Source organism: Gopherus flavomarginatus, chromosome 2 (genome assembly GCF_025201925.1).
Source record: "Gopherus flavomarginatus isolate rGopFla2 chromosome 2, rGopFla2.mat.asm, whole genome shotgun sequence".
Classification (NCBI taxonomy): Eukaryota; Metazoa; Chordata; order Testudines; family Testudinidae; genus Gopherus; species Gopherus flavomarginatus.
The window spans coordinates 13,261,038-13,491,753 of NC_066618.1; the positions used below are offsets into that span (position 1 = coordinate 13,261,038).

General features: G+C 45.0%; 3 protein-coding genes and 1 pseudogene across 6 annotated transcripts; all 4 read left to right on the plus strand.

Annotated features, from left to right (window-relative positions):
* Window positions 1-218: 218 nt before the first annotated feature.
* Window positions 219-27,483, plus strand: LOC127045980 (cryptochrome DASH-like; annotated as a pseudogene).
* LOC127045982 (circumsporozoite protein-like) lies at window positions 16,215-17,003 on the plus strand. Its single transcript, XM_050942877.1, has 2 exons — window positions 16,215-16,783; window positions 16,838-17,003. The coding sequence occupies exons 1-2, from the start codon at window positions 16,231-16,233 to the stop codon at window positions 16,987-16,989; spliced, it is 705 nt and encodes a 234-aa protein (XP_050798834.1). The 5' UTR covers window positions 16,215-16,230; the 3' UTR covers window positions 16,990-17,003.
* A 12,093-nt stretch (window positions 27,484-39,576) lies between the features above and the next one.
* Window positions 39,577-57,226, plus strand: MYD88 (MYD88 innate immune signal transduction adaptor). Its single transcript, XM_050942911.1, has 5 exons — window positions 39,577-39,934; window positions 47,296-47,415; window positions 48,625-48,805; window positions 50,329-50,420; window positions 53,102-57,226. The coding sequence occupies exons 1-5, from the start codon at window positions 39,577-39,579 to the stop codon at window positions 53,254-53,256; spliced, it is 906 nt and encodes a 301-aa protein (XP_050798868.1). The 3' UTR covers window positions 53,257-57,226.
* A 30,172-nt stretch (window positions 57,227-87,398) lies between these two features.
* Window positions 87,399-228,310, plus strand: OXSR1 (oxidative stress responsive kinase 1). Of its 4 annotated transcripts, XM_050941531.1 has the most exons (20): window positions 87,400-87,571; window positions 94,680-94,751; window positions 98,752-98,954; window positions 128,352-128,464; window positions 139,863-139,971; window positions 156,812-156,953; window positions 186,536-186,591; window positions 194,381-194,490; window positions 197,533-197,634; window positions 200,841-200,974; window positions 202,294-202,342; window positions 204,302-204,367; window positions 204,642-204,764; window positions 213,206-213,241; window positions 215,252-215,410; window positions 221,056-221,141; window positions 222,643-222,695; window positions 223,846-223,914; window positions 224,919-224,983; window positions 225,675-228,310. In XM_050941531.1, the coding sequence occupies exons 4-20, from the start codon at window positions 128,450-128,452 to the stop codon at window positions 225,747-225,749; spliced, it is 1,449 nt and encodes a 482-aa protein (XP_050797488.1). In that variant the 5' UTR covers window positions 87,400-87,571; window positions 94,680-94,751; window positions 98,752-98,954; window positions 128,352-128,449; the 3' UTR covers window positions 225,750-228,310. The 4 variants fall into 4 exon arrangements, with proteins under 4 accessions (XP_050797486.1, XP_050797488.1, XP_050797487.1 ...); XM_050941530.1 differs by lacking the exon at window positions 94,680-94,751; XM_050941529.1 differs by lacking the exons at window positions 94,680-94,751; window positions 98,752-98,954 and having other exon boundaries at window positions 87,399-87,571.
* Window positions 228,311-230,716: the final 2,406 nt, after the last annotated feature.

Consider the following 230,716-nt stretch of genomic DNA (forward strand, 5'->3'; position numbering starts at 1 on the left):
TGGGAGCCCTGGGCGGAACGAGCCAGGGCTGCTGAGCCCGGGCCCCGTGGCCCCTCGTGTGTCGCCCTGCCCCGTCCCTGCAGCGGGCCGGGGCACGCCCGGCAGGGGCTGGCCTTGGCACGGCGGCGGCAGGGGCCTGGCCAGGGCTCCGGGAGGTGGAGTGGCTCTTCCTCCCAGCCGGGCAGCCATGGGCCGGGCAGGGGGGCGCTGCCCGCAGCATGTCGGGGGCCGCGCCAAGGATGGTGATCTGCCTGCTGCACAACGAACTGCGCTACCACTACAGTGAGGTGGGGGCAGGCGGCGCCGGCCGGGCTAGGGGTGATGGGCCCTGCTGCAGCCCCTCGGACACTGGACTGGGCCACCCCCTCCCTGGGCGCTGAGCCCTCCCTGCCCCGCCGGCAGCCCGGTTCCAGGGTGTGCTGCAGCTGTTTTCCGTGCTGCCCGCATGTGGCTTTCTGTAAAGCTGCTGAGAGCCGGGGGTTGGGGGCGCCGATTTCGGGGCATGAGCGGGCTGGGGGACCCTCGCCTGCTGCTGAGGCCACAATGGCAGAGCCGGCAGTAGGGTTTGGGGTGGGGTGGGGGCAGCAAGGGGGCTGGCAGGGGGTAGCAGGGCCTGTTGGGTGGGAAAAGAGGCTCTCTGGTGTCCCTGAAGACAGTAGGAATGAGCCGTGCATAATAATAATCTGCATTGCCCCAGGAAATCCAGGGGTTAGGATAGCTGGGATGGTTCTTTGGCAATCTCATGTCTTGCGCCCGGTATTTGTTATAGCACCGGCCATCCAAGCACATTGCAAACGTCACCCCTGGGAGGCAGGGGTGGGAGCTGTAGGGATATTTGGAGGTGAAAGGCAGAGCTCTGAGCGGCACAATGCTACCAGCTTTAGGAACCCAAGTGTCAATGCAGTGTCCTGCGTGATAAGCGGGGAATTTAGGGAGGCCAGTGGCAATTGCCCAGGTTGGAATTTGACCAGGGCTCTGGAGATAGCACCACTCCTATTACAAATATTGCCAAGGGGACTTTCATTCCCTGTACCCTGTCCCTGACCCTTATTCTGGATGCTGCCCACACATTTTAGCCTGTTAAATTAGGGCCACGTTTTAACCTCTCCTCCTGCCAGCAGAGGGTCTGAGACTCCAGCAGATCCCAGCCCAGGGCAAGAGTGGGGATGGCATGGGAGAGTGCCCCTGTCACTGCCTGATTGCCTCCAGGGCCCGTGGTAACTGTGATGAAGGGTTCCAGCTCTGTGCATGGGAACGGGGAGACTGGAGAATAGCAGCATTCCCCAGTTAGCCTTGAGGCACTTCTGTGGGGATGTGATTACTGACTCAGTAGCCATGGACATACCTACCTTTCACTGCCGTGCTGTGTAAGCCCCTTTGAGGAAGTCTAATTTTTATAGCTGGCACCTAGATAGCAAGGTGATCGACATGTTGAGGCTCTGATCTTGATCTCTTTTAAGTCAATGGGAGTTTTGCCTACAAAGTCTGTGCAGGATCAGGCCCTGGAACAGAGAGAGAGAGACCCTATAATATAATAAACCTATAGTACAATATCCAGTTGCATGTCTTCCTTTTTCATTGCGAGTCTGAATAAAGGAAAATTGAAATGGTGCTGTGAATTGCTGTACAGAAAGAGAACATGTGGTGCACTGACATCTTTAACTGCTCCTCTCTGTATTTCCAGGTACTACGCTGGGCTCAGAATAACGCAGACTATGTCATTCCTCTCTACTGCTTTGATCCAAGACAGTACCTAAGAACCTATTACTATGGTTTCCCAAAGACTGGGCCTCATCAGCTCAGATTTTTACTGGAAAGCTTGAAGGATCTAAGGCAAACACTCAAGGAAAAAGGAGGGTACAGAGGGGGTTTGTCATAAACATGAGTCTGTTTTATTTTTTAACCCACTTTATTCTTCCACCTCCTCTTCCTTAAAACCTGTCTGTCCTATGGAGCAAGCAATGCTAGTGACAACCATGTTGCTAGTACTGTAAAAACACAGGAATTCCCATGCTAGCCCAATAGCCTGTCTCTGGCAACAGCCAGCACCAGATGTTTCAGATTATGCAAGAAACTCATGGTCAGCAGTTATGGGATATCTATCTAAGCTTCTTGTATTATTACCATAATATCTGAGCACCTTACATTATATAAAGTAATTATTTTCACAACACCCCTGTGTGGTAGGGAAGTACGTTTATCCCCATTTTATAGATGGAAACTGAGGCATAGATTGTCTAAGTAACAAGAAATCTGTGGTAGAGGAGTGAGTTGCACACTGGTCTCCCTAGTGTCCAGCCAGTGCTCTAACCACTGGACCATCCTTTCTATCCCTAGGGAGTTTCATCTCGTGGTTGGCTTGAGCCCTTGATGTACGAAAAATGTTTTCCCAGAGCAACATGGGCCATGGCTTTCTGTATAGCCCATAGCTTGGTGGTATACCACTGATAACACAGTCCTCAAGAAAATCTTGTCCATGTGGGTCGGGGAAAGTTATTAGAATCTAAACTCTTACAAGCACCTTTTCCTTCATTTTGTTATTATCACAGCAAGATAATGTTAGTCCTTGGGTAGCAGAATATGCAGCAGCTGGCTTGCAGTGGTGACAGGTTGTGGAACACAACACCAGAAGAATTCCTTTAGGTCTGCAATACACTATGGTCTGTGAAAGGGATTATGCTAGTTTAAGGAGGAGTAATTAGAATCCATAACAAATGTAATTAACTGGCCAGTATGTATATGTGCCACTGGCCTGTACTGGAGAGAATCAGAATTGCTCAAACAGGTGCGATGGTGTCTGACTGACTCACAAAGGTTACATATAAGACCTAACATCTCTGCAGATAAGAGATTCTTCTTTAACTCAAATGGCAAAGGTCTCTGGTTTTTAAGAACATTCAGAACTATGCTCCATCTGTTAGTATTTGGAATGTCCTTTCAATGCCATAGTATTAACAGACCAGATCGTAACTCTCCCTCACCTTATATCAGTGCATAGTGGTGCCTCCCCAGACCTAAATCTCTCAAGTCCATGTTGAAGGGAACAACCATTTCCACAACATGTCTCTCTGTGCCCCCCACTGAAACCCAGCCAAGCCCTTTCTTATAGCAGTGTTTTTGCATAACCTAAGCATTGAGTTTAAATTCGATCACTCGATGATTGCTTGTTCTGTTCATTCCCTCTGAAGCACCTGGCATTGGCCACTGTCAGAAGACAGGATACTGGGCTAGATGGACCCTTGTCTGACCTAGTATGGAAATTCCTACGTCCTGACAGTATCACTTTAACTATGATGGGGCTACCCGGGGTCATTGCACTGCTTTCATAGAACATCAGGGTTGGAAGGGACCTCAGCAGGTCATCTAGTCCAACCCCCTGCTCAAAGCAGGGCCAATCCCCAGACAGATTTTTGCCCCAAATCACCCCCTCAAGGATTGAACTCATAACCCTGGGTTTAGCAGGCTAGTGCTCAAACCACTGAGCCCCCAAATTGTGAGAACTGCAGGATCAGTTTTATAAGCTCAACAGATACTTAAAAAAAACAATTAAGTATTTGCTTGATGTTAATAAATTAATCTTTCCCCCCACGCACCCAAAGGCATGTTAGGTGCCTCACAAATACAAGTGCAGACACTGACCCTGTCCCACACAGTCTGCATTCAACAGGTCATAAACAGTGAGGTCCATGTGCAGATGAAAATGGGGGAAAGGAGAAGAAAGGACAAGAAAGGCAATAATAAATATTATCTCTTTTTTTATGCTCCTGCCTCTCTCTGGCTGTATCCAACTGGTGTGTCTTGTCTCATACTTACACTGCAAGATCTTTGGGGCAGGACCATCTTTTTGTTCTGTGTTTGTACAGAGCCTAGCACAGTGGGCTCCTGGTCCATGACTGGGGCTCCTAGGCGCCATGGTCATACAAATAATAATAATGAATAAGAGTATCAAGCCTAATTCATTCCAATTTTGTGTGTCCGCAGTAATTTGGTGGTAAGGAAAGGGCATCCAGAAGATGTGGTTCATGATCTTATGCAGCTGGGCACCGTGGCTGCTGTGGCTTTCCATGAAGAGGTAAAGGAAAGGTTTGACCCATGTTGGCTCAGCATAAAATTGGCAAGACCTTTTAGTGCAAGGCAGTATTGGACTTGCCTGGCTTGGGAATTCAGCGTCATAGATGTTTTCTGCTACTGTAATGTCATTAACCCTTTGGAAGCTGGCTGAGTCCCAGGGAGGTCTTAGGTCCAAGTGGCTGATGGGAGTCAGTTGTGGGTGACCCATAGGGGACACAGGATACAGGGTGCTGGTTGTGAGTGGCCACTCTGAGGCGCTGTGTTGATTTAGTTGGGGATTGGTCCTGCTTTGAGCAGGGGGTTGGACTAGATGACCTCCTTAGGGCCCTTCCAAAACTGATATTCTATGATTCTAAAGCAGGTTCTGGATGCTGGTGGACAGAGCTGGGCTGAGACTCAAGGGTGGATCAATATTCTCCCTCCGACTGGAAACTGCCTTGTGCCCCTCGAACTGCAGAAATGATGGGCGCACGCTGCCATGCCCTGGCTCCTTGCTCACACTGGGAGCCAGCAGGCAGGCAGGCAGGGGGCAGCGGGAGCAAGGAGGCCCCAGCAAAGAGCCCAGCGTAGCTGTGTATAGGGAAGTGGAGGCAGTGAGGGCACCCCTGCATTCAGACAGAGAACGGTGAGGAAGCAAAAGAGGAGAGACTTTTCTTGATGGTGGGATGTCGTTCCGTTGGTAGAAGTAAAGCTCACCAGTTTCTATGCAGCAGATCTGGAGGAGGAGCTCAATGGGAGAATAAGGAATTGACTGCTCTGATGTAGTAGCTGCATGGGCAAGGAGGGAGCAGCAGAGTAGTTTCCTGCAGTCGGAGAAGTAGAAGTGTCAGGATGATGAACTGGCTGGCACGGAGGGGCCACCACTGCCCTCTGCTGGTTGGAATCAGAACTGCCCAACTATGTGTCAGAGGCCAGAACAGGGCTGAGGAGGGAGCCAGATGTATGGTTTGGGGCACTGATGGGGGCCGTGTCAGCTTATCCTCAGTGAGCTAATTGTTAGTGGCTATTGGAAACTTGCAAAGTCCCTAGCCACCAATCTGAATCACAGCAACAGGTAGGGTTGCCAACCCTCCAGGATTGGCCTAGAGTCTCCCAGAATCGGCATTGATCACCTGCTGACTGTTGAAAGCAATCCAGAAGATTTTAATAGGATATTTTAAGGAAATGACACTACGTCATGCTGGAGAAAAAAAATCTCCCGGAATAGCTTCAGTCAGAGTTAGCAACCCTAGCCACAGCCCTTGGGAAAGCCAGAATTTCATGCCTTTGCCTTGACCTGGATTTAAAAATCCATGAATCCACCCAGCACAAGCAGCTTAACCCGAGTTTAAGGTCTGTCACAGCTGTGCCCTCCCTACTTACCCCATCTTGTCACATCGACTCCTGACTCCACCAACGGTGCCTGACTCGACCATCCATCCTGCAACTTTCTCTGGGCATGGGGCACAGCCCACTGCAGCGAGTGGAAAGAGCCGCCTGGATATCAGTGGGCCACTGACCCAGTCCTTTATGCCTCTTGCCACATTGCCCTCTGCACATGAATTGCCCTCCTTGAGCTGTTCCTCTTCTTCAAATTCCTTCCCAACAGCCAACTCTGCTATGATGCTTACAAGAAATTGGCCAACTAAGAGCTTGTTCCAAGGCCTGTGGACTCCCATTGGCTACCCTGGGTGCGGGATCAGGCTGTAATAGTGGACAGGTCGAGGGGCAGCTGGGTACAGCTGATGTGTGTTGGTCTAATAAATGAAACTCAGGATATAACGTCTGTAGGAATTGTCGGCATTTTGGTTGTGCTCATCTCTTAATGGGAGGGATGCAAGAGATTGAGGCCAAAGCCAAATCTGGCAAAGAGGACGACATAGGAGCGGGGCTCAGTGTGCATGAGGCACCCCAGACGCACTCAGCTGTGTGTCCAGCTGCATGTTGGGTGCGCAGACAGAAGAGAGTCCCACTGCTTTTGTCCCCGTTGGTGCTAGGCGACGAAAGAAGAGCTGGACTTGGAGAAGGCGCTGCAGCAGGTGTGCGCTCAGCACGGGGTGAAGATCCAAACCTTCTGGGCATCCACTCTCTATCACCGGGATGACCTGCCATTCAGACACATTTCCAGGTAGGCTGGTCTCTGCCTTCACTCTGTGCCTGGAGGTGCTGCCCATTCTCCACTCTGCCACTGCGTTCACTGCAAGTTCGGGGGCAGATCCGCAGATAGTGTCAATTGTTATCGCTCTGTTGTCTTTAATGGAGTTATGACAACAGCTGAGGCTTTGCCCAAGGGGCCTCTTGGCTCATCTGTACCAGTGTGGGGTGAGGGGCTGTTTAGCTCACCTGCACCACATAGGAGGGAAGGAGCATGGCCTGTTGGCTCACCTGCTTCAATGAGGAGAGAAGGGAAAGCGCCTGTTGGCCCACCTGCACCACAGGAGAAGGTCAGGGAGGGGCCTGTTGCCCCTTTGTACCAGGAGGGGAGGGGCCTGTTGACCTATGTGCACCAGTGATGAGGGGGGCATTTACTTATTTATTGTTTTCTCCTCCCCCTAGTTTGGTCCTTTTGCTTCTTTGTTTGTCCCATGTTGCCCTGGTGCTCACATGGCTGGGGTTATTGCACTGCCCACAGGGCAGGGCTGAGCTGTTGCTCACAGCTTGGTCATGAGGCAGTGGGGTGAGTGCCGTTTGTGCTTAGAGTAGCCCCCTGCATTGAATGCAGTGGCTAGATAGGAGCAGCCTGAGTTTGCATTGGCAGAGCTGCCCTGGCTTCTTTCAAACCTGCTCTCTGAGCCCCGCACTGATGGTTTCTTCCCTCCCACACTCCTGTGCTGAGGAAATGGGGAAATCCAGATAATTTCATCCGCCCCCCCCCATTTTACCATATCTGCCAGAGATATCCCCCAGAGCTGCTTTTCTGGTAACAGAGATTGGCCCTCAGCCCAAATGGGGCTTCCTTAATGTACATTAGGGACTGCGAGATAACTACTTTTCCTCCTGTTTGGAAGAAACCAGTTTCTCCCTTGGTTTGGTTGCAGACTTGATAGTGTAATATATATGTGTATGTAGTATTCCTCATACAGTTTTTGTACATACAGTTCACAATTATATTAATGGCCAGCGTATCAGCAACTTTCATTTGATACCTCACACAGCATTCTATATAGATAAATACTCTGACAACGTGTTTGGTGTAGTGAGTTTGTCAGGCCTGATTGGAGTTGCTGACAGAACATTGGACTCTTTACAAGTAAGCATTAAAGGGTTCCTAAGGTCACACGCTCACAGTTAAAATATTCACACTGCCCCTTCAAAGACTTACTGCATTGTGGTAGTGTATTGCTGTGTGGAGAAAGCCATGAAGGCCTGTTCCCTGTTCAGTCCTAACTGCTATAATCCACGCAAGTTGCCTGATGTCTATACCCAGTTCTGAAAAGCAGTGGAGGCTCACGCCAAAGTCCGTCCCGCTGTACAGATGCCAGATCAGATAAGCCTCTGGCCCCAGGGGTAGAAGACGGATGCATCCCCATGCCTGAGGAGTTTGGACAGAACGGTGGGAAAACATTGCCCCAAAACAATTCAGCTGCTGCTGCTCCCATTGAATTCAGGTGGAGTTGAGGGTGCTCGACAACTCTGCAAATCAGATCTCAAGGAGTTGCATGGGAAACACCCAAAAATGGAAGCATCCCAAACTAGTAACCACTCTTGAACATGTGGGCTACACGTTGTTCTGCCTCTGTCTACTTATTTTTAAAAGGGAATAATTATAAAGAGTTTTGAAGCTAAATTTATTAACTTGATTAGTAATAGTATTAGTATTATTATGGACTTAAGAACCCGAGGCAAGAACCAGGACCCCATTGTGCTAGGCACTTTACAAACATAGATCAAAGAGATGGTCCCTGCTCGAAGGAATTTACAATCTAAGTAACTGGAAAAATCTGTAAATGGTTTGGCTACTTATGCATTAATGTACAGATTTGCACAACAATTTAAAACAGTCAACCAAAAATGAAATACTTTCGAAATTAACTTCAATTTTGAAAGGAAAGATCTTAATGTTGATTAGCTTTCACTTATACACACATGGAGCAACATATAGGAAAGGGGAGCAGAATGCGTGTTGGTTGAGAGCAGAGACTAGCCTCACCTCACATCATTACTGAGAATGGCTGTGCCATAAGCCAGAGAACGTTCACATTAATCCCTGGAAAGCTGTGTATGATGAGCTGCCGAAATGGAACTCAGATTCCCAGTGGTAAGTGCTTGGAGACCCCTGGATGGCAGGATAGAAGGATAAAGCACTGTCACCTCTGCCAGCGTCTCGGAATGTGTGTAGTGACATCCTCCTGCTGGATGGGCCATCAATGAGCACTGAACATGGTACATGCATGTTCTAAAAGCATAAGTCTCTTTCGCCTGGAGTAGAGCACCTTCCAAAGCTAGGAGACTCGGAGCTCTCATTTGCGGCCCTGCTACTTAAAGGGGTTACATAAAGGAGAGTTCCTAGTCACTTGTTACAGAGACCATTGTTTCCATATTGACTCAGCTAGACTCAAACCCATAGCCCTAAAGGCAACTCTGCCTTGGTTTTTGAGCTCCCTACGTTTGAGCTGCCTCCAGTGGCTCGTTTTCATGCTAACAAGCTGGTGTTTTCCACCGCAGATCCCCTGACTGATCCACGAACAGCCTTCCCCTGCAGCAGAGGAGAGACCGAGGCCTTAATGACGCTGCAGCATTATTTCTGGGATACGGTAGGTGAGTGCATTTTCTTGCCAGTGTCCTCCCCCACCTCCTCCTGTCACAATGATACTCCAGCGGGGCAGGCAGCAGTTTCAGCTCCCAGTAGGATTTCCTTACTGCCTGTGTAGCACTCTTCCTCCATAGATCTCAAAATGCTTTACAAAGGAGGTCAGCATCATCATCTCCACGGTGATGAGGAAACTGAGGCACAGGGATGAAAAGTGACTTGTTTGAAGTCATCCAGCAGGTCAGAGCCAAGAAGAGACTAGTGCCCTATCCACTAGGCGTCACTGCCTAGATTTAGACTAAGGCCCTGTGTACTCCATGACATCAGTGCAACATGATTTTCTTGTGTAGTCTATTGTGCACCAGGCCCCAGCACAGACTAGTTGATAAAGAAAGCAGAATATCTTTATCTAATCTGCTGCTGATTGTGGGGTAGATATCCAATCCACCGAGATATGAGTCTGTTACAGCTCTCGTCTTGAGAAGCTAGATCTTTAGCCCAAGCCATAGGGGTTTTTGCTTTCACCTCAGCAGGGCCCAGGGGTTGGTCAGGATGGCGGCTGTCGTGTTTCTGAGACAAATAATGGGCAAATCTGTTCATTTTTCCTGTGCAAGTCGGAGAAGATTAGCTCAATCTCAGTCTTTTTCACACTCATATAATGATGGTGGTGCTACTTATTATGGATCAACCCTTAGGTGTCCGCCTTACTCAGGCTGGGTTTCCAGCTGGTGTAGAGCTATCACAGCTGACCCTTGTACCCCCTCAGCCTCCAGCACAGAGACCATGTCAGGTTGGGAGAAGTGGCTGGAGCGTGATGCACTGTGGCTTTGTGTAGCTGATGGTACTGGTACTCACTTGGTCACTGTTAGCCCAGTACAAATTAGAGCAGCCCATAGGCTGCTGTAACATGCACCAGAACTGGCGACCAGACAAAAAATCAGGATCCCTAGCATACTCTTTTATTCCCACTTCGATGATGTGGAACCAGAGAATCTGGCCCTAGAAGTGCAAATCTGGGTGGCATGGGTGTAGTGGAGATCAGGATGTGACCCTTTACCTGCAGCCATGGCGCAATCAAAAAATCAAAAGAAATTGCTTCCAATCTGATCCTCAAATCCAAATGATCAAGGGGCCAGGCCATCAGCTATCGCAGCAACTGGCTTTTGGAAATTAGTCCTTGATTCAGATTCGTTGATTGATCACTCCCAGTAGGGATCAATGAGACTATATTACCATTGCGCTTGTAAAAGTCTACTACAAAGTAAAGCAGGAAGCAGAATTTATTACACATAATCTAGGAGCTGTAATAAAAATTACTGGGGCCATTAAATATTGTGCATCAGAGGAAATAATTTGACAGCAGAATAATGCTGCTAGACAGTCACTAGAGGGAGCACTGCCCTGCACAAATATCTGTCTCACACATCCAGGAAAGCATAACTTGCAGGCTGCTTATATAAGGTTTTAATTTTTTTTCTTTTTTATTGCTTGGATAGAACCTGGTTGCATCTTACAAGGAGACTCAAAATGGACTGATAGGAATAGATTATTCCACCAAGTTTGCACCGTGGTAAATATTCTTCCTTGATTTCATTTGTCTGTTGAAACATCAAGTTTGGTTAGCATAGATCTGTGGCTGTGGCTGAGATGCCCTTGGTTCAGCTTATTGAGGGTGGGATGCAAAGGCAGCTGTAAAATGCCTTTATCCCCTGTCCCCGATCCTATGTTCAGTGGCTGGTTCAGTGCCCCAGGGCAAAGCAGAATAGCCTCAGGGCTGCTCCACAGCATGCCAGTTGCTGACAGCCCACAAGGGACTGTTGTTACCGCAGGGGCTTGCTGAGGAATGGAAATGCTGGGGCAGTGCCCGCTGTACTGAAATCTGAGATCAAGCGGTGGCATGGAAGCCAGGCAGAGGCCGTCTTCAACTGGCCAGAGCTGCTGGGTTTATGGCCACCCTGCACTGCAGGAGTGGTGCAAAGCAACCAGAGGACATTAGAATATCTGATCTGTGGTTTTTTTTTAAAGACATGTTACTTTTTTATGTAGGGATCAATAAGCCTGATCCTGGGAGGTACTGAGTTAGCTCCAGATTTACGCTGCATAACAGAGCCAAATTTGTCCTTATGTTTACTGGGCTTTGAGGGGGGCGTGTTAAGTATTTGATCAGTTAGCAAACAGTCAGGTACAGGATTACCAGTATTAAAGGCTCCCATTTCCCTGACCAAACTGCAATCGAAGCATTTTTTTTTCTAGCAACATTCTTGTGTTTTATTAAAATCTAGAGAGGCAAGGTGGGTGAGATAACGGTTTTCATTGGACCAGCTTCTGTTGGTGAAAGAAACGAGATTTCAAGCTTACCCTCTCTAATGTCTTCGGACCAAACCAGCTATTACCGCACTGCACATAACAATGGAAGTTATTAAAATCTGGTATTTCTCCTTTTCAAATTGGGATCTATATTCCATCTGTTTGAAGACTGGTGCCACCTAGTGGCACTTTAATGAGCCACTACTTTGTAACATTAAATTAGGCTTGAATAAAGACTGGGAGTGCATGGGTCATTACACAAAGTAAAACCTATTTCCCCATGCTAATTTTTCCCCTACTGTTACTCACCCCTTCTTGTCAGCTGTTGGAAATGGGCCATCCCGATTATCACTACAAAAGTTGTTTTTCTTCTGCTGATAATTGCCCACCTTAATTGATTAGTCTCGTTAGAGTTAGTATGGCAACACTCATTTTTTCATGACCACTGTGTGTATATATCTTCCTACTGTATTTTCCACTGCATGCATCTGATGAAGCGGGTTTTAGCCTACGAAAGCTTATGCCCAAATAAATTTATTAGTCTCTAAGGTGCCAGAAGGGCTCCTCGTTCTTTTCCCTTTGTAACAGGATGTTGTTTGCATGAATTCTTATTTATTTTTGGTAGCGTGCACAATGAGCTAAGTGCTTTCCAAATGGAATAAGGATGGTCCATGTGCTGAGCTGCTCATGCTGTACTATATGCTCCAGAGCAACATCAGTCACCTCTCTGTGTATGTAAGAGCCGTGGGATGGCGTTTGGAGGATAAAACGCCAAATGGCCAAATAGAATTCCCGCCAGTCACATTTTCCTGCAGCTACGAACTGACTTCGCAGATAGAAATATTGAGCTGGTCAAAAACTTGGGAAAACTTTTTGGAAAATTTCTCCATGCTTTTTCAAAATTCATCAACTTGTTAAACATTTCCACTAGCTCCACTGACTGCCTGGTCAAGATGCATTCAAATAAAATTCATATACATTCAAGGTAAAAGCACTTCTCAAATCCCTGCGGTTTTCACTGTTGTGTCCAGAATCAGCATGGCCATATAAGTACCATAGATAGACTTGTATTCAAAGAAGTGTTTTCCAATGGCTGGAACAGAGGACTGGGAATTTGATGTTCTGAGTTCCATTTCTGGTTTTGTCACTGATTCATTAGTTAAATTCCTAAACCACTGATTAATTTGGGCAAGTCACCTAGGGCAGAATTTTCAAACTTACCTGTCTAAAGTTACCCATTTAGGTACTCGATGACTCCCATCACTGTGGAATCATAGAGGTGAATGAGTTTCTCCCTGTGAAGGAAGGATTATCACGACCACTGTGAAGCTGAGTCAAAGAGAGATTGCATGACTTGACCAAGGTCATTCAGGGAGTCAGTGGCAGACATGGGAACTGAACAAAGGTTTTCTGAGTTCTAGTCCAGCATCTTAACCACAAGGCAGTCCTTCCTTTCTCTTTGTATGTGCCTAAAGATCTCATTCCTTTATAATGTTCTGGCTTTTTAAACATTTTCCTTGTGTTTGCAGGTTGGAGTTAGGCTGTATTTCACCCTGATATATTTATGAGCAAATCCAGAAGTATGAAAAAGAGAGAACTGCAAATCAGAGCACATACTGGTAGGACACAACCAGATCACCATGGCTTTCTTTCTTTGAAATGTACACTTGCATCTAGTTTGGAGATGGGGCTATAAGAGGAAATGATTCAGGAGTCAGGACTACTGTTTTTGATTAACATTAGTGTCACCTCACCTGCCCTCTGACTGCTGCTGGGCCTCATTTGAGCTTCTGTTTCTAATAGTGGTTAGTTGGCTTTGTTAGATTGCATTGGGGACCAAGAGGCGTTAGGTGTCTTGTAAGTAGAAATGATCAGCTATTATTATTATTATGAGGAAATAATGGTTACTAATAAAAAGTAATAATTATAAAGTGATTCTTTCATCCTTCCTAAAGATGCTGTACAAATAATAAGATAAGTAAGACCAAATAATAATTAACAAACAAGATCATTCTGGAGCAAATGAAATTTCTCATGCCAGTAACCTGGGCAGGATTTGACCCCATATTGGAAATACAATCAGATAAAATCTGTCTGTCCTGCCTTCTTTATCAGACCTATCACCCTAGTTTCTGAGACCCTTAACATGCAGTTTGTGGCTTCAGTCCTGCAAACACTTATGCATCTGCTTAGCTATTATACCAGGAGTAGTCCCATGGATTTCAGTGGCATTACTAACAGTTGTAAAGTTAAGTATATGCATGTGTGTCTGCAGGATCAGGGCCTAACTCTAGATGTGGTTGAGAAGATAGGAAAAAAAGTATTGCGGATGTTTTAAAAAAATCATTTTTCTATTTTTGTGATTTTAAAAAAAAATGTTAGCAAGCTCTCTGGCTGGTCAAAAAAACAAAAGGCATCTACAAAATTTATTGTCAGAAATTTTCAGTGTTGTTTTTCTTTGTTGAAATTCAAAATTTGGATTCAAAATAGTTTGGTGGGTGATTTCGCGCTGGCCAAAACTTGAAAAAAAAACCAAGTTACAAATTTCCAAAACTCATGTGCTAGTTTTTTCCTGTTTTTTTCGAATCCTGTCTCTTGGATATCCAGCAAATGTACAGCACAGATACTGTAAGGATGAACATTTCCAAGTGTGTGTGAAAGGAAATGATGTAAAAGCTAAACAGATCCCAATCACTGGAATAGGTAACACTGCTGAACACAAACCATCTGATAAGTGAGTGAGGTTTATTTTATCTTGTTTACGTGACTGTAGTTTTCTTGTTCAGCATTTGGCACAGTGTCCTGGCCTATAACCTAAGCCAGACATCCAGAGAGATCTTGTGAGCAGAAACATCAGATGAGCAGAACATTCATGACCAGCCAGGGGTTGATGCTGGTCTCAGTGTCCAGGAGCCATGGCTTATAAAATCGGCTATTTGCGCATGGCTAACAGCTGACATTACATGCCAGGCAACTGTACGCACCAAGGACTTGATCCTGCTAGTTAGTGAGTGCTCCTGAAAGGTGCTGAGTGCCTTCAGCTCCTATTGAGGTCCGTGCTTAAACCCTTCCTCCTTCAGCAGAGCACTTAGGAATGTGCTTAAGAATATGCATGTGCTTTGCCAAGTCAGGACCTCAGCACCTCCCAGAAGTGCAGCTTTGAACCCCAGCGAAGAGCAGATTGGAAGTGGTGCTGTTCAAGCCTTGGAGTGGGGTTTGGAAAGGGATCTGCAAACTGCATTCAGTGAGGTCATTTTCTATTTTAATCCACATGATAAAAGTCAAGCCGATATATTTTGTGCCTAGGCTGGTAACATGATCATGTTTGCAAAGCTGCCTGATTTAACTCAAACACGGGATGTTGTTAGTGACTGCCATTAGGTAAGCAGTGGGTGAAATCCTGGCTCGTTTGAAGTCAGTGACAAAGCCCCTATTGATTTCAGTGGGCTCAGGATTTCACCCAGCATTCACATTGATCAAAGGCAAAAATGGAGACATGGCTGATGTGTTTTAGGGTCATATTTGAACTCCTTTGGAGGGATTACTTCCCATTTGTGGCCCTGAAGTACGGGATAAGGATTTTCTTATTGAAAGGTGAGTTTAAGGAGCACGCTTTAAAGGTGCGTTGATTTCAATTTCCATTCACATTGCCTTTTAATAGCCTTGGTGATACCAAAGGGGTTTTATGATCCGATTGTTTGGACCGTGGGCCTTACATAGGCAACCGACCTTGTCTTCCACTTAGGGAAGTTCTTATTATTGTTCTAGCACCTAGAGGCCAAAACTGAAATGGAGGTGCCATTGTGTTCAGTGCTGTACAAACACAGGGAGAGTTTCCTGCCCTGAATATCTTGCAACTCTGCCAATTAGTTTAAACCCAACATTTAGGTTTTATTAAGTTTAAAGAATTGGTTTTACGAAGGCTGCAGAAGGGCATCATGAGATTTAAAAAAATCAATATGAGGGGAAAAGAATTAGCCTAGGCATACAGTTCCGTTGCCGTATCTGCATTCCCAGCCCTGCAGCCTTATGCTAGTAAGGCAAGAGAAGCAGAGTATGGCACTGACTGGTGGGTTTTCTCTGTCCGTGCTGAGAGAAAAGCAAATAGCAAACGAAGCACAGAGTACAAAGGGAATCTGGTTTGTTTTTCTTTAATTTTCAGTTGAAATAATCTAGATCTTCACCATGCTCCCCTAGCCAACGATCCCATTGGCTTCAGGGGAGCAGGAGCAGGCCCAAGAAAGTATTTGTAACTGGAATTTTGCTTTCGACTCTAATTTGTAATCACTGTGGGTCCTTGAGGATCACCAGGAGAGCCGCTGGGCTGGCCTGATCCCAAACTGTAGTGGCTACTACGGCTTCTCATGTTGTCATTGTGGCTTTGTTTATTCCTTATGCATATCAGTGCCGGTGTTCCTGACACCCCAACAGGACTGCAGGGTAAAGAGGTGCCTTGGAAGAAAGATCCCAAGCTATGTGATGCTTGGAAAAGTCAGTCAAAACTGGGGGCCAGGCTCTGATCACAGTTACGTGGGGGTCAGACCTGAGGGAAGTCAGCCAGATTTACACTGGTGTAATGCAGAGCAGAATCCGGCTCTGTAACTTAGACTCTGTTTAGCAATAAAGAGCCTTATCTTGACTTCAGTGTGGGTGGAGGAAAGCTAGCAGCACTCTGCAGCCACTGAGCACCTCCCAGGCCCAAGGTCCTAGATGCTAAAGGCCAAGTTCTGCCCTTGGAGGTACATGCACAGGTAAATGCAATGCATTATAGCTAAACAGATCGAACCAGAGAGGACATGTTTAGGCGCTGATGGTCATCTCTGCTTCCTTGCCCAGAAGGCAGCCTGCACCTGCTGACTGTGACTGGGGGAGTGTAAGGGAGAGAAAAGCTCCTAGAAGCCCCTCATGGTATGCTGGGGTATCCATGCTGATCCCTGGGTTCCTCACTCTGCCTGCATGCTCCCCTGAGGGCATTCAGCGGTGTGGAGCAGGACATTGCAGGAGTTATCCAAACTAGAGTCAGCCAGGGGATGCTGCTGCACAGAGCTGCTTCCCTCCCTGATCGCCCATGCTCAGCGGTGTGGTGTCTGTGGGGAGGGCATTCAGTGGGCCTGAGAGGGAAGATGCTAGCTGCGGGCGTGAGAGGGAAGATGCTAGCTGCGGGCCTGAGAGGGAAGATGCTAGCTGCGGGCCTGAGAGGGAAGATGCTAGCTGCAGGCGTGAGAGAGAAGATGCTAGCTGTGGGCCTGAGAGGGAAGATGCTAGCTGCAGGCGTGAGAGGGAAGATGCTAGCTGTGGGCCTGAGAGGGAAGATGCTAGCTGCAGGCGTGAGAGGGAAGATGCTAGCTGCGGGCCTGAGAGGGAAGATGCTAGCTGCAGGCCTAAGAGGGAAGATGCTAGCTGCAGGCGTGAGAGGGAAGATGCTAGCTGCGGGCGTGAGAGAGAAGATGCTAGCTGCGGGCCTGAGAGGGAAGATGCTAGCTGCGGGCCTGAGAGGGAAGATGCTAGCTGCGGGCCTGAGAGGGAAGATGCTAGCTGCGGGCCTGAGAGGGAAGATGCTAGCTGCGGGCGTGAGAGAGAAGATGCTAGCTGCGGGCCTGAGAGGGAAGATGCTAGCTGCGGGCCTGAGAGGGAAGATGCTAGCTGCGGGCGTGAGAGAGAAGATGCTAGCTGCGGGTGTGAGAGGGAAGATGCTAGCTGCAGGCATGAGAGAGAAGATGCTAGCTGCAGGCGTGAGAGAGAAGATGCTAGCTGCGGGCGTGAGAGGGAAGATGCTAGCTGCGGGAGTGAGAGGGAAGATGCTAGCTGCGGGCGTGAGAGGGAAGATGGTAGCTGCGGGTCGTTGTATCGGGATTTCCTTTACTTTCATCACCTCTGAGTAGGGGGATGATGCGACTCATTGATTCTCCTTCAGCTCAAGTGGCAGAAGCCTGTCTTATCAGAGCTGCAGTTCTGCCCTGATGGAAAAGTCCTATAGAATTTCGTAGACCACGATAACCTCTGCATGTTTTTAATCCTTCCTGTAGAGTTTAATGTTACGTACTAATATGCCAGCTATAGTTTTCTATAGGAAAGTGATCAAACCTATAAAATAGATCTAATCCGCCATTGAAGTCTGTAGGCCGTTAGGATCCTTTCTTTTCTTTTCGTTAAAACTTTTTTTTGTCATTACCGTACATGAATAGAAAATATAATCATTCAAACTGATCAGTCATCCGTTCAGGACTTAAAATCTATGAACTCATGAACTTATACCAATGTTTGTCCTTCTTAACATTCACCTTATAAATTCACATTTCCACACAAGCAGAATAAATCGTATCCATTACTATAAAAGAGTTTCCTTATATCTCCCCTACTAACACCACCTGATTTAACTTGCAAAGATATAACCAGCTGCCTTATATTTCCCTTCATACTGTTACCTTTAAAAGACCCATCTGTGTTTGCTCAGTCTCATTGTTTTCTCTTTATTTTGCTCAAACTGAAAACACGGTGACTATACGCTGTAAGATCTGATTGACCCTGGTATAAGACTATCCATCATTTTCTCCATCATAACGATTTCCCATTGCAATGCCCTTTTCTACATAGCCCTATTTAATTTTCATAGAACCCTAGTGTTATCATCTCTATTAAATTGTATGGGGCTGTTCCATTTAAGAGGGTTCTATCCCTTATGTTACACATGGGTTTGGATTCTACTCACTTGATCCAAGTAGATATCCATATATACACAGTTGCTGATTGATTACAATTGATAGAGTAAAGATCCTGCATCCCTACTCTGTGTCTCTTGTCCCGGGAAGAACGGGGGTTCCTTTTGTAGATGCCAACCTGAGAGAGCTAGCAGCTGTGGGCTTCATGTCCAACAGAGGGCGCCAGAACGTTGGCAGCTTTCTCACCAAGGACCTGGGGTTGGACTGGAGGATGGGGGCAGAGTGGTTTGAGTACCTGCTGGTAAGACCAAACTCAACTGCGATTGGGGTGGTTTGTTGTTCTCTTTGCAGGTGACTGACAATAGGCCACCTTGCATGGACTTTAAAGGAACAGAACTCCCTTTGAGTTCAATACCAGCTTTGCTCGAAGAAGGATCTTATAATTTAGTCCACTCTTTTTAGGGCACTCTTGGTATTCGATTCAAGGACTTCGGTAAGGAAAGGGTATGTTGCCCATAGCGATGGTAAGACTGCCATCAACTGAGATGTAGCTCTGATTCCTGCAGTGGGAATTTAGATCTTCTAATATAATGAGAGAGGGAAGGTGGCCTTGTGGATGAGGCACTGGATTGGGACTCAGGAGAGCTGAGTTCAGTTTGTGACTGTACCACAGACTCCCTGTGTGACCACGGGCAAGTCACCTGGGGCCTGATTATCAGGAGGGCTGAGTACCCACAGCTCCAGATGAAGTCAATGGGAGCTGTGAATGCTCAGTGCTTCTGACAAATCAGGCTCCAATCTCAATTCCTCTCTGTAACAGAGGGATGATACTTCCTTTCTCCTATCTTGTGTGTGTCTTGTCTAATGAGATTGCAGGCTCTTCAGGGCATGGATTGTAATTCACTATGTGTTTGTTCAGCATCTGGCACAACAGGGATCTGATCTTGGTTGGGGCCTCACAAGATAAATAATAGTGTAGAAAATGTTGTCTTATGTTACCTTATGAAAGCCCCTGAGAGGGAAAGATTAGACAAGGTAGCTAATCTTAGGGGCTGATCCTGTAAACAATCACTGCCAGCCAGGCATAGTCTGGTAGAATCAGTGGGAAACTCAAAGTAGTAGGCATTATGCCAGGTCATGTTTGTAGTCAAGGGCTTTCCCTGAACGGGTGGCGGACCGGCTTTGAGAACCACTGGCCTAGATAGAGGAGGTTGAGGTGGCAGGAAGAGCTGTGTTTGCTGTTTCACCTGAGAAACACCAGTAACTGTGTGAGACTTTATCTGGCTGGAAATGCTAGTAGTATCTTGTGGGGGAAGGAAGCTCAGTGGTTTGAGCATTGGCGTTCTAAACCCAGGGTTGTGAGCTCAGTCCTTGAGGGGGCCAATAGGGGATTGGTCCTGCTTTGAGCAGGGGGTTGGACTAGATGATCTCTTGAGGTCTCTTCCAACCCTAATATTCTATGTTTGACATAAACAAAATGACATTCAGCAGCAGGAAGATGAGTATCTTTTAATTCACTCGCTGTTTAATAGGAGCTTCTGCTTCTCTCAGTCAGCTCCCCCAGAACCAAATCCTTCACTAGCTGTATTGAACTGAGGCTTTTCTACTTTATCTGGTCCTCCTCTGCTCTTCCCTGACCCGGAGCTTGGCAGCTGCTGTAAACCATTCAGTTGGGAAGGTGGTTTTTCACCTCTGCTTTGGTGGTTTCTGGATAAAAAGTGCCTAAGCCCCACCACACTGAGTCATATCTGTCTGTGCTGGGCTCATCACCATGAGATGGAATCTGAGACTGTGAAGCAAACCTCACCCTTGGGGGCTCCTAGGTGCTACAATAATACAGAGAAATAATTATGTTTTATTAGGGCCTGATCTAAAGCCCACTGAAGTCAAAGGACAAACTGTCTCTGAATGCAGTGGACTTTGGGTTAGGCCCTTAGAGAGTACTGCTGCATTAATGCCTATGATTAAAAACACTAACGTGGGGTGATAGTAGTTTCCTCTAACCAAACCCCCAGGGGAGTGATCGAAGGTTTGTATCTTCTCTGAGATTGTCCCTGATTTTGTCAGGACATTCCATGGGGAGCCAGTGAGCCACACAGTCACACTGCAACACATTGCCATTTTAACACATCACTGCTCCGTAGACATTACAGTGTGCAAGGAAAGTGTTTGCAGTTGTGATTTACTCTCTGTTGGAATTTACTTGGTGACTTTTTTGTGAGTTATTCCCCCCCTTGACTGAAGTCAATGGGAGTTCCACCCACATAATCAAGAGCAGAACCTGTCCTTCGTATATTTGTCTCGCTTCCCCATTGCTGACATGCAGCCACCTCTGGGGTGGAAAACAGCTGCTGTTCTATGCCAGCAATGATGCATGCCAGTTGGGAAAGTGAATACCCTCTGCAGCTGAATCCACTAAAGGGATGTTAAGTAAGCAGGCATCACTGCAATTACCCATGTGGGAATTTAGCCAGAACCCTGCCACACTTGAGAAAACTTTAAAAAAATAAAAATGTTAACAATGGTCTGATTTGTTTAGGCCAGATTCTAGGGACAGGAGCCAGACCCTCAAAGGTAGTTAGGTGCCTAAATATGTTTGAGGGTCTGGGTCAAAGGCACCAGAGAAATAGAATAAGCATGTATTTTTGGCAAGTTAACTTGATGTTAGTGTAGGGGTCCATATTGAAAACTCTGTCTACTGAAGTCTTCTAGACAGAGACAAGGCAATGGCTGTGTAATGGCCCTTTAAGAGCACAGCAGGGCCAGAAAAGCCCATTCCAGGTAGCTGGAATGAGCAAACATCCAGGAAATGGCCTAGTAGTGGAAGAGAGGAAGTGGTCCTTGAGAATTATAGTTGGAGGGGGGCAAAAACCCAGGGCAGTATCCCTTTAAGGGCCCTGGACCAGGAGCCCTGTTGAGTAAAATGGGGAAGGGCTCCCTTCTCTCCAGCCAATCGAGAGGTGCTGTCTGTAGGAGGGCAGTACATAGACACCCTTCTCCCTCAGCACAGGGGAGATGGTGATAGGAGAGGGAAGCTAGATCCAGTACCCTGAGCTCTTGGCATAAGCACCAACTTTCCCCAGCGCCGGTGGGTGCTCACGTCCCCCAGCCCCGACCCGACTCCACTCTTTCCCTGCCCTTGTCCCGCCCCCATTCCAACCCCTTCCCAAAAGTCCCCTCCCCAACTCCGCCCCCTCCCTGCCCCATTGGACCCCTTCCCCAAATCCCCGCCCTGGCCCTGCCTCTTCCCCAAGCATGCCGCATTCCCCCTCCTCTCCCCTCCCTCCAAGCGCTTGCCGCATGAAACAGCTGTTTTGCTGCACAAGGGCTGGGAGCTAGGGGGAAAAAGTGGGCATGCGGCGCGCTTAGGGGAGGATCTGAGGCGAGGAGCTGCCGGTGGGTGCAGAGTACCCACCAATTTTTCCCCATGGGTGCTCCAGGGCTGGAACACCCGCCGAGTCAGTGCCTATGGCTCCTGGTAGAAATGACTAGGGGGGTGACTGTGAAGGACAGATGCTAGCAGGGGCTGAGCTCTGTGTGGGTGGCACAAGGTCACTGTGAACTCTCTGGTTGTAATGCTGAGTTTAGTCAACTCCCAGATACCACCAAACAGTCATGAAAGCTGTTTAACTGCACGTGCCTCCCCTGTCCCCTATCATTTCCTGGTACGCTCCTCTTCGACTCTCACCCATCCTCCAGGAGCATTGCTAAGAGCACAGTTTCACTTTGGTAGCAGTGTCTCTTATCTATGTTTGTTCTCCCCAAGCTGAATTCTGAAATCTGGGGCTGGGGAGTTTCTGATCTAATTTGCGCTGGTTTTGGCCCCAGAACTTAATGGCACGGACGTGTGGGGAAAAAAAAAGACGTGAGTTCTGTGATCCTTCCTTCCCCACCCCACCAGCATTGTGTATTTGGCACATTGATGGCAGCGTGGTTGCTGCTAGCCAGGATAGAGCATGGCTGTGGGTATCTTACAAAGCTAAGCCATGGCTTCTCAGGCTGTAGTCTACAGATGAAGGCGGCATTTCCTTCAATGCAGTAACTTTGGGCTTGCTTGGGGCTGGCCCCGACAATGCATTGGCTTCACAGGGACTTACAGGAAGCTTGAAGCTACAGTAGACACAAGCTTGGCTGCAAGCTAAATTTCCATGGGTCACTTCAGACGTGTAACACACACAACACCTTGAGCTGTGAGGCTGGGCTGGGCCAGTACTTGGATGGGAACTCTGTACAAAGCGGGGTTGGTGATTCAGTTTGGTGACATTTTTGTCCTGTAAGTCAGTGCTGATCTGGTGTGCCGGATGCACCCTCTTTGAGATTAGCCTAAAAACCCATGTCCTGATGCCAAGCAAATGGCACTAAAAGCGCTGGTGCTTTTTGAAAAAGGAGCGGTGTTAGCCGTAGTGTCCTGGACAAATTGCAGTTTGAATAACTACAGTCTGCATAAATTCCTGCTGCAGTTTCAGGATATATATGGCATTCTTCACTGCAGTGGAGAATGGGAACTCTATTTTCATTATCCCCCGGGGTGGCTGCATTTCAGCGACAGATGAAGTGATTCTTGTATGCAATGTGCGAATTACGAGATGCATTTTGAGGTCCTTTACTATGAAAGGTGTAGAATAGCTAATTTCCCACACCCACACACAGCTTGTGGTCACAACTGTACTGTGCGTAAATCAAGGAATGGATAACCATAATCATAGTTGATGATATCTGACACTCAGTGGAGGCTCTCAAATCACTTTATGAGGGTGGGTAAGTCCTTGCACCCCCATTTTGCAGAGGGAGAAGCTCAGATGCAGAGGATGAGTTACTCACCCAAAGCCTCACGGTGAGTGAGTGGGAGAAAAGTGAATAGAACTCAGGAGTCCTGACTCCTATGCCCTGTTAGAACCACTAGACAGCATTGGCCCCCTTCAATGTAAACTAGATTTGTTTAGCATTCAAATCTTGTGAAGAACAGAGGATTCTAGCACCTCACCCTCAAAGGGCTGAATATCTGCAATGAACCTTCCTAGGAAGGAGATTTATGGGTTACTTGTCTTTATTTATATAGATAATGTGCCCCAAGGAACAAATTTTGCAACCCTTCCCATCTTGGTATCATCCACAAGCTTTATAAGTGTAGTCTTGATGCCATTCTCAAAATCACTTATGAAGATACTAAATAGAGCTGGACCCTGGCCAGATCCCTGCCGGACCCAACTCAATATGCTCTTCCAGCTTGACTGCGAACCATGGATAATTACTACCTGAGTATGGCTTTCCAACCAGCTGTACACACATCTTGTATAGTACGTTTGTCTAATCTGTATTTTCCTAGTTTGTTTATGAGGTCATGTGAGACAATATCAAAAGTCTTACTAAAGTTGAGATACATGATATTTACTGCTTCCCCCTATCCACAAGGCTTTTTACCTTGTCAAAGAGGGATACTAGGTTGGTTTGACATGATTTGTTCTTGACAAATCTGTGTTGATTGTTACTTATCACTAAGAGTCCTGTGTGGATACAGAATTTGTATCCACATGTGGTCCGCAGAAATGGTCCGTGGATATCCGCACCGTGGATATAAAGCAGATATCTGCGGATTTGCAGGGCTCTGCTTATCTCCTTATTTTCTAAGTGCTTACAAACTGATTGTTTATTTGCTCCATTATCTTAAGGTGATTGGTCTATAATTCCCTAGATTGGCCTTAGTTCCCTTTTTATAGATAAGGATGATATTTTCCCTTTTCCAGTCCTCTAGGATCTTTCCTGTCCTCCACAAGTTCTCAAAGATAATTGCTAATGGCTCAGAGATCTCTTCAGCCAGTTCCTTAAGTATTCTTAAGTATGCCTTACCCTAGTATAACGTGTTCCCCTTCCTATACAGGAATAGCTATACTGGTTCTAGCACTTTTGTACTGCTATAACTGTGTCCACATTAGGGGAGGTTGTACCACTTCAATGATACCCACATAGTGTTGTGTGTAGACAAGTCCTGGATGCCAGCGCAATGGCTGTCTCCACAAGATTTTCTGCCCTCTGCCCTTTTCTCTCTGAGCAGCAGATCCAGCCCTTCTTACTGGTTTTCCATGTATGTTTAAGGTGGACTATGATGTCTGCAGCAATTATGGAAACTGGTTATACAGCGCTGGAATTGGAAACGATCCAAGGGAAAACAAGAAGTTTAACATGGTTAAACAAGGCCTGGATTATGACAGCAACGTAAGTCTCCTGGTGAAATGTCCCAGTGCTACGTAGCTCTCTTCCTCAGCTTCCCTCCCTCACCCCCTCCACTTCGCCCCAGCAGTTATGGAAATGGCACATAAGGTTTTGATTTGACTTCACAGTCACCGGGGTAAGATTTTCGAAAGTGAGGACCTGCAGTTACCCCTCTTGGGGCTTGACTTCAGTGGAAGCTGCCTGGGGGCTCAGCACTCTTGAAAATCAGGTCACTCATTTAGGCACCTAAATATGGATTTAGGTGCTTACCTTTAGGCTCCCAAGTGTGAAAATTGGAGCCTACTCATGTGTGGATCCTATTTATTTATTTTAAAAGCAGCCAGATTAGGCTCCCTGAAGCCAATGGTGATTTAGTTTGATCTTCATTCCTTAATGAGCAAAGGTTGAGTTTGGCAGAGGCAAAAGCAGGTGCAGCTGCACTGAAGTCATAGGGGTATGCTGCAGTGTGAGACCATGCCTGCGTCCCCCAGGGTGCCCCCGCCGGCATGATTATTGGCTGGAATTCTTTTTTCAGTGCGCGCTTCTCATCAGCAGGGAATCCAGCAGTCTGTAATGTGGATATTTTAGCCCCGGTGCCGCTTAGCCTGTCTCCTCTGAACAGCTGCTTCTCCGCTGAGTGGAGCTGCAGCCTCAGAAGAGTGAAATTTGTTTAGGAGACAAATGTGCGTGATGAGCTTATAACAGAAGAACAGCTCAGATGCTGTGGAGACAGGCAGCGGTATAAAATCCCATGAAAGCTAATGCATTTATTGAAACCGTGTTACAATCTCAGCTGTTTATATTCAAGCGGATGCTGAAGAAAACTAAATATAATAAACAGCCCCAGTGGGCAGAGTAGAAGCAGCTACTCAGTAGATGCTGCTGCTGGAAAAATGCCTTGGACTGCAGGCCTTTGCTGGTTAGTGGTGAGGAGGGCAAGAAGAGATCTGGCATCCCGAGTCTGTTACCTGGCTCGGGAAGTCTGGGTCTGTGGCTGTCCCCGTTACTAGCATTGCGTTTAATGACCGTTTCCCCGGGTAACTGGCATATCGTCAAGACATGATGCAATGTGTTACTCAAAACACAGGCCAGCTGCATGGGAAATGCAGAAATGAATGATGAGAAGGACGGAGTTGATCACCTAACACAGTAATGCACCCAATAGCGGGTTGAAACCCACAGCCATGAGATTACAGGACAGTTACAGTCAGTTTTCTCCTGACCTTCACCTTGTGGGGAGAAGTGGGGGGTGGGGCGATCAGTCTTCCCTTTCATACTCCTCCCACTACTAATGAACCACAGTTTTGGAGGAGATTAACTCAGCCCCCACTCCATTCCCCAGCTTCATGGTGTCCTGGAGAGGCTCCTCTTCCTGCACAGTAGCAATCCCTGCTGCCTCCTGTGTCATAGCACAGAGTGGGGCTTATTTCTGGTTTAGGGACAGAAGCTCCCAGGGACTCTTAAGCATCCCCAGTTGAAGCTAATGGGAGGTGCACGTATTTGACATCTCTGTAAATCAGGCCACCTACTCAGATGCCTGCATATGGATTTGGGGGCTAACAAAAGGCTCCCGGGTTTGAAAATGTTGGCCCTGATATAACAGGGCCTCCATTTTCCCACCTGAAAAATGGGACTAATGTGTCCCCGTTTCCCAGGGCTTCATTCTTTACGGTTAATAAAGTACTTTCCCATCCTTGTTTGGAAGGCACCGTCGGAAGTCAGATTATTATATCCTGCTCTGTTGGTGTGAGTGAATCCCCCTGAACACCACTGTTTCCATTTGCAGGGAGATTATGTCCGACTGTGGGTTCCGGAAATACAGTGTGTAAAGGGAGGGGAGATACACACACTCTGGGCACTGAGCAATGCAGCTGTCTCACAAGCTGGGATAGCTCTAGGGGAGACCTATCCACTGCCAGTCGTCCTGGCCCGGGAATGGAGCAGACAACCAGAAGCCTGTAAGTACTGTGATGTTTCAACCGAGGTAGGGAGTTTGTTGTTTCTTGCTCTAAATGTGAGTATAAATTCTGCAGCTGTCTCCCATTTACACTTGAAAAATAACTAGAGAACTGGTTTAATCCGCAAAGGGTCCCTGACTGGGCACAACATTAATTTTGAATGAACACTTGATATCCATGTAACCGGAGTGTGAGCTGGATTATATTTTATTCTGACTTGCGCATCTATCACAGCACTGCTTACTAAATTCTGGTCAGTCTGTGCCTGTGCAACTTATTGAAAAGCCATGAGGTTTCACAGATGTCTCTGAACATCTAATTTAGCCTGCAGACATCTTATGATAGGTGATTGTGTACGAAGAGAAAAGAACCCAGCTTGATTCTCAGATCCCAGGAGGAGTCTGTGGGGCTGGGACTAGCAAAAATACCTTTTGGACTTGTAAATGGAGCACACCTGATCTGGAATTAGAGACCCATTAAACAGGGGACCACAGGAGGCCATTGGTACTAACACACTTTTCAGAATGGATCTGCCTTTTAGAAAATGCAGCAAAACTAACAAAGGGCTCAGTCTTAGGACTGAGCACTGCCAACTTCCATCTGATGACCATGCTGCTGCTGTTGTGACCCAATAGCTGTATATTTCATCTCACAAGTTTTCATTACTTTGTTCCGCTCCCTGTTTCTCTTGTCTCAGGACAGTTTGATTCTGTAGTGTAATAAACCAAGTGCAAGGATGAAACTAGCCTTCATGTAGGGTTTGGGTACCGAGGGCCCGACTCTAAATTTCTCACTCAGGCAGAACTCATGACATTAGTGAGATCCTTTGTCTGAGTAAGGACCTCTGGCTTTGGCTCTGAGAATTAGAATAATCAGTTCTCTTTTATTTCAATGTGCAGTTGAGATCAGACAAGTGACTGACTGTCAATGGCTAATGGCCCTTGCTTGTGGGGGGAGGGGGAAGGGTGACCATTTCTCAACATGAACATTTTAATCCAATTTTTTTTTACTTTTTGTAAAGTGAGATGGGAGTCACATTTTAGCTCTCTCCCCCTCCTCAGCATGCTTCTAACTATCTCAGGAACTTCTGTGCCCTTATCACCATAGTATCTGGGTGCTGCACAATGACTAATGTATTTTATGTCTCACAACACCCCTGTGAGGTAGGGAAGTACTATTCTACTGAGGCATGGAGTGACTTACCCAAAGTCACACAGGAAGTCTGACAGAGCGGAGAATTGAACCTGTCTCTAAGCCAGCATCCTAACCATTGGATCATCCTTCCTCTCTGGTTCTCATCTGGCTAGAGCTGCAACGTGTTACCCTTTTTTCTGATGACTGTGAGATGTCTCGATTGCTTTATAACATAAAAACCAGACTTTCTTTTAGCTTCAATCAATAACTTTCGCTGCTCTTCTCTCAATTAACAGAACAAGAGAGACCACCCTCTGAGGGGAAAGAAAGATCCCTTCGACATGCAGAGGCGACACAAGGACAGAGGGGTGGACGTTTACTTCTCTCGCAACAAAGATTTATCGTGAAGGCAGTCCCTGCACTTCTGGAGAAGTGACTCATGTGCCTGCCTGCTGAGAAGTCCAACTGACAGTGGTTACTATTTATAGCCAATTTCTCTCTCATTAGTATCTAAGCAAACCAAAGGTGACATCCTAGACACATTGAAGTCAATGGAGTTTTGCCATTGACTTCAACTGGATCAAGATTTTTGACTTTCAATCTTTAGGAAATGCTTCTCTATGAGCCAGCTGATTGGGATTCAGAAGGGAGCTTAAGTTCTTGGGCCTTTGTACTTTTAAGAATCCCATGACACCTTTAACAAGAACAGAGGTGTTAACCTTATATTCTGGCCAAATTCGAGTGGGTGAAAATTACACCACCAAGATGCCCCTCAAAAATCAACTGGATGTACTAAGGCCAGATTCTCAGCTGGTGTAAATCAGCATAATTCTATTGAAATCAGTTAAGCTATACTGATTTACACCAGCTGATGATCTGACTTGGTACTCTTCACTTCCTGCTTTAAACTGTTGCAGTGAGCTGTTAAGCAGCTAATGTGTTCCATCCCAGAGATGGGCGATGAGTGACTTGATACGCTAATTATATATCAGGATCACTTAACTTTGTAAAGTGCTTTTAGTTGAAAGGGGCGTCATAAGTAGTAATTACTAACCATAACGGTAGGGTCATCTTGTTATTGTCCAGTGGTCACGCTGCTTTTCCAGTGCCTTTGCTTTGTAGTGGGGCTTATAGTTATTGTAGCCAGATTTCTACCTTGTATTACAGACTGGAGAAGGTGTTCACTTTTTTATATATTGGAAATATGTATACTGAACGTGCTTATGCTAACGTGCCTTAGGCTGTAGAACATAAAAACATTGATCCATAATACAACTTACACCTTTGCATTGGAATGTTTTTATTTTCCTGATTTCCACTCTTCTGATAGAGCTCAGAAGGCAGAATTACTGATCTGAGGTGCCAGAATCCTGTTCTCTTTGACTGTATGCTCCACAGTGCTTTAGAAAAAATAGGTTCACCATGGAATCTGATGTGGGGTCACTGTGGTAGTTTTGTTTGCCTGTGGCACCAGCCTGAAAGTTTGATGGCATGTACAGCATGCAGATCAGTTTCAAAACATTGCTCTGTGCTCAGTAATGGCAACCAGTCCTATTCTGGGTCCATTTTAAACTTCCAGTTCTTGTCCAAAATGTCTTAAATGGTTTGACTTGGTTGCTTTAGAGCAGTGGCTGTCAATCTTTCCAGACTACTGTACCCCTTTCAGGAGCCTGATTTGTCTTGCCTACCTCCACATTTTACCTCACTTAAAAACTACTTGCTTACAAAAGCAGACAAAAAAATACAAAATTGTTACAGCCCACTCTTACTGAACAATTGCTGACTTTCTCACTTATAACCATATAATTATAGAATAAATCAATTGGAATATCAATATTGTACTTACATTTCAGTATAGAGAGCACTATAAAGAAGTCATTGTATGAAGTTTTAGTTTGCACTGACTTTGCTAGTGCTCTTTATGTTGGCTGTTGTAAACCTAGGCAAATATCTAGATGAGTTGATCTACCCCTGGCAGACCTCTGAGCACATCCAGGATTATGTGTATCCCTGGTTGAGAACCAGTGCTTTAGAGAGCTCCTTCCTCTCGTGGCATCTTCACTCCCTGAGGAGCCCAGATTCAAACATGACGAGTCTGGGAGCAGGGCACTTTCAGTGAAGGGCCCGTGGTTGACTCTGGAGGTCATTACCACCAGGGATCAGATTGAGCCACAGCTCTACCTATTAAAAAACGGCTCTGGTTTAAACACCTTTGTTTAAAATCAATCTAATTAAACTGGTTCAAACCCCTAATGTAAAAGCCCTTAAACCAGATAAGCCCTTGCATAAACTGGTTTACCTTGTATTGGTAAATTACTGACTTAATCTAAACCCATACGTATGTTTCACACATATCCTAGGTTGAATCCCTGCTTTAAGTGCTAAATGGAACTAAACCCTAACTGTGAAGCCGTAACTGGCACCTCCATAATTAGCAGTTAAACCAGTTCGTGGGCATCTACACTAGAGGCTTGCACCAGTTTAACTAGAACAATTTTTAAATTGACAATTAAACCAGGGCACTTTCCTAGTATGGACAAGAACTAGGACCTAGTCTACACAAAAAAGGTTTGACGTAGCCATAATGGCAAACCCTCCTAGTAGACATGCAGCGCATACTGGCAAAAATTGCTTTTGTGGTACAGCTTATACTGGTTCCCGTAATCAAATAAGCTATAGCACTAAAAGCACTTTTTTGCCAGTATGAGCTGCATCTGCATTAAGGCATTTGCTGGTATAAAAATGACATGATAGTTTAATTGACTTGACTCTACTGGCAAAATTTTAAGAGTAGACTTGGCATAGGTCTGATAACCTTTAGGGCATGTTGCAACATTCATCTCTTTTCCCCAAACTTCCTCCTAACAAATGAATTGTGTAGCGACTCCTGCAACATTGCTCCTGGAAGTAACCAGCCATGTTTAACCTTGTATAATTGGCCTTATTTGAGGGGAGGAGAGTTTAGTTCCTTTCCCAGGAAGACCCGAGGCACTCTACCCTCTGGCAGTGGAGTCCAACCTTTCCAGTCTGAGGACTGATTTCATTGGGAGTTCTGTCTGAGGCCAGGCCTACACTAGAAACTTTTGCTAGTCTGGGAATGTTAAGGAGGGGGGGTGATTTATTTTTTTTAATTTTTGTGAGTGACCTTTTTATCCTGCCAAAGCCCTAGGGCCAGATTCTTAAAGGTATTTAGAAGCCTAACACCCATCGATTATCACATTGGGAGTCAGGCATTTAGATACCTTTAAAAATTTGGCTTCTACCATAGACAGAGTTATACCAACATAAAAGTGCTTTTGCTGGTATAACTTATTTTGTGTGCAAAATCAATATGTTATACTGGCACAGGCACTTTTTTTTTTTGGTAATGGGTATAAGCTTCATCTACCTAGGATCTTTTGATAGCATAGCTGTTCAGGAATAGCTCTACTAGCAAGCCTTTTTCCAGTGTAGACATGGCCTCACGTAAATAGAGTTGAACAGGGAATTAATGCTGTAGATGTGAGAATGCCCCCTCATTGGCTGGAACCCAATCCTATTAAAATCAATGGGAGCAGAAACAGGCCCAAAATGACAATAAAATTATTTGACAAATGAGCAGGAGCATGTATGATATCTTCAGCTGCAACCTTGTGCTTGGAATGCTATCACCACAAGCTGTTGGATATGTATATTAATGTTAATTTGATGGTCTGTTCCAAACATAACCTCCATTTTCAATCTAGTAGAAACGTTAGGTGTAGTGAGGGGATGAGGAAGAGAAGTGGATGAAGAATCAAAGTTAAGACAAAGTGTAAATGATGTTAGTGGAGACGCTTGTTGCAGAATCAAACCCCCATATGCTCTGAATGTCACACAGTTGTTCTGGGAAAAAAAACACACTTTGAAATTTATCTTAAACTCTGCTTAAATTAAAGTACAGTATCTTCATTATGGAGGACTCAACTCTGGTACTGGTCCTAAGGAGCTTGCTTTTCTGCCAACAATGTAATTCAGACAGAGACAGCATCAAGAAGATGGATTTCATAGAATCATAGAATATCAGGGTTGGAAGGGACCTCAGGAGGAGGTCATCTAGTCCAACCCCCTTGGACTTGGGGAAGGTGGTAGACCCAAGCTCTGCCTGAAGTAAGAGGAGACAGAGTAGTTGTACGGAAAAACTTTTCCTCTCCTCCAGTCAAGTTCCTCGCCTCCCTCCCCTGCAGCCAAATGATCTGGAGTGGAGTCCCCTCTGCTACAGCCATTTAGCATCCACAAAAAAAGGAAGCAGAGCAGCCTAAATCTGATTTAACAGGTGAGTGCTGAGGATTTCTGAGGTCATGTGATGTCAGTGACCTCACCACTTACAGCCTGGCGGAGACCATGTGGGGCAGACCACCTGCAGCGCGGTCCCCATAGATGCAGCTCAGGTAAGGGAGAGTGAAAGAATGAAAGATGGTTATTGCTAGGCTCTTGGCTATGGCTATGACCATCCTTTAGGGATGGGAGTGAGTGGCTGGGTGAGCTTGGCCATCATCCTGCTTCAGGTAGCTAAGGAAAGAGTGGTGAGCCAGTGTTGCTGAGCCTCTGGTTAGAAGCAGGCCCAGCCACAGCTGTTCCTTGGGGGGCTATCCTCTCCCCATGGAGCAGGGGTGTCTAACCGTGGGCTATGCTACTGCAAGGGGCAGCTGGTGGTCTGAGCTTTCTGGACTGAGCCCTCTTCTAGGTGGGGTGTGCCCTGTACAAGAGTCCTTTCTATGCCGGTAGCTACTGGGCTGCAGCCTGGGTTGGGCCTCCCTCTTTCTCAGCTAGGATGACCAGAGGTCCCGATTTTATTGGGACTGTCCCGATATTTGCTTGTTTGTCCCGCATCCTGACCAATGTTATGTCAGGACACTGGACAAACATGTAAAGGCTCTGGAGCCCGGAAGGGCTCGTGCCCTACCCTGCCCCGACTCCGCCCCGTCCTTCCCCCATTGGATTTCTCCCCAAATCCCCGCCCCCATCCCTGCCCCCTCACTGCTCCATTGGCTCCCTCCCCAAATCCCCGCCTCTTGCCAAGCCCGCCATGCCCAGGAGACGCCAGGGAGCCGGAGTGAGTGTGAGTCCGGCCTGGCCCCATGCAGGCAGGACTCGGGCAGGGCGGTACCCGGAGGGATAGTAGGGGGCGGCCCACGGGGGGACTCGGGAGCAGCCACTGCTGCAGCTCCCACTGCCGCGGGGGAGGAAGCGGCCAAGCACGTGGCACTTGGCAGCTGCGGCTTTGGTGCCCGGGTCCAAACCCCCCGAGCCTGGGCCTGCTGCGGAGACCCAGCAGTGCGCACGCTGCGCCTAGCCCCTGGCCAGTCACGTCTGGGCTGGCTGCCCAGCTGGTGCAATCCCGCAGTGGAGGCATCAGCAGCCCAGCCCCGTTTGTTCCCCTGCGGGACCCGAGTGGGCTGGGGGGGGCTGGGGCCTGCTGCCCCCACTCCGGGGCCGCCCGCGGGATTGCACCAGCTGGGCAGCCAGCCCAGATGCAACTGGCCAGGGGCTGGGCGCAGCATGTGCGCTGGGTCCCCGCAGCAGGCCTGGGCTCGGGGAGTTCGTGGGCACCAGAGCTGCAGCCACCGAGCTTGGCCAGTGGCTGCTTCCTCTCCCCACGGCAGTGGGAGCTACCGGAGTGGCTGTTCCCGAGTCCCACTGCCCAGGTGAGGAGAACAGTCCCCACCTGGCCCCGCGGGCCGCCCCCTACTGTCCCTCCAGGTACCACGCTCGAGTCCAGCCTGCTCGGGGCTAGGCCAGACTCACACTCACCCCGGCCCCGCGCTCGGTCTACACTGCGCGTTTAAACCAAATTTAGCAGAGTTAAACTGATTTAACCCTGCATCTGTCCACATGAGGCCCTTTATATTGATATAAAGGGCTCTTTAAACCAATTTCTGTACTCCTTCCCGATGAGAGGAGTAGCGCTGAAATCGGTATTGCCATGTTGGATTAGGGTTAGCGTGGCCGCAAATCGATGGTATTGGCCTCCGGGCGGTATTCCACAGTGCACCATTGTGACCGCTCTGGAAAGCAATCTGAACTCGGATGCACTGGCCAGGTAGACAGGAAAAGCCCCGCGAACTTTTGAATTTCATTTCCTGTTTACCCAGCGTGGAGCTCTGATCAGCACGGGTGGCCATGCAGTCCCAAATCCAAAAAGAGCTCCAGCATGGACCGTACGGGAGATACTGGATCTGATCACTGTATGGGGTGACAAATCTGTTCTATCAGAGCTCCGTTATAGAAGACGAAATGACAAAGCATTTGAAAAAATCTCCAGGCTATGACAGGCAGAGGCCACAGCACAATGCTGTGTGACAAGCATAACAGAAAGCCAAAGAATCAACTGGACACTCATGGAGGGAGGAAGGGAGTACTGAGGACTCCAGCTATCCCACAGTCCCCATAGTCTCCGAAAAGTATTTGCATTCTTGGCTGAGCTCCAATGCCTAAAGGGTCAAAAACATTTTCCCGGGTGTTTCAGGATATATGTTGTCAATTTACACCCTACCCCCCACCCCAAAAGAAAAGGGAAAAAAATGTTTCTCGCCTTTTTTTCAATGTCACCCTATGTCTACTGCATGCTGCTGGTAGATGGGGTGCTGCAGCGCTGACCACCAGCATCCCCTTCCTGATGGCAGATGGTACAATATGATTGCTATCCATTGTCATCATCAGCCCATGAGTGCTCCTGGCTGGCCTTGGTGAGGTCAGCTGGGGGCACCTGGGTAAAAATGGGAATGACTCCCAGTCATTTCTGGCAGATGGTACAGAATGGCTGGTAACCATCTTCATCATAGCAACTGGAGGCTGAGCTCTATCAGCTCCCCCCTTTCATGTCTAAAGAAAAGATTCTGTACTACCTGGACTATCATAACAGTGGGAGGCTGGTCTCCTCTCCCTTGCCACCCTTTAATGTCCTGCCTGGACTATCATAGCAGCTGGAGGCTTCCTCCCCATCATTTTATCTCGCTAAAAAGTCAGTGTTTCTTATTCCTGCATTCTTTATTACTTCATCACACAAATGGGGGGACACTGCCATGGTTGCCCAGGAGGGTTGGGGGAGGAGGGAAGCAACGGGTGGGGTTGTTGCAAGGGCACCCCCTAGAATGGCATGGAGCTCATCATTTCTGCGGGATCTCTGGGGCTCTAACACGGAGCAGCTGTGCTCTCTGGTTCTCTAGTACACTTGCCCCATATTCTAGGCAGGACTGACTCTATTTTTAGACAAAACATAAAGAAAGGAATGACCTGGGGAGTCATTCCCATTTTTGTTCATATGTCTCTGGCCGACCTCAGCAAGGCCAGCCAGGAGCACCCATGACAGTAGCAGACAGTACAGAACGACTGATAACCATCATCACATTGCTAATTTACAGTGGCATGGCAGACAGTGCAATAGGGATGGTAACCGTTTCTGCTACCTTGCAAAGGCAAATTAATGCTGCTCTGTAGCACTGCAGTACCGCATCTGTCAGCAGCATGCACCACACATACGGTGATGGTGACAAAAGGCAAAACGGGCTCCATGGTTGCCATGCTATGGCGTCTGCCAGGGCAATCCAGGGAAGAAGGGCGTGAAATGATTGTCTGCCGTTGCTTTCACAGAGGAAGGATTGAGTGACAACATTTACCCAGAATCACCCACGACACTGTTTTTGCATTGAGATCTCAACCCAGAATTCCAACGGGCGGGGAAGACTGCGGGAACTATGGGATAGCTACAGGATAGCTACCCACAGTGCAATGCTCCGGAAATCGACGCTAGCCTCGGTACATGGACGCACACTGCCAAACTAATGTGCTTAGTGTGGCCGCGCGCACTCAACTTTATACAAACTGTTTTACAAAACCGGTTTATGTAAAATCGGAATAATCCCGTAGTGTAGACGTACCCTGAGTCTCCCGGGGCTCCCTCCAGCGCTTGCGGAGGGAGGAGGAATCGGGGGTGGGGGATTTTTTATTTTTTTTTTTGCTCTGCTGCCATTTTTTCCTCTCTGCCCCCGCCCCGGCCCCCTGCGTCCCGATATTTGACCTGGGTGACCTGGTCACCCTATTCTCAGCCCTTAGCTGGCTGGTTTCGGGGCAAGGAAGGAAATCTCTGCTCTCCACAGCTTCGGGGGTGGGGGGTGCGCGCGCGCACATGGGTGGTAGGTTTGTAGAAATTTTGGTGGTGCCCAGAACCCACCCCCCAACTCCGCCCCCCACCTGCCTAAGGCTCTGGGAGGGGGTTTGGGTGGGGGGAGGAGGTTTGGGGTGCAGGTCCTGGGCTGGGGATTAGGGTGCAGGAGGGGTGCAGGATGCAGGCTCTGGGAGGGAGTTTGGCGGTAGGAGGGGGTGCAGAGAGAGAGGAGGGCTCTGGCTGAGGATGAGGGATTCATGATGCAGGAGGGAGCTCAGGGCTGGGGCAGAGGATTAGGGTGCAGGGGGATAAGGGCTCTGGCAGGGGCTGAGGATGGGGGGTTCATGGTGCAGGAGGGGGCTCAGGGCTGGGGCAGAGGATTAGGGTGCGAGGGGCTGAGGGCTGGGGCTGAGGATGAGGGGTTCATGGTGCAAGAGGGGGCTCAGGGCTGGGGCAGAGGATTAGGGTGCGAGGGGATGAGGGCTGGGGCTGAGGATGAGGGATTCATGATGCAGGAGGGAGCTCAGGGCTAGGGCAGAGGATTAGGGTGCAGGGGGATAAGGGCTCTGGCAGGGGCTGAGGGGCTCATGATGCAGGAGGGGGCTCAAGGCTGGGGCAGAGGATTAGGGTGCAGGGGGATGAGGGCTCTGGCTGGGGCTGAGGATGAGGGGTTCATGGTGCAGGAGGGGGCTCAGGGCTGGGGCAGAGGATTAGGGTGCGAGGGGCTGAGGGCTGGGGCTGAGGATGAGGGGTTCATGGTGCAGGAGGGGGCTCAGGGCTGGGGCAGAGGATTAGGGTGCGAGGGGATGAGGGCTGGGGCTGAGGATGAGGGGTTCATGATGCAGGAGGGGTCTCAGGGCTGGGGCAGAGGATTAGGGTGCGGGGGGATGAGGGCTCTGGCTGGGGCTGAGGATGAGGGGTTCATGATGCAGGGGGTCTCAGGGCTGGGGCAGAGGATTATGGTGCGAGGGGATGAGGGCTGGGGCTGAGGATGAGGGGTTCATGATGCAGGAGGGGGCTCAGGGCTGGGGCAGAGGATTAGGGTGCGAGGGGATGAGGGCTGGGGCTGAGGATGAGGGGTTCATGATGCAGGAGGGGGCTCAGGGCTGGAGCAGAGGATTATGGTGCGAGGGGATGAGGGCTGGGGCTGAGGATGCGGGGTTCATGATGCAGGAGGCGGCTCAGAGCTGGGGCAGAGGATTAGGGTGCAGGGGGATAAGGGCTCTGGCTGGGACTGAGGATGAGGGATTCATGATGCAGGGGGTCTCAGGGCTGGGGCAGAGGATTATGGTGCGAGGGGCTGAGGGCTGGGGCTGAGGATGAGGGGTTCATGGTGCAGGAGGCGGCTCAGAGCTGGGGCAGAGGATTAGGGTGTGGGGGAATGAGAGGTTTGAGGCACTGGAGAGGCTCACGGCTAGGGCAGAAGGGTAAGGGCAGCCTGCCCGGCTATGAGCAGAGGTGGGCACTAAAACCCTGAGGCAGCAGACAGCAGTTGACGCTAGGAGCAGAGTGTAGTGTAGGACACAACTCCGCTACACCAGGGCAGCACAAGCAGGCACGGGAGAGGTGTACACAGCTTTCTTTCAGGCAGGGACGTGGCAGGGCAGGGGGAAGACGTGCAGGGGTGGCAGGCGAGGGCCAGGGGAGAGACCTAGCTCCAAATATTGCTGGAGCAGGGCCCCTAGCCCTGAATATCCCTGGAGCCCGGGCAGCACAAAAGAAGATAACTCGTGCGTGCGTGTGTGCTTCCTGCCACCTGAACCAAGGGCTCTGCTGTGATGGGCACAACCACCCATTCAGGGCATTGTTGCTGGGACCCTCCACCCAGACATCTCTGTGGGGATGGCAAGGGAGCCCATTACTGAGGTGATGGCAGCAGGGGAAGGAAAATGGTGGGGGGTGAGTGAGAGTAGGAGCAGAAACAAGCTACCCTGAAGTAGTAGACAGGGGAGAGTGGCTGGCAGTCGGGGGCTCCGTCTGTCTGTCCCCGGGAGTGGGGGGGTGGCAGGCTGTCGGGGGCTCCGTCCGTCTGTCCCCGGGAGTGGGGGGTGGCTGGCTGTCGGGGGGATCCCGTTTGTCTGTCCCCGGGAGTGGGGGGGTGGCAGGCTGTCGGGGGCTCCGTCCGTCTGTCCCCGGGAGTGGGGGGGTGGCAGGCTGTTGGGGGGATCCCGTCTGTCTGTCCCCAGGAGTGGGGGGGGGGGTTGGCTGTCAGGGGGATCCCGTCTGTTTGTCCCCAGGACTGTGGGGGTGGTTGGCTGTCGGGGGATCCCGTCTGTCTGTCCCCGGGAGTGGGGGGGTGGCAGGCTGTCGGGGGGATCCAGTTTGTCTGTCCCCGGGAGTGGGGGGATGGCTGGCTGTCGGGGGCTCCCGTCTGTCTGTCCCCGAGAGTGGGGGGTGGCTGTCGGGGGCTCCCGTCTGTCTGTCCCCGGGAGTGGGGGGTGGCTGGCTGTTGGGGGGATCCCGTCTGTCTGTCCCTGGGAGTGGGGGGGTAGCTGGCTGTCGGGGGCTCCCGTCTGTCTGTCCCCGGGAGTGGGGGGCTGGCAGGTTGTCGAGGGGATCCCATCTGTCTGTCCCCAGGACTGTGGGGGTGGCTGGCTGTCGGGGGTTCCCATCTGTCTGTCCCCGGGAGTGGGGGGGTGGCAGGCTGTCAGGGGGATCCTGTCTGTCTGTCCCTAGCAGACGGGGGGTGGCTGGCTGTCAGGGGGATCCCGCCTGTCTGTCCCCGGGACTGGGGGAGTGGCTGGCTGTCGGGGGGATCCCGTCTGTCTGTCTCCAGGAGTGGGGGGTGGCAGGCTGACGGGGGGCTCCCGTCTGTCTGTCCCCAGGAGTGGGGGGGTAGCTGGCTGTCGAGGGCTCCTGTCTGTCTGTTCCTGGGAGTGGGGGGTGGCTGGCTGCCGGGGCTCCCGTCTGTCTGTCCCCGGGAGTGGGGGGGTGGCTGGCTGTCGGGGGGGATCCCGTCTGTCTGTCCCCGGGAGTGGGGGGGGGTGGCTGGCTGTCGGGGGGGATCCCGTCTGTCTGTCCCCGGGAGTGGGAGGGTGGCTGGCTGTCGGGGTGTCCCGTCTGCCTGTCCCCGGGAGTGTGGGGGTGGCTGGCTGTCGGGGGCTCCCGTTTGTCTGTCCCCGGGAGTGGGGGGGCTGGCAGGTTGTCGGGGGGATCCCGTCTGTCTGTCCCCAGGACTGTGGAGGTGGCTGGCTGTCGGGGGTTCCTGTCTGTCCCCGGAGTGGGGGGGTGGCAGGCTGTCAGGGGGATCCTGTCTGTCCGTCCCTAGGAGAAGGGGGGTGGCTGGCTGTCGGGGGGATCCCATCTGTCTGTCCCCGGGAGTGGGGGAGTGGCTGGCTGTCGGGGGGATCCCGTCTGTCTGTCACCAGGAGTGGGGGGTGGCAGGCTGACGGGGGGCTCCCGTCTGTCTGTCCCTGGGAGTGGAGGGGTAGCTGGTTGTTGAGGGCTCCTGTCTGTCTGTCCCCGGGAGTGGGGGGGTGGCAGGCTGTCGGGGGGATCCCGTTTGTCTGTCCCCGGGAGTGGGGGGGTGGCTGGCTGTCGGGGGGATCCCATCTGTCTGTCCCCAGGAGTGAGCGGGTTGCTGTCTGTCGGGGGCTCCCGTCTACCTGTCCCCAGGAGTGGAGGGGGTGGCTGGCTTTCGGGAGCTCCAGTCTGTCTATCCCTGGGAGTGGGGGGTGGTTGGCTGTCGGGGGCTCCCGTCTGTCTGTCCCCGGGAGTGGGGGGGTGGCTGTCAGGGGTCCCATCTGTCTGCCCCCGGGAGTGGGGGGGTGGCTGTCGGAGGCTCCCGTCTGTCTGCCCCCGGGAGCGGGGGGGTGGCTGTCAGGGGGCTCCCGTCTGTCTGCCCCCGGGAGTGGGGGGGTGGTGGCTGTCGGGGGCTCCTGTCTGTCTGTCCCTGGGAGTGGAGGGGGGATGGCTGTTGGGGGCTCCCGTCTGTCTGCCCCCGGGGGTCGGGGGTGGCTGTCGGGGGGATCCCGTTTGTCTGCCCCCGGGAGCGGGGGGGGGAGGTGGCTGTCGGGGGCTCCCGTCTGTCTGTCCCCGGGAGTGGGGAGGTGGCTGTCGGGGGTCCCGTCTGTCTGTCCCCGGGAGTGGGGAGGTGACTGTCGGGGGGCTCCCGTCTGTCTGTCCCCGGGAGTGGGGAGGTGACTGTCGGGGGGCTCCCGTCTGTCTGTCCCCGGGAGTGGGGAGGTGGCTGTCGGGGGTCCCGTCTGTCCCGGGCCGTGTCTGTCGCTCCGGGCGCGGGGCTCCTGTCCGGCCCTTCTCGCCCGCCGGGGAGGCCTGGCCGGGCAGCGCGGCGCAGCCGGGGGCGGGCTGGGAAGCGAACCACGCTGGGATCCGGGGCGGGAGCGGGAAGTTGCGAAAGCGGCAGGCGGCGGATCGCGAACCATGGCCACGGCCACGGCCACGACCGGCTCCGGCTCCGGCTCCCCCGGGCCCGGCTCCCCGGCGCCCCCCGACCGGGAGGCGGTGCCGCTGGTGGCGCTGAACTTCTCGGTGCGGCGGCGGCTCGGGCTCTACCTCAACCCGCGCGCCCCGGTGGCCGCCGACTGGACGGCGCTGGCCGAGGAGCTGGGCTACGAGTACCTGGAGATCAAGCACCTGGAGGCGCAGCCCGACCCCACCGCCCGCCTGCTGGAGGACTGGCAGGGCCGCTGCCCCGGCGGCGCCACCGTGGGCCGCCTGCTGGCGCTGCTGCGGGCCCTGGGCCGCCACGACATCCTGGCCGACCTGGGCGGCCGCATCGGTGAGAGCTGGGGCCGGGCCCCGCTGGCTGGGCCCCGGCGCTTCCTCCTGTGTCCGGCTCCGCCCGGCCCCTCCCCTGCGCCCCTTAGTGCCGCCACCCCCCGGCCGAGCCGAGCCCGGCGCCAGCCCCCCCGCGCCCAGGCCCCTGTGTGTCCGGCTCTGCCCCGGGCATGGCCCCCCCGTTTGACAGCTGCTCTGGGTCCCTGGCGCTGGACCCCTCCCCGGGCCTGGCGGGTCGCTGCAGGAGCTTGTAAGTTGGGTGACCTGACAGCAAATGTGAAAAATCCGGACGGAGTGGAGGGTAATAGCCTAGAACCTATGTAAGAAAAAGACCCCAATATCGGGACTGTCCCAATAAAATCGGGACATCTGGTCACCTTACTTGTAAAAGAGGAGATTGGCCTTTGGCACCGCCCTTGGAGGGCAGGTGCTGAGCACTTTGATGGGGCACAGTTCAGACTGATTGCTGGATGACAGTTTAAATAGGTTCTGGTTACATTATAGGATACTTGCTTCATGGGCCGTACAGAAACAAAAGCACCCTGGAAGCAATTATAATGCACCCCTCTCCTCCCTAGAGAATGAATGAATAGTTTAGTTTCTCTTGGGGCTGGGGCAGGATCTGTTCAATCGGCAGAGACAACTGGAAAAAGAAAGTTCTGCGAGTTTTGGTTTGGTTTTCCCCCTGAAATTCAGCATTAGTCAGTGTTAAAACTCTGATGTAAGCATGGCTAGGTTTTGAGTGTGAACTGCTAATCTGAGGTGGGTTTAGTTCCACAGTTCTTGGTGGTTGACTTTCTTTATAGCCTTGTCATCATTTTGAGATTTGCTAGCTAATTTCAAAGCCTGATAGGTTTAAGAGTCACTGTCAGCTTGTTTAGGTCCTGAAATTTAACAGGGTTTGGGAAGGCTAAAGCCTATGTGGCATCTGTAGAGAATTATAAAGAATACAGGGATACTGCAAAAGATACAGTTTTCTCTAGGAAAATAGTTTTTGGGGCCTAACCATCGTTTGAGTGGTATGCTTTTTGTTTTGCTTGTTGCCGTTCTACTCTGAAAACCGATATTGCAGCATTACATATTCATTGTGCTTCTCTGATCTTTTTCATAGCAAACTTGCTGAATTTTCAATGGGAAAGAGAGAGCCTCATATTTTTGCTAGTTACCAGCACTGCAAATTCATCCTCCATCCTTTTTGTCTTACGTGTGATCTCCAGTGATATAAATCCTGCAGGTCAAACGATGCTTTTGGCAACATTAGCCATGAGATGGTTTGCCCAGGTATCATGGAGGGCATGACCTGAAGGTAATGGGGTTGGACTGAGGGTCTGATTTGGCTAGCAGAACTTTTGTTTCTGGTGATGATCCATGGGATGGAGCCCAGCTTGACTGTTAGGCCTGGTCTACACACGGCGGGGAGGATCGATCTAAGAAACGCAACTTCTGCTACGAGAATAGCAAAGCTGAAGTCGATAGATCGACTTAGAATCACTTTCTTCGCGTCCTCACGGTGCGGGATCAACGGCCGCCGCTCCCCCGTCGACTTTGCTTCCGCCTCTTGCTGAGCTGGAGTTCAGCAGTCAACAAGAGAGCGACCAGGGATCGATTTATTGCGTCTACACTACATGCGATAAATCGATCCCTGATAGTTCGATCGCTACCCACCAATCCGGCGGGTAGTGTAGATGTACCCTCAGAGCCCAGCCTGAGTTTGTGGACCTGGCAGTTGTGTGAGGTGGGAATTATTTTCAAACTGAGCAAACTTCAGAAGTCAGTGAGAAATAATAAATATGGAAACCCACAGAGCCATTTTTACAAAACATTCTTTAAGCTAGAACCACGCTTTATGGGAACCCAAATTGCACTACCTGGAAATGAAGTTTTATCACCTAAATATTTCTGAGATCACTTGACTCACAAGTAAGGCTTGACACTGAGTGTCTACAAGCTGTACATTTGCTGGGTTACTAGTGGGGAAGTGAGAGATCTCACTTCCTGTTACTTGCTGATGAGAAATCAAGATGGAGAATTTCACCACTGCATCTTTCAAAACACCAAATAGATAAACCAGTGATCTAGTGTAGAGATTCTCACGGGTAGAGATTCCCACTGGGTCCCTCCTACTTACACATATATTTTGGGGAACTTCTGCTGCTTTTTTTTTTAAGGGACCTGTTATCAGTGTTATGCCTCAGTCTATTTTTTCCCCTTTCATTTGAGGTCCATAACAAGCAGCAGAGACTTCTGGCTGGGTGAGAAGGTTTAAACTTACAACCCAAATGAAGCTTGCTGCACTTCAGATGCTCTTCATTCTGGCACTGATGCTCTTAATTCAGGAGCTGACTTTTCAGTTCTTATTGCCACAGTAACACCTACAATTTTGTCCAGGAAGAGGCACCAAGTCTGAATCCCTTTCAGAAGGGAATAGAGAACCAAATGGTTTTAACTGGGAGGGACCTAAAAGTTGAGGAGGCTGCCAGCTGAGAGTCACATTGGGAAGTTTGCCTGGAGACTATAGCCTGGGTCTGATCCTGTGCTACTTACTGAGCACCCTAAACTCTCATGAGGGGAGATGATTACCCTCAGGATCAGGTCCCTAACATGCATTTAAAAAATGAAGGATTGCAGCCACCCATGTAGTTGGTACTGAAATATGGCTTTAAGCAGTGCTGTTTCTTGAGCCGAGTGGCCTGGCTGTGTTATATGTTGGGACTTAAGACTCTGTGTGAGGCCCCTTTCCTATTACAGCACATAATTGATCCATAGCTATGTCCCTTTGTTTTCAGTTTAAACCAATTTTTACTGAAAAATCACAGCTTTTACAAAAAGTATTAGTCATTTTTTTCTGATTTTCATCCTACTTTTGTATCATTCAAAAGTTGTTTTATTAGGAAAATATGATACATTCCATGAGATCTATGTATTGCAATCACACAGTCTGTGTATATGCAAAGCTGCCTGTTGAAATAAGGCTTATATACTAGTCTTTAAAAGATAAATAATAAACCAGCAGGCACGCACACACGCTCTGAAGTGTGCGCACATCTGAATGTACTGATGAATCTCACGCCCACCACATGCATGTTTCATGCTGTTAGCGGATAATGGTTTAAAGATTTGACACACGAAAATGGGAAGAAAAGGAAAATCTGTATCAGAATACGTTTCAGAGCACAAGGAAGTATTCAAAAGTAAAAAAAAAATCAACCAGGAGAAAAGGATGAAGTTGAGTGTATGCGCTGCAAATGGTGTGGCCCAATTATTAAATGTAAATATTTATAGACTAAGAGTTCTAAGTCTACACTAGTAAACTGTTTGTTCAAATAAAAAGTTTTATTTGGGACTTAGAGATGTATTGTTTTCTTAAACTCAGAAGTGGCATTGTGTTTTGAGTTCTATTTTAGCTCTGCAGCAAACCATTCTTCAGAGCATTAATCTGCTAAATACTTTTTTCCTCTGTCCTTCTCTCCACCAAAATAAACCCTGATATTTACCCATAAAAATTATGAATAGTTTTTTGCACCAATTTTCACCTGTTTTGTTGTAGTAATAAACACCTATACATTCCTGAGGGGGAAATAAATCAAAACTGAAGGGCCATATCCCGAGCATAGAATTCCAAAGACTGCATTTGGTTTGTGGCATGCACTTCAGAACCAATCCTTTGCCATGCAGTTGGGGGTCCACTGTTCCATCCCAATCCATTATAGCAACAATATGTATCATCATTCCTAAAGGGGTGGTGTCTAGTCTTAATCACAGAATATCAGGGGTGGAAGGGACCTTAGGAGGTCATCTAGTCCAACCCTCTACTCAAAGCAAGACCAATCCCCAGACAGATTTTTGCTACTGATCCCTAAACAGCCCCCTCAAGGATTGAACTTACAACCCTAGGGTTAATAGGCTAATGCACAAACCACTGAGCTATCCCTTCCTTTCCAGGGCTTGTACGTCTGCCTCCCTTAGCAGCTTTTTCCATTGTCTGATTGTCCTTAGGGTTGTCAAGCTATTTATCTTGGTGTGTTTGTCCCAGATCTTCCCTGCAAAAGCCCATAACTTTTTGTTGCTTTCTTGCTGACTAGTGGCAAAAACTGATACTTGTCTGCTTAATAATTCATCTCCTTCAGTTGTCTTTTTTTCCCCTACCCGAACATGCCCAGTTCATCTATCCTTTCCTCGTAGGGCTTATTTGTTTATACTTTTTGCTGCACTCCCTCAGCTTCCCTTATGCAGGCCATCAAGATCAGAGCAATGTCATATGCCTTATATTGAGGTTATCTGCATGGACTGTAGGGGGAATGGAATGCAGCCATTTCAGTTTGCGGGCTTCGGGCAGCCTCATCTAGTTGGTTTTGTTCTTATTGTTTCAGACCTCTTGATGGTCACTCTGACTTTGTGCCCTAATTCGCACATGACTCAGAGCAGAACTCTCTCAACATTTCCTAGTATGGAGACTGACCCATGCAGAACTACCAGAAACCATTCATCAGCCCAGGTTGACTGGAAAACCTCATCTCAATTTCAGTGAAATTGGCCTCGATTTTGTATTTGTAACAAAGCGATGCGGGTTTTACCATGGCTGGGGTGTCATTTTGAAAGTTTTGCCTCAGTCAGAAGCTTTCACTCCTGGAGATGGATGGGCAAAAGGATTAGCACATGTTTGCGTCATTAATGGAATCATCTGAAGGGCTCAATAAGCATGTATGGCTCTGAACAGACTAATGAGGAGAGAGCACTTGTTTTCATGAACGTGGTGTCAGAGCCTTGAATTAAATTCTGATAAGGAACTGGAAACCAGTCTAGAGAAATTCAGATCAGGCCTCTCACTCTATATTCCATTTATATAATGTGAGGGGAAATAACATATTTTTTAAAATGTTTGTTTGCCATCTCATGCACCCAAAGGACTTGTTTTCATCCAGTCCCTGGTACTTCCCCTCTAAGCTCTCTGAATAGCTCTGATTTTTATTCTTGGTCTCTTTTGTTGTTTTTCTTTACCCAGCTATTATTTTAAGATATGTCATTACTTCCAGTAGATTCCCTTTCCTGCTATTTCCAGTCCCTCGGCGATTGTTCTCATCACAAAGACCAGCCTGTGCAACACACCAGCACAGCTAAGGTCCCGAGGTTTTGTTGTAACCCTCCAGTGAAAGGGTTGCATGATGTCTGATTAAAAATTATATAAAAAATAACACACAACAATATTTCAGATCAATTTGCTTTTTTCCATTTGTGCTTTTTTGTTTGCATTTTGCACTTCCACTTGGGAAGTGGGAAAAACACTAGTCAGTTTTAGGGGTGTGGGTTTTTTTCTGATCGTTTCAGGTCTGTTTTTACTCACTGGGTCTCATGCACTGATACGATGCTGCAATGGGTTGGTTGTATATACTACAGGGGAATTTTAAAAAACAGTTACTATTTTCATTTAGATTGTTTCAAAAATAAAGTGAATGAACATATTTCTATTTGTAACAAACCTATATCCACACAGGATTTCATGGGAACTTCATAGCAGCAGTGGATCAGGGTCCAGATCTTCCTGCTCTAGAAGAACATACTACCACAACTTGAGCTAAGGGAGATTCTCCACTGACAGTTAGTGTAATCAGCCCTATTCTGCTGTGGGTTTATCTAGATTCTTGTATGGCCTTCCTCACTGTAGTATCTGAATGTCTGGTTCTGCAACTGATCCTCAATTCTGATTCCATTTTATAGAAGGATGGTTTAGACCCGTGGTTCTCAAACTTTTTTTTTTGCGGACCACTTGAAAATTGCTGAGGGTCTCGGTGGACCACTTAATGAGCTTTCCAAATGTTGTGTGTACCATTAGCAAACTATTGTAAAGTGCTTTGGATAAAAGTGCTATATATATATATAAAAATTATAATTAACAATTTTATTTGTTCTACAAATAAAAGCACACAACTCATATATTTTAATATCAGTTGTCATACCTTTCTATGGGGACGGATGTGCCCTCTCTCCCTCACCATGGCAGCCCCCGAGCTGGGGCTGGGAAGGGGGTGGGGCACTTCCCTGGCCACACCAGCCACAGAGCTGGGGCTGAGAAGGAAGGAGGGGGGCTCTTCCCCTGCCACACCAGCCACAGATCTGGGGCTGGGAAGGAAGGCGGGGGGGCTCTTCCCGCACCACACCAGCCACAGAGCTGGGGCTGAGAAAGAAGGAGGGGGGTTCTTCCCCCTCCACACCAGCCACAGAGCTGGGGCTGGGAAGGAGAGGGGTCTCTCCCCCGCCACACCAGCCATAGAGCTGAGGCTGGGAAGGAGGTCCGGCAGCCGCAGCCCTGGAGCTGCAGAAAGACACCTCTTTCTCTGGCCGCCGCAATACTGCAAGTCCCAAATTCCCCTCAACCCCTCTTCTTACCCCACTGCCCCCTCCCACCTACCCCCTATTCCCCCAAAGCTACCACCTCACCTTACATGTGCGTCTTCTCCAGGGTCCAGGCACCTAATTAGAGCGCAGCTCCACTAATTAGGTGGGTGACCCTTCATTGTCTTGTGTGCGGCCGTCCAGGCGTGCACTTTAGAGGGAACTAGCCAAGGACCACTTGAATGAAGCTTGTGGACCACTGTTTGAGAACCTCTGGTTTAGACAAATCCTGCCTCTGGACAGAAGGTTAGACTAGATAACCCTTGCGGTCTCTTCTAACCCTATGATCCTTAGCTAGTGGTATACACATGTGCTAGTCCAGTGGTTCTCAAGGCAAGCCTCTGAGTGTGACCCCCCCTTATAAATTAAAAACACTTTTTTAATATATTTAACATCATTATAAATGCTGGATGTAAAACAGGGTTTGGGGTGGAGGCTGGCAGCTCGTGACTCTCCATGTAATAACCTCGCGACCCCCTGAGGGGTCCCAACTCCCAGTTTGAGTACCCTTGTGCTAGTCAGTTCATTACATTTATTATTATTAGATTTTTATGAAGACTGAAAAAACCAAAACAAAACCCTCAAGCCTCTCAGCCCCTAGATTTTGGCCCCAAACTGCCTGAGGGTGTTTTGTTAGGGACTCAACATGAGCAACAATGAAAGGAGAACCCGGAGATGTTAAAACCGATGGAGTCACTGCCCTGGTGATATTTGCATACATTGTATGTGCTGTTCAGTAAGAATAACACCACCTAAATAACACCTTTTGTCCAGTCTCTCAGGGCATCCTATACACGACTAACACTCCAATTCACCTTAACGTTGTAAATCCCTTTAACTTTCACGTCAGAACGTTGCTGAAGGACTAGGGTGCTTTTTATATTTTGGTTAGTTACCCCTAAGCGAGTTCCTCTGTTTACTGAACCTCAGCAGCATGATCAGCATCAAATGAGCCTTTTGTGTCTCTTGCAGAGGAGGACTGTAAGAAGTACCTACAGAGGAAAGAGCAGCCTGTTCAGGTGCCAGCAGTAGACAGCAGTGTCCGGAAGACATTAGAGATGTCCGGCATCACTACCAGAGATGATCCTTATGGTAAATAGCCATAGATCTACTGATTTAATACTGGATATACTGTGCTAGGGCTTGCCTTCTATGTAGTAGATCCCTGTGAGAAGTACTGAGATCCAGTCACCTCCCTTCCTATCTGTGTCCTTCCCTCAACCTATGCATATACATGACATCCTGACCAAGCAGGGAGATAGGATTGAAATACTCACGGAGGGAAGAGGGGCAGTATGGCAAATGTAAATGAGGGTAGAGAATGGAAGTGCAGTAAAGTATGTGGAACTCTATGCTGCATGATATTGTGCCAGCACCACTTTCTATAAAAAACTTTCATCTTGTCAGAGTTCATTGCATGGATCTACGTTTTCATTCATTTGGAAGGAGATCTTTTTAGGTGAGTGGGATCACGGAGCACAGTTTACCAGTTTAGGCCGAGAGCCTGGAGACAGAGCCGCACAGTTTGAATCCTGTGGGGCTCTCTGCAGGTAAAAAGCTTCTGCCTTTGTGGATCTGATTTTAGTATTTGGGCCACAGAATGCTAATATTTTCCCTACCCCACTTGTAGGGCTGGATCTTCACTACATTAACGCAGTTTTATTCTGGCGCAACTCTGCTGAAATCAGTGTTGCCATGCTGTTGTAAAACTGGAGCAACACAGTGGGAATCGAGCCAGTAGAGGTTGGACACCCAGTTGTGAAAAATTCTAGCCTTAAAATAAGGCACCTGAATCTCTGGTTGGGCACCAAATAAATAAATAAAGGCCTCAGTGAGAGCTGTAGATGGCTAACTCAGTTAGGTCACTTATTCAAGTGTCTAACTTCTGATGCCCAAGTTTGAAAATATTGGCCAGTCGTCTACCCACTGGATTTATTTCTCATATAACTCTCTTTGTGGCACGTTTGTGTTTCCCAAATCTGAGGACCTGCCTGATACTCTTGTAAATAATGAGTGTAGTGATGCCCCTAGGTGAACTGTCTGCAGGGACTGAAACTTAGATTTAGAAGCAGGAGACTCTACTGCCTGAACCAAACAACCAGATTCATTAGCCCAAAGCTGTAGCCGACTCAGTCACAAATCTCTATATGAGGAGTAGCCACTAGAGGGGGACAGAGAGCCACACTGTGTTAATGTGAGTTACGTGAAGTTATGAATCAAAGGCTCCAGTACCTGAAAAGCGTGCATTTGTTGAATTCAGTTAATTTAATATCATCTGCATACAATTCTGAATGGTTCCAGGGAACACACCAGAGCTGTTCGATGCCTTCATCTGTTACTGTCAAAAAGACATTCACTTTGTCCAAGAGATGATCAGAGAGCTGGAACAAACGGATTTCAAGCTGAAACTGTGTGTGTTTGATCGGGATGTCCTGCCAGGATCGTGTGTGTGGTCCATAACTAGCGAGCTTATAGAGAGACGGTGAGTGAACGATGTCTGCGGGGGGCGGGGGCGGGGTGCTGGCCGTAAGGAAAGTATTTGTTAGATTTTTCCAATGTAAGACTTTGGGGAAGCCAAAGGAGAATTGTCTCCTTGGGACCAGATTTTCCCTTTCCTGTTGGAGAGCACGCAAGATGGGATAGAGAGGCAAGGATGCTCCACAATGAAGTATTTGTGGAGTTTCCCATTTGCCATCTCCTCAAGAAGGAAAGGGTGAGGCGTCCCAAACCTGTGGCTCAAAGGACCCACAAGGAAGACCTCTCCTTATGGCACCACTGGTCTCTGCGCTTGCTTCTGCTGTTTGGATACCCTGTGGTTGCTCAAAGGTAGCTGTGAAGGGGGCCCAGAAGGAGATAAAACAGCTCCCAGCTGCATCAGCTCCTACCCAGCCAGATTTCCACACAGAAATCCAGTAGGTTTTCAAGAGACAGTGCTGTGGAGAGTCACTCTGGCCCTCACCCCAGGACTCCTTAGAGCCCTTTTCATAGAGATCAAGTGGGAGGAGAGAGTTAACTCCCCCACCTCCCTCCTTATGCCCAGATGGGAGGAGATCTGTCTGGAGAGAGTGTCAGTACCTCTGTGTGGGGAAGAATGCACCAGCACTAGTAGTTTTTTCTTTATCCAGTTGATTTTTCCACCCAATGGAACATTATGATGTCAATTATCTCTCTGAGCAGCTAACTTGTGCAGAGTGCAAGCACCTTGAGGCAGCCAGGGAATTCATAAGAGAGATCTGTCTTCTGCCCAAGACACTGGTGGCGCAGAGGGGAACTTATACATGCTCAGTGAAAAAATAAACCACTTCTTAGCTGTCCCAATAGCTACTTGTCTGGATTTCTGAAGGATCCTTTCAGACAGAGGGGGTTGTTATGGTAGCATCCCTAGGCTCCAGCTAGGATCAGGGCCCTATTGTGCAAGGCACTGTACAAATACACAGGCAGATGTTGTCTGCTCTGAAGAACTTACCATGTAATGTAAGACAAGACATATCAGATGAGTGTGAGTAATGAGTAGAAGGAGGATGAAGCTAACAGTAATGAGGTCTTGTGGTTCTGTAGCTTACTGTTAGCTAATGCACAGCTCGATGGTTCTAAATCATTGTAACACTTCTTTTAAAATATACATTAATATCAGTGATACCCACCTGATAGCATAGTATGAGATCATATTGTTAAAGACTGCATCATAATGCATTCGTACAAGGGGGCTGAATTAAGGATGCACAGGTGACCTTAACTGTAGCATTCCTGACTTCTGAGTACTTGACTTTGCAACCTCAATAATGTTCCTTTTACATAAGTTTTTGTGTGTTTTATATATATACAGTTGTAAGTAAAGTATCAAACACTTCAGCTTTTATTGACATTAGAGCTGGAACACTGTTGCGGTTGCATGTTTTCAGCAGAACAGTCCTATAAAATATATATTTTTCCAGCAAGCATGAAAAGCATCTCTCTTTCATTTAGTTAATAACCATTTTTTCCCCACTCTCGGTTTAATTCCAGGTGTAGGAAGATGGTGGTGGTTATTTCAGATGATTACCTAGACAGCAATGAATGTGATTTCCAGACCAAATTTGCTCTTAGCCTTTCCCCAGGTAAGAGAATGTAGATGGCCCGTGAAGGGTACATTTTCCCACGACAATGTATAGTCTATGTTCTTAATTATTTGTATTACAGTAGCATCTAAAGGCCCCAGCTGAGATTGATGCCCATTGTGCAAGGCACTGAACAAATGCATAGTAACGGCTTGGCCACACAGCTGTTGAATCTACACTAGCTTGCTGTGCACTAATTTGCCAGGTGAAACCAGCTACCACACACTAAAAGATCCGTAGGGAGCTTTGCTGTTCTCCCATTTCAAACAGCGCTACATCAAAGTGCACTGTGGATCTTTTACACAGTGGCAGGGTCCATCTGCCGAGTCACTGCGTAGCAAACTTTTACACAGCCAAATCAGTGCGTAGCAAACTAGTGTGCTGTAGATTCACATCCTGGCTTGCAGCACACTAACTCACAGTGTGGACAGGCCCTAAAAAGGAGACAATCCCTGCCAAGAATAGCTGGAACAGACCTGGGGGTGGGAAGGGATGCAGAAGAGTAAAATGATTTGCCAATGGCAGAGCCAGGAATAGAACCTAGATCTCCTGAATCCTAGCCCAGTGCCATAGCCACTTAGCACATCATCTCATGTGTGGAAAATCTTCCCCATGGCTAGTGCTGGCCCAGTGTTCAGTGCCCTCCACTAAAGGAAAAGAAAGGGATTTCATTCAGACCAAAGGATTTCATTCTTGAGAGTGATTACGGCTTCCTTGAGGAGCAATCAGAAAGGTGGGAGTCTGATCCTCTGCAGACACTGGTAGAGTGATTGCTTGCTGCCCTTTATTTACCAGTGGGTGCTGCAACCTACAGGTCTGCGGGAAGTATGCGCATAGCAAAGGAAATGGTAGTAACCTAGGAAGGCCTGTAGATCTGGAAGAAGTGTTTTAGGATCAATCTACCCATTGTTTTTTGGTTACTCGAGTATCTTTTTAGATCCACAGCTGCATCTGGATATCCCTACAGCACAGGTTGCCAAGAGTGAATCCTTCCAGTGGCATATGGCCAGGAGGTTGTGGCATGTTGAATAATGAAGTGGAGCACGCTTATCAAATTTGTGATAACGCCAAGTTGGGAGGGGTTGCAAGTACTTAGGGGGAACAGGACTAGAATTCAAAATGATCTTGACTAATTGGAGAGTTGGTCTGAAATGCACAAGATGAAATTCAGTAAAGACAAGTGCAAAGTACTTCACTTAAGGAGTTAAAATCAGATGTGAAGCTACCAGGGCCGGCTCCAGGCTCCAGCTCAGCAAGCAGGTGCTTGGGATGGCCAAGGGGAAGGGGCGGCACATCGGGATCTTTGGCGGCAATTCAGTGGCAGGTCCTTCGGTCCCTCTCAGAGGGAAGGACCTGCCACTGAAGAAGAAAGCGGCACGGTGGAGCTGCGGCTGAAGTACTGCCAATCGTGACTTTTTTTTTTCTTCCTCCGCCGCTTGGGGCGGCAAAAAGGCTGGAGCCGGCCCTGGAAGCTACCAAATGGGGAATAACTGGCTAGGGGGGTCATACTACAGAAAAGTGTCTGGGGATTATAGTGGATCGTGCTGAATGTAAGTCATTGTGATGCAGTTGTGAAAAAGGCTAACACCATTCTCGAGTTTATTAAGAGAAGTGTCGTGTGTAAGACACGGGAGGTAATTGTCTCGCTCTGTTTGGCACTGGTGAGGCCTCAGCTGGAGCACTGTGTCCAGTTCTGGGCTCCACACTTTAAGAAAGGTGTGGACAAAGTGGAAGGGGAGCAACAAAAATGACAAAAAGTTTAGAAAACCTGACCTATGAGGAAAGGTTAAAACACTGGACATGTTCAGTTTTGAGAAAAGATGAATGAGGGGGGCCTGATGACAGTCTTCAAATATGTTAAGGGGTCTTATAAAGAGGACAGGGATCAATTGTTCTCCACGTCCACTGAGGGAAGGACACGAAGTAATGGGCTTAATCTACAGCAAGGGAGATTTAGATTAGCTATTAGGAAAAACTGTCTAACTATAAAGGCAGTCAAGCTTTCAAACAGGCTTCCAAAGGAGGTTGTGGAATACCCATCATGGGAGGTTTTTAAGAACAGATTAGACAAATACCTGTCCGGGATGGTCTAGGTTTACTTGGCCCTGCCTAAGTGAAGGGGGTTGGACTTGATAGCCTCTCAATTCTCCTTACTTCCACCCCTACATTCTACGTTCTTTCAGAGGTGGACTTCACCACAGTTCTCCATGCCTTCATCACTGGCAGATTGGATGAATCCAGTCTGCTCAGTTGGGGCTATCCCTGTACTTCTCAAACTTCAGCTGGTGCAGAATGCTGTGCGTCTCGCATGGAACGCAGCACACCCGTGCCCCTGACACTGCACTAGTTGCCAGTTGGGCTTTTTGGTGCAGTTCATGGTACTGACTTATAAAGCCCTTCAAGGTTTGACGTGTGTATGTTGTAAGTGTACCTGTTCGGGGAGATTTGAGCTGCATGTTCCTGTATGCGTTTGGCTGGGGAAAAGGGTCTTTGCCTCTGGAACGTGCTGTCCTGGAGCAGGGCCTATTGAGTTACCCTGGTGTAGCTGAGATCAGGATCAGGCCTAGGTATATGGACCTGTGTGTGTGCTGCTGCCTTCACTCTGTGGGGGGTGGAGAGAATGGATTTATGGGTACGATGCAACTTTCTTTACCCACATGCCTATGTGGACTGTTTTTCAGGTGCTCGCCAGAAACGGCTGATTCCAGTCAAGTGCAAATCCATGAAGAACGAGTTTCCAAGCATCTTGAGGTTCATTACAGTCTGTGACTACACTAATCCCTGCACCAAAAAATGGTTCTGGATAAGACTGGCAAAATCCCTCTTGCTTCCATGAGGCAAAGCTACATGAGCCAGGTGCCTTTTGATCCAGCATAGCTGTGCCTTCAGGAAGAAAAGAAACTCTTAACTTCCAGGTGTCGTTTATACAGTCTTTCAACACGCCAGAACTTTGATCCTTGCAATATTGTGCCTGGGGCCTCCAACAGACACACAAGGGTTATCTGAAGAGGGGCTTAATTGCATTAAATGGGGAGTTAATTAGAGTACAGTGGCCACAATGCACTTCTCCAGGTGGGTAACTTTAAATGACCAAAGCCACAAACCGTAGATGTTGTACACAAATTATATATGGTTTTAAACACCGTTACATGGCTCCCATAATGGTATCTGGGCATTGTCAGGAGAATCGTTTCTCTCTTTAATCCTTGGTGAAATCTGATGGCTGGTTGCTGACCTGTGTGAAATGAGTTCGGGGGTCTCAGTGTGGTTCCTAGTGGACAAATACTATGAAAATCATTGATACTGGCACCCTGCTTGGTAGAGAGGCCAAGGATTGAACTACCCTTTTGTTCCCTAGAGGCTACCCCTCCAGATCCGGGTTGTAGCACACTGGAAGGGCAGTTTCCATTGTACCTGCTCTCTAGCTATACGGAGGACTTCAATCTCCAGGACTCTCTTGTATTTAATGAGCATCAAATTTACTTAAAACAATGTTTAAGTACCTAAAAGATATTAACCGATCTCCCATTATTCTTAGCAATATCTGACTCTTGAGAAATGACTGAAGTGAGTTTATTTTCTGTTTAATATTTTTTTCTCAATTTTGGTCTTTTAAAACATTTTAGGTCCTAGTGCAACCTGTTCAGAGAGTTAGTTACTTATGTAACTCCCCTATGGCTGACATCCTCTGGAACAGCCTTCTGACCTTGACCAATGAATGATTGGTTCTTCGTTAAAAGCAAAAGCCATAGAGAAACTTATACTAAATAATGAAGGTGCTGCTTATAGCACAAATGTCTGTCCGTCTGTGCACATGTCCCATTTAACTAAGTGATCGCTCTTACATCAGCACTGGGAAATCATAGATCCTATAATGTTTACAACAGATCATTCTCACGTCGATGGCTCAGTCTTGGATTTGTATTGGAGGATTGAACCCTTAACACACAAGGTGCTGAATACCTTCAGCTTCCATTGACTTGAGTGGGAGAATTGAGCTGAGAACTTTCTGGAAGCAGCTGAGAACTTTCTAGGAGCAGCCCCTAAATCATTTGGCTTCTAAGAATCTCGCAGAACACACTGGCTTTAGAATGTCCCAATACCAAAAGGTGAAGTGTTTGACAAAGCATGCCTTACATTATAGACCAGACCTACCTAAAAACAAATAGTAATGTTGTTTTAATATGAACATGGCATATTTTAATTAATATATTATGATACTGTGATTAATTAATCAGTATACTTTAAATCTAAAAGAATCCCCGGTTGCTTGCATGAGTGAGGTTAGGAGTAGCACTTTGTTGCTGTAGTTGTATGCATCGTGTGGATCAGAGGCTCTGTATTATCCAGCCCTTATGGAAACTTGTGTGTGTGGGGTTTTTTTGTTTTTTCCCCCAAAGGTGACACTTTTAAAACAACCTGTCAAGGTCTCAAACAGGGTTTTGGTAAATGTTTACTTTCCAAAGCGATGTGGTTTTCCTGTGCCTACATATCTGTATTTGCTGCATGTTGGTTCATTCCTTCAGCCACTGATTTGCTATTGATTTTACTGCTTAACATGAGTTACTCATATACGTTTTCAAACAGTAGCCGATCATCCGTTTCTTGACTATTCGTTGCGATACTAACTGTGTTGAATTCTTCTGTTTGAAATGTCTGTGTCTGTGTGTCTGTAAAGTACATTAATGTCTACTCATAAGATGTTGCTATATTTTTTACCAACTTCGTTTTGCCCGCTAGGTCTCTTGTAATAGACAAGCAATACCTATTGCTGTGAACCTCAGTTAACTGAAGCTTGTTAATGCTCCTAGCATCGGTGCTGGGGAACACTTTTGGATGGGCCTGTAAAACACACTTTTTTCCATCTCTCCCATTAACATAACGGTCTCCACCACTTTAATGAGATCACCTGCACAGGTCTGTCCTGAGGATGTTGTGGGAATTAGTGAGAGAACTCTGGGGAAAACCCCAAACATAACGGATCTAAACGGATATAAATGTATCTCCTGGTCCTCTTGTCCTCGGTGCAGAAGTGAAGCACAGCTGCTTATCTTGGGATTCCTGCATAGTTTCTAAATGTCAGTTATATAAATATCCTGGGGTTCTGAGGACTGCTAGGCCCTCAGCCATTGTAGGGAATTGGATTGGTTTTGTTTGCTGAATATTAGCACTTCCATAGTGTTTTACAAACATGAATACACCAGCAGTGGGATTGAATCTGTTATGTTTGGATCTAAAACCATAAGCTTCTTTTGAATGACTAGGTCTATTAATTCCAAAGGCTGTAGCAGAAACATGAAACTCTTCATGGTCCAGCCACTTGGGGGGTACAGTGAGCCACACTTATACCTCCTAATCCCACTGGCTGGCAGGGGAGAATTGTCCCCAGTTCACAGAGGGGAAACAGGCACAGAAAGTTTAACTGACTTATCCAACCTTGCACCTTGAGTCACTGGCAAAGCAAGGACTGGAACCCCATTCCCTAACTCATAGTGTCCTGTTTTCAGTAGGAAATGTTTAGCACAGAGAGTGAACTCTTTGGCAGAGACTATAATTTTACAACATGTTTGTACGGCACCGTCTGTGATGGGCCCTGATCTCTGGTTTGGGCCTATAGCTGCTACAGCAATGCAGATAGTAAAATCTGCATATTTACTAGGTGATTAAATGACAGCTGAATATCTCTGCTCTCTGAATAGAGACGATGCTGCTTTTGCAAGGAAAGAAACAGCAGCATCTTCATCATTACTAGTTCATCCAAACATACCTGGATGAATTTACCATTCCAAATAACCATCAAAGACCTCATAGCTTGGATAAGATCATATTGTCACCTAATCTCTCTGTGCTTCGGTTTCTTCACATCTCTGTCTCAGTAGAAAGCTGCTGTGCTTTATAAGTGCAAAATATTGTTAGTGAATGGCACGTGCATGTACTCAACTTTTTAAAATCAAGTTAAAAGTTCTTAAGTAGACTAAAATAACTCTACTGGGGTTAGAAGTTATCATCCCAGCAACATAAGGTCTGGAGGTTTAAAGAGTTATTTCTGTAATATACTGTAAGCCAGTGGCCCCAAACTTTTTATGTCATGCTGTCCCTTATGTAATCTATCCGGGCCGCTCCTGAGGACTGGGAGCCAAGGCTGGGGCTGGAGCTGGAGCTGCAGATGGGGACATGACTGGGAGGGGAGCCAGGCCATTGTCGGGGGTTGAAGCTGGGGCCTCAGTTGGGGGCTGGGCTGGGGCCAGAGCTGGAGTGGAGCTGGAGGCAGAGCATGGCTGGGTGGTCTTCCCTCCCAACCCCTTGTGGGGGCTGGCCCGGGCCCCACTGCACCACCTGAACGTTTCTCCATGCCCCCCTAAAGGGGCACAACTCACAGTTGGGGACTGCTGCTGTATGCTAAAGCAATCTCAAGATCCTATGCACTTCTGAATGTCATAAATCTCTTCTGAGTGTGACATCTCCTTAAGTCATAAAATCTTATTTATTCCATATGCAATTCAATTGCAACGGAGTGTTTCTCCCCCCTTCCGCCTATTCCTGTGCATAGGAATGTGTTTTTAAAAAACTACCCACAAATGATGTTGGTTGCATTGTATTTTTTTATCTCACTTTAAAACAATTATAGGTGTGCTTGTTAATATCAAAACACTTATCTGTATATTTGCATTATTTTCTGTCCATTCTGATGTCCAGCTTTTGAAGGACATACGTGTTTTATATTCAACTGTTCCACTGGTTGGTTCTTTTTAAAAAGTTTTGCTACTTTTGAAATTGTGCGAAAAATAAAGACTGAAGAAAAGCAACACGATTTGTGATTATGCTGTTTCTGTATCAGAGAACACCTGCCTTTATAAGGAAATATGGTATTGGGAGATATTTACAGACAGGTTCTAGTCACATTATTTTTTTCAGAAATCAGCTATTTCTGGGTTAAGCCTTTATAGATTCAGTCCTGTGTATTCGGCAGTGTGTGGCTCACCACTGTGTCCCAGCAGGAATGCTACCAAGAAATTATGCTTCAGAGAGGTACAGTTCCTCTCCAGGTCTCATTCTTCACTTGACAAGATGTAGCCCAGGGGAAGGCAACCTATGGCATGCGTGCTGAAGGCGGCACTCGAGCTGATTTTCAGTGGAACTCACACTGCCCGGGTCCTGGCCACCAGTCCGGGGTGCTCTGCATTTTAATTTAATTTTAAATGAAGCTTCTTAAACATTTTAAAAACCTTATTTACTTTACATACAACAATAGTTTCATTATATATTATAGACTTATAGAAAGAGACCTTCTAAAAATGGTAAAATGTATTACCGGCACGTGAAACCTTAAATTAGAGTTAATAAATGAAGACTCGGCACACCACTTCTGAAAGGTTGCCGACCCCTGATGTAGCCTCTTCCCTCTCCCATTGCCTGCATCCAACCAGCTCTATTAGCTGGCCTGTGGGGTGGTACCAGGGCTCTGACTACTCCCTACACACGGATGTGACAGGTTCGGTCACAGAGACCCCCTTGGGACTGTCACCTGATGTGCTGAAATTACCTCTGATCCCGTTTTCCCGGCCAGCTTGGGACTCCAGATTCCTGCCTTGTTGAGCCAAACACTCTAGCCTGCTGCAACACAGACTCGGGGTCTGGGCCACGCCCCCAAAGCTGCAGACTTTAACCAAAAACAGCTCAGCAGGTTACCTTTCCAGCACCCAGACACCCAGTTCCCAATGGGATCCAACCCCCAAATAAATCCGTTTTACTCTGTATAAAGCTTATACAGGGTAAATTCATAAATTGTCCAACCTCTATAACACCGATAGAGAGATATGCACAGCTGTTTGCTCTCCCAGGTATTAATCACTTACTCTGGGTATATTAATAAACAAAAGTGATTTTATTAAGTATGAAAAGTAGAATACAAATGATTTCAAGTAATAACAGACAGAATAAAGTCAGTCATAAAGCAAAATAAAGCAAAAACATGCAAGTCTATGCCTAATATATTAAGAAACTGATTACAGGTAATATCTCACCCTCAGAGATGTTCCAATAAGCTTCTTTCACAGACTAGACTCCTTGCTAGTCGGGCCCAATCCTTTCCCCGGTACAGTTCTTGCTAGTTCCAGCAGACATCTCAGATGGTCAGGGTTTTCTCATCATTGGCTGCCCCCTTTGTCGTGCTCCACCACCTGTTATAGCTTTGGCACAAGGCGGGAATCTTTTGTTTCTCTGGGTCCCCACCCCTCCTTCTAAATGGAAAAGTACCAGATTTAAGATGCGTGTGTGCACGCGCGCACACACACACACACACAGACTTCTGTGGGGAGCATATCTGAAAAGACATAGGAGCTAACACTGAACTGAAGACCTTTACAAAACCCAACAGCAGGTAACTTTTTCAAAAGTTCCCAAGTCCTATTGACTTTCAGTGAAACTTGGGCTCCTAAATCCCTTTTGAAAATTGGACTTAGGTGCCTAAGTCACACAGGTGACTGAAAATTTTACAACTTCTGCCCTTGGTTGAAGGTTGCATGAGTATAACTTGGGGTAGAATTATGTCTTTGGGTCTTTTTTTTTTTTTTTGTAGGTCTGTTCAGTCTCTTGACTGATAAAAGATCATCTTGTGCTTGAGGTACAAAACTGGGATTCAGGAGAACTATTCCCGGTCCTGTCTTTGATTTGCTTTGTGACTTTGAGTAAGTCACTTAACTTCTGTGCACCTTCAGGTTCCTCATCTATTAAATGGGAACAATATTTACCTGACAAATATTTGTGCAGCATAATTCAGTAGTTTGTATACAATGCTCTGAACTCCTCAGCTGGAAGGTGATATGGAAAGTAGTGTTCTCTCTGGACCAAATTCTGCTTTCAGTTATACCCATATGGCCCATTGAGATGAATGGAGTTACCTCAGCGTAAGAGCAATTTGGTCCAGAGCCTACATTCACAGGAAGAAAGATGGCAAAGGCGGCATTATTATGCACAAAAAGGGGCAGAGAAAAGGCTGCTGGATTATCTTTAGGAAAATAAAAGGAAGCAAAAAAGTACAAGGGCTACATCTCTCGAAAACATGCTATTATACTTTGGTAAAGAGAACGAGTTAGTCGAACTCCAGAGATTTTAGTTAATATCTGTCAGCCAGTCCTGGATGTTGTCCAAACAATTTACCGTTCTCGGTGCTAAATTATAAATGTTTGTGTTTTAGCCGAATCCATCAGCATGTTTGTGTAACAGCAAAGCCTGATGGAACTGCTTGATGAGGACTCTGGAAGCACGCCCACCAAATTGTTCTTTTTGTAGCAAAACCACAGGCACCAGAACACAGATTGTTGTGTGTCTGCTCTGATGCTGCCTATAGCTTTCCTCCTCTCTACCAGCTAAAAAACCTCATTGATTTACAATGAATTAATTTTTAACACATTCCAAGATCTGATGAGAAATGATGCATGCTGAATTGTGATCAGCTAAGGACCCAATCTGGCAATAGACCTGCACCTCAAACATCTGCTGAAGTCAACAGATCTGGCCATGTAAGTATTGTGGGAGCTGAACTCCCTGGTGTTGGTTCTCAGCTTGCCTACACTGGTTCAAAGGTGGAGAAACGTTGCCTACATCCAGTTTGTGCAATGATTTAACTCACTTGGTGTAAAAACTGATTGTATTAATGAACATCGCTATGTAATGTGTGCGTGTGCACCACTGCCCTCTGCTGCATGGAATAAAAACTAATGGGCACCAGCTCTAGCAATCAGGCCTGAGCTCCTCTTTAGAGGCCAGTTCTTCCCACCTCTCTACTTCCAGGGTGCCCTGCAGCCGGGGCAAAGGGCCCCACCCCATTACTTATTGTCTACAATATCTAACCCTTTAAAGTGGGTTTTTCGCAGTGGGGTCAGGCCCTCGTAGTTTATTTACTATCCTAGAAAGTAAGATAGCACAAATGGTTGGTTGGGGGGTTTTATTCTACATTTCACATGTGCATTCATGCCAAGAAGGTTGCAGGGGCTGAGTAGGATTCACACACAGGGCTGGTCTACACTAGGAGGGGAAATCAATCTAAGATACGCAACTTCAGCTACGTGAATAGTGTAGCTGAAGTCGAAGTATCTTAGATCGAGTTACCTACTGTCCTCACGGCGCGGGATCGACGTCTGTGGCTCCCCCTGTCAACTCCGCTACCACCGTTCGCAGTGGTGGAGTTCCGTAGTCGACAGGAGCTCGTTCGGGGATCGATATATCGCCTCTAGATGAGATGCGATATATCGATCCCCGAGAAATCGATTGCTACCCGCCGATACGGCCGGTAGTGAAGACGTACCTCAGTCACTCCTTCTGGCAGTGTCTGGGAGCTGACTCTGAGGCCAGAGCAACTGTCTTTCCTGCACTGTCACAATGCTCCCCTGCTGCTGGTTCTCCCCCACCGCCGGTAGAGCCCTGGTGTGTGTGCAAACAGGAGGCAGATGGCTGCTACAAGACTCTGCCACTAGGAGGGGATAAGGACCTAGGCTCTAAGAGGAGCAAGCACTTCGCGAGTACCTGCCCCTAATCTGTCTTCCTAGTCTGTTACCCGTTGGAGCTTTGGTCCCATTTCAGGGCCCTGTCCCTCTAAAGACCCTATCCCCTCAGCCCACTCCCTCTGGGGGCCCCCTTTTCCCCCTGGCAGGACTCAGCTCATTTTCCAGTTCACTTTAGGTCAACTTTTCCCTAGCTGGGTGAACTGCACAAGAAGGAGCTGATCCCTCCCTGAGCTGTGTCAAGGTGAGGCTGGAATGTAGTTCTGTAAGCTTTAGTGCTCTGGTATGTGTGACATTTTCCAGAGTGACCTGAGGTACCCAGGATGAATCACCTGCTTACAGTGGGGGACAGCTCTGGCTGTCCCCACCTGGGGAACCTCTCCCCAGCAATGAGTTCCAGCACCACTGATGCTCTGCGCTATGCAAACCTTGCTCTCTCTCTCTATGCAGGCTAGCAATTTACACACCCCACTTTGATACACTGGACTGCCCAGTCCTTTATATTCTGGACACCTGTAATGTACCTATCCGCGACTTCTGTGGAACCACTGCACCCCCATTCACTGGTTTCACCTCAGTTCTTCTACCTTCTTGACACAAGTCACTTAAGATGGATTTATAGTAAACTCAAACTGAAGTTTATTTAACAGAGGTAGTCAAACACAAGCAAGTATCAGGATCTGGAAACATAAGGTTACAGGTAAAACACAAATATAAGATGCAAACTATAGCCTATAATTATTTCCTGGCTAACAAGGTGAGCTTAGGGTCAGTTCTTGCAGCGCTTGTCCAGATTGGGATCCCGTCTTCAGAGAACCCTCCAGGAGTTCATTTGTCTTTGTCAATGCTCAAGTCTCTACCTGGACCATCCAGTAAACACAGCACTGCCTCTATGGATGGCCATTGTTCTCAACGTTAATTGAGTTAGTCCTGAGGCCCTACCTTGCCTCTGGTGACAAGTCTTGCTACCACAGTTCTGCAACCTAATATTCTACATTTTACATTCTCATTAACTATTTCCCATACAACCATCTCACAATAACCATGACACTAAGCTAGTTCTTAGCTCTGAGCAGAGGCCGCACATCAGCCCCTCTGGGGTAATATGGAGAAAATGGTTGGATACCGATGTAAAATACCTGCCAGACTATGCCTGGGCATGACTGTCACTGTATCACTAGTAACTGATATACATCAGTACTCTCTGGATTTGTAACCTGTCCAGGTTTCCCCAAGATTGTCCCTTTTTGGAGGTAACTGTCCTGAGAAATCTGTAAGGGTGCACAGTACACTCTGCCTGTCTTACAGGCTCAGCATCATTCCAGTGAGGGGTGGGGTGAGGTGGTGTGTGTGTGTGTGTGTGTGTGTGAGAGAGAGAGAGAGAGAGAGAGAGAGAGAGAGAGATTCTTTTGTTTTTTTATCGTTAAGCCCCCAAATCTGCACTCCTTATGCAGCCAGGAAATGAAGTGAATTAAATGGCACTGCAGGGGGGCTATTGCTAACCAAGGCGTGCAGGACTGGGACCTGCATTTTTATCATAACAAATATTTGATGTGAAGCTATTACAGACTATTGGTTGTCAATGAAATAGTTGCTGCAACTGTAGCATTGAACGTTGGTGGTGTGCGATTGGTCAACAGAGCATTGTTTCTGCTGCCTGACAGGATGACTGAAACATCTGTAAACCAGAGATTGGATATTAAAGTGATTTAAATATGGCCACTAAATGCTTATGCCATGAACCTTCATGCAATACATACTTGCACAAGCATTTGAAATACTTTTATTCATGAGCATTTCTCAAAACAGCTCTCTTCTCCTCTCTTTTGCCAGAAACGCCCCACATTGTTAGCAAGTGTTGATCCTCCTGGGGAAGATTAACTGGGGTCTGCTGACTCACTGAGACAGGTGAAGGTTATTCAACCTGCATATAAGGGAGTTGTGATGGGCTCTATAGGGAGCTAGCATTTAGAACGTGTGAATCCTAGGAGCAGCTACTAAGCCTGGTGAGATGGTTTTTGCATTTGTTTGTTAATAAAGTCAAACCCAAGATGGGGTGAGCTTGCACTTTACACAATGCATGGATTATAATTGCAGAACAGGTGGGGAAAGGTTGCTGCTTGCATCTGGCAAATACTCTCAGAGCAAATCTGTGACATTGCTTTGAGTGAGTATTCACAAACCCTTTTCGTAGTTATTTGTGCAGCTTTAGTCTTTAGACAGGTTCTTCCTCTGTCTTAGCTGGCTGAACTAAATTGCGAGCTGCAGCCTTGCCTCATAACTTAGATCCTTAAAAACTGTCTTGTGTCACTTGATGTATGTGTCAATGCCTCAGGAGCAAGTGTACCATACCAAACTTCCTCACTGGTGTAGTGATCGAAGAGTAGGCCAGGGAGGCGGAAGACCTGGTTTCCATTCTTAGTTTTCCAGTAGTATTTGTGTACTTCATTCAGCAAGTCACTTAGGCCAAAATTTTCATAAGTGTCCACTTGAGATGTAAAAGCAGCAAAGAATCCTGTGGCACCTTATAGACTAACAGAGGTTTTGGAGCATGAGCTTTCGTAGGTGAATACCTACTTGCATCTGACGAAGTGGGTATTCATCCACAAAAGCTCATGCTCCAAAACTTCTGTTAGTCTATAAGGTGCCACAGAATTCTTTGTTGCTTTTACAGATCCAGACTAACATGGCTACCCCTCTGATACTTGACACTTGAGATGTAGGATTTGACCCCACGTCAGTGTAAGACTTAGTGCTTGATTGTCAGAGATGCTAAGCAACTGATGTCACCAGGAGATGTGGGGGCTCAGAATGACCGGAAATGAGACCTTAAGAGTCTTGAGTTGGCTGCCAAAATTAATGGATGCTTTTGAAAATGTTGGTATTAGCATGTCTGTGCCTTGGTTCCCCTGTCTCTATACTGAGGAATAACCAAACTCACATGGGTATTTTAAGGCCTAATTTATCAGGATTTGTAAAATGTTTTGATTTCCTTAAATGACAGGAACTACAGAAGTGCGGTTATAATTTTTTGGGTACCGCAATAAAGCTATTTATCCTAACAGTGAATTTCCTAATACAATCATTCTTCAGCCTCTTATCTGTGATGTAACCTCCCTTGGCAATGCATCTGTCATCCTTACTCTTTTTTTTTACTGCACATTGGGAATGAAAGCTTTTGAGATCTGGGCTCTCAGCCATCCCAGCTGACCAGCATGCTGCTGTTGGTGGGCTGTGGTTTTCCTTTTGCTCTAAGACATGCATATTGATCGATCATTCTCATTTACTACCTTCATCCTGTGTCATTGATTTTAATTGTTCTGTACTGGAGAGGAAGCATTCAGTCCATGTAGAATCTAATGACTCTGAAATCTTGCTGTTAGTACCTTTTAGCCAAGCGTTGAATGTAACTAAGCAATGAAGAGCTGTGACTATCTCTTTCGGCTAGAAAGCCTTACAACTTACGCAGGATTGGTTTTGTCTATTACATTTCTGATTCATTGTGGCAACTTTGACTTCAAACTTTAGCCATTAGCCTCTGATGTGCAAAGCTGTCCAGATGGTGGTGTTTTAGTTTTTTTGTTTAGTTGGGTTTTTCGGACCCATAGCTATGACGCTCACGTCTTCCTAGCTCCCTTTTCCTGCTATAGTCTCCAAGAATCCAAGCAACTTCAGGACACTGCCAAGGGGAGGAACTGAGGCTTCCTGTGGAAGTTTCTTATGAATCTTTCTGTTTAAATTGCAAGAATTGGGGGGTTCAGGCCTAAGGCCCCAACATCCCTTGAGATTCTCATGGATCTTGAGAATCTGCTGGAGGAACAATGGACATCTGAATAGAAGCCTTCTATTTCTGTGCTGCCTACATGCTCTCTCTGGCTCTCCTCTGGCCTTTTGTCAGCTGGCAGGGCTTCTCCTGTGGACAGTAGTCCCTACAACCAATTTCAAGGTCCAGGATGGGAAGTGAGGGAGCTTACAACATGAGAGAGTCAGCATTTGTGCCTGTAAGATTTGGTAAAATACAAAGAGCTGATCCTCTCCCCCAAAGGCAAAACAGCACAAAGGCAGCCCCAACATGTAAAAACTTGGTTCTGATATAATTTATTCCTTTATCTGTATAATCCCACTGAAACTCTTTTTATAGTTAGATTACCCCTATCTGTTCAAAACATTCCTAAACTCCCTTAGAGGACTGCAATTACAAGTAGTTCCTGATACTTCTCTATACAAAGTACTTGGTTTCCTTCTCCGACTATCTCTCTGATTCTAGTCCTTCCTAGATTTTATATACACAGAAACTGACCTATTTTTTATAACCAGCAATCAAAGAAATAGGAGCTCAAGAGTGGGGAGGAAAGGGTGTTAACTATCCAAATTGCATTTTTTAAAATGAGCTCTCTTTGCATGGCTATGTCTAAAGTAATACGGAATGAGACACAGTTGCACAGCATCGTTATGGTATTCCTCTAAAATAACAGATTCTGATTATGTGATCTTAAAGCACTAGCCTGTTAGCATGCTTGGACGTGGAAGACTCTCTTACCTTTACTGGCCTCAATTTAGTAACATTCTATGATTGAATATTTATATGGATAACAAGAATATCTCCTCCCACTACTTATTTCCAGATGGTGAGATTAAATTTTCCTTTGTTCTCCTTCATCCTGCTATTCCAAGCAATTTTTATTGCCCCCCTTCTAAATAATTTTATCTTCCTTGTGAGTTTGCTAATGGAAAATTCTTTCCTTTCCTTTCCTTCCCTTTCTCTTTTTTATTTCAAAGGGGTTGTAAAAGGAGGCACATTGCACTTTCCAAGGCCATCAGACCTAAATTAACTTATGTCACATATAGTTTGAGCAGCAGCAGTGCATGCTTCCCACGCCTTATACCACTAATGCAGGGGTTCTCAAACTTCATTGCACTGTGACCCGCTTCTGACAACACAAATTACTACAGGACCCCAGGAGGGGGAACCAAAGCCTGAGCCCACCCAAGCCCTGCCACACTGGGGTGGGGGACAAAGCCACACTCCCCAGGCTAGGGAGCCAGAGCCAACGCCCCACTGACTCACAGTTTGAGAACTGCTGCATTAATGTTTTCCACTGGGGAAATCCCAGGGGACCAAGATGATAGTTCAGTCCCCAGGGTCCAGGACATTTAATCTTGGGCTCTGTATAGAGACTACGAAAGAAGTGACAATTGTGGTATACGCATGTGCCCATTACAAACTGGAATGAGGCCATCCAACTCCTTGCACATAGGCCATCAAAGAGCAACATCTGTGCCAGTGGTGGATTCAGGGCTGGTCCACACTACGGAGGGGGAAATTGATCTTAGATACGCAACTTCAGCTACATGAATAACGTAGCTGAAGTCGAATATCTAAGACGGATTACTCACTCGTCCTCACCGCGCGGGATCGATGTTCGCGGCTCTCCCTGTCGATTCCGCAACTCCGTTGGGGTTGATGGAGTTCCGGAATTGATATAAGCGTGCTCGGGGATCGATATATCGCGTCTAGATGAGACGCGATATATCGATCCCTGAGCAATCGATTTTAACCCGCCGATACGGCGGGTAGTCTGGACGTAGCCTCAGACAAGTGATCAAGAGGTGAAAGGCTTCGTAGCCCATATCAACCCCTCTGAACCATTCACCTGCCCAGAAAACCTTTCTTAATGAAGAATACCCCTTTGTTGAAAATAGCTCGGGAGAAGCCTGTCTCTCACACAATGAGAAGTTGTTCCAAAGAGACAATTATACCCCAGTGGCTAAAACCATGCTAGAATAAATGTGGAGTGTCTTTTACAGACTTATTAGAAGACAAAGTAATATAAATATGCGACTGTGGTTCCAGTGGAGAAGCTAGCCGAAGTCACTCAATTAGGGTGAACTGCAAAGAATGGGGCAGACAAACCCCAAAGCTGGTAGATGATTCAATACTTAAATTTACCAAGCCAGCATTAAACAACTTCTGTTTTACCTTACTGGTTACTCAGAAGTCCAAACAACACAATTCCCTTGAAGTAACCCAGCCTCAGGCCTCCATCCAGGTAACCAAGTCAAATATGATGAAGATTTCTGAAAATGTTATTACATCATATAAAAGAAAAGGATCTATCAATATCAAAGGATCGGCCACATTACCTCCCAGCAGGGCTGTTCCTAGCCCTGTGGGTGCCCTATGCAGCCTCCCCATGGGGGGGGTGGGCTGTGTGGGGCCCCAGACACCCCCCCCAAGGTCTGGGAGGCAGGAGCTGTGGGGGCCACTTTTGGGGGCCCCAGAGACCCAGAGTGGACCAGGGGATTAGCAGGGGGCCAAGAGCAGCCTGCTCCACTTCCCTCACCCTGGCCCCAACTGTGTCACTTGGGGGAGGGGACTTGGGGGAAGAGATTCCCCCTCCACATTCACTGCAGCAGCAGGAAGTGGAACAGCCCAGCCTCAGCCCACTCTACTTCTCCAGCTCCCAGCCACGGCGCTCTGCTTCCCACCGCCAGTGAGAGCTGGGGTCGGTCCTTTCCCAACCCAAGTGACATTGCTGGGGCTGGGGCAAGAGAAGCAGAGCGAGCTGAGGCCACTTCTCCCTGCTTCACGCTGCCGGTGAGTGCAGGGAGTGATCCTTTCCCCGCACTCACCAGTGGTGAAGTGGAGTGCTGCAGATGAGAGCTGGCAGAGTAGAGTGGGCTGGAGCCGGGTTGCTCCACTTCCCACCGCTGCCAGTGAGTGCAGGGTTGCTGGGGAAATAGGTGGAATGGGGGTGGTCTGGGGGTGAAGCAGGGGAGAAGGGTAAGAGACAGGGCGGAGGGAGTTGTCCGGGGCCCCACAACCCCCTAGGGATGGCCCTGCCCTTTGCAGGGGGGCCAGCCCAGGGATAGGGCTGGTCACCAGGGCTGGTGCTGCAGCATATGCAGCCTGCAACTGCCTAGGGCACCATGAAATCATGATGCCCTACACAGATGTATATGCCTAAGTGTAGCCCTGCCTCCCAGGCTAATAAATATTCCAGATCTTACCCAAATACAAGTTACAGCCAATTCTTATGAACTAAACTAAAATAGAACTTTATTAAAAAAGAAAAGGGAGAGAGTATGGTTAAAAGATCAATGTATATACAAACATGAGTTCAATTCTTGAGGTTCAGATACATTGCAGAGGTGGTGAGCTTTGCAGTTGCAAAGAGTTCCTTTAGAATTTAGTCCATAGGTTATAGTCCAATATCCAATATCATATCCAAGATGTACCAGCTTAACTGGGATCTCATCATGTGACTCAAACTTCCTCTGATGAAGCTTAAGCATATCTGAGATAAAAAGGATCAGGTCCAAGGATCTTTTATACAATTTCAGGACTTGTTTGACAAGTTGGAGTCCTTCAGGGAACAACAGGCCCTTACTTCTTAAGCATCATCATTAATTATTCACACAGATAAGGCAGTCTATCCATCACACAGTCTATCACTGATACTTAGTTATATAAACAAGACAATCGCCTGTTCCTCCACCATTCACTGGTGATTTGCTATACATTTCAAAGAGAGATGAACACAGAGATATCCTGTGTTTACACTTCATGTAAATGCTAGGATGTTCTGTTGATCTCTGAATTAACAGAATACAGCACAGAGAGGGCCTATTGATTACATTGTTGACCCTACTTATATATATGTAAATACACAAAACCACAAACTTTATCTCCCCACATGTCTTTAAGGGTTGAACTTAACTAATCTATTTTACAGGATGTTTAACCCTTTCTGGCCATGCGTCACAAAGATTTACTTTCTTATTCTAATGCAAAATCAAAACTCTATATTTAAGAGCAATTTGGATGAATGATACTCAAAAAGATTTTGACGTTATTTATTTGACATCTAATATCAGATTTGAAGGGAATAATAAGGCTCCCTTTTTTCATAGCGGATTAATCTACTTCCACCTCGTACACTTGGCAAGGAAAAATGAACGCCAGCTGCAAAATAGAACATACAAGAAGAAGTGACCCATAGGGGGCCCAAAGGGTCACATGACTCTCCCCAAAATGCCAAAGGGGGAGGGCAAGGCTGGCAGCCAGGGAGATCAAGGGACAGGGCCAGAGCCAGAAGGGAAGAGGTGGGGCCAGAGCATCTCCTCTTCTAGCATCCTCTTCCAGCCATGCTGCCTGGTGCAGCACGCAGTGGCTGCACTCTCCCAGACAGCCTCTGGCCACACTGCTTGGGGTTCTGACCTACAGTTTAAGAACTGGTGCACTAATATTTCACACTGGGGGAATCCCAGGGGAGTGAGCATCCCCAGCAGGCAGCATGGCCGGAGGCTGCCTGGGAGAGCAGCCGCTGTGTGCTGCACCACAGACAGCATCCCCAGCAGGCAGCGTGGACGGAGGCTGCCTGGGAGAGAGCAGCCGCTGTGTGCCACACAGGGCCAGCCCACAACATTTTGGCATCTGAGGCAGGGAGCTCAAATGACACCCCCATGCTCCCTCGCTTGGGCCAAAACTTTGAAAGGTCTCAGTTCTGCCTTCTTCCTGTTCTTCTCCTCTCATGGTACTGCTCTGCTACCTACCCCAATACAAGAGAACTAACAACTTAAAATGCCTTGTTCAAAAATTTTAAGTAACACTTAACTTTCAAATGCCTGAACAGCAAATGTAACTTTTCTTGTCCGCATAGTAAACACTGGCATTTTTATCTGTTTGAATAACCCAAGTGGTGCTTTCCGTGCCTTCTTGGTTGCAAAGATTTGAACTGCTTCCTGAAGGTCCACAGTCTGGACCAGCTCAAACTCTGTTGAGATGGTTGCAAGGCCTGCGTCATTGTGGAGTGTAGATGAGTTTTTATTAACTTCAGCTTGGAGAAGCTGCGTTCTCCACTGGCAACTGTTACAGGAAGTGTTAGAAGTATGCGCAGAGCAACAAAAGCATTTGGAAAGAGGGTGGTCATCTTATTTGTGCACATATATTCCAGAACAGCCTTTGGAGTTGATCCTGCTGAAATGTATCTTGAAAGGGCTTTCAGTTCATCACCTCAATCACTCGCATCAATACTGTGCACGTCATCATGTGTCAACACTGTCTCTAGCACCCTGCATTGCCGGTGCAGGTCTTCTTCAGGTATAGTGAGGAGTTTTGGACTATCATACAACATCCCAAATATACTGATGTGTTCCTTGAGCTGCATGAAACGTTCTTCAACTGACTGTATTGCACGATCTAGCACCTGGTTAAATAATTCAACTTTGACTTGTTGTTTGGGGTCTCTTATGGGATTAGCCCGTGCCTCATAATCAAAATGTCTTCTTCTTTGGTGACTCTTGTATTCTTGAATGGGTGGGAAAATAGCTTCAGTGTGATGTTCCTCTGCCAACTTCTGTGCATTCTTCAGAACATTCTGAAATCCCTCATCTGACTGGTAACACTGTAGGTATGACTTTGCTTTGTCCAGTTTTTCCATTGCTCCAGATATAGCAAGGTCAACACTTTGGAGTCTCTAGCTTACAACATTTATTTCAAACAGTATGTCATGCCACTGCACTAAGCCACACAGAAATTTGAAGTTATGTATGTTTCTGGTGATTCCATTTCCCTCTGCCACCGTTCTCCCACAAAAAGTTCCTGTCATAGCAATATCCTCCATAATGGCAACTATGGCATCATCTATCTTCCCAATTTGGTGTTTGATAGGCTTTGTCGTCTCGACTCGACTTTCCCGCACTTAGTAGTTTCAGTGTCAGAGAGGATGTTCCCAGATGTTGCTTCAAAATTTGCCATCCATGAGTTGATGCAGAGAAAAATACATAGATGGTTTGAATTACATTAAAAAATTCAGCAGCCTCACTAGAAGCTGATAGTGCATTACTGACCACCAAGTTCAATGAATGAGAACTGCATGGGACAAAAAAAGCTGGAGGGTTTAACTCTCAGATCTGTGTCTGCATTCCTCTGTTCTCTCCTCTCATGTTGGCACCATTATCATAGCCCTGACCCCTCATGTCAGGTATCGCAATTCCAGTATTTTCCAGCTTTTTAAGAAGCACATTTGTCGTACCAGCTCCTGTAGTATCATCAATGTCAATAAAGTCTAGAAAATGCTCTCGGACAGTCACCATTGCAGGGACATTTTCACTAGGTTTTGTTGTTGTTACAAAACTCACCATGAAAGTCATATGTTCTGTATGGCTGATGTCGGGTGTGCAGTCCAGAATTACAGAGTAATATCTTGCTGACTTCAGATCTGCCACAATCTTCTGTTTGACTTCTGTTGCCAGGAACTGTATGATCTCATTTTGAATTGTTTTTCCAAGGTAGTGGTGTGTGTACATTTCTTGAGTGGTGACTCTTCTTAGATGCTTCTGGAGTACAGCATCAAATTCAGCCATCAGCGCCATCGTTTTAAGGAAGTTTCCATTGTTTGGCACATACAGCGGATCTGAAGTGCCACGCAGTGCTAGGTTTTGGGTAGCAAGCATTCTCACAATGGCAATGAGTCTTTTCAGAACATTTTGCCAGTAAAGAGACTCTGATGCAATCTTCTCTTGATGCTGATCATCTATGGTGGCCTTTAACCTTAGTCTTATCTCCAGCTCTTTCCACCTATGGAAAGCTCACCAGTGATTTGCTGCCTTCTCATGGCATGCCAGATTTCTAGCCAGATTTTTCCAGTCCTTTGTTCCTGGAAAGCCTAATGTGGCTGGAAGACTTTGCAACAAAAACAGTATGCAGCATTCTGGATTTTTGAGTACCTAAGCCATGGCCTCTCCACTTTGTCACCCCTGGGGATTTCACACCAGTAATGTGTTGGATGGAAACTTCTATTTTCATTGTCTTTGGGGAACATGAAGTTTTTCACTTGTTGTGGCCCACGCAGTACAAGGAAATCCCTTAGGCTACTGCTCAAATGGGTCCACAGTCCTGGATCATCTAGACTTAAGGAACTAAACTCAGCAGCGCTGTTTCTTGAGCCTCCACCACACTCCTCTAATTTACACTTTTTTTCTGGAATGTGCATGGTTACATCCATTTGAGATGGAGATATGGATGCTGCAGTAGCTGCCAGGTCACCTGCACTCTGACTAACTGGCAGATCAGGCATCTCCTCACCACTCACATCCTCACTGGGGCCGGAAGGCTCACCGTGAACATTTGTGTCTGTGTATCTCAGGAGAGCTCTTTCACTCATGACTGCTGTTCTGTGTTAGCTATAGTGGCTCTTAGCACTCAGTTGAAGGGGACAAATAAGCAGGCTGGTAGCAGGGCCTGAGTAAGGGAAGATATCAGTGTCTTAGGAGCCTAACTGGCTCCTACTACTTCAGTTGACTGCCTGTTCTCCTCAAGTGGGTTCAGGGAAGCAGCAGGAAACAGGAAGCTCCTTGAGAAGCTGGTGTTAATCAGTCCAGGCTCCTGGGGGTGTTAGCGAGGTACATAGGAGACTCCTCCTCCTCTCTCCCTGCAGCTCCTGCTGCTTTCTGTTATTCCTTCTAACCTTTTCTCCTGCCTGCCTGTTATGTCTCTTGTGCCCTCCTTCCTCCAGCACAGCACTCCACCATCTCTGTGCATCTAGAGCAGAAAGAATACATATGCACCAGCCGCAGACACAATTTTCTACACCCTGGGTCCTAGTGGCCCCCACCCACAGTCTGGCACCTGAGGTGGCTGCCTCAGATCGCCTCATGGTAAGGCCAGCCCTGGTGCCACACCATGGGCAGTGTCCCTGGCAGGCAGCGTGGCTAGAGGCTGTCTGGGAGAGAGCAGCCGCTGCGTGCCACACCATGGGCAGTATCCCTGGCAGGCAGCGTGGCTGGAGGCTGTCTGGGAGAGAGCAGCCGCTGTGTGCCACACCATGGGCAGCGTCCCTGGCAGGCAGCGTTGCTGGAGGCTGTCTGGGAGAGGGCATTAGTGGCTCCACATGTGCCAAAGGGACTTGAGCAGAGCCCCCACCGCCGGGTAACGTGGGATGGGGAGGAGATGGGGAGAGCATGGGGCTCCCGCGCTGGGAGTGCGGTGGGGATGAGTCATGTGTGGAGGTCATGTGGAGAGCAGTCACAAGAGGGGGTTGGGAGGGCAGGGATGAGTCACGTGGGGGGGGGTGTCATAAACAGATAGTTAAGGGTTAATGTCTCTTTTACCTGTAAAGAGTTAACAAGCTCAGTGAACCTGGCTGACACTTGACCAAAGGACCAATCGGGAGACAAGATACTTTCAAATCTTGGTGGAGGGAAGTCTTTGTTTGCGCTGTTTGTTTTGTTCTTTGTTCTCTCTTGGGACTAAGAGGGGCCAGTCGTGCAACCAGGTTTCTCCAATCTTTCTGAAACAGTCTCTCATGTTCAAAATAGTAAGTACTAGCTAGAAGCCGGATCAGTCTTTTGTTTGTTTTCTTTATTTGCAAATGTGTATTTTGCTGGAAGGATATTTTACCTCTGTTTGCTGTAACTTGTAACTTAGGCTAGTAGGGAGGGAGTCCCTCTAGTCTATGTACAGCTGAAGACCCTGTAAACATTTTCCATCTTGATTTTACAGAGATAATTTTTACTTTTTCTTTCTTTAATTAAAAGCTTTTTTTTTTTAAAGAACCTGATTGATTTTTTTTCTTGTTTAAGACCCAAGGGGATTGGGTCTGAACTCGCCAGGGAGTGGTGGGGGGAAAGAAGAGAGAGGAAAGGTTGATTCCTCTCTGTTTTAAGATTCAAGGAGTTTGGATCACAGTGAACTCTCAGGGAAAGTCTGGGCGGGGGAAAGGAGGGGGAATGGTTTATTTCTCTTTGTTTTAAGACCCAAGGGGTTTGGGTCTTGGATCCCCCAGGAAAGGGTTTGGGGGACAGGAAGTGTACCAAAACACTATATTTTTTGGTTGGTGGCAGTGCTATCAGATCTAAGCTAGGAATTAAGCTTAGAAGGGTACATGCAGGTCCCCACTTTCTGAATGCTAAAGTTCAAAGTGGGAATAATACCTTAACAGGGGGTCACATGGGGAGGTCACATGCCCCTCTTTAGCTGGTGCCCCCTTTGTTTCTCTCCCACTAGTTGCCTGTCACTTAAAACTATGGAAGTATTTTCAGTGAAGCAATATATGGAGAGAATGTAATGTTTCTGTTAACTGGGAAGAGGTGTGGATGGGATAAGGGGAAACTGTTTATGGAGCAAAATGAGAGCAAAATCTGGATTCCATAAACGTACTCTGAGAACCAGAAAGCACCTGTTCAAACCTGGCATTTGGCTACTTCAAAGTGACCTCAAAGTGAATTTAAAATTACTTAATACACTAGCATGGAGTGCAATGAATGACTGGAGGTACTCAATATTACACAGAATAGTTGGTGCAAACCTATTTAGCAGTTAGGCTTGCATTTGGCTTATGTTTTGAAAACATTCTGCTGAGCTGATTGTAAGAACAGTGCATTGGTCGGAGGGTTTGAAAGCAAGGCTCCTTGCTGTACTGTCCAATCCTAGTCTTATTCTTTTCTCAAGAACAATCAAAACACACATGATTCGAGAGAGCCCAGGAGATAAAGTGCATTCCTGCCTTTGTTGGCTACAGAGCAAACTGCCATGTAATTCGTTTAAATAATCATCCACAATTTGAGAGAGTAAATTCCCTTCAATAAGCCTGAAAGGATTTCCATCAATGAAGAACAGCATGCAAATTTCGTACTGAAACAAGGTCAGGCATTCTGCTTGCTAATGCACACTTGCACTATTATGAATGCAATAAGACAGGCATTGTTAGGTTCCCTCTTGCTTTAGTAAACCATGACTGTACCGAGCAGTTCCGTAAGCACATTAACTACTATTGTTTGTGAGAATCATGGTAGCTAATGCACAGTCACTTATAAACACTGGCTTATGGTGCCTTAAAAAGCTTTTCACTAGAAATGTGGTAGCAAGTTCCATGGCCCTTAACCACAACTGAACTGTAAACACTAGATACTTCTGTATGGCTGTTTTGAAAGAGCAACTCTTTAACTCTAGCTAAAGGATAAAGTGTACATGAATAGTAGGATGATATATGAAATACCTGAATTAGCAAGATGGAGCTGCATCAAATTAGCTTCGCACATGCTAGAAGTTGCATCCCTATAGTTTCACTGGTGTTAATAAAACTTTGTACTCGTTCTCTCTACCCAAAATTCTTACATATATTAATTCTTACAACATCCTTGTGTTGAATACTAAAATCATTATAATATCACAGCTAGATTATCTCTGCGTTGGATGCTAATATCATTATAACAGATGGGGAAACTGAGGCACAAGGAGGGGGAAGGGCTGAATTGTGCCATTAAAGCACAGGCTTGCATTGAGGCCAGTGTGGAGCTGTCGCTCCTCTTGGGGAATGGCAGGAGGCATTCAGGAGAGCACAGGAGATAGGGGAGCTCCTTGTTCTCTATTCTTCCCTTGTACACCCATGTAAGGGTCACTCACCATGTGACACTAAGCGTCTTTCCCAAGGTCATACCCTAAGTCAGTGTCAAAACCTGGAAAAGGACTCACAAGTCCTGACTCCTGGGCCTCTCCTCTAATCACTGAACAATAGACCCCCATATGGTAAACATGGTAACCCCAGATATGAGATCAGCCTTGGAAGAAGGATGAACTGTACCACTCTTGAGTATCCCTGAAAGCCTGGCTCAGAATGGAGGTTCAGGCACAGAAGTCTGCGACTTCATTTCAGATTTCTATTAAGATTTAGGGCTATTATTATGACAAAACACTTACACAGCAACATAACTTCACCAGTTGCTTTACAAACAGAGATAAAAGACACTTCCCCTGCCCTGAAGAGCTGACAATCTAAACGAAAGGAGACAAGACAAAACACAGCAAAGAATAATAGCTCAGAAGAAGTTGAGCAAGGGGAATATTAATGATAAGAGGTAGGGACATTGCTTGAAGTTTTGAAATTGCACAAGGGTTATGATTTTCCCCCTCCTTTTTTTAGACTGTATCCAATTCTGGTTAAAACAGACATTGAACTAATGACATTGCAATTTCTGACTTTTGAGGAGTTAAAGAAAGAAAGCTTGGAGTCATCATGGTTTGTGCTCTGAAAACATACACTCAGTTTTTTAAAAAGGCTCCAGAGGTGATCCCAACAATTACAGGCCAGTAAGCCTAACTTCAGTACCAGTCAAATTGGTTGAAACTATAGTAAAGAACAGAATTATCAGACACATAGTTGAACATGATTTGTTGGGGAAGAGTCAACATGGTTTTGTAAAGGGAAATCATGCCTTGCCAATCTACTAGAATTATTTGAGAGGGTTAACAAGCATGTGGACAAGGGTGATCCAGTGGATATAGTGTACTTAGATTTTCAGAAAGCCTTTGAGAAGGTCCCTCACCAAAGGCTCTTAAGCAAAGTAACTTGTCATGGGAGAAGAGGGAACGTCCTCTCCTGGATCAGTAACTGGTTAAAAGATAGGAAACGAAGAGTAGGAATAAATTATCAGTTTTCAGAATGGAGAGCAGTAAATAGTGGTTTCCACAAGGGTTTGTACTGGGACCAGTGCTATTTGACATATTAATAAATGATTTGGAAAAGAAGGTAAACGGTGGGATGGCAAAATTTGCAGATGATAGAAAACTACTCAAGATAGTTAAGTCCAAAGCAGAATGCGAAGAGTTCAAAGGGATCTCACAAAACAGAGTGACCGGGCAACAAAATGATAGATGAAATTCAATGTTGATAAATGCAAAGTAATGCACACTGGAAAACATAATCCCAACTATATATATCTAAAATGATGAGGTCTAAATTAGCTGTTACCACTCACGAAAGAGACTTGGAGTCATTGTGGATAGCTCTCTGAAAACATCCACTCAATGTGCAGCGGCAGTCAAAAAAGCTAACAGAATGTTGGGACTCTTTAGGAAAGGGATGGATAATAAGACAGAAAATATGATATTGCCTCTTTATAAATCCATGGTATGCCCACATCTTAAATACTGCATGCAGATCTAGTTGCCTCATCTCAAAAAAGATATATTGGAATAGGAAAAGTTACAGAAAAGGGCAACAAAAATGATTAGGGGTATGGAACAGCTTCCATATGGGAGAGATTAAAAAGACTAGGTATGTTCATCTTGGAAAAGAGATGACGAAGGGGGGATATGATAAAGATCTATAAAATCATGATTGGTGTGAAGAAAAAAAATAAAGGAAGTGTTATTTACTCCTTCTCATAACACAAGAACTAAGGATCACCCAATGAAATTAATAGGCAACAGTTTTAAAACAAACAAGGTGAAGTGTTTTTTCACACAACACGCAGTCAACCTGCGGAACTCCTTGCCAGAAGATGTTGTGAAGGCCAAGACTATACAAGAGTTCAAAAAGAGCTAGATAAGTTCATGGAAGATAGGTCCATCAGTGGCTATTAGCCAGGATGGCCAGGGATGCAAAACCATGCGCTGAAGTGTCCCTAGCCTCTGTTTACCAGAAGCTGGGAATGGACGAATAATTGTTCTGTTCATTCCCTCTGAAGCACCTGACACTGGCTGCTGTCGGATGACAGGATAGTGGTCTAGATCAGTGGTTCTCAACCAAGGGTCTGGGGCTCCCTAGGAGGTCTTGAGCAAGTTTCAGGGGGGCCTCCAAGCAGGGCCAGCATTAGACTCGCTGGGGCCCAGGCCAGAAAGCCAAAGCCCCACGGCATGGGGTTGAAGCCCAGGTCCCTGAGCTCCGCCACGCGGGGCTGAAGCCTGAGCAATATAGCTTTGTGGGAGCCCCTGTAGCATGAGGCCCCAGGCAACTGCCCCGCTTGCTACCCCCTAATGCCAGCCCTGGCTTTTATATGCAGAAAACCAGTTATTGTGGCACAGGTGGGCTGTGGAGTTTTTATAGCATGTTGGGGGGGGCCTCAGAAAGAAAAAGGTTGAGAACCTCTGGTCTAGATGGACCATTGGTCTGATCTGGTGTTCTTATGTTCTTATGTAATGTGCCATGGAAGTCAAACAGGCTAACAGAATGTTGGGCACCATTAGGAAAGGGTTAGATAAGAAAACAGAAAATATCACAGTGCCACTGTATAAATTCATGTTATTCCCACACCTTAAATACAGTAACTCCTCATTTAACGTTGTCCCACTTAATGTTGTTTCAACGTTACAGCCCTGCTCAATTAGGGAACATGCTCATTTAAAGTGTGCAACGCTCCCTTATAACATTGTTTGGCTGCCTGCTTGTAAGGTTCTGTGGAAGAACAGCAACTTTACAAGGGAGCATTGCACAAGTTCCGCTTCTCCGTCTCCTCCCCCTTCACTTCTCCGTCTCCTTCCCCCCCTGCCAAACAGCTGTTTGACAGTGCTTAGGACTTTCTGGGAGAGGGGGGCAGGAGCTAGGAAGTGCCGTGTCTCCACTCCTCCCCCTCCCTGCCAGAAAATCCTAAGCGCTGCTAAACAGCTGTTTGGCAGCGCTTAAGACTTTCTGGGAGGGAGGGTCAGGAGCAGGGAAGCGCTGCATCTCCACTCCTCCCTCTCCCTCCCAGAAAGTCCTAAGCGCCGCCAAACAGCTGTTTGGCGGCGCTTAGGACTTTGCGGGGGGAGGGATGTGGCATGCTCTGGAGAGGAGGTGAAGTCGGGGTGGGAAGAGATGGTCCTGGAATGGAGTGGGGACAGAAAGAGGCAAGCCTGGAGCATCCCCTGCAAAATCCGAGCCTGTTATCTGGAGAAGCTGCCGCTGCTGCAGCAAAGGTGCTTCCTAGCATCCTTGCCTGCAGCGGGCTGTGCCTGTGTGAGGTAAGCCAGGGACAATTCCCAACTACAGTACAATACTGTACAGTACACAGTATAATGCCTTTTGTCTGCCCCCAAAAAATTTCCTTGGAACCTAACCCCCCGTATTTACATTAAATCTCATGGGACAATTGGATTCGTTTAACACTGTTTCACTTAAAGTTGCATTTTTCAGGAACATAACTACAATGTTAAGTGAGGAGATACTGTACTACATGCAGTTCTGGTCACCCCATCTCAAAAACAATATATTACAATTGGAGGAAGTACAGAGAAGGGCAACAAAAATAGTTAGGAATATGGAACAGCTTCCACATGAGGAGAGATTAAAAAGACTGGGACTGTTCAGTTTAGAAAAGAGACGACTAAGGGGAGATATGAAAGAGGTCCACAAAACCATGAATGGTGTGAAGAAACGGAATAGAGAAGCGTTATCTTCACTTAACACAAGAACTAGAGGTCACTTGATGAGTTTAACAGGCAGCAGGTTTAAAACAAACCAAAGGAAGTACTACTTCACACAATGTATAATTAATCTGTTAATCTTGTCACTATGGGATGTTGTGAAACCCAGAAGTATTAGATAAATTCACGGAGAATAAGTTCATCAGTGGCTATTAGCCAAGATAGTCAGGGACACAACCCCATGCTCTGGGCGTCCCTAAACCTCTGACTGCCAGAAGCTAGAGCAGAATGACAGGGATGAATCACTCAAAATTACCCTGTTCTGTTGATTCCCTCTGAAGCATCTGGCACTGGGTTCTGTTGGAAGACAGGATACTGGGCTAGATGGACCATAGGTCTGACTCAGTCATCCTTATGTTCTTAAAATATTTATTTTATTTGCAGAATTAAAATGTTAAAGGATTATCCAGGTTTTATGCATGAAGTGATTTTTGTGTGGAAATGAATAATTCTCCAAGGAGCTAAAAATTAAAATACATCTTTGACTTGTGTATGTTGATATGACCACCAATTGCATCATCAGTGCCTGCTTTATAATGTTGCTTTTGTCAGAGTCTATACCAATTCTTAGAGAACAATACTTACTATGGGCTTGATACTGCTCTAAGTCAATGGGAGTTTTGCTATTGACTTTAATGAAAGTAGGATCAGGCCCTAAAGTCACAGGAATTCAGAATAGGGCCCTGACCCTACAAACACTCGCTCAAGTTAGGCGGATGTGTAGTCATGGAAAGTTTAAGCGTGTGTGGAAGTGTTTGCAGGACTGGAGCCTTACTCTTTTCTTGCTGCAGTGGTGGTGGCAGCAGGGGCGACTCCAGGCCCCAGCACGCCAAGCGCGTGCTTGGGGCGGCAAGCTGCGGGGGGCGCTCTGCTGGCACTGCGAGGGTGGCAGGCAGGCTGCCTCCGCGGTTTGCCTGTGGAGGGTCCGCTGGTCCTGCACCAAAGCCATGGGACCAGTGGACCGTCTGCAGGCAAGCCACGGAAGGCAGCCTGCCTGCAGTGCTTGGGGTGGCAAAATTCCTAGAGCCGCCCCTGGGTGGTAGAGCCTCAATGGCCATCTGAAGGCATTTTATTAGCAAGGTAGCTGATAGTCAGCACAAAAATTTGGAGTCACTAGCTTGGTGGGGCCATGGTAAAAATTCATAGCTAGCAACCCATGTAAAAAGACTATCAATTCTAACTTTTCTCCTTTGAAACCAACATTTGCCAGCAGATATCACAGTGTTTCTCTATGGCAGGAATTAGAATAAAAAATAATAACTGCATAGTGCCTATTTGACAAATGATGGCTTTTTAATGGTGCTCACTAAACTGCAGGTTGGAACTTTTGGGGCCTGGAAATAGGCATTTGAGAGTAACACCAAAGGCTTTCTAATGAATACGATTCTTAAATACTAAAATTAAGAAATAAGCCATAAGAGGGGATGCATTAGTAAGCTGTTGATACGTGCCTCAGATGCATGTTGGCAACACATCTTCAGACATCCAAAAGGTACCAATAGCCCTGTGGCCAGGGACCCCCTTCATGCCAACTGGCTGAGGGAAAAAGGGTGCATATTTATTATAGGAGTCCCCTGATTCTGGTATTTATATAATAGTTTACCAAAGGGTGAACTCTGCTGAAAATCTGTGTCACAAGGGTAATTATAATAATTGCAAAATGTATGTATGGATAATATCTAAGGAGTTATGTATGTATACTGGAAATTAAATGTTCTTAAGGAGGACTGATCACCAAAGGTAATAAACAAATGTCTTCTGGGCAGGAGATGCTTATCTATCTGTCTGACTATGTGTAAATCCTGTATTGTCTGCCTCACTGAGTCTGAGCAAAATGCTAATAAAATGTGGAAATATGCTAATCAAGAGATTGCAGAACCCTATAGGAAAGGACCTCTGCAGTGAAGCAGTAGCGAGGTGTCCTGTTTACAAGCAAAGGCAATGGATTGTTTGGGTTAACTAGGGGTACAGAGCTACACCCAGCATCCTTTGCCAAGGTGGCAAGCTGCCAGCGACTTGTCTCATGAACAGAAGATCACAGCTAAGTCTGGCTGTTAAGTGTGTAAGAAAGATTTTGGGTGAGCTAAACTTCAATAGACAAAGGGGTAACTTGTTAACAAAGTTTAGGCTCTAGAAGATGTATTAAGGTTTTATTTTGTATGATACCTGTTGCTTCCAATTATCCTACTCACCATCACTAGACTCTCTAAGCTTCATTAAATAAACCTCTTCTTGCTTTCATTAAAAACATATCTAAGGGCTGTGTGTTAAGAGGAGCAGTGATCTGAGGTGTGACTGGTAAGCTGGGTGTACTGTTCTTCTGGAAGAGTGAGTCTGTGGATTCTGCATGTATCATGTGGATCAGGGCTGGACACTCTAGGGAGACACTCAGGGTAAGAAATACCTGCGCTGCTGGCCCATGCCAGCCAACTTGGGCTTGCAGCGCTAGTGCTGTGGAGCTGTTTCATTGTCGTGTAAACTTCCTGGCTTGGGCTGGAGCTTGAGCTCTGGGACCCTCCCACCTTGCAGGGTCCTAAAGCCTGGGCTCCAGGCTGAGTCCAGAAATCTACACAGCAATGAAACAGTCCCGCAGCTTAAATCCCATGATCCCAAGTTGGCTGGCCACAGGCCAGCCATGGGTTTTTCTTTGCTGTGTAGACACACTCTCAGAGGAATCAAGGCTTGGAGTCTGCCTATTGCTAACCTGTAAAGAAGAAACGGAACCTGTGCAGGCCTGGAGGGCAGTGCTTGTGTTTCCAGAGGAACTGGGGCACTGACCCATGGCAGATGTACACAAGGCTTCCTCCTGGGTGCCTCGTAACCCTTGGTACTTCCAGGAAACATCACAAGCTCCACCAATGTATACCCTGGTACTGACAATTCCTTCCATAATAGGGATGATCTAGATAATACTTAGTCCTGCCTTGAGTGCAGGGATCTGGACTAGATGACCTCTCGAGGTCCCTTCCGATTCTATGAGTCTGTGTTTAGCCAATCACAAGAGATAGTGTGGACTATAACTGTATTATACTTAACAAAAATAATTGTGCTGTGTATCACTCTACCAACCAAAGGAAAGAAGTAAAATTAACACTGGTTTTTAGAGGGTAAGTTCTGTGGAACAGGGATAATCTTTTGGTTCTGTGGTTGTATAGCACCTAGGCATAATGAATTCCTGGTCCATACATATAACAGAGGAGGGGGTTGCTGTCGAATACATTAGGCAGTATTATGATGTCAGATAAAAATGGTGGACTCACATCATGCATTTTGCAGGATTTTGTGGATCTTCTGTGAAACTTGGTTTATCAGCTGCACCTCAGGGAACTTGTCCTAATAAGGTAAAAAATATGTATGACTGATGTTCCTTGTGGGAGAAGCTCAGTGAGGTAATATCTTTTATTGGACCAATTTCTGTTGGTGAGAGAGACAAGCTTCTGAGCTTACACAGAGCTCTTCTTCAGGTCTGGGTAACATACTCAGAATGTCACAGCTAACTACAAGGTAAAACAGATTGTTTAACATAAATAAATATATTTCAAGGGACTATTCAAAGTGAAGTGGCCTATTGACACCTCTCAAGTCATGAGAAAGGAGGCGGGTTAGGGGATTATAGATAGTTGTAATAAACCATAAATCTACTGTCTCTACTCAGTCCATGATTTTCAGTGTCTAGCAAAGTTATTAATTTACCTTCAAAAGATGAGCCTGGGAGTTTATTGTGTAAGTTTCCATTGAGGATAAGAACTGAGAGGTCAAGTATGGAGTGAACATTTTGTGAAGTGGTCACTCACAGGTGATGTGGTGTTTTTGTCTTCTATCATTTTTCTGTGTGAGTTCATTTGAGAGTGTAGTGATTGTCTGGTTTCACCCACATAGTTGTTATTGGGATATTTAGTGCATTGGATGAAGTACGCCACATGCATCTGGAAAGGTATATTATGGGGGTGTTGATCATCGGAGCAGTGAAGGTATGTCTACAGGTTTTTCAGCTGTTATTCTGACAGGGTCTGGTGCTGCTTTGGGTTGGTATGTCCTGGTATATGGGGAGCTTGCTTCTGATGATGAGCTTAGAGAGGCTGGTGGGGTGGTTTGGAAGGCCAGAACAGGGATTCAGGAAAGATTTCTTACAAGATGTGGTCTCCATAAAGTATGGGTTGTTATTGTTTATGATACTCCTACAGGTTCCAGTGGGAAGTGACAAGTAGAGGTGCATGGCTGGATGGGGTTTCATTTCTATATTGAAGCAAGTTCTCTTGGGGTATTTGGATGGCCCACTCCATGATGCAATCTGTTTCTCTGGGGAAGCATCCTTGTTTGATTAAGGTAGCTTTAAGTGTGTAAAGATGTATATCCTAGACTTTCTATTCAGAGCATATGCTGTGGTATCTCAGTGCCTGGCTGTAGATAACAGATTTCTTGGTGTGTCATTACTGGATCTGTGAAGGCAGATATGGTGATCAGTGGGTTTCTTGTATATAGTTGTCTGTAGGGTTCCATTGTTGAAGGTGATCATGGTGTTCAGGAAGTTGATGCTAGAATAGGAGTGTTCTAGAGTGAATTTAATGGATAGGTGGCAGTTGCTGAAGTTGTGGTGGAAATCTATGAGGGAGTTTAGGTCATCTGTCCAGAGGATGAACATATCATTGATGCATCTTAGGTATATTATTGGTTTTGTGGTGCAGTTATCCAGAAATTCTTCTTCAAGGTGGCCCATGAAGAGGCTGGCATATTGGGGAACTATCCTAGTATCCATGTCTGTCCCATGGTTTGGACAAAGTAAAGAACTTTTTGCTAGACATTAAAAATCATGGACTGAATAGAGATACTGGATTTAAGGCTAATTACAACAACCTATAACCCACTAACACCTCCCTCCCCTTCCCAAGCATTCTCTCCACTCCCCATGACTGGAGCATGGTTGACAAGCCACTTCACCTTGAAATATGTGTTAACTACATATGCTAAACTATCTGGTCTACCTTATATTTAGCGGTGACACTCCGAGTACGTTTCCCAGAGCTGAAGAAGAGCTCTGTGTAAGCTTGAAACCTTGTCTCTTTCAATCAGTAGAATTTGGTATCATCTAAGATATTACCTCATCCACCTTGTCTCTCTAAGATCATGGGACCCACAGAGCTACAACAGCACTGCAAACAACAATGGAAGATGTTCCTTGTTACTTACAGTAATATCTGATATGAAGCTGGATAATAGCCACTCCAGGTAGACTAGAAAAAGGTTCTGGGGGGGGCAGTCACGGGGTGGGAAGCAGGAGGGAGTGGATGGGGGTAGGGCGTGGGCAGGGCTAGGGCATGGCAAGGGCGGGGCTAGGGCAGGGCTCTCTGGGTGCACACCCTAATGAAATGTGCTGCGCACGTCTATGGACAGAAGCTTTTTCCTGCTGGCTCACCTGCCTCTTCCTGTAGTGTGCTGGGCTCCTGCCCCTCCTCTGCCTCTCCGTCCCTCCCTCCCTGCCAGTGGATCAGCTGATGGCCCTTGTGAGGGAGGGGGTTAGGAAGGAGCAGAGTCAGCATGCTCACTGCTCCCCACGGCGGAGGCAGAGAAGAAGTGGAGGCAGGGCCTTGGGGAAGGGGGGTGGAATAGGGGCATATCCCCTCCAGCCCCCTGCTCTGCCCTGCTCCCTCCCAAATGCCCCCAGCCCTCTGCCCCTTCACACCTCCCCAGCCCTCTGCCCTGAGCCCTGACTCCCCCTCAGACACACTCAGCCCTCTGCCCTGAGCCCCGCACACCCCTCAGGCCCCTGCCCTGAGCCCTGGACCTCCCTTATACACACCTAGCCCTCTCGTTGACTCCTTCACATCCCACCACAACCCCAGCCCTGACTCTGGCACCCCCACACATACCCAGCCCCCCCGCCCTGACACCTGCACCCCCTCACATGCCCCCAGCTCTCTGCTCTGACTATTGCACCCCCCCACATACCCAGACCTCCCACTCCCACCCTGAGCACCAGATGAGAGCTCCTGCACCCCCCCACATTCCCACCTGCACCCCTCGCACCAAATGGGAGCTGCCCAAGCCGCCTGCCCTAACCCTGAGCCCCCTCCCTCATTCTAGCTCCTGGCCAGACCCTTCACCCCCAGCCCTGTGCTCAGTGCACTCCCATCCTCAGCTCAGTGCAGAGAGAGGAAGAGAATGGGCCAGAACCAGGGAGAAGGTAGGTACCCACTGTATGTGGGCAGCGCCGGGACCCCAGACCAGCAGTGGGCTGAGCGGGTCTGGCAGCCGGGATCCTGGCTGGCAGGAGCCAGCGGATGGAACCCGAGTGGCAGTGGGCTGAGCCGCTCAGTCCACTGATGGTTTGGGGTCCCGGCTGCAGGCCCCGCTCAGCCAGCTGCCGGCCTAGGTGAACAGAACCCCAGACCAGCAGTGGGCTGAGCGGGCCAGCAGCGTAAGCTCAACATTTTAATTTAATTTTAAATGAAGCTTCTTAAACATTTTGAAAACCTTGTTTATTTTACAATACAACACGAGTTTAGTTATATAATATATAGACATATATATATAGAGAGAGACCTTCTAAAACACGTTAAATTGTATTACCGGCACACGAAACCTTAAATTAAAGTGAATAAATGAAGACGCGGTACACCACTTCTGAAAGGTTGCCGACCTCTGTTATAGCGGCTACATCTTGCTGAGATACCCAGAAGATACTGCCAGGATTTTATGATGGTTAGTAATCAGTCGGAATACTTAAGATTGCCAGGTATTTGAATCAGAAAGTCTGGCTGTATTACTCAATATTGAAATTAGGGAGGGGAGTATGCAGAAGAGTTGGGCAACTAGGAGATCTAGAAGAGAGGAGAAAGAGTGACCTTCCTTCTACACCAGATGACACCACCATAACCTCTCCTTGTATTTAAATACAGAATATGGAGCCCAGAAGCAGCTGTGGTGGAGTACTGCACCTGCCCTTGAATTAATACAAGCCTTGGGAATATATATACATTGAAGAAGAGGGAACCCCAGTGCCTGGGGATGCTGGTTTAGTTAATTTAACACAATACTCTAAACCTCAGGGCTGAAATGTCTATGTTCTCTGGATCAAATATTTCATAGCTCTTCATCTTTCAAGATAGGTAAGTTTGTGTTCACACAACTTAATATTGAGGGGCAGGGGGGTGTCATATATGTGGGCATTAGAAATATTAGGGCACTTTTCCTAACAGGGGTTTAGGTTGTGCCTTATCCAAAATTTTCCTCCATTTATCAGAGGCTCTGTGCCAACTGCTTACCCTCCCCTAAGGATGCTTCTTTGAGATTGTCCAGTTTGGCAGAAACTTCTAGTTTGTGATGTTTCGATACACTGCATCAAAACATCATGGCATTGCAGCGTGAAAGGGACCCAGGGATCTGTTAATATCCCAAAGGATTGCCTGAAGCAGCTGGGATCATCACAGCAAAATCAAATGCTCCTGGACATACCAGGATGGGTGGCAAGCCTGATCTGGGATGGGTGATGTGACCATGTGACAGTGCCTAGGTGGTGATGTATCAGTGGACATTGTACATGAAGCCATGCTCCTCAAGCATTCCCTACCGCTGTTACCCCCAACATGGGCTCTCCACTAGGTCAGGCTCCAGGAGGAAACCTGGCTCACTTTGTACAGAGCCCCACAGAGGTGCATGCCCCTCCCTTACCCTTTCTGCTTCCCTCCCTTTTCTCCCCTCCCTATGAAAGACCATGGCACACACACAGACTGGGCCGGGGCTTCAAGCTATTGACAGGCTTGCAAGCCAATAGCTGCTGGACAGCTTATAGCCGAGGACCAATCAACACCGGTCATACAGACTAGGGGCGAATCCTTTTCCGCTCCTCCCTGAGACGCAAACGGCCGCCATCTTGTGTGTGGCATGTTCTCATTCCGCCTCCCTCCGGATTATAGTACCGCCAAGTCTTTATCCTTCGCGGGATGTCTGGCTAAAAACAGCCCTTCATACGATGGTGGGGAAGGGAAGGCAGTGAAATTCCGGCGAGGCCTGGCAAGCGCCTCACTCAAGATGGCGTCGGCAGGCGTGCGTAGGTGACGTCATCCGCGTCGGTGCGGGCCGGTGGAAGGAGGGCCCCTGTTAGTGGTGGGGGGAGGTTGTCATGGTAGCGTTTACCTTGTGAGAGGTTGGTGGGTTTTTCTATCGAACTCTATAGGCTGCCTTTTCTATGGGCTTTTTGGGGGGGAGGGGGGCGCGAGGCCCCGCCCCGCATGGCTGTGACGCCCCGCCCCCACTGCTGAGCCCCCAGCCAATGGGGAGGCGGGAGAGGCGCGGCGCGGCGCGGGGAGGGCCCAGGCAGGGTGGCTGTCGGGCCGCTGGGCTGCGCGCCTCTCTTCGTCCTTCCCCGCTGCCCTGCCTTGCCCGGGGACGCGCCGCCATGGCCGAGGACCCCAGCTCCCTGCCCTGGTCCATCAACAGGGATGACTACGAGCTGCAGGAGGTGATCGGTGAGTGGGGCGCGCGGGGAGCCCGCCGGCCTGTCAGCCGGGCGGGGGCCTGGGCTGCGCGCCCTCTGGGCCGGGGGGTGGCTCCCGGGGAGCGCGGGGTGTGAGTCTGCACTCGCCGTGGGGACCGGCCTGGCTCCTGCGGGTAGGGTCCGGGGTGTGTGTCTGTGCCAGCCGGGGGGGGCACAGGGGCGGCGCGTGTGCGGGGGGTGTCTGCGCCAGCCAGCTCCGGAGACCGGCCCTGGCTCCCAGGGGATGGGGCTCGGGGTGTGCTGGTGTCTGCGCCAGCCCGGGCCCGGCGTGGGGGGTGTGTCCGCGCTGGCTCAGGAGCCCGACTCCTGGGGGCTCGGAGCCGTGGCGGGTGGATCTGCCCTAGCCCTGGAGACGGGCCGGGCAGGGGAGTGTGTGTCTGGCCCTAGCCGGAGACAGGGGCTGGCTCTGTTCCTACTCCGGGGGTGTAGCGGCCGCGGGGGGGGTGTCTCTGCTTGTCTCGCTTCGCTCCGGAGTCCTTATCTGTGGGGGTGGATTCCTGCTCGGGCTGGGGGGATCTTGGGGCCTAGGGCGGTGATCGCATCGGAGGGTCTTTGTTACAGCTCAGGAAGTGGGAGCGTGGAGGGGCCTGTGGGGTGTGCGCGCCTCAGGTCTGCCTTTGCCTTGAGAGCTGTATTTCTGCTCCTGGGGCTTGGGCGATTTTCAGCTTGGGAGCGGGTCTGGCAGCTTTTCTTTCTGTCTGTGTTTCTACTTCTGGGGTGTAGGGCTTCCAGCAGTGGGGAGGTGTCTCGGCTAGAACTAAAAGGGAAGGGTTATACTTACTCCAGTTCTGTTCATGGATCTCAAAGTAATTGGTGTGTGCGTTTCTGGGAGCATCTTCTAGGGGACTCTGTATTGTTTCTCCTGAGGGGGGTATTTTATATCTTACGGTCTAATAATGCCCACTCTCCGCTTCTGTTGGGGTCCGTGTGTGGGGAAGGAGTTATCTGTATTTTTCTGATGTTTTGGGGTTGGAAGTAACTGCTGTGGGCAGTTGCCTGCCCCCTTTGGGTTTTGGAGGAGGGGTGCTCATATCATGCCATCCAGTAGGTGGTCTGTCTTGGCTGCTGGGAAGGATGAGGATGTAAGGTATTTGTTATGGCAGTTGGGATATTGGTAAATAATGAAGGGCAGTGCCTCCTCCTCGGATTCTGGAATATACGGTTTCTTTTATTGAGCAGCTGCTCCAAGCTGTATTCAGTCAGAAGGGAGAGTCCATCCATATGGTGGTTATTAATTTCAAGGCACTGTATATTGATCTGTTCAAGGGATGAGGAATTTTGCTGTGTCTTTATAATTGAAATCTTTCTCATTCCTTCTCACTTCAGCTTGAGGCAGCAGCCTTTGCTCTTCATGAATGACTGAGCCTCTTTTGGCTTAAATGCCTTCACCAATTCACTTGATCTTTCTTTTTTTAGTCACTTTATCAGTATGGCGGTGTGAAGGCTATATCGCTGCACACTATGGCCTGGTCTACACTATGCATTTAAACTGAACTTAGCAGCGTTAAACCAATTTAACCCTGCACCGGTCCACACAACGAGGCCCTTTATATTCATATAAAGGGCTCTTTAAACCGGTTTCTGTACTCCTTCCCGATGAGAGGAGTAGCACTGAAATCGGTATTGCCATATCGGATTAGGGTTAGTGTGGCCGCAAATCGACAGTATTGGTCTCCGTGCGGTATCCCACAGTGCATCATTGTGACCGCTCTGGAAAGCAATCTGAACTCAGATGCACTGGCCAGGTAGACAGGAAAAGCCCTGCGAACTTTTGAATTTCATTTCCTGTTTGGCCAGCGTGGAGCTCTGATCAGCACAGGTGGTGATGCAGTCCCAAATCCAAAAAGAGCTCCAGCATGGACCATATGGGAGATACTGGATCTAATTGCTGTATGGGGAGACAAATCTGTTCTGTAATGGAGCTCTGATAGAAGATGAAATGACAAAGCATTTGAAAAAATCTCCAGGCTATGATAGACAGAGGCCATAGCCCAGTGCTGTGTAACAAGCGTAACGGAAAGCCAAAGAATCAAATGGACGCTCATGGAGGGAGGGAGGGAGTAATGAGGACTCTAGCTATCCCACAGTCCCCGCAGTCTCCAAAAAGCACTTGCATTCTTGGCTAAGCTCCCAATGCCTGAAGGGTCAAAAACATTTTCCTGGGTGTTTCAGGGTATATGTCGTCAATTTACACTCTTCCCTCCCCCCAAAAGAAAAGGGAAAAAAAAGTTTCTCGCCTTTTTTCAGTGTCACCCTATGTCTACTGCATGCTGCTGGTAGACGGGGTGCTGCAGCGCTGAACACCAGCATCCCCTTCCCAGTGGCAGACGGTACAGTATGACTGCTATCCATCGTCGTCATCAGCCTGTGAGTGCTCCTAGCTGGCCTCGATGAGGTGGCTGGGGGCGCCTGGGTAAAAATGGGAATGACTCCCGGTCATTCCCAACAGATGGTACAGAACGGCTGGTAACTGTCTTCATCATAGCAACTGGAGGCTGAGCTCTATCAGCTCCCCCCTTTCATGTCTAAAGAAAAGATTATGTACTGCCTGGACTATCGTAGCAGCTGGAGGCTGCCTTCCCCTCATTTTATCTCACTAAAAAGTCAATGTTTTTTATTCCTGCATTCTTTATTACTTCATCAGACAAATGGGGGGACACTGCCATGGTAGCCCAGGAGGGTTGAGAGAGGAGGGAAGCAACGGGTGGGGTTGTTGCAAGGGTACCCCCTAGAATGGCATGGAGCTCATCATTTCTGCAGGATCTCTGGGGCTCTGACACGGGGCGGCTGTGCTCTCTGGTTCTCTAGTACACTTGCCCCATATTCTAGGCAGGACTGACTCTATTTTTAGACAAAACATAAAGAAGGGAATGACCTGGGGAGTCATTCCCATTTTTGTCCATGCGCCCCCGGCCGACCTCAGCGAGGCCAGCCAGGAGCATCCATGACAGCAGCAGACCGTACAGAACGACTGATAACCGTCATCTCATCGTCAATTTACAATGGCATGGCAGGCGGTGCAATAGGGATGGTAACTGTCTCTGCTACCTTGCAAAAGCAAATGAATGCTGCTGTGTAGCACTGCAGTACCATCTCTGTCAGCAGCATCCAGTACACATACAGTAACAGTGACAAAAGGCAAAACGGGCTCCATGGTTTCCATGCTATAACGTCTGCCAGGGCAATGCAGGGAAAAAGGGCCTGAAATGATTGTCTGCCGTTGCTTTCATGGAGGAAGCAATGGGTGATGACATTTACCCAGAATCACCCGCGACACTGTTTTTTGCATTGGGATCTCAACCCAGAATTCCAATGGGCGGGGGAGACTGCAGGAATTATGGGATAGCTACGGGATAGCTACCCACAGTGCAACGCTCTGGAAATCGATGCTAGCCTCGGTACATGGATGCACACCGCCTAATTAATGTGCTTAGTGTGGCCGCGTGCACTCAACTTTATACAATCTGTTTTACAAAACCGGTTTATGTAAAATCGGAATAATCCTGTAGTTCAGACATACCCAGAGTATCTAACACATTACTTATTGAGTGCTACAGGTGACTGTAAGGTCAGTGCCGCGTGTTCCATTTCACCAGAGAGGCAGAGAATGGAGTGGAGGGGTAGGAGGAGTTGTTGGTCAACATCTTCGAAAAGTTAATATTTAGTTTAATGTTTATGAGGAACTTTTATCTTTTGATGATTATAAATGAAGATGCTTCTATCGTGCCTTGGCTTTGCGTCTCTGTAACACAGAGACCTGCTTTATTTTCCTAGGCTGGGAGAATTTGGGGAAATCACGGTTACAGAGATAAAATTCTTGGCATTGTTTTAAAAGTAGGCTGGTATGGAATCCTAGAAGTACTGAAAATCCCCATTGCTCTATCAGATCAGGTTCCATTCCCTCCCTTAGCCTATTAGGAGCAGCAGTACTGTAGAAGGGGGAGAGTCTAGTGCAGCAGGGGCTGGGGAAACTAAATAGTGAGAATGAGCACTTCTTAAACCCTTTCCAGGAAAACATGTCCTGGGGAGGCTGGTATCCAAAAATTGGGATTGTCCTGTGAAGAAGCAGAAGCTGGAAAAAGCTGCCACTAGGCTCCAGTCTCTCTAAAGCTGGGGAGCAATTGCAGCTGTCTCTAGGAAGTGCTTTGCTTGTGAGAGTCTACTAAGAGGTGGTGCTTCCCCCCTCCCCCACCCCAAGACCAAATCCTGGTGTGGATTTTTTCCCCTGTAAAGTTCTGCTCTTATTTACTTTATTAGATGTTAGTCTGTGCTGGGGGAAAAGGGAATTCACACAGGACTGAGGGAGACATTTAAACTCCCAGGAGCTGCTGACAGATACTCCTCACATAGTCTAACAATCACTAGAGGACATAGATACGTTGTTGTCTGTTTGTAACACATTGAGCTTGGGGAATAAACTTTTTCATTCTTTTTTCGTATCTCCCCCCCAACAATCTGTGTGCCGAATTTCTGGTTGCCACCTGCTACCTGAAAGACTGCATCAGGATTCTGAACTATATTGCCTACTTTTTGGAACATATGCTGAAATGTATTTATAAATTTTTATTGCCCCCCTTATCTTACTCCTTATAAATGTTGGAATGTCTGCCAACGTCTAGGATATAGGTGTGATTTAAGTCTCATAGCACATATTTAATTTGAGGGACAAAATGTTCCAGGGTTGGCTAAGCAACTGGACTTTCCCCCTCCTGATTCCACATATCCTCTAACTCTCATCAGGGACTTGCTGGGTTCTCATTACTCTAGATTTATAGGCTTACAATTTATGGTCATGGTCAAAATGGGAATCCAGTATGGAAAGTGCCAAGCCTTGCAGCAATGATTTCAAGGTACTTAACTAGATCTGTGATGGATGACTAAGGTTAAGATTTTATCGTGATTATTTTTAGTAAAAGTCACGGACAGGTTGCAGGCAAGAAACAAAAATTCACGGAAGGCTGTGATCTGCCTGTGACTTTTACTAAAAATAATGGGAGGAGGGGCTGATGGGTAGGGTGTGGGGAATGACTGAAGCCCAAGCAGGGGGAAAGACAGCCCGAGCCCCGCTGTGGGAAAGAGGGGAGAATCCAGCACCTGCTGCTGCGGTGGCAGACAGCTCTGGGTCCACCCCAGCAGCTCAGAGCTCCAAAGTCTCCTGCTGGCTGACAGCTCTGACCCCACCACCCTAGGGATGGAGCGAAAATGTCACAGAGATCTCAGAAAGTCATGGAATCTGTGACATAATCTTATCTTCGGTGAGGACAAATGTTGTTCTCTAGGTTTTCAGCCTAGCACTCTGTATGTTACATAATCAGCTATTTTTGATACCCAAGTAAAGGAAATCAGTTTTTCACTCTTCTGATACCTTATTTCCTCACGCTAATTCTCTGCCTGTAAATATCCATGCAGACATCCAGTGGGCAATGTGGCCTCTTCGTGTAATGGTTAAGAGAGAAAACATTCTTCCAGAGTCAGGAAAGAAGTTCCCTTATAAATCACCTTACAGTTTCTATCTAGAATTAAAAACCTGTTAGTCAGCAGTGGATCTGATTAGTTCAATTTTAAAGATATAGATTATTGCCTAGATTCATTACACTGTGTTAGCTTTAGTGACTAACAGCTGAGTATTCTCAAATATAGATTCCTTTTCTCATTGTAATGTTGCAAATTGTTTTGTTCAGGATCAAAACGTGACTTAATTTAAACAAACAAAAAAACTTATTGCAAACTGAAATTACAGTACAGTTATAGGGTGTGCCTGTTGTGAGTAGGCACCTTTCCTGGGTGACCTTCAACTACTGTGGAATCCGGCTTCGTTTTAAAAAGTAGTCTCTTTCCCTTATGGTTGTAATGATAACCCTCCAGATGTGGACTGCATGGAAATCAATGCAGTGCTGTTTTCTAAGGTCTGAGGGAAGATAGCCCTATTGCTGCAGCTGCTCAGAGCTTCCCCAAACTGCCATAGAGTGGAGACCAAATAAAATTCTATGGGTTCTCAGAGTTGCTATTGGGGGAAACCTGTGAGCAACAATGAAACTGAGTAGACTCATTTCACTCATATTCATTCTGCTGCATCTTCAGAAAGCTGTGAGCAGTATGTGAAGTAAACACTCTACTCCTGGGGGAATTCTGTGCCACCGTGTGCATGCATAATTAATGAGCTACGCATTGAATTTTTTTGCCAGAAAGCTGCTGCAGTTCCACCTTTTGCCCACTAAAAGGAGCTGTGGCGATAGAACAGAGCAGCAGCTCCTGGCCACCTAGGAAAGAGAGACAGCCTGCTTTCTTTGCAGTGCCTGTCTGGCCACATCAGAGACAGACAGCATGGGGCTGCTGGAGGTCAGATATGGGCTCATAAGGGCTAGTGTGGGAGGACAGAGGGAGGCAGGGGCTGAATGAGAGTAAAGGGCAGTGGGGGGTAGGGGGGTGCAGGGCCACATAGGGACAGAAGTGGCTGGGGATGTGCAGGGCCACATGGGGATGGGGAAGGGATTGCAGGGCCACATGGCGATGGGAGCATTGCTGAGTGGAGGTGGAGGGACACATGGTCAGGGGGTGCAGGGTCACATGGGGACAGGCAGATGTGACTGACTGAATGGAACAGACTAGGATTTAGCCAGGGTCTGCATGGGGGAAGCTCCCTGACAATGCCTCGCTGCTCCCACCCAAAAACCTCTTTCATACTTTTCCCACCCATACCCAACAACCCTCCAAGTTCACACCTCAGGCTCCTTCCCAGCAATTACATCCCTCTCCCTCAGCTCCTCTGTTACTCTGACTCCCCCAAGCCTTGGCGCTGCTTCTGAAGCATGTAGTAAGTACAGTTCTGTATTGTAGTTTAAATGAATATTACTCAAAATTCTGTATTAATATGCCTAGTAAGGAATCTATTTGTCAAAAAAACATTTCTTGAATCTTTTTTGTCGTCTATATTGTTACAGACATACTTTCTGACAGGTATTTTGAAATAAATGACCAAAAATAATTGAAACTGATGTGATTATATTGTGGTGTTTTGACAAAAAAATATGCAGAATTTTAAAATATTACGCACAGAATTTTTAATTTTTTTGGTGCAGAATTTCCCCAGGAGTAACATTGGCACAAGCTATTAACTGAGGAGGAGGAGAATGTATAAAACCAGAGGCAGGGTAGGGGTAAATTAACAGAGAACTCCCTCTTCTTCCTCAACCCCCCCCCCCGACTCCTGCCTTCACAGCTGTCAGGAGGCGCTGGGTTGTGGGGAAGAGGAGGAACAAAGTGAATGTTAATGTTCCTTCTCCCTTTCAGAAATGAAATCTAAAATAAAGTTAATACTTATTAAGGTTTTTCCCTTTTCTAGCAGCTGGGTATGTGGGTAGCTGTTTTACACAGGCATTGCCCCTGAACACAGTAGAGCCTGCAGCTTAATTCTGTGGCATTTAGATGTGTTGTAAATTTTCAACTCCTGTGGATCGAGGGGGAATGTGGTTAGGTAGGAGAGGTTGATTAATATTCTGTTGCACCCCCAAGAGCATCTCAATGAACATAGTCTAAGCTCTCTGAATTTTATCAAAATATCTATAGGGACCTATCTCACAAATTAAAAATGCATGGTACAGAAAGAGTACTCATAAGTATCTACACACTGTAATAGCAGTTAGAACACTTTTATGTTGAGGGAGAAGGAGATGGAGTGGGAAAAATTTATCCGACAATAAGCTGTATAGAGTCTGTTTGGGGATGAGAATTGATGGTTCACCTATGAGTCTTGTATGGTAACTGTAGGCAAGTTTCTGAGTGGTAGCTGTGTTAGTCTGTATCAGCAAAGAGAACGAGGAGTCCTTGTGGCACCTTAGAGACTAACAAATTTATTTGGGCATAAGCTTTTGTGGGCTAAAATGCACTTCATCAGATGCATGGAGTGGAAAATGCAGTAGCAGGTGTATATACACAGTACATGAAAAGATAGGAGTTGCCTTACTAATGGGATGAGGGAGGTCAGTGCTGATGAGACAATTCAATTAGGCAAGTTGTAACTAAGCCTAAACAATTTAAACAAACCATTTTTTTTTGTTACTAATGCTATACATTGAAAATGAAAGTCATAAAATCCAGTTCAGTTTTCACTCTTTCTTGCTCTGTTTGTTTCTGGCATTTCTCCATTTATTTTAATTGGCTAAGCTAAGTCAATTTCCATTGCAAGTTCTCAGTGTTCAGATTTAGAATGCTGCAGGGAAATTTCTCTCTCAAAAAAACTCAGTAGAAGGTTTGATCTGTTCTTTTAAAGTGGAAACCTTTCTCTTGGTCTTAGGTTGTGGTAAAGCTTTTACAAAACCAACTTAAGAGGAACATAAAGCGTATTCAAAGTGCTCAGCCTGGCTAGGCATCTATGCGCATAGCCCTCATCGCTATAACTTATGTCCCACGCTGTGAAATCCAAACGCAAGGGCTTGGATTGTAAACCCACTTAAACAGCCGGGTGTCCCTGCCATATCCAAAGTATCCACTCATCTGAACAGTGGGGATTTCTAGCTACTTAGAACCTTGTTACCATCGCTTAGTAAAATCCAACCATTTGTCTTTGAAAGTTTCCTCCTATCTGATCATCTGGGAATGAAGGAAAGAACTGTACTACAAATGCAGTCCAGCTTCTGTTGCCAGCCCCTGCTCCCTCTAGTTGGCGTAAAAGGAGAATAGAAGGGAGGAAGTGGAAGTAGGATGGGGGCATTTAAAAATAATCAAGCAGCAGTAGCATATCTCTTCTAAAGAGGAGGGCTGGAAAGAGTACCTCACAGAATCAGCTTGGCTGCCTTTCCAGCTGACTTGAGGGGAGGGCAAAGGACTCAGCTTCCTTCAGCTATTTTGGGGTGAGTGAGATACAGGGAAGCCTTAAATAGAAGCAGACCGCTGTGGTTTGTTCCTGGATTGCAGTTTCTTGGAAAGATTAATATTTTGTACTTTAATTTGTCAATAAGCCATTTTGTAAGTATGGTGTAACAGTCTAGGGTAGGCATTTCTCAGCCAGTAGTCAAATATCTTGGCTGCCCTTGGCTCCTCTGCATACCCGAGGGGTGCATGTATTGGCTGACAAATGCACACTTTGGAATGTTATTACTTATGTAACCGACTGAATCTCAGAGAGAGAATCGATTCTCCCCAGAACATTCAGCTTTTAAAGTTCACAGTAACTATTTTATTCCAGAGGCTGGAGCTGTTGATGGGAACAGGAGCTGGTCCATTAAGACTCTAGATGTTGACTTGAGTTCTTCTGAAATTTAAATATCTGAGCCTTTAAAACTGCAAACAACTCGAGCTAGATATTTTAATTACAAATGAGTATTGAAACTGTAATCTGGTAAAATTTGATCTTTTGTGAAGTGTTTTCTCTGGTCAAACTGTTTCACTTGCTGTTTGGCTACTAGGGTGACCAGTGCTAAATGTAGTTTATTAGACTTTTTACGTGCAAGTTTAGAGGATACAAAGCTGTGAGCAATGTGAGGATAGAAAATAACTGTGGAATAATTGCCAGTAAAAAAAGACTGCTGTATTAGGAAAATGGAAATTGCTGTACTAGGTCAGCCTAGCAATCTGCCCAGCCCGTTTTCCTGACTCCTGTCATAGCTGAGGAACTGAGGTGCCGAGATGAAGGGCCCAACTTTCAAAGTTGCTGTAGTTCCCTTTCACTTTAGTTGGAGCCGTTCATACGCAGCACTTCAGAAAATCAAGCCTTGTGTGACTTGCCTGGAGTCAGGCCTAGAACCCAGATTCCTGACTAATGATCCAGAGTCCTTAATCACAGGACCACCATTCTATTGAATTGTACTTGAAGAAGACTGGTGGTGCCTGAAAGGACTACGTCGTAGGTGACTGCTGTCAACATATTTAGTCATAACTATGTTAGTGAAGAGAACATGTATTTAAAAATGAAATCTGAGTGAATGAAGTTAGATATTATGTTAGTAAGTGGTATGAGTATACTTGAATGGAAAATGTAGGCTTGGAAGGATGAAATTTTTAACCATATATGTCAGTAAATGTTGATTTCACCATACATATACAAACTGATGGAAAAATATTTCCACTGATAAAAAAAATGCTGGTTGGGAACTTACTGGAGTCAAAATCCAATGTTTGACTTTTGAATTAGGCTTGTTACAAAAGGATGAGTAAGTGAATAGTAAAAACCAGTATGACTTGTTGATTTAAGCATATTTACTTCATATGTTTTGACACGTAAGGGGGACAGTTTGCGTTTTGACAGTTTACAAAACTTTAAATTTTTGGATCTCAGTGTGTCCTGTCATTAAATAATTGTGACTCCCAATAACTTCCTTCTGCTGTAAACATTTAAACAGACAATAATCTAAAATAAAGCTTTAAAATATACATCAATATTATGAGTTGAAATTACAAAAAAAATAATAAAAATTGAATTCTGCCAATTCTATAGCTAGGTATATCTAAAGTGGCAGATAAAATCTTTATTGTATTGAGAAATGCTGTGTGTTCCATAGTATTTAAACACTAGGGGGCAGAGCCGAGGCTTCATGTGCAACCATAAAGGGATACTAGACAATTGAAACAGTTTTTGTCCTACACCTGCCCTGAAATGCTCTGCCAACTTCCGTGGTTTTAAAATGACAGTTTTTGCTATCTTTTACATATCTTTATCTCCCCTGTTGCTGTATGCCAAACCCACATGATCTGGATATATCTACCTGTGGCTGGCCTATGACAGCTGGCTTGGGTTAACAGGCTATTTAACTGTAGTGTAGATGTCCAGGCTCTGGCTCGAGCTCTGGGACCCTCCCACCTCACAGAGTCCTAGAGTCCAGGCTCCAGCCCCAGCCTGAACATGTACACTGCATTTAAACAGCCCCTTAGCCTGAGTCAGCTAGCATGGGCCAGCTGTGGGGGTCTAATGGCAGTGTAGATGTACCCTCTGAGTAAGCTGACTAGGCTGAAAGGGTTCTCAAGTGCACAAAGTGAACAAATTAGAAATGGAAATCTTTCATTTCTCAATCACAGTAGTCTTACTGGGTGTTACAGCTAACAATGGAATGTTTTTTAAAGTAACTTTAAGACAGTTATGACTTTTTTTGAAGTCCTTTAACTTTGTCACTTCCTGACTTTTGAGTGTTTAACGTGGCTTTTATTGTAATCTCCTAGGGAGATTAAAAGAAATTCTGTGGTATGGAACTGTTTGGCTACACAACATGACAACATCAAATGCTGCATCCCACACACCTTACAAGGTTTTCTTAGAGGGAGCTCTTCTACTCTGCACTCTGCGAAGTCTGCAGGAGACTGCTCTCTCCAGCAAGCCTTAAAAGCTGCACAGATCATTTCTTGCGAGATGCACAGGGAATGAGGTAAGAGCTCTGGATTCACTCTGTGCATTTACTTTTTCGCTACACTGTTAAGTTAGCCCCAGTCTCCTGCTCAGTGTAGCTGACGTTCACTGCAAACATTGCTTAAAAAAAGGCATACCAATTGTATTGTGTATGCATGAAGTGCAACTTTCAAAGGCTCATAACTCGGTCAAATTAAAATGAGTTTTCACTGGAACACACAAAGGCTCTTCTCATCAAGGGCCTAACTTCTGGCCAAACTTCAACTTTCTGCCCCAGCCATCTTCACTCCCCTCATACTCAAAAGACTAAACTGGTTTTACTGAAACTTCCCAAAAGAAACGCCTGTTTGCTCAGAGAGCAAGCCTGTGTCAACTCAATAAGTGAAAACTTCAGAAGGTTATGGGCAAATGAAAGAGGTGAAATTTGATGACAAACTGAAACACAAACTGTAGAAGTATCTCTTGCTATAATAAACCCAAGCTGCTTATTGCTTATAGTTCTGCTGTTTAACTGTAGTCAAACATAAGCTTTCTTTTTTTCCCCCTACTCCTTCTAGTGCCTCATCATTTATCTATGTAGGAGAGAAATCACTTCGCTTTTTCATCCATCCACAGAATTGTTAACTAGATTCAGATTACAGTATCAAATTCTGTTCTGTTATCCCCCACTGAGCATTTGGGGTTGCCCAACATAACTGATTCCAGAACTTGGCCTATAGTATCTCCTCCTAGAGGTGATGTGTGAGAGGAAAGAATTTTAATTGCCTCTCAGAGCAAAGGATGAGTTCCTAAGTTTGGCTGATGGGGGTGGAGGATGTCGTCTTAACGGAGTAGATGTCACTGGGAAATGGCTGAACCACATATATGGAAAGACATTTCTGGTGAGCTTGTCACAGGGTCACTAGATCGTGGGAGTATTCTGCAACAGTTTCAGATCATTGAAAACTTTGCATTTTTTTTTAGTTTAAACACACGAATCATAAATCAGTATAGTAATGTTCTTCATATTCAATCCCTTTGTGCCCTTGTCATGTTGTCAGGTTTCAATATGCTGTACATTCTTGTCCTGAAGATGCTGGACAATTTAGTAGAAGCTTTTATGAGGAAATTTGGAAGTTTTGACAGAGTAGGGAATTCTGGTCTCTGGGAACTGAGAACCAATTTAGGATTGTGGGGGTAAGCACCTCAGATTGGTGTTTCTGCTAAAACCATCAGCAGTGAAATAGCTATGTTGATATTGTCATCTCTGGGTTTCATAGTTAATCTCATTGAGATGAGTGGTGCAATTCAGACGTCAGAGTTCTTATTTCAGGATGTTTGCAGACTCGTGCAGACAGTACAGTATTGGTTGAGTCCAAGATTAAGGTTTTCTTCACATCCATGAGGGCTAGAAACAATTCTGTAACAGCCAGCTGAACCACTACGGAATCATGGACTCCATGGGGCCCTGAGCTTTCTGATGTTGTTTTTCAGAACTGAAGTAAAGGGAAACATCCGGTACAATAGGACCTCCGAGTTATGAACACCTGGCGAATGGAGGTTGTTCATAACTCTGAACAAAACATCATGGTTGTTCTTTCAAAAGTTTACAACTCAACATGGACGTTATACAGCTTTGAAACTTTACTATGCAGAAAAAAAATGCTGTTTTCCCTTTATTTTTTGTCCGAGTTTTAAGGCTTAACACAATACTGTACTGTATTTGAGGGTTTTTTTTTGGTCTCTGCTACTGCCTGATTGTATACTTCCGGTTCCAAATGAGGGGTGTGGTTGACTGATCAGTTCATAACTCCGGTATTTGTAATTCTGAGATTCTACTGTATTTCGAAATGCCTAAGTTAAATTAAGAGGACTGATTAGTGAATACATGGTGTCATAAACAGATGGTTAAGGGTTAATGTCTCTCTTACCTGTGAAGGGTTAAGAAGCTCAGTAAACTTGGCTGACCCCTGACCAGAGGACCAATAGGAGGACAAGATACTTTCAAATCTTGGTGGAGGGAAGTCTTTGTTTGTGCTTTTTGTTTTGTTCGTTGTTCGCTCTCGGGACTGAGAGGGGCAAGACATCATTCCAGGCTCTCCAAGTCTTTCTGAATCAATCTCTCGTGTTTCAAAATTGTAAGTAATAGTCAGGCAAGGCAGATTAGTCTTATGTTTGTTTTCTCAACTTGTAAATGGTTCTTTTGCTGGAAGGATTTTTACCTCTGTTTGTTGTAACTTTGACTCTAAGGCTGGAGGGAGGGGTGGTCCCTCTGGTCTATATGAATCTGAGTATCCTGTAAAGCATTTTCCATCCTGATTTTACAGAGAGAATTTGTACCTTTTCTTTCTTTAATTAAAAGCTTTCTTTTTAAGAACCTGATTGATTTTTCCTTGTTTTAAGATCCAATGGATTGGGTCTGAACTCACCAGGGATTGTTGGGGGGAAAAGGAGGGGGATGGTTAATTCCTCTTTGTTTTAAGGTCCAAGGAGTTTGGATCTGGGTTCCCCAGGGAAGGTTTTGGGGGAACAGAAAGTGTGCCAGACACTAAATTCTGGCTGGTGACAGCGTACCAGACCTAAGCTAGTACTTAAGCTTAGAAGTGTTCATGCAGGTCCCCACTTTTTCGTACTCTAAAATTCAAAGTGGGGAAAAAACGTTGACACATGGTACATCATTTCTAAAGTGCACTTGAGAATTACATGCATAAGTTGCATTAGTCCAGTGGTCACCAACCTGTCGTTCATGATCGACTGGTTGATCCTGGGAACTCTCTGTCAATCACAATCTCTGGGGCACTGTGGGGCTGGCTACCTGCTGCGGCCCCATGCCACTCTCGGAAGCTTCCAGAACGCCCCCGCGGTCTGGGGGAGAGGGGTTCCGTGCGCTGCTCCTGCCTGCAAGCACTGTCCCCGCAACTGCCATTGACCGGGAATGGGGAACTGTGGCCAATGAGAGCTTTAGGGGCAGTGCCTGCAAGAGAGGGGCAGCGCGCAGAGTCATGTGCCCCCTGTGTTCCCCCTAGTCGTGTTGGCCCCTTCTCAGGAGTGGCGTGGGGCCACGGCAGGCAAGGAGCCTGCCTTAGGCATGCTGTGCCTCCGATCGAGATAAGTGCCGCCTGGCGGGAGGCTGCACCTTGAAGCCCCCCTCCTGTGCCCCAAACTCCTGCCCACTCCCTGAGCCCCCTCCTTCACTCCTATCCCCTGCCTTAGCCTTGACCTCCTTCTGAGCCAGCACCCCGCACTCTCTCCTGTATCCCAACACTCCTGCCGCAGCCCGGAGCCCCCTCCTGCCCCCAAACACCCTCCCAGAGCTTGAACCCCTCACCCCACCTACACACCTAACCTCTGGCTCAACCGAGATCCCCCTCCCACACCGCAAACCCATCAGTCTCAGCCCAGAGCCCGCACCTCCTCTCGAACCCTAACCCCCTGCTACAGCCCAGTGAAAGTGATTGTGTGTGGGGGGATGGAGTGGGAAGGGGTGGGGCCTTGGGGAAGGGGGCGGGAAAGATCCTGGGTTGCCCTTAAATTCAAAAAGTGACCTTGGATCTAAAAAGGTTAGAGACCACTGCGTTAGTCAGATTTCTGTGTGTTTGTTGTATGTCCCCTGATGGATGAATTCCTATTTATCCTCTTATTGCTTGTTCAGATATTTCTAATAGATGTGTAAAGGTAAACTGCTATACCAGGGAGTAAATATGCCCTCTACTGCCTCTTTATGATGTATAGAGACACTGTTAATGTTTCCTCAACTTTTTTTCTGCTGCTTGTTCTACATTAGTGATGCTGGTCCTGGCAGCCTTTTTTCTGGAGGGGTTGGGTGATATTTGGAGCATCTGGATGGTGATATTGCAGCTCTTTTTCTTTAAACCCAACTGAATATCCCCTCCTCTCATTTGGGGATGGGAGAGCTGCAGACTGATATTTCAGCACTGAGCTGTTTTATCTTTCAGATTCTCCAAACATTTCCAAATACCTCTATTAAAAAGATGGCAATTGGAACTTGATTTAAAATAGAGTAGTAGAGGATGCAAACTCTTGTCTAGTAACTACCTTGACATTAACATCCAACAAACAGCATTTCAACAGAAGAATTCTCATTAGATTGACATTTCTGCATATCACCGACCCAGACCTTGATTTGAACAGCTGTGAGGGCATGAGGGACAAGTATCCTTAACATAAAATTATTCATTCTGCATATAGGATCCAGAGTAACTCTTCTTACTCATGCTTAGGAAATACTCTTTCTAGCAATTCAACTAATCTTGTGCACTGAACCCACTAATAGAGACAGAAAAGATCCTATTACATCCAGCCTATGCCTTGCAATGACAGGATAACTGCCTCCAATAAGGCAGGGGTTCTCAGCCTTTTCCTGTCTGAGGCCCCCCTCGACATGCTATAAAAACTCCAGGGTCCGGGGTGGGGGGGTAAGGGCCTTGCGGCAGGGGCTTTGCGCATAGGTGTAATTTGACTTCTATTTTGGGGGAGCAGGGGCCAGTGGGGCTCGAGCCAGCTCTGCATGGCGGGGTCTGTGGAGGGAGCTCCACTTCTACCCCCTGACTCACCTCAGCAGGCCACGCAGCCTGTCTGGGTTGGTGGGGGTGCAATCAAAAATTATAACTCAAAGGTGGCAGGCTTAGCTCAAAAATTTGAAAACAGCTCAGGGTGCAGGGAGGGGATAGCCCATGGTGTAGGGAGAGGGGTATTAGGGGCTGTATGCTGGGAGAAGTCGCATGCAGTCCCTGTTCCCGGAAGGGTCTGCCAGCCACGGAGCAGGTTCTCCCCATCCGGGCAGCTCTGACTTGCTGCCTCTGCGGGAGCAAAGAGGCCTGGGAGCTGAGGAGCAGCTTCAACCCCAGGCACCAGCAGGAGAGGAGGGAAGGCTGCGGCTGCTGGCTCCATGGCACCAGCTGGAGCAGCAGCTGCCCTGCATGGCCCGGTAACAGTAAAAACAGCTACCAGCACATTTTCCCACCTTTGGGTGAGCATGCTCAGTACAACCTAGATAGGAAATTCTTCTGCCAGGGAGCTGTTTGTGCCACTACACCGGCTCTGGCTTCCTGCCTCTGACCTGGCTAGTGGGCGGGGAAAGGAAATGGGGGAGATGGCGGGGAGAGAGATATGGAGCTGTGCTGCCCCTGGGACTGCCATGTTCTTGCGCTGCAGTTTGGAGGTGACAGTGCTCTCCATGTCCCCAGCTCTGCCCCGGGCTCAAGGCTTCTGCCCCATAGGGAGCACCAGGGCTGGGGGATTTAGCCTGGCACCTCCCAGCTTCAGCTCCGCAAGGGGTGCTGGCAGGGATCAGGGCTTCAGCCTCGTTGGGGGTGCCGCAGCCTCCTTGAAAGGGCTCAGAGACCCCCAGGGGACTGTGGATCCCCAGTTGATATCCTCTGCAATAGTGGACATATCAGATGGTTAAGCAGCTATATATGAAAACTTATTTACCTAAAATAACCACTGCTTTTACTATAAACATCTACTCTGTATACGGACAGCTTGTTTTTTCGGTGGAACTCCAGCCAAATAAAATATCCCTTACAGTTGACACATACTGTTCCAGATAAAATTCAGAGAGAGAGGTTGGGAGGGGAGGAGTGAGAATACTGGCTTGGCTACTGTATCAGGGCTGTGTTTTTGAGCCTTGGTAATAGGAATGCAGTAAGTATGGAATTTATGTTCATAGAAGATTAGGGTTGGAAGAGACATCAGGGGTTATCCAGTCCAACCCCTTGCAAAATATGTTGCAGCATATACCATCAAGACAGCTGAAGTGAATGCATTGCTGGGTTTGGAAATAAGATGTTTTGGCTTGCCTTCCATCCTGAAAACTTTAAATTAACCAAGGAGGCTGGAAAGTAATGAAATAAATAGTTGGTTCAAACCGCAAATCTAATGTGGACACGTTAACTAGCATCTAGGTAAATGTGGCAGATCGCAAAGGACTTGTGTACCTGACCCTCGGTGCTTATCATGGTTGCCAGTGTGCGGAATGCCTTTCCTAGAGACAATTCTCCAGATAACCCAGGCATCATAGAGGTACTGGAGAGTCTTGTGTACCCTCTGATGAACCTTGAGTTATTCTAAGCACCTCTGAAGGCTTGCTTATCCAAACCCATGGAGGCCCTGAGTGACACAATCCGCTACAGAATCCTGCACCTGCTCAATATAGGGTATTTCAACCAGTCTTTCTTGGAATGCAGAAGGATCTGAGGCTTCTTTCTTACTTTATTATTTGTATTACCACAGTTCCTAGGAGCCCCACTGTGCTAGTCACTGGACAAACAGCGACTGTCTCTGCCTTAAGGAACGTGTAATTTAAGGGTATGTCTGCCTGCCAAAAAAGGTGTTCTTAGCTTGGGTTAGCTAGCTCAGGTTAAAATAGCAACCCTATGATGCTGTAAATTTAGTTGCAGTGTCTTCACTGCTTTTAACCTGAGTTAAGAACACATTTTTTGGCAGCGTAGACATTCCCTTCCTATAAGACGAGAGAAAACAGATGGATGTGGACAGATGAGGGATTATAAGGAAACAACTCCAACATTGGTCAGCGTCATATTCCTTCCACAAACATCTTTAGATGGGGCACCTCTCCACTTTTCTCCTCACTGTAGTATTGAGGGAGATACAGTGGTTGGCTGAAGCTTCCATGGCTGGCCAGCAGAATGGAGATGGATGAGGAGGTGTCTGCTCTGCTCTGCACAGCCCCCTTCTAGCGGCAGAAAACCAGCTTAAAAAATCAGGCTGCTCAGCTTCCTGTGATATTAGCCAGGACTTAATATTTTTCTTTAAATAATATGGGTGCAGTGGTCAGGTATGGTTAACTGTTGAGAGAGGGGTTTCTACATAGTTTTCCAGGAAGCCAAAGTGCCTCAATGGCAGTGTATCTAACTCATCTACATTGATTTATATAGAGTGGCTATCACCTATTCTACTTTAATTATCTTCTAGGATAAGGCAGCTCCTTAGTGTTTGTGGCAGATTACCCACAGCCCCCTTTGCCCCCAAACCATCTGATTCCACTAGGGAAAGATTGAGAACAGCTGCTGTAGACCCAGCCCACTCGGATGTTGAGGGCAGATGGAAGAGGAGGAATGGGGGAACAGATCATTTTCCTGGCGCAATGCTCAAGCGATATTAAGATGTGTGGGCAAAGGAGTAAAGTGCATATATAAGGGTGGTCAGCGACGGGGATAAGATTCCTCTTCCTCACTGTAAAACCCTGATATGTCTGGTGAAGTGAATTGACCACTCGAGCTTCCCAATAATTCATCAATAAACAGTCCTATCTAATTATAGCACACAATACAACAGGATGGGGGAAATGTACCAAAACTGAGCTATAGCAGCCTATTGGTGGCTGATGCCTTTGAGGACAAGATGACTTCTTGCCAAGTGACTGTTAAAATGTTTTCTGCTCATTTTTACATAAATTGCGGAGCTGGGCAGTAATTCTAATTGTCAGTAAAATACTGCTTGAGCCCGTATTGATGTGGGGGTATTGGAGAGAGTATAGTTAAATGAGTGTTAACATCAAACTATTTTTAGCTGTCCTCTTGGTACTTTCCTCTGTGTATGCTGAACATCAGGAATCTTGAATTAAAACTTTTTCTGTCTTGGATAGAAACACCCATGCTCTGAACTCAATGCTTGTTTTTGAATGGCACTGTAAACAGCAAGAGCTCTCATCAAGATTGTGGATTATTCACTGCCAGCAACTTTATATGCAGTTCAAATATTTCACATATAGCCATTTATTATAGTTGTTTGTGAATTCTGCATATCTTGGTTCTGTGTATATCTTTTCTGAACACACTCGATCGATATTGAGATGCTGATCGAGTCTGCTGATGTGACCAAATGCACACCTTTATTCACACCGTACACACTGTTATATTTTGTACACAGATTATTACACCTTGTGAGGTATCAGTTGAAAACTAATAACTCACTGGTCAATAATATGGTGAAATATGTGTAGCAACATTATATGTAAAGTTATGAACATACACCTCTACCCTGATATAACGCTGTCCTCAGGAGCCAAAAAAACTTACCGCGTTATAGATGAAATCGCATTATATCAAATTTGCTTTGATCCACCAGAGTGCACAGCCCCCCCCCCTCCCGAGCACTGCTTTATTGCGTTATATCTGAATTCGTGTTATATTGGGGTAGAAATGTATTAAATGGTGGCTGAAATGTGTTTAGCAGACAAGTCTGAGAAGGGGGTAAACCTGTTCCTCAAAGATAAGGGACAGGCTGATGCCTCTAGCTGGGTGTCATCAAAGTTGATCAGTAATCACCAGTCAGGTGGCCATTCGGGGGCAGGAACAGATCGATCTGCATTGTAACAAACAGTAACCTGGAAGCTCTTTCACCACGAGACTCTGTGTCTCCATCTTCACAGTGGGAAGAAAGTTTATCTGGGGGTAACCCTCAGGAAAATGCATTTCGAAGGGTGACTGGACTATTAATAGTGAGAGGCAAAAATACACTAGGTACACACACACACACACACACACTCTCTCTCTCTCTCTCTCTCTCTCTCTCTCTCTTTTGCACGCGTTTTCAAGATGACAAATCAGTATTAAGACTTTGGGCTGGGTTCTGAACTGAGAATTTGGTCAGTCCTCTTTCTGGGAGCATGTATTAAGGATTTTAAATTGAGCCATGTCTAGCTTGTTAAGTTTTAGCTACTATGATTTTCTTTTTCTGTTGTAATCATTTGTGACTTTAATACCTTATACTTGTACTTACTTAAAATCTGTCTTAGTAGTTAAACTAGTTTTTATTTTTTAATCAAAACTAATCCATTGTTGTGTTTAAATGTAGCTGTTTGGTAACTCCATTTAAAGTGGCAAACTTGCATATTGACTCCTTACGGGGCAACACACCTCTAATAACTGTCCAGGAGAGGGCTGGACAGTGCAGAATACATGTTTTTGGGGAAAATTTTGGACTGGGGGTGTCTTGGGGTTACCCTGCAGATAATAATCAACACTGTTGGAAGCCAGATTATGGCTGGTGTGTCTCTGACAGGCTGCTGAGGTCAGAGTTGCTGGGCCGGAGCTGTAGCTGTACAGACACTCAAGGTGTGACCTGCAGGCTGTTTATGAGCAGATCATTGTAAGACACCCACAGTTGCAGGGCAGGTGGTGACACAGCCCCTCACTGATCTGGATTGCACCCTGGAATGTGATAGTTGGTCACTATAATGGGTGAGGGATAAAAGAGAAATGATTCAAGCTTTGAAAATATGAGATTAGAAATTTATATTAAATTCTAACTTAAATTTAAGTATCTTATCATAGGAACAGTGACTGAAACAAATAAAATGGCTCTATGACATGCAGAGAATTATGAACAGTCCTGGTATATTCAGGGATTGAATTTACCAGACACTATACTACAAAGTTACATTGACATAAGGCAACTTATGTTGAGCTATATGTGCATGTGTCTACAGTCTGTTGTCTCTGGCGGATGAAAGTGCCTTGTTGCAGCAATGCACTAAAACCACATCCCTAAATGTTGTAGAGCTGTGGTTGACCTACTAAGGTGACAGTGAGAATGTAGACCTTGTATGACCTGTGTTGACCCTAACAGTCCTCCAGCAGCTGTCCCACAATACCCCATTTCCTGCAACATTGACTGCGCTGATCACAATTTAAAACTCCACTGCCCGGGGGTGAGGGAGACCAGAAGCTGTCAGCTCAATTAAAGTTCCCCATGTGTTTTTTGAAATGCCTTTTCCTGATTGTACACCTTGGCAAGCACATCTAGCAGCTCACCTTTGCCTTGTGCAACTGCCCAGCCGACCATGCCGACTCCACGTATGCAGACAGGTACTAGACAAGCTCCAGCCCGGAGCATAAAGGAAGTATTGGATCTCCTGCACCAGTGAGGAGAAGAGATTGCAAGCACAGCTACAGACCAGCTGCAGATCTCCACTTTCTGTGAGCAGATTGCACAGGGGATGCAGGGGTCAGCAGCAGTGCTGCATGAAAGTGACGGAACTTCGTCAGGGATACCACAGGGCCAGGGAACACAACAGATTTGGTGCTGTGCTGTCACATTGTCGGTTCTACAAGAGCTGCATACCCATACTTGGCAGAGACCCTATCAGCACTTCACAGACCACCATGGATACCTCAGAGGAGGCAAACTCTTGCTGTGAACAGCGTGAGAGCGGAGGAATGGCGGGATGTGCATAGTGGGAACTTGAGTCATGCTGCGAGCCAGGGCTTGTTTGAAACGCTGCCAGAGTGAGCCTGATGAAGGGGAAGAGAATGTGGGTAAGTGTGTGCCTATTTTCCCCTTATGATCTTTCGTGCTCTTGAGATCTCCGCAGTTCTCTCCTGAAGGTTTCTAGAGTGGACGCTTAATTTCTTTCTCTGTTGTAGGATGCTTTCTCACACCATTCTGATGGCTTTGGCAGGCTCATTGCAGTCACCAGTATATGGGCCTGGGTGGCTTTGGGACACCAGTAGCAGCTGTTCTGTGCCTTCGTGATCCTCAGTTGTGAGATGTCAGCTAAAATCACCACTACCTGTGGAAAATAGTGCCGTTGCCATGTGCTCAGACCCATGGGAAAAATGGCTGAAAATTTTATAGCTTTGTGGAACAGAAAATCCACCCTCCCCTACTCGTGGTGGGTTGTATTCACCAGAGCTGGGCCTGGAGAGCGGTGTTGTGCCAAGGTGCTGCAAAGTCGACGTATCCACAAGTATCTCTTATTAAGTGTTTGTGGGAATGAGGGAAGAGTTTTGAAACGTATCTTTCCTTTGCCATTGCGGCTGTCAATCCAGTGGTTTTTATCAGCAGCTCCTCCTGTGGTGACGTGAAGGGATGCCCCCTCCACACCTGCAGAAAGCATGACTTTGAGGAAGAGATGTTCTGTGAGATCCTGAAGGCATATGCTCCTGGATTGTCAACAAAGGGTTTGCAATGTGAATAGGCTAACAGCATGGAAAAAGACAGAGGACAGGAAAAAGGCCCAGGAGTCCAAGCAGGACAAGGACTGGGAAATGCACCAGGACATAATGGGTCTTCTCAAGTAGCAAACTCAAATGCTGCAGGACCTACAAGTCTAGAAATCCCAGCCTTTCCATCTTTTGTTTTCCTTAGTCATTGCTCTCTACACCCCTCTCCGCAACATAGTACGTGTCATCACAGGGTGCATCACCAGAAATAGAGGACAAGCTGGAGGGAATGCAGGCAGGAGGGACTTAGCCTTCTATGTGGACTTGGACCAAACCTAGACACTTACAAAAGGGACGAGATCAGGCTGGAGGGGATTGCATTCAGGAGTGTGTTTTCCATAGATCTAGAACTCTTGTGCTCTTTAAGAGTAAAGTGTATATGTTCAAGAAATTCCTTGCTACCATTGGTTTTCCTTGTTCTACTTCCATGCTGTAACTAGAAACCAGAGCTCCCACAACGAGGTTGTTGGGGTGTGTGTGTGTGTGAGAGAGTGCAGTGGCACTGGTTCGAGGGCCTGGATGGCTGGATTGTGGGTCTCGCTGCTAAAAATGGGTGTCAGACATGGGTTTTGCTTCTGGGGAGTGTGCCTGAGTGACCCCGAGCTAGGAATAGTGATCAGGCACTACCTAGACCCAGGCCACTTAGCAGCACATGGAATTCAGTGGTAGGATCTCATCATAATAAGATTGATGCTCATTGAGAGATCTGGAGTGGACCAGTTGTGAGACCCTACGGAAAGGGATTGGAGTAATCGCTAGTGTAGGATTTGTAATGGGCAGCCACGGAAATTCCCTTGCCCCAAATAATTTTGTTTCCTGGTTCTAAATGTTCAATAACTTCCCAGCCAGGCAGTGTCACCTCTCCTGAGCCCCCCTTCCTCTATATCTGTAGGTTGCAGTTTCATTTGCTGAATATATTGTGATGCATAAATCTTTATCCACTGCTTTAAGATTGTTGTCTTTCCCCTCTCCTGTCCTTCCTCACTCCCAAGGAATTTCACAAATAAATCAAATAGCTGCAACTCCTTAAGCACCTACCACTCTATGCAAGAAAACCACAGCTTCATATACGTTCATCTGTGAAAATCATGGTTGGTGTATGTATAGCATTAATGGACTACATTTGTTTACTCAAAACGGACATAAATTTTTTTTGTAATTTTATATTTCCACTCCCATTTAGTTATGTTAAAAATGTATATAACTCTCTCTATGGGATTTTTCACACATTGAGTGAGAAAAAGAGCACCGAAAAATCAAAGTTCTATTTTTGGCGAATCACGTTCTTTATTAGTTCAGAGCAGAATGCATAGTGGTTGCCAAAGCAAATGGTATTGTAAATTCACACCAAGCACAACATAAGTCATAGCTTCAGGAAAACACATATTCATTAATGTGTACAGCAAGCAGTACACAGATCTTAACAACCAAAGCTCCAGGCCCAGAGAAACTCTGACTGACCATTAAAGTGCTCTTTCAAAGCCTCCTTCCACCACATAGTTCCATGGTGGGCTCTTAACAATAGCACTTGTCTGGCTGTTCAAAGTCATGGTGGCAGCTTTTCCCAATTTGCCTCACAGATATTACGCAAGACACAACAGGCAGCTATCACCGTTGGGATATTTTTCTCACTGAAATCCAGTTTAGTGAGTGAACACCACTAGCGTCTCTTCAGTCTATCAAAGGCACATTTGACAGTCAGTCTGCACCTGCTGAGTGTGTAGTTGAATCTTTCCATGGTGCTGTTGTCTAGTATATGGCTTGAGAAGCCAGAGGCTGCCCCTCCCCGAATTACTATTGGCATTTCAGTGTTACCAATGGTAATATGCTGGTCCAGTAGAGAACAGCTTTCTTAATAATCCCATATTCTTAAAGATGTCAGTGTCATGCACCTTTCCTTACCAGTCTATGCTGATGTTGGTGAAGTATCCTCTGTGATTCACCAGTGTTGCATAACCATAAAAAAATAACCCTTTCTGTAGGTGTACTCTGTGGCAAGGTGGGATGGTGCCAGAATAGAGATGTGTGTGCTGTCTTATCGCTCTACCGCGGTTTGGGAACCCCAATGCTGCAAAACCATCTACTGTGACCTACACATTGCTGAGAGACAGTCATACATAGCAGGAGACAATTAATGACCCTACACACTTGTATGACCACTGGGATTTTGCAACTTGAAAATGATTTCCCACTGATGAGTAGCAATCTGCCATTGCATGCTCCCAGAAATGCCAAAATTCGCTAGCTTCTTCACTGTCAATGCAGCTCTCAGTTTGGTGTCCATGTTGCTGGAGGCCTTGGGCTAACATGGCGCACAGAACCAGGAATGTGGCCTTTTGCAGTCACTGCTTGTTGTCCCAGACACACTTTATGATGCAATCCCGCCAGTCAGTGCGTACTTCTCAGACCTAAATGCAGTGCTCGACCAGTTGCAGCTGCGGCATGAATGGCACCAACAACTTTGAAGTGTTTTTGCTCTCTCTCTCAGCAAACTGTCTTTGAAGACATCTTGCCTTCCATTGTTCGAACCTCCTGTGGATTTGCAAATCAGGAGGTAGTGTGTTCTGTATTTGCAGTGTTCATGAAAATAGTGGAGGTCTGTGGGCTCTGCTTCTGTCAGAGATGGCAGACCCCAAAAAATGCCGCTTGGGTTTATGGGCTTTTTTAAAAAAAGCAAAAATTATAGGGTATGAGTGGCTTAATAAGCTGGAGAACATTGCATGTTGGGAGTTGACCCTCTGCTGCCAGAGATCTCTGATCCAGTCATCTCTATCCAATAATGCATTGCCAACATTTCCCAAAAGGCTTCGCACAGGATGGCGGCATGTGGCATCGATGCAGGCAGGCAAGTATGCAGTCATATAAGCAACAGACAAACTTTGGTGGCTGCATCCCAATGTAATATGCCAACTTTGTTTGATGCAATGTAGACATAGCCTTAGGGCATGGCTACACTTGCAGATGTAGAGAGCTTTGAGTTAAACCAGCCTTTGTAGAACGTGGTAGGGAAAGCACTGCAATCTGTTCACAGCTGCAAGTGCACTGGCGTGGCCACATTAGCAGCTCTTGCAGCAGCCACAGAGAGCAGTGCATTGTGGTAGCTATCCCAGCATGCAAGTGGCTGCAGCGAGCTCTTCAAATTGAGGGTGCGGTGGAGTGTGACAGGGAGTGTGTGTGTATTTGGGGGGAGAGTGAGTAGGTTTTTGGGGGGCTGAGAGCATGTCAGCATGCTGTCTTCCAAGTTCAGACAGCTGTGGACCCCTTCCTTCCCCCCGACACACTCCCTCTCTCACAGCATTCCACACTAATGGTTGCTTTGTCTCGGAGCAGATAAGCAGCTGACTGTCAGAAACAGAGCTTTCAAAGGGCATATCTGCATTCCTGCAGTGATTCCAAAACAATGACCAGAGCGGCCTCTTGACTTGAGGGAATTATGGGACGTTTCCGGAGGCTGCTCAGAGTGCAGTAATGCAACACCTTGTTCACAGTGACGCCCAGGCATTTCAGCCAAGGCGCACCAAGTGTTGATCTTCTCGCTGAGGTGGAGTATCAGGAGCGCTCTAGCCCTGGAATCAGAGCGCTCTACAGCCCTTGCCAGTATGGATGAGGGTAGTGAGCTAGGGTACCTGGGGCTGCTTTAATGCGCTCTAACTCGCAAGTGTAGCCAAACCCTTTAGTCAGGACTCAGCCTAGTACCAAGGGTAAAAAATACTTATCTTGGGCCATAACAAAGTTACATTCTGGCAATTGAAAGGAATAGAACGTGCGGTATTTAATTAGAACATTGTCAATCAACTTCCTGAACTTGTAACTTACCCACATCTCTTTTGTTAAAGTTGCTTTCCCTTTCTGGCTTCACTCACTACTACTTTGCTATAATGGATCATTTATCTCATTCCTGAAATACATTAGTGTATTTTTTTCTCCCTTCTCTCCACCCCATATCCTTGTTCTTTTCCTATGCCATATTCTGTTTCCTTCCCTGATTGTTTTCTCTCCAGTCCTGGACCCTAACATTCTCTTTGCCCTACTTCTTTATTCTCCCAATCTCTTTCCCTATTCACTACCTCACACAAAGGGCTTGAAAAAACTTATCACACTCTCAGCCCTGGTGAAGCTCCCGCTGCTGGACGCTCACCGGGTTCCTGTGTTTGCATGAGCGGTGCCCTGAGCCCCCCACCAACCTGCCCGGAGAAGCACCAGGCTAGCTGGAGCCGCCACAGCTGCGCCTCCCCTCCATAGACTCCAAGCCGCACTGTGGGAAAATTAAAAAGTTCTTCTCTCTTCCAGAAGAAGAACCTGAGCTTTTGCTATGCCCTATGCAGGTTCCGTGGCAGCTGAGGAGGCGGCATGTGTTACTCAGCTTCCCGGGGCTCCTTCACCTGCTGGGGGGAGGAGGGGGTACCAGGGGTTCTGGGGGGGTCTGGCCACGAGGCGGGGTGGAAGGGTCAGAGCTGGGGGCAGCCTCCCCAAAGTGGGGCTCCATCTGCCACCCTTGTGAGTTTGGGACTCACCAGGCTGGACCCAGGTGTTCATCAGATTCTCTTGGTCTGATAGACCCAGTGCTGGAGCCTTTGGCCCCTCTGGTATGCTTCCTGGTCACAGACCTTGTCTGTTACCCCTTAAAGGAACTACCACTGTGCCCCTCCTGTGTCATCCTCAAAGACTTAAGTACACCTTTTCCCAGAGCTTCAGCCTTGTGGTCACTCTGGTTTACGGTTTACTTCTTCAGGGACACATGATAGTTGAAGCACATAACAAACAGGCTTTTGTAAAGATTTCCAACACTATTCTTTATTTTAGAAAGCACAAGGAAAACAGATCTATGCAAGACAAAACACCTTTCTCTGCCTCAGTTTTCTCATTACTCTTCAGTGTTCTTTGGGATTTGGTGAAAGTCCTCTAGGAGCGTTCAGGATCCCCTCTTCTGTACATTACTTCTCTGAATTGTGTAGTTTCTCTCTCCTGCAGCCATCTTCCTTCTTCCTTAGTTGGCCTACAGTCAGACAAAAATTCCCTTTGTTACGAAAGCATGCCTTTCTCCTGCACAAGGTTCCTTTTGTCTTTTTAGAACTGCTGCTCTGTCCTCCTCTTAGTTCTCCTGTTTTAGGGATTTTATCTTTCTTCTCTTTTTCTTCCACTCCATCCCTCCATGCTCCACCCCAGCTAAACTTGAACAGACTGGTTTTCTAGCGCCTGCATGCTCCTTAGCAAACCTATTATTCAAACAGAGAACAATCATTAAGGCTAGTGATGACTCCTATTTGTTCTGTAGTACCGTGACTGTCAATCTTTCTGGACTACTATACCCCTTTCAAATGTCTGATTTGTCTTGTGTACCCCCAAGTTTCACCACACTTAAAAACCACTTGCTTTCAAAATCAGACAAAAGAGTCACAGCACACTATTATTGAAAAAATTGCTGACTTTCTCATTTTTACCATATAATTCTAAAATAAATCCTTTGGAATATAAATATTGTATTTACATTTCAGTTTTTAGTATATGGAGCAGTAAAAACAAGTCATTGTATTAAATTTGTTTGTATGACTTTGCTAGTGCTTTTTATGTAGCTGGTTGTAACACGAGGCAAATCTCTAGATGAGCTGATGTACTCCCTGGAGGAGCTCTGTGTACCCCCTGGGGTATGTGTATGTTCCAGAGAAGGTGACCAGATGTCCCGATTTTTGGGTCTTTTTCTTACAGAGACTTCTATTACCCCCCACTCCCTGTCCCGATTTTTCACATTTGCTGTCTGGTCACCGTAGTTCCAGACAGTGTGGGTGACACCTGTCAGAGACCTTGCCAGCTTGTGGCTAATTCACTACAGCAAGTTCTTAAAATCAAGCACAATTCATAAATTGTACACAGCTTCCCCAGATTGTCACAGACAGCAGAGGGCTAAGATTAAGGGCAGTGCCCAGTTTGAAGCCAGATGTCTCCCATCCTCTCATGACTGCTAGAAAAGAGAAGAACATTGGGATTGTGAATGGTGGCTGTTGCTTGGGAGCTCTTTTTATTTTTTTAGCAGGTAGGTGTTGGATAAATGTGAAGTCTGCATGCCTCTGACTGCTTTATGGGAAACATTGCTCACATTAATCCCCCACTCCCAACACTCATAACTGCAATGAGGGTGGTGATGGGTTCTTCTATCCTCTTGCTCTTCCAGCCTCTTGTTTTTTGTCAGCCTCTTCCCAGGAATGGCTGCACTGTCTGTCTCTCAACTAGTCCTCATAGCTTTGCCAAGCAGCTGCGGAATGAAATTGACCTGCTTCTTGCTGGTTTCACTGCTGCTCCCATGGATCCCTGTAACAGCAACAAGGACAGACAGTACAGGGCTGTGCTGCAAGCTTGGGTGAGATCCAAGCAGCAGCAAAGGCAGGCTAAGGAGCAATCTTTCTGCTGACTCAGGATCATAGCACTGCATCAGTTACTCTGTTCCTGAATTGAAGCTATCCTTGCAATCATAGGTGCTAGAGACTTCATGCTCTATAAATGAGAGCTTACATTCTGTAGAAGTTGATGGCCCTGGACAACTTCCTCCTCCCCATCGCTGAGTGAATTTCTCAAGCCCTCTGTGACCATTTGGAGACTGTGTCCAATTATGAATTCATTTGATATTATGAACACCACTTGTTGAGGTTAAGCAGCCATTTTGTAGCATGAATTTGACACGCAGATAGTGGAGAGACTGGAAAGCTGTGACTGACCAGTCAAGGGCCATCAACATTGAATGTTGCTCCACTGTGTGAACAATGGGGTCACTTGCAAGTACTGTAGGGCCTTTGACTTTGGTCTCTTCAAAGAGGAGCTGGAACACCCAATCCCTCTCTGCTTCCTGATCTAAGCACATGTCTGGGAGAGCTGCAATTTCTTCGCTTGACTAAAAAGGTGACAATGGTTTTTAAAAAGAGTCTGTGCATGTGAGCAAGGGGTCCATTTCATCACCGGAAACGGAGGACAAGCTGGAGAGAATGGAGGTAGGAGGAATTTCACGTCCCCTATGGACTTGAACCAAACCTAGAAACTTACAAAAGGGTGAGAACAGACTGGAGGAGACTGCGTTCAGGCGTTCCGGAGTTCCATAGATCTATAACCCTCTTGTGCTCTTTAAAAATAAAGTGTATATGTTTAAGAAATTCCTTGCTAAGCCTGTTTTTTCCTTGTTCTACTGCCACATTGCCCCTGATTGTGTTAACTAGAAACTAGAGCTCCCACAACAAAGTTGTTGGGGTGGGGAGGGGGAAAATGTGTTTGAGCACCTGTGGATGTGGGGGTGCTGTGGCACTGGTTCCAGGGCCTAGATGGTGGACTCTGGGTTTCGCTGCTAAAAATGGGTGTCAGACATAGTCTGCTCCTGGGGAACGTGCTTGAGTGACTCAGAGCTAGCAACAGTGATTAGGGACTATGTAAAACTGGACACCTTGGCAGCACATGGGATTCAGCAGTAAGATCTCCTCATGATATACTGATGCCCATTGAAAGGGCTGGAGTGGGACCAGTTGTGAGGCCGTACATAAAGGGATTGGAGTATTAGCCAGTCTGGGATTTGTAACGGACAGCCACGGAAATTCCCCGCCCCCTTCCAAACAGACAGACAAACAAAAAATAACCAGCATCCCCTCCTCCCAAAAAAACCCACTTCCCCCCAAAAAAACCTCTTTCCTGGTTCTAAATGTTCAGTAACTTCCCAGCCAGGCAGTGTCACCTCTCTTGAGCCTCCCTTCCTGCATATCTGTAGCTAGCAGTATCATTTGCTAAATATATTGGATTGCATTAACCTTGATCCACAGCTTTAAGACTCTTGTCTTCCCCCCTCTCCTCCTTCCCCCACCCCCAAGGAATTTCACAAGTAAATCACATAGCTGCAATTTCTGAAGAGGCTTTGTTGCTATGTTTTCACTACTCTCTGGAGGAGCCTGGAAACCTGTCTTTGTTCAGTCTCTAAAGTATGGCATGCTGCTGCAGTTACCAAAGAACGACTCCACTTGTGGCACATCCTATTGCAGCTTGGCTTAAACCTTGCTTGATATGCTTTTGCTGTTTCATTGTTTCTCTATAATTAACTGCTATAGTGGGAGCTGAAAAGAGGAGAAGCAAGGAATATTGAGGGTGGGAGTAGCAGAAGAGCAGATGGTGACTTAACAATGAGAGCAGCAGGGAATTATACTTTGAGTCTTCAATTTAGAGGATTCCCTTTGTGCTTGGCCTCAGAAAGCTATTTGGATTTTCACTGTTTGATTCCAATAAGACCTCTAGAGAGATCAGGTCTCTATTGGACTAGGTACTGAACAAACACACACAGAGATGGTGCCTACCCTGGAGAGCTTACTGTCAGGTCAGACACTGGCTGGGAGAATAGTTAAATACGTGGTTTAGCCTTTGGCTAGTCTGCATCCAGGGTTTTTGGTAAAATGGCTTAAAGAGGAAATGCAAATCACAATAGCTTTTTCCTGCTTCTTTATTCCATTGGGCTGTGACCCGTGGTGCCAGGGGCAGACCTCACTGGAAATGCCACGGTCAGGGCAGGCTGCAAAAGGGAGAGCAGATACTCCCAAGACTGGTGGATAACACTGAAGTTAAACTCTGAACCAGTCACAAACCATGCTTCTGATCCCCCACACTGGTTACCAAGAAGCAAAAAAGAAATCGTACAGCCTTCTTTATTGCATTCCAATCTCTGGCTCCCAATCAGCACCTAGATCCAGTACAGTGAGTAGTTGTTTTAAAAACTCTGCTCACATATACAAACTGTTTTTCTGACCCCAAAGGGTCAGCCACATTACCAGGTCAGTATAGGTTTGGATCTTACCCAAAATACCATGCTGCCAGACAATCCTTTACTGGTTTACTATAAAGAAAAAGAACAAGAAGAGAGATGTTAAATGGTAAAACAGTCACATACGTACAAAGACTTCAACGTCCGTATATCAGGTTCCTAGCTGTATTGGTGAGTTTGCTGGCTTGAAAGTCGCATTGGGACACATCACAGCTTGGATGGGTCATTTAGTCCTTTGGTCAGAGCTTCGGTTTGTAGGAAAGTTCCTCCAGAGTTAAGAAGCAGGATTGAAGGCAAAATGGAGAAGCAGCAGCTGACTTTTACAGTCTTTTGCTGTGCGGCCTGTGCTTCCTTTGTTTCAAACATAAGCTGCCCAGCACATGGCTTGAAAGCCTGAGATTTCTGTCCATAGGTATGTCCCTGCATGCCTTGCTGAGTCATAAGGTGTATCTGCTTTCTCTCAATGGGTCAGTTGTATAGGTGATGGTCCTTAATGGGCCATCAAGCAGGCTAGGCAGTGCTGATGCCAAACTGTCTAGGGATGTCACCCAGAAGCATTGCACAAGTTTGAAATACAGACATGCATACATATCTATAACTCGTAATACAAAGGTGATATAAACACACACATTAGATTATCATATCTAGCAAATTATAACATTTTTGCAGATACCTTACATGGCCTATCTGAAATAACTCATTGCAATTTTCAATATTAATGTTCATAATATCCTCAAGTGTCCCCGAGATTCCAAACAGCATCACATGGGCTTTGACTCTTTTCGCTGGAGAACTTGGCTTACAGTTGTGACGTGTTCTGAAACATCTGCAATTCTGCCAGCCCCAGTGAAGAATGTAGGGGAGCTGTGCAGTAGCCATGGTGGGATGTACAGCGCAATGTTGGGGTTGACTCAGTAGAGTCGGAGTCCTTGTCTACACCGGTGAGTATCTTCACAGTAAAGCAGCTTTCTGCGTTGTAACTCCTAAGATGTACACACTGCCAAGCCACTTAGTGCGCAGAAACTGCACAGTTGCTTTCTGGGCTAGGGCTACTGCAATGCCAGTGTAGGCACCCTGGTGAATTACAGCACTGCAGTTGGCCTCCAGGAGGTGTTCCACAATGCCTGTTCGTGCCTCTCTGGTCATCGGTTTGAACTCTACTGCCCTGCCCTAAGGTGACCAACCGTGAGCCCCTTAAATTCTTTGGGTATTTTGGAAGTTCCTTTCCTGCTTGCTCAGTGACGTGTGCAGTGGTCTCGGCGCATGTTTCCAGGTGACCATGCCTGCTCCATGCACCAGGCGATCCCCTGCTTGGAGCAACGCCAAGCTGCTGGACCTCATCAGCATTTGGGGAAAGGAGGCTGTCCAGTCCCACTGCGCGCCAGCCGTAGGAATTATGATACCTACAGGCAGATTTCACGATGCATGACAGAAAGGGGCCATGACTGAGAGACAATGCGTTGTCAAAATGAAGGAGCTGCGGAATGCCTACCACAAGGCGCAGGAGGCAAACCGCCACTCCGGTGCTGCGTCCACGAGCTGCCGGTTCCACAAAGAGCTGGATGTGATACTTGGTGGCCACCCCTCCTCCACTGCAAAGGCCACTGTGGATACTTCGGTGGCTTGCATGCCAATCGAGAGTGGACCGAGCCAGGAGAAAGAATTCTTGGATGAGGATTTGGAGGGGGACCCAGAGGCAGAGGATGACTCGGAGATCAGAGATACATGCAGCCAGGAACTCTTCTGTACCCCGGAGGAGGCTAGGCAGTCACAGCTGTTGGAGTTTGGCAAAGCGCAAACAGAAGAGGAGGCCCCTGGTAAGTGGCTTTGATTTTTGGGAATCACTGAAGTGAGTTGTTGGGGGCAGGAGGGTTGCAGAAAGCAGGCTTGTTTCTATATGATGGCCATACCACCACATATCTAGTCTGAGTGGCGGAATAGGGTATTGATTGATTCCCTCACTTCATGGGAATCTGCCTCAGATCTCCACAAAACTCTCATGGAGATTATACTGAGCAATCCGCTGCTGCCGGTTCTTTGGCAGAGCTGCTTTGTTTCTTACCCCATTAAGGGTAACTTTCCTGTGCTGCTGTCGTGGCGGGGAACACCATTGCTGCACACAGGCGAGCCACATAAGGGCTAGGGTGGAAGCCAGAATCTTGGAGAAGACCCTTCCTTGATTCTCTGCTCACCCTCAGCAGTGAGATATCTTCCATAATGATCACCTCCTGTGGAATGTATGAGGACAGTAATGATTATAAGGCCTCCCCGCCCCACAGTGCTGGCTCTCCCCAGGAGCCATGTGCCCAGTGTACAGTACGGTCTTGGAACACTGATTTTCCCTGCCCTGTGGTTACTCACCATTTTGGGGGTTTTGTGGCTCATGTGTGCTTGCCTGTGGTGAGCCAGTTAGTGACAGGTTTGTGAATAGTGGCTGTGTGTTAAATCATTGAATCAGTGGTCTGTGTGTTGCAAACAATACTTTCTGTAAAATGTTGCATTTTGGTGTTACAGATACACCTCTACCTCGATATAATGTGACCTGATACAACACGAATTTGGATATAACGCGATAAAGCAGCGCTCCAGAGGGATGGGGCAGCGCTCTCCAGCGGATCAAAGCAAATTCGGTATAACGCGATTTTACTTACAACATGTTAAGATTTTTTGGCTCCCGAGGACAGCGTTATGTTGGGGTAGAGATGTATGACGTTGGGAGCCCAGCCTCCCTCTTCATTATCGCTGGCTGAACGGCTACACAGAATTAGAAAGCAGCCATGAAGAACACAAGAGGACTTTCTGCGTCATGTCAAGATGCACTCCGCGGCTGAAAAACAAGACTTGAAGGAGTGGCGGGACAGCGAGAAGAGGGACTGAAAGGAGAATGCGGCGTGCCAGAACGAAGCCATGGAGCAGCTCTTAAACGTTATGGAGTGCCAAGTGGACATGCTCCAGGTGCTACTAGCACTGCAAACTGAGCAGCTTCGCTCCCGCCCTCCCCTGCAGCTGCTGTCACAAAACTCTTTCCCATGAGCCCCTCCAGACACCACCAACACACTCTTATTAACCTCCTGGCTCCAGTCTGTACCCGCTGCATTCCACTCCTCCCTCCCACAGTCCAGCACTGCAGACTCCCAGTGCCCACTGCACGCAACACCCACCCCTTTGCAGTTTAGCCCTGCTGAAGTACAGTACCCGCTGCACTGTACACCAAAGGAGAAGGTTTGATATGATCCCTGGACATAAGCAAATTTTTAGCCATCCTGGGACCCCACCTCCTCCTGGGACCCTCTCTTCCCTGATCCCCCTCACTGCCAATGTGTTTTTTTGTTTGTGTCTCCCCTCCAGTTGTTCTTTTTAAATAAAAGAATTGTTTTGGTTTGAAAGCAATCTTTATTCCATTGATTGAATGCAAATGGAGCCCTGCAAAGCAACTGGCAGTTTTCTTATATCTTCATAGTGCATCGTCTGCACCAATCGCAATCACCTGCTAGCATTACAAGCGCTGCACTCCTGAGCATAGCAACAAATATTAGCGTCTTTCAGCTTAAAATTGCTGCCTCAAGGTATCCCTGATCCTTACAGCACAGCGCTGTGCCCCTCTAATAACCTTGGTCTCTGACTCTTCAAATTCAGCCTCCAGGCACTGAGCCTCAGGGATCCAGCCCTGAGTGAAGCGTTTACCGTTTCCTTCACAAATATTATGGAGTGTACAGCATGCAGCTAGGAGGCCTTTAAATGGCCAAAAGCACACTAAACAGGCATTCTGCACTTGCTCAGCTTGTTGTTGAATCGCTCCTTGCTGCTGTCAGGGTGCCCCATGTATGGGTTCATAAGCCGTGGCATTAAAGGGTAGGCAGGGTCTCCCAGGATCGCAGTGGGCATTTTGACTTCCCATATGGTGATCTTCTGGTCTAGGAAGAAAGTCCCTGCTTGCAGTTTCCTCAACAGGCCAGTGTTCTGAAAGATGCGTCCGTCATGCACCTTTCCAGACCAGCCTGTGTTAATGTCGGTGAAATGCCCACGGTGATTCACAAGCGCCTGGAGAACCATTGAGAAATTTCCCTTGCGATTACTGTACTTGGTGGCTAGGTGGTCTGGTGCCAGAAATGAAATATGCGTGCCATCTATCGCCCTTCCACAGTTAGGGAAGCCCATTTGTGCAAAGCCATCGACAATGTCACGCATGTTGCCCAGAGTCATGGTCTTTCAGAGCAGGATGCGATTAATGGTCCTGCACACTTCCATCAACATGAGTCCAACGGTCGACTTTCCCACTCTGCACTGGTTAGTGACTGATCAGTAACAGTTTGGAGTAGCCAGCTTCCACAGTGTAATCTCCAATGGCAGGGCAGCTCCCATTCTCATGTTCTTGCGCCACAGGGCTGGGACAAGCTCATCAGAGCCCCATGGGAAAGTTCTTCAGCCACTGCTCATCGTACCAGACGTGCATGACTACGTGATCCCACCACTCAGTACTTTGTTTCCCGAGCCCAAAAGTGGTGTTCGACTGTGGTCAGCACTTCAGTGAATGCGACAAGCAATCTCGTGTCGTAGCTACTACGTGTGGCGAGCATCATAGATTATTAGTGTTGGAAGGGACCTCAGGAGATCATCTAGTCCAACCTCCTGCTCAAAGCAGGGCCAATCCCCAAATGGCCCCCTCAGAGATTGAACTCACAACCCTGGGTTTAGCAGGCCAATGCTCAAACCACTGAGTTATCCCTCCCCCCCTTTCCTCTTGAGTGAGTTTGTTGTGTTTTCAGTTTGCTTCTCAAGAAGAGCAGAGTCTTTACAATCTACAGAAGCAGACTTAAAAAAAAATAAAATAAAACTAGTAAACCTGACCAACTCCTCAAGTGTTAGGAGTCACAATGAGCCCCCAGTGAAGATAAGAATTCAGCGTGAATATAACTGGAGCACAGTACCATGCAGGCACAGTAATCATGTTCGGTTTTAACACAATGGTTACATCTTGCAAGCCTGTCACACAGCTAATTTTCTCATCCTCATTACTGCATCTGACTCCTGATAGCTCCCTACCCTTACATCCCTTTTCCCTCTAGTCCAGCCAAAGCCACAGCTGTCATGGTCTTCCTCTCCTGCATCTCTAAGCATGTCTTCTCTTTTCTGACTGTCTGCACAGATTCTCCATGCCCCCTCTGCCAAGTTCATCCCCGGATTCTGTTCCTCAGCTTCATGTTTGAAGCACTGGATGATAAGGATTAATGCTAATACGACAGTTCTTCTTGGCCTTCCTCTTCTCCCTGTGCTCCACCCAAGCCTCTCCTGGCAGCTTTCATGTTGTCCTCTGTGCTAGGAACAGTCTGTGAATTAATGAATGTCTGCAAATAAATGGCCTTCTTCCTCAAAACTTCTCACAAGCCAGCTGCTGCATGATACAGTCCAGCTGTAACGACCATGGACTCTTGTGTTCTGCATTCCACAGCCTTTGGACTGTATGCCTTTAGACTGTAACCAGTGGTAGTCAGTAGGCAGACTGTGGGTCAAATCCAGACCGCCCAGATGCTTTCAAACAGACCCCGAAATGTTTTTATTTACTCATCATTATTAGTGGTTTTTATTATTATTTTTCTCTGGAGTCTGGACCTTTACTATACCTTGGCCAAGAAATGTGGACCTTGGGGGGTGGGGGAAAAAAATAGACTGCCCTGCTGTAAACGCTTAAGTTAAGGGACTCAGCTAGCAAAGTGTACCTATTGTAGAGAGTATATGTCCCACACCACATAAAGAGAAAGGAGCTCTCGCATTTCCAATCTGCTAGATACTGGAAGAGAATCTGAAGAGTGAAGTCATTGGGTTGGGTCTTCAAGGTGTTATTTGTCAAACTTTGATCACAGCTGTCCTCCTAAATCTTTGTTCTCCACCAATGCTTTTATTTAAAGATTTGCCTCTGGCTTATAAGACTTGCTGTAAGGAAAATATTGACGTTAGCAATTTGTGTACAGCTTCAACAGCCTTTGTTTTAAAAATTGGACTGTCAAGCTCTCCCCTTGTTCTCTTTCTATACAGCTCATTGATTCAAATAAATAAAAATGGAGGGAGACAAAGCTAACTGTGCTTCAACGGTATCACAGAATAATGGAGTGGATTTTGTGGTATTAAAAGTGGAAGCTTCTAACTCTTCTGTCTGCAGTGAAGCAGCCAAGCAAACAGGAAAAATTAACACCAGTGCCTCTTCCTACCTACCTGCCAGCCTAATTCAATTTCTTAAAGGTTTGAGAGCTATGTGCATTATTTTTGTCAATGATGGTGTTGCTAGGTAGTATTTAGAACAGATATTAGCTTGAGTTTGTGTCTTCTCCTCAAATGCTGCATTGTTGCCTTTTCTAAGACATGGCAGGAATAGCCATGACCCAGGGATGGGCAACAAAAAATGATCAGACGAGAGTGTGCATCTGGGAGGCCTCAGAATGTGACTTTGTGGGAAGGGAGCTTGAGAAAACTAGGATGACTTAGCTTGGGAAAGGAGGTGTGTATAAATAATGGCATAGCTGAGGCCTTTTGGAAGCTTCTTTTAAATTAGAGATGCCAGGTGTCCTTTGTGCCAATGGATTTGTCCCAAGGGCAGAGCTAAGATGACTGCAGGCCATTTGTAACTTCTTAGCCTTCCTGTGCTGTACTGGGAGACAGCTCTCTCCCACCGTTGGGCAGTCTGCAGCTGCCAGCTCTCACTGCTTCCCTCCTGACTTCCTGCTGTTTCGCTGCACAGAGCAACAGTAATGGGAGAAGGATACTGAGAGCTATCCCTGCCTTCACAGCCCAGGATCCCCATCTCTTTTAGGACCTTGGTGGAGAGGGAAGATGGCCGAAAGCTGGAAAAGGGGAAAGACGATGCTGGTTTTAAGGATAGAGGGAAACGAGTTGGACACTCAGATATTGTGCTAGTATGAGGCCTGGTCTACACTACGTGTTTAAACCGATTTTAGCAGCGTTAAACTGATTTAGCGCTGTACCTGTCCACACTACGAGGTTCTTTATATCGATATAAAGGGCTCTTTAAATCGGTTTCTGTACTCCTCCCCAACGAGAGGAGTAGCGCTAAAATCGGTATTACCATATCGGATTAGGATTAGTGTGGCCGCAAATCGACGGTATTGGCCTCCGGGCAGTGTCCCACAGTGCACCACTGTGACCGCTTTGGAGAGCAATCTGAACTCGGATGCAATGGCCAGGTAAACAGGAAAAGCCCCGCGAACTTTTGATTTTCATTTCCTGTTTGCCCAGCGTGGAGCTCTGATCAGCATGGGTGGCAATGCAGTCCCAAATCCAAAAAAAGCTCCAGCTTGGACCGTACGGGAGATACTGGATCTGATCGCTATATGGGGAAACAAATCTGTTCTATCAAAGCTTCATTACAGAAGACGAAATGCCAAAGTGTTTGGAAAAAAAAAATCTCCAGATTACACAGTGCTGCGTGACAAGTGTAATGGGAAGCCAGAGACTCAAATGGATGCTCATGGAGGGAGGGAGGGGGTACTGAGGACTCCAGCTATCCCACAGTTTCCAGCAGTCTTCGAAAAGTATTTGCGTTCTTGGCTGAGCTCCCAATGCCTGTAGGTTCAAACACGTTGTCCGGCATGGTTCAGGGAATAGATCATCAATTTATTCCCCTCCCTCCCCCCAACGTGAAAGAAAAGGGAAAGAAATCATTTCTTGACTTCTTTCAATGTCACCCTGTGTCTACTGAATGCTGCTGGTAGACGCGATGCTGCAGCAGTGAAGAGCAGTATCCACTCCTCTCCCCTGCCCGGTGGCAGATGGTGCAGTAGGACTGGTAACTGCCCTTATTATCAACCCATGAGTGCTCCTGGCTGGCTTCAGGTGAGGCTGGCCGGGGGCGCCTGGGTGAAAATAGGAATGATTCTCGGTCATTCCCAGTAGATGGTACAGAACGGCTGGTAACCGTCCTCATTATAGCAACTGGAGGCTGAGCTCCATCAGCCCCCTCCCTTTCCTGTGTAAAGAAAAGATTCTGTACTGCCTGGACTATCATAGCAGCGGCATGCTGGGCTCCTCTCCCCCGCACCGCTTAATGTCCTGCCTGGACTGTCATAGCACCGGGAGGTTGCCTCCCCCTCATTTTATCTCACTAACAAGTCATTGTTTCTTATTCCTGCATTCTTTATAACTTCATGACACAAATCGGGGGGACACTGCCACGGTAGCCCATGAAGGTTGGGGGAGGAGGGAAGCAACGGGTGGGGTTGTTGCAGGGGCACCCCCTGTGAATGGCACGTAGCTCATCATTTCTGCGGGATCTGACACAGAGCAGCTGTGCTCTCTGATACACTGGTTCTCTAGTACACTTGCCCCATATTCTAGGCAGGACTGACTCTATTTTTGGAAACCATAAAGGAGGGATTGACTTGGGGAGTCATTCCCAGTTTTGCCTTTGCGCCCCCGGCCGATCTCAGTCAGGGGCACCCATGATAGCAGCAGACAGCACAGAAGAACAGATAACCGTCATCTCATTGCCAATTTACACCGGCAGCAGACGGTACAGAACAACTGATAACCGTCTCTGCTATCATGAAAAAGCAAATGAATGCTGCTGTGTAGTGCTTGAATATCGCCTCTGTCCGCGGCATCTAGTACACATACGGTGACTGTAAAAAAAAAAAAAAAAAAAAAAAAAAAAAAAAAAAAGCTGAACGGGCTCCATGGTTGCCGTGCTATGGCATCTGCCAGGGCAATCCAGGGAAAAAGGGTGTGAAATGATTGTCTGCCGTTGCTTTCCCGGAGGAAGGAATGACTGATGACATTTACCCAGAACCACCCGTGGCAATGATTTTTGCCCCATTAGCCACCGGGCTTTCAACCCAGAATTCTAAGGGGCGGGGGAGACTGCGGGAACTATGGGATAGCTACAGGATAGCTACCCACAGTGCAACGCTCCAGAAATCGACGCTAGCCTCGGACCATGGACACACACCGCCGAATTAATGTGCTTAGTGTGGCTGCGTGCACTCGACTTTATACAATCTGTTTTATAAAACCAGTTTGTGTAAAATCGGAATAATCCCATAGTGTAGACGTACCCAGAGAGATCTAGAGTTTAACACATGAAGAATGGATCCGAATGAATACAATTAATGCATCTTCATTGCCCAAACTGAGGAGAACGTGAAAAGCTATTTAGACTTTTTCCAATGTTTTTTAGTTATAACCTGTTGTAGCAGAACAGGTAATTGTTCTGAAATTGAAAAATTAGAATAGATGCATCAGGTTAAAGACTTATTTTAGTCCCATTACTTGCCGCCCAATATCAATCGGGTCAAATCCTTTGCTTCCCATTCACCCAAATAGTGCTGTTGACTTCAGTGGGGCTGTCTGAGAAAGTAAGAGCAAGATTTAGCTCATATTTTGTTTGCCCAGTTCTGATGATCTCTCATGACGATCTGCATTGTTTCTGTTCTGCTAACCTAGTGCTTCAGTAGGTGCATTCTATTTGGCTTGCTGAGCTGTGCAGAACTTAGTATGGTAGAACTTTCCCTTTTTAAAGGGATTGGATTCCTCAGGCCTTCACCTTGCTTTGCGGTTAGCAGCCACCAGTATTTGTAATATTGCTTTCTCCAAATTCTCTACCTTCCTGCAATAGTGCTACAAGAGCAGGTATTAACTATTTGTTTCTCTTTCCCTCCAGGGAGTGGAGCAACAGCTGTGGTGCAAGCAGCCTATTGTATCCCGAAAAAAGAGAAGGTGGCAATTAAACGGATCAATCTCGAGAAATGTCAGACCAGCATGGATGAGCTCTTGGTACACAATTATATACATTTTGTTTGGGAAAACTCTACTCCAGATAGCATAGTCTCCTGCTCAGCTCTGAGTTGCCTTTAAACAACCTTTCTGGGAAAGTTATGATCATGAGGAGGATGAGCCCTCCCTTCCTCTTTGTGGTTGCTTGGTTCAAAGATGCACCCATAAGATCCTAAGTGTCGGACACAATGTGTGACCAAAGACCCAGCGGGTCAGATTATGGAGGCTTTATTAACACTGAGCATTTACTCAGGTAGTCCCACTGATCTGAATGGGACTAAATGCATATGAGTAAGGACTCGGCCAGTGTTTTTTGAGGGCTCTACAATCTGAACCAAAATGAGGGGGACATAATTACTCTTGTAGGAGATACTGTGGGATTCATTACTTATACGTGAATATTCCTCCACTTCCCCCCAGTCCTTCACAGTCTCTCATTCTCAACTAGTAGCAACTTTTGTGGCAGCTAGTAGCCCTGTAAATAATAACACCAGCTCTGTTCAGGACAGATGTAGCAGTAGCATCACATTACTCCCATTGCATGCTGGCTTACCAAAAACCCTTTAATATTTGAACTGCTGATTCCATCAGGCTGCTGTTCTAATTCATGGTTATTCCCTCTTTGCTGTGGTGTGCATGGTGGTGGGCTCACTTTCTAGCCATGCGCATTCCCTTCAGTAACATCTATTCCCCCTCCCCCACCTCGTATTACATAATCTAATACTAACCCAAGCCAGCCAAGGTCAGCTTTTTTTTATTATAATCTCTCCTTTTGAGGGAGGGGAAATTATAACTTAAATCCTGGCCAGGATTTCCGTCACTTTGGGTCCTTACAGCCAGTAATAGTAGACTTAACCATCAGCCAGAAGTTCTCTTCATGATGATACTTCTCTCTAACAGGCAATGTGGTTTGGTGGCCGGTGATTAGAACACAGGATTGGGAGCCAAGACTCCTGGGTTCTGTTTCTAGCTCTCGCTGTACAAATTTGGGCAAAGCACTTGAAGTTCTGAGCTCCAGTTGTCATCTATTAAGTGGATACAATACTTGCCAGACTCTCAAGTGTTGTAAATCTGTACTTGTGGGGGGGAGGGCGGGAAGGTACTGTACAAGTGCCGGTATTTTTAACATATCTGTAGGAGTTTTAAGCTCTGTCTCTGACCAAGTGTATCTAAACACCATTGTGGCTCTAGCTTGTCGAGGGAGATCTGGATCTCTCTTCCCTTCCATAATCATGATCTTTCCTCTTGACAGCCTATCCTGCCACAATTTTAATGCCTTTGGTGTAGTTTGTGGTCCCCTGTCCTCACTATATTCCTAACTGCTTTGCCACAAACTAAAACTGAGCTCAGTATTTGAGTAATTGCCAATTTCAGCTAAAAGGCTTATATTGAGAAAGCTCTGCAGTGGAGAGTTGGCATGTAATTTTAGATTAAAATGTCCCCTAATTACATATCTTAATCTCCAGCTGACCCATTCTTCAAAATACTTCCATTTTATCTTGTAATGAATAGGACTTAGAATGAATAGCTGCTTTCTTCTTTCATGACGTCCCATTTATGTGGCATGATTCAGTGCTGGCCCCTTCTGCAGGCTTGATTACAGGCTGCTGTGAAGAAGAAATGTCAAGTCATGTTTTAGGATGACTCTAAACTATGATCATTTTAAAAATAAAACATACAGGAATAATCTCTTGGGCAGATACTTGGGTTAAATACATGAATCAAAGGGTGTCTTTCTGCACCGGTAAACTGAAAAGTAGACTTTTACAGGTTATATCAGAACATAAGAATTGCTATACTGGATCAGACCTATGGTCCATCTTGCCCAGTATCCTGTCTTCCAACAGTGGCCTGTGCTACATGCTTCAGAGGGAATGAACAGAACAGGGAAATTTTGAGTGATACATCCCCTGTCATCCAGTCCTAGCTTCTGGCAATTGAAGTCTCATGGACACCCAGATCATGAGGTTGCATCCCTGACCATCTTGACTAATAGCCATTGGTGGACCTGTTCTCCATGAACTTAGGTAATTCTCTGTTGGACCCTGTTATACTTTCACAATATCCCCTGGCAATGAGTTCCATGGGTTGACTGTGCGTTGTGTGAAGATGTACTTTCTTTAGTTCTAAAGCCTAGTGAATTGATATAATAATCACTACAATATGTATTAAAGGAGGTCTGATGGACTGTAATTTGGATACTGCCAATGAAAACAGTCATGTGCTTGAAGTTGTTTGCTGCTCAAGTGTTGTGGTTGTCAGTAATTTGGCTGAGAACAAAAGAAGCATGAGATAGCAAACGAAATATTGATTTCCCAACTGAGAACAATAAGTCTCAATGTTAATTTCAGAATAAAATATGGCTAGAGTCCTCTGTCCCTCAGTCATGGCAATGAAATAGCATGTGTGAGGATGGTCCGTTTCTGTTTAACACAGTGAGTCTTGAATGGTCAGAACTAATTAGTGGTTTTTTTGCCACCCAACTGGAGACACATGATTTGTTCAGAAGATGGTGCCCAATATTCTCTGAAAACAGGGATCCTTTAAAGTGTCTCCAGTTGGGTGAAAATAGCCCTTTTCTGAAACCTGTCTAGTTCTGCAATATTCATCCTTACATTTATAGGGTTTTTTTAAAACCTTGTTTTGACAAGGCCAAAATGGAATCCAAGAGTAAATATTTTGAAAGAGAAATGCCAGAAGTGGTCGCTGGTGTATCGTATACCCTTATGTCACGCCATTATAAACATAAACTAGTGTGCTTTGCTAGATCTATTATCCCTCCGTTATGCTGATCAGGGACTCCAAGCATAATAGCCAGCTTACAACGAACATTCCATTCTGTCCCCTGGCTGCAAAATCCTTGCTTTTGTGTAGTAAAACACTGCCCACTCATCACGAGCTGGGACAAAAAATGACATATGGGGCTCAGTCAACTCTAATTCCCTACAGCGCCAATGGACATTTTGGGGAGATTATTGTTTTGGGGTGAGTGGGAAGTATTTATCCCCAGTCTGTTTGGTAAAGGGGGTAAAATTTGCATAGATCTAAGGGGCTGTACCCTCATTTTGGGTAGTGAAATGTTTCCCCAATTAATAATGAGATTTGTTTCAAACCCTTGGCCAGTAGGGGGCTGGGACTTCTGCAGAACTAACATGCTGAGTCCTGGAATTGTGGGGGAGAGGAGTGGGGAGAAATCTTACGTTGCTTTCTAGCACTGTCAGCTGAATCAAGTGAAGGTCGTGAACTCTGGGAGGAGCTTCATTTAGGCCAGGGATTCTCAAACTGGAGGTCATGAGCCTTCATGGGGTTGCAAGGTTATTACGTGGGAGGTCGCAAGCTGTCAGCCTCCACCCCAAACTATACTTCACCTCCAGCATTTATTATAATGCTAAATATTTTAAAAAGTGTTTTTCATTTATAAGGTGGGAGGGGGGTGTCGCACTCAGAGGTTTGTTGTGTGAAAGGGTCACCAATACAAAAGTTTGAGAACCACTGATTTAGACTGTAGCAGCTGGTGGGTGTGACACAGGGTTTTGAAAATGGGTTAAGTGAAAGGGAGACTGGGAGAGAGCCTTGTTCTTGGTGGATTCTTTCAGGAGAGAGATGGCTAAGCAAAACTAGTGGTATGACGTGGCTGGTTGAAGGTACTTGACCTTGATCCTCGTGTCTCAAAATACATTTGAGCCATGTGGGTGTCCTGGTGTAACCCTCACCATGTGGTGTTTTGGAAGCTGTTTGTAACAGTCATGTGTCTTATAATTAATGGATGTGTGTTTCTAGATGAAGGCAATAGAATATATTTCCATACATTGTAGCTGTGTTAATTTTAGAAGACCAGGCGTACCATGCTAGGGATTAGTATGGAAATATGCACCAAGTAACACAAGGACATCTTGGCTATTTAGCAGAAAAAGTGATAACTGCCACAAAGAAAATATACAGGAGCAGAGCCACTATTAGATGTCTGTGGCGAAAGCAGGGAATGAAACCAGGGCACCTGGGGCCTGTTTCCTGTTCTTCTGCTGTGCTGCAGGTTGTGGAGATATCACTGCCAGCTCTTTCTCTCACTTTCCGCAGCAGGGTTGGGGGCTTTCCACCTATAGAGTATATTTTGCCAGAGGATTTCAAAGTAATTCTTCATGGTCTTTCAGATCACCTTTTGCCACAGTACTTGTGAAAGGAAAAGTCAGGCAGTGTGGGGTCCACCATTGTACTTGAAAGTAAAAATTGAGTACAGTTTTCAAAAGCACCTAAGCCTGAGCCATGTCTTATTTTTACAAGTGACTTAGGAGTCTAGGTATCACTGAAGATGAATGGTACTTAGGCTGCGAAGTGACTTAAGTGCTTTTGACAGTTTTGTTAAAGGTTACTGTTTCCTGCTGCGGAGAACTTCAAGCTGGACATTGTTCACTGTGAATGGCTTTACTCCACCTCCTGTGCTGCACCTTGCCTCCTTCAGCTTCATTGTCCCTGTTGATCATAGCACTCATGGTGTGGTGCAGAGAGTTTCACAGTAACAAGGTGTCATGGCATAATCCCCACTCTGAACCTTAGCGTCCAAAAGATGGGGTACCAGCATGAATTCCTCTAAGCTTAATTACCAGCTTAGAACCTGTAGCGCTGCCACCAACCAGGAATTCCAGTGCCTGGTACACTCGGGTCCCCCCAAAACCTGGCCCGGGGACCCCCAAGACCCAGACCCTCTGGATCTTAACACAAGGAAAGTAAACCCTTTCCCTCCCCTTTGCCTCTCCCAGACTTCCCCTCCCTGGGTTACCCTGGAAGATCACTGTGATTCAAACCCCTGGAATCCTGAAACAGAGAGGAAAATGCACCTTCCCCCCTCCTCCTCTCTCCCCCTCCCAGATTCTCCCTGAGAGAGACAGTAATCCTAACACAGAGAGAATTTAGCCTCTCTCTCCCTCTTCCCTCCTTTCTCCCCAGCAATTCCCTGGTGAATCCAGACCCAGTCCCCTGGGGTCTCACCAGAATAAAAAAACAATCAGGTTCTTAAACAAGAAAAACTTTTAATTAAAGAAAGAAAAAACAGTAAAAATTATCTTTGTAAATTTAAGATGGAATAGGTACAGGGTCTTTCAGCTATAGACACTGGGAACACCCTCCCAGCCTAAGTATACAAGTACAAATTAAAATCTTTTCAGCAAAAATACAATTTGAACTCCTTTCAGCCAAATACACATTTGCAAATAAAGAAAACAACCATAAGCCTAACTCGCTTTATCTACCTAGTACTCACTAGTCTGAACTTATAAGAGCCTGTATTAGAGAGACTGGAGAGAAACCTGGTTGCACGTCTGATCCCTCTGAGCCCCCAGAGTGAACAACAACCAAAACCTAACAGCACAGCACAGAAATTTCCCTCCCTCAAGATTTGAAAGTATCCTGTCCTCTGGTCGGGTGACAACCAGGCTCACTGTTCTTGTTAACCCTTTCCAGGCAAAGAGATATAAAGTACTTCTGTGCTATTAACTTTTCTTATCTGTTTATGACACAAGGCCTTTGCCCTCCAAGAATGGGTGCAGTTTTGCCATTTTTGAGGTGGGGAGGCATTTCTGGCCAATGATGCAACCTTGTGTCCAAGTGCAGAGCTGAGTTGAGTGGCTCCTGGAACAGGCATCTCCTTGTCGATCACATTGATGGCCATCCTGAGGGAATCGTCATGGATTCTAATGGTTTCTACTAGTGTCATGTCTCGAACCTTATACAAACAGTAAAAAGGCACATTCTTGTTCAGAAGAGCTAACAATTTAGAAGGCCTTAATTAGTCCCCTATACTCATCAGCATCATCTCCATCTTCCTTAAGTTAAATGTAAGCCAGTTAACTTTCATCCAGTTGTTTGTGTTGGGGTAGCTGCGTGAAATGGATTGTCTGCTTAATGTCCTCTAATAGTTAGCCTAAAAGTTGAATAACAGAGGGGAAATCATTAAGCTTATGGAACTTCAAATAGGGTTCCTACTGAGTGGAAGCAGATGCCTGTCATGACTTTCAGAGAGTGATTCCATGGATTTCTAGATTGCAGATCACAGAAGTGGAATAGGTTTAGAAACAGATGACAAATGATCAGAGACGTGGAATGGTTTCCATGTGAAGAGAATGAAATGGCTGGGTCTGTTTAGTTCAGCAAGGTGATGGAGTAGACTGGGCATGACAGATGTATAAATAATCAGTAGCTAAGAAAAATGTAAACTAGGTTGCCTGTTTGCCTCTTCTTATAATACTAAGCAGTCAGACAATCAATTGAAGTGATTTTCAAGAGGTTTAAACCTGATAAAATATCTCTGCACTCCACAAAATACTGAGATCAATAGCTGTGAATTTTTTTTTTAAAAGTCCGACGCATGGATGAGAATATCCAAGGTTAAAGCATGAGAATTTATAATCCCTTAAGGTATAACCAGTTGCTAACTTCCCAGGCTTAGTCAGAAAATTTCCCCTATGGGCACGCTGTTCATATGCCATCATGTGCCAGTAGTGCCCCTCTGCCATGTACATTGGCCAAACTAGACAGTCTCTGTGCAAAAGAATAAATGGACACACATCTGACATCAGGAATCATGACATTCAAAAACCAGTAGGAGAACACTTCAATCTCTCTGGTCTCTCAATAACAGACCTAAAAGTAGCAATTCTTCAACAAAAAAACTTCAAAAACAGACTCCAACGTGAAGCTCCTGAACTGGAATTAATTTGCAAACTGGATACCATCAGATTAGGCCTGAATAAAGACTGGGAGTGGTTGGGTCATTTCAAAACCTAAACTTAATTTCCGTAATACTAATTTCTCCCTACTGTTCCTCACACCTTCTTGTCAACTGTCTGTAATGGGCCACTGTCTTACCACTTCAGAAGTTATTTTTCCTCCCTTGGTATCATGCTGTTAATTGAGGTCAAACAAGATAAATTGCACTTGGTAAAGCAACCCCCATCCTTTCATGTATTTATACCTGCTCTTGTATTTTTTCACTTCATGCATCTGATGAAGTGGGTTCTAGCCCACAAAAGCTTATGCCCAAATCAATTTGTTATTCTCTTAAGGTGCCACAAGGACTCCTCATTGTTCTACAATTGCCCATGATAGGCTTCTTATGCCATCTTTTGAAGGACATTAGTTACTGTTAGGCAGGATACTGGACTAGATAAATATCTGGTCTGGTAGGCCAATTCCTATGTCCCGCAGGTGGGTTTAACAATATCAGATGGTGGCTAGGCTCAAAGCAGCAGACTGATCCAGTAGGATCAGCACAGATGTCTTATCACTATCCATTTCTTACTGGGACTCTTATTTTCTGATAGTTTATAGAAACTGGAAATATTCTTTAAATTGGTTGATTGGGTGGAAGTTACAAAACCCTCAAAGTATTTCAGATTCTGAAATGTAAATGTGTAACTTGACATACCAAATAACCACAGTTGGTATGTGATTGATGTAAATATCTCATGTGATAGGACCTCAGCTAACAGAAAATGGAAACCTTAAGGCTACTGCAGTGCTCTGCCATATCATTCCTCAGTACATGAATATCAGAGCTGAAGCTGAGCAGTCTTAATTACTTTACTGATGGATGTCAGATCATGTTATTGTTCAGTTTGGACATCGATTCCTGAGGGAAAGTGGAAGCCTGGCCTCTAAAAGAAAACTGTAGTCCACTTGCCCCTGTTCTGATGATCCAGACAAAATGGTATATTAATAAAGAAAATACCCATAATAATTATTTACAAGGCAATAACTTGTCTAATTTAAGAGGATTCAGAGTGTGCATGTAAATCTACATCAATTTTTGTCACTATGGTGAACAATATTGGGAGTCAAAAGAGAGGATGCGACAATCTAGTTGACATAGGAGGTGGCAGTGGGCATAGAGGTTGAGATTGGCCAGCTGGAAAACTCTTAGTATTCTTGCATTTACTGCTTTATATCTTCAGTGGACTTTACGAACATCAGTCCTGATAACATAAGTGTGGTCCTGAGTTTGCAGCTGAGGAGAATGGAAGCAGATGTTGAGTGATTTTTCTTAAGACTGTGTAGTGAGTTAATAGCAGAGTAACATATAGGAACATGTGAATTGCCACAGCGGATCAGCCCAGTGGTCCACCTAGTCTAGTATCCAATCTTTGAGAGCGGCCAGTACTAGCATCTTCAGAGGAAGGTGCAAAACATGCCAAAGTGGACATATGTGCAATGACTTGCTCATAGGAGCAGTTTCTTCCCATCCCTTCAGATTGACTTAACCCCTGAAGTATGAAGGCTTACAGGTCTGTCGCATCTTACGTGCATTTAACATGCATGATCAGCTTTACGCGGTTGGCAAAAAAAAAAAAAAAATTAATACTGTTCTTGTAGTGCGGGCAATTCCACCCGCCATTCAAGTCAATGTAATTTTGACTATACACAGTTTTCGCTTTACGCGCTAACCGCGGAATGGAACCCCCGCGTAAGATGAGACTCGCCTGTATATCCTTTCCAAGCTGTTTGTTTAATCCTTACTAATGTAGCTCTGGATGTTCTTGTTTTCCATATAAATGTTTAATCCTTTTTAAATCCTTCCAAGCTCTTTGCTTTAAAGATACCTTGTGGTAATGAGTTCCACTGGCTAATTTTGATAACTCTGATTAAAACAGTTCCTGGCTTCCATATCTGCCCTCCCTTTTTTCATATCCTGCTTTTATCCAGTTTGATTAGGATACAGGGAAAATTGATTTAAGATTTCTTTTAAAAAAAAAAAGTGCATTCATGTTATCAATTCATAGCGTCAACTTAAATGTTAAAATTAATAAATAGAAAAGTTGAAGGACTGTGGCTTCTTGTGACTTCTGAGGCAGTTACTTCGTATAAATGCTTTATGGAGCAAAACCACAGTGCTTTCCCCCATACTGTGTCTATTGAGTTAATGTGTAGAAAGGAAAACTAAATTTACCAGGATCCTGCGCTCAGTGTTTTAAGGAGCAAAATTCTTCCAGAGGAAAGTGCGTTTAACATACGTACATATGCCTGCAATCACGTTCAGCTGGTGGGTCAGAAGTTTGGCCTGCCAGCTTCCCACATCTCCACTCCAGTTAACTCAAATCTGAGTCAGACATCAGTGGGTGAGTAGACCCACTTTCAAAATAAACAAAATGCTATTCCCAGTCTTCCATTGACGCATTTGACTATTTTTTTACATAAGGTGTCTAGTCAATATCTATGATGATTCTAAATTATAGTTTGTAGTAGTTTTATTGGCATTTCAAAAGCTTCCAAGTGCTCCATTTACTGTCAAGAGATGTGGTTATGGTATTCATCATGGCGCTTAATGGGAAGACATCAGAGCAGTTAGAGCTGATCTCTGGATACAAGCTTTTGGAGTCTGACAATGTGGATATTTTAATACCCAATTCAAGGAAAATGTGCCTTTTTCAAGACTTCTGCATGTCTTCAAACCTGTTTTTGTCAGTATTTCTTCCTCCATATCTAAGCAGGCAACACTCTAAATACTGTTTCCCAAATTATTAATCAGAAATAAGTCTTTGCTGAAGACAGCTTCAACTAGTTCAGTGTGTTCAGGGAAAGATAGGACGAAGTACATTTATCTGAAGTTTGAGAAACTCTTGGGAAGATACAGCTTGAGGTTCTACCTGAAGTTAAAATAGCCACAAAGACTGAATATAGAGAAATGGGAGCCTGCTTCCAGGAAAAGAACTGTGTGAAACTCGTTTCTGATACTTGATATCAGGTGGCTGCATAGGATTCCGCAAAGTGAAGGGAGGAGTGAAAAGGAACGTGACAAAGAGCAAGTGTAATTCTCTCATGACTAAGGCCTTACTTGAATTGCGGGATGATTGTCAAAAAGTTGCATCTGAGTTGTGGACAAGCCATGGAAAATTGTGGAAAAGTCATAATGGACTTTATTATTTGCGGTAATAAAGTCCATTGTTACTCTTCCCTGATTTTCCACTGTTGGCCGCCTGGGGCTGAGAGCAGGGGCTCCCACTGTCAAAATTGCGGTGGAAGCCTAATATTGTGGAGTCTGCAATATCGCAAGTTAAATAGGACCTTACTCATAACTGCTCTGCTCTGTGACGAGGGTCACAGGGCATGGGCATTGGTGGTAGCAGCTTTCACTTCTGCTGCCTTTGTCTGACAGTGTACTCCCAAGTCACTTCACTTAAAACCACTCTTTAAACCTTATTTATTTCTAGAGGACATCGGAAAATTACTGTAAACTGAGGATGCAATAAATACACATGGATTTTGGTTAGTCTTTCACATTTCTCCCTATGCCCCATCCAATATGCTTATAAAATAAGATTCCTGGCTGTTCAGTACAGCTCTTCAGCAATTGTGCTGCATTTCTATTGCTCTAACAGAGCCATTGTACATATATCTGGTTTCAGTTATGAGAGGAAGCATTTTTAACCACAATGCCCATTGTGATTTACAAGGATCAGTTAAAACAACTGTGTGCGCCAAGCCTCCAAGAATATTGATATTCTCTGTGGGCACAAGAGAAGCCCTTATGTAGCCAATGAGAGAGTAGAATAGAAGATGAGAGTTGTTGAGGTTGGGGGAAGAAGCTCTGCTTCTGTTAATAGTTTTTTCTCAGCTCTAATATTGCATAGGTCAGTTGCATTCCTAGAGTCATAGAATGTCAGGGTTGGAAGGGACCTTAATTATTCGTGGCCTTACCACCTCATGTGAGGAACGGAACATTTGTTAGTCCCCCGTATTACAAATCAAATAGCTGACAGTTTTTTGACTGCATATGTTGTGCATGTGACTTTTTTTTCTTCCTCGACATTCACACAAGCATGTGACCAACTTTCTTTTTTTTTTTTTTTTTTTTTTTTTTTTTAACTGCCCACCCCAGCTGTGACTTCTGGAAATAATATCCTCTGAAGACTTCCTCCTTCTCATACATTTTTTTTAAGTGCTTTACCATATTCTCTACTGATCATTCACAGTGCAACAGTAGCCCCATTGAACGTTATAGTGGGCATAAGGAAGAAGCGCCTATTAACCAGAGGTTGATAGAGAGATTGAGCCACTATGCAAGTTCTAGGGGGAGCAACCTGGTGGTAGTCCCAGAAGCCATCTCCCCTTTCATTTCAGCTGAGCTTGGTAGTAGGGGCTTGGGATCTTGCCAGGGTGTTGCCCTTGACCCTTGTAACTGGAGGTCCTCCACCTTGGTCTTTACTAGCCAGGACTTGATATCTTAGTCCTGTATTCAGGAATTTCAAATTTCAAAGTTTGATCTGAGCAGATCAAACAGGACTATTGCATTTCTGGATCTTCACTGTTATTTTCGCCTCGCGAACATCGTGTCTTGATAGAAATAGTAGTAGTAGATGGTAATTGTTTACCAGGCATTTAAAAAATAACTGTGTTTTTCTCTCTGCAGAAAGAAATTCAAGCCATGAGTCAATGCCATCACCCTAACATTGTATCTTACTACACATCATTTGTGGTGAAAGATGAGCTCTGGCTAGTGATGAAGTTACTTAGTGGAGGTGAGTGGTACTATGTTCATATACCCTAGACCATATGGAAAAAGTATGGGAAGTGGTTGGCTTTAAATGCACCCTTTCCTCTTTGTACCATCTCTTCTCTTCCCCCCCCCCCTCAAAATCTGTAGCTAAAGATGCTGAAATAACTGCAAATATTCCCTTTTTACTTGCTCAAAGTTAAAGGAATCCAATCAAATTTAAGAGTGTTTCTGTTTGAACATTTGTTTGCTACTAGTGTTACAAATAGCAACTAACACTACTGTAACTGAAAGATTGGAGGAGAAAATTATTTTTCAGTTTCATTTTGTTCATTTGACAGCACTTCATATAGTCACTGTACCCCTAGTACAGTCGTTTTTCTGTCCTCCCCATCCTTCTTTGCTATGTGAAAAATTCATGTAAACACAAAAATAGGAAAACATGACTATTAAGCTATACAGATCATAGTAACTGAAGCTATTTTATGCTTGTTTTTGAAAATTGATTAATGTAAAGCTTCCTGGGCGGGAGGTCTGAAATATTGTTTCTGTACTCATATTAACAAGGAAGGCTCCGTTTCCAGAGTTGCTTTCCCAGGGGAGTTTTCTTCCCTTTTTTCCACGGCACCTAGCATGGGCTTTTTAGCTGGAACAGTAGATGACTGACTCTACATAGCACATACTCTTGTTGCTTCCTTCATCAACAGTATCACTCTCTACTGACCTGTTTTTTCAGGTTGAAATTGACTTAACTTTAGCCTAATTCAGGCTCCTCATTACTTTGGCCCACAAAAAAGACAAAGTATGAATGCAAGGACTGGGACTTCTTTTCAGATTTATGTCAGTGCAGATAAATCTCTTTGTCTTGGGGCACCAGTACTGCTGAAATCTGAAAGGAGCAGTAATGTAACTGCTGTAGAAATAATCCTAAAGCGGAACAGTCTAAAACCTATTTAAGTGTTAGCCTTCTCTTCTGATAATACACAGGCAACTGACTACACTGCTACGGTTTAATCTCTTCTGGGCAATTAGGCCAACACTTCAGGCACCTAGTATTGAAATGTGCTCACTTAAACAAGTGGCCTTACTCTCAGAGTTGCTGAGTATCTGCTGTTGCCATTTAGTTCAGTGGAAGCTGCAGGTGCTCTGTACCTGTAATAAGCCACTTTTTCTTAGGTACCTGCTTTAATCATTCAGACTTGAAATTCTGGCCTTTATGCACCAGCATTGCTCCAAAGCAGTGTCTGATATTTCTAAAAAGGGGCAGATTTGCATTTGGCCCTTCTAACAGATCCATGTCATGACTTTTAATTGTACCTTTTCTAAGTTAACTGCTGGCAGTTCTGCTCTGTGAATTGTGTAGCTTGCTCATTTGTTAAGATGAGGAGCCATTATCCTTGTTCTCAGATCTCTGATTTGCCAATCTGCTTGCTCCTTTAATATGCTTTCAGTTAAGAACTGTCATTTGAACCGAGACACACAACACTTGTTCATCAAACAGCTGTCTGTGACCGCTTTACTGCAGAGAGCCGTTCTGACCATTCCACCCTCTAGCATGAGAAGCCTCCAACAAATTTTTAAATTGTGCAAGTCTTTGAGGTGTTGAAACTCTGTGAGCTGGTCATGCACTCTGAGCTTCTGTCACATTTCAGGAATTTAATCTATTTGGAAGAATCACTGATCTAACAACTTCCAAGGCTTCCTAATGACCAGCGATTTAATTAAGATCAATGGACAAACAAACATTCTTAAGAAATCTTTGTTTAATTTGAATTACCCTGTAATCATGAATAGTGTCCTGGAGAATACTTCACAGAAAACAGTATGTCACCAAGGATTTATAATCAAATATGGTGTGATGCAACAAGTGAGTCCAGTTAAGTAATGAATGAGTTACAGCAGTTGACATTTGGGCATGGGGTAGGAAAAGAATGAGGGTATCTGATAAGATCCATATGTTTGCTCAGTGTGAGGCTTGTTTGCATTTTGGTAGGTCCAGTTTCAATATGTTAAATATAAAAGATCAGGTTAAAAAGAGAGGAGGGAAATTACAGAAAGCCCTAATATAATGCACTGTACCATCTGTTGTCATTTTCATCACTTACACCCTTTTCCCTTCTGCTGGTCCTAATCTTGTTTTCTGTGTACTTACACCTCTCTGCAGATGGGCCACTGTCTGGAGAGAAAGGGCAAATGAAAGAAATCTCTTCCTTGAAATTAGCCATGACATACCTTGTCTGTGGTGACATGGCTTACCCAATGACATGAATAAATTGTCAGATCCATGAACTTGAACTTATTCAAATGTTTTCTTCTGTTCTCCATGTCACTTGTTCCTTTTCTCTTATCTCAACATTGTTTGGTGTGTGTCAAGTGTGTTGATCTCCCTGTTTTATTAATTCTGTCTCTGCTCTGTAAGGCCAAGCAGTTATCTATATTTCTGAGGTTTATTTTTCTCAGGTAGTCAGAGGCTGATCAGTCCAAGTAGATGTAATTCTTAGAGCTGATAATGGTGCTCTTTAAATTGTTCACTACTGCTAAGTGTGACTAGATAAGAATTCTCTCGGTGGAAGCCTGTTGGGCCCAATCCTGCAAAGTGCTCTGTGCTGCCAGACTCCTGCACCAAACCCCACAGAAAGATTGGGCCCTGAAGTTGAAAGGGGACAGTATTTGGTAACTTGTATTCAAGACTTTCTGATCCTATGAAAATCATGTACGTAACATCCATAATTTAAAAGCAGCGTGTCTAGATCGTGTATGCCAAACCTCATACTAGCCAACAGAAAGCAGTTATTGGCTGTGCACCGTTGACCTCAGTGTGATGTCTTGGCTGAAGTTTTTTTACACAGACTTTGGGAAATTCAGAGTGAGTTTTCTTTTCAAGAGCCTAACTTGTGTTTTGTGCATTTTTAATATTCTGTGAGGTTCAGTTACTGTAGTTTAGGTTGTGGAGTGCAACATGTGGCTGATTTTATTGCTGTGGGAACTATACATTTCTTGTCTTTTGGGAGCATGTAAAGTTTCAGCCATAGTGCTTCATATGTATCTTTAATCTATTTTTAAACGTGCTTTGTTTTGTTCAGGTTTTTATACCATTATCACAGTATCTGAGTCTCTTCCACTGATACATTAAGCAGTGTGATTAATAACTATCACATGTAGTTCTCTTTTTTCCTTCCTCTTCTGAAGAGGAAAACTGCATGTGGATTTCTTAAGTGTGTGCTTCATGGATATGTTGGTCTTGGTGAGATCAGAGAAATATGCCTTGCACTTGGGATGGAAGGTGGTGAACTGAGATTTGTAGAGCAAGGCAGACTTTTTCACCGTCGGTGGATGAGCATCCACGAGAGCACTGCGCCCTATAGAATGCTGACAGACCTGCTGGGGGCCTCGTGCACTGTTTTAGACTTCACATAGTTGTGTACTTGAAGGCTATGTGCTACACCAAGTTTAACTATTTGGTACATGGTGTTTGGAGGGAACAATGGGGAGGCTAGATTAGCCAGGAGTTGGGGACGATTCATCTCAGCTGTTGTGCACTGTCTCAATGTGTAATAAGTATGGAACCGGCCTATGCAAGAATTAATAGAAAGCAATGCCTTATGGAAGGATGTTTATGTGCAAATTCATACATGCTAGGTACTGGTTCTTACTGAAGACCTAAGGCAAACTGTTTTCAAGTTTGGTGCTTAAAGTTAGATATCTAAATTAATGGTGTGACTTTCAAAGGTTGCTGATCTCATTGACTTCCGCAGGAGCTGTAGTGCTTGCTTTCTCTGAAAATCAGTTCTGTTTTTATTAGGTGACTAAATATGGATTTTGGGGCCTAACATTAGGCATCCACTTTTTAAGATTTTTGGCTGGAGAATGTGGCAAGACGGAAGATTTAAGTCTTAAGTGGAATACAGAAAGCTCTAGAATAATTGCTTTGATGGTAAAGCTGCTTTTTGATACATTAAATAAAGTATCTAGGGGATTCTATGTGGTCCAATGCATAGAGCACTAGACTGAAATAGAGGAAAACTGGTATCTATTCCCAGATGTGCCAGAAATCCTCTGTGACCTTGGACAAATGCCTTTCCTTCCTCTCCCTAAGTTTCCCCCACCTCTAAAATAGATAGTTGTAAAGGGTTTTGTGTTGCACAGATGAAAACTGCTATATAAATTCAAAGTATTCCAAAGACCCAAATTTTTTCCCCCCAAGTTTTTTCTAAAACAATCAGTTTTGGGCTGAGGAGACGCTTGAGATTGGAGCCCAAAAAGTAAGTGCTAGAAAATTGGGACCTGGAATAAAACATGTTGCCTCAGCCACAACTATAGCTCACTACTGTTTCAATAAAGTTTCAGAGTTGTCTGACCCATAAAGGCTTCCATGGTGCCTGCTTTCATGTTTTGCCAGGCTCTCTGATTCCCCATGTTCTCAGGACTTGTCAGTACGATGTTCTGCCTTTTGATCTAAAAAGGTATCCTATGGGTGTTTATCCATCATGTAATTGCTGCAGCATCAGCAGGCTGCTTAGGGAAAAGCGGTTCATGACATATATGCAGTACCTCGGCAGATTGAGACAAGTTGCTTTATACGTAACTCTTGTATGTAATCTTTACTAGAGCTCTGGTCTTCCATGAGTGTTTGTCCAAAGAATAAGAAACCAAAGATGCATGTGTAATTGGTTCAGTGTGTTACATGCTTGCCTCTTGTGTTTGGCCACAAGATAAGAGCACAGTATTGCTAGTAGCTAGTGGTGTTACTCCTTTACCTGATTCAGTAGAGGCCCATGCTCCAGTGTTTATGGCCCCAAGTTCAATCCCAGCTGAGATGAGTCATGGTGGGAGAGTCATTACACATGCACTTCCTGTGTTTCAGATATTGACCTGCTAATAAACCTGTTGTGCCTTCAGTCTCTTAAGATACTGTAGTGATGGGTAAGGTATAAATACTTGGTGATGATTATGGAAAGTCTGACAGCTATTCGGTGTTCTATTCAGACAGGCCTGGCCTAATTTGTAGGTTCTCCTCCTCTGCAGTCGCATTATGAAAAAGGGAGAAATGGAACCATGATCCACCTCCCTCTTCTGTTCTGATAGCACAGTGGGAAGGGGAGCTGCAGATTCTTGTCTCTGGTCTCACATCTGGAGAGAGATCAGGCCAGTTTGTGAGTTGCAGAGAACATAAGAGTGGCCATACTGGGTCAGACCAGTGGTCCATCTAGCCAGTACCCTGTCTTCTGATAGTGGCCAGTGCCAGATGCTTCAGAGGGAATGACCAGAACAGGGAAATTATCCACTGTTGTCCAGTCACAGCTTCTGGCAGTGAGAGGTCTACGGACACCCAGAACACGAGTTTGTGTCCCGGACGATCTTGGCTAAGAGCCATTGATGGACCTATTCTCTATGAACTTATCTAATTCTTTTCTGAATCCAGTTGTACTTTTGGCCTTCACAACATCTCTTGACAATGAAATCCAGAGGCTGACTCTGCATTCTGTGAAGAACTGCCTCCTTTTGTTTGTTCTAAACCTGCTGCCTTTTAATTCCTATTAACTTCTCCAGGTGAACCTTGGTTCTTGTTATGAGAAGGGGTAAATAACACTTCCATATTCACTTTCACCACACCATTCATGAATTTATAGACTTCTATCATGTCCCCCTCTCCCCCCCGCCCCCCCTTAATTGTCTCTTGTATAAGTTGAACAGTTCCAGAGCTAACCTTGGATGTTGGGACACCAATAAATCATTTGCTTTTCTTGTGCTGGACTTGACCTGTAATGGCTGTAGGCTGTATTATCTGCTGTGGGAAAAATATATGTACCACAAAGGTTCTCTTGGAGATGTCTGCTGTCATTAGAAAGTATTGCAAACTCTGGTGCCTTTGTATCTTTCAAAGCTAATTATGGAACATGCAAGTTGAAACAGAAAACCACTTAACTTTTAATGACAGTATAATTTGCACCATGGGATTGTACTTTACTAAATAGAGATAATATAGTTGTTGATGGGTTGTGATTGGTGCTAAATGATAGTGGAGGTTTTGAATTCAAGGGGAATAAACAGTAATTCTGAACATCTTACTACAGTGCATAGTATCTTGCACCAGCTTTTTGTATACTGCTTTGCAGGCATCTGATGCACTGAAACACTCTTCATTTGTTGCATTTTTTCATATTACAGTTCCAAGTAAAACTCTGTTTTAACAGCATGTCTCATCTCTTTGTATTGGAATCCTGTAGTCTTTGTCTCTGATCCATTGGTGGTTCTTCATCAGAGCTTCCTCTCTACTCATGCTTAACATTTCAGTGAATTGCATTTAGACGCCAATTGCTGGGTGTCCCCTTTACATGTTGCCCTGATCACTTGAAATAGCCTTTCATTCAACGTTTGCCAAGCTTCTTCTGTCTCCTTGAAAGAGCTTCTTACAACTCACCAGTTTTCTGAACCTTTAGAGCAGGCCTGCACAACATGCGCCCTCTGGGCCGCATGTGGCCCTCATGAGCTCACTGTGCAGCCCGCGGGCAAGTGGTGGGGTGGGGCTGCTGGGTTCATCCCCTGCCCGTGGGGTGGGCACTGCCTCACAGCCCCACGCGTGCGCAAGGTTCCAACTGCCCTAACGGCCAGAACGGCACGTCTCCATCTTCCACCCCCCTGCCTAGCATACAGTAGGTGCGTCACTTCTGGGGCCTGCTGAGGCGGGAAGAGCTGGGCACGAGGCAGAGCCGGTAAGTGTTGAGCGAGGGGAGAGGCACCCAGCTTGGGCTCGAGCCACAACTCGGGGGAGGGGGGGGGAACTTTGATGAAATAATTGAATGTGCCCATTTTATTTCACAGACTTTAGAAATATGTAGCCCAGATAGGAAGATAGTACTCCATTGGTGACAGAGGACCTTTAAGGTAAAGGTAGAAAGGCCTCTGAATGTGCAAGACTCTGATAAGTATTCATCAGTGGCAGTGAGAAGTCTGTCTAAATCCTAAAGCAATAGTGGTCTTGGACTAATAAATATACTATAGTTGGCTCTAGTTGCTCAGGAATGGCTTTGGTCTGGATTTATCAGTTTGTTTTGTATGCTCCTTTTATTTCTTAGTCGCTCCATATCAAACTGACTTAGCTAATATGTTAGAAGTAAGATTTCTAACTTGGAGCTGAATCTTGTATGGGAATGGAGCTCAGTTTAGTTCTTTGTATCACCCAGTGTTGTCATATGTAGTTGCAATCAGGAGTCTGGAATCAGAGCTTAACTAGCAATTTTGTTGGTGCGTGAGGCGGAATAAATATAGCTCTTACACTGCTGTGGTGACAGTAGTAAAAGCATGTTTTTCTTTTAGTAAACTAAGTGAGAATGAGAGATACAAGGTGGGGATGACTCAGACAACACTTGGTTAAATAGGAAGGTGACATTTTCAGAGTTTAAATTCTTACATTTCCCAGGGTCCCAACCCCCCCCAATCTCAAACACGCTATAAAAATTTCCAAGGGGTTGAAATCGGCTGAAATTAAGCCCTAGGCATTTTAGTCACTTATCTGCTGTCTGCGACATTAAATATTGGTTGAGAGAGGTTTTTGTCTTTCTCCTTTGTTTGTTGTTTCTGTGGAACACTTCCAAATTCCTCCATTGTTCTAAAATCCTCACCTGAAAGTGGAGTCTAAAAATACATTAGCAGACTTAAAATGTCAAGCTGGCCTTGTACCAATTATACACTATGAGTCTTTGTTGGCTGTAGCTATTCTATAAACAAAATTGCTGTTTTTCTGTGTTAAACATAAACTCTAACTTACCTAAACCTTTTTAATGATCCAAGTCTGAGTGGTGTGACAGACCCAGACCAGTGGGGTGCAGGAGTCTGGTAGAGGGCAAATATACTGGTCACTGGATGAGTAGTTTTCTGTTCCCTGAGTGACCAGAGCAGGGGCTGCACTAGAGTAATCAGGAACCTGCTAGAACCAATTAAGGCAGACAGGCTGATTAGATCACCTGCAGCTAATCAAGACAGGCTAATCAGGGCACCTGGGTTTAAAAAGGAGCTCACTCCAGTCAGGTGGGGAGGAGCCAGAGGAGAGGAAGTGCATGTGAGGAGCTGGGAGCAAGAGGTGCAAGGAGCTGAGAGTGAGAGGGTGTGCTGCTGGAGGACTACAGAGTACAAGCGTTATCAGACACCAGGAGGAAGGTCCTGTGGTGAGGATAAAGAAGGTGTTTGAAGGAGGCCATGGGAAGTAGCCCAGGGAGTTGTAGCTGTCATGCAGCTGTTACAAGAGGCACTATAGACTGCTGCAATCCACAGGGCCCTGGGCTGGAACCCGGAGTAGAGGGTGGGCTCGGGTTCCCCTCAAACCTCCCAACTCCTAATCAGACACAGGAGGAGTTGACCCAGACTGCGGGGAAGATCACTGAGGTGAGCAAATCTGCCAATAAGCGCAGGACTCCCCAAGGTAGAGGAGGAACTTTGTCACAGTGCATATACTCTGTATGCTCTCCTGCCCCTGTGCTTTCCAGAGCTTCTTGCAGAAGAAGGAAATCTTTTTTTGCAAAGTCTTCTGGTAGAGTGGGGTGGTGCAAGGAGGATGAAGTGAGAACACAAACCACAGTATTCTTATTGGGCTTCTTATTGCATTCGACCCTCCAGATAGAAGTGTATTTGAGGGGGAGGACCAAGCAGTCCATGTGGAAGTTTTGTACCTGATATGCTCACAAAACTATCTTCTGAAATAGAGATCAAGGCATATGCCCACATCAGGTGTTTCCTAAATACAAACACTTTGTCCAGTCAAACTTTAGAATCCACTACGTAAATTACAGTAGCACTGAAAGAACATACACAAGGCCACTTTATGTTAAGTGCCATACAAAAACGTTTACAAGAGACATCTCTTGTCCTAAAGACCTCAGAATCTAAAAGCCAAAACTTCAGAGTCTAGCCCTTCTGGGGTAAAATGAAGAGACACATACTCTGATTTTTTGGTATGTGTTTTGTGACTCTTCTTTAGTAGAAACAAGTCACATTCAGTGGGGGGATCTTGGGGCCTAGGCGGCCGCGGGGGGTGTGTCTCTGCTTGTCTCGCTTCGCTCCGGAGTCCTTATCTGTGGGGGTGGATTCCTGCTCGGGCTGGGGGGATCTTGGGGCCTAGGGCGGTGATCGCATCGGAGGGTCTTTGTTACAGCTCAGGAAGTGGGAGCGTGGAGGGGCCTGTGGGGTGTGCGCGCCTCAGGTCTGCCGATGCTGTATTTCTGCTCCTGGGGCTTGGGCGATTTTCAGCTTGGGACACATACTCTGATTTTTTGGTATGTGTTTTGTGACTCTTCTTTAGTAGAAACAAGTCACATTCAGTCATTCACTGTCACACAGTAAATGTTGCTCTCCCTGTAGAAAATGCAGGCATGTGTTTATAACTCAGGTTGTTACGGTAAAAGGGGACCTTTGGCTAAGAATAAACGTACCTTTAGACACTTTTGATACTGATTATAAAATGCATTTTACAGTCCTAGGAAGGTGGGGGAAAACTGAACATAGTTAAGAGACCCAATCTCTAGAACATTTAGGTAATCAGTGCAGAGGCAGATTCTGAAAACTCTTGTTTTCAGTCTTCTGTTATGTTTGTTCCTTTCGTATTCAAAAATTCCAACACCACAAGGGACCGTTGTAATCATCTAGTCTGACCTCCTGTGTAACATGCCATAGAATTTCCCCAAAATAATTCTGTAAGACATGTATTCTAATCCTTTAATCATTCTTGTGGCTCTTCTCTGAACCCTCTCCTATTTTTCGACATGCTTCTTGAATTGTGGGCGCCAGAACTGGACACAGTAGTCCAGTAATGGTCACAGAGGTAAAATAATCTCTCTGCTCCTACCCAAGATTCTCTTGTTCATGCATCCAAGGATTGATCTAACCCTTTGGCCTTAGTGTCACACTGGACGCTCACATTCAGCTGATTATACACTCAAATTTTGCTTGTATGCACCTCCATCATGATGGAGGGGTGGCGGTGCCAAACCTGGAGAGCACGGTGACCCTGTGTGCGCCAGGCTGCAAAGTCTGGAGTGGAGAGCTAAGCCCAGCTCCATGTGACAGCAACCACCGCTGCAGGGTGAATGCAGGGAGTATTTGCTCTACAACTCTTCCCTCTGCCCCCAAGGCCTCCAACCCCCCCCCTCCCCTTGTGGATAAAATGGATAAAACAAAATAATGCAAAATTTCCAAAAAAAAACAAAAAACCCAAGCCCTCCCTCCAAATTATATATATTTTTAAAAAACAATAATTTCTTAAGGGTCTATAACAGCACAAGTGTGTGTGGGTGTGTGTATGTGTGTAGTTTTTTTTGTTTTTGTTTTTTTAAATCTTTACCTATGTGTTTTCCATAAGGTTCTGCTTTCTGTCTGCTTAGAAATGTTAACTGGCACATTCTTGAAATTCATTATTAATCTAAATTCACATGACTAAGTCTTAATATTTTTAATACATGCCAATTTTAAACGCTTCTGGGCTTTTCACTGTTCTTTAACAAGTTGAAACATGTTCTGTTTTCTTTTGTAATTTTAATCACAAGTTAGTCAGAATGAACTCTCTTATAACTAGCTAAACCGGTACCGAAATGTTCCTTGTCTAAGTATACTACTCGAAGATTTAAAATAGAAAACTTGTGGTCCTAAGCTAATTCTTTCCAAAACCCCTCACCATTGCTGACATTGTCTTGTTTTATACCTGTATCACTAAAGCTCCCTACAATTGCATAGACTCATAGACTCATAGACTCTAGGACTGGAAGGGACCTCGAGAGGTCATCGAGTCCAGTCCCCTGCCCTCATGGCAGGACCAAATACTGTCTAGACCATCCCTGATAGACATTTATCTAACCTACTCTTAAATATCTCCAGAGATGGAGATTCCACAACTTCCCTAGGCAATCTATTCCAGTGTTTAACTACCCTGACAGTTAGGAACTTTTTCCTAATGTCCAACCTAAATCTCCCTTGCTGCAGTTTAAGCCCATTGCTTCTTGTTCTATCATTGGAGGCTAAGGTGAACAAGTTTTCTCCCTCCTCCTGATGACACCCTTTTAGATACCTGAAAACTGCTATCATGTCCCCTCTCAGTCTTCTCTTTTCCAAACTAAACAAACCCAATTCCTTCAGCCTTCCTTCATAGGTCATGTTCTCAAGACCTTTAATCATTCTTGTTGCTCTTCTCTGGACCCTCTCCAATTTCTCCACATCTTTCTTGAAATGCGGTGCCCAGAACTGGACACAATACTCCAGTTGGGGCCTAACCAGCGCAGAGTAAAGCGGAAGAATGACTTCTCGTGTCTTGTTTACAACACACCTGTTAATGCATCCCAGAATCACGTTTGCTTTTTTTTGCAACAGCATCACACTGTTGACTCATATTAAGCTTGTGGTCCACTATGACCCCTAGATCTCTTTCTGCCATACTCCTTCCTAGACAGTCTCCTCCCATTCTGTATGTGTGAAACTGATTGTTCCTTCCTAAGTGGAGCACTTTGCATTTATCTTTATTGAACTTCATCCTGTTTACCTCAGACCATTTCTCCAACTTGTCCAGATCATTTTGAATTTTGACCCTGTCCTCCAAAGCAGTTGCAATCCCTCCCAGTTTGGTATCATCTGCAAACTTAATAAGCGTACTTTCTATGCCAACATCTAAATCGTTGATGAAGATATTGAACAGAACCGGTCCCAAAACAGAACCCTGCGGAACCCCACTTGTTATACCTTTCCAGCAGGATTGGGAGCCATTAACAACTACTCTCTGAGTACGGTTATCCAGCCAGTTATGCACCCACCTTATAGTAGCCCCATCTAAATTGTACTTTCCTAGCTTATCTATAAGAATATCATGCGAGACTGTATCAAATGCCTTACTGAAGTCTAGATATATCACATCCACCGCTTCTCCCTTATCCACAAGGCTCGTTATCCTATCAAAGAATGTTATCAGATTAGTTTGACATGATTTGTTCTTTACAAATCCATGCTGGCTATTCCCGATCACCTTACCACCTTCCAAGTGTTTGCAGATGATTTCTTTGATTACCTGCTCCATTATCTTCCCTGGCACAGAAGTTAAACTAACTGGTCTGTAGTTTCCTGGGTTGTTTTTATTTCCCTTTTTATAGATGGGCACTATATTTGCCCCCTTCCAGTCTTCTGGAATCTCCCCCGTCTCCCATGATTTCCCAAAGATAATAGCTAGAGGCTCAGATACCTCTTCTATTAACTCCTTCAGTATTCTAGGATGCATTTCATCAGGCCCTGGTGACTTGCAGGCATCTAACTTTTCTAAGTGATTTTTTACTTGCTCTTTGCTTATTTTCTCTTCTAAATCAACCCTCTTCCCGTAAGCATTCACTATACTAGACATTCCTTCAGACTTCTCAGTGAAGACCGAAACAAAGAAGTCATTAAGCATCTCTGCCATTTCCAAGTCTCCCGTTACTGTTACCCCCTCCTCATTGAGCAGTGGGCCTACCCTGTCCTTAGTCTTCCTCTTGCTTCGAATGTATTGATAAAAAGTCTTCTTGTTTCCCTTTATTCCCATAGCTAGTTTGAGTTCATTTTGTGCTTTTGCTTTTCTAATCTTGCCTCTGCATTCCTGTGTTATTTGCCTATATTCATCCTTCGTGATCTGCCCTAGTTTCCATTTTTTATATGACGCCTTTTTATTTTGTAGGTCACGCAAGATCTCAAGGGTAAGCCAAGGTGGTCTTTTGCCACATTTTCTATCTTTCCTAACCATTGGAATAACTTGCTTTTGGGCCCTTAATAGCGTCCCTTTGAAAAACTGCCAACTTTCCTCAGTTGTTTTTCCCCTCAGTCTTAATTCCCATGGGACCTTGCCTATCAGCTCTCTGAGCTTACCAAAATCCGCCTTCCTGAAATCCATTGTCTCTATTCTGCTGTACTCCCTTCTACCCTTCCTTAGAATTGCAAATTCTATGATTTCATGATCACTTTCACCCAAGCTTCCTTCTACTTTCAAATTCTCAACAAGTTCCTCCCTATTTGTTAAAATCAAGTCTAGAACAGCTTCCCCCCTAGTAGCTTTTTCAACTTTCTGAAATAAAAAGTTGTCTGCAATGCAGTCCAGGAACTTATTGGATAGTCTGTGCCCCGCGGTGTTATTGTCCCAACATATATCTGGATAGTTGAAGTCCCCCATCACCACCAAATCTTGGGCTTTGGATGATTTTGTTAGTTGTTTGAAAAAAGCCTCATCCACCTCTTCCACCTGATTAGGTGGCCTGTAGTAGACTCCCAGCACGACATCACCTGTGTTTTTTACCCCTTTTAGCCTAACCCAGAGACTCTCCACCCTTCCGTCTCCTATGTCCATCTCCACCTCAGTCCAAGTGTGTACATTTTTAATATATAAGGCAACACCTCCTCCCTTTTTCCCCTGTCTATCCTTCCTGAGCAAACTATACCCATCCACACCAACATTCCAGTCGTGTGTATTATCCCACCAAGTTTCAGTAATGCCAATTATGTCATAGTTGTATTTGTTTATTAGCACTTCCAGTTCTTCCTGCTTATTACCCATACTTCTTGCATTTGTATAAAGGCATCTAAGATACTTGTTTGATTTTGCCTCCCAGCTTTGCCCTGACCCTCCTTCCTCTCTGCCATTATAGCCCGTGCTCCCTCCTGCTTCCAACCCATCTCCCAGGTCTTGTTCCCCACTTTCCTGTGGGCTTTGCTCACCTGTCCCCGTCGAACCTAGTTTAAAGCCCTCCTTACCAGGTTAGCCAGTCTGTGCGCGAATAAGGCCTTTCCTCTCTTCGAAAGGTGAACGCCATCTGTTCCTAGCAGTCCTTCCTCAAGTAGCATCCCGTGGTCGAGGAAGCCAAAGCCCTCCTGGCGACACCATCTTCGCAGCCAGGCATTCACCTCCACAATGCATCTGTCTCTGCCCGGACCCCTACCTTCAACAGGAAGAATGGAAGAGAATACCACCTGCGCTCCAAACTCCTTAACCCGTACTCCCAGAGCCCTGTAGTCACTCTTGATCTGCTCAGCATCACACCTCGCAGTATCATTTGTGCCCACATGGATGAGTAGCATGGGATAGTAGTCAGAAGGCCGGATAATCCTCGACAAAGCCTCTGTAACATCTCGGATACGGGCCCCTGGCAGGCAGCATACCTCCCGGGATGAACGGTCAGGGCGACAGATGGGTGTCTCCGTCCCCCTCAGCAGAGAGTCTCCAACCACCACTACCCTACGTTTCTTATCAGTGGTGGCAGCAGACCTCCCAGCCTTAGGGGTACGAGACTTCACCCCCTTAACTGTTGGGGGTGATTTCTTCTCTGCTGTATCTTTTACCACAACAGGAGGGTTCGCAGCAGCGGTGGAGCACTGCCCGCTGCTAGAAGTAACCAGCTGGCCGTGTCCACCCTGAGCCTCCTCCTCCACTGGTGTGTCAGGTACACCCTGAGGCATCTCCTCTTCCACTGCAGTGTCAGTAGTCCCGTCAACTGGGACAGCACCATCAGCTGTCTCCACATGGATACTGTCCAGGAATTGCTCATGGACATAGATGTTCCTCAGCCAGGCCACCTCCTCCTGTAGCTCTCCCACCTGCTGCCTGAGAGATTCCACCAGTAGGCACCTTTCACATTGGATGCCACCCCCAGCCTGGATATCAGTAAGTGGAAATTGCAAATTACAGTCTTTGCAAGCCCACACCAGAATCTGGGTAAAAGCATCCATGCTTTGGTGCTCTGTCTGGCTACAGGCGCAGGTGGAGGAGACAGAAGCAGTGCTGGCACAGGTGTTACGGGTCCTCCTCACCATTTTAAGCCTCCCTCTGTCAAAGTCTCAAATTCCTGTCTACAGCTCTCTGTCCGCTCCTCTTTGCGTGGAACAGAAGGGTTTTCGATGTGGCTCAGGTTATGGGTTCAAGGGACCAATGGGTCACAGATGAGACCAACAAGGGAGCCCCCTCCCTTCCTACTCCCCTTCCAAACTCCCTTGCAAAACTCCCTGTTAGCAGCTCCTGGTCGCTAAGCTCCCTGGTCGCTTGTGCGCAGCTTTATAAAGCCCTGGCCTGAGTGAATGCCCCACCCACTGGTTAAGGCTCAGCCAATTACCAGAGGCTTCTAGCTTTCAAACCTTCCTAGTAGCTCCACCTCCAACTGCCAGCTACAGCACACGGTCCTTCAAACAAACAGACCAAACAGACTGACAAACACAAGCTCAGCACACAGCAAGTAACCCCCAAACACACACACAAACCCAAACACTGCAGACAGTCACTTACCCCACAGATGCTGTCTGTGCTCCTCCTTCACCTGGAGAACTCCCTTGCAAAACTCCCTGTTAGCAGCTCCTGTTCGCTAAGCTCCCTGGTCGCTTGTGCGCAGCTTTATAAAGCCCTGGCCTGAGTGAATGCCCCGCCCACTGGTTAAGGCTCAGCCAATTACCAGAGGCTTCTAGCTTTCAAACCTTCCTAGTAGCTCCACCTCCAACTGCCAGCTACAGCACACGGTCCTTCAAACAAACAGACCAAACAGACTGACAAACACAAGCTCAGCACACAGCAAGTAACCCCCAAACACACACACAAACCCAAACACTGCAGACAGTCACTTACCCCACAGATGCTGTCTGTGCTCCTCCTTCACCTGGAGAACTCCCTTGCAAAACTCCCTGTTAGCAGCTCCTGTTCGCATAAACAAGGGTTAAACAATACAAAACCAGACTGGAGTTGCTCAACCCCCAAACTGAGCTGCTAAACACAGTTAACTCATGAGAATAGAGACAGGCTGTACACCGTGCTTTGAAGGTCAGGCTTTCTGGCCAATGGGAGTAGTAAATACCAAATATATGGCCTTCCATTCCCCAGATGAAAATACAGAGATATTGGCACAAACACATGAGCAGGTCACAATGTTGTATGAGAAGAGGCAGTCTCTGAACTAATTCCCGATTTATTCCCAGGTGCAATTCAAAGAGCTGATTTGGTCTGTAAAGCGTGGTTTATCATCCAGGATGATGTAATTCACATCCCTTCTAGAAGAGGAGCTGTGTTGATGCATCTCAGGAGGGATTTAAGCTCTACTCCAGTTCTGTACATAGTGAGGAAGTAATTTGTTACCAAAATTTTAAATTCATATGTTCTCTCCATCTGTTAGAGATGCTCACCATTAAGTATTAGGAATAGGAATGCTATTAGGAATTAGGAATGCTAGGAACTGTGTACCAAATGTGTCTTTAGAAACTGGAAAATAAAATTCTACCAAATTTTAGTTTGTGCATAGTGGCAACTCCCTCCCCAATTCTTCATTTCCTCTCCCTGCTCTTAAGTTGACTCAGTGCCAAAACAGCTGCCTCCTCAACATCTGTGCTCCAGTATCTGTATCAACTGGCAAACTATTCTTTTGTGATTTTAATCTCAAGTTAGTCAGAATGAACTGTAACTCTTACTACTAGCTGACAAACTAGGTGCCCTTTAGGCTATAAGGCATTTACCTGGTATTGGACTTCTTGGCAAACTTTTCAGTCAAGCTAGAGGTGTATGTTTTTGGTGTTTGTACTATTGAGGGTCTGTAAGACCTTCCCCACCACTGACCAGATTAAAATGGGGGGTGGGGTTTAAACACTTTCAGTAAAACCATGAAGAAAGTGCAAGTAAAAGTCCTTTCAGTGCATCCCGTTTGGAATGGAGAAGGTACCCTTTTATCTGGATTTTTATTTGGAAATAAAACGGATGCTACTGACTTTAACCCTAACCCGTCCACCTATTTCCCAGGCTTCCTTGATTTACCCACAAGATGACTGTGTAGATGGCATTTAATCACATGGAATAATTCCTTCCAGTTTAAGCTAAAGAACAAGTTTGACTTTTGTCTTCTCTCTAGGCTCTGTTTTGGATGTTATTAAACACATAGTGGCAAAAGGGGAACACAAGAATGGAGTCCTGGATGAACCTAGTATAGCCACAATCCTAAAGGAGGTGCTGGAGGGGCTGGACTACCTGCATAAAAATGGACAAATCCACAGGTACTTTTTTTGCTTTCCTGTAGTGCAAAGCTTTCCCAATACTGTAGAAGTGCTTCTTGGCTTGCTCACACACAGTATTGTCAAAGTTAGAATCAGGACTCACAATTTGTCAGACCACTCTGTTTTATTAGCACAGCGCTCTGCCAATAACATTCAGAATATGTGAGCGGCCATGCAAGGCCAAAACAGTTTTATTTATACAGATAAAAGAGCGGGACTCAGACAAAGGAACAAAGAAAGCAAAACTGTAAAATTCACCTGGGGCACAGCATGCATATCCTACTTCCTTACTAACTCTTTATGGATCTGAGGCTAATACTTCACCAATTGCCCTTAAATGGTGCAATTGTTCTATGTGAATGTCTGTATTCCTGACACCTGGATTGCAGCATTCCAACAGTTTTTCTTAAAGGTACAGACAGCATTTCTTTAATCCTTTCTATTTTCACAATATAATTCATTGTACTTTCACAATCCCTCCTTTTGGTCAAGCGCACGCCATGACCAACAATTACTGGGTTCCACAAATTAACCGTTTCTTATCTTTTTGTTCATCAGTGATATTCAAAATCATTATATTAGCACTCTGTTTTGGGGCAGCCATCTGGGTGACACAATTCTGGATACAACAGATTAACTGAAAGCATACAAAAATCACTAAGATTTCAAACAGGATAGTTAGGGCTCCCTGAAACAACCAGTTTCCTATGCCAGAGAAATTGAACAGGTTACTTAGCCACTTCCATAAAGAACTCAGCTCTTCATGAGGAAGATATGCGATTTGTTCTAAGTGGCTGTAGCGATCTATTACCTTATTGGTATTGTATAAACATACAACATTGTTTTCCAGTGAGAGCACAGGTCCCTCCTTTGGCCGTGAGCACTATGTCCAATGCCTGACGGTTCTGGAGGGCCACCTGTCCGATCGCCTCTGTTTCCTTGGCCAGGGCTCTTAAACTTTCTCTGGTTTTATTTGCCATTATTTAACTACTTAGGAGCCTTTTTGCCTGGTGTATTGCTCCCCCAAGTGGGGTAAAGGAACTGCCAATAGCCTCTTCCCAGGTGTCATTACTGTTCCATATTGTGTTAAACAGACAAGGTCCTCCAGTGAAGTCTGGGGAATTGAGTGGGATAGCCAGGACAGGAACACCAGTTTGAGAGTGGGCTGGGATGTGGCTGCAGACCCAGCATTTAGAAATAATAAGGATCTGAGCTATCCACACTTGCTGCTGGATAAAAGAATTGTCATTGTGTGCACCCCAGACCTTAAGATACCAGCAGCCGAGGAACAGGCGCTACCAGAGCTGCATGTTGGAGGCAGGGCCCTTCTGGTTCTGACAACCTCAACTGAGGGAACTGCACTCACAGTTTTATGTCCACCAGGCAGCAGGCGCTTGGCTCACTACTGCTTCTTCTTGGGCCTTGCTTTATGTAGTCATCTGCTTCTGGCAACCCTTACGAGAGCGTAGATTGTAAGGTATTGCAGGCTGTTCCTCTACGTCTTCTTCTGGAGTCAAAAAAATTGACTCTGCGTGGTCCTGAGGTGGTGATTGGTTCACTGGGGTCTGTGCATTCTTACACTGCGAAGCATGTATCCACTCTGAGATGCCAGACAGTTTAACAGCCGTCCCTTGACTCTGGCTGTAACAATGGCCTTCACACCTTATCTTTTCCTGATGCATACATTCCTCATTCACACAAATAGATTTGAGAATACAAACAGTAGTATTTTATATAGAACAAAAAAAGCATTGCAAATTAAACCTTGCTAAGTTTTACAATTGATAACTAAGACAATTTACATTGAGACCCAGGCCTTCAATGTTTCTCTAATTTACTTAACACAGACACAATAGAGAATCCTGTCTCTTACTACCTAAATCTTAAAACAAAGAGTTAGAGAGGGCCCAATTTGTAATGCATACGGGAAAACAGAATCCTATAGTCCCAGGGGGTCATTTCTTTCTGCTATTTAAAAATAGTGACTAGCAGGATGAAATCAAATTATACTTTAATTCTTATGGGATATTATAAAATCCTGCTCCTACATATCCCCCTTTTGACACTAAGATTATTAATCGCCAGTGTCACTTCTTATTTAGTCCACGTAATAGAAAATACTGGGAGGTGATTTGGGCCTGTGGCTTTAGCTTTACATACATTTGTTTTATTCACCAGCACATTTTAAACATTTCAATTAAACACATACAATGTAAAACCAAAAACAATTAGGGTAGTAATATTAGTATGCCAGTAGTTGTGGGAGACCATCCAGAAAATGTTATACCAATGGTAAGCTGTTATGCTTTTATGCAGTGGCAATTTTTAACATGTCCCCATTTGCGTGTATAATATGAACAGTTCAGTTTTCCACATTTTTGTTTTTATTTTTTTAGGAGCCATGTTACCTTTTTACCTTTTAACAGATGATTGGTAACTGTTTGCCATTTAATGCCAAGGTTGATAGAGAATTCAGCTAAATCAGTGCTTACAGTAAGCGGAGACTCTTTTGTTGTTGTTGTTGTGGCAAATAGTAAATGTGATTATTGGTAAACACAGTACTTACATTACATTTACATTTGTCTTCTGGTGGGTTGCTAGCACTTTTTAAACACTTTTCCCCAAGAATTAACACATACACATAGTCCATTATACAGTACTTTGGATTATCTGAAAGACAAAAAGAACAGTTTTCTACCCCTTTTGGGGTGGCATTGATTATTGCTTAAAGATTTCATTCTTTTACAAATACCCTTCCTGACTGCAGGCAAAACAGAGGAATTACCCCCATATTTTCCTGTGGTGTTTTTTTTTTAAGGCAGGCCAGGTTTTAATGGCTTCTACATTTTAAGGGTTATGCAAAAAGTATTTCACTGTTTAGTTATTAAATTCATGAGGTGGTGTACCTCAAGTTTTGCCTCTTATATAGCAGACCAAGTTTGTAATGTTTTCCCTGCTGTGTTAAGCTTTAAGTTTATTCACAGGTAATAGCTGAGAAGCATCATTACCATATTACTTTAAAGGATTTTTCCAAAAAATCATACACACTACAAGTTGTTACAGGGGTACTCACTAACATTAAAGTTATTTTAATGTTTAATATTAACAGTAACATTAGCATCAAATTAATTAAAGGTATCTTGTTATACCATGCCTTTTATGTAGGCAGTTTGTTTGCTGACCAGGTATGTTCTTTATTTGCAGCTTCATTTGTGCTGGCAGTTTTCACCTTTCTTTATCAGTTAGGTAATTTGCATCAACACAGGCTAGGCTTTTGGATTCAAAGCCATCAGCAGAGCTCAGAGACTCTGTTTTAACACACAGGGATCTGACAAAGGAAACACAGCCTATTGTGGCTCTTTTTGGAGCCCTAATAGGATTTTAATTCAGCAGCATGTTTCATTTGCATTTTTTTTTACATCCCTTTCTACAATATACGCTGCACATGTCCTACGGAAAATGCACATTCTTTCTATACTATAACTTTTCAAAAACATTAGCCATATTAATTTTTACATAAAGTATAACTTTGTTTTGTTTTTACAGAGTTTTCATGTACTTTTATTAAAGTGACAGTCTGATTACACATAGTCATTTTAAGGCTCAGTGTTTTTAACATTGCTTCTTTTTGTTTTGTGCACCTCACCTCTGCTGTTGCTTCAGAGGGTCACTGTTAACTTCTTATTCTGTCATTACAGCTCTTATCTGCTATTGTTACAAAAAAAAAAAAAAAAAAAAACCAAACAAACAAAAAGACTCCAGAATCTCTACCTATTCTCCTGATTCTGACTGCCCTATTGCAGCCATGACTTGGTCTTTATTTAAAAACATTTTAATTTTTGTAAAGAATCAAGTTACCCCTTAAGGGTTAAATGCTAAATCCCAAAGCCAAACAACACTAATTACCTGTGTCTTGCAAAAAGGTCTGTCAGTTTTGCAACTTTGAATCAAAGAGTCAAATGAATTTTTAGTGGCATTAAAAACAAAAACAAAATCAATTTATCTTACACCTACAAAACAGTAGTTTTACAAACCAGATGTGTTGGTTTAGATTCTTAGAACTTTACATACACAGACAAATAGATACATACACATTTTCTTTTCCTTAACATTTTTTTTACACTGCTTTGTTTTTGCATAGCTGTATATATATAAGGATTATTTACAGGCACTCTTCTGGAAAAGGGCCCATTTTCCCTTCAGAATGTCTGCAAAGAAACCAAGAATTCTCTCTCTTTAACATGGTCCTTTTTAACATTTTCCACAAAGTTTAACTGCTTAATTCTCTCCAGCCTCTATAGTTAACTTTTCACTCTCTTTTCTTAAATCACTTGTTTATGTTCCAAAATGACACCTTTATCACCTTAGATTTCACCCTTTTAAGTATTGTTCCAGGGGTTCATGCCTGCACTTACTACTTTTTTTTACTCCTGACACTATTCCCTTAGGGCTTTCAACCTGTTTCTTTTCTGTTGCTTGCCTGCTTGTCTGGGCCCGATCCTGCTTTTTTTTCAATGAACCGTTTGTGAATGATATTGTGGTCATTTCACAATTTAGAAAGAAATGTTCAAGGAAAGGGACCAGGAAGGGTGGGGGCTAGTTGAGGAGCTCCCCCCGCCCCGAGCCTTGCTGAATTGGTAGTGGGACACTATAAAGAATCAGTTTCTGAGGCAGACAACAAAGGGGAACAGAACAAGGGACTTTTTGTCCTTTTTACAATGAGATGGGAGTATGAAGGGGTTTGGATCGATCCGGGGTTTGGAGAATGGGGTAAAGGGGAGCGCTCGGTCTAGTGGTGGGAGAGGAGGCTTTTAATAAAGCTTTTAACTTATTATTTGAATAAGTGAGAGGCCAGTTTTGATTTTGTCCACCTATGATTTGCCTCTTCCCACCACTGCATGAAACAATTAACCTCTCCTTTAGCCAATTTAGTTTTAGGTTGGCCGAGTTTGTCCTTTAAGACGTCCACTCAGTCTTTGTTCCAAGATTTTAACAGTGGCCACTGAGTTTTGGGATCCCCCTGAGTTAGCCTAGACCATTTTCCCAGAAATTTACAGGAGTCTTGACCCTTTTTACAGGAGTCTGGACCCATCCTAAATACATAAAATGAGCCGGCGTTCATTTAGGGAACTGTCCCGACTTAGACGTCTGGTTACCAGTACAGGAGGACTTTCACACACCAATCACACAAGAAGGAAATTCAGGTTCGTCAGAGCGATGCCTGCTGCAACACATAAAAGGAGCCCACAGGCTACTGCCTCAATTGCCCTTGCTTTCACACTAAGGGTTTTACCCAAGGTGTGGTGCGGCTGCAATTGTGCAGATTTCACTCACTCAGACCGCGGGGACAGGAACCCCTTGGTCGGCCGATCCCCAGACAGAGACGGCACCCAGACTCAAACACTCCACAAGAGGACAGATAGACACAGAGACAGGACAGTCCTCAGTCCGGACAAAACGCAGAAATAATTACCTGACCAGATTCCTGATGTCAGATCCCAGGATCCCTACCAGAACAGAGTGGGAACCAACAGGTTCGATGGCGTAGACCTCACTGTGGCTGTGCGCCTTTCCGCTCTAGTGGGGGACCGCTTGGGCCAAATGCCCAGGTGCCGGCTGCCACGGTCATCCCACAAAAACAGTCAGGAATCACACAGCCCCAGTGAAGACGTTTGCCATCTCGGTGGAACCTCCAAATTGTCAAAGTTAGAATCAGGACTCACAATTTGTCAGACCACTCTGTTTTATTAGCACAGCGCTCTGCCAATAACATTCAGAATATGTGAGCGGCCATGCAAGGCCAAAACAGTCTTATTTATACAGATAAAAGAGCGGGACTCAGACAAAGGAACAAAGAAAGCAAAACTGTAAAATTCACCTGGGGCACAGCATGCATATCCTACTTCCTTACTAACTCTTTATGGATCTGAGGCTAATACTTCACCAATTGCCCTTAAATGGTGCAATTGTTCTATGTGAATGTCTGTATTCCTGACACCTGGATTGCAGCATTCCAACAGTTTTTCTTAAAGGTACAGACAGCATTTCTTTAATCCTTTCTATTTTCACAATATAATTCATTGTACTTTCACAGTATATGTGGAAAATGTTTTTTCTGAGCAAGGCTTAAACCAGTTGTAATGCTGTATGTAGGGCTTGGCAGAAATGGGGGAATTGAAACAGTACAGTATGCCAAGGTAAAAGAACAATATTGAAAGGGGCTGCCATATACTTTGGCCTGAGGACCAAGGCAAAAGAGTATAGTATATTTGAATTACATGCACAGCAGTATGTTAAAAGAACATTATTAAGGTTACAAAGTCAAGCACTCAAAAGTTAGGAAATCGCTTTATGCATATGCATTATGGTATGATATCGTTTTTAATTAAAGGATCACATATTGACTTTTCCACAGGACTTTGCCTCATTCACTGCACAGGATAGACCTGCTGTGGGGATGAATCAGGGTTGTGTAGTAAAGGAGACTTGTCTGTTGAACCCCTTCCTCACTTGTTAAAGAAGTTCGAAGGTGTATAGTGAACAAGGCAGGGGATTGCAGGAGTAAGAAGGATGGTTAACTCAGTCAAATGCTGCCCTGGAGGATTGGGTTCTGTCCTTGCCTCTATCAGAGTTCCTGTTTGATGCTGGGCAAATCCAATTAAATCAAACGTTTTGCAGGTGGTCACAAAGTATGTGTTCCTCATTTGCTGAGTATCCAACTTGAGACCCGGGGGTCTGGTTTACAGAAGTGCTGAGCACTCACAGCTGAAGTGGGTGGGAGTTGGGCTTGAATATATAAAGTGTAATATAATGCTAAGTACTCTGAAAAATCATGTGGCAGACGTTTCAAATTGGGCACTTAAAATTAATGAATACCTTTGTCTCTAATCTCGCTGTGCCTGAGCTCCCCGTTAGTCAACTGGGAATAATACCTACTCATCTCACATGGGTTTTGTGGATCTGATTAATGAATGTTTGTGAATGGCTTGGATACTATAGTGTTGAGCACTATAGAGAAGACCACGAGGAAATTAATACTTCAGTCTTCAGAGCAGGGTTTGAATAATGTGCAGTGAACAAAACGTGGAGCCACACACTGAACAATGAGATGAAAGCAAAATATTGAGTAGCTGTTCATTGAATGAGCACTGCCCATCCTCTGCACTGTTTAAGACTGGTCCTGTGGGAAAAATAGTATGTGATCATGTAAATAGGTAGTTTTGGCATTTCCTCATTTTTGAGTGCTTAATTTTGCATCCTTAATGTGGCTCTTAGTTCCTAGATTATTAAAAAAACAAACTGAGAAAACAAATTGTCATATAGCATCATATTGACACCCATATGGGTTGTCAGCTGCATATGAACTTTTAGATCCATTTCATGGACCTTTCCCATATGAACTAATTGAATTCATGATAGCAGTGATAGGTTGTCTTCCTCTGTGTGGACCAGCACAAGAGAAGGAGGAGATGCAGTGGTTGTCAGCAAATATCTGTGAAAGTGAAGCATGGTGAGAATCTTGAGTTTCATTTTAAGCTCTGGAAGAGAGTGTTCTCTAGTGGTCACAGACTCTTCTGTTCACTTCCTCCAACTTTAACCCCTCTGCCCCATTCCCTGCAATCTGTCTCTGTCCTGTCATTTCTCCACCTCTGGCTTCTTGTCCCACTCCTTATGTATCTAATCCGTTCCCGTCTCCTTGCCCAGCCAGTCCTAGTTCCCCCTCCAGGCTCACTGTCCAACTCTCAATCTTCTCCCCCGACACCCAGTCCCTGTCTCCTTGTCCATCCCATCCCAGTTCTACCCTCCTGGCTCCTTGTCCAATCTCTCCGCACCTCCCCCAAGCTGGCTGTCATACACTGTCTTCCTCCCTGGACTCCTTGCCCCAATCTTTTTTGTCCAGGCAGTCCCAGTTCCCCCCCCCCCCCCCCAATACCCTTGTTGTAGGTCTCCCTCCCCCCCCATTTCCCACACTGCCTCCTAGTCATATTTCACCCCTCCCCCTGTGTTCTCCCTCAGCTTCCAGTCCCAGCTTCACTCCAGTCCCAGCTTCACTCCCAGTCAGTTTTTCTCTGCTCTCCAGTCTGTCTCACCAGACTCCTTGTCCCAGTGTAATCCTTTCCCACTCTCCTGGCCCGGCCTTTGTCCCCTCTGCATTCAAGTCAGACTGCTTCCTCTTCTATGCTTCTTGGGGGCTAGCATAGTGTCACTGAGAGTACAAAGAGAGACAGGCTCCCTGCTCTTAATTCTGGTGCCTGGCCCGAACCTGGCCTGGAGCAGCAATTACAGGGAAAGTCATCCTGACCCCCTCGCCTTGGGCTGGAGCATGCTCAGTTATGCTGTGGAAATGGCACATGCACAGCTGGTAACATGTAGGAGCTTCAAGAAGATGGAACTTGCTCAATGCAGATGGAATCTTCATAGTCGTTAGCTGGTAGCAAGCTTTAGCACAATGGTTTTCAACGTGTGGTCCCTTGTAGGTCCACAGACTAAGATTTCCAGAGGAGTCCACACCTCCACTTGAAATTTTTTAGGGTTCTGCAAATGCAGAAAGGTTGAGAACCACTGCTCTAGTAAGTCTCTACTGTGCATGTACAAACTGACTTTCAGAGGTTTATAGCTTGGCCGAATTAGGGCAGATATTCACAGGAGTAGCAAAAGGCACATACCTAACACTAAGGCCATGCCCTGCTGAATTTCACATCCCTATTCCAGAGCACAGAGGTGCTAGAGAATTTCAGAGAAAAAGTCTCTAGAATTTATTATGGACAAAATGGCATTTTTTCCCCTTAGACTCATTCTCAGAAGCGGCTGAACCATTTTGGCTAAAATTTTCCAAAACCTTCAGCCTGACATAGCATGGAAAAATTCAACCCAAATGGTTAGTGTGACAGAGTTTTATGAGCAACTGGAAACAGAGTCTGATAATAGGAAGCGAGGGGTATCCTTAATAGGTACTGCTGCTCCAGAGCCACCTATAATAAAAGGCTAGTTGCAACCTTTACAGGACAACTTCATATCAGATAGTGTCTTGTACAAAAGATTCCAGAAAGTTTTAAAACTGGATAATTGTCTCCCTTCATCTAAGTGAAGGAGAAAAGAAAACCCTCTTACCTTTGTAATGAGAATCCCATATTAACTCTCTTCTTCTTGATTATGCTGGGCTTGGCTTACTTTGGGAACAGAACAAGGAGGATGCTGAGTCAGTGTAGTCTGTAAGTAAAAAGAATGAAATTACTTTTAAGTTTTATTTTCAGTATGTATTTAAGTTAACAACCTCATTCTAGCCATGAGGTGTCTGCTGGAGAACAATCTATATTGGGGAATGCATGGATTTGAAGAAGATACTGGTCTCCTGCTGCTTTGATACACGCATACATATTACTCTTGTAATGCTGGGATAATGTCATTTCTACTGCAGTTGGGTGACTAGTAGAACTGGTCAGAAAGTTAATTTTTCTCAGGAAAATATTTAAAATGTTCAGGTTTTCCAAAATCTCCATGAAAACTTTGTGGCTTGATGAAAACCCAAAACTGAAAATGAGAGTTGAGATTTTGAAAGCTGTTTTTGATTGAAAGTTTTTTGTCAAAAACTGAAAACATTTACCGACATTTTAGGTAAATAGCAAAAACGCTGTGCTGGGCATTTCAATAGATCTGTTTAGCTGATGTTTTGAAGCTGGTAATTTTTCAGTATAATCTTATTGACATGCACAACTAATGTCACTGCCTTTATTTAAAATTAGGTTTTTTTGTAGGAATTACTTTTAATAGATTCATGAATTCTAAGGCCAAAAGGTACTATTACGATCTAGTTCTAGTCTGACCTACAGTTTAACACAGGTCATGGAACTTCCCCAAAACCATTCCTAGAACACATCTTTTAGAAAAGCATCCAGTCTGGATTTAAAAATGATCAGTGATAGAGAATCCACCCTCGCCTTTGGTAAAATGTTCCAGCAGTTAATTACCCTCACCATTAAAAATATATGCCTTGTTTCTGAATTTGCCTAGCTTCAGCTTCCAGCCTCTGGATCATCTTTATACCTTTCTCTGCTAGATTGAAGAGCAGATTATTAAATATTTGTTCCCTGTGTAGGTATTTATAGACTGCAGTCAAGTCGCCCCTTAACCTTCTCTTTAGCTTAACAAATAGATTGAGCTCATTGAGTCTGTCACTATAAGGCAGGTTTTCTACTCCTTTAATTCTTCTTTTGTCTATTCTCTGAACCTTCTCCAATTTATTAACGTCCTTGAATTATGGGTGCCAGAAATGGACACAGTATTCCAGCAGCAATTGTACCAGTCCCAAACAAAAATACTCTTCATTAAAAAAGAGATGATGGTCTCTTTGTTTGACTTGTAATGAAATAGTATGAAAGTAATTATGGTAAAGATTCTTTGGGGCATTGTGTGGATATTTTTAGTGCAATTGACAGAAAACTGATTTCCACATAACATTTGGTACTTGGAGCCAAATGTGCTGTATCCATTTTGGATCCAGTTACACCACAAATACCATTGTACTTTTCTAATCAGTTAGGTCAGTGTCCCGAATTAAATACAGCAAACTTGGTTGTGCTTTGTCATTGCTGTATATTTATGTTCCCAACCATGAGTCACAAGTACCACACTCAGAATCTTGTTTGTGTCCGTGCATTCTGGGAAAATCTAGACAGTTATCTCATAATGCCGCTGCAAGAGAATACACACACTGAAAGTAAAGTGATACCAGCAGCATGTGGGGCAAAGCAGTCTGGAAAGTTGTACTGTGTAAAGCTGGGTGGAAGGATGACTGACCAATCCAACTACAAAGGCAAGGTTTTGGAAAGTGTCCCCTCTGCATTGTAAAGAGAGGATTTCGTACTGGTTGCAGGAAAAAAACAATGTGCCTGTGAGAAACAAAAGCACTAGCCCCCCCCCCCAATGAAATTGATAGCAGGTTTAAAACAAACATAAGGAAGTATTTCTTCACGTAACACAGAGTCAACCTGTGGAACTCCTTGCCAGAGGATCTTGGTAAGGTCAAGATTATAACAGGGTTCAGGAGGATAGGTCCTTCAGTGGCTATTAGCCAGAGTGGGCAGGGATGGTATCCCTAGCCTGTTGACTAGAAGGTAGGAATGGGCAATATGGGATAGATCACTTGATTACCACCCGTTTTCTTCATTTCCTGTGAAGTCCCTGGCATTGGCCACTGTTGGAAGACAGGATACTGGGCTTGATGGACCCTTTATGGCCATTCATATGGTCTGACCCTTTATGGCCATTCATATGTTCTTATGAGCGGAAAAATGGTTTGCGGCTGCAGTTCTGACAGGAAGTGTTTAATGTAACTAATTTTGACTCACTTTCTGAGCAGACCAAAGACCTACTGGTTCTGGAGGAAATCCATCTGGTGATCACTGACCACCTGAATGATGCTTGTAACGTGGGGCTTTTGAGTGCAGGTATAAAGCAGGGTGAAATGGGGTCAGGGCTGTGGAGTACAAGCCTTATGTTAGCTACTTGTGCTCTTATTTTTTTAAATATCTAGCACAATGAAATGTTGGTTCAGTCAATTACACAAATGTAGCTGGAACACTTGAGTCATATCACACCTAGCAGAAAATTATCTGAATATAATTAGTCAGTACTGTGGAATAAATGTAAGTAGCATATCTGGCCAACCTTGACACCGGGCCATTGGCAGAGCCGCCCTAAAGGATGACTGTGAGAACTCTTGATCTAATCAGAGGACAAACAGCTATTGCTGTAAAATCAGTGGAGACTGAATATATATATTCAACTGATGTACTTTTTAAATAATATGCCGCCTTAAATGGGGACATTAAGTTACCACATGGCAAACTGGCTTAATGAAATCCTGCTGCTGCTTTTCACTCCACACAAGCTTGTCATAGTTGCAGTGTTGCTTCCAATTAAGCTTTGAGCAACTGTCTTTTCATTATCGCTAGAGTGAGTCTGTTGCTGTTTTGGGTAGGTAGATGTAGTTGGATAATACTCTTTGGGGGAAGTCGGAAAGTCAGTCATCTAGGGAGGGCTTAAATGTTTCCTGAAATTCTTGTTTAACCTCCTTAGCGGGCAAAGTGAAGCACAAGCGTCTCTGGTGAGAAGTTTCATATTTATCTTAGATTCCTGATTGTGAGAAGAATGCCCCAAGGTTAGGGTGCCAGCATGGAGCTTGGGAGACACAGTTTAAGTTGCCTGCTGTGCCATAGGCTCCATGTCGCTTTGTCTTGTTCTGTCTCAGTTCCCCATGTATACCATGGGGATAATAGCATTGCCCTACCTCACTAGGCTGTTGAGAGGGTAAATACATTAAAAATTGTGAGCTCAGATATACAGTAATGAGGGCCATATAAGTACCTAAAATGGAGCCAGGAACTACTGCTTTGAAATCCTCCACCTCTTCCTTAGTGGAAGAGTGTGTGTGTGTGCAGGTGTCCAGTAGTACTCACAATGTGCTAGGCAGAGTCCCTTGCCCACAGAGCTTACCATCTGAAAAGCAAAGGGAAAAATGGTACGTCAGTAAAGGTTGTCTGCACTTTAATGAGATGCATTTTAAAAATACGGCTTATCTCCAGTTGCTTCTCAACCTTAATATTGCTAGTTTGTCAATTTCTTGTAGGTTTCAAATAGCAGAAGCCGCACTTCCTGTTTGCCTCTTAAAGCAGGAGGCACAACCTCCAGTACCCCAGAACCAGAAGCAGTCAGTCTTATGTTATACACTCATCTGCACTTGGCCATGTCTTACTGCATACATCCATTGTTTGTCCTTATTTGACCTCCAGAGCCAGAAGTCAATCCTCCCTTCCTAGCACAGTGACCCCACTGACTGTCTGAAACCCTAGGAATCTAGCCAGTGTCTAAAGTATTAAACACCTGAGAACTAGCCAGTGTGCCAAAGATTAAGGGCCAAATTTTACAGCCATTGTGTGAGCAATCTGATGTCCGTGGGATTGCTTTCATGAGCAGGGCTTCAGGACTGCGCCCAATGAAGTTTCCACAGAAGTGAAACAAGCGAGACAAGCCTATTTTATGACTAAGGTGACAGGTCACTTCCAGATAATGCTGTAGATATTTTGCACCTCTCCTGATTTGGACTCTGATTCTTCTGTGTATATGATCAGGGATTATCAGAGGTCCGGGAGTTTGATGGATGACTCCGTGCAATATATAACTAAAGCAAAAGTAACCAAAGAGCTTTTGAAATTACTGAACTTGCAATGAATTCATCAAAGTTAAGTTTAGTGCTTTTTCACGTGACACTTTTTGTGTCAACCTGACAAATGAATCATGCTGATTAACTCCTTCAAGGTCTCTGTCTTTCTCCCTGTATTAATTGAGCTTATTTTTCTGTTCATGATTAGCTGTTGTGTAACTGAAATTTCAACCCAGATGAAATGATAAATCACAAATACTCATATGTAAATTAAGACTTTTCAGGATCTGAGAATCACAGAATTCTTTAGTCAAATAATGTTTTCCAATATGAAAAGGTTCAGTAAGTGACTAAAAATTTTATATATTGAAAATATTGGCCTGGCATTGAAAACAGGCAGCAGTACAGTTAGACATCCACTTGCTGGCTCATCTGTACCTGTAGAGGCAGCACTTGTGGCGTTCTTTATTGAGGCTGCCTGTACACTGATGCAGGGCAATCATTTATCTTGAAAATATTCTACCTCTTAAAAATTGTCAGTCTTGTAGGGGAGAGTGCCATGGTGTCCAACTGAATGCTGTGAAGAAGAAACACAGTTCTTGATATTCATGCCAAATGAGGTGGCTTGGTCTCCTGACTTGGGAGGGCACAAGAGGCAAAATGCGGTGAAGGAAATCAAAGAAGAGGCTTAATAGGTGCTTGCCAGATGAATGGGAAAATGCAGAGTGGAGGTTGTGGGGGTGCACACGTGTGAGGGAGCTAAAGAGACAGTGTGAGGTTAACAATCCATTTTTTTAACTTCCCTGCCCATATTACAACTAACTACAACAAAGTCACAGCTGAGAAATTTGGTTTGTGGCTGAGAATAGTAGTCAAAGATTGCACCTTTCTATGTGAATACAGCTGCAATAAATTGGAAAATACCTACTCTATTGCTGATTGCAGTAAACTGGCTCTGGTAGGGGTTTATGAAGGTGGCTCTGGAAGTGTATTGGCAGAACTGTGTATACCAGCTTCATTTCCTTGTAGCTGAGTAATGCATTGACAGGTCTGCTGGTAGGTGATGCAGTAAAACAGGATTCCAGTATTCTTATAATTGCCATGGAGACTGTTAAGTACTGTAGTTCATTATTTTAGTAACAATAATGTAACTTTTTTTTTCCAGCACTACAAATTTGTTTTAGTGAGTGCATTTGAAAAAAGGCAAACCCAATGGGAACTGAATAGCTCAAGGGATTGGTAACACGATATGGAGCCTTTCATCTCTAATTGCCAGTTTGAAACCAGGCCAAGCTGGTAGTTGCTGAAAGCTGTTACTATTTTATGGCCATTCTGTAGCCTATGGGAAATGAGCTGGTATCCTGCCAAAACCCAGTACGCAGTAGGAAAGTACCTATACAGAAATCTACTGTGACTGGTGCACAGTCGGGCTCAAGAGACAAGTGTCTGAAGGGGAATGGAAACTGAACTACCTTGCCACCCGTGAAGGCTGTTTTAGGTCTGGGGTGAGGCAAACCGATAAGCAACATTTGTTCTGTGGACAAACAGAGGTCGTTGGTAGTCAGTGTTATCAATATGGTGCCTTTCAAGGACTCTAAATTCACAGAAACCTGGATTAAGTCACTCTTCTCATGGGATTTAGTATTCGTCTTTCTCAGAAGAATGAGGGACAGCAGTAACTGCTAGTTAGCTCATTATAAGTTGCTCATTTCTGTTTTATTTGCAAACTTTATCCAAAGCTATGAGAATTTTTGTCTACAGCCTTAAGCAATCATTGTAGGGAAGAACATATCCCAAGCATTTTTGATCAGTGGAAGCAATAAACTTGCTTCACAGAATGTCTAGCACAGTATCTGGCATAAGAGGGCACATGGCACTGTCGCATCTCTGTGTCTAAGAGCAGGAACCAAATTAGATCAAATTGTGGTGACCTAGCAAACTAGTGCTCGGTCCTGGTGGCTGAAACTTCTACTTTATCATCTTGGAATTCATTTAAAAAAAGTGCCTAACCTGCATCGTCTCTCAGACAACCGTCAAATATGAACCATAGGTAAACCTGAGACCATGACATTTGCCTGAGGCTGCAGACAGCCAGAAACAATAGTTCCTTTGAAGAGTGCCCTTATCCACGTTAAGGGAACTGATGATGGCTCTGAAGTCTACTGATGATATTAATTGTCACTGCTGATAAAAGCATGTAAGCAAGAGGGCTGATCAGATACCACTGTGTGTATGCAGTTTGTAAAACCTAGAAGATATATTCAGTATAAATCTCACTTTGGTACTTCAGGCTCTGACCACTTCCAGCACTGCTTACCTTTCCGTTGTGATCCTTGACCTAAGTGTCACGTGCTTCACCATTACTGTGAGTGCTGGCTTTATCAAAGCATTTTATTTGTATTTAGGAAATGAACTCCACACTATTTTTCGTTCTTCACTTCAGACCTTTGTCATGAGCCAGAGAGCGATGCTTGCAGGGAGATATGAAAGATTTTAATAATACTGATTCTCCTTTCCTTTGTTCTTTTTAGTCATACCTGGAAATTACTAGGATATTTAAAAGCAAGAAAGCTTGTTTGAATTTCCTCCTCAGTACTTGGTAAATCAAGCTGCTTAGTAATGAATGGAGAAAAATCTATCGTGAAATGCATGAAATAGTAACCAGGACAACTTTCAGACTTGCTGTGTGGGTTCAGCTCTGATTGTGTCTTGGAATTCAGTGGTCTGTAGAGAGATTACTCAGTAACATATGAAGCTAGTGACATTTTTTAGCAATTCCTGAGTTGTTAGACTTATTTGGGGTTGGGAGAGACATTGAGTGGATCATCTCCATCCTCTCCTTGCATCACAGCAACTGTTAATTATTGCAGGTGAAACACGAAACCACTTTTTTCAGTTTTAGAAATGGAAGGATCGTTCACATCAAGAATGTCATCACTGCCTTATTTAAGGCACCTTCCGATTTGTTAACAGTTACCCAATATAGATACGTCTTCCCACATCATTCTAGTCAATAAAGCAATGGATTCAATAAGCAATCTTCATCTTTTTCCATTTACCGTGCAGCATGTCTACAGTGATTAAACCACTTCAAAGACCATTTTAAGATGGATATTACCCAGATTTTCTCTCCTTAGTGTAACTTAGTTACTTAATTGGGGATCCCTTAAGCCCAAAGTCAATGAAGGTTCCTGAATTATTCCAGGTTGGTATTCTTTCCGGGCTCTCTACTTACTGGACTATAGTGTTTCCAAGATGGCGAAAATGGTGTTTGTATTTTTATTCCATCCATCACAGAATTCCATTAATGCATGAGAAATAGACCACTTACTATATCAGTTTAGTAATATACACTTGAAATTTCACAAATCTGTAACAGAAATGGTTTTGGATAGAAGGTGTAAATATGTAATAGGCCACATCGTATCCTCTCTTCTATTAAAAACAGAAATCCTGTAAAGCTTTATACGTAGGAGAGAGAGAACATTCAGCAGTCAGTGAGTCTCTGATTGTTGTACCAGAGGGAGAAATGTAACGTGCAATGGAAACCTGGAAAGCAACACTGATTTAAGATCAGTGGCTGAAAGGATGACTGTTTCCATTTTAAAGGTCCCTTTACATGTGTAAACATCCAATTTAATTAAAAATTAAGGGAACTTACTTCCCCTCTCACTACTTTGGCCTAGCCTGAGAGCTACTTCCAGCTTTTGGGGAAGGAGGTTGAGAACTGGGAAGTGCCACCCCTGCTTCTTTCCCTCAGTTTTCACAGATAAACAGACATATGAGTTAGGAATGTTTGCCACATGAGCAAGTATATCTAGCTATTTACATAACCTAAATCTGACATTAGGTTTTGAAATGCAAACCAAGCTCAAACCTGGGATCTCTCATCCGTTACTAGTGCCTGAGACTGGGCACTGCAAAATTTGGCTCCCTAGAGGTAAGAAGCAGACGTTGTGACTCCACAGTATGCCTTCTCATTGATTTATGTAACAGCTTGTAATAGCTGTTAAAGGAGCTTTGTGCTCGCCCTCTATTGCTATAGAGGAAATGAGGTCAGGAAATCCAAGAATTCAGTGGATGAATACGCAGGACAGTTTCCCAGTCTATTTCTAGCCTCTGGACTCTGACATGGAAACTCAGCTTTCAGGAACACCTGGGCAGAAGCCCCCTGCTGGGTGGCAGGGAGAGTATGGGTCAAATTTTCATTTAAAATAGCCTGATTATTCCAGTAGGGTGGGATAGTGGAAGCATGTTTCCCTCTCCCTTTCTCCTCCGTTTCTCACCAAATGTCAATTATAGATAAGGCTATGTTTTAGTCACGGGTATTTTTAGTAAAAGTCATGGACAGGTCATGGCCTATAAACAAAAGTTCACGGCCCGTGACTTGTACTATATACCCCTGAGTAAAATGTGGGGCGGGGGTGGGGGCAAGGGGATTAGCAGGATTAGCCCTACCTGGCTCCTGGAAGCAACCGGCATGCCCCTGCGGCACCGAGGCGGAAGTGCAGCCAGGAATTCTCTGCACACTGCCTCTGCCCTGAGTACCTGCTCTGCAGCTCCTATTGGCCAGGAACCATGGCAAGTGGGAGTTGTGGGAGCAGTGCATGCAGGTAAAGGCTGTGCGCAGAGCTGCCTGGCCTCACCTCTGCCTAGGAACCAAGGTAGGGACATGTTGCCACTTCCAGGAGCCCCCTCGTCCTCCCCCCCGAGGTAAGCACTGCTCAGAACCTTCACCCCCTCTCGCACCCCAACTCCCTGCCTCAGCCCTGAGCCCCCTCCTACACCCAAATTCCTGCTGCTGCTGGGGAGGAGGAAGGGGCATGGTGGCTCGAGACTGCTCCAGCAGCAGTTAGTGTGGCTGGCTTGGACACCACCCGAGCTGCTCAGGGAGCCCTGGGTCAGCCGGACCAGCCACTGCAGAAGTCACAGAGGTCCTGGAAAGTCACGGAATCCGTGACTTCCATGACAGACTTGCAGACTTAATTATAGGTATTCTGTGCTTGCACTACACACCACTTTTCACACTAATCTGTTATGCTTCACAATATCTCTGTGAGGTAACTTACCCTGTTTTATAGCTGGAGCACCAAGGGTTTGTGACTTCCCCAAGGTCATACAGGTACTTGGTCTCGGAGCTGAGAATAGAAATCATGCCTCTGGGCTCCCAGTCCCTTGCATTAGCCACTAGCTAGTGGTGGCATGGAAGAAAAATAAACTTTTAAAAGTGAGTAGTAATATTCTGTAGAAAACAGCAGGAATTGTAACAAGATCCTGAACAGTAAAACTGCAACCTATCTATTGCCCTCTTCTATTCTAGAATTCCTGATGCAGACACTACTAGATCATTCGGTGCATCGCCTTCTGTGTCTGACAGACACAGCAGCATTCACAGTGTGAATTATTATTATACAATTTTTGCTACTTTTTTTACTACATGAGCAATTCAGTATGTCTTATAGCTACTCAAATAATCCTGAGATGATGCAGTGTGGCTTTGGGGGCATATTTTAATCGGGCTAGAACTGATTTGTTTGGTACTCTTTCCCTTTTCAAAGTAGAAGTTTGTGACTAGAGATCCTTGTTAGATGTAAGACGTGTTGGGGCTGTTGGTACCTGATTTTGTACAAAGTACCAACAGCTGCTTTCCATTTTATTTTTTCAAATTTCCATAACCTCTTCCTATTCTATATCCTAAGGATAGATGGAAAAGACTCTTGTGCTGGAACTCTGTACTTAAAACATTTTAATAATGTCAACTATGGCACTAACCTCACTCTCAGTATGGTATGAGAAAAGACAATTGTACAACACAGCATGAATCCACTGAAAGAAGTGATACATTTCAGCTAAAATAAGCCATGGTATCGTATTAATATCTTGTATGTCCTCTATTGGGATTAAAACCTGCCTTTGCAGGGAAGATAGGCTTGATTATTTCTTGTGATAGGTTTCATCCATCTCTACCTATTGTGGTCTGTGGAGGTAGGGAGACAAGCATTTGCCAGGAAGACACGCATTTGATTGGCTTGTATAACTTGTCATGCTGCAAATGAAGAATCCTTTCCCCATAGGTTTTCTGTTACATAACTGTGTGTTTATAACACACTTTCTCTGGTGTTTGAGTACTTGCAGATGTCGATTCCACTGTAGGTGTGTGTGCACCCCGAGCACAGTTGCCAGAAATTTTTCCCTCGGTGATACACATTGGGATATTTCTGGCGTCCCCTGGTGCTGTGGCCTCGTGGTGCTGGTATAAGGGGCCTAGCCGACCCTGCACCCCCTCATTCCTTCTTACCACCTATGACAGTTGCTGGGACAGCTTTCCTTGCTGCGGCAAGCTGTTCTCTGTGGTCTTTGTTGTTCTTTATTTCTTCATATTGTGTATACTGAGAGTGTAAACAGTCGTTAGTTTAGCTAGTGCTTCTCTGTCAGCAGAGTTTTGTCTGTTTCCTGTGCCATTGAGCGACCTGCATTTTTTGTTGCCTGAGGTGCTTGGGTAAGGCTCATGTTGGGCGTTGCTGTATAGATGTGCTGCAAGTTTAAACCCCATATGAAGAAAGTCTTGGAGGCCAAGTTAAAGTTCCTGTTGATAGAAGCAGCTCTCAGACCTTCCAGTCAGACTCGGCACATAGTACCTCATTATCGGTGTGGAGTGCTTCTCCTGCCATACGGGAGTCCCGGCACCATTTGCCATCCCTGGTGCCGAGAAAGAAGCATAAGAAGCATCTGGCGGAGAGGAAGCATTCCCCTACTTCGAAGGCCAGGCATAGAGAGCAGAGCAGGGTGCAACCTAAGTCATGCTGCTCCTCTGCCTCAGCATCGCAGGTGGCATCATTGCTTCTGGCTCGTTCGCAGACACCATTGAGTCTGCTTCTAGATGAGCAGTCAACACTGAAGGTACAGTGCAGCGCCAGCACTATTGCAGAGCTGTCCACTGTGGAGGCGTTTGCTGTGGCCAGAGACCTGCTGGCGTTCTCGGTAATGTCGTCGCTGACAGTATAAGAGTCTGTGGCATCAGTGCCATTGGACAGGTGAAGCACATAGCCCTTAGCTACTGTCCAGTTCCAGGCCCCATGGTAACATCCAGAGGGAAACCATCCTTGCTGGCCCAGGCGCAAGTGTCTCCACCCCAGCACTGGTTGGAACCGTACATCCATGGTCCCTGGAGGAAGGCTTATCATCTGATTCGAAGTTTGGGTCATACTTCTCTCATCTGAGGAGTCACCTTTGTTATACATCCAGTCAGCCCTATTTGGCTGTGGACTCAGGCAAAGGAGTAGCGTTGAGTGCTTGGCCTAGCAGTCACTGGCCAATGCAGTGCCCCTTTTGGAATCTGGGGATTCCTCCCCGGATGCCAGGGCCTCACTCAAGATGCTCTTACTCGTTGGGTTCTGGGAGAAGGGCGCCACTGTCCAATCAGGCAGTACTTAACCCAGACTCTGATACTGAGCCAGGTACCAGCCTTCAGGATCCGGATCTGTAGGACCCCATTGGCACAGAAAGAGAGGAGGAGGGCCCTCTGCTGGTGCAGGTTGCCACTGGCTCTTTTCCAGACAATGCGGTATCAAGGGTGGGCGCGTTGCCCCCTCAAGATGACTTCAGTATCCATCAGGAGCTGTTGAAGAGGGTAGCCTCGAACTTAGGCTTGCAAGTAGGGGTAGTAAAAGAATCCTCCGATAGGCTGGTTAACATCCTGGCCACTGCGGGCCTTTCAATATTGGCCCTACCTGTCAATGAGGCCAGTGAAGGTCCTGTGGCAGCCCCCATCTTCTTTCGCCTCTCACATCAAAAAGAGCGCAAAGGAAGTACTTTGTACCTGCCCAGGGTTATGAGTTCCAATACTTTAATCCTCTCTTCTATTAAAAACAGAGGAAGATGGAGCAGAGGTTTTTAATGCTGATACCCGCCCTCATCTGCTTCAGCACCAACATCTGCCCAGCCATCTGGGAGGCTCAAAACAGATCTTTTGATGGGACACCTGAGAGTGTTGTACCAGTTCTTGTTGGATCCTTTATTTTCGGACCGCCTGTCCCACATCACAACCGCATGGTCTCGTTTCACCACAGACTGTTGGGTACTGAACACTGTAAGTGTTTATTTCTACCCTCCAACCAGCCCTCCCTGTCCCTCTTCAGGGACCCCTCTCACGAGCAACTTCTAGTCCAGGAAGTACAAGCCCTCTGAGTGGAAGCCGTGGAAGAGGTTCCACGGGATTTCAGAGGGAAAGGGTTTTACTCCTGCTATTTCCTAATTCTGAAAGCCAGGAGTGGTCTCTGACCTATTCTTGACCTGCATCTACTCAATGGCTACCTCAAGAAGCTGAAGTTCTGCATGGTCTCTGGGAGCCAGGGAGAAGATAATGGAAGCCAGGAAGAGACTGGTACTCTGCCCTTGACTGAAATATGAAAACAGAGATTCCTTAAATCTTTCAGAGCCACGGAAGGTTCCTCAGGTTTGCTGTGAACCAGGCCCACTAGCAATTTGTGGTTCTCCAGTTTGGCCTGTTGGTGGCCCCGTGGGTGTTTGCGAAGTGCATGGTGTTAGTGGTGGCCTTCCTGAGAAGATGGGGTGCAGGTCTACCATTATCTGGACGACTGATCCAGGGATCTACAGTGAGAAACAACACGAGCTGGGGAATCAGCATCAGTCTGAGTTTCCTGCATGCTGCCTCCTTCCTTCAGGGTGTGCTGGGAACTGCAGCTGCCCAGAACCCTACGGTTCCCTCCCCATCTGCCAAGCAGCAATTTCTATTTGCAAGCTGGTCTCTCCTGTGTCCAGTGGTCCCTAGTGGCAGCCAGCAGCTCTGCAGCCCATTTCTGTGGTTGAGGGGAAAAGGAAATTCTGCTGAGGGGGCAATTCATCTCATTGTCCAGATCATTAATAAAGATGTTGAACAAAACCAGCCCCAGGACCGACCCCTGGGGCACTCCGCTTGATACCGGCTGCCAACTAGACACTGAGCTGTTGAACCTGACAATCTAGCCAGCTTTCTATCCACCTTATAGTCCAATCCATACTTCTTTAACTTGCTGGCATACAGCACCATTTTAATAGACATCTTAAGCACCTATGAGAACTTAAGGGATTCAAGAAATAGAAGGATTTTTCTACTGATATATTTTTACTAGATGCATTCTAAATGCCTGCCTTAACTCTCTTGATATCCCAGTATTATTCAGCAACATATCCTGGCAAAGGTGGGGCAATGTAGCATTCTCTGAGTCTGCATGGAGCTTGTTACCCAATTGTTTCTGTGTAAATGGAAACATAACTGGTTTCTAAATAACACAGTGCATGACAGTTGATGTTTCTCCCTTAGCTGACTCTGCTTCATAAATATCAACCAAGTTTTATCTCTAGTACTTGATTGAATATACATGAAATTCCATTTAGTGGATTAGCCAGCTGTGATGCAGTGTAGGCATAAGGTGAATTATGAAAGGCTTTGTACCATTGCACAGGCCAGTGATGGACCAATCTTACCTCGAAAACTACTGTCATGCCAGTTCTTCCTGTGTTAGGTGGTCCAGCCACATGGAGCCATGCATGTCGTTCTGTTTCTCCCAAACACAACTCTCCCCTTCTCTCCCCTACCCCAACACTGTTTTAAGTTGCAAGTTGTTGTAAATCAGTATGTCTTGGAGGAGACACTGGGGCAGCCAGAAGGAAATGGCTTGGAGAACTTGCTGTAGGAAGTGACTTATTCTGCTACTTATCCAGAGGGCTTCACTGAGCAACCGTTGCACATGGGTACGTGCCAGGAGGGATTCTTGGAACTGGTTTTGCATATATCTAGCACATATTTCTTGCTGAACAAAGGCCGTATCTGTAGCTAGTGAACTGGTGGCATTTGCAGTCCAGCCTTTAGCACCTTCTAAACTTTCCTAGCTACTGCTGCTGTTAAGGATAGAATCCTGGTGGAATCCATCCTCATGTGCACCAAGACGGCTTGCCTGTGACAGAATGCAGTAAAGGCTTAATTTCTTACTGCTTTAAAAATAGAGAAGAGGAAACAGCTCTCTCAAATGCTAATTGTACTGCAATTTTAAATGTTGTCCTCTTACTGCAATATTACAAGAAGAGATTGGGGGAGGAAATGATACAGCTATATTTTTAACATAGTTTTTAACCCATTGTTGTCCCCCTTCCCCCCCCCCCCCGCCAAAAAAAAGAAAAAAAGTGCTGTGATACTCTTCGGAATTAATGGAAGTCTATAAATGTAGGTTTGTAAAACGAGGCCTTAAAGTCTCTAACATATAGAAGCTGATCTGTTTGCATGGTAGTGCTTTCTTGACCACGTTGTGTGAAGATTTAATTATAGGAAGAAGTGCATAAGTAATGCTCATCTTCACTATGAAAACTGGTTTCCTTTTTGATAATAGGTGTGTGTGTGTGTGCGCGCACACACACACACAAATATGTAGGTCTTCGACCTGGGTGAAATGAGTTGATAGTCTGTCTAGCTTGCAGTGGACAGTTGTCCTACTTATAAATGACCCCCCTTACTGTTTTTAGTTTTGTTGTAGTTGTGTTGGTCCTAGGATATTAGAGGGACAATGTGGGTGAAGTAGTCTTTTATTGGACTAACTTCTGCTGGTGAAAGAGAGGAGTTTTCAAGGTGAGGTGTTCTATTAATATGCATTATTTATGCTAAATAAGCTGTTCCACCTGGTGTTTAGCTGCGACACTTAATACCTTTTCCAAACCTGAAGAAGAGCTCTGTATAGTTCAAAAGCTTGTCTCTCACCAGCAGAATTTGGTTCCAATAAAAGATATTACCTCACCCAGCTTGTGTCTCTAGTCCCTTGTTAGAGAGAGAGGGTAGGTGAGAGGTAAGAGACCATTCAAGGTGAAGTGGCCGGTCAGCATCTCTCCAGTCGCAGGGGGGAAGGGGAGGGTGGGGGGGACACAGCTAGGGGTGGGTTGTTAGAGGGTAATAGATTGTTGTAATAAGCCATAAATCCAGTGTGTCTACTCGGTCCATGATTTTAGTGTCTAGCAAAGTAATAAATTTGTTTATGCTAAACAATCTGTTCCACCTTGTACTTAGCTGTGATACTAAGGCCTTGGCTACACTTGCAGGTGTGCAGCGCTGGGAGTTACAACTGTCTTCGTACAGCTGTGTAGGAAAAGCACTGCAGTGTGGCCACACTGACAGCTACCAGCGCTGCAGTGTGGCCACATTTGCAGCATTTGCAGTGCTGTTGGGAGTGGTGCATTATGGGCAGCTATCCCCCTGAGCACCTGGTCCCATTTTGGTGCTGTGGGTTGTGGGAAGGGGGCGGAGGGTGTGGGTCATTCTGCTTCCTGTCCCAGCGTGCCGTGATGCATCACTTCATATCCCAGTAATCCCTATTTTTCCGTCCACGTTTGGCGCCATCTTGACTCTCTCAACGGTTTCTGTGCAGCGCGATTTCTGTGGGAAATGGAGCCCGAACTGCTGAGGAGTATGCTGATGAGTCTCGCCAGCACATCACGTTTGGCAGTTGAGCTATTCCTTATGATCCAAAGTGATGAGGAGTCCGACGATGATAGCGAGTCATCTGATGCATACGACACGAAATTGCTGCTGGCATTCACGGAAATGCTCAACACCGTGGAATGCCGCTTTTGGGCTCGGGAAACAAGCACTGAGTGGTGGGATCACATTGTCTGGGATGACGAGCAGTGACTGCAGAACTTTCGGATGAGAAAAGCCACTTTCATGGGACTATGTGAGGAGCTCACCCCCACCCTGCGGTGCAAGGACACGAGATTGAGAGCTGCCCTGCCGGTGGAGAAGCGGGTGGCTATTGCAATCTGGAAGCTGGCAACTCCAGACAGCTACCAATCGATCGGGAACCAGTCTGGAGTGGGAAAGTCGACCGTTGGGATCGTTTTGATGCAAGTTTGCAGGGCCATTAATCGCGTCCTGCTAAGAACTGTGACTCTGAGGAACATGCAGGACATTGTGGATGGTTTGCACAAATGGGTTTCCCTAATTGTGGAGGGGCGATAGATGAGACGCATATTCCTATTCTGGCACCATCCCACCTAGCATCCGAGTACGTTAATAGGAAGGGGTATTTCTCTATGGTTCTCCAGGCGCTTGTGGATCACCGTGGGCATTTCATTGACATTAACACAGGCTGGCCTGGAAGGGTGCATGATGCATGCATCTTTTGGAACACTGGCCTTTTCAGGAAGCTGCAGACAGGAACTTTTTTCCCAGACTGGAAGATCGCAGTAGGGGACATTGAAAGGCCCATTGTGATCCTTGGAGACCCCGCTTACCCGTTAATGCCTTGGCTCATGAAACCATATACAGGGAAGCTTGACAGGAGCAAGGACTGGTTCAACTAAAGGCTGAGCCGGTGCCCAGTGACTGTGGAGTGTGCTTTTGGCCATTTTTAAAAGGGCGCTGGTGATCTGTGTTTGGGAAGCTAGACTTGGTGGAAAGCAGCATCCCTGCGGTTATATCTGTGTGCTGTACCCTCCGTAATATTTGTGAAGGGAAGGGTGAAATATTCAGTCAGGCATGGACCTCTGAGGTTCAACGCCTGGAGGCTGAATTTGCACAGCCAGAGAGCAGGGCTACTAGAGAGGCCCAGCACAGGGCTTCAAGGATTAGGGATGCCTTGAGAGAGGAATTTGAGGCTGAAAACCAACAGTAATGTTCGGTGCCTTGCACGGGAGTGAAGTGCAGTGGTTACAATGTTAGTAGGAATCTGTTTTTCCTAAGCTGATTTGCAGTGCCTGTTTCTTTCCTGGGCTAAGATATCTTTTTTCTTTCTGCAATAATAAAGACTGTTTTCAAAGCCAAGAATTCATTTATTGAAAATAAAATAACTTTATTGACAGACACACAACATTTTGGGAACCTAAAGGGCAGGGGGGATGCGATGGGGAACTGTACAGTCACAGGTTTGAATATGTCATGTCTGGAGTGCTGTGCAATGACTGCTGCACTTCAGGATGCGTATACTGCGTGGTGATGGGGGTTGAGTGCAGAGGGTAAGGGTTGTAGTTCTCAGGGCTGGTTGGTGAACGTACAGGTGTTGGAGGCAGGTGGGGGTGGTGGTAAGAACTTGGATGCTGGGGAAGGGGGTTTTGAATTGACATTGCAGCACAAGTGAAAGAGCTTTGGCACGGGGAGGGGAGGGGAGGGTGGGGCTTGGCACGGTAATGCTCTGCCTGAATGTCTACGAGGCCCTGGATAGAGTCCGCTTGCCGCACCAGGATGCTTATCAGCTGCTTTGTGCTTTTCTTCCTGGCCACTGCGTTTCTCTGGCGGATTCTGCTTTCCTTTTCCCTCCAGTCCTGCAGTTTTTAATTCGCTCTGGCAGAGTGATCCATAACTGCTTGCAGCAGGTCGTCTTTGCTTTTTCATGGCTTCTTCCGGAGGTTTTGGAGTCTTTCAGCTGTTGATAATACGGGCATCCGAGAAGTCAAGGTTGCTTGTAGAAAGGCAAAAATGGCAACAGTTAACAGAGGCAGCATTGTTTATATCTCAGATAGTTTATATCTCAGACAGTTATTCCCACACAGGGAAGGAGTTTACCGTCTTCACAATAGCATAATTTTCCCATGCCAAAGAGAGCACACATAACCAAAGAAGCCCCGAAATGGTGAGTAAGGGGGACTGATTGATTGCTTCTAGGCTGTACTGGGGTTTTTGTGCATTGGGGAAGCAAACAGCTGCAGGGGGCACCTACACTGAACACTCTCCCAACATTTTCAACAGGAGTTGATACTGCAAGATATCTCGCTGCTGCGGGTCACCTGGGAAGGGGGAATGATTGCTTCTGGGCTGTACTGGGGTTTCTGTGCGTTGGGGAAAGCAAACAGCTGCAGGGGGCACCTACACTGAACAGTCTCCCAGCATTTTCAACGGGAGTTGATCCTGCAAGATATCTCGCTACTGCGGGTCACCAGGGAAGAGCGGGAGAGTCTTCTACAGCAATGCGGATTCCGCCCTGGTCCCTGTGCAGCTTGCCTGTGTGCAGCTATGGTCCCCCCACCCCTTGCGGCACAGTGGCGTGGACGCATTAGCCTGACTGGGACAAGGACCACAGTGGCTCTCCCAATAAACTTGCGCAAGCGCATTGCCCGTGCTCCGGCTGAAACTTTTGAAGAGATTACCGACGCCAATTACCGCGACGTGATAGACCATGTCAATGGGCTATTCCACATATAGGCATGCATGCATGCAGCTGTAACCCTCCCTCCTCTCCTGAAATATTTCCATCCTGAAAATACAAGCCACTTACCGGGAACCCGCTCCTCTGCTTGTCCTTCACCAAGTACTGGCTGCTGCGACTGGCTACCTTCCTCCTGGCTTGAGAAGAGCTCCTGGCTGCATGCTTCCTGGGACTCTGGGCTGTCTCCCGCCCATCCCAGTACCCTCACTCTCGGTTTCCTCCTCCCCCGCCCTCCTCCTCCTCCTCTGCCCCCCGCTCTGAAGTGTCCATCGTGGTCCTCGGATTGGTGGTGGAGCCACCCCCAAGTATCGCGTCCAGCTCTTTGTAAAAATGGCAGGTCGTGGGGGCAGCACCAGAGCGGCGGTTTCTCTCACGGGTTTTGCAATAGGCACTCCGCAGCTCCTTCACTTTAACCCTGCACTGCAGCGCGTCCCGGTCATGGCCCCTTTCCATCATATCCCTTGATATCTGCCCATAAGTATCGTAATTCCTACGGCTGGAGTGCAGCTGCAACTACACAGCTTCCTCCCCCCAAACACTGATGAGGTCTAGCAACTCGCCATTGCTCCAAGCTGGGGCACGTGGAGGCATGGTCACGTGGAAAGATTCACTGATTGCACTCTGCACCTGGCTGAGCAAACAGGAAGGGGATTTTTAAAATTCCCCGGGGCATTTAAAAGGCAAGTCACCTGAGGCCAGGGCAGTAGAGTTTGAACTGATGAGCAGAGTGGCTGAACAGGCATTCTGGGATATTTCCGAATACCTCTGGAGGCCAATAACAGTGTTTTTGGTGGCCCCACTGGCAGAGCAGCGCTGCATCACCAGCACTGCAGTCGTTATTCCCCAGGCAGAGGTAGAGTACAGCCAGCGCTGTATCCAGGGAGCTACAGCGCTGGATGTGCCTTGCAAGTGTGGACAGTGTGTTAGTTGCAGCACTGTAAAGCCACCACCAGCACTGCAACTCTCCACTGTAGCCAAGCCCTGAGTACCTTTCCCAGACCCAACAAGAGCTCTGCATAGCTTGAAAGCGTCTCTCTCTCACCAGCAGAAGGTAGTCCAGTAAAAGATATTACTTCACTCACCGTGTCTCTCTAATATCTTGAGACCAACATGGCTACACCACCAATGCACATAGCCCCCTTCTTGGCGGTCTCAGCAGACACACTGAGAATTGAATAATCCATGGAGAGAACCCATCCACGTCTGGGTTTAGTCACATAGTGGCAAATCTTTGTACTGCTGCAGCCTTGTGATGTCCCTGACCTGTAACTAGAAGACTTGATTATCTAAGCCTGTCCATTCAGCATCCTTAACAAGTAATTAATTCACTTCCCAAAGACCTTTTTCAACAAGTCACACTTACATGCTATAATATTACAACTTTTCTAGTATTCAGTGTACATCAGTGATAGGCAACTAAGTGGGGCTTTTTCATAAACATATTTCAGGCTTGTAATATACGGGAAGGTATTGCATTACTGTATTGAGGGTGTTTAGTAAACACTGGCGGTATACTGCCTTCATAGAAATAAGATTTATTTTTTGTCACTGATACTACGCAATGCAGCAGTTTCTAAATAACTTATGTGAATCCCATTAAGTTATAAAATTGGCTTAACATGCAGAATAGTAATTAATATTAATATATTAGTGCTCCCATGAATACGCCTTTAAGTTCTTAGATTAAGGCAGATTGGAATCTGGTCACTCTCTGCTTACCTCTTGCACTACTGATCCAAATACATGTCATCTCAAGATGGCCACAGCTCGAAAACGGATTCACAATTGGCAGGATGTCAAATAGTTATTTAAATAATTTTCAAAATGATGCTCTCAACTCCAATTTACTGTTACTAAAAGTATATTTAGAATCCCTATCCCTGGCAGGTTTTGTCTAATTTTGTTCTGATGTGTGCTTTTGGGAGACAGGGGGTCAAGCAAATATCCCGCGCTGGTGTTTGGAAGAACCTTGCAAACATTAACTTGGGAGTGAGCATGTGGAGTTCAGCCCTGGAACAAACTGATCTATACCTGAGCTGCTGCCACTTTCAGGACTTCTCCAGAAGAAGAAGAGAAGCTGCTTCTGAGGAAATCATGAAGGAGAAAGAGACTTTCAGAGCCCTAATACATCCCGTCACCCAGCCAAATCCACATTCCAATCCTGTGTCGTGTGGGCGAAATAGTTTGTAGTGTCTTTGCTTAATAAGTAATACTTATTGTTGCTTTATTTTCTGCAGGGATGTGAAAGCAGGGAACATTCTTCTTGGAGAAGATGGCTCAGTACAGATTGCAGGTAACTTCCTTATCAACCTGGAGTAAAGAGAGTATGGACAATACTGCATTGCCTTGTGTTTGGCCAAAGTGGCTTTCAGTGGCACATAGAAACCCAGTTAAAAAGTGCCACACTGTCAGATGGTTCCATATTTCAAACAAGATTTCTAGGAGCAGTTTTTCTTTTGGCATATTTTTCTCACTATTTTTATATTTTAAGATTATTGTGTTGGAATGGTTTCTGTCAATGTGAATAAATCATTTCAGCATAAACCAAAAGCCACTCCTTTAAATCAATTGCTTGGACAATATAGTTTTTTTAAACTAAGCAGCAGAGCTAGTCAAAACCATAAAACAGTAGCTTCACAGGATTGAAGAGTACGTTGCATAAAGTACACATGGTACTGATGTGTAACACCCTGCTGGAAAGTGGGTAGAATTGTTTGAAGTAAATTGCTGATGCCCATATTCTTCATGGGGAAAGTATAGGTCCTCCACTTAGCAGGACAAGAGAACTAATAACAGATAACATCAAAAAAACTGAGGTATTTAATGCCTGTTTTGTTTCATTCTTCACTAAAAAGGTGAATTGTGACCAGATACTTAACAAAATGAATGTTAACAAGGGGGAAGGAATGCAAGCCCAAATAGAGAAAGAATGGTTAAAAAAATATTTAGATAAATTAGATTTATTCAAGTTATTCAGTCAGGATCAGGGCTCCAGTGTGCTTTCCACATAACCAGTCTTAGTGATAATTCCTGACCCAAAGAGTTGACAGATCAGATTGAGACAAGATGCAAAAGGAGGGAAGCATGAAGATGAGGGTAACAAAAAGTAGATGTTCCTGATGGTTCAGAGGGCTTTTTGAGTGCGTAAGTGGGAATGGGGATTAATTTAAAAATAACTAAGGTCAGTATCCCCCAGAGAGACTGTATTATTTTAGTATCAGAGGGGTAGCAGTGTTAGTCTGGATCTATAAAAGCAGCAGAGTGTCCTGTGGCACTTTATAGACTAACAAACATATTGGAGCAGGCTGAGGTTGGACCAGTCTACACGAGAGGTCCGCTTCCTAGACACCACAGTGCAAATAAATGATTATTACGTTAACACCACCCTATACCAAAAACCCACCGACCGCTATGCCTACCTTCATGCCTCCAGCTTCCATCCCGAGCACACCACACGATCCATTGTCTACAGCCAAGCACTGAGGTACAACTGCATCTGCTCTAACTCCTCAGACAGAGACCAACATCTAGAAAATCTCCACCAAGCATTCTCAAAACTACAATACCCGCACGAGGAAATAAGGAAACAGATCAACAGAGCCAGACGTGTACCCAGAAGCCTCCTACTGCAAGACAAACCCAAGAAAGAAACCAACAGGATTCCACTGGCCATCACATACAGTCCCCAGCTAAAACCCCTCCAATGCATCATCAGGGATCTATTACCCATCCTGGACAATGATCCCACACATTCACAGGCCTTGGGTGGCAGGCCAGTCCTCTCCCACAGACAACCTGCCAACCTGAAACATATTCTCACCAGTAACTGCACACCGCACCATAGTAACTCTAGCTCAGGAACTAATCCATGCAACAAACCTCGATGCCTACTCTGCCCACATATCTACACAAGCGACACCGTCACAGGACCTAACCAGATCAGTCACACCATCACCGGTTCATTCATCTGCGCGCCCACCAATGTAATATACGCCATCATATGCCAGCAATGCCCCTCTGCTATGTACGTCAGCCAAACTGGACAGTCTCTATGGAAAATGATAAATGGACACAAATCAGATATTAGGAATGGCAATATACGAAAACCTGTAGGAGAACACTTCACTTCAATCTCCCTGGACACACAATAGCAGATTTAAAGGTAGCCATCCTACAGCAAAAAAACTTCAGGGCCAGACTTCAAAGAGAAACTGCTGAGCTTCAGTTCATCTGCAAATTTAACACCATCAGCTCAGAATTAAACAAAGACTGTGAATGGCTAGCCAACTATAAAAACAGTTTCTCTTCCCTTGGTATTCACACCTCAACTGCTAGAAGAGAGCCTCATCCTTCCTGATTGAACTAACCTCGTTATCTCCAGCCTGATTCTTGCTTATATAAAACAAACACACACACACACACACCCACCCACCCACCCCTCTCTGCCTCTGGAAATTTCCACTACATGCATCCGACAAAGTGGGTATTCACCCACGAAAGCTCATGCTCCAATACTTCTGTTAGTCTATAAGGTGCCACAGGACTCTTTGCTGCTTTTACAGACTTTTTACACTTGATTCTGACTAACAGGGAGGAGTTGGTTGCAAATCTGATAAGGCAATTTGAATGAAAGTAATCATGAAATGATGGATTTAACTTTTCTAAGGAAGGGAAGGATTGAGAGCATCAGAATAAGGATAATGGACTTCCACAAAGCAGCATTAACAGTCTCCAAGAACTTCTAGGTGAGGTTCCAAGGAAATCTAAAGGAAAAAGGAGTGGAAGGGTGCTAATAGTTTTTCAGCTACAGTATTAAAGGCTCAACAGCAAAGAATCCTGATGCAGAGGAAGGATAGGAAGAATAGTAAGAGGCCAGTATGGTTCCATTAGGAGCTCTTTAATGACCTGAAAATGAAAAGAGGAATCACCCCAAAAGTGGAAAAATTGCTAAGGATGAATACAAAATAGGGCAAGCATATGGGGACAAAATGAGAAAAACTAAGGCACAAAGTAAGTTGCACCTTGCAAGGAACATTAAAGGCATGGAGGGGTGACTTATAAATACAATAGGAGCAAGATCTCCTGTCCCACTAAGTAGTGGACCTACACTTTCCTTTGTATTTCTGTTGCTCCTATTGTATTACTATTGCCTAACACAATTAACAGCAAAGGAGGATGGAATGCAAGCCCAAATGGGGAAAGAACAGGTTAAAGAATATTTAGATAAATTAGTTGTTTTCAAGTTGGCAGAGCCTGATTAAGTTCACCCTAGGGGACTTAAGGAGTGAGCTGAAGCAATCATGGAAGCATTAGTGATTATCTCTGAGAATTTATGGAGGATGGGTGAGGTCCCAGAGGATGGAAGAAAGGGAAAAGTAGCACTTATCTTTAAAAATAGGGGAAAGAGGAGTTGTTGACTTATAGACTAGTCAGCCAAACTTCAATAGCTAGGAAGATATTGGAACAAATTATTAAACAATCAGTCTGTAAGCAGCTATAGGATAATAGTATTATAAAAAATAGTCAGCATGGATTTGCCAAGAACATATTATGCCAAATGCACATATTTTCCTTTTTTGTTTGTTTTTTTCTCCCCCCAGGGGTTCTTGCCTAGTGGATAGAGGATGGGGAGCAGTAGTCATGATGTATCTAGATTTCAGTAAGGTTTTTGACACAATCTTACATGATATTCTCATAAACAAGCTAGGGAGATGAAATTGATGCAAGACAGTGGTCCGCAAACTTTTTACCTTATGTCCTCCACCTTACCCCTGCCCCTCCCCATGGGGCTGGGAATGGGGCTGTGGCTTGAGGAGGGTGGGGGGGATGCAGACAGGGGTAAAGGGGCTGAAGCCACAGCTGGGAGCGGGGCCGGCAGCCAGGGCCCCAGATGTGGGAATGGAGGTGGGTGACACTCCCTCCCCGCCCCCATCATGGTATGTGGTATACCACATCCAGTGCACTAAATGCCCCAATAACCAATCACTATGCTCTTGAATGAACTCTCACAGGATAAAGATAAAAGGTAAAAACACTGTCACCTGTGAGTGACCACTTTTCACAAAGTGGTCACTCTATATCTGTTCCCTCAGTCCTCATCCTCAAAAGAAACCTCCACAACATTTCTAATAGATGAGCCTGGGAGCTTAAATTTGTAACTTTGTTAGACACAAAATCATGGGCTGAATAGAGACACTGGATTTATGACTTACTGCAACAATCTGTGACCCACTAACAACCCCTTCCAAGTACTCTACCCTGCTCTCCCCCTTCCTCTCTCTGACTAGTCACTTCACCTTGGAATGATTCCTTGAAATATGTAATTACTTATGCGAAGCAATCTCTTCCACCTTGTATTTCGCAGTGACACACTGAATCTGTTTTCCAGACCTGAAATGAGCTTCATGTAAGCTTCAGAGTGGTAGTGTGTTAGTCTGTATCCGCAAAAAGAACGAGGAGTACTTGTGGTGCCTTAGAGACTAACAAATGTATTTAGGCATAAGCTTTCGTGGGCTAAAACCCATTTAATCAGAAACAACACTGACATAAGAATACTGCTGCTACCTTATTTCCACCTCAGCAGTAAGAATGAAGTTCAAACTTGTGAGCAGCTTTTTACAAATATTTCTTGCGATAACAGCCACTCTGTTTTTTTTAAAGCAATAGTGCACACTTAGAGTGGGCTGTTTCAGCAAATTCGAAATCAGTAAATTGATTGGAAAACCATTGACTAAATCAACCATGTAATGGAATACAGTTTAATTCCACCAAGGCTTTCTGGTGACCTCAAGACAAATGCAGAGCTCAAGGGATTTGTTGCCAGAATTCCAAGATAGAATTTAGAAAATTCTTACGTTTGTCTGAAATGTATGCTCTGTTTAAAGGACTTTTATTTTTGATGCTGGAACATTTTTACCTGAAATGATATTTCCTTTACCCTGCATTGAAGCAAGATGATAGTTAATTATTTAAAATACATGCCTGTGGTACTTCAAAAATTTACCTCAATTGCCTTCTGTTGCTAGAATTTAAATTACCCTTATTTTTAGAAACAATAGAGGTTTCATAAAAATACGTGTTATGAGGGGCAAATGTCAGTGACTTTTGGTAAGACCACAAATTGAGACTAGGATGATTTCTATCCAAACAGATTCTGAGGCTTCAGCTAAATACAGCTAATTTTAGCAAACCTTGTTTTGGAACCTCATGAGAGCTTACAAGTTCAGCAGGAATGAAACTAGTCAATACTTGGATAGGAGGCCTCAAAGGAAAACTTTGACACTGCACCTTTGGTCATTCTGTAGAAACACAGGGACTGCTATACAGGATCAAAGTAATGGTCCATCTAGACCTTTATTCAGTACCAGATTCTTCAGAGGTCAGTGCAAGAAATGATAAACAATTTGAAGTTGAGATTATGGAAAGTTGTTTATACTCAAGGGATGAATCCTACAGCATTTTAGGCTCCTCAACAGGCAGTGGTGGTTTTAGGGCTTGAAGCGTGAGATCATATAAATGGCCAGTGTTTTTCCTGGAAAAAATCTTCCTGTAGTTACAATTGGGTATAGTCTCTTTCATTTCCTCCATTAAACTGTCTTTTTTGCTGCTGTGTGCTGTTTGTTCGATCCGAAATTATTGGTGGGTGAAATAATTCCTGTGTTTAGGTTCTGATCCTCCAAGCCCTGCACACACTCGCACGGAAGTTACTTGGAATCTTGTGTAATCAGAGCTTCAAGGATCAGGCCCATCATTTGTATACCAGTTTGTCAAATAATTTGGGATCCTTTGGGCTAAAGGGAGCTTTACACAAGTGTGGTACCAGATATCCAAAGTCTATATAGGGCTTGGAGGAAGTGTCTCTGTATGTATAAATTTGCCTACATAAAAAAGATTATAAAAATAAAATAGATTGTGTCTGGGACGACCAGCTCCCAGCTAGAGAGGTTACATCCGGGGCCATCAGCCAAAATTCTTCAGCAAGACCCGCCCCTTCAGCAATCCAGCACTGCAGTCTGTGTAGCAAATTGGCATTTTGGGGCACTACGGAATAAATGGAAGAGAGCAGGGATGAGGACTCGGAGAAGATTGTTTTTTAAAATCAACCTGAAAGGACCATCAGTTGAATTTTTTGTTAATTTTGATCTGATTTTTCCATAGATATTAGGCACAAATCAGGACAGTCTTGCCAGGATTTCTTTCCCAACTTGTGTGATTATTTTCTCTTCCTTTACTCTGCCCATACACTTAGAGCCTCCCATAAAAAAAATTCTCCTTGGCTCCCTCTTGGACCAGTGACTGTCATGTTGCCATATTTGTTTATATAGTGCTCCTCTCATTCTGAGCAGAGAGCTTGTATCACACTTTGTTCCTGCATGGCAGCGTCACTGTCCACAATCTCACTGTACCGCACCTGTATCTGTTGCACAAAATATCAGCATTGTGATTGCAAGCTCAGATTAAACTTCCTTTAAAATCATGATTTAATTAAGAATTAGAACTAAAATTAGACTGTGAGGTGCCTCCTGAATAAATATTCCTCATGTTTCAGTTTGACAAAGGAATTATAGTCCAGGTTGGACTGTGGTGGCGGGGGAGGACTTATTTAAAATACTGATATAATAGAGATATCAACATCCAGTCCCAAATTGTCTTTGCATAGCCTCCTTCTTCAGTGAGAGACAGTTACACTTCTTGATTCCAGTAACATTACCACTTTGTCACTGATTGACAATAGCTTGTTAACTTCAGGTACCCAATTAAAGTGTTGTTTGACTAGGGTGACCAGATATCCAGATTTTATAGGAACAGTCCTGATTTTGGGGTCTTTTTCTTATATAGGTTCCTGTTACCCCCCACTCCCATCCCAATTTTTTACACTTGCTGTCTGGTCACCCTATATGTGACCTAGTTATAGGTCGTTGACATAATATACTTCTCTTGGTAGCATAGTATCGAAAACAAAGGTATTGTGCATCCCACCTGCATGAAACAGTTGTGGTCCACGTGACACTTTTCACGTTTTACCAATTTTAATCCTTTATTTAAACACCAGCTCTCCCGCCCTCATTCTGGTGCAGAGTCTTCCTAATGAGCAGAGCACTAATCAGTGCCATGTTGTCTTCCTGAGGCTGCAAACAGAATGAAATAAAGGCTCTGAGTGGTATCTCTTAACTTGCCCAAGGCTCAAAAGTGGGACAGGCCTAAATGAGGGATGCGAATTATTTCTGGAAGCCTGAAATGCTGTGGGATTCATCCCTTGAGTACAAATAACTTTCCATAATCTCAGCTTCAACTGTTTATTGTTGGAAAACTATTTATATCAGACATAAAAGTGATGGGACACTTTCTTCATGTTAGAATGTTGGAGACTTTGAGACTGAAGTGAATGACCTCCATCAATGAGATGGTAGATAGATGTGATTTCCCTGCCTGCCCTGTGCTCTTATTGGGATACTTACATTGTTGCTAGGCTTTCAAATTAACATCAACATTTATTGCTAATCATTTTAGCTGATGGGTTAGGGAAGGAGGTGAGTAAAACCTCTGTGGGTGAGGAGTTACCGCAGAGAGAAGAGAAGACTGATGCAGATACTGGAAGAAAAGAGAAACTAAAGAAGAGGTTAGGGGGTGGGGGAGAGGAAGAGTGAAGGCAGAAGCCTTTGATCATAAGTCCAGGATGTTGCTAAAGGAGACAATAACTCACTTAACTGAACTCTTATTGTTTTACTGTATAACAACCATTTTCTCTTTGGTTTCTGTGTGAACTTCCCATGGACACTAGTGGGAGATCTGCTGTGCATTGAGGGTGTATGTTGTCCTTCATTCATTCCCTGGCTCAAAGACCATTGTCAAAAATTAGAATACTGCACTTCCCACCTCTTGAATGTAATTGAATAGTATCCATGGTTATGAACATTGTCAAAGGACTAATTTGCCTTAGTCGATCATTCTTAGTCCTTCAGAAACTTCCCTATGTGACCATCGGCTGCATAGCTGAGATTTCTTGTGGGCTGTTTTTTTTTCTTTTTTTTTTTCATGTTCCGGATATATTCTTCACTGTAGGCATTTTTTTGCTATTTCAGACTTTGGTGTTAGTGCATTTTTAGCAACTGGTGGTGATATTACCAGAAATAAAGTGAGAAAAACCTTTGTGGGCACCCCCTGCTGGATGGCACCAGAAGTCATGGAACAGGTAACTGTTTAATTGGTAGTGTCTTGTTAGCTCACTTGCCATGTTCAATTTTCTAAGTCATTGATGTTTGTTTATGAAAGCTTTGGTCACTGTGGTGGCTCGGTTCTCATGTCACTCACTGTGGCTTTCTGAAGGTCCCAGAGGACATCTTAGTACTCGAACTGCTCCATATAGTACAGGCTGCTTTCTTTAAAATTTCAGACCGATTTGAGCATTCACAATTTCAGGCCCTTCTTCTATCTGTTAGGTTTTTCTCTAGCACCCTTTGTCATCCCAACTAGCCTCTGATAAAAGGCTATGCAAGATCTAGGATTGTTTCTTAAACTCAGACAATGGTTGCTGCTTGTTTCAGTGGAGCTACTTGCTCCATTAAAGTGAAGGATATTGGGGATGATGGGAGGGATAAAAGAACATTCAGTGCAGACTACTCCCAGCAAGGCAAAACAAATGTCAATGTCAGTAACTGGTGTGGACGAAAACTAGGGGGTGGGAGATGGGACCCAAGGGATGACTCATTACCCTGACGAATTTTCCACCCCTACTGAAATCCTGGTTAGCCTTTGTATCCCTTGAAAAGGAGTGGCTGCCTCTAGGATGTTGGCTTCTTGCTCCTTCCTTGAACTGCTGATCAGCTGGGAATGGAAGTGATGTCTGCTCTTGTTGTCTCATGTAACTGGAGGCACAAGGGACAGAGCAGCAGGGCAGACAAACACCTGTCAGGGATGGTCTAGATAATACTTAGTCCTTCCATGCGTGCTGGGGACTGGACTAGATGACCTCTTGAAGTCTCTTCCTGTCCTATGATTCTATGATGTTGCCTGGGCCTTACTGGACTTCTCCAGGCTTGATTGTGTCCAGAATGTCTGGATTAAGGAGGAGAGGGGATTAAATGAATGAAAAACCAGCTAATCAAAGAAAGGGGTTGAGAAAGGGGAAAGCTGAAAGGATAAAGTGGTTATAAAGATTTTTAACCAGGAAGGAAATGTAACTAAAATGAAAAGACTTATTTATAAATATGTCTAGTATTTTCTATTGAGACAGATATTCTGGGGACTATAGGAGTTAGTAAGGACTGTGAGTGTGGAATTATTACAAGAAAGTATTTTGGAAGTCTGTTTATACCATCCCATTCCCTTCCAGCAGGTGTCACTGTGAGCCAATTTTATCTTGAGTTATAGATAAATAGAAAAGGTAGATATCAAAGAATTTTTGACCCAATTCCATTTCTTAATTTTGGGATAAAATTCCCTATCCCACCATTTATCCCTCTAAATGCTATGCACATTTTGACTTGAAAACAATTTATGGCAGACATTGAAGAGGTAAATTTCATTGATCTAAATCCATAAAGTATAAACAAATGAAGGCTATTGGTATATTCTGGATCAAAATTCAAGTGAAGAGCTGTTTTCCCTTTGAGTAACCATTAGCTATATTAAACTAATATATAGGAATTTGAAAACTTCCCCACTGACTTCAGTTTACAAGCAGGATTTTGTACTGTAATTGGAAGCTATAAATTAGGTGTTAACATTTTATTGAAAAAAATATTGATGTATTTGTGCACCTACTACAAGACTAACACTATGCTTCACTGTTGTTTTTGTCTCTTTGATTATAGTTTAAATTTATTCTCCAGCATCATTGAGCCACATACAGTGTGATGCAATGTAATTTTATTTAACTTCACAGAGATTTTTTTTCTCTACTAATGTAATCATGTAAAGCCAATTTTACATAGAAACTGGTGGTAGTAATATGCTTTTACTATGACTTAAATCCCATCCAAGTGGAGTATCCCAGGCAGGTCCCCCCGCCCCTCACACAGACACACACACACACACACGCTCTCTGCCTGCAGAACTTAAGGAACTAGTACACGGTAAATGAAGTATAGTGAACTTATCAAATTTAATTTAACCATATGAATATAGAATAAGATGAACCATGAATTGAAATCTGCACGTGTTTTTCAAAATGCAGCAAAAGTCTTGTTCCTTAAAGGTAGTTTGTGCAAAACTTTTGGCTTTGTCAGAATTAGTGTCTTCTCCTAAATTAATTGTTAACTTATCTAGTGCAATACTGCTATTAAATTTGCACTTATTCAACTATTGCAGTCTTCTCTCGTTTGTCTAGAGAGCAGGAAATGTGAACAATTTCATTTTGGCAAAACACTTGTGGTTTGTAGTTCTCATTAAAGTTAGTACACAGTGTCTCTTCCCTGCAGTGGATAATGTAAACTTTCCATTTCAGATGCCAAAACACTAGGTAATGTTAATAAGGAAAAAGGCGTATTGGCATATGAAATACTTTTTTTCTTTGCGTGGTGGAGGTAAAAATGTTATATAGCTTTAGTGAGCAAATCTGCCCATCTAATGTGGAAACTACTAAGATCCATTAAACCAAAAGACAATCTAATGGAAAGCAAAATATTAAATATCAGCAATGGCTTCTATAAGCAGGAATGAGGAATTTCTCAGTGGCCTGGCTCAACTCCAGGCTGTCACGGACTTCCCAGTGCAAAGAGTAGAGTGCTAACCTGTTTCAGGACTGGACGTGATTGCAGTTAGTTTAATAAAGTAGCTGGTTAGACACATGACTGTGTGTGGGGCTGTGCCTATCAGTCTCCTAACTATGACTATTTCAATCATACCCAAGCAATCTGACTTTCCATATTAGTATGGAAGCCAAAGCCTGGTTGAACCCAATGCCTAGTAGCCATCTTGATGTAACCTTTGTACTTGTAGTGTGGCGTATGAAAACTCTTTTACAAGCTACTAATATGGTCTTCCTCAGGTATGACTGTTCTACCTAAGATTTTCTGATTTGCAGGCAGGAAGAAACTGAAAGGTAAAGAAAGGCATGTTCTTTCCTGGGTATAATTGCAATGCCAGTGAAGGTTAATGGGAGATATGTGCCTTTCAGAGTCCTTGAGGGTAAAGAAATGATGCAAACATTTGACAAGCTCCATTCAAAGCCTGTAGGCAGAGGTGTAGTTGGGATAATGAAAAATATGTAGAGTAATATCTTGTTGCTTTTCAGGTCAGAGGTTATGACTTCAAGGCAGACATCTGGAGTTTTGGAATCACTGCTATAGAGCTGGCTACAGGGGCAGCTCCTTATCACAAATACCCACCAATGAAGGTGAGCACTAATCTTCAAATACTTGTGACAAAAAACAGTATTAAACAGTATTTCTTGAGGTTATTTGAAAGAATGTGGTCAGTCCAATTTTTCTGTCGTTGAAAAGCTGCCTCTCCCGTGTGATTGTATTCGTAAAATACCACCAGCACGGAATTGCATTTTATAATCTCTATGGGGAAGTCCTTTTAAAAATTGCATTCCTTTTTTGTGTTTATTTGCTTAAAATAGAGAATAGTACTGTTCAAATCTATGCCCTTCCCTGCACAGATACTCATGAGTAGTACTAGACGCCTCACCTGGATCCTTTAAAAACAGCATAGCAGTCTTTTCTCTTAGAGTTGTAGAAAAACGAATGGTTCAAAGGCATCTAATAGGACACCCAGTGACTCCTGGTTAAGGAGATAATCAGTCCTCTCCTACCTCAGTGTTCCTTCTATCCACCTACTCATAAAATCTGGAACCAGTTGTCCCAGCTGAGTTTTTAATGGGGGGCTTGGATACTTCATTGGATCAGTAATAGAGGTAAGAGGCTGTACATTCTTCTCCTGGGTTGAATGTTAGCCCAGCTGGAGACTGAAAGTTGCTGTCTGGTGGCTGTTGAGTAGTCTGTGTAAAATGAATGGAGGGTCTCAGCCTTGGGTATTCCCGAAAGGTAATTGGGTTCATTCTGTCAGAGAGAGAGTACATTTCACCACGTTTTTTGTCAGCTCCTAACTGTCTGATATCTATTTGGGGGAGTTATAACTATGGGAACTGAGCTAGGATTTATGTGTAATATGGTATTTTTGTTGGTTTAGTTCAGATGTTTCCATTTTAAAGGCACATCACTTAAGCCTGGGGAGGGTTGTTGCTCTAAACTAGAGCCCTGTGCAGGATATTTTTTGAATACCATTTTTATACTGCTCCCACCTGCAAAAACTTTAGATCCTGCAAGAGAGACAGATTTCCCCCATGCTGCTACTTTAAATAAATAAAATAAATAAATAAAAATAACATTTTGGCATGTGTATTTTTATTAAAAGTCACAGGACACAGGCAATAAACAATAAAATCGCGGAAATGTACAAAGGACCAGTGTTAGGGGGTAGCAAGCAGGGCAGTTGGCTGGGGCCCTACTCCACAGAAGGCTCCGTAAAGATAAGTTACAAGCAGTAGGGGTTAGCCTCGGGTTTCAGACCTGCGCAGCAGGGCTCGGGCTTGCTCTGAAGTCTGAGCCCCACTCGCTAGGGCTGAATTAGTGCAATTTTGAGGAAATTACAGAGGTCTCATAAAATCACAGAATCTGTGACCTCCATAACTGACTCGTAGCATCTATCTAAAAACAAAATTCAGACACAATTTTTACCATTAAAAGAATAAAACAAACCTTGCTTAAGCCACATAAAAAACCTTTAACTTTTGTTATAATAGACATCAAATCTTTCTACCCCTCGCTTAAATTTAAGTATTAAAACCTTTATTTTTAAAAAAATAACCTCCTGTTGTAGTGATGCAGTTGGCTGGATAGGATGCAATGGATTTTAAGACTTCAGCATTCAGAAAATAAGAACCTGTTTCTACGTGTTCAGATGCCCTTATATTCAGACATACTCGTTTACTAGAAATGAGTAACTGAGCACATGGACTGAAAAAAAAAGTTTCGGTCATTACTGGTCTGCTGTGTTGTGACTGTACTAGCTGTTGCTTGCTACACAGCGTTATGGGTTAAGAGACCTGGAGACTTAAATGCTATGCAGACATATTCTAGACTAATATGGTAATTGTTTTGTCAGATATTTGCTGGGCAGAAGACTTCTCCTTTCTCTTCAAATACTTGTTTCGTGTTCTCCAGATTTTTAAATAGGGGTTTTAGAATTGTGTTGCTGTTGCATATTATTCAAATTCTTGCACAAAATTGCAACCACGTACCCTGATTATCACTAAGGAATTAAAGGCAAGTTTTCACCAGCTAGCCTCAATGGAACAAACATGTTTTCTGGAAAACAATTATATTTTATTCAAAACTGAAACATTTAATGGGTTTGACAAATAGTCTGAAAAGAGGCCTGCCTTATGCCTTGTCTATGCACAGAAATTGCACCAGTTTAATTTAAATCGGTTTTTAAACCTGTTCAGTTAAACATGTGCAAAGCCTTTTGTGGCCTCTAATTTCAGTTTGAGTATCAAATTTTGGTTTAATTTAAGCACATTTCTTATTGCCTAATGCTAACCTGAAATAAGCTTATCTTAAACTGAAATAAGAGTCTATCCAGGAGATTGCACGAATTTAACTAAAATAAGTTAAACTGATGCAACTGTCCTTTGCAGACAATGCCTTTTAACAACCCGAGTTGGTTTCAAATGCAGTGTTCATGTTAACAATGCCCCTGGTCTGCAAAGCAACAGTCAAATATTCACTGATTTAGCAGATTTTTTTCAATAATACTTTCTTATTTGATGATGGAATTTTAAAAACATTTTACAGTAGGTTTTGTGGCCTGCACTCAGTTCTGCGATTACTATACTCAAACTCCACACATTCAGATCCTGGAATATAAAGGTCACTTAAGTTGTAATTATGTTTTCATATTTGTGACTTGGGAATATTAACTGCCATTTACATTTGATTGTATAATCTGCATGAATTGATGGACCACTGCATTTTTAGAACAGTGGAAACCTTTAAATATGCTGCAGGCTGGTTCCTCTTCTAAAATTGGTGAAACCTGTGTCTAGGCGACAGAGTAAGACAGAGGCAAGAATTTTCTTTTTTTCTTCAGAATGTTTTTGTTGAGTGGAATAGAAGAAATCATCCACTTGAGGCGTGTGTGTATGTGTGTGAGGGAGAGAAAATTATCCTTTGTTTTTACATTCATAATTAGCCATGCTTCTTTCTAACTCCCTCGCTCACAATAAAATACCTGCAGTGAAATCTGAACTGAGCATTTGAATCTAAGATCTCATATGACCAGTGCTTATAGAAGAGCAGGCTTGGCAGAAATGCTGTGCCCTTTTCTTCCCTTTGAGGCTTCATCATGCTGGCATGACTGACCTGAGAACTTGCTCTGACCTTACTTTGAATTTGAAGCCTGTATCTCCACCCCTAACATGTTCAAGATGTGCATCTCCAGAATGCATCAGGCTGCTGTATGTGTGGGGTTCCCTATACCACACTTCTAAGAATTTTTGGTCTTCCTAGATGTTTCCAGTGAATTTAATTCTTTCAGGTTTTGATGCTGACACTACAGAATGATCCACCTTCTTTAGAGACTGGTGTGCAAGATAAAGAAATGTTGAAGAAGTATGGGAAATCATTTAGGAAAATGATTTCATCATGCCTACAGAAAGACCCTGAAAAAAGGTAAAACTACCACCAACATTTTAAAATAAAAGTTGTCCTAGTTAGCTCTCCAAGACGATTGCAGAGGACTTGCTGTCTGACAATAAGTTCTCCTGGCGTTCGTCATTTTTTAAAAATAGGGATAAAGGTTCAATACTGTGTACGACTGGCAAGACACACAACGTCCATTCTGATTAACCAGTTCTGACTAGCTCACTGCTCAATGTTGTACTCTAAGAGAGTTAATTGCGATTTTTGTCTCACTTCTGGTTCAAGCTTCACTGTGTTTTTTGCACATCAGAAATTATAGATTGTGAACTGTGTATTTACCTGTGGAGCTTTTAAAATATACAGACACCCCCTGACTTACACAATCGTTCCATTCCGGAAAACCTTGCGTAACTCGGATTTTGCGTAAGTCGGAAACATATACCCGTACGTTACGCAAAAATTTCCGCAACTTGAAAATCCTATTTCTGGCTTATGGAACTTTTTCCGTAAGTGCGAATTTGTGCAAGTCGGGTCTTATGTAACCCGGGGAGCATCTGTACATTGTTTTTAAATGTTCAAGTATAAGAAGGCTCTTAGTGCAATCTTGACTCATTTGGTTATAAGAACTGTTTATTAAGGGCAACTACATAAAACATTGGCAAATTTCCCATAACGCTTTCTCTCATCCGTGCAAATCCTTTTAAAATATCCTGATACAGCAGTTTAAATCATCCTCTCCCTGCAAGTAGACGGTCGTCTATTCAGTGTTAAGGGTGTGATGAGGTGGGGAAAAAGCAAATGGACTTGCAATTCTCAATTTATTACTATTTCTTTCTTTCTTTCTTTCTTTCTTCCTTCTATGATATGGGCGTGAAGCCCCAGTTAGCGTCCCGTTGTGCTAGAAAATGTACAGATGAGTAAAACAAAGGCAGCAACAATCTAGAAGAGCTCACAAACCAGTTTCAGGCAAATGTTGCCCGCAGATAACCAAAGGTGTATCTGTGCACCTCCTAAATGTGTAATGTCTATATATGTCACTTTCTAAAGATAACTAACCTAATGCAGAGTTCGTATTCAGTAACTGTCTGCCTTAAAGCAGAGGCAGGAACTGAAGTGCATACATCTGGAAAAGAGCCATTGCTTTTCCTGTTCTTATTGGATATGTCTGCACAGCAACTAGACACCCACGGCTAGCCCGGGTCAGCTGACTCGGGGTCTCAGGTTGTGGGTAAACAGATGGCAAAGTTTTTTGTTGTAGGCAGATTGTGGTGAAGGAAGCAAGCACCTTGGAAGAATGTTAAATTTCAAACTAACAATTATAACTATTTTTCTCCCTCCTTTGTTAATAGACCAACAGCAGCAGAGTTACTGAGACACAAATTTTTCACAAAAGCAAAGGTATGATAAAACTTTCTAACTCAATTTATCATTCCAAAATTGTGTGGAAGGGAAACATTATGTATAATGAAATATGTGGGGCGGTATAAGGCTTTACTGTGAGTTTGGGATGGCTGTTTTATTTACAACCATTGCTACTCTGAGTTAGGCTGCTTGTTGCAAATTAATGAAATAAAACCTTTGTATGCTATCAAATCATGTATTCTGTTAAAGAAACCTGTTTCATAGAGACTTCTTAAAAAGAAGAAAAGACGGTTACCAAATCTGAGACCTCATCTACATCTTAAAAATAACCAGCCAGAAAACGGTTTCCTCATTTCCATCCAGATATGGACTTCTCCCCATATCCTCTCTCCGCACCCACCCTCAACCCTTGACCTAAGGCCTAGAACAAGAGAGAAAAGACAGTTACCTTTTCTGTAACTGGTGTTCTTCAAGATGTGTTGCTCATGTCTATTCCATATCCGCCCTCCTTCCCCTCTGTCGGAGTTGTCTGGCAAGAAGGAACTGAAGGTGCGGGGAGTGCGCAGCAGGTGGGAGCAGCAGGGAGCAGTACCTACGGGTAGGGGAAAAACTTCTGGCAGTGGTGCACTTGGTGAGCACGCATACCTATTGTGGAATAGACAGCCTAATAATACAAGAACTTGGCATCCACCAATGAAATGAATATGCAGCAGGTTTAAACAAATGTAAGGAAGTACTTTTTCACACAAGGCACACTCAACCTGTAGAACTTTTTGCCAGGACATGTGAAGTCCGAAAGTATAACTGGGTTAAAAAATGAATTAAATAAATTCATGGGGGATAGATCCATCAATAGCTATTAGCCAAGATGGTCAGGGACAAAACCCCATACTCTGGGTGTCCATAAACATCTGACTGACAGAAACTGGTACTGGACAACAGGGGATAGATCACTCGATAATTGCCCTGTTCTGTTCATTCCTTCTGAAACATCCAGCACTGGCCACTGTTAGAAGACAGGATACTGGGGTAGATGGACCATTGGTCTGACTCTTCTGTACCCTGTCTGTGAAATAGACAAGGGTATAAGAGGACTTTTAATGCAAAGGGATACTGCTTATACATGTAGAGTTTTATTCCAGTGTATGCAACATACTGGGCCTCCTGGAAAACACACGTGCTGTGTTCTGTAACTCTCCCTGGCCCCAGCGATGGATCGTATTTTCCATGTATTGGGTTGCACTATTCCTGACCCCTTTTGCTGGCATCTGAGATGACTTGCCACTGACAGCGAGGAAGGGACCAGTTTAAGAGAGCAAAGGGAAAAGGGAATTGAGTTAAATAGTATTAGCATTCTAGCAAGACAGTATATGACATGCATAATAAGATGGCCTCATAAAAGGCTCTACAATTGCCAGTTTTTCGTTTTTCTTATTTCTTGTCCAATTTTTTTTAATTTGGTCAATTTCTTATCAGGGGCTAAATATTTTGCAGTGATTCAGTTGCATTTTAAGGAAAACCAAAGTTTCATGTATACCACTTCTCACTTGCTAATCCTATATCATTTTGCAGTGGTAAATCTGTCACAGATGAAAAGGTATATAGGATTAGCATGCATATTAGAGAAATTCTGACTGCAGTCCCAGGGAATTGCTTCTTGTTACATCTCGCAGATGTTCTTAGAAAGAACGATGTTGACTCCCAAACAACACAAGTTTCCTAGTTTTATTAAAATTAGATTGTAACTGGGGTTTATGGCCAAAAAATGCTTGACCCATAAAGTATCAGAGGGATAGCCGGGTTAGTCAGGATCTGTAAAAAGCGACAGAGTCCTTTGGCACCTTATAGATTAACAGACGTATTGGAGCATAAGCTTTCGTGGGTGAATACTCACTTCGTCACATGCAGCTATGGACTCTTTGTCACTCTGAGCCATAAAATGACTTTTAACAGTAGAAGAGTGAAGTAGACACTTAAAAACTTTTTCTTTTCCAGAATAAAGAATTTCTACAAGAAAAGATGTTGCAGAGAGCACCAACAATCACTGAAAGAGCTAAAAAGGTACCAAGATGCAATGGGCAGTGACCACCCTTGTTTAACATGGATGTCACAGTTCTGCTGGTTTTTATGCTTCACCATGCTCAAAAATTTTTGGACTAATTCTTAGTTAGCACTGTGATATTCTAATGTCTTCTAGATATAAATTCACTGATCCCTTATCCGTTCCTGTTAGAATCCAGGATTACAGCTTAGATGATACTTGGACACATTTTTCCTAAAAAAGACAGAATTATCTGCTTCATACACCGTTTGATTCTGTGTGTCTGCTGAACAGGTCCGAAGGGTCCCGGGTTCCAGTGGGCGTCTTCATAAGACTGAAGATGGTGGCTGGGAGTGGAGTGATGACGAACTAGATGAAGAAAGTGAGGAAGGCAGAGCAGCAATTTCACAGCTCAGGGTGAGCCACTGGATTCTGCAACAATTGTATTATTTGTATCACAGTAGTGCCTAGATGCTCCAGCTGACTTCAGGGCCACATTGTGTGAAGTGTTACACATACACAGTAAGACAAACGCTGTCCCGGAGAGTTTACAGTCTAACCAGACATGAGAGAGACAAGATGGGAGAAGTAGTATTATCCCTATTTTACAGAGGGTATCCTGAGGCACAGGGCTTGTGACTTTTTCCCAAAGTTGCACACAAGTCTGTAGTAGAGCTGGGAATTTACAGATCTCTTGGGTCCCAGTCCAGTGGAATAACAGAGAATCAGGATATTCATGTGGCTAATTTAAAACTCGAGTGGTTTAAACTACCAGAGATTGTTTTCGTAACATTATCTTAAGTACTGTAATGAACTGATTAATATGGATATCACTGCCTCCTACGTGACAGAATCAGCACTGCTCAACTGCATCATAGGTCTTACACAGCCAACATTCTCCCTGAGCTCAAGTAACTGGGACTTGCGATTGGACAGGTGGAACAGCTCTATCCCAGCAACTGCCATGGAGTTGCATGGCCCCAGTGTGCAATCAAGTGACATCCGGGAAGTCCAAAGTAGCTACGGATTTTACAGTATTATATTGTGTTTAAAAAAACAGGTGTAAAACTTGGTGTTAAATCCTTTGTAGATCTTAAATCTTCAATGATATTTATGCTCATCATTCCGAACGCTACCATTTCAAAGATGTTTTTTCTGAATGTAATTCTTCCCTTTCGTAGCAGCACATGGTTTTTAATGTTTCTCAGGTTTAACTAAGGAGAGCCAAAGAATGAGCTTTTGGAGACTTCTTCAAATACTCTTGTACTAAAGTTATTTTCTCTTGGGGTGTCGTTTAAACATTTGACCCTTTAAAGCATTCATCTTTCTCATTTCCATCTTCTGGTTCATTACATCCCTTTTTATGATCTGTGTAGAAATTTCCTTAAGTCTCTGCAAAATTATGTGTTTTTCGCAACCTTGCAATTTTTTTCTAATATGCTTGGTGGTTACAGTTATTCTATTTTTATTTGTTAGCTTTCCAGTTATAAATTTGACTAGCTTTCTCTTTGTGCTCAGACTGTTGCTACTCACCCAGAGATGATCTTACCATATCAGATAGATAATTCTGAAAATCTTGATCTAGGACACTCTCAGATATAAAATACAGTCTCTCTATATTTTAAATTATAAGGCTAATTTTAAAGGAGGCTGATATTCCAAACCTTGTTTCAGAAAAAATTAAAAACTTTTTGTTCCCATATTTTGTCTCTGAAATCACGATACCCTGATTTAGCACTGGTCCCTGTTGTGTTTTGAACATGGCTTATTTGTTTTTTCCTATTGAGTGAGAGAGAATTGACACTTTAATTTATAATCTCCATTTCAAATGTTTGGACTAGCTAAAGATTCTTTGAAAACTGAACATGTTATTCCTTATACTGTGATCCATTCAGATCTCACAAGTTAATCAGGGTCAGGCTGGGTGAATACTTGGATGGGAGATCTCCGAGGAGCACCTAATAATAATAACGACATTAACGGTACAACATCAAAGCAAAATTCTCATCTTGCCACTAGCCTAACCAATGCCAGACGGTAGCAACCGTGTCTGGCAATAATCATTTTCAAATATCCAAGACTGACTTTGTCCAATTTGTAACGTACTACCAGAGCCTCTCTTCCAAAGAAAGTACAAAGGTCTTGTTTGCAGACCAGTCGGTTGCAGAGAATACTGTGTAAGAGGAGCTCCTCCACTGTCATCAAATGCTGATAGTGCCAGGAGAAGAGAGTAATCCAGGTGGAAAGGTAAAATCTGAAATCCATCCCACCATTAAGCCTCACTTGACATGTTTCCAAGCAAGATGTAGAAAAGCTGTTTGGCATTATTCCCACAGACCCTTCTCCTGTGTAACATCCAGCTTTACTATAGCCCTTCATTTGTTTTAAAAATGCTCATTTCCAAGAGTCTGAATAGCACAAGAAATGAGTCCGTGTAGCTTAGAAGCATTGTTTGTCTAAGAGCTCAAAAGTACGCTAGACACTGCACGGGGCAGGTGAGGGCAATAAGAATACAAACAAGACAAGGGAAGAGGCAGGACAAGGATTAAAGAAATAGGATTATATGTTAGGAGTATCATCATGTTATACATGTATCAGAGGGGTAGCTGTGTTAGTCTGGATCTGTGTCATGTTATACATGACTCTAGGTTTGTTTTTAAAGTATATTAGCCCACTTAAAGAATGCAAAAGTAATTACCGAAGTGTTGTGATTAACTAGTGAGTGTGAACATGCAGTGTGCTGTTGAACACTGATACATTCATTTTATAGTGGAAGATAAATCATGTAAGAGCATGTGTTGTGATTTATCTTCAATTTGAATTTCCAAACTACAGAGGGACCAAACAGCTCAATTACTATCTCTGTCCAAAAGTAAAAATTGAGCCAATTTTCTCAATGGGATAGTAGTTAGAATTTTCTTAGTTTTCATTTTTAATAATGAATAGAAATGCCATTAGTTTGTCTATTGTTGAAGTGTGAGAGTAAGCAGCGCTGGTGAGTTAGAAGACAGATTTGTAGAAAACATCTCTAAATATTAAATGAGCTTAGTTTTCTTTAAAGAGGGAGCTAGAAAAAAATCCAAGATTAATTTCATTTATGAAGAAGCTTTCATCCAACACAAACTGTGCATCTGTTGCTTAACTTTGCTAAAGCAAGCTGTCACTTTATTTAAAAAATGTTAACATTAAAATGCAGTCATATCCCAAATGAAATGTGACAGCTATTTAAAAGAAGCAATTCTGTTGAACAGTTTAGTTCAGGGAACAATTTATCCAGTTAAAATCGCATGAGGAATATAAGGAGGCTGAATTTAAATCACCCAAAGTGGAAATATGGCCAAGATAAGGGGGTTAATATCTACTCTTACAAAAAACACGATGGTGTCTCTGATAACCAAAAAGAGGTTGGGATCTCTCCTGGCATTGTGATCGTTCACGGGGTGCCCAGGACTGAGAGTCACCTTGTTACCCTCTGCTTCCTGTAATACCATATGTAGTAATACTTTACTATCCCAACCGCAACCCCATTTTTTAGACCATTGTTTCTCAGTCTCCAGGGGGATTGTGGGACAAGTTTAAGGGGGGCTGTGGGCTTGGTCTGTCAGCCTTTGGTGGTGGGGCTCAGGATTAGTCTATCAGCTCCCAGGGGCTTCAGCCCCGGCACCGGGTGGCTTCGTCCCCTTACTGTTAGAACTCCGCATGGGTATAAAGCAATATTTGCGGAGTTGCAGAGCTTTAGTGACAAAGAGCAAGACTCCTATCCGTGAGCGTGTAAGCCGCTTGCACACGCTAGCATGACCAGGAACCAGTGAGGCTGGTGCCCGTTCTAGTGTGTAGGGCTGGGGGTGGAACAGCCATGCTGGATGAGCTGCCCAGGCTGGGCGCTGGCTCCTTCAAGCAGCTGCCTGACATGCTGCTGCTTTCACTGTTGTGGTTCATGGCCTGCTTGCTGGCCTCTCTTGTTGTCGCTAGAGCCTTGCAACTCTGTGGATATCTGCTTTATAACTGCAGATATCTGTATCTGCAGATATAAATTTTCCATCCGCCCAGGGCTCTACCTACTTTTTCAAATCTGAATAAGTCCAAAGGGGGTCGCCAGCACAAAAAGGTTGAGAAACACTGTTTTGGGCTATTAATTCTTTGGGGAAGGGTCTGTTCTGTGTTTGTGTAGCACCTAACACAGAGTTTCCCAAGGCCATGGCTACACTTACAGTTCTGCCGCGCTGGTAGTTAGCGTTGTTGGGAGTGTTGCATTGTGGGCAGCTATCCCACAGAGCACCTCGTCCCATTTTTGGCGCTGTGGCTTGTGGGAAGGGGACGGAAGGGTGCGGGTCTTTCTGCTTCCTGTTCCAACGCCCCTTGGTGCTTTGCTACACATTCCGAGCAGTTTGGTGGCATTGTGAGTCTGCAGCGCAATTTCTGTTACAAATGGAGCCCGAGCTGCTGAGGACCTTGCTGATGAATGTTGCCAGCACATCACGCATGGCAGTGGAGCTATTCCTTCAGCTTCAAAGTGACAGTGAGGAGTCAGACGATGATATTGATTCGTCTGACGCTCAAGACAGTAAATTGCTTGTGGCAGTAACAGACGTGCTCAGCACCGTGGAACGGCGCCTTTGGGCTCGGGAAACGAGCACTGAGTGGTGGGATCACATCGTCCTGCAAGTCTGGGATGGCGAGCAGTGGCTGCAGAACTTTTGGATGAGAAAAGCTACTTTCATGGGACTGTGCTGAGCTCGCCCCTTCCCTGCGGCGCAGGGACATGAGATTGAGAGCTGCCCTGCCAGTGGAGAAGCGGGTGGCTATTGCAATCTGGAAGCTGGCAATTCCAGACAGCTACCGATCGGTGGCGAACCAGTTTGTAGTGGGAAAGTCCACCGTTGGAATAGTGCTGATGCAAGTTTGCACAGCCATTAATCGCACCCTGCTAAGAAGAACTGTGACTCTGGGGAACGTGCAGGACATTGTGGATGGCTTTGCACGAATGGGTTTCCCTAACTGTGGAGGGGCAATAGATGGGACGCATATTCCTATTCTGGCACCACCCCACCTGGCATCAGAGTACATTAATCGCAAGGGGTATTTCTTCGTGGTTCTCCAAGCGCTTGTGGATCACCGTGGGCGTTTCACTGACATTTACTCAGGATGGCCTGGAAAGGTGCATGATGCACGCATCTTTCGGAACAGTGCCCTGTTCAGGAAGCTGATGGCCGGGACTTTTTTCCCAGACCGCAAGATCACAGTAGGGGACATCGAAATGCCCACTGTGATCCTTGGAGACCCCGCTTACCCCTTAATGCCATGGCTCATGAAACCATATACAGGGAAGCTTGACAGGAACAAGGACCGGTTCAACTACAGGCTGAGCCGGTGCAGAATGACTGTGGAGTGTGCTTTTGGCCATTTGAAAGCCCGCTGGCGTTGTCTTTATGGGAAGCTAGATTTGGGGGAAAGCAGCATCTCCGCTGTTGTATCCGCGTGCTGTACTCTCCATAATATTTGTGAAGGGAAGAGTGAAAGATTCAGTGAGGAATGGACCTCCGAGGTTCGACGCCTAGAGGCTAAATTTGCACAGCCAGAGAGCAGGGCTACTAGAGAGGCCCAGCAAAGGGCTTCAAGGATTAAGGATGCCTTAAGGGAGCAATTTGATGTTGAGAGCCAACAGTAATGTTTGGTGCCTTTGATGTGATCGTTTTTCCCTTGGGGTACAGTATTTACCACTTTCTGCAATAATAAAAACTATTGTAAAAGCCATGAAATCCTTTATTCAAAATACAGTACATAAAAGGGCAGGGGGGTAGGGTGGTGGACTGTACATTCAGAGGTTTGAATATGTCCTGTTTGGATTGCTGTTCAATGTCTGCTGCACTTCAGGATTAATATGCTGCAGCATCATGGGGGTGGAGCGCACAGGGTAAGGATTGTAGTTATCAGGGCTGGTAGGTGATTGTACAGGTGTTGGGGGCAGCTGGGGGTAGTAAGAAACAGGCTGCTGGAGAAGGGTGTTTTGTGCAAATACTGGGGAACAAGAAAGAGAGCTTTCGGAGGGGTATGGGTTACCATGGTACAGATCTGCCTGCATGGCTACGAGAGACTGGAAAGAGTCAGTTTGGCGAGCCAGGAGGCTTATCAGCTGCTTCGAGGTTTTTCTGGTAGCCAATTCCTTTCTCCTGCTTTGTGTTTGCCTCCACTCATGCATTTTCTCTCTCCATTCCTGCGTCTTCCTACTTTCTCTGGCGTAGTGATTCATAACTGCTTTGATCAATTCTTCTTTTGATTTTCGCGGATTTTTCCTCAAGTTCTGCAAGCGACGGGCAGACGGTGATCCGGCTGCATTATTCAAGGTCACTTAAAAAAACATAGAAACATGTAATACACAGAGGCTACATTGTTTATTATCACACAGTGAAGGAGTTTGTAGACTTGTAGCATCATTCCCACGTACCTAACATAGCACAGAGAGGCCACGGAAGCAAAAGCATGGCGAGCAATGGGGTGAGTGTTTCTGCCCCGACTTCACCTGGGAGGGGGAACTGCCTGATGGCTCACTGGGGTTTCTCTGCACTGGGTAGAGGAGGGAGCTGGGGGCCTGCACAGTGGACAAGAGGGAACAGGAAGCTGGCGACCTGCAAGGTGGGGGAACCGCGAAGCTGGCGACCTGCAAGGGGGGGACCGCGAAGCTGGCGACCTGCAAGGGGGGGACCGCGAAGCTGCCGACCTGCAGGGGGGGCAGACCGCGAAGCTGCCGACCTGCAAGGGGGGGGGGGAGCGGGAAGCTGCCGACCTGCACGGGGGGGAGGGGGGGACCGCGAACCTGGCACCCTGCACTGAGCAGTATCCCTAAATTCTCAACAGGGTTTCCTACTGCCAGATATATCACTGCTGCGTGTTACCTGGGAAGAGAAGGAGGGTCTTCTACAGCAATGTGGATTCCGCCCTGGCCCCTATGCAGCTTGCCTGTGTGCAGCAATGGTCCCCCCACCCCTCGCTGCACAGTGGCTCGGACGAGTTAGCCTGACGGGGACAAGGACCACGGTGGCTCTCCCTATAAACTTGCGCAAGCACATTGCCCACACTCTGGCTACAAGTTTTCAAGAGATTACCGATGCCGATTACAGAGACGTGATAGAGCAAATCAATGGGCTATTCCACATTTAGGCATGCATGCAGACAGCCATAACCCAAACCCTCCTCTCCCAAAACATAAAATCTGCTTACCCCGAGCACACTCCGCAGCTTCTTCCTCACTAGCAACTTCCAGCTGCTTCGACTGGCTAGCCTCCTCCTGGCTTGAGAAGAGTTCCTGGCTGCATGCCTCCTGGGACTCCGGGGTGTCTCCCTCCACCCCAGTAGCCTCACTGTCGGCTTCCTCTACATCCTCCCCCACTTCTCCCTGCTCTGAACTCTCTATCGTGCTTCTCGGATTGGCAGTGGGGTCACACCCAAGTATGGCATCCAGCTCCTTGTAAAAACGACAGGTCGTGGGGGCAGCTCCTGAGCGGCGATTTCCCTCATGGGCTTTGCAGTAGGCACTGCGCAGCTCCTTTATTTTTACCCTGCACTGCAATGCGTCCCGTTCATGGCCCCTTAGCAGCAAGGACTTTGATATCTGCCCATAGGTATCATAATTTCTCCGGCTGGAGCGCAGCTGTGATTGCACAGCTTCCTCACCCCAAACACTGATGAGGTCCTGCAGCTCGGAACTGTTCCATGCTGGGGCTCGTTTGGGGCGTGGAGGCATGGTCGCTGATTGATTGATTGATTGCACTCCACACCTGGCTGAGCAAACAGGTGTGGAGGGGGCGGGGGTCAGCTGAGCCCAGGGCAGTGGAGTGTGAAATGATTACCAGAGTGGCTGAAAAGGTATGCTGGGATACCTCCTTATACCCCGGAGGCCAATAAAAGCACTATTGGTGTCCACACTTGCTGACCAGCACTGCATCACCAGCGCTGGAATCACTACACCCAAGGCAGACCAGGAGTACAGCCAGCGCTGCAACCAGGGAGTTGCAGCGCTGGCTGTGCTTTGCAAGTGTGGCCACATCCTGAGTTGCAGCGCTGTAACCCGCTCACCAGCGCTGCAACTCTCCAGTGTAGCCAAGCCCCAAATCTATTTAAATGTTGAATAATTTCCTTTTACTCTGTCTCTTCCACTTGTTTTCTGACACCTAGAGTCTAAGGAACTGCCTCTTGTTAGTTGTTTCTAAAATGCCTAGCACAATGGGGCCTTTGAGGGACCTAGGCATAACCATAACAGAAATTAAAACTAATAGGAAAAGGAAATATTGTAAATAAGACTATTTGTTCATTGTTTCAGCTGTAGAAAGGAAAAAATACTTCGTCGTTCTTAGGAATTGTTTTTCATTGTTGTGTATATTGCTTGTGACTTCAACTTTCTAATGTATTGAATGCTTATGACACCTTCAATGTTCTAATTGCTTTTCTGACTGTTATGTTATCCTCTTTAAAAGTTGGGAGTGGCTTTAAAACGGACTTTATTGGCTTGGCTTGCTAATGAAATCCAAATCTGATCAATGTAGTCCTCATTAATATTAGATTTCTCTGCCAGTAAAGAACTCCGGCATTTCTTATTATATGCTACTGTATATAAATCTAAACTGTAAGTAATAAGCCAAGCCATGACAATGCATTTCTGGGGGATAGAGCATGGCTAGGCTGCTGAGAAATTATCTGGTTTGATTGCTATTGTGCATTTTAATATGTAGATAAAAGTAAGACCAGACCCATGTATGTGCATTTAGTGAATATTAACATGGTTGAGACAGTACATGGCTAGTCAATAAGGTTTAGTTTTGTTACAGCTTATAGTAACAACTGATCTTTTTTTCGTTTTTCAGTCTCCCAGAGTGAAAGAATCTTTACAGAATTCTGAGGTAAGTTGGACCTTTTGGAAGTTGTTGCTCTTTGAATCTGACAACTCCCAATCATTGCCAATATCACAAGGAACATGTTCTTATTGGCCTCTAAAAATAGTATCCCCAGGCTTAGAAGCTAGTTCTTTCCCTAGAAGGTGAATCATTGACTAGCTAGAGAGAGACTCTTAGCACTAACCTTAACAAACCTTTATAGCAGGGGTTCTCAAACGTCATTGCACCGCGACTCCCTTCTGATGACAAAAATTACTTCACAACCCAAGGAGGGGGGACCAAAGCCTGAGCCGCACGACCCTGGGTGGGATGGAGGGGAAAGCCCAGACCCTACTGCCCTGAACGTGTAACCTGAGCCCCACCACCCAGGGCTGAAGCCCTCAGGCTTCGATCCTAAGCAGTTGGGCTTGGGTTCAGGCTTGGGCGCTGTCTCTGGTGACCCCATTAAGATGGGATTGTGACCCACTTTGGGGTCCTGACCCACAGTTTGAGAACCACTGCTTTATAGAGAATGTTGTTTTCAACTTAGTTTATCATGACAGAGGCTCATATAGGAATTGAGTTAGGTGCTATGTTCACACCCTTGTGGGGATCTTCTCTGATTTCCTTGTCAGATAAAATCCTGGAGATTGTTACTGCTCTCCAGCTTTGAGGTTGAATCCGCTATTTCAAAGTCTGTCAAATTCTTCACATCCTTTCCCTCCAAACAACTTAGTCAAAGGGTTTGTCTACTTGTAATTCAAAACCCACAGCTGGCCTGTGCCAACTGATGTGGGCTTGGGCTAAGAGGCTGTTCAGCTGCCGTGTAGACATTTGGGCCTGAGGATTAAACAGCCCATTAGCCTGAACCCTGCAAGCTTAAGCCATCTGGCTCAGGCCGGCCACGTGTTTTTAATTGCAATGTGGACATACTCAAAGTGCCCATTTTACAGGACCTGGTCTGAGTCATTCTCAGCCTACAGCTAAGCCTCTGAGCTAGGCCTTCAGTAGTCCTTCACAGTTGGCAGTGGAGCCAGAATTTAATGACAGTTAAAAATCTTGCTTCAGAACTCTTTGCAGTCTGTAAATCTTACTCAGGAATGTTATTCGTGTATCTTAGATATTAGCATATGGCTGATTGCTGATTTGCTGCATAGATATTACTTATTTCCTTCCCGACACACACGGGGTGTTAAACTGGCATGTTTTGTAGAATTCTGATGAGGTTTAGCCTACCTGTTCTAACTTCAGCTTGCAACTGAGAACTTGATCAATTATAGAGAGATTCCCTGGAGCCATCTCAAAATGAAGTCAGAAGATTTATAATTGCAATAACTCACATTTCACCCATCCTTCTCCCCTAGGTTCTTGCTTTTCCATACTTTTTCAGCCAGGAACTAGAGCATTAAATCTATACCTCCAGTCTCAATCATGCTGCTCTTACATGCTTTGAAGAGCCTGCACTCTGTTTGCGTTACCTCAAAATTGAGTGCGGAACTGTTTTGACATCTTAATACCTGGAATCCTATTTCTCTGGAAACAGATAATTATCTACAAAGATTTAATTCTTTGCTGTGTTGTGTGTGTATCCCCTCTGAAAGGAATCACAAGCTAGTTTTAATAAAGCAGTGTGGGAGGTTGACCCGATGACTTGGCAAATGAGACATGTCAATAATGCTCATGTTCCAAGAGAAGGGAGACTACAGCATATGATTGTATCTTCCAGGGAAGAGCTCAGTTTGTATTACTATGTAGCATTCAGTCCTTCTGCCATACAGGTTTCTTGTCCGTAGTAATAGAGAGGACAAGCATTTCAGGAGATAATGAGGGAGAGGAAGAATCATCTTCCAGAGCAAGGAGAAGTTGAAGCCCCTTGACACACACTTGGGTCTGACTTAGTGGTTTGAGGGGATGGAAATGTAACTGGCAGTAAACTTGTCAGTTGTGCTTTGGCAAGTGGGGTCAAAATGCACATCATGCACAACCACCTACTTTTAATGACATTCCTTTTCTCATTAAAACGTCTTGTTCTTGTAGCTGTTCCCACCAGCTGAACCGACAGGTCATTTACTCCATGTTCCAGCACAGACTCCTGCTCAACTACCTCAGCCAGCAGGACAAGCACCTGCGCAGCCTGCTCAAATTGCTGTCCCTCCACCTACTCAGGCTCCTGCAGCAGCTCCAGCAGCAGGGCAGGTGAGGCTAGAAACCCTTTATACACATGTTTGGTTTTGTAGTAGACCCTCCTTAAAGTATCAGTCTCGCTAGAATTTACTTAAGCCAGGAAAGCTGCTTACGATAAGTTGTACTAGCGTGATGAATTGTCCAGTTCAGTAAGAGGAGTAGGCAGGCCCTGGTGGCTTTGAGGTGCTTAGCTTTGCAGAATGCTGCAGAGATCTGCTTGCTCTCTGGTTTTCTTTTCTCTGAACTAGTAGTGGCTTTTAGTGCTGTACGGGGAGTGCATTGGTTAGATCAGTGGTCTCCAAACTTTTTTGATCGTGCACCCCATCAGTAAAAATTTTTTGAGCACACGCCTCCAGTATATGTATATTTATTTATGTATAAATTATATATATGTACTACTGTACTAATATATTATGTACATTTTAAAACATACACAAAAAATAGAAATTAAAAAAGGATGAGAAAATATTTTTAAAATAATTTATTAGCTATTAACTTTTTGTTCTCTAAAAAAAATTAATATTTTTTAGTGAGAGCAATGTGATTGAATATGCTTCATTATTTTTGAAAATCTTGGTTTAACACTTTGTGATACAGTGATTCGAAGATCTGGTTCTAAGTTCAGTTTATTTTGCACCTTGGTTTTAATGGCTGTCATAGCTGAAAAAGATGCCTCAGAAAGATACGTAGATCCAAATGGAAGAAGTTTATTGTTGGCTGCGCTTACTAAATCATGATACTCATTTTTCAGTCCCATCCACCAATTATGCAAAGGTTTTCGTTGAAATTCTGCTCATAAATTTCCATCTTCCTTGATGTCAGTCAGTTGTGTTTGCAAACAAATCAGAAGGTGTTGCATTTTTATATTTTTAACAAATGGGTTCAAAACCCACTGGAACTCTTCATTTGGAAGATTTTTAAACAAGTTAGAAAATTCTCTTTCCCAGTTTAAGTGTGCAGATATGAGAGCTTTTATAGGTGACACACTTACATCGTTTTCAGCAACAAACATCACATAACGATGGAAACATTTCCAAACATCCATTTTCAAAATGCTTTCTCTGTAGCACGAGTTTCTTTCGAAAAGCAGTTACTTTCTCACTCATTGTTAAAACGTCACCTTTACCTTGAAGGGACAGATTAAGTGTGTTTATTTTTTCAAAAATATCTGCTGGATAGCATACTACTGACAACCACTTGTCATCACAGAAAAGGTCAGCAAATTTGGAACACTTGTCTATATTTGTAAAAGAAAAATGCATAACTCATCTTTAAGTTCTACAACTCTTGTAAGCACTTTGCCACGAGATAACCAGTGAACCTGTGTGTGGTACAAAAGATTTTCATGGTCACTCCCCATCTCGTTACAAAGTATTGAAAAGCTTCTACTATGTAAAGGTCTTGTTTTTATAAAATTAATCACATTGATGACATCCAGTAGCACTTTGTGCACTTCTGGCTCCAACTTCTTTGCAGCAATAGCTTGCCTATGAATGATGCAGTGAACGAATTTCACATGTGGTGCTATCTCTGTAACCTTACCCTGGAATCCTTTCTTTATTCCAGTCAAAGCAGCTGCTCCATCAGTGGTTACACTTACACAGGTTTTTCCATAAAACATTGTTTTTATTAAAGAAGTCATTTACTGTTGACAATACATCTTCTCTGGTACGTCTTTCCTTTAGTGGCTCACAAAAAAGTAGTTCTTCATGTATTTCATTATTGAAACAGAATCTAGCAAATACCGTAAGCTGAGACATATTAAAAACATCTGTACTTTCATCCAACTGTATAGCAAACCTCCCACCCTGCGTAATTTGTTCTAATACTTGTCCTTTGAGTCTTCAGCAATGTTTTCTATGCGTCTTCCAACAGTATTTGCTGACAAAGGAATGCATTTTAGTTTGTCGCCATATTGTTTTCCATGTATTATTTCATCCATTTTTACTGCGTCAGGAAGAAGTGTTTCCCCAATGGTATGTGGCTTTTTGTCTTTCACTATTAAGTAAAAAAAACCTCAGAAGAGGCTTCTTAACATTTATCATTAAGTAGAAAATTTCACTAAAAAGTACTGGACTGAGTATCGCATGACTTTAAACATGGCTGAAAAAATTGTAGAGGTTTGTCTTCATGTTTTGGTTGCTTAGTTTTTAAATGTCTTGCTAATCGTGATGGCTTCATACTATCATTAGCTAATATCTCAAGGCACAATATACTTAGGGCGAGGTTCATCGTTAACGATAGTGGATGTAAATCCGTATTTCAAATAGTCTTCTTGATAATTTCAAATTTTTTTGGCTGACTCCTTGTCAGATCTGATTAGATCCTCATTGTTTTTACCCCAAAATGTGGCTGATGAAGAGCTCGTACTAGGAGTAGGATAACTGTCAGCTCCGCCATTTTCTTGTTGTTTGCTTGTCCTCGTATTATTAGTATTATCTTCAATCTGCGGTTTCTTTGCAGGAATCTTTTTAAGCCACTTGTCCATTTTGTGAGGGTTAGTTTAGTTCAGACGAGATGATATGATCCATAAATCCACTTAACCAGGCACACACAAACTGTAATACGTTGCAATACGCTGAAAGCGAACAAACGAGTGAGGGCTCCACTGTCAATCCCTCCGTGCTATGGAACTCTCTCTCTTCCCTCAGGATACCTCACAGGGCCGGCTCCAGGCAAGAGCGTAGGAAGCACGTGCCTGGGGCAGCACTCTGGCCAATCTTAGGGCGGAGCTCCTCCGGCCATCTCTTCCCCTCCTCCCCCCCCTTTTTCCCTCTCCCGTGGCGCTCCTCTGATTGTGCCGCCCTGTTTGCCCCCACGGTGCTCCTCTGGCCACAGCCCCCAATGGATGGTCTTGCGCACGCCACTTTGGTTAGATCAGCGGCTTCTTAAGGTGATTAAGGAGTAACATTGACAGGGCTGTCAAGCAGGTGCTGGCCAGACCTCTCAGCAGCCTCAGAGCCTCAAGGGTATGTCTATAAGGGGGAGTAGGAGGAAACTGGAGGTGGAAGCAGGAGGTCCTCCAGGCTCTGAAAGGAGATGCAGGACACATGCATTGAAAAAGCCTTCATATTAACAAAAGGCTAATAGAGAAACCAGATTTCCCTGAGTTTGAGGCTGTTTTTTGACAGGCTCCCGTTTGGTGCAGAAGAGAATTGATGTGTGTGAGGAAACCTAAAACCATGCTAAGTAGCACAGAACTTAATTCCTTTCTGTATTGTTTTAGTGCAAAGCCCAGCTAGGAGAGCCTAACCAGGAGGGAAAAAGTGAATTCTGATGTCTTGGGCTGAAGGGCAGTGGGGGGTGGAAATTGCCAAAATAAACTAATCCAGAGATATTTGGAATATGTCTTACAGTTTGTCTAGCTTACTGTGCTGCTAAATTTGCCTGACTCCTGAATGATGGTACTTTTAAATAAAAAACTAATGTTCATATTTGCAGTTGGGGAGAAGCATTTAATATTAGAAAGGATAAAACTAACATGATCTCGCTAACAGCCACATAGGGAAGAGTTTTGGCAATGCTACTAGTAAAAGTAACACTGGTCTTCATTTTTTTCCTAGAAACTTTTTTTCGGTAGTAGAATTATATATAAACTCATTGCACTTAATTCCTATTTCCATTTTAAAGATAGCCATTACTGACAACATACTAGTCTTAAAGAGAAATGGTACAGTTTGGAGTAGACAGTCACTTTGCTGCATTAAATCATAGCTCAGAATCTTTGATGCTTTTTTTTAAATAGGGCCAGCAATTAGACCAGAGATGGGCAAACTATGGCCTGCGGGCCACATCCGGCCCCTGGGACCCTCTTGAGCTCCTGCCCCAGGAGACTCGCCCTGGCCTCCCCCTCCTGCTGTTTCCTCTCCCTCGCAGCTTCAGCTCACCCCACCACAACGCTCTGGGCGGTGGGGCTGCGAGCTCCTGGGGCAGTGCAGCTGCAGAGCCCAGCCTGACCTGGTGCTTTGTGCTGCGTGGTAGCGTGAATGGTTCCAGCCTGGTGCCCCGGGCAGCACAGCTCTAGCGCCACCAGCCACTGGTGCTCCAGGCAACGCTGTAAGGGCGTGAGGGGGTGGATAGAGGGCAGGGGAGTTCGGGGTGGGGGTGTGGATAGGGGTCAGGGCGGTCAGAGGGCAGGAGACAGGGGGATTGAATGGGGGCAGGGGTCCTGGAGGACAGTCAGGAGGGAGGGAGGGGTTGGATGGGGCGGTGCGGGGGCAGTCAGGGGACAGGGAGAAGGGGTGGTTGGATGTGGCAGGGGTCCTGTGGGGGATGGGAAGCAGTCAGGAATGAGGGATGGGGTGATGGGGGGCAGACAGGGGCGAGTGTTCTGGGGCGGTCAGGGGACAGGGAGCAAGGGGGATGGATGAGGTAGGGGTCCCGGGGGGGGGCAATCAGGGAGCAAGAAGCAGGGGACGGGGATAGGGGATGGCAGCCGGGCCATGCCTGTTGTTTTGGGAGGCACAGCCTCCCCATAACCGGCCCGCCATACAATTTCCGAAACCCGATGCGGCCCTCAGGCCAAAAAACTTTGCCCAAGCCAGATTTTTTTAGAAAAGGTAGTGAAATTAGTATCAGAGTGAAATACCTCGTTCCTCAGTCAAGCTGTTTATCTGAATCACTCTCACAAAAGAGTGTGATTCAGATAAAAAATGGGTCTTGGGTAGAGTTTCCATGCTTTGTCAGCCTAGTATACTGTCCTGTCCTATTGCTTCAAGCTAAAATTTCTTGTGCAGCATCTGAAATGCAGACCAAGATTTAGACAATGAAAGAGCAATCAATTCTCCCCCCACCCCCGTGCCAGATTTTGATTAAACAATATATCCCTTTACTAAAATCTATCACCAGCAATATAAAGATCTGGAAATGTACTACTGAAGAGCATGAAACAAATATCTGACTACAAGCAGAAATAATCAGCCATAATTCAGCAGTGAAAATGGGCAGATAAACCACTTTTCGAACTTTTTAAAATCCATTTAGTTAGGGAATCTGTGAAACAACCATATGTTCAGGAATGTACATCGAGGTAAAGAATGTCCCTACTAATCTATAAATCCACTGATTTATGGTTTTATGGATTGTGGCTAAAATGTTATAAATCGCCTAAATCCCACTGAAAGTCAATTGGGCTTAAGGCTCATAAAAAACTTACAGGACAAATTTTTCAAAAGCATCTATCTTCAAAAAGCCATGTAGGATATCTTGAAGTAGGGGATAGAAAATCTATCATGATTTATCAAATATTTTATCTATCAAATATCTTAGATTCCAGACAAATCAATTTTGCCTGAAAAATTATTTGATAAATGTGCTGAACCTCTTCTGAAGCCTCTGGCCAGTTTCCAGTTCTCTAAAAGGCAAATACCTGTTCCACCATTTATTTTCTCTGGAGACAATTCCAGACGGGATTGTCGTTCTAAATATTGCTATGTAGTATAGTTCAAGTGTACACTAATATTCCCCTCATTTGGGTTTTCATTGTGCTCTCTGTATTCCAATGAGTGGTTATATGCCCACACATTATGTAGTATTTGATAGTTGTATGGTATTCAGTATTTATACTCAATTGTTGTAATCTGTGTTTTGTGCTTTTAAGACTGGGGGGAAGAGGGGTTGGTGCTAGTTCATTTTAAAATAATCCAATCCCATTTTAGGCACCACCAGCCCCCGTCCCTGCCCCTGCTGCAGCACCAGTTCAGGAGGATATAAAAGTCCCCATCAGCCTTGTGCTAAGGTTAAGGTAAGTGTGCTACTGTGGAACTATTGGAAAGGAAGGTGCAGTGGGTGGGGCCCAGGCTGTTAAACTAGGGAGCTCTGGAATTGTAATCCTGGATTTGTCACTGAAACATTGTTTCCTTGAGTAAATTATATAACCAGTTTTCCCCATCTGTAAGAGAGGTAGGTGAAGTTATCCCTACTTCGAAGGGTTGCTGTGAGGGCGACTGTTTGTAGAGTATTCTAGAAGTGTTGTTAATTTCTTAGATTGTCATGTCTTCTCCCTTGTTGCATTGAAGGGATGGTGACCGTACATGTACTCCAGTTTAGTTTCCATCCCATGCCCCTAACTGGGACCAAAACCTGGCAATGTTTGGCCATGGACCTGGAGGGCATGAGGAAATCCAGGAGTCCCAAATTCTTTTATTCAGACTCCTCTTTGTAGCTTTGCAAATTCTATATCCTGAAAGGTATCAGTCTTGGTTTAAAGCATACCAAAGTCTGTGTACTAAGCAAGAATGAATTATCCCTGTTTTCCCCATGGACGTTCAGGGATATTAAGTTGTTTAAAACAACAAAAATCACATATGGTACCTGTTCTCTTGTGGGCTTGCTCAGCTATAATGGGATTCTGTGTTGGCATGCTGGGAGTGTCTCATGGAGTAGCAGCCAGCGGTCTGCACAAAAGACCTGGCGTTGTACTGAATGGCCTTCCGTCGTGCTTTCGTAAGCACAACCGTGTTTAACTAACTTGGGGGTGCGGGGGGGCGCTTCCTAAAGTTCATTGTATAAGGATATCAGCTTATTTAGAACAGTTTACCACTGTGTACAGTACCCTTCTGTAGTTAGGTACAAGAAAGAGAAAACCAGTTATAAATACAATCTAAATTGGCAACATCAGCAGTTCCATTAAAGAACATTCAACTCTCACGTGTCTCCTGAAGAGTCCCTTCATTGAAAGCTGGGAGAAGGATGATCTTATGGTTTAAGGCACTGGACTGAGTTGCTAAGATTTGGGTCTGCCACAGACTTCCTAGGCAAGTTAGTTAATCTCTCTGGCTCAGTTCTCCATTGGCAAAATGGGGATACTTCTCCTACCCCACAAGGATGCTTCAAGGATGAATCTATTAATGTTTGCATGGTGCTCAGATACTGGAATGTCTTTGTGTGTGTGTGTGTGTCGGGGGAGAGCATGCTCATAAGTTCCTGGATAGAGGGGCCTTATATATCCCGAGTATCAACAAACACGGGCTCTATCAAACCAATGGGGGGAAGCACATTCCTAAATATATGGCCCTCCACTGAGAGCTTTCCTCCCAGGCACAAATCCAGGGACTGTCTGTGCATCCCTGTTGGATAGAGTAGCTGGTATTTAAAAATTAAAACCCAGTTATCTTTTTTAAAACTGATTTTTGAATGACTCCCCTTCAACCAGAACACTGGAATCCCCAAACAGTCTGAAATACACTCTGTACAACATCTGCTGTTTCATTTTAATTTATTAATACTATGTATTCTTACCACAGGAATTCAAAGAAAGAACTAAATGATATTCGGTTTGAATTTACCCCAGGGAGAGGTGAGTAGTTGTGGAAATTAAATGTATTGAAGTGGGGGTGGGGGGTTGTCTTTGTGGTGGGTTTTCTGTTTCATTTTTTTTCTTGGCAAAAAATTGAAATGAATGTGTGGAGATCCAAGCAGAAGTTCAGACTGAGATGCGTGGTCCACTGGAGTGTGCTTGTTCTACTCGTTAAATGTTTGAGCTATCCAGAGCAAACTGCCTGGATCATGCCTTCTTGGAAATTTGGTGCTGAGGCAATGGGACATATCTCTCCTCCTCCCCCCGCCCCCCCCCCACAAAAAAAAAAAAAGTCACTGTAAGACTTCAAGCCCTCATTCCTCCCAGCCTGACTCACAGGAAGGCCTGCAAGCAAACAGACCCATCCACAGTCAGTTGTCCTGGTTGATAGGAGCCATCAAGATTCCAAACCACCATTAATGGCCCACACTTTGCATAACTACAATAGGACCTCAGAGTTATAGTTCATATTTCTAGTTTCAGACACAAGCGGTACATTTATATAAATAGGATGCTCACACTCAGTAGATTTTAAGCTTTGTAATGATACCTTACAAGAGACCTTTTGCATGAAGTATATTCCAGCATGTTTCATAAAATCATATAGAGTGCAACATTACACGATGAATGCAGGATTTGAAGGCTGCTGGGCCAGTTCCTTCAATCTGAAAGTTCTGGGTGTCCCTACAAGACCTCTGGATAATTGAGGGGGTACAGTGTAGCTAATTTTAAATCGTGTCCACCTTTTAGGTTTTGGGTGGTGGTGGAGGCAGATGTGGATATTTTCAGAAGTCTCTAGTGGCCTTAAATTTGCCTGGCCACCTGTCAGTACTGGCTCAGGGTAGAAAAGAAGCAAAATTGTAACTGACACTGTTATAATTGCATTCTAATGTGACCATTTAGTCATTTTTCTCGCTCAGCCAGCTCTGTAAACTTTTATTGTATCATCAATTATAATCTGTGCAATTTGTGCAGGTTTTAGTTGTTTGTTTTAACCTTGCCAAATTTCTGATTCCCAAATCATTTGGGTTAGTGAGAAACTTGATTGTCCAGTGTTGTACCTATGACTTCGTTGTTTGAGTGACCATAGTGTAAGTTCTCCCAGACTAGTTGTAATGTAAACTGAACAATACTTATTTGACCCCTACAGATACTGCTGATGGTGTGTCTCAAGAACTCATCTCAGCTGGGCTTGTTGATGGCAGAGATTTAGTAATAGGTAATTACAAGTGATGCTATAGTATTTCTCTGTATGCATGTGTATGCTTTACAATAAACACCTTTCATTACATAGCATGTGGAAAATGACCAGATCTTTAGGTACTTAGTTCTTCTGGGAAAGCTCACTTAGGCCTTGATTCTGTATGTCATACTTGGGCAAAACTGACATTAATTCCAGTGGGAGTTTTGCCTGAGTGTGTGGGTTTGAGCCCCAGAGTTCAGAGAACACGTCCTATTTCTGAGAACTGTGAAGAAAAGGTTCTGTTGACTGTAATGTAATACAAACTAAAATAAACAGCATCTAGGCAGTGCAGTGAACACACTTGCCTTTCACCTCCTTTTAGTTCTGGAGGCCCTTGGCTGGTGTCCCATTTTGAAACGGGAGTAGATCAAAGTGCACTACAAAACATGTAGTATGTTGTAGCAGGGTCCACACAGACAGTGCACAGCAGGCTAGTGCAGGGTACATATGCACCCCAGTTTGCTGCAAACTAAGTGTGTGTATAGACAAGCCGTAGATCCCCATGTCCCACAATCATTTCCTAAACAAATACATCTTAAATGGTGCACGTTACTGCTAAAACTAACAACAATCTGCGTTGCGTGAGCACTTCTCTTCAGCTATAGCATCTCGAATAGCATTCCATAGAGACTGGCTTTGGAAAGGGGCTCGCCCCAGCCTCCCTCTTAGAAGGTAGAAATGCTTCCAGCTAGCAGCTAACCTGATTTACTGGCACAGTCAAGCATTTAAGACTACATCTGCATAAACAGAGTTTGCTTTTCAGAACCAAGCTATAATATTTGCACAATTTAAAGGTGTAGATTAAACATAACTTTTTATTTTGCCTAGTTATGAGCCTAAAGATTTCATACATTAACCTGTATATGTAAAGTGTTTTAAGCTTGTACATACTGAGCAGTGTTTAAAAAAGTGCCTAATGAATTTGGAATTTACTGTATCAAGAGTGTCCTAATGTAACATTTGTGTGTGTGTGATTTCAGTTGCAGCTAATCTGCAGAAAATTGTGGAAGAACCCCAGGCAAACAGATCCGTCACTTTCAAATTGGTATTTATTCCTGTTCCCTTGTTAAGCAAGTTGCCATTTTTGCAAATAAAACACTGCATATTTAGTGAAAAGCTTCCTGAACCCCTTACTTACTGTCCTGAACTTTTCAATAAGAGTATTGAAATAGTGTAGTGGTTTTATCTGGACTTGAAAACCCCATGTACCCAGCAAGAGTAGAAGTATTTTGGCCAGGTAAGGTGCCATGGGCTCCTTTCTGGAGGAGGAAAGGGAGGCTCCAGATGACAGGAGGTTTTTTTTGAGAGGGGAGGAAGCAGAAGAAAGACGAATTGAAGACGAGTTAGGAGGTTGAGGGTGTCCTTGAGCCCAGGAAGCATGGTGGTAGTGGCGGAGGAGCCCTGCAAAGAAGTAGCAAAACCCAGAATTGTTTATCAGTAGGGGGTTGAAGACACTCCATTATAAATTTAGACCTATCTTGGGATAGGGAGTACCTGTATTTTTCACCCTGGCTAGTGGGCTTAGCCATAAAGTGAATAATTGTTGATGAAACTTTTGAGCACAGCTCTTCATAGCTGAAAAATGCTCATAGGTAAACTTCAGACACTGCCATCTGCTGAACAGAACCAAAATTGTCCTGTACCTGCTTCTCCCCTGAACTAAACTCACTCAGGTCAAGCTATAAATAATGCATAACGTAGTGCTATTGAATTTTTCTTTCCTATTGTGTTCCCAGGCATCTGGTGTGGAAGGCTCAGATATTCCTGATGATGGCAAACTTATAGGATTTGCACAGCTCAGCATCAGCTAAACTGCAATCCCAGGAGAGGTTTCCTTACTGAAAACCTGTATGTGCATATTTCTCATGCTTCTGTTGGCCTGAAAAAAAAACAAAAACCACTACTGCCAAAGAATTGAACTATAGCCCCCATTCTAGGAGCTTTAATTTTTTTTTCTGAAATAGGATCACAAACCTATTCAGCGTCCTGAAATTACTGATTCCGTTTACTGCTTTTGTAAACAACTCTCTCGTGTTTTTATATCTCCTTCATCTCACATGTGCAGATCCAACACTTCATTGCCTGCATGGTCATTTTATTATTGCCTTACTTTAAAAAAACAAAAAAGAACTACTGAGTACGAAACAGGGGTTCCACTACTCTAATCATCCAGCCTAAATGTTTGCTTACATGTGGTTTCATTTCTTTCACTTGCTGTTTTTGCACAAGTTTAAAAGGCCTTTTTTTTGCTTTTGTTTTTTGCTCTTGAATCTGCTTTGAACCTTGCATCTGAAATGGAGGTGCTGATTGGTCAGCTGACGTGCTGGGGAATCTTGCTTATCTTTGGCTGTGCTTTTAAAACTGAACGGATTTGAATGCTGGCATCTCAGAAAGTGAGCCAAGTCTTACCCGTAGGATAGCTGAAAATTTTCTTTCATCACATTTCTGAGAGATTCCTTTAAACTGAGATCTTGGGTACCAGCCATTTATTCATCTGTCCCTTTGGTAAACTGCTAATAGCCTTCCCCTCCTTTCATTCCACATTAGTGCTAAGTGTGGCATTGGGACAGAACCTTTTAATTTACCATGATCAGGTTATTGCTTAAAGTAGTCCTCAGATGTAATCCATTCTTAAAGTAGAACTGGGAGGCTTTCCAGAAACTGACCTTTCAGGTAGATTAGTAATACTCATTTGTACAAAGGAGAGGAAATCCATGCTGCTTGGCACTTCGAAAGCCTGCACATTGAATTATTCTTTAAAACCAATCCCTCTGCCCTGCTGAGAGTCCTTCCTTATGTGCTTTGCAAACAGGTACATGTGGAACAATCCCTGTTCTGTTTTACAGCAATAAAAGGATTGCCAGTAGATGTATACTAGGCAAGTAAGCTCTGGACCTTGTGTCCATCCTGCACTAACTGCTTGGGTTTTCAGATGTCTTCTCGACCCAAGTGTCGAAGTTTGATCAAGAGGTCACTGAAACCATGTAACTCACATTTAGGTTTCGTTAGTATGTGGTGTTTAGTTTGAATTTCTACATAAATAATATAAATTATACTTTTAGTTTAAAGAAGACACTTGTAATGCAATATGTGAATAATAAATGGTGTTGATTTTTTTCCTACTGTTTCACAGTTCGCCTTTGTATCTTCTATTGGCTTTGAAATGTTTTATACAATTAAATTGTAAGCCTGTAATTTAACACAGAAAAATGGAAATACGTTCTGTTTATATCAGTTGCATACCATTCAGAAAGGAGTGTTAAAATGGGACAACTGGGTTCAATTAGGACTTTTTTATTTCTAAGTCTTGTAATGAACAATATATATTTATATATTTTTCTCTATGAGCAGCTATGGAAGCTTCCTAAATTTTGCATGGTTTTATACTGCAGTTGTTTCTTTAGCCTGTAGTTTAATATCTTCCTACTGGGACTGCCAGTTATGCACAATCCCATCATTAAACAAGTGCACAGGGAGGGAATGGGAGAAGGGGATGAGAGTCTGAGCAGCGTTGAAGTGCTGAGTATAAGAGCGAATAAAGGAATATAAAGCACATGACAATTTTTAATATAATGGGGCAGTTAGTTCTCATTTTAAAAGTGTATGAAAAGTTTTGGCACCTTTTGGTGTTGTGTGACGCAAAGCACGCTCATGGCTTATCCTCTAAAGTTCTTATTGGCTTTGGAAGAGCTGGTTGTGATCTGCACATTCATGAAGGCCAGTGGGTGATACTTCATATTCTGTCTAATATTTAAAAATTAAGGGAGACCAAATAGCTTTGGTACAGTATTACTTCTCTTCTGCCTGCATGCCATGCATACCTCACTGTTCATTTCCGCACTGGTGCTGAGAAATGTCAGACTCAAACTGCTCAAATGAAACCATGTAGTATCTATTTATTAAAAATCCCTGGCCCTCCCTAATTCAGAACTAGCAGAGACAGTGAGTTTGCACTGACATTGAGGCTTCTGTGTGTTTTTTAAATTAAAAATAAAAAATAAAAAGTAACTAGAGTGTATTTGAGATTAGCTCTCTAGACATTTTTGGTAGTCATTAAAAATTTTGCTTGGGATACTACAGTGCTAGATAATTTTGTTTCTAAGTGCCAATGCTGTTCATAAAAAATATTTTTTTTAATATTTCATTAATGGATTTGGTTTTTGGTACTTCTGGTCTGAACCTTGGACCAGGTGGTATTTTTTAATTTAGTTGATACTCTAAGGATAATGCTACATTAATGAAACAGGATCCTCTCCACAACTTGGTTGTAGATTATAATGACAGATGTAAAATATTCCGCCTTTTTTCTTTGACTTTGTATTTTATTGCATGTATCTCTAATTTTTAATCAATAAAGAATAAATTGTCCATGGCCATGCTTTAGGTGCCATTTTGTTTTGAAAGTTGGGTCTGACGTTGCGTATCGGAAAGCTGGAATATGGGACTGTCATGGATAACAGAATACATGCACATAACTGAACTTTAGAAGCCCATACCCTGACTCTCCAAGTGAAAACGTATTAATGTGTATCTACGCTGCAACAAAAACCCTGCAGCAGTGAGTCTCAGAGCCCTTGTCAGCTGACTTGGGTTGTAGGGCTAAAAGTTGCAGTGTAGACGTTTGGTCTCAGGCTGGAGCTTGGATATAGAGACCTTCTCTGTCCTGGGTGCTCAGACCCCAGGCTCCAGCCTGAGCGTGAATGTCTACTCTGCAAGTTTAAAGCCTCCCAGCCCAAACCCTGTGAGCCTGAGTCAGTAGATCGAGGCCAGCCACAGCTATGCCGCAGGTAGACATACCCTAGTGGTGGTGGGATTTGAAGAATTGAGAGGTTGCACTGGGTTTTCACCTCTGCAGAACTGGGATCTAGCACGGTGTACTGGGTTATAAAGAGCCAAACTTTTTTTTCTCCTTCTGTCTTAAAATATTGTCAGGAATCCTCCACAGTAGAGGATCTGATTCAGGAATTTGTGAGAACTTTGCTTCAAATTTTAGGAGAAATCAAGAGTACACTGAAATCTTTTTGCAGAAGTGAGATGCTACGAGTCTCTTTATCTTGTAATCTATCACTAGCTAACTCTAATCATGCAACTCATCCTCTTAAACCCTAATAGCATGGGTTCTTCCAAGCCCCTCCTTGTTAGCAGTTGCTTCTGTTTGACTGTTACAACAGGAAGGTTCCCCATGTTAAAGATCTTGTTGCAATGTGTGGATGCAAGGAGGCCACCAATCGTGGCAAGCTACCAAGAGAATTCCAAGATAAGTACTTGAAACTCTTACTCTAACCTGGTGTTGAACCGCAGACGTCCTCTGTAATTAGTATAACTGTGCCAAAGATTAGTGACCAGTCAAGTGAATGACTGGATAGATCTATATAAGTGATCAGTCTTTAAAAGCATCCCACCCCAGCAGTCTGTTGGTAGATAAATTTTGTTCCATCAGCATCTTGCAGCATATAGCTACTGGGCTAAAAATGCAAAATTGTTGCCCTACTTCATTATTGCACCCTATTATGAAACAGAGTAAGCAGTTGGCTTCCTATGGTGTAAACCTTTGTTTTCAAACATTCATCCCCATAGTCCCAAGAAGAAACCAGTCCCGCTGAAATTTCATATCTTCTCTTCCCTGCTTAGTTTTTTCCAGGAAGTTCGAAAATGATTAGAATTGTTACTTATGTTTAAAAAGTAAAACGTAACGTAGATTCCTGTCATTGCCTGTTTGAAATCTTTCCAAACTGCCTGGCTTTGTTTGGCTCCTAGTGTTGAAGTGCCATGGCCTGTACACTGCAAATTTATTTTGTTGGCCTTGCTGAGATACGCCTTCCGGTTTTATTGATGGGCCCTTGTAATATCCCCACTAAGATATTATATGATAGGGGTGTAAATATCACAATCCGTTAGGAAGAGAAAGAGTTAACTAGAACTTGTACAGCAGTGATATAAAGAGGAGGCATAGAGGCCTTGCGGGGAAAGGGAGCTGGGCATATTCATCTAGGCCTCTTCGATGAGGAACATGATGTTTGTCTCATCAGACCATAAACCTGTGCTGTGGAAGCTAGCTAGAACAAACTAGTTCCCATACTGCCTTGTAAGATGGCATCTTACCGGCTGCTTTCTCACTCAGCTCCGCGCTACATCTGGCTTCTGTGGTGTTGTGTGGTACTTGTATTATTTTGCGTTGGGGCCCCATTGTGCTAGACACTGTCCAGATACATTAGACAGTCCCCGCCTCCGCAAGGCTTGCAGTCTAAATAGGCAAATCAGACTCGTGGAGAGAGGGGAAGTGCCCAGGGTCACCCAGCAGCCAGTGGCGGAGCAAGGAATAGAACTGTGGCCTCCTGACTTCCAAGTCTAGGCCCACTGGAGCACACTACCTTTCTGTGATGCTTGCAACATTATAATCCTTCAGTGTAGGCAATCGTGAGCATTTACCCTGTCAGGAAAAATCCCCTCTCCCGCTTTCCGTGAGAATCAGTGTAGGGCTGGAAGGGACCTCAAGGGGTCATTGAGACCCAGCTCCCTATGCTGAGGCAGGACCAAGTAAACCCAGACCATCCCTGACAAGTGTTCGTCCCACAAGTTTTTAAAAACTTTCAGTGGTGGGGATTCCAAAGCTTCCCTGGGAAGCCTGTTCCAGAGCTTAACTGGAGTTAGAAAGTTTCCCTAATATCTAACAAATCCCCCTTGCTGCAGATTAGGCCCATTACTTCTTGTGACTGATCCCTGTCCTCTTTAAAACAGCCCTTAACACATCTGAAGAGACTGTTCTCAGGTCCCCCTC

Excerpts from the sequence above, each read along its gene's own strand:
- LOC127045982 (XM_050942877.1), top strand. The coding sequence starts at position 16,231 with ATGCTAGCTGCGGGCGTGAGAGGGAAGATGCTAGCTGCGGGCCTGAGA. Across the intron at positions 16,784-16,837 it reads AGAGAAGATGCTAGCTGCGG|GCGTGAGAGAGAAGATGCTA; the intron begins GTGTGAGAGGGA and ends TGCTAGCTGCAG.
- OXSR1 (XM_050941529.1), top strand. The coding sequence starts at position 87,502 with ATGGCCGAGGACCCCAGCTCCCTGCCCTGGTCCATCAACAGGGATGAC. Across the intron at positions 156,954-186,535 it reads AAAAATGGACAAATCCACAG|GGATGTGAAAGCAGGGAACA; the intron begins GTACTTTTTTTG and ends TATTTTCTGCAG. Across the intron at positions 221,142-222,642 it reads AGCCTTGTGCTAAGGTTAAG|GAATTCAAAGAAAGAACTAA; the intron begins GTAAGTGTGCTA and ends TTCTTACCACAG.
- MYD88 (XM_050942911.1), top strand. The coding sequence starts at position 39,577 with ATGGCCACGGCCACGGCCACGACCGGCTCCGGCTCCGGCTCCCCCGGG. Across the intron at positions 39,935-47,295 it reads CGACCTGGGCGGCCGCATCG|AGGAGGACTGTAAGAAGTAC; the intron begins GTGAGAGCTGGG and ends TGTCTCTTGCAG. Across the intron at positions 48,806-50,328 it reads AGCGAGCTTATAGAGAGACG|GTGTAGGAAGATGGTGGTGG; the intron begins GTGAGTGAACGA and ends GTTTAATTCCAG.